Raw genomic sequence first — 253,986 nt, forward strand, 5'->3', positions numbered from 1 at the left:
ATATTGAGCATACGGGTAATGAGATTTTTTTTTTCCGTTCAGCCTGTGGGCTGAAAGAAAAAAATGAACGGCACAGATTTCTTCATTCGCATCGATCAATGTGGATGAAAAAATCTCTGCCAAAAAAAGAAAAAGGAGGGGAAAGGCGTCTGCCAGGACATAGGAGCTCCGCCCAACATCCATACCCACTTAGCTCGTATGCCCTGGCAAACCAGATTTCTCCATTCACATCAATCGATGTGGATGAATAAATCATTGCCAGGATTTTTTTTTTTATATATACAAAGTGTTTGCCAAAGTATATGAACACCGCCACCTCCTCAGCTCATATGCCTCGGCAAACGTATCTTTTACTGCAGAGGAGAAATCTCGTCTTGCAGCGCCGCATACACCGACTTGTGTGTAATCTGACAGCAGCGCAATGCTTCTGTCCGAATGCACATCAGTGCTGCAGCTAGTCGATCGGTTGGTCTACCTGGAAGGTAAAAAAAACAAAACAAAAAAGAAAAAACCAGGCCGCAACGCAATAACTTTATTAACTTTAGAACAGAACATATTAACTTTTTTAAACTTTTTTAACTTTTTTACTTACCGGTAATTTTTTTTTTGTTTCGTTTTTTTTACCTTTATAGAACAAACCTCTCCTTCCCCATGGGACAATGTGCAAAGCGCAAATCGCCCAAAGATGTGGCGAAGTACGTTATGCACTTTATCCCAGGTGAAAGGAGAGGTTTGCAGCAGCTGAGAGTAAAAGGGCCCTAATAGCCCTGTGTGCCTGTCCTGGTGAGATGCGATCCCTATGCTAGGTGTACCTGTGTGTGGTACTTCCGGAAACACTCTCCATGGCATAGGGCAGGGTGGTCAGGACAGTCAGGACAGAAATAGCGGGTGTCACGCCTTATTCCACTCCTGCTACAGACACGACATCTTTTTCGGGGTGACGGTTGGGTTGAGGTACCAGGAACGACACTGGGGAAATGTCGCTCGTGTAGACGGCTAACTACACTGGTGGATGGGGCCACGGAACCTCCTGGATATAGGAGGTTCTCGATGATCTCTTCCTGGAATTTAAGGAAGGATCCTGTTCTCCCAGCCTTACTGTAGAGAACAAAACTATTATACAGCGCCAATTGAATTAAATATACAGACACCTTCTTATACCAGCGTCTGGTTCTGCGGGAAACTAAATATGGAGACAACATCTGGTCATTGAAGTCCACCCCTCCCATGAGCGCATTATAGTCGTGGACACAGAGGGGCTTTTCAATGACACGGGTTGCTCGCTCAATTTGGATTGTCGTGTCTGCGTGAATGGAGGAGAGCATGTAAACGTCACGCTTGTCTCTCCATTTCACCGCGAGCAGTTCTTCGTTACACAAGGCAGCCCTCTCCCCCCTTGCAAGACGGGTGGTTACAAGCCGTTGGGGGAAGCCCACGCGACTAGTTTGCGCGGTGCCACAGGCGCAAATCCGTTCTAGAAACAAATGCCTAAAGAGGGCCACACTTGTGTAAAAATTGTCCACATAAAGATGGTACCCCTTGCCGAATAAGGGTGACACCAAGTCCCAGACTGTCTTCCCACTGCTCCCCAGGTAGTCAGGGCAACCGACCGGCTCCAGGGTCTGATCTTTTCCCTCATAGATCCGAAATTTGTGGGTATAGCCTGTGGCCCTTTCACAGAGCTTATACAATTTGACCCCATACCGGGCACGCTTGCTTGGGATGTATTGTTTGAAGCCAAGGCGCCCGGTAAAATGTATTAGGGACTCGTCTACGCAGATGTTTTGCTCGGGGGGTATACAAATCTGCAAATTTCTGGTTGAAATGGTCTATGAGGGGCCGAATTTTGTGGAGCCGGTCAAAAGCTGGGTGGCCTCTGGGACGGGAGGTGGTGTTGTCGCTAAAATGCAGGAAACGGAGGATGGCCTCAAATCGTGCCCTGGACATAGCAGCAGAGAACATGGGCATGTGATGAATCGGGTTTGTGCACCAATATGACCGCAATTCATGCTTTTTTGTCAGGCCCATGTTGAGGAGAAGGCCCCAAAAAATTTTAAGTTCGGAAACTTGGACTGGTTTCCACCGGAAAGGCTGGGCATAAAAGCTTCCCGGGTTGGCGGATATAAATTGTGTGGCATACCGGTTTGTCTCTGCCACGACTAAGTCCAAGAGCTCCGCAGTCAAGAACAGCTCAAAAAATCCCAGGGCCGAACCGATTTGAGCCGTCTCAACCCGAACTCCAGACTGGGCGGTGAAAGGGGGAACTACAGGTGCGGCTGAAGTTGGTGACTGCCAATCAGGGTTTGCCAGCACCTCAGGGATTCTAGGGGCTCTACGGGCCTGTCTGCGCGGTGGCTGCGACGGGGTAACTAGTGCACGTGCCACCGTACCAGCTTCAACTGCCCTTCTGGTGCTCGCCACGTCACCATGTTGTACGGCAGTGCTGGTACTAGGTCCAGGGAGGGCTGCGCTGCTGGTGTATGCCTCACCACGTGATCCGGCAGCGACAGCCCCACTCTGCTGCTCTTGAAGCGGATCCTGCATAACCTGTGGTCTAGCGACACGGGGCCGGGTACGCCTGGTGCTGCCAGGGACCTCAACCTCCTCGTCCGAACTTTGGGTCAGAGAGCCACTGCTTTCTACAGGTTCATATTCTGACCCGCTAGATTCGTCAGATGAGGGTTCCCACTCCTCATCTGACTGGGTCAGAATCCTGTAGGCCTCTTCAGAAGAATACCCCCTGTTTGACATTTTGGACTACTAAATTTAGGGGTATTCCCTGAGACTACCCAAGAAAAAAAGCAAGCCTGTCTTACAAAGGGGAGGCTAGCGAAGTACCGGAGGACGCTGCGGTTGATAAAAAATATCAAAACTGATTTTTTTATCGCCGCAGTGCGTGTAAAATGAATGTGCAGTGATCAAAAAAATATATATTTTTTGTCACTGCGGTGGGGCGGGCGTGGGTGAACGCACGTGTGGGCGACCGATCAGGCCTGATCGGGCAAACACTGCGTTTTGGGTGGAGGGCGAGCTAAGGTGACACTAATACTATTATAGATCTGACCGTGATCAGTTTTGATCACTTACAGATACTATAAAAGTACAAATGCTGATTAGCGATACGCTAAACAGCGAATAAGTGACTGCAGTGCAGTGGGCTGGGCGCTAACTCACGCTAAACTACCTAACCAAGGGGCCTAAACTATCCCTAAAACCTAACAGCCAATACTAGTGGAAAAAAAAAAGTGACAGTTTACACGGATCACTTTTTTTACTTTCACTGGTGATTGACAGGGGCGATCAAAGGGGTGATCAAAGGGTTAATTGGGGTGCAGGGGGGTGATCTGGGGCTAAGGTGTAGTGTTTGGTGTACTCACAGTTCAGTCTGCTTCTCTGCTGGATCCAACCGACGAAAAGGACCAGCAGAGAAGCCATATAACAGATCATATTTACTAATATGATCTGTTATATGACTTGTGATTGGATTTTTTGAAAATCGCCAGCCTGCCAGCCAATGATCGTTGCTGGCAGGCTGGTGACGAAATACTTCTTTAACTTTTGCCGGCCCGCGATGCGCATGCGTGGGCCGGCTTGGAGCGAAATCTCGCGTCTCGCGAGATGACGCGTATATGCGTGATTGTGCGCAGCGCTGCCACCTCCGGAACGCGAATCTGCGTTAGGCGGTCCGGAGGTGGTTAAGCTTGTTAGACACACTGTCATTTCAGAATCAGCTCCCAGTGTCTTAGTTGTTGTTAAAGAGACTTTGTTCATTGCTATACTCTGAGAGACAACATGCAAGAGAGAGGGAGACTCCCCTTATACAGGCGTGCTGCTGAAGACAGGGTAAATGTCTGATTATTGTAAACCCTGAGAGACTACGTGTAAGGAAGAGGGAAACTCCCTTCACACAGGCGTGCCGCGGCAGACAGGGTTAACCCAGAGTTATTTGTTGAATATTACCTTCTTCTGTTCTAAATGTTATCTGTTATTTACTTCCAGTTTTACAGTAAAATCTTATCTTAAGAAAAAAACGCTTCCAGTTTCCTGCACTTTACACATTAATACTGTTTCATATTATTGAACTGCATTTATATGTTTATTGGAGTGTTTTCTGTTCATTTGCACTGTTAATACAGCATATCTGCACTGCATTGTGGAAAGGGTTAATGTACAGCCAGCTAATACGGAGAGACTTTATGACTTTCTGACACACTGACCTTCTGACTGCCTGGTTTAGCTCTGTCTGGAAAAACTCTATACAAGTTTATGGCAGACTAAAATTGTAACAATGTTTCTGTTTAGGCTGTGCTTCTCCACTATACCCCACACACTAGAAGATTCTAGTTCAGCTACAAACTGTATATCAGGAGAGCAGTTAATGCCCTTAGTGATCTGCAGATAGGGACTGGTATTTAGTAAAAAGAGACTCTGCCAGGCAGCATGAGTGACCAGAAGAAGACAGTGAGATGCGGATGCTGAACCACGGACCCTGGATCACAAGCCCTGTGATCAAGGAGCCAGCTGGATGACTGAGCCACAGACCCTGGGCCACCAGCCTTTGGCCAGGGTAACAACCTTCTGAGAAAGTGACAGCTAGTTCAGGCCTTTCCTCAGAGCAGAGCTTTCTTCTCCCAGGGAGGAGAAGCCAGCTCAGTACATTGCCTGCATTGTTTTGCACTTGATTTCCTCTAGTAAAAAAGCACATTGACCCTGACTCTCTGGACTTATTTCCTATTAGGGTGAACCGTGCTTTACCATCCCTTCCAGAGAGCAGCCACACGTTGGGACACTTCAAAAGTGTCCATGGGACCCAGAGTAGTGTTGGTACCACCCCAAATCTGGCCACTGCACCTGTTTCCTGGATTTGACCATTTGCTGCTTGACCTCCATTCTGACTCTGCGCTGCACAAACCGGGTCAGCTCTCACCTTGGCCTGTCCCCCTCTTTGCTCTGTACCAGTATTTCTTGACATTGGGTCATCCGTCACTTTAACAGAGACTACTCCAAAATGTAGTGGCTTGGTGGTTCCCATGCAGAAAAGTCCAGATCCCTATATGGGGGTAAGCGTGAAGGCCAGGGTGGGCCACTTAAAAGTAGTCCCAAGTCAAATCTGTTCATGACTCACAGGATCAATGTCTGCTTTGTAAGGCTCCCTGCCTCCCTACACATAAGTCCAGCTATCAGGCTGAGTTCCTCTCCTGCGTGTAGCAAAAAAAGCTTGAGGGGAAATGAGCCAGAACTGATCCCATAGTTTTCTATGGAATCATGCACATACATCCGGTGCATCAGTTGTGATGTCGGATGCCAAGTAGCGCCAGACAGAAACATGTTGCATGATCAGTTTTACTGTCCAGCGCTATCTGTGTACAGACACCAGATCTGTGCACTGAAGTGCAGCACATATAGTGGATATAAAAAGTCTACACACCCTTGTTAAAATGTCAGGTTTCTGTGATGTAAAAAAATGAGACAACGATAAATCATTTCAGAACTTTTTCCACCTTTAATGTGACCTATAAACTGTACCACTCAATTGAAAAACAAACTGAAATCTTTTAGGTGGGGGTAAGAAAACAAAAAAATGAAAATAATGTGGTTGCATAAGTGTAATGTAGCTTACATAACTGGGGATGTAGCTTTGTTCTGAATTAAGCAATCACATTCAAAATCATGTCTGCCATCATTTAAAGTGCCTCTGATTAACCCCAAATAAAGTTCAGCTGCTTTAGTTGGTCTTTCCTGAAATTTTCTTAGTCGCATCCCACAGCAAAAACTGCTGCTTAGGGTTTGCCCAGGGTGTTCAGGTTTAGGCACGAGGGCATGTGCATATCCACCTTAAGGGTATGCACATGGGCACAGCAGTTTAGGGAAAGCTTTTAGGGATCGCTAGGAGGTGACCCTTTTCTTGTGTTTGGTTATTTCCCCACTTACCTACCTATCGTGACATTTTAACCCGCTATGGATGCCTTGTTTGATCGCATGCAGGGATTAGCGATGGACATTTCTGATCTCCGCAGTTCTGTTGCACGGTGTCAGAATGCTCTGGCGTCTGGCGCTGTTGGAGGAAATCAGGTCTGCTTAGAGCCTAAAGTCGCTCTCCCTGATAGGTTCTCAGGGGGTGGTGATGACTTTATTCGGTTCAGGGAGTCCTGCAGGTTGTATTTTCATCTACAGCCGATGTCATCTTTTGACGAGAATCAAGTGGGTCTCATTATATCTCTGCTCAAAGGGGACGCGCAGTCCTGGGCTTTTTATCTGCCGACCGGTTCACCATCCCTCTGGTCGGTGGATGAATTTTTTAGAGCCTTGGGCTTGATTTATGATGACCCAAACCGGGTCTCTATGGCTGAATCTAAGCTGTGCAGTTTGTTACAGGGAGAACGTACTGCGTAGTCGTATTGTGCAGAATTTAGAAGATGGGCAACTGACTCGGGGTGGAATGATCCTGCACTCCGGAGTCAGTTTTGTCAGGGGCTATCTGAGAGGTTGAAAGATGCCCTTGCTTTTCATGAGTATCTTGATTCATTGGAGACGGCCATGTCTTTGGCAGTGCGGCTTGATAGACGTCTTAGAGAAAGGTATAAGACTCCTCTAGAGCGGGGGGGCCCGTCTGTAAGTGGATCCATCCCACCTAGCCCCCGGGGTAATATGACTTTTGAATCTGGGGCTGGAGAGGAGCCTATGCAGTTTGGCCAGGTTTCCTTTCGCTCAGATGATAGGGATTTTAGGAAGCTGAATAAGCTATGTTACTTCTGTGGAAAAGAAGGTCATTTTGTTTGTGCATGTCCTTTTGTTAAACCTCAAAGCGGTAATGAAAAACTACAGAGGTATTCACATAAAGAGAAAAAGAAGACTTCCCTGACTCTTGGTAGTGTGAATGGGGAGTCTGATTCTCCCTGCAATACCCGTTTCCTCCTGCCTGCCATGGTGACTCAGGAAATTTTGAGGTATTTGATGAAAGTGGTGCGGGGGTAAACCTTATTGATTTTCAGTTTCTCCAAAATTTTGGTTTAAGAACTAGCACTTTAGATAAAGAGATACCAGTGTTTGCTATTAATTCCTCCCCTCTCTCACAAAAGAATCTCACTCATATTGTTCATGACATTCAGTTAAGGGTGGGTGATTCACATGTTGAGTCCATTTCTTGTTTTGTTATGAAGGGCTTGCCCGCTCCGATGGTTCTGGGTTTACCGTGGTTGATAAAGCATAACCCTACTATTGACTGGCAAACAAGACAAATCAGTAGCTGGAGTGAATTTTGTTCGGACAACTGTCTTTGTGCTTCTATCTCAGGGGTGTCAACTACGGTCCTACCTCAGTTTCTCTCTGATTTTGCGGACGTATTCTCGGAGGGTGAAGCTCAGGAGCTGCCTTCCCATCGAGAATATGATTGTCCGGTCAATCGCATCCCTGGAGCTAAACTGCCAAAATCTCGACTATACAACCTTTCCCAACCCAAAAGAGAAGCTATGCGGAAGTATATTGCAGAGATTTTGGCAAAGGAACATATTAGGCCATCTAAGTCCCCTGTGGCCGTCGGCTTCTTTTTCGTATAAAAGAAAGACGGATCACTTAGACGTGTTTAGATTGAATTTTAGAGGAATTGAATCTTATTACGGTCCGTGATCCGTATCCCCTTCCTTTGATTTCTGATCTATTTGATCAAATTGTCGGAGCCAAGGTGTTCTCCAAGTTGGATTTAAAAGGAGCTTAAAACTGATCAGAATCGGGAAGGAGATGAGTGGAAAACGGCCTTCAATACACTCGAAGGTCATTTCGAGAATCTAGTCATGCCCTTTGGTTTAACTAATGCGCCAGCGGTCTTTCAGCGATTTGTCAATGATATTTTCCATCATTTAGTGAAAGGTTCATTGTTATTTACCTTGATGATATACTAATTTACTCACCCGATTTGGAGACCCATCGGAATCACGTGAGACAGGTGTCGATCCTTCGGGAGAATAAATTGTATGCAAAATTGGAAAAATGTGTATTTGCTGTCCAGGAGCTACCATTTTTAGGATACCTGCTTTCTGACTCTGGTTTCGTATGGACCCCGAAAAGGTCCGGGCGGTACTGGAATGGGACCGGCCTGAGAATCAGAAAGTTCTAATGCGGTTCTTGGGTTTTACCAATTACTACAGAAAATTCATCTTGAATTATTCCACCATTGTAAAACCTTTGACAGATATGACTAAAAAAGGCCCAGACTTTTCTGTCTGGTCGGATGAGGCATTACAGGCCTTTTCTGCTATAAAGAAATGTTTTACGTCTGCTCCCATTCTGATGCAACCTGATGTGTCTTCTTGATGCATCAGAAGTGGGGGTCGGAGCAGTTCTGTCGCAGGGTCCATCCCCTAGCAAATGGCGTCCGTGTGCTTTTTTCTCCAAGAAACTCTCGGCCGCTGAAAGAAATTATGATGTAGGAGTTAGAGAGTTGCTGGCCATTAAATTTGCCTTTGAAGAATGGCGTCATTGCTTGGAGGGGGCTACTCATCCTATTACGGTATATACTGACCACAAGAATTTGGCTTACTTGCAGTCTGCTAAGCGCCTGAATCCTAGACAGGCTAGATGGTCACTGTTTTTTTACTAGGTTCAATTTTGTGGTCACCTTTCGCCCTGGGGTTAAAAACGTCAAGGCAGATGCGTTGTCACGTAGTTTTCCTGGGGGAAGTCATTCGGAGGATCCTGCTCCGATTTTGACTGATGGGGTGGTGGTTTCCGCTCTGTACCCCGAGTTGGAGATGGAGGTGTTGGGGGCCCAGGAGGAGGCTCCTGATTCTTGTCCTCCAGACAAGTTGTTTGTTCCTGCTAAACTGCGATACAAGGTGTTCAAGGAACATCATGATACAGTCCTTGCGGGACATCCTGGAAGCAAATCCACCATAGATCTTATTTCCCAGAGATTCTGGAGTCCAGGGTTGTTCAAGGGTGTGGAGGGTTATGTGACAGCTTGTGAGACCTGTGCACGCGCAAAGGTGGCTCACACTCGGCCTTCAGGATCCCTTCTTCATTTATCCATCCCGTCTCATCCTTGGACGCATTTGTCCATGGACTTTATTACCGATTTACCGAGTTCCTCTGGGAAAACTGTGATTTTCGTGGTAGTGGACCGCTTCAGTAAGATGGCCCACTTTGTACCGTTGCCTAGCTTGCCCAATGTCAAAACTCTCGCTCAGGTTTTTATCGATAACATTGTGAAACTACATGGCATTCCCTCTGATGTGGTGTCTGATAGGGGGACGCAATTTGTTTCCAGGTTTTGGAGGGCGTTCTGCTCCCGTCTTGGAATTCAACTGTCTTTTTCATCGGCTTTTCATCCCCAGTCGAATGGTCAGACAGAGCGCACTAACCAAAACCTGGAGACCTATTTGAGGTGTTTTGTTGCCGAGAACCAGGATGATTGGTCCTCGTTCTTGTCTCTAGCCGAATTTGCCTTGAATAACCGTAGACAGGAGTCCACTGATAAGTCGCCATCTTTTGGCGCATATGGTTTTCACCCACAGTTTGGTACTTTTTCTGGGACTGGATCTTCTGGGATGCCAGAAGAGGAGAGATTCTCTTCCACCTTGTCATCTATCTGGTGGAAGATCCAAGTTAATTTGGAAAAGATGGGTGAAAGATATAAACAGATGGCTGACAAGAGACGTATGACTGGTCCAGACCTGTGTGTGGGTGATTCGGTGTGGTTGTCCACTAGAAACATTAAGCTGAAGGTACTATCTTGGAAATTGGGTCCTTACAAAATCAAAATCTCTGCGATTGTCAACCCGGTAGCATTTCGTCTGGATCTTCCGCAGACCTAGAAGATCCATAATGTGTTTCACAGGTCTTTATTAAATAAATATGTGGAACCTGTGGAACCATCTCCATTGCCACCTCCCCCTGTCCTGGTGGATGGCAATTTGGAGTTTGAAATCTCTAAGATTCTCGACTCTCGTGTTCTTCGGGGTTTCCTCCAGTACCTGGTGCACTGTAAAGGATACGGTCCCGAGGAAAGAATGTGGGTTCCGGCTGCTGATGTCAGTGCTAGCCGCCTGGTGAGGGCCTTTCACAGGGCACACCTGGATAAAGTTGGTCCGGGGTGTCCAGAGGTCACCCGTAGAAGGGGGGGCACTGTCACGCCTTGCCCTGTGAATGTGCGGAGATCTGTCAGACTGACTGCACATATCTGACTTTTTTGTTTGTTTTGATTTGGGTTTGAGCTGGATCCACCTTCCCTCAGGTGTACTGGGTTTCATTGTTAGTGAGGCTATTTATCCCTCCTTCCCCCAGAGGCCTGTGCGGGTTATAGTTCTTTTCTGGGAGCTCTTGATTTGTGGTGGATCGTCTACTTCAGCTCTGCGCAAGATAAGTCCTCTCCTTCCTTTCCCTTTGTGTGTTTTATCTAGGACTCTAGGGAGACGCTTGCTTCTTTCTGGTTTGAAGAAGCAGGTTGCCTCTTCCCTTTTCCCTGCTGCTTAGGGTTTGCCCAGGGTGTTCAGGTTTAGGCACGAGGGCATGCGCATATACACCCTAAGGGTATGCACATGGGCACAGCAGTTTAGGGAAAGCTTTTAGGGATTGCTAGGAGGTTACCCTTTTCTCCCTAGCTTTCGGGCCTAGTCGTTTGTTCTGTTTGTTTTCCCGTGTTTGGTTATTTCCCCGCTTACCTATCTATTGCGACACCTTTCTTACAAAGAAAAACATCCAAGCCAGGCTACACTTTGCAAAAACACATCTGAAGTCTCCAAAAAGCATATGGGAAAAGGTGTTATGGTCTGATGAAACTTTTTGGCCATAATTCCGAAAGATATGTTTGCCACAATAACAACACTGCACATCAACAATGGAACACCATACCCACAGTGAAGCATGGTGGTTGCAGCATCATGCTTTGGGGCTGTTTTTCTTCAGCTGGAACTGGGGCCTTAGTTAAGCTAGAGGGAATTATGAACAGTTCCAAATACAAGTCAATATTGGCACAAAACCTTCAGGCTTCTGCTAGAAAGCTAAACATAAAGAGGAAGTTCATCTTTCAGCATGACAATGACCCAAAGCATACATCCAAATCAACAAAGGAATGGCTTCACCAGAAGAAGATTAAAGTTTTGGAATGACCCAGCCAGAGCCCAGACCTGAATCCGATCTGACAGATTTGGAGTGTTTTTGCAAAGAAGAGTGGGCAAATCTTGCCAAGTCAAAATGTGCCAATCCAGAACATTGTATTGCTTCAAAGGCTGGTTAGCACTTGTTTATTTTAACAGGTTATAAATGCACAATGTTTTCAGAGGTTGAAGTGTGAGAAACAAACTCTCCCCAAAACATTTTCTGCTGACCTACATAACTATAAAGAACCATAGAAGTAAGGTTTTGATGACATCTACCTATCTAAATATATATCTACAATGCAAAATAAAGATAAACTAGCACTTCCAAACTATGTATACGGTGGATATAAAAAGTCTATTGAAACACAAACTAAAATCTTTTAGGTAGAGGGAAGAAAAAATATAAAAATAAAATAATATGGTTGCATTGAAGCACCTTTTGATTTTATTACAGCACTCAGTCTTTTTGGGTATCAGTCTATCAGCATGGCACATTTTGACTTGCCAAGATTTGCCCACTCTTCTTTGCAAAAACACTCCAAATCAGTCAGATTGCAAGGGCATCTCCTGTGCACAACCCTCTTCAGATCACCCCACATATTTTTAATCAGATTCAGGTCTGGGCTCTGGCTGGGTCATTCCAAAACTTTAATCTTCTTCTGGTGAAGCCATTCCTTTAATGATTTAGATGTATGCTTTGGGTCATTGTCATGCTGAAAGACGAAGTTCCTCTTCATGTTTAGCTTTCTAGCAGAAGCCTCAAGGTTTTGTGCCAATATTGACTGGTATTTGGAACTGTTCATAATTCCCTCTAGCGTAACTAAGGCCCCAATTCCAACTAAAGAAAAACAGCCCCAAAGCATGATGCTGCCACCACCATGCTTCACTGTGGGTATGGTGTTCTTTTGGTGATGTGCAGTGTTGTTTTTGCGCCAAACATATCTTTTGGAATTATGGCCAAAAAGTTCAACCTTGGTTTCATTAGTCCATAACACCTTTTCCCACATGCTTTTGGAAGACTTCAGATGTGTTTTTGCAAAATGTAGCCTGGCTTGGATGTTTTTCTTCGTAAGAAAAGGCTTTCTTCTTGCCACTCTACCCCATAGCCCAGACATATGAAGAATACGGGAGATTGTTGTCACGTGTTCCACACAGCCAGTACTTGCCAGATATTCCTGCAGCTCCTTTAATGTTGCTGTAGGCCTCTTGGTAGCCTCCCAGACCAGTTTTCTTCTCGTCTTTTCATCAATTTTGGAGGGACATCCAGTTCTTGGTAATGTCACTGTTGTGCCATATTTTCTCCACTTGATGATGACTGTCTTCACTGTGTTCCATGGTATATCTAATGCCTTGGAAATTATTTTGTACCCTTCTCCTGACTGATACCTTTTAACAATGAAATCCCTCTGATGCTTTGAAAACTCTATGTGGACCATGGCTTTTGCTGTGGGATGCGACTAAGAAAATTTCAGGAAAGACCAACTAGAGCAGCTGAACTTTATTTGGGGTTAATCAGAGGCACTTTAAATGATGGCAGGTGTATGCTCCTATTTAACATGATTTTGAATGTGATTGCTTAATTCAGAACACAGCTACATCCCCAGTTATAAGAGGGTGTGCAGACTTATGCAACCACATTATTTTTGTTTGTTTTTTCTTCCCTCCACCTAAAAGATTTCCGTTTGTTTTTCAATTGAGTGGTACAGTTTATAGGTCACATTAAAAGGTGGAAAAAGTTCTGAAATTATTTATCTTTGTCTCATTTTTTTACATCACAGAAACCTGACATTTTAACAGGGGTGTGTAGACTTTTTATATCCACTGTAGGTGGCAGTCCTTTCATTTACTTACCGCTCAGCACCCTGCTCTCCTTCCCTCCTCCAGGCTGGAGCACTGAATGTTGAATCAGGAAGCTGTCTGCTCCCTGCTTCACTATTCAGCCCTGCAGGCACAGATCACACTGCCGGTCTTCGTAGGAGGAGCCAAGGAATCTGCCTGTGCACTTCTCTAACAGAGCGCTGCAGCACGATCTGTGCCTGCAGGGGAGTGCTGCAGGTGATCTGATAATCAGAAATGGGACAAGGTGAGTAGTTACTGTTTTTTTATTTATTTATTAACACTGAGGGGCACAATGTGAGCATTACTACTGTGGAGGAGGCACAGGGAGGAAATTACTACCATGAAGGTGCATAACAACTATTATGGGGGCACAGAGCGGGCATATCTACTGTGAGGGAAGTTACAGTGAAGGCATTACTACTCTGAGGGGGGGGGGGGGGCAGAGAGAGCATAGCTACTGTGAAGCGCTAAGGGGCACAGAGAGAGAGCATAACTACTGTGAAGGGGACACAATGAAGGGATAACTACTGTGAGGGGGCACAATGTAGGCATAACTACTGTGAAGGGGCACAATGAGGGCATAACTACTGGGGGGGAGCACAGTGTGGGCATAACTACCATGAGGGGGGCACAATGAGGGCATAACTATTCTGAAGGAGGCACAGAGAGGGCATAACTACTGTGAGGAGGCGCAACGAGGGCATAACTACTATGAGGGGAGCACAGAGAGGGCATATCATGCTAGATTGTAAAATCGATTGGGGACAGCATGATGCAAATGTCTGTAAAGTCCTGCTGAATATATGTTAGCGCTATATAAGTCATTAAAATAAATAAATATCTACTGTGAGGGGGCACAGTGAGGGCATAACTACTCTGAAGGGGTCACAGAGAGGGCGTATCTACTGTGAAGGGGCATAACAACTGTTATGGGGTACAGAGAGAGCATAACTCCTGTGAAGGTGGCACAATAAAGGGATAACTACTGTGTGGGGCACAATGTGGGCATAACTACTGTGAAGTGGGCACAATGAAGGCATAATTACTGTGAGGAAGGTATAATGTGCGCATAGCTACTGTGAGGGGGCACAATGTGGGCATAACTACTGGGAGAGGGGCACAATGAGGGCATAAATACTGTGAAGGGGCACAAAGAGGGCATAACTACTGTGAGGGGGCACAATGAAGGCATAACTACTGTGAAGGGGCACAATGAAGGGATAACTACTGTGAGGGGCAGCACAATGAGAGCATAACTACTGTGAAAGGGGCACAGTGTGGGCAAAACTTCTGTGAGGGAGCACAGTGTGGGCATAACTACTGTGAGGGGGCACAGTGTGGGCATAACTAATATGAAGGGGCACAATGTAGCGATGTCCTGTGGAGAGAAAAAAAGCTGTGGTGTGACTTCCAGTTTTGCACCTGCAGGAAGCACCACCATGGGAAATTTGCAGTGTTAAATATCCATGCAGTGATCATAGCATAATATAGCATAAAATGTTCTCCTTATTTGTATCAACTGTTGTCATTTGATCTTGTTGCTTCACAATTGTCATGACTCCATGAGGGTGAAATAATAGCAGGGGTTGTCTTTTCTTTCATTTGCTACACATAACATGGCACATACACCTCTAGTCAATGTCTTTGCAGATAAGAAGGAAATGTACGAACACTGCTTTGTCACCTAGGGAGACTCTTAAAGTAGGCTTGAGGGAATACTTTTATATAATACGGAACATTATCAGGTACAGACATGTTAAAAAAGAAGATTAAGTGCTTAAGGTGGGGCTAGATTGTAACAAGCTGCTATTTCATTCTGTAGCATGTGTTGCTAGTGGATGTCCCTTTGAGTGATCCGACCTCAAAAGAAAAGAAAAGCACAAATGCCTTGGTAAATAAAGTACTTTACAGCTCATTTACTTTAATGAGAGAGTGGTGACATTTTCGTCAGCAAAGCAGACAGACATCTTTGTCACATTCTGCTACAATAAAGCAATCATAATACAGAATACAGTCTGCTAGAATCGTGCTATCATTATAAATAGAGATGAGTGAATTTCAAGTTATAAAATTCGTTCACGCTTCGTTTGGTGGTCAAGGCAGAATTGCGTTATGGATTCCGTTACCACGGACCATATCGCAATTCTATGACTGAATGCATAACAGAATGGCTTTAGAGGCATTCCGTTATTCATTCCGTCATTATAGAAGTCTATGTCCGGCATAATGGATCCGTCCCGTTTCATTTATGCAGGAGAGGACTCCCCTGCATAACGGAAACGGGACGGATCAGTTTTGCAGCCCATAGACTTCTATTATGATGGAAGGATTAACGGAATGCCTCTAGAGATGAGCTAATTTTTAAAACATTCGATTTGCCGTTTCGCTAATTTTTTTCGGAAAAAATTTGGATCGGTCCGAATATATTTGCGGCGAATTACGTAAAAAAACTGCTATTTTGGGGCTGGACAGTCTTTATAGTGGTGTAGAAGACTGTGCCTTGTAGTGACACGAATAGGGAGTCTGCTTTGGTAGTAAAATAATACTGTGAGTCCGTATGACATGCAGATGACAGGCGTCGCTCTTAGAATCACTGCACACTTCAATTATTAGGGCAGTCACAGGGCCAAAACTGAACAAATAACTCAAGTATGAACTCAGCCTTACAGGTCAATGTTAGCGTCTAGAAGAAGCGCACTCCTTTTACACCGTCATCAGCTGATTCCACATAGATGTCTACAGACCCTTTTCTATTAAACGCTTATACAAGTAGAGCCCCCCCGACAGAGTGGAGAGGGTGTCAGCAGTAAGTATGTGTTGACGTCAATGATTAATTTGCCCTTCCTCTGATCCATCAGAACAATAACCCACAAAAACTGATCCTGTCTGGGGAGCATATGCCTTCACTCGGTCAGCATTTGCTCAGTGATCCATCAGTTTTGCTTTTGGCTACCAAATCATAAGCCAATTCTGATGGGACCATACAGGCCTTACAGCTGCTACACAGACAGGATCCGTTGTGCATCTCATTTTTTCTTCCTTCTGACAAATCAGGTTTGGCACTCGGGGCGGGTCCTTTCTCTTGCACCCCCCCCCCCCCCCCCATACTTAAAAAAAAATTGTTCCCCTTCACAGTAGTATTGCCTTCATTGTACTACCTTCACAGTAGTTTTGTACAGATGTGTGCCCCCTCACAGTAGTTATGCCCACATTGTGCCCCCCTCACAGTAGTTATGCCCTCTCTGTGCCCCTTTCACAGTAATAATCCCCAATGTGCCCCCTTCACAGCAAAAATCCCCATTGTATAGTAATAATCCCCATTGTGCCCCCTGTATAGTAATAATGCCCATTGTGCCCCCTTCACAGTAATAATGCCCATTTTGCCCCTTCACAGTAATAATGCCCATTGTGCCCCCTTAATAGTAGTAATGCCCACTGTGCTAGTAATGCCCTCTGTGCCCCCTCCATAGTAGAAATCCCCATTGTGCCGCCTTCACAGTAATAATGCCCACTGTGCCCCCTTCATTGTAGTAATGCCCTCTGGCTCTGTGCCCCCTCCATAGTAGAAATGCCCATTATGCCCCCTTCACATTAGTAATGCCCTCTGTGCCCCCAGACCCCAGCTGTTTCAAGAGAGGGCAGCACTCATATGAGAGCTGCTTTCTCTGTTCTGTTCACCTGCTCGCTGTAGCATTTCAGTGATGAGCAGGTAAACAGAGCAGAGAAGGCAGTGCTCATGCAAAAAAAAAGGCAGACAACCCTTTTAAAGACATACTTGGAAAACATTACATACAGCGCTACAGAACATACAGGGTAATACAGCGCCACATATGTACCTCTCACATCCAGTGACTTCTCTTCTCTGATGTAGATATTCTCTTTCCTCTTCTTCTCCTGTTAGACCAGACCGCCATGGTGACTTCTTTCAGCTGCGCCTCGTCTCTGCAGAGTTTAACAAACAGACATCTTATTTTCCTACTTTTCCATCCTCCTACTCACCTTCTCAACACCCCATCCTGCCACCCCCAATACTGTGTCCACTGTGCTCCCCAATACTTTCCTGCAGAAACAGTCCCCCTGAAAATACTGGTACCACACAGATAGCCTGTCAGTACAAAAACAACCTTTGTTTTGTGCGCTAGTACAAACAATCACCCCCTTCCTTTCAGATCAGACCCCCATATAAAACCCTAAATGAGATCCCCCCATCTCAGACCAAACCCCCTTTAGACCTCTATGTCAGACCCCATATAAGACCCCGGTTTTAAACCTCAGATCAGACCCCTATTAGACCTCCATGTGAGACCCCGACCCAATATCAGACCTCAGATAAGACCCCCATTAGACCTCCAGACCCACATATCAGACCTCAGACCAGACCCCCATATCAGACCTACCATTAGACCGCTAGACTCCCACTAGACCTCCAGACTCCCACTAGACCTCCAGACCCCCCAGTCAGACTTCCAGACCCCCCAGTCAGATCTCCAGACCCCCCATTAGACCACTCCAGACCCCCAATCAGACCTCCTGACCCTACACCAGTCAGACCTCCTGACCCCCCCAGTCAGACCTCCTGACCCCTCCAGTCAGACCTCCTGACCCCCCCAGTCAGACCTCCTGACCCCCCCAGTCAGACCTCCTGACCCCCCCCAGTCAGACCTCCAGACCCCCTAGTCAGACCTCCAGACCCCCCAGTCAGACCTCCAAACCCCCCATTAGACCTCTCCAGACCCCCATTATACCTCTCCAGACCCACCATTAGACCTCCAAATCAGACCTCAGATCAGACTGTAAAATAATAAAGTAACTTACCTCTCCTGTCGCCACTCTCCCTGTCCTGGCTGTCTTCTCTTCTCAGGGCCGGCGCTGCAGTCACCTGACCTCCAGCAGCGTCAGTTCAAGGTGCGCTCTGTACGTCCTGACACTGCAGGCAGCCAGGACACAGCAGCGCCGGCCCTGAGAAGAGCAAGCAAGAGGAGGAGTAAGTACTGTAGAGCACTCACTAGTATTCCCTTTCTTATAAAGGGAAAAACAATGAGCGCTTCCATCTGTATTGATGGAAGCGCTCATTGCTTCTGTTCTGGTGGCACCCGTCCCCCCTGGGCACGCCATTGGGCAGCAGCAGCATCAGGAGACCACAGAGTGGCAAGGTGACATAATGTGGAAATGGCAGCAGCAGCAGCAGGATACCACAGAGTGGCAAGGTGACATAGTGTGGAGATGGCACCAGTAGGAGGATACCACAGAGTGGCATGGTGACATAGTGTGGAGATGGCAGCAGCAGGAGGATACCTCAGAGTGGCAAGGTGACATAGTGTGGATATGACAGCAGCAGCAGGAGGATACCACAGAGTGGCAAGGTGACATAGTTGTCACCTCCAGTTCTGTGAGAAGATCTGGCAGACGTTCTTCTCTACCTCTTGTATGATGTTCTTTGTTTTGGTTTCACTTTATCATCTCCTTTCCTTCTGCCAGGTGTCACTTATTTCGACTAATTGTCTTCCTTTATAATCCCTCCCATACTGCCTCACTTTGCGGTTTATACTACTTCCTGGATGAGGTGTTCACTGCTGGAGGCTGCTTCTGCTGTTTGTTCAGATAAGTCATTTACTTTATTGTGTTTCCTTGCTGGCTTGATTCTAGGTGACCCTGACTCCGTCCGTATTAAGTGCAGGGAGCCGGTGGTCGTGTCCCCTCACTATTATAGGGTTTTCAGGTGTCACACAGTATTAGGTATGTGGGCATGCAATCGTCTACCATACAGACCCTTGCATGTGCATAGAAGTCAGGGAGAGCTCGTAGGGTTTTATAGGGCTAACCTATAAGCTCCTTAGTTTGGGATCAAGGCAATCGCTCGTTTATTTATATGTTCCAGCTATCTGCTAACTTCATCCGTGACAATAGTGTGGAGATGGCAGCAGCAGGAGGATACCACAGAGAGGCATGGTGACATAGTGTGTAAATGGCATCAGCAGCAGCAGGAGGATACCTCAGAGTGGCAAGGTGACATAGTGTGGATATGGCAGCAGCAGCAGGATACCTCAGAGTGGCAAGGTGACAGTGTGGATATGGGAGCAGCAGCAGGAGGATACCTCAAAATGGCAATGTGACATAGTGTGGAGATGGCATCAGCAGCAGGATCAGGAGACCACAGAGTGGCAAGGTGACATAGTGAGGATATGGCAGCAGCAGGAGGATACCTCAGAGTGGCAAAGTGACATAGTATGGAGATGGCAGCAGCAGGATACCACAGAGTGGCAAGGTGACATAGTGTGGCTATGACAGCAGCAGCAGAAGGTTACCACAGAGTGGCAAGGTGACATAGTGTGGAGATGGCAGCAGCAGCAGGAGGATACCACAGAGTGGCAAGGTAACATAGTGTGGATATGGCAGCAGCAGCAGGATACCTCAGAGTGGCAAGGTGACATAGTGTGGAGATGGCAGCAGCAGTATCAGGAGACCACAGAGTGGCAAGGTGACATAGTGTGAATATGGCAGCAGCAACAGGAAGATACCACAGAGAGGCAAGGTGACATAGTGTGGAGATAGCAGCAGCAGGAGGATACCACAGAGTGGCAAGGTGACATAGTGTGGATATGGCAGCAGCAGCAGAAGGATACCTCAGAGTGGCAAGGTGACATATGTGGAGATGGCAGCAGCAGGAGGATACCACAGAGTGGCAAGGTGACATAATGTGGATATGGCAGCAGCAGTAGGAGGATACCACATAGTGGCAAGGTGACATAGTGTGGAGATGGCAGCAGCATCAGGAGACCACAGAGTGGCAAGGTGACATAGTTCGGATATGGCAGCAGCAGCTGCATCAGGAGACCACAAAGTGACCCGGTAACAGAGTGGGGTGGTTGGTGGCAATACCAGTACCCACTGACAAAGGTGGGTGAAAGAAGGAGTACTTGGCATCAGATGTGTGGCATCAGGTGGGTTGCAGCATCAGAGTAGTAGCTGAGGCAGGTAGTCAGAAGAAACTGGTCTCTTTTATCAAAGTGTTGTTGTGGCACCATGGATGATGTAGTCTGATGCATCAGGAATTGGTGGTTGGAAATCCTGGCTGATCCACGCCTGATTCATCTTGACAAAGGTCAGTCTCTCCACATTTTGGGTGGACAGGCGAGTTCTCCTTGGGGAAACTATGGCCCCTGCCGCACTAAACACCCGCTCTGATGCCACACTACTGGCCGGGCAGGACAGCTTTTCCAGGGCAAACTCTGCTAGTTGCGGCCACACATCGAGTTTTGCTGCCCAGTAGTCCGCGGATCTTCAATGTGGGTTGGCAGGGTGCTGTCCAAGTATGCCACCACCTGCTGGTTCAGGTCCTGCTCCAGGTCTACCTGCTGCTGTTGGTGAGTAGTTTCTTCACTATGCGGGTATAGACAGCTACTCATCAGCAACTGTAGACTCAGGCTGCTGCTGATGGAGCTGGTACTGCTCTTGCCACCCCACCCCTCCCCAGCAGCCTTGGCAGTGGATCGTGAGCACAGAGGGCCCCCCGGTCAGACCTGCGAGAGGATGGACGATGGCGCAGATAGGCAGCGGCCAACTGACTACATAGGATGTCTCTGTAGTAGTTCAGTTTGTCCTCCCTCTCAGTGGGTGTAAAAAAGCCCCCCCATTCTGGACCGGTAGCAAGGGTCCAACAAGGTGGAGAGCCAGAAGTCATCCCTTTGCCGAATGGTGACAATTCGACTGTCACTACGCAAGCAAGTGCGCATGCATCAGATAATTTGCGCAAGTGACTCAGAGGGATTCTCTGCTTCCATCTCTACTTCATACTGCCACGGTGTGTCTGGGTCCTCTGTCTCGTCTTCCTCATCGCCCTGGAGCTCCTCTGACTGCTCCTGCTCCTCCTCTCCTGTCACCTGTGTAGAAAAACTACCCATTTGGCTGCACATTGCCTGTGCTCCAATGTCCTCCTCCCCCTCCTCCTCCTCTTCCAGTTCAGCCCCCATAGGGCTCATGTGGCCATGAGATCTAGGCGCCACGTCTCCAGTCCCCTGACCAGCCATTGTTACCAGCATCTGTTCCAGGACATGAAGCAGTGGAATGACTTCGTTCAGCCCATAGTCCTGGCGACTGACAAATAATGTGGTGTCCTCAAAGGGCCTGAGCAAACGACAGGTGTCACGCATGAGCTGCCACTGGCTGACATCAAAGTTACACAGGGGAATACTCCTATCCGCTTGCATCATCAAGAAATCGTTGATGGCCTTTCTCTGTTCATATAGTCGGTCTAACATATGGAGGGTGGAATTCCAACAGGTGGAAATGTCGCATATCAGCCTATGTTGGGGAATGCCGTTCTGCCGCTGCAGCTCAAGGAGGGTGTGCTTTGCGGTGTACGAGTGGCTAAAGTGCATGCAAAGTTTCCTGGCCATTTTTAGGATGTATTGCAGATGGGTGGAAGACTTCAGGAACCGCTTGACAACCAGATTGAACACGTGTGCCATGCAGGAAGTATTGTTATTTTCAAATGGTCACTAGGACCAATAGTTGTCTCTTGGTTGACACGTGTGATAGTTGAAACTAAAACGTAACATTTATTATTTATTGTAAATAAAACATTACACTAAACTGACATTTAAAATTATCAGCTATGCCTGCATATAAATCATGAATTTTATTATCAGTTATGGAGCCCTGGGATAGATATGGAGGTGCTACTGGTCGCTCTGCTCCCTTATTCTGCTAGGCTGCTTTATATTTAGCAGCCAAAGCAGCTTGATTCTATTGCCAGCTCTGTTACTGCACAGTGCTGGGTCTCACGCGATGACTGCTGTGCACTCAACTCCACATTATCTGCCTATCTGGCTACCACTGTCTTAGCAGTTATCAGTGTTGAAACGCAGGCATACACTGTCTAAAATCACATGCTCTACAGGACACTGCCCTCCGACATGTTTCGCCAAATTAACTTGGCGTCTTCAGGGATATCGGCAGTCTGCTGTAGAGGGGGGCGTGACCGGAGCTTATAAGACCTTCCTTCACTGATGTCACAACGTTTGTAACCACTGTGGTTATATATTGTTACTTGTATATTCTGTGGCCTATCAGGGATCTGCTTGTTTCTAATTGTCTCCTCCCCCTTTTTTTCCCCCTTCCTCCAATAACCTCCTCCGTACCTATTGTATTGCGCATGCGTCAGAACCCCAGTTTATGTCGTTGCCGGCGGTTAATACTGCGCATGCTCCTATACTTATATTCGGCCCTCGCTTCTCAGCACTAGATGCGCCGCGTCCTGAGTCCATTCTGCGCCTGCGCCCCACACTTAGGATCGCTCGTATCCACTATGCGCTTGCGCTCCGTCCTGAGCTTGGACCGTTCCGTCAGTTTCACTGTAATTAGTGGGTATCTGCCTGTTCGGTATTTCTACCCATTTGATTCTTATGTATTGTGTATTGTGTACTATTTCTGGAGATACTGAGATAGCAGTTACTCGACTTTAGACATCTCAGCATTTTTTATTTTATTATATTCCTCTGGCAGTGACGATGTTATAATTATTCCTCCTCTATGAGGATGTTGATTTTTTTCTCATATGCTTATTATACAGTCATTTGATCTACATTGCCTAAACTCCAGGCTGCATACCATCACCAGGGCTTTATATTGTGTTTACCTACTGCTGACTGGTCTATTCGTCCATACATTTAGAATTCCATCTCTACACCACTATTTTGATAGTTATAAATAGCATACACAATATTTATTCATTCATAAGTGCTAATTTCTACCTTTTATTTCATTACAGATGACACCCTCCATGTGTGTGCCATCCGCCAGGCTACTCCTAACATGGTAAGTATACGTCTGTTGTATAGGGTTATAAGGGTGGGGGGGGGGGGGGAATTGACACTATTCAGCCGTTCCTCTCCTCTTTTTGGAGTTATGGATATCCCTGAATTTTAAAGCTCCTATTGGTCTTGCCCTATTTTCATATTATACTGCATTTTGTTTATTTGTGTTATAGTGCAAATATTGTTTTAGTTGTCATAGTTTATTAATAGTTATACATGTGATCTCCTCCGTGGGTTCCTTATTAGAGGAAGGATACATATGTAAAGCCCTCATTTAAACCATATGGGGCTAGGCTTTTAAGACGGTATATCCATCTTGTTTCCTCTTGCTGCAGCTTTTTGTCTAAATCTCCCATGCGTGGGCCCATCATCATTTTCTGGATACCCCACACTGTCAGGGTGTCAGTATTGCCGTTATGAACGGTTCTTATATGTCTCGAGAGGGAGGTGTCAGACTCAGTATTTATGGTGCTTAGATGTTTAGATATGCGCCTCCTTAATTCCTGTATAGTTTTGCCTATGTATAACTTGGGACAACCACATTGTATGGCGTAAATTACCCCACTGGATTTACAGTTGATATATTCCCTAATTACGTATTTTTTATTATCTACGGGATTAGTAAATTCCTTTTTTGGTAACATTTTGTTGCAGAAGGTGCACCCGCCACATGGATACGACCCTTTGGTGCTCAGCCATGTCTGTATACGTGGCGTTTTATCTATTGTGAAATGGCTATGCACCAGTTTTTCCTTTAGATTTTGTCCCCTTCTGTACGTGATGGCAGGATGGGGAGGAAGGATTTCTTTTAACTCTTCATCTGCGAGTAAGATGTGCCAGTGTTTTCTGAGTATATTCCGGATTTTATCATGTTGGCTGTCATAGTTACCTATACATCGGACAATCTTCTTGTCCTGTTGTTGTTTTTTAGAATTAGAAAGTAATGAAATTCTGTCACTTTTTTTAGCTTTATTGTACGCTTTGTGTAGTGTTTTTTTCGGGTATCCCCTCGCCATAAATCGGTTGTACAGCAGGTTGCACTCATTTTCAAATCGTTCTTCAGTAGAGCAGTTCCGCCTTGCCCGAAGGTATTGCCCAACAGGGATGCCTTTTTTTAAGGTGGTTGGATGGTGGCTATTCCAGTGGAGTAAGTTGTTTGTAGACGTGGGCTTTCTATATATTGTGGTATTAATGTTGCCACTCATATCTAAAACAATGGTAAGGTCCAAGAAGTTTAGCCTTTTGGTATCTATTTCTGCAGTGAATTTGAGGCCCAAAGTGTTGTTATTGAGTGTTTCTACAAAATTAAAAAACAGTGTTTCAGTGCCCTCCCACAAAGATAAAATGTTGTCTATAAAACAACCCCAATATAGTATGTGCTTAGTGAAGTTATGGTGTTCATCTGTGAAAACTATTCTTTCTTCCCACCACCCTAAAAATAAATTAGCAAAACTTGGTGCACAAATCGTCCCCATTGCGGTTCCGGTGGTCTGTAAATAATATTTATTATTAAAAATAAAATAATTGTGCGTCAACAAGAAGTGAAGAATAGATAGTACAAAATTATTGTGCTCATAATATTGTGTGCCTTTAGTTTGTAAATAGTATTTTATGGCCTCAAGTCCCAGATCATGCCTAATGCTCGTGTAGAGAGCTTCTACATCAAGGCTAGCAATCATTGTTGTTGTACTTACCTGAATGTCTTGAAGTTTGGAAGTATGGCTCAGCCTTCCTTGACGCAGCGCCGACACTATGTTCTTCCCGTTGTTGGTCACCATGGTTCAGATTTTCAGTTGTCGCGGAGAAAGCCAGGATTCGATTTCTTAATAAATCACATGGAGCAGTTCCTCCCCTGTGTGACTCCGTTCGTCAAGGCAAACTAGGTGCAGAACAGCGTGACACCGCCGTGCACATGTGGTATGCTGGAGGGGCACTGTGATTTGTCCCTGCAGTGGAGGCTGAGGACCAGTGGCGTAGGGATCGCCATAGCAACCATAGCAGTGGCTATGGGGCCCTACGCCACTAGGGGGCCCGTCCGACCGCATTCATTTTTTTTTTATTGACACTACACACAGGCAGCCAGGAGGTGGCGTAACTATCGGGGAAGCAGCTGCTTCGGGGCCCAACAGTTTATTTTCAAGTTAGTTAAATATCGATATCTTTACTGTTCAGGGCCCCCTTCACAGCAGCGGTCTTAATGTTCAGGCCCCCTCGCTAATGTGCTCTAATCTTACTGTATTCTAAAGTCTCCTGATGTGTCTGGGATTCGAACCCACACTGTATCACTGTATCAGAGGCAAAGCATTAACCCTCACAGCCATAAAGAAGGCATTGCAACTGATTGAAAAAATTTGACACTTCTACTGTTATAGCTGGCTTATACACATGACAGCTGCCCCAACACACCCAGCACTGCTATATCTCTATATGACAGCTATCCCAGCACACTCAGCTCTGCTATATCTCTATATATGAGCAGCTGTCATGTGTATAGATGTACACTTAGCCAGCTATAACAGTAGAAGTCTAATTTTTTTTCAACCAGCAGCAAGGCATATCTTATGGTCTAGAGGTTAGGTGCTTTGCCTCTGATACAGAAGGTCGTGGGTTCGAATCCCAGCAGAAACCTTTTCTGAAATACAAGCAGTGACTCCATATATGGGCATACAGGGAGGGACACAGGAAGAGGCTGCATCGCATCGCTGACATGGAAGAAGTAGAAGTGTTTATTTTTATTTTTTTTAATACCCGACTGTTACTGCCATGGGGGGAGCGGGGGGCACTTGATACTGGCACATGGGGGGAGGGGGGTTGGCACCTGACCTGATACTGGCACCTGGGGGGGGAGGGGGGGGGGTTGGCACCTGATACTGGCACATGGGGTGGGGGGGGAGAGAGGCACCTGATACTGTGGATGGCACTGTTTAGGGGAGGGGGATCTGTGTATGGCACTATTTAGGGGAGGGGGATCTGTGGATGGCACTATTTAGGGGAGAGGGATCTGTGGATGGCACTATTTAGGGGAGAGGGATCTGTGGATGGCACTATTTAGAGGAGGGGGATCTGTGGATGGCACTATTTAGGGGAGGGGGGATCTGTGGATGGCACTATTTAGGGGAGAGGGATCTGTGGATGGCACTATTTAGGGGAGAGGGATCTGTGGATGGCACTATTTAGGGGAGGGGGATCTGTGGATGGCACTACTAAGGGAGGGGGATCTGTGGATGGCACTATTTAGGGGAGGGGGATCTGTGGATGGCACTATTTAGGGAAGAGGGATCTGTGGATGGCACTATTTAGGGGAGGGGGGATCTGTGGATGGCACTATTTATGGGAGGGGGATCTGTGGATGGCACTATTTAGGGGAGGGGGATCTGTGGATGGCACTATTTAGGGGAGGGGGATCTGTGGATGGCACTATTTAGGGGAGGGGGATCTGTGGATGGCACTATTTAGGGGAGGGGGATCTGTGGATGGCACTATTTAGGGGAGGGGGATCTGTGGATGGCACTATTTAGGGGAGGGGGGATCTGTGTATGGCACTATTTAGGGGAGGGGGGATCTGTTGATGGCACTATTTAGGGGAGGGGGATCTGTGGATGGCACAGAGGGGGGGGGATCTGTGGATGGCACAGAGGGGGGGGGATCTGTGGATGGCACAGAGGGGGGGGCCCATAATTATTTTTTGCTATGGGGCCCATGCATTTCTAGCTACGCCCCTGCTGAGGACATTTTGGAGGATGAGGAGGCAGAGGCGGACATTGTTGCAGGACCAACGGCGTGACAACATGGAGATGGAAGCGGCGTGACCTGGCCAAGTTGGTGGTGTGGCTGTGCAGGAACCACATTCACCCAGTGGGCTCAAAAGGACATGTATTGTCTCTGACCGTAGTTACAGCTTCATACATCGGCGCTGCCCTGCACTTTGGCAGACACTGACAGGCTCAAGGACTGGCCCACCTTCTGTTCTACTTTTTTGTGCAGGGCTGCCATCTCAAAGTCTGGACTCAAGTTATTCTTTTATCCCTCATTTATTCCCCCTATTTATTGCTTCGGAGCCAAAGCCTGGGGTCTAGCGGTATCCAGGTAGGAGCACCGTGACACACAATAAGAGACATTTTAGGCCGCAACATACCACTCAGCATTTCCTACACCTGGGATGCGTTATATAGAGGGCCCTAGGGGGAGGCTGCCTGTTGCACTGGTACTGCCTTTTTTGCAAAGAAATGACGGCTTGGGACTCTCCACCTCGGCTTGTCAAAGCCATCAGTTCTCTGAAAGGTGCAGAGTCCACCACTTGGAAAGGGAGGGACTGAAGCACCAGCAACTTGGACAGGAACACGTTCAGCTTCTGCGCCGTTGGATGCATGCACGCATACTGCTGTCTCTTGGCAATCGCTTCAGTGATCGATTGCTGACGGAATAACTGACGAGGAGTAGGACAGGAGCATCTGGACCAACAGAAGATGGGAATGACAGACAGCTCCCTTCAGCTGAGGTAGTGGAGCCTTGACTGGCTGAAACCGGGTTCGTGCCACTAGCTGCGGCAGGCTGGACCACCACATCGGAACCACGGTTCTCCCAGGCCACTTTATGGTGATGCTGCATATGTTGAAGCAGGGCCGTGGTGCCAACATTGGCAAACTGGCCAAGCTTCACCTTCTGCCCACATATTCTACATATGGCCATGTTAACCTTTTCCGGTGGCTTAACAAAAAACTGCCACACCGCCGAGTAGGTGGTTTTACCCCAACAGTCTGCACTGACTAACAGCTACCACCGCTGCCTCCGTGAACCCCTGCACCACTACTTCCCGGGCAGGTAGGCTGCTGCGAAGCCGGTGGTCTACCCCAGGCACGTTTGTCTCCCGACCTCCCACTGCTGCCACTCTGCTGACTCCCAGCCATGCTACCACCTTCCTTGCTCAGCCGCTGCCTCACGGGCTAGCTGCTACCCTCTTCTCCTGATGATGATGAAGCCCCTTCTGCACCCGGCTCCCAAGTGCAATCGGCTTCATCATCATTGAGTAGTGTCTGCACATCACTGATGTCCTCCTTAACGGTCTCTGGGTCAAGAGCCTGACCGCTCGCAACACCACCTCCCTCGCCACTCTCCTCATCACTACCACTGCCCGCCTAGCAGAGGATGCGGCCGATGTCTCCTCCAGATCTTTGCTGGGCACTAGCTGCTGACTGTCCTCTAGTAGCTCTTCCTCGCTGAAAAGTGGAGCAGAGCCTACAGCATATAATACTTCTCCTGGTAAGGAAACAGAAAAGGACAGAGGCAGGTTGAGGACAAGTGAGGGCACAGGGCCTGCTCCCTGGCCATGCCAACTAAGGGTTGTGTCTGACGAACCCACCGACTGTTGGCTGGGGGTGACTGATGTCACTTGGGATGAAGTGAATGCCAATCAAGAACCGCTGGGTTGCTGGTCAAGACACGACCGCTAGATGACACTGGGAGCTCAGGCCTCTCGGTGCGACTCCTGCTTCCATGCCCCCCTTACTCTGCTGTGACCTCTGCCTGCACCAGAAACATTTAGACCTCTTCCCCTCCTATGTGCATGGCCTGGCACTTCTCTGTCTGACATACTTTTAGTTGAACTAAATAAATTAAAAGCAACTTAAAACACCCCTAAAAGCGACGAATATATTTTTTTCTATAATGAAATAGGCCACTAAACGCTTTTGCCACAAATAAGTGCACCAGTGAAGTGCGTATATATTTTTCTTTCTGTACTGAAATAGGCCACTAAATGCTTTTGCCACAAATAAGTGCACCAGTGAAGTGCATATATTTTTTTCTTTCTATAATGAAATAGGCCACTAAACGCTTTTGCCACAAATAAGTGCACCAGTGAAGTGCGTATATGTTTTTCTTTCTGTACTGAAATAGGCCAGTAAACGCTTTTAGCAGAAATAAACGCAACAGTGAAGTGTTTATTTTTTTTCCTTTTTGTACTGAAATAGGCCACTAAACTCTTTCACAAATAAATGCAACAGTGAAGTGCGTGTATGTTTTTCTTTCTGTACTGAAACAGACCAGTAAACGCTTTCAACACTGCAGAAGTGAACTGAGAATATATTTTTCTTTTTGTACTGAAATAGGCCACTGCACGCTTTTAGCAGAAATAAATGCACCAGTGAAGTGCCTATATTTTTTCCTTTTTGTACTGAAATAGGACACTGAACACTTTTGCCACAAATAAGTGCACCAGTGAAGTGCGTATATTTTTTTCCTTTTTGTACTGAAATAGGACACTGAATGCGTTCACCACATATAACTGCAGAAGTGCAATGCGTATATATTTTTCCTTTTTTGTATTGAAATAAGCCACTAAACTCTTTCACAAATAAATGAAACAGTGAAGTGCTTATATTTTTTCCTTTTTGTACTGAAATAGGACACTGAACGCTTTCACCACATATAACTGCAGAAGTAAAATGCGCAGATATTTTTCCTTTTTGTACTGAAATAGGCCACTAAACTCTTTCACAAATAAATGCACCAGTGAAGTGCGTATATTTTTTTCCTTTTTGTACTGAAATAGGACACTGAACGCTTTCACCACATATAACTGCAGAAGTGAAATACGCATACATTTTTCCTTTTTGTACTGAAATAGGCCACTCAACTCTTTCTACACAAATAACTGCAGAAGTGAAATGCGTATATATTTTTCTTTTTCCACAGATATAACCCACTAAAGGCTTTTTAACATAGCACCTGCACCCCAATAACAAGAACAAATTGCTAGAATGTCAGAGCTGTTTCCCTGCACTTGTAAATCGCTTTTTTCACAATGAGGTTTTTATAGCACTGTCCCTAGCGCCTTCTGACGTCTCTCCCTTCACTAAGATGCTGTGAAATGATTCCTCCCTATCCTTTCCCAGCACTTATAGTTTTTTTAATTGCTGTCCCTAGCGCCTTCTCACGTCTGTCCCTGCACTCTGAACGCTGGGAAATGTCTGACTCTAAGATGGCCGCCGTATTTATAGGGCTGTGAGATCACAGGGCTGGCTGCTGATTGGCATGGCATTATGGATCAGCCCGCCTTCCCAGAGTTCTTTGCCCCATGTCCTCACACATGTAGCCGCCATTGTAGCCGCCATTTTAGGAAAAATTGCAATTCATTAGCACGAAGCGTGATGAAATTCGCATTCATTGCGAATCAAATTTTTCCTGTAATTCGGATCAAATTCCACTTCGTCTGATTCGATTCGCTTATCTTTAAATGCCTCTAAAGGCATTCCGTTATGCATTCAATCATAGAATTGCGTTTTGGTCCGTGGTAACGGAATCCATAACGCAATTCTGCTTTTACCACCAAACGAAGCGGGAAAGAATTTCATAACATGAAATTCGCTCATCTCTATTTATACATAAGAAACCATCTAATGGCATAATGTAAGCTATGTATATCCATATAAACTCTACATGAAAAGTTAAAAAACTTTGTTTTGATTATCTTGCACTGATCATGATATAGACCAAATCTTATACCCCATTCGTATCTGGAGCAGAATTCACAATTCAGCTGGCTTCTGAGCAAACATGTTGCAGTAACCCCTGCTGTTTTGTCTATAACATGTTAGGCTACTTTCACACTGGCGTTTTCGATTCCGCTATTAAGATCCGTCATAGGATCTCAATAGTGAACGAAACGGACTGCTCCAAAATTCATTCCGTTCCATTTGGTTGCACTCCCATCACGGATAGAATAATGCTGCAAGCGTCCTGACACACAATGTAAGTCAATGGGGACAGATCCGTTTTCTCTGACACAATAGAAAACGGATCCATCTCCCATTGACTTTCAATGGTGTTCATGACAGATCCGTCATGGCTATACAGTATAAGACATAATACAACCAGACAAACCAGACAACCAGACAAACAACGTTTGTGACAGATGCATGCGGTTGTATTATTGTAACGTAAGCGTTTTTGCAGATCCATGACGGATCCGCAAAAACACTAGTGTGAAAGTAGTCTTATCAGGGAGCCTTTGCATTAGGCACTGTACAGTAATTTGATGTAGTGAAAACGAATGTTCCAGAATGCTTGGTTCCAAATTATAACATAGCGGTTTATGAAAAGATTATCAAGCAAGTAGACTGAAAAATGTCATAAAAAGTGAATTTGCAATGGGCAGTAGGGGAGCGCAGAGAGCACAGAAGTGGTAGTGGCCTCACTCTGGTGATCCCTTGGGCCTTGCAGTGATGCAGTTTATTCCCTTTGGGGCACAACCTTGTTCTGGGGTTCTCCTGCCTGGTGTTAGGTAGGGTGCCCTTGGTGGAGATAAATTTTGAGGTATAAGACAGGGTTCCCTGAAGTGTGAGGCAATAATGAAGCCGATTAACATTCATTTTTCTCACTTCAATTCTGTGGCACTACAGGTTTCTACTGTGGGATGTAGTCCTTAGCAGATGCTCAGTCTGCCTCCAAAGTATGTCCAATCTCCCGAAGCCTTACATCTCCTGGACAAGTTAGCTGCTGAGTCCATAAGTCTGTTGGAGAAGTTATTACCACAGTCTCTTTTGCACGCGCCTCCTCTAAAAACTAAAATGCTCCAAGAAAATTGTCTTTTTCTCTCTTATTTCCCCCAGAGGCTGGTTTAAAGACTTTTTCTTTTTCTGTCTCGACTTGAAGGGGTTTTCCGACTGCAGCACCATTTACATTGAAGTGAATTGGACCAGAGTTGCTACACTACACAATGGATAAAACTGTGTACGGTAGATCCGTCGCCGACTTCCAACATTGGAGCTAATGAAGAACAGTTGATAGGCGTGTTGGAGTGTTGGAACCCTGCTCATCAGATATTGATGGCCTATCCTGAAGATAGGCCACAAATCTAAAAGTACCAGAAAACCCTTTAACCACCTCAGCCCCCAGTGCTTAAACACCCTGAAAGACCAGGCCACTTTTTACACTTCTGACCTACACTACTTTCACCATTTATTGCTCGGTCATGCAACTTACCACCCAAATGAATTTTACCTCCTTTTCTTCTCACTAATAGAGCTTTCATTTGGTGGTATTTCATTGCTGCTGACATTTTTACTTTTTTTGTTATTAATCGAAATTTAACGATTTTTTTGCAAAAAAATGACATTTTTCACTTTCAGTTGTAAAATTTTGCAAAAAAAACGACATCCATATATAAATTTTGCTCTAAATTTATTGTTCTACATGTCTTTGATAAAAAAAAAATGTTTGGGTAAAAAAAAAATGGTTTGGGTAAAAGTTATAGCGTTTACAAACTATGGTACAAAAATGTGAATTTCCGCTTTTTGAAGCAGCTCTGACTTTCTGAGCACCTGTCATGTTTCCTGAGGTTCTACAATGCCCAGACAGTACAAACACCCCACAAATGACCCCATTTCGGAAAGTACACACCCTAAGGTATTCGCTGATGGGCATAGTGAGTTCATAGAACTTTTTATTTTTTGTCACAAGTTAGCGGAAAATGATGATTTTTTTTTTTTTTTTCTTACAAAGTCTCATATTCCACTAACTTGTGACAAAAAATAAAAACTTCTATGAACTCACTATGCCCATCACGAAATACCTTGGGGTCTCTTCTTTCCAAAATGGGGTCACTTGTGGGGTGGTTATACTGCCCTGGCATTCTAGGGGCCCAAATGTGTGGTAAGGAGTTTGAAATCAAATTCTGTAAAAAATGACCTGTGAAATCCGAAAGGTGCTCTTTGGAATATGGGCCCCTTTGCCCACCTAGGCTGCAAAAAAGTGTCACACATCTGGTATCTCCGTACTCAGAAGAAGGTGGGGAATGTGTTTTGGGGTGTCATTTTATATATACCCATGCTGGGTGAGAGAAATATCTTGGTCAAATGCCAACTTTGTATAAAAAAATGGGAAAAGTTGTCTTTTGCCAAGATATTTCTCTCACCCAGCATGGGTATATGTAAAATGACACCCCAAAACACATTCCCCAACTTCTCCTGAGTACGGAGATACCAGATGTGTGACACTTTTTTGCAGCCTAGGTGGGCAAAGGGGCCCATATTCCAAAGAGCACCTTTCGGATTTCACAGGTCATTTTTTACAGAATTTGATTTCAAACTCCTTACCACACATTTGGGCCCCTAGAATGCCAGGGCAGTATAACTACCCCACAAGTGACCCCATTTTGGAAAGAAGACACCCCAAGGTATTCCGTGAGGGGCATGGCAAGTTCCTAGAATTTTTTATTTTTTGTCACAAGTTAGTGGAAAATGATGATTTTTTTTTTTTTCATACAAAGTCTCATATTCCACTAACTTGTGACAAAAAATAAAAACTTCCATGAACTCACTATGCCCATCAGCGAATAACTTGGGGTCTCTTCTTTCCAAAATGGGGTCACTTGTGGGGTAGTTATACTGCCCTGGCATTCTAGGGGCCCAAATGTGTGGTAAGGAGTTTGAAATCAAATTCTGTAAAAAAATGACCTGTGAAATCCAAAAGGTGCTCTTTGGAATATGGGCCCCTTTGCCCACCTAGGCTGCAAAAAAGTGTCACACATCTGGTATCTCTGTATTCAGGAGAAGTTGAGGAATGTGTTTTGGGGTGTCTTTTTACATATACCCATGCTGGGTGAGATAAATATCTTGGTCAAATGCCAACTTTGTATAAAAAAATGGGAAAAGTTGTCTTTTGCCAAGATATTTCTCTCACCCAGCATGGGTATATGTAAAATGACACCCCAAAACACATTCCCCAACTTCTCCTGAGTACGGAGATACCAGATGTGTGACACTTTTTTGCAGCCTAGGTGGGCAAAGGGGCCCATATTCCAAAGAGCACCTTTCGGATTTCACAGGTCATTTTTTACAGAATTTGATTTCAAACTCCTTACCACACATTTGGGCCCCTAGAATGCCAGGGCAGTATAACTACCCCACAAGTGACCCCATTTTGGAAAGAAGACACCCCAAGGTATTCCGTGAGGGGCATGGCAAGTTCCTAGAATTTTTTATTTTTTGTCACAAGTTAGTGGAAAATGATGATTTTTTTTTTTTTTCATACAAAGTCTCATATTCCACTAACTTGTGACAAAAAATAAAAACTTCCATGAACTCACTATGCCCATCAGCGAATACCTTGGGGTCTCTTCTTTCCAAAATGGGGTCACTTGTGGGGTAGTTATACTGCCCTGGCATTCTAGGGGCCCAAATGTGTGGTAAGGAGTTTGAAATCAAATTCTGTAAAAAATGACCTGTGAAATCCAAAAGGTGCTCTTTGGAATATGGGCCCCTTTGCCCACCTAGGCTGCAAAAAAGTGTCACACATCTGGTATCTCTGTATTCAGGAGAAGTTGAGGAATGTGTTTTGGGGTGTCTTTTTACATATACCCATGCTGGGTGAGATAAATATCTTGGTCAAATGCCAACTTTGTATAAAAAAATGGGAAAAGTTGTCTTTTGCCAAGATATTTCTCTCACCCAGCATGGGTATATGTAAAATGACACCCCAAAACACATTCCCCAACTTCTCCTGAGTACGGAGATACCAGATGTGTGACACTTTTTTGCAGCCTAGGTGGGCAAAGGGGCCCATATTCCAAAGAGCACCTTTCGGATTTCACAGGTCATTTTTTACAGAATTTGATTTCAAACTCCTTACCACACATTTGGGCCCCTAGAATGCCAGGGCAGTATAACTACCCCACAAGTGACCCCATTTTGGAAAGAAGACACCCCAAGGTATTCCGTGAGGGGCATGGCAAGTTCCTAGAATTTTTTATTTTTTGTCACAAGTTAGTGGAATATGAGACTTTGTATGAAAAAATAAAAATAAAAAATCAGCATTTTCCACTAACTTGTGACAAAAAATAAAAAATTCTAGGAACTCGCCATGCCCCTCACGGAATACCTTGGGGTGTCTTCTTTCCAAAATGGGGTCACTTGTGGGGTAGTTATACTGCCCTGGCATTTTCCAGGGGCCCTAATGTGTGGTAAGTAGGTAAATGACCTGTGAAATCCTAAAGGTGCTCTTTGGAATATGGGCCCCTTTGCCCACCTAGGCTGCAAAAAAGTGTCACACATGTGGTATCGGCGTATTCAGGAGAAGTTGGGGAATGTGTTTTGGGGTGTCATTTTACATATACCCTTGCTGGGTGAGAGAAATATCTTGACAAAAGACAACTTTTCCCATTTTTTTTTACAAAGTTGGCATTTGACCAAGATATTTCTCTCACCCAGCATGGGTATATGTAAAATGACACCCCAAAACACATTCCCCAACTTCTCCTGAGTACGGCGATACCAGATGTGTGACACTTTTTTGCAGCCTAGATGCGCAAAGGTGCCCAAATTCCTTTTAGGAGGGCATTTTTAGACATTTGGATACCAGACTTCTTCTCACGCTTTGGGGCCCCTAGAATGCCTGGGCAGTATAAATACCCCACATGTGACCCCATTTTGGAAAGAAGACACCCCAAGGTATTCAATGAGGGGCATGGCGAGTTCATAGAAATTTTTTTTTTTGGCACAAGTTAGCGGAAATTGATATTTTTAATTTTTTTCTCACAAAGTCTCCCGTTCCGCTAACTTGGGACAAAAATTTCAATCTTTCATGGACTCAATATGCCCCTCACGGAATACCTGGGGGTGTCTTCTTTCCGAAATGGGGTCACATGTGGGGTATTTATACTGCCCTGGCATTCTAGGGGCCCTAAAGCGTGAGAAGAAGTCTGGAATATAAATGTCTAAAAAATTTTACGCATTTGGATTCCGTGAGGGGTATGGTGAGTTCATGTGAGATTTTATTTTTTGACACAAGTTAGTGGAATATGAGACTTTGTAAGAAAAAAAATAAATAAATTCCGCTAACTTGGGCCAAAAAAATGTCTGGAGCCTTACAGAGGGGTGATCAATGACAGGGGGGATGATCAATGACAGGGGGGGTGATCAATGACAGGGGGGGTGATCAATAAAAGGGGGGTGATCAGAGAGTCTATATGGGGTGATCACCACAGTCATTGATCACGCCCGTGTAAGGCTTCATTCAGACGTCCGGATGCGTTTTGCGGATCCGATCCATCTATCAGTGCATCCGTAAAAATCATGCGGACGTCTGAATGGAGCTTTACAGGGGGGTAATCAATGACAGGGGGGTGATCAGGGAGTCTATATGGGGTGATCACCACAGTCATTGATCATGCCCCTGTAAGGCTTCATTCAGACGTCCGGATGCAGTTTGCGGATCCGATCCATCTATCAGTGGATCCGTAAAAATCATGCGGACGTCTGAATGGAGCTTTACAGGGGGGTAATCAATGACAGGGGGGGTAATCAATGACAGGGGGGTGATCAGGGAGTCTATATGGGGTGATCACCACAGTCATTGATCACGCCCCTGTAAGGCTTCATTCAGACGTCCGGATGCGTTTTGCGGATCCGATCCATCTATCAGTGCATCCGTAAAAATCATGCAGACATCTGAATGGAGCTTTACAGGGGGGTGATCAATGACAGGGGTGTAATCAATGACAGGGGGGTGATCAGGGAGTCTATATGGGGTGATAACCACAGTCATTGATCATGCCCCTGTAAGGCTTCATTCAGACGTCCGGATGCGTTTTGCGGATCCGATCCATCTATCAGTGCATCCGTAAAAATCATGCGGACATCTGAATGGAGCTTTACAGGGGGGTGATCAGGGAGTCTATATGGGGTGATCACCACAGTCATTGATCATGCCCCTGTAAGGCTTCATTCAGACGTCCGTATGCGTTTTGCGGATCCGATCCATCTATCAGTGGATCCGTAAAAATCATGCGGACGTCTGAATGGAGCTTTACAGGGGGGTAATCAATGACAGGGGGGGTAATCAATGACAGGGGGGTGATCAGGGAGTCTATATGGGGTGATCACCACAGTCATTGATCACGCCCCTGTAAGGCTTCATTCAGACGTCCGGATGCGTTTTGCGGATCCGATCCATCTATCAGTGCATCCGTAAAAATCATGCAGACATCTGAATGGAGCTTTACAGGGGGTTGATCAATGACAGGGGTGTAATCAATGACAGGGGGGTGATCAGGGAGTCTATATGGGGTGATAACCACAGTCATTGATCATGCCCCTGTAAGGCTTCATTCAGACGTCCGGATGCGTTTTGCGGATCCGATCCATCTATCAGTGCATCCGTAAAAATCATGCGGACATCTGAATGGAGCTTTACAGGGGGGTGATCAGGGAGTCTATATGGGGTGATCACCACAGTCATTGATCATGCCCCTGTAAGGCTTCATTCAGACGTCCGGATGCGTTTTGCGGATCCGATCCATCTATCAGTGGATCCGTAAAAATCATGCGGACGTCTGAATGGAGCTTTACAGGGGGTTGATCAATGACAGGGGGGTAATCAATGACAGGGGGGTGATCAGGGAGTCTATATGGGGTGATCACCACAGTCATTGATCACGCCCCTGTAAGGCTTCATTCAGACGTCCGGATGCGTTTTGCGGATCCGATCCATCTATCAGTGGATCCGTAAAAATCATGCGGACGTCTGAATGGAGCTTTACAGGGGGGTGATCAATGACAGGGGGGTGATCAATGACAGGGGGGAAATCAATGACAGGGGGGTGATCAGGGAGTCTATATGGGGTGATCAGGGGCTAATAAGGGGTTAATAAGTGACGGGGGGGGGGGTGTAGTGTAGTGTAGTGGTGCTTGGTGCTACTTTACTGAGCTACCTGTGTCCTCTGGTGGTCGATCCAAACAAAGGGGACCACCAGAGGACCAGGTAGCAGGTATATTAGACGCTGTTATCAAAACAGCATCTAATATACCTGTTAGGGGTTAAAAAAAACATATCTCCAGCCTGCCAGCGAACGATCGCCGCTGGCAGGCTGGAGATCAACTCTCTTACCTTCCGTTCCTGTGAGCGCGCGCGCCTGTGTGCGCGCGTTCACAGGAAATCTCGCGTCTCGTGAGATGACGCGTATATGCGTCCAGGCGGAATGAATCAACCACCTCCAGGACGCGTCTGTGCGTACAGCGGTCCGGAGGTGGTTAAAGGGCTTCTGTCACTCCACTAAACTCATTTTTTTTTTTTGTCTCCTTAAAATCCTTATACTGCGATTTCTCAATATATAGGGCTATTACTCCGTTTGGTTCAGTAGTTATATAAAAAAAACGGACTTTTATAATATGCAAATTACCTCTCTAGCAGCAGGTAGGGCGGCTACCTGCTGCTAGCAGCCGCATCCTCCATTCATAATGACGCCCCCTCCTCATGTTGATTGACAGGGCCAGCGGACGTGCTCGTTCTCTGCTGGCCCTGTCTGCATTCAAAATCTGGCGCCGGCCCTGTACCTGTCTTGAGTCGGCGCAGGCGCAATGAGGGAAGGACGCTCGCTCGGCCTCTCCATCCTCAGTGCGCCTGCGCCGATGACGTCACATGTACACCCGGCGCAGGCGCACTGAGGATGGAGCGGCCGAGCGAGCGTCCTCCACTCAGTGTGCCTGCGCCAACTGAAGACCGGCACGAGATTTAAAATGCAGACAGGGCCAGCAGAGAACGAGCGCGTCCGCTGGCCCTGTCAATCAACATGAGGAGGGGGCGTCATTATGAATGGAGGATGCGGCTGCTAGCAGCAGGTAGCCGCCCTACCTGCTGCTAGAGAAGTAATTTGCATATTATAAAAGTCAGTTTTTTGATATAACTACTGAACCAAACTGAGTAATAGCCCTATATATTGAGAAATCGCAGCATAAGGATTTTAAGGAGACAAAAAAAAAAAAGAGTTTAGTGGAGTGACAGAAGCCCTTTAAAGGAATGTGTCATCAGAAAATTTCCTGTTGTTTATATCAAGTTTTTGGTGATGTAATGTTTAATTTTCCATCTATATGAAAAAAAATCCTAAACTCCTACAGTTTTCTCACTGGCCACTAAAGGGCCCTTTACACAGGCTGAGAATGAATTACTTGTTAGCTTGTTAGCAATGATCTGGCGGTGTAAATATATCACCAATTTCCCTATAAACAAGCCAAACGCTCGTTCATCGGGTGATCCGATCGTTTGTGCGCACACAAAAATTATCGTTTACCAGCAGGAGATCATGTTTACACGATCTCCTGCCTGCAAACAACTCTCCTCTCCATACTCTGGAGGAGATTGCTGCATGTAAACGCTTCCTTCCCAACTATCTTCTGTTGGAGGAGACCCAGAGGATGGAGCAGACTAAATCTGGCCATATACATGAGATAGGTTGACAGTTTCTTTTCACTCAACTCCAACATAAACACGGTTAGGATAGGGGGAATAAGCCACTGTCAGACCAAAGAATTCACATGTTGAAATCCAACAAATAGTCAGGAGACCTTCATACACAGTAGATTGTCTCATGTACATTGCCAACCTAATAGTGTCTTATGGGCAGCAGTGGCCCATGATGGATGACTTAGCAGCTGACATATCATAATGGAGTCAGAGAGAAACAGATATAGCAGAGTGGAGTTTGCCTGCCAGTTTCATGCTAAAGCCTGCTGGAACCAAGACAAAGCCTGTAAACCGTTTTGGAGAACGTTTATGCAAAATAAAGCTGCCATCTCAAAGTCTGGACTCAAGTTATTCTTTTATCCCTCAATTATTCCCACTATTTATTGCTTCAGAGCCAAAGCCTGGGGTCCAGCGGTATCCAGGTAGGAGCACCGTGACACACAATAAGAGACATTTTAAGCCGCTACATACCACTCGGCATTTCCTACACCTGGGACGCGTTATATAGAGGGCCCTAGGGGGAGGCCGCCTGTTGAACTGGTACTGCCTTTTTGGAAATGACGGCTCAGCACAAGCCATCAGTCCTCTGAAAGGTGCAGAGTCCTTCACTTGGAAAGGGAGGGATGCAGCACTAGCAACTTGGCCAGGAGCACGTTCAGCTTCTGCACCGTTGGATGAGTACACACATACTGTTGTCTCTTGGCAATCGCTTCGGTGATCGATTGCTGACGGAATGACTGACGAGAAGTAGGAGGGCAAGGAGCAGGAGCATCAGGACCGGTAGATGATGGGAAGGCCAGACAGCTCCCTTTGGCTGAGGTGGTGGAGCCTTGACTGGCTGAAATCGGCTGCATGCCACTGGGTGATGCAGCGGTTGCTGCAGCAGGCTGGACCACCACACTGGAGCCACCGTTCTCCCAGGCCACTTTATGGTGACGCTGCTTATGTTGAAGCAATGCCGTGGTACCAACATTGGCACCCTGGCCACGCTTCACCTTCTGCCCACATATTCAGCAAATGTGGCTTACCAAAAAACTGCCACACCGCCAAGTAAGTGATTTTACCCCAACACTCCGCACTGACTGACTGCTAGCGCCACTGCCTCCTTGAACCCCTGCACCACTACTTTCCGGGCAGGTAGGCTCCTGCGAAGCGGGTGGTCTACCCCAGGCACGTTTGGCTTCCGAACTCCCACTGCTGCCACCCTGCTGACTCCCGGCCACGCTACCGACTTGCTGGCACCGCCGCTGCCTCATGCACAAGCTGCCACCCTCTTCTCCCGATGATGATGAAGCCACTTCGTCACCCGGCTCACAATTGCGATCGGCTACATCATCATCGAGTACTGCCTGCACATCGCTGATGTCTTCCTCAACGGTCTCTGAGCCAGGAGCCTGACCGCTTGCAACACCAGCTCCCACACCACTTTCCTTATCACTTCTTGCCCGCCTACCGGAGGAAGCGGTGGATATCTCCTCCAGATCTTGGCTGGGCAGTAGCTGCTGACTAGCTCGTCCTTGCTGTATAGTGGAGCTGAGCCCACAGCATATAATACTTCTGGTTGAGGGAACAGAAAAGGACAGAGGCAGTTTGAGGACAGCTGAGGGCACAAGGCCTGCTCCCGGGCCATGCCAACTAAGGGTTGTGTCTGAAGAACCCACCGATGTTTGGCTGGGGGTGTCTAATGTCACTTGGGACAAAGTGGATGACCGAGTCAACCATTCAAGAACTGCTGGGTTGCTGGTCAAGACACGACCGCTGGATGAAACCGAGAGCTCAGGCCTCTCGAAGTGACCCCTGCTGCCACGCCCCCTTACTCTGCTGCCACCTGTGCCCGCGCCAGAAACATTTAAGCCTCTGTCCCTCCTCTGTGCAGGGCCTGTCACTTCTCTGTCTGACATACTGTTAGATCAAATGAATAAATAAAAAGGAAATTAATATACGCCAAAAAAGGCTGTAATTTTCTCACTTCACAACACAACGGTTAATAAGCCCTTTTTTTCCACTAATACACGCCAAAAAAGGCTTTAGAGCAGAGGTGCACAACCTGCGGCCCGGGGGCCACATGCGGCCCTTGATACCATTCTGTGCGGCCCCCAACCATCTGGTAACAGACATGTATGCCTATGTCTTGTGGCTGCTCACATGTATTTTTCATGTATTTCTCCCATTAGATGGAGTCCTGGAAGTGTAACCAGACATTAATGGTATATAATGTGTGTTCAATATGCCATAAGTACAATATTTCAGTTGTTAATACACATTTAAATTTTAATTTCGGCACTCGTCATTGGTTAAGTCTGGCAATGTGGCCCCCAACCAAGAAACGTTGTGCACCCCTGCTTTAGAGCATATAACTTCACTGCTGAACGGCAGATAAACCCTACCTTTTTTCCACTAATACACACCAAAAAAGGCTGTAATTTTCTCACTTCACCACATAACGGCTAATAAGCCCTTTTTTCCCCACTAATGCACCCCAAAAAAAGGCTTTAGAACATATAACTTCACCACACAACAGCTAATAAGCCCTTTTTTTTGCACTAATACACCCCAAAAAAAGGCTTTAGAACATATAACTGCACAGCTGAACGTCAAATAAGCCCTTACTTTTTTCCACTAATACACTCCAAAAAAGGCTTTAGAACATATAACTGCACCGCACAAGGGCTAATAAGACGAATAAATATTTCCTAGTAATACACCCTGTTAATGGCTGTATCACACAGCACTTGCACCCCAATAACAAGAAAGGTTTGCTGGAATTACAGAGGTCTCATCTATTGCAAACCTGAAAGCAGCAGTATAATGGCAATTTGGATCCCAGTCAGTGCAGCAAGGTGTAATAGGATTGCTCCTATTACCTAGGCTGTACACTCCCCTATTGGACCCTGTTCTCCTTTTATAGTGTGGAATAATTCCTCCCTATCCTTTCCCTACACTTTTAGTGATCTTTCCTATAACTTCTATTCAGCAAAATAGAAGTTTTCAAGTCTTTCCTACCACTGTCCCTAGCGCCAGCTGACGTCTCTCCCTGCACTAAGTACACTGGAAAATGGCTGAATCCAAGAAGGGTGAGGCTATTTATAGGGCTGTGACATCACAGGGCTGGCTGCTGATTGGCTGCATGCATAGCATTATGGGTGATCCCGCCTTCCCAGAGTTCCTTGCTCCATGTCCTCACACGTGCAGCAGCCATTTTAGGAAAAAATGCGGTTCGATGTCACGAAGCGTCAGGAAATTCGGATTCGGTGCGAATCAAATTTTTTCTGAAATTCGGATCGAATTCCACTTCGTCAACTTCAATTCGCTCATCTCTACCCTGCTAATATCTACATATGGGGTCCATCGAAGTGAGGGTCTGACAGTCAGCAACCCCACTGATTAGCTTCTTGGAGGGGCTGCAGTCTTCTCATTGTTTATATCAGTACATCTGGTTGCCATCTACTTAGTTGCCTCCAAGAAGCTAATCAGTGGGGTTGCTGACTGTCAGACCCTCACTTCGATGGACCCCCATAAAATGGTGTATAAAGGAGAGTATTATGAATTATTATTATTAACATTATTATTATTATTATTTATGTTTATTTACTCCAAATATTAAGGAATTATGCAACAGTTTGGTGTAGAATTGTTAATCTGCTCATCCTTACAGTTTATCACACACACCACCACGCTCACACTCACAGAAACTTGTGACTGATTCATATGTATTATTACCCTAACATCTGCCCTTAAGTACATGCCCTCCTAATGGAGTAATTATTACACCACTTTTGCTCTCACAGTAATCATCCACTTATTAGCCTCTGATCTTTTTCTTCCCTTTGATAGCATTACTTCTTAATAAGTTGTATGATTTTATGTTATGAGTTATTTTCAATTTGGATGTTTACCCATCAGAATCAGATATGAAAGCCACACTACGGTTCTTGTTCTGACTCATAATTGTAGTTGTTTATATTGTAATAGAACCTCCATTAATTTTCGATCATTTTCTGAACTGCCTGTTCGGCAGTGTACAATTGTTCTAAGGATACACCCACCTGTTCCATGGAAAGGATGCAACCCCTTTCCTTGACAACAGGGTAACCCAAAGAACGTTAGGACAATATGGTATCTAGATAGAGCCCACAACGGTCAGGCACAAGAGAGGGGTCAACATGGAAAATAATGTGATGGAAAACATAAAGTCCACGGGTGCAGGGAACCATTGGCGTAACTACCACAATAGCAGGCATCTGCTATGGGACCCCAAAAACTAAAGGGACACTTCTCCACTCAGACATATGTGCAGTTAGTGATGTATTTGGACAATTGAAGAGTGCATTACCTTTTGCATTATATCTGTGTTGTGACATTACTGATTAATTTCTGTGCATCACCATGTACATTATCATATTATTGTGATATTACTGTGAGCCTTATTGCTGTAATATGACATCACTGTGCACATTATTTCTGTCTTGTAACTTCAGTTTGCACATTGTCCCACCATTGTGACATCACTGTGTGCAATATCATAATAAACATAATCATAAGCTTCTCATGGTCATGGTGGTGTGGGAACCCACTCCACGTTTTGCTATGGACCCCCATGGGTTCTTGTTACACCCCTGCAGGGAACATTCCAAACATAGGAGATCGAAGGTTCATGTCAAATAGTCAAAAAATATACAGGATACAGCAAAGAATCTCATGTAATACAGACGTGAAATGAGAAATTACAGATAATAGATAAATTATAGAGAAATGATAAAGAACCTTAAAGGGAATCTGTCACCAGGAATATAATATGAAACCAGAAACAATGCCTGGTAGGGCTACCTGAGCTGATTACATGGATACTTGTTTTACTCCAAACCGTTGCAGCATTCTGTAAATACAGCTCTTTTTCTTTATATGCAAATTAGTTCTAAAGTGCACAGAGGCCCGGCCCAAGGCACTAGGTGCATCCTAGAGTCTCCGCTCTGCTTCACTAGCCACTCGCCCTCCAGTTGATGGCAGGGCCAAGCTTTCCGATTGTCATCTAGCCTGATCCTGTCAAGCAGATGAAGCTGTAGTGGGAAGCAAAGCAGACCGGATGAACTAGGGTGCACCTAGTGGCTTGGGCCTGTCCTCTGTGCACTTCAGACTTCAACTGCATATTTAAAAAAAAAGCACTGTATCTCCAGAAGGCCTTACAAGAGTGGGATAAAACAGATATCGATGTAATCAGATATTTAGCTCATCTTTTGGCTCGTGAGTATATAAATGGTGAACCTGCTCAGGGGCCCACCTGAGGCCACACCAAGCCTAAAAAATGCATATTCAGATGAATTTATACCACTAAATCAGTAAAATGCCTTAAAACTTTTCATCAGTTTCCTTTGCCGTTATCTGGTTAATAAGCAAATAAATAGCCTCATTCTGGAGATAGGAGCAGGTCCCAGAGGTGGGACCCACACCAGTCTCACATTTATCGCATATCCTAGAAGTATGCCATAAATGTCCCAGATGGGAAACCCCTTTAAGACTGCATTCACATGACTTATTTTTTCCCAGGTTTAACATAAATACATAACGTATAAGTTAAATGGATGCCTCAGAATGATGTCACACAGTGCCATCCATCATTATAGGGTTCCTTTGTAAAAAAAAACTATACGTTAAAGTATATGTTGTTGTTTTTTTGTTTTGCTAGACTCTGCAGGATGGAAAGCCATGCTTTTGCATCTTTTTTTTTTACCAAAGTACATATTAAATGTGGGACAAAACATGATGTGAAAACTCAAAACTTAGTTTTAATGCTGTATGGAGATTCATCTTTCTGTACAGCATTAAATCAAAGTTTTAAGCGAAGCAATTTTGGATCTAGGATATAAAGCTTGCTTCGCTCATCCCTACTGCTAACCACTGGGCCATCACGAGCCATCAGTGTCCCTGATGTAGTGTCATGGTGTCCTGCCTCAGGCTGTCGCTACCTGGGCTCCGTTGCAGTGAAAGTTGTAGCACTGAAGAATGAGGCCAGAGTTGAACGTAACAAACTCCTTTTTGCTAAGTGTTACATAGAACTTGAAAATACATACAGGCTTTAGTGTGATTCTTCTCTGGCACCAGCTGAGGAGCTATGGTGGCAGAATGGATGGCTGCAGTGGCCGTTTGGTGATGAGGGTGTCTTTAGCCATAATCCCTCCCCTCACAGCAGGGTCTGTAGAAGCCCACTCTACCAGGTGGGGTGGAACAGAGTGGTTAAAATCTGTTACAGCTAGCCACTGCCAACCAATACTTCCTTCTGCTGGACAAAATGACATAGTACATTGGACTTACGTAACATTACATAGAACTGCATATATAAGAAAGGAACTAAAGAACACAATAGTAATACCCCCAGATCTATGGTATTACACATCTTCTCAGTATATCTCCATTATTGCCGGCTCACAAATAGCACGTTTTATTTGACTCATTCACAATCATTTGTGGTCCAAAAGATACATTGTCATATTGAACAACTCCTGAGGGACCCAAGTGCAGGTTCTACTTCCAAGACTCACACCTATCACTCCTCACTGACATGGAAACAACATGTGAGAAGCATTTCTGTGTCTGGGTGGGGGCTCCACAGAATGGCATTGCAGTCTAAAGGTTGTACCCTTTTGCTTTGCTCTATTAGGGAATCATGATAGGTTAATTTCAGGGTATAATGTCAATTTAACATGTCCAGGGGGAGGCGGATAGCAATGTGGTGGCATGTGTCCATGTCACGTTTTCTAAATTAAACTGCAAAGTATAAATCATTCATTAGACTGCCCTTTACAGCCCCTAATGAATAACTATTGCACGCTCCACAAGAAAGTAACACTACACAATTGCCACACTCTGGAGATCAATCATTGTCACTTAGTAAAGTGCATTGTGGTGGGGACACATATTGATGCAGACCATTAGCACTTCCACCCTCCGTCCAGGAAAACAAAAGGTCCCTAGGATTGGATCATACCATTTTTTATTTTGCATGTTCGGTAGAGTAGAGGCCCTGAGAACCCAAATAGATTTTTTTCAACCTTATCATATCTAACTCTTAACAATGGATGGCTTTAAAATGGTACCTGCTTGCAGATTTTCAAGAATGCTGTAATTTAGTATTAGTCACAGAAAATGTTGTTTCTGCTACCATACATCAAATAGACTACAAACCTAAACTGATAACTGACCATCAGTAAAACATTTCATAAGTGAAGGACACACGCTTTATAAATATTGTATTATGGATATGCATTATAGACACTGAATCAGCCATAAGATTAAAACCTAAAATTGTGCAGAGTTTCTTTATGTAGCCAAAATAGTTCTGGGATCAGTCATGGACTCAAGAAGGTGCCCTGTGGTATCTGACATCACGACTCTAGAGAGGATCTGTACATTCAACTGACAATTCACTAGTATCAGGCACTAAAAGGAACAGCATAAATTTTGGGCAAATGGGGCAGGCTAGAAGAAAAATAGAAGAGTGCCAGGATACAAAAGTGTGCAGCCACCTGCATTTCTGTGAAGAAGTGACAGGTCTGCCTGAAATTTGCAAGGTGGAACCTCCATGGATCAGACTTATTTTTCTAGTACATCCCACAGAAGATCAATCAGTTTGAGATCTGAGGAATTTAAAGACCAGTAGTAGGGTGCATTATGCTACTGAAAGAGGTCACTGCCATTAGAGAATACTGTGGCCACAACAGGGGTGGTGGTACTTGGTTCTGATACAATGTTTAGGTAGGTGGAAAGTGTCAAAGTAATATCCACGTGAATACCAGGAGCCACGGCTTCCCGGTAGAACATTGCCCTAGCAATGTGTAAGAGGACACTGAATATAGGATAGCCTCTCTGTTGCAGAAGGAGGCAGCGGTCACCTCTGGGCTGGTCAGTGAGGTAAACCCTGGCTTCCCCAGCACAGCTGTGCAGCTTCTACACCCTCCCTTCCTCTCTGGCTCTGCTGTGTATTGTTGGAAGCTGTCCAGTCTTGTGTGTTGTGTGTGTGTTTTTTTTTTTCTCTTCTTCAATCCACAGTTGAGCAGATCCAACTCCAGACTCTTTGATCTTTGCCTCAGTCTTTTTTACCCGGAAGAAAACCCTTTGCCTGCTCAGCTGGGAGCTTTGAGCACACGTGGAAAATGAAAAAAAATCCTTGCACAAGCTCCAGGATTTTTTCCTTCTTCCAAATTTAGTCACACAAAGGGGGCCTAGAAGAGAGAAAGGAGGAGGGGGAGGGAGAAGGACGAGGAGATGAAAGGGACTGCCGCCTGGAGATGAAAGGATCCAGCCTGAGCAGCCAGAGCCCGCCCTAGTGTGTGTGTGCAGCCAGTCCCCCTACACACCACAGTCCTGCAACTTCTCACGCAAGCCTGTGCTGCTGTACACCACTGAGTCACACACAACTGGCACTTGTGCTGTACACTATTGAGTTACACACGATTAGCACTTGTGTTGTACACTATTGAGTCACACACAACTAGTGCTTGTGTTGTACACTATTGAGTCACACACAACTAGTGCTTGTGTTGTACAATATTGAGTCACACACAACTAGCGCTTGTGTTGTACACTATTGAGTCACATACAAGTAGCACTTGCGTTGTACACTATTGAGTCCCACACAACTAGTGCTTGTGTTGTACAATATTGAGTCACACACAACTAGCGCTTGTGTTGTACACTATTGAGTCACATACAAGTAGCACTTGCGTTGTACACTATTGAGTCCCACACAACTAGTGCTTGTGTTGTACAATATTGAGTCACACACAACTAGCACTTGTGTTGTACACTATTAAGTCACACACGTCTAGCACTTGTGTTGCACACTATTGAGTCACACACAACTAGTGTTTATGTCATACACTATTGAGTTACACATGACTAGCGCTTGTGTTGCACACTATTGAGTCACACACAACTAGTGTTTATGTCATACACTATTGAGTTACACATGACTAGCGCTTGTGTTGTACACTGCTGAGTCACACATGACTAGCACTTGTGTTGTATGCTATTGAGTCACACACAATTAGAACTTGTGTCGTACACTAATAAGTCACACTCGTCTAGCACATGTGTTGTTCACTAATGAGTCACACACAACTAGCGCTTATGTCGTAACCTATTAAATCACACATGACTAGCGCTTGTGTCACACACTATTGAGTCACACACGACTAGCACTTGTGTTGTACACTTTTGAGTCACACACAACTAGTGTTTATGTCATACACTATTGAGTTACACATGACTAGCGCTTGTGTTGTATACTGCTGAGTCACACATGACTAGCACTTGTGTTGTATGCTATTGAGTCACACACAATTAGAACTTGTGTCGTACACTAATAAGTCACACTCGTCTAGCACATGTGTTGTTCACTAATGAGTCACACACAACTAGCGCTTATGTCGTAACCTATTAAATCACACATGACTAGCGCTTGTGTCATACACTATTGAGTCACACATGACTAGCACTTGTGTTGTACACTTTTGAGTCACACACAACTAGCACTTGTGCTGTACACTATTGAGTCACATATGACTAGCACTTGTGTCATACACTATTGAGTCACACACGACTAGCACTTGTGTCATACACTACTGAGTCACACACAAATAGCACTTGTGTTTCACACTATTGAATCACACACAACTAGCACTTGTGTCGTACACTACTGAGTCACACACAAGCACACACACTATGCCACATGAATAACACTTGTGCTGTACACTGTCTCACACATGCCCAGTTCTTGTGCTGTACACCACCATATAAAAATCATCTAATACGATACACCTCTGACTTACCCTTTCTAGTGATGTGTATATATATGATTGTGTCCTTAGTTCAGGATTGGCAGTAGGGAGTAGAGATGAGCAAATTTCTCAAAAATTTGATTCAGACAGTTTGCCGAATTCCCCAAAAAGATTTGATTCGATCCGAATTTATTCGTGATGAATTGTGTTAAAAAACAGCTATTTCCTGGCTGCAGAGAGCTTGTATAGTGGTGTAGAACACTGTGCCTTGCAGAAACACGCATAGGGAGTCTGCTGTGAGTCAGTATGACATGCAGATGACAAGCGTCGCTCTTAGAATCACTGCAGACTTCACTTATTTGGTCAGTTACTGGGCAAAAACTGACCAAACAACTCAAGTGTGAACCCAGCCTTACAGGTCGATGTTAGCATCAAGAAGAAGCGCACTCCTTTTACATCGCATCAATCGCATGAGTTGTCAACACAGTGGCCCAGTCACAGAGTGGTGAGGGTGGGAATCGCATGAGTCGCCAACACAGTGGCCCAGTCACAGAGTGGTGAGGGTGGGAATCGCATGAGTCGTCAACACAGTGGCCCAGTCACAGAATGGGACATGCTGATCGTCCTCCGGCAGCCGAGTGTGGCATTTTCCCCCCACCACTCTGTGCTGACTGCCTGCTACCACTGCCTCCCTAAACAGGTAGGCTCCTGCGTAGTAGGCGGTCTCCCTCGGGCACGTTTGGCTACAGATCTCACACTGCTACCACCCTGCTGACTCACGGCCACGCTACTACCCTGCTGGCTCAGCCACTGCCTCACGTGTAAGTTGCCACCCTCTTCTCCTAAACCTTTTCAGGTTATCTGTTCTAGGCCTTTATGGTGTGATTACCTCTAGTATATTATTTTTTCTTAAGCCCGGGAAGCATGCTTTCTTCACCCATGCAGCATGTCAGACTGCAAATACCTATATATAAACTAAATACACCCCAAAACTGTTTGTATTAGAACACAGTTTCACCCCAGAATCAAGGAGGAATGGATGTACTTATACACTCACCTAAAGAATTATTAGGAACACCATACTAATACGGTGTTGGACCCCCTTTTGCCTTCAGAACTGCCTTAATTCTACGTGGCATTGATTCAACAAGGTGCTGATAGCATTCTTTAGAAATGTTGGCCCATATTGATAGGATAGCATCTTGCAGTTGATGGAGATTTGAGGGATGCACATCCAGGGCACGAAGCTCCCGTTCCACCACATCCCAAAGATGCTCTATTGGGTTGAGATCTGGTGACTGTGGGGGCCATTTTAGTACAGTGAACTCATTGTCATGTTCAAGAAACCAATTTGAAATGATTCGAGCTTTGTGACATGGTGCATTATCCTGCTGGAAGTAGCCATCAGAGGATGGGTACATGGTGGTCATGAAGGGATGGACATGGTCAGAAACAATGCTCAGGTAGCCCGTGGCATTTAAACAATGCCCAATTGGCACTAAGGGGCCTAAAGTGTGCCCAGAAAAAATCTCCCACACCATTACACCACCACCACCAGCCTGCACAGTGGTAACAAGGCATGATGGATACATGTTCTCATTCTGTTTACGCCAAATTCGGACTCATCAGACAAGGCAACATTTTTCCAGTCTTCAACAGTCCAATTTTGGTGAGCTCGTGCAAATTGTAGCCTCTTTTTCCTATTTGTAGTGGAGATGAGTGGTACCCGGTGGGGTCTTCTGCTGTTGTAGCCCATCGGCCTCAAGGTTGTGCGTGTTGTGGCTTCACAAATGCTTTGCTGCATACCTCGGTTGTAACGAGTGGTTATTTCAGTCAACGTTGCTCTTCTATCAGCTTGAATCAGTCGGCCCATTCTCCTCTGACCTCTAGCATCCACAAGGCATTTTTGCCCACAGGACTGCCGCATACTGGATGTTTTTCCCTTTTCACACCATTCTTTGTAAACCCTAGAAATGGTTGTGCGTGAAAATCCCAGTAACTGAGCAGATTGTGAAATACTCAGACCGGCCCGTCTAGCACCAACAACCATGCCACGCTCAAAATTGCTTAAATCACCTTTCTTTCCCATTCTGACATTCAGTTTGGAGTTCAAGAGATTGTCTTGACCAGGACCACCCCCCTAAATGCATTGAAGCAACTGCCATGTGATTGGTTGACTAGATAATTGCATTAATGAGAAATAGAACAGGTGTTCCTAATAATTCTTTAGGTGAGTGTATATCAACTAAATACACTCTAAAACTGGTTGTATCAGGCTGCAAATTCACCCCAAAAGCAGGGATGAATGAAAGTACTTTTATATATTTCAAATAAATACACCCCAAAACTGTTTGTTTGAGGCCGCAAATTCATCCCAAAAGGAAGGATGAATGGACATACTTTTATATATGAAATAAACACACCCCAAAACTGGTTGTATTAGGCCGCACTTTCAGTACAGAAGCAAGGGTGAAAGGAAGTAGTTATATATCAACTAAATACACCCCAAAACTGGTTGTATCAGACAGCACTTTCAACCCAATAACAGATGCTAGGATTACTGCACTTTTTAACCCCAATTTGTGCAGCAAGGTGTAATAGAATAGCTCCTATTACCTAGACTTTACACTCCCCTATTGGTCCCTGCTCTCTCCCTACAGTGTGGATAATGCCGCCCTATCCTTTCCCTATACTATGAATAATCTTTCCCTGAACAGCTCAATCATTTTTTTTTATAGTCTTTTCCTAATCACTGTCCCTAGTGCCTGCAACGTCTCTCCCTGCACTAAGTTCACTGTAAAATGGCAGAGACCGTGCATGATGCTTTTTATAGGGCTGTGAACTCACGGGGGCTGGCTATCTGCTGATTGGCTGCATGCATGGCATTATGGGTGATCCCTCGTTCCCGGGCTTCTTACTTTTACTTTGTAACATGTGCAGCAGCCATTTTAGAGAAATCAAATTTTTCCTGAAATTCGGATCAAATTCCACTTGGTCAACTTCGATTCGCTCATCTCTAGTAGGGAGGAAGACTAGCCCCATCTACCACTCTTATGTAAAATGTTTATGTTGACCACGGCAGTGCTTAGTATGTGTGGCACGGGGTTGTTGATAAAAAAAAAAGGCCCTTGTTCCTGCCATTTAGGGTTCAGTGCATGAGTTATAGCCCTGAGGTAGTCCAGGGATAGAACTGAGACCTGGTTTGGTGCAGGACACCATTAGAGTAACTGCAAGCCACTGTGTGAAGACTGTGCTGTGTGATGAAAAAGCAGGGTGATCGCAGGAGACTACGGCAGCCTGGGAGAGATGTGAGCTCGGCATACAGAAAATTGCACCTACACCTAAAGTAGATGTAAATGACACTGAAACTGAAACCAATAAAAGGAAAAGCCCCTACTGCCACTGCAACTATTATATATAGCAAGTATTGTGCCTCTCTAGCCTAAGACGAGCTACTGTTCCTGCTTTACCTTGTGTGTTCAGGTCAGTTTGTAACAATTGAAGCATATGATGCCTTCCTATGTAATGATCCTGTAACATGGCATGCATGCAAGTTTTCTTTGAGGTGCACGAAGAGACAGTTATGATGCCAGTTTAATGCAAACATCTCGCATTTAGGTACACAGGACCGTATGTATTTTGTGGTCTGATAAAATACGGATGACGTCCGTGTGACATCTATGTTGCATCCATTTTTTGGCGGAACCATCGTAACAATCCCAATCTTTGTCTGCAACAGAATGGACATATAGATGTGGAAATGAATGGGTCCACATCCTACCCGCAAAAAAAGCTGAACAAAACTACGGCCGTGTGAAAGCACGCTTACTTAAAGAGGACCTTTTATGGGTTCAAACATTATAAACTAAGTAGCAGGATACGTAGGGGATAGTGCAGGGATCTAACTGCACTTACTATTTTTCCTAGGCGCCGTTCCCTTCGCCCACTGTGGCCCCCATTGTATTCTCACGCCCTGTATGCTAATTATTAGCATCGGAGCAATGAGGAAGAGACTGAGTCTTTCTCCGTGGGCATCTCCTTCTCCCCTGGCTGTAGCGCTGCCCAATCACAGCACAGAGCGTCACAGATAGGGAGAAGGTGAGTTTTCTTTTTTCCAGGGGAGAAGGAGATGCCCACGGAGAAAGACTCAGTCTCCTCCTTATTGCTCCAATGCTATTAATTAGCATACAGAGCGAGAGAATACAACGGGGGCCACAGCGGGCGAACGAAGCGGTGCCCAGGAAAAATAGTAAGTGCAGTTAGATCCCTGCACTATCCCCTACGTGTCCTGATACTTAGTTTATAATGTTTGGACCCATGAAAGGTCCTCTTTAAAATGTTCTCGAAGAGAGGCACAGGGCTTAGAACAGTTACAATTTCAACGGAAATAAGGACCAGGTGTGGTCCTTCACAGTGCTTAGAGTAGCCTCACTTTACTGAACTAAACCTCCTTTAGCGACACCCCTCCTTTTCAGAATCTGTATGGGGAGTCTCACATACAGCAAATCTGTCTCACTCTCCAACAGCTTTACCTCTCCCTTTTTGGTACACAGTGCATCCACGAATGCATCCAACCACATGGCTTGGCTGCTGACAGCCCCTACAAACATGGTGACTGGATATCATCACCTACTGGCACTACTACCCCTCAGCATTGTGCAGCGACCCCCTTTACAGATGCTTCACTCATATATTGCATAACACACAAAATGCGTAGTTAATGCCAAACATTGTCCAAATGCACAGGACATGGTACACTGCCAGTGCCAAACTGTGCCCAGTTAGTGTTATTTAGTGCTAACATACAGTCAAACAGTACCCACCTAATGCTATATTTTACCCAAACAGAGCCTTAAGGTATCATAATGAACCCACATGACATCAGAGAGTGCCATAATTGGGTGCTGTCAGTTGATGTTGAAACCCTACCCTTTCTGACATTGTCCAATCAATGCTGTCAGAGTATGTAGGGACACAAGGCAGGAAAGGCACAAGCCCAGAGTTCTAAGAAAGAGTATTACCTAAAAATATACTTGCCAGAACAGCTGACAGGTCCTCTTTAAGGTCTTCCAAATGGTTTGGACCTTCAGGACTTGGTGGGATAGGGGAGGAAGCACTTGAGAGGCATAAAGGAAAAAGGCTATGCATCATTGTAAGGCACCATCAATGCATTTGCTATATGGCACCATATTACACACTTATAGTGATTGTTCTGCACAATTTGTGACCACAAGGGACTTTGCAAAGAATGTCTCTCTGATGTGTAAAGCTGGCCATATACATTCAATAAGCTGTCAGATGAGCATGTATGTACTGTCAATAGGGGGATAGTAGAACATCGCTGCTGGAGACTTCTGATGGTGAGTGGTGACTTATCTCCTAGAATAACAAAAGAACTGTACGAAAATGTTCAATTTACCTGATCCTACTTTTCACCAACAACAATATATGTATGTGTATTTAATGGGAAAATGGGAGAAAGCCGCTGCCAGACAGCTTTGCCCCTGTGATTTCCAAAACTTAAAATGATTGCGCATGATGAAATATTTTGCTTCACCATATAATTTGTCAAATTCTTTCTTACCTGTCCCCTACTCTGTCATCCATTCTGTTAAAAACATTGACTAAAAATACAAGTGATAACTGCCACTAAATCGTGAAATGTAAACTTGACTTAAATACAGTATGTCATGGCCAGGATGGGTGGTAAGAGAACTATGACCTTTATTGCCTGGGGCCCCAGATGAGTATCACTATCTGCTCTCTCTCATGTCTACTACAGTATCACAAATATCTAGTGCTGTTCCACAACTGTATCATACACACACAATGCCTGTGCTATAGTGTGTAAGAGGTCAGAGATACACATATGATTTGAGGGTTAATTTATTATGTATGGATAACAGTGTTGTGAATATGACCATTGTATGTAGAGTAGGACTTGGGTAGATATACAGTAGGTCTTAGCCCTTGACTAGAAAATGGATTAGGTCTGGCCCTAGCAAGATAGTAACCACAAGGGTAGATGAGGTGACATGGGTAAGAACATGTAGGAAGGGGGTAGATAGGGAGGACTTAGGGCAACAGTCAGAAGGAAATGATAATTAGAGGATGACAGTAAAATTTGAAGGCTGATCGTGCCTGATAGGGAGCCATATAGAAAAGAGACAGGTTAAATGTCACTGAGATATAAGAACCTGAGTATGGCAGAGATGAATACAGAAGAGTCCCTGAGTGACCAAACCAACTAGAGAAAAGTGTCTATACAATAGAGATGGTACAAGCAAACACAATGCAACAGTACTATGCAAACACAGAATACACAAACTAATGCTATATTCACTATATAAAATGAATATGAGGTGCTTAGCAAATATATTTTGATCAAAATTATTTGTGCTCTTCCACGACAGTAAGATGAGATTCTTCTGGGATGGAACTTACTCTATACTTTGCCTTTCTCTGTGCCTTTACCCGCCTCTTAATTTAGGGCGAGCAGGTTCCACATTTGTTAACTCTCTATCTGCCAGCAGACCTCAAGTAAATTCAGGGAGGGCAGGACACAGCCATACAGTGCTGCCTATAATTATTCATACCCCAGGCAAATTTTGACTTAAAGTTACTTTTATTCAACCAGCAAGTAATTTTTTGACGGGAAATGACATAGGTGTCTCCCAAAAGATAATAAGACTATGTACAAGAGGCATTATTGTGGGAAAAAAAAACATTTCTCAGCTTTTATTTACATTTGAGCAAAAAGTGTCCAGTCCAAAATTATTCCTACCCTTCTCAATAATCAATAGAAAAGCCTTTATTGGCTATTACAGCAATCAAACGCTTCCTATAATTGCAGACCAGCTTTTTGCATGTCTCCACAGGTATTTTTGCCCATTCATCTTTAGCAATGAGCTCCAAATCTTTCAGGTTGGAGGGTCTTCTTGCCATCACCCTGATCTTTAGCTCCCTCCACAGATTCTCAATTGGATTCAAGTCTGGACTCTGGCTGGGCCACTCCAAAACGTTAATGTTGTTGTCTGCTAACCATTTCTTCACCACTTTTGCTCTGTGTTTTGGGTCATTGTCATGCTGAAATGTCCACTGGTGCCCAAGGCCAAGTTTCTCTGCAGACTGCCTGATGTTGTTGTTGAGAATCCTCATGTATTGCTCTTTTTTTCATGGTGCTGTTTACTGTGATTAGGTTCCCTGGTCCATTGGCTGAAAAACACCCCCAAAGCATTAGGTTCCCACCACCATGTTTGACAGTGGGGATGGTGTTCTTTGGGTTGAAGGCTTCTCCTTTTTTACGCCAAATGAAGGAAACATTATTGTGACCAAACAATTCAATTTTTGTTTCATCTGACCATAACACAGAAGACCAGAAGTCTTCTTCTTTGTTCAGATGAGCTTTTGCAAAGGCCAACCGAGCTTTTGTGTGTCTTATCTGGAGAAGTGGCATCCTCCTTGGTCTGCATCCGTGGAATCCAGCAGTGTGCAGTGTCTGTTGGATTGTCTGCTTTGAGACATTGCCACCAGCAGAGCCCAGATTCACCAGGATGACCTTGGTGGTGATCCTTGGATTCTTTTTCACCTCTCTAACTATCCTCCTCGCCAGCACAGGTGTCACTTTTGGCTTCCGACCACGTCCTCTGAGATTTTCCACAGTGCGGAACATCTTGTATTTTTTGCTCAAATGTTAATAAAAACTGAGAAATGTTTTTTTCCCACAATAATGCCTCTTGTACATCGTCTTATTATCTTTTGGGAGACACCTATGTCATTTCCTGTCAAAAAATTACTTGCTGGCTGAATAAAAGTAACTTTAAGTCAAAATTTGCCAGGGGTATGAATAATTATGGGCAGCACTGTATATTGCACTAAGTAAAAACTGCCTGTGGAAAGAATGGGTCATTTAGGAGTGCACAAGCAAAATTGAGAGAGCCACACATCAAAATGCATACTGCAAAAACAAAAGTAAAATTTAGTCTGCACATCCCGTAAAATTAAGTCAATGCACAAGTGCACATTGCCATGGCTGGCACAAGTGTCTGTACAATAGAGATAGTACAAGCAAACACAATACACAATATTCACTATATAAAATAAATGTGAGGTACTTAGCAAATATATTTGGATCAAAATAATTTGTGCCCATCCACCACAGCAAGGTGACTTTCCCATTCTGGATGGGAACCTATTCTGTGTGATACCTCTCTCTGTACCAGTAGAGATGGTGTCCCAGCCAAGCTTTGTAAAGAAAAAGAGCAATTCCATTTGTGATGGAATCACTATTTAAGGAATGTGCTACCACATTTGTCGTTAAATAAGTCTGCTAACATTTAAGCAAAAATACTTATATTTTTTGCTTCTGTTACATTGTATAGATTAGTCATAACATGTTGTGATGGAATCACTTTTCATGGACACAAAGCAATGAGTTTGTTTCAAAAAAGATAAATCTCTGTGAATGCAAAAGAAAAAAATAATGTTTCTGTTATACATTACTGAGTATATAGCCTAGTAGATGAATTTTTTTCACTTTGTTATACAACACAGCTTACCATCGATTTCAGCACTGTGACAGAATCACCGTGATGGAATCACTAGTTGTCCTTCACACTGTAATAAAATATTTTATTCAACTTGAGTTTTTTAAGTGAACATTTAAAAGCTTATAATTTTCTTTTATACAAGCAGCACTCATTCTGCATTAACAGGGTTCGCAAATACATATTTTATTGTCATAGGACAACTTTAAAGTTGGCTGCGGTATATGTATAACATCATGTTCATCAATCCAGCATCGATCTTCTTTTTCTGGGAACACAAAAATCTGGCCTGCTTCATCATTGTTTCTCAAGTTGAGAACTTCAAATTGGGAGTCTGCTGGTGACACTGAAGTAATTTGTCCAACGTATGATCGTTTTGATTTCTTCCCATAGTACGTACTAAGCACTAAACTACCAACATTTAACAATGATGTAGTGCTTTAAACCAGGTGACATCCAACTGATCATCGCTGTTGTAAAACTCTTCCACAACAGCATTGACCTGCTGATTACTTGCACTGGGACTTAAAGATTGGGATGGAGAGGGAAACTGATCACTGAGGAATTGCACAAGTTTTATGATTTTCTGTGGACTGTGTGGAAGACCTCTCTTGACCCGCTTAAGTGCTTTCCCAAGACTTTGCCTTCTATTGTACGGAAATGATGAAGTTAAAGCAGATTCATGACTGCATGGAGTATCGGCAACTGTAGATGTAGAAGCTTTATCTTGTGAACTGTCTCCTGCTTTCTGCTTGTCTCTGTATCTTCTTTGAGCAATATTATGCTGTTCCTTGAATTTTTTAAGTTGTCTTGGTGTCATTGCTGTCCGCTTGTCTTGCTTCTGCTTTTGATCCTTTTCTTTCATTGCTTCATGCAGGCCTGCATCTTTTTGTCTTTGTCGACTTTCACGTTGTCTCTCAGCATCCGTTTTACCCATCTTTCTCACAAGTTGCTACAACCTCAAAGACATAAAATAAATTAGATGCTACATAGACCTATACTACCACTCTAGTTAGTATGAAATAGGCTTATGGACATTCAGGTGATTCCGTCAGTGCCAAAACTGTCCTAATAACATGTGAAAATGTGTGACTTTTTACAGTAATAATCCTGGTAAATGTTGTGCTTTGCACAAAACTTTTTACTGACCTGTATAAAATACTGACCCGTATAGCAAGAAAAATCTCGGTTATCATGACAGAATCACATGATCTTGCACATCATCTTTAAACAGCTAGTGGTTGACTTATAAACATGGTGGATATCAAATCTAATGCATGCTACAAGTGACTGCACTTACCAAACAAATGTCAAAACGTTCTGGCTTACTTGATGGTATCACAAACTTGACAAAGAACACAACATCTGTACAAGCAAATCGGCCATCTTGGTTTACAATGTTGCTACATCAAGGCCCCTTTTTTTAAAAGTTACAAAACAGTATTTCCTTGAACTTTAGATTATGTACATTAATATTCCACACATATTGTGTTTTTCAATACAATTTCATTTTTGTGTGATAAGGTTGACATTTCCATGAAATGCCCAAAAGTTGAAATGTAAAAATTTTGCAGCAGAAAGTTGTCCATCTATCTTTGAGCAGAGCAATAATTGATGTGAGTGACGCAAGAAGAACAGAAGAGTCCCACCTCACATATATGTTTCAAGCTCCTCCAACTTCAGCCATCTTACATTTGATACTGCAAGCAGGATCAGCCTGCAGAAAGAGGCACCCTCAAGGAGAACAGGCCAAAGTTATAAGCCCACAGCTCCCTATGACCCAGAAAGTGGCAGCAGAGAAACACAGAAATTATTGGGTGAAAATCGTCAGGGAGCTCCTGGCCAGACCATTGAATGAAGAAGTTAAGCAACAGAAGAAAACCCAAGCTATTATTGTACTGTAGTCATAAGAAAGGTTTCAGTTATAGTTTGGAGGATGATTTGAGAGAGACAATCTATGTATACCGGAAGTCTTTTAAAAACGCCAGAGCTATCTGAAGACATGGATAATTTCAGAATAGCCAACAGTTTGAATATTCCTAATGTAAAGGACCCTGAAGCTGGTGAGCAGCAGCAGTGACACACACAACTAAAGATAAACCATATGAACCACCAAAGGTATTCAACTATCCAAGCAAAAAACTGTAATCTTTGGTATTGATACTAAAGCAACAATATGTCAAATCTGGTGACAAGGGAAACCTGATATCGATAAAAGACGAACTCCTTAAGCAGCATTAGTCAGAGGGACACCAAGGCTGAAGTCAACCCCTGATCTAGTTGAAAAAAACAATTGACCAGAGAGAAATGGGTAATACCACAATGAAGAAAAAGAGTGCGTAACACACCGGTATGAGAAAATACAAATCAATTTTATTCAATATCCATAAAAGACATACATGATACATATTATAAGACAATAAATAAGCAGGGACAGCCACAATCCTGCATCACACTGCTACCTGCCCCATCAGATGGATGGACTTAATGGAATCTCCATGTGTATAATATATAAATGGTCAATTATCCCCATGGATATAGTGCCGGATGAATGGAGAATCTACAGCAAGGGTGTGCTAGTAGAGATGAGCGAACTTCTGTTTTAAGTTCGGCGTCTAAAGTTCGGCTTCCGGTTAGCGGAGGATCCCGATATGGATTCCGAATTCTGTTGTGGTCCGTGGTAGCGGAATCAATAATGACCATTATTGATTCCGCTACCATGGACCACAACTGGATTCGGAATCCATATCGGGATCCTCAGCTAACCGGAAGCCGAACTTTAGACGCCGAACTTAAAACAGAAGTTCGCTCATCTCTATGTGCTAGCCTCAATAAACCGGTGTGCATAAATACCAAAGTTGCAGACACAAGGTCCAAAACTACTAGGTAAAGCAAGTGTATAGGGCTACATACCAACAGAGCTGGGACAGGTACCAGGGCAATGGCGCTCCTCAACGCGCGTTTCGCGTATAGTTTGCTTCCTCAGGAGGAGTTAAAGACCAGGGAGGGAGAGAACACTAATAAGGCGCCGTCAGCCAATCCTGTATCTATTCTAGCGTCATGTGATTCTCTGTGAAATTCCATGTCATCACGGCGGCGCATGACCAATCAGCGTCCGCGACGTCATATTACTTCCGCCCTTCCTCTGAGGCCAGTGGGGGAGAGGGCGGTCGCACATTCTATGATGCCGAAAGAGAGAAATGGGGTAAGGACTGCTAAGATCACTAGGTCATTGTAGGAACTTACCAACTAGGAGGCCTAATTATCAACATTGTCAAAGGATCTATATTCCTAATATCTGTTAGCATCATCTTTAACCCCCAGAGAAGTTCAAGATAAGGATAGTAGACCATCTCATTTTGATGGAGAACTTTACTGTTGTTGTACATTAATGTTTTATTAGTTATTGCAAGGGGCTACTATTTATATAAATGTGGAGGTGTAAGAGGGTAGAGATACACATAACACATATGCAATGGGGATAATTTTTTTATGTTATATTGGCTGTTGTATATATGTAGAGTAGGGTTTGGGAAGACATAGGCCCTAGTCCTTGACTACAGAATGGATTAGGTCTGGCCCTAGCAACCACGCAGTGGGTGGGAGGGATGCAGTGACATGTGGGAGCAACCACATAGAGGAAGAGGGTGAGACAAGGAGGAATTAAGACAACGGTCAGAGGGAAATGACAGATGAGAAGGCTGACTGCCGCTTGATAGGGAGCCAGGTAGAAAGAGACAGGTTAGATATGACAAAGACAGTGACATAAGAATCCTGAGCATGGCAAAGATTAATACAGAAGATTCCCAAAGTGACCGGAGAGACTAGAGGGAAGCATGGGTGTGTAGTAGAAATATGTTTCACAACAGCTAATATCACACATTTGTGTACCAGTTGGAACTGTTTGATCTAGTGCACCTCTTCATGAAGAAGAAATTAAAATATGAAAATGCAGTTTTTCAGGAGAGAGTTGTCCATGTAACTCTGAGCGCAGCAGGTTTAGAAAAGACCCATCCCACAGTATATGTCTCCTCCCACTTCGGCCATCTTACAATTGTACAGCACTCTCACGCAAATCCAATTCTTAGGCTATACAATGTAAGCCTCTATGCTGACTTTGCACCTATATCTCAGTTTTGCAGTTGCACAGACTAATGTTATGTTTACCCAAGTAATGTCAAATTATTACCATAACTAAAATTAAAGTGGTACTCTGATATCTTAAACTCACATCAAACACACATGTTGTCTGTTATTTATTGTAAGGATATGGATCAGGTAGGCAGAACAAAGCGATAGAACAGCAGGAGATCAGTTATAATATTATATGGCTTGATAAGGGTCCATTCACATGTCCGCAAGTGTTTTGCGGTCGACGGACACCGGCCATGTGTGTTCTGCATTTTGCGGACTGCACATGGCCGGCACTTTAATAGAAAAGCCTTTTCTTGTCCGTGTCTGCGGACAAGAATAGGACATGTTCTATTTTTTTGCGGGGCCGCGGAACGGAACTCTGGATGAGGACAGTACACTGTGTGCTGTCCGCATCTTTTGCGGCCCCATTGAATATTGCGTAACGGATGCGGACCCATTTTGCGGACGTGTGAATGGACCCTAAGGGGCATTAATAGTGTAGGGACACTTAGGGGCTCATGTTACTATGAAGCAAAATGAAGGACAGTCCTACTGTGTGGGGCTCAAAGGGGGGCACTATTGCTGTGGAGTGCATAAAGAGGACACTATTTTTGCGGAACGGAAGTGTAGATGCGGAACGGAAGTGCGGATGAGGACAGCACACTGTGTGCTGTTCGCATCTTTTCCACCCCCATCGAAAATGAATGGGTCCGGATCCATTCCGCAAGGTGTGAATGGACCCTAAAACTTAATAACTTTAAAGGGCTATTCCAGGAATGGGTCCCTTTGAAAGTAAGGGTACAGCCACACATTTAGGTGATCACGATTAAGTGATTTAAAAAAAGAGAAGTCATATCTGTCCTGTATATTTTATACATTTTTTTTTACTTCACTGCCTGACCTCTGCTTGATTTCCCTACTGACTCTGCATGAAGTCTGCCTGCCCTGACTATGGTTTTGCCTGATCCCTGGTAGTTCCCCAACATCAGAGTCCAAAAAATCAAAATGCCTAAATTGCCCGTTTTTGGGCACTTTGCTTCCAAAAAAGTGATCAAAGTCAAGTCAAGTAAAAGCTACAGATTCCGCTGCCAAAATGAGCCCTGCCAAAAGCAATTTTAATATTTTTTTTGCTTTTTTAAAAGTAATACAGCAATAAAAAAAAAACAATAATTGATTCGGTATCACTATAATCGTGCTGACCAGCAGAATAAAGGTAATGTATAATTTTTTACTGCCCGGTGAATACTGTAAATACAAAACCCATAAAGTGGCAGAACTGCCTTTTTTTTCCAAGTCCACCCAATAAAAACTTTTTTCCAGCTTATTTGTTGTATGGAAGATTAAATAGTGACATCAGACAGTACAACTTGTAAGACAAAAAGCAAGCCCTCACACAGCTACTGACAAAAAGTTAGGGATATTTGGCTTGTGGGTGAAATTTCAGGATGAACTTAAAATGCACTCTAAACTTTACAGGTGAACTTAATGTGACCTTCTCTAAACTTTTGAATGCACATGTCCAACTGTCCAACTTGCTGTTCTCTAACAAGGGGCTTAGCAGGTGTTTGATCCATGAGTCGCCCAATAAATTTCCTGGTTCAATTAGAATTAGTATATAAACAGTGCTCCTCATCATGCTTTTCAAATTTTCACATATTGAGACGACGCCTAACAAATGATCAACACTACCTCGCCATTGCAAGGCTTCAAGCAGGATATTCTCAGACGGAAGTGGCCACTGAACTTAGAGTGTCACAGCGTGTCATCAGCAAGTTGCAACAGAGATATAGAGAGACTGGAAGAGTCACAGACAGACATAGAAATGGACGTCTTTTGCCACATCCCACACTGATGACCACTTCATTGTGAACAATGCCCTGCGGAACCGGATGATGAATGCCACACAACTCCAAGTACATTTAAGGGAGGTGAGAGGCCTCCCTTAAGTGTCACATCAGACCATTCGAAACCATATACATCAGTGTGATCTGCATGCTAGACGACCTGCAAGAGTGCCTGACCACACTAACAGGCACAGGCGTCATTGTCTTGCATGGGCCAGGGAGCATCTACGCTGGATGAGGGACCAGTGAGCCTCAATGCTGTTCATTGATGGAAGTCGATTTACGCTGAGCAGAAATGATGTCCGCCAACGATGTTGAAGACGTCAAGGAGAGCGCTATGCATTAGCCATTGTTGTCGAGCCTTTGGTGCTGGTGGTATAACAGTGTGGGCAGGTGTGTTTAGTCAATACAGAACTGCCTACACTTTTTGAATTGTATAGTGACAAGTCCATACTACTTGAATAACATCTTTAATCCAGTCATTCTGCCTCTGCATGAACAACACAGGCCTAATTTTGTCTTCATGGATGACAATGTGCCAGCTCGTCAAGGTCACATCATTAGGGAACAGCTGCTGGAGACTGGGGTACCTCAAATGGAGTGGCCTGCACTTTCTCCACACTTGAATCCCATTGAAAACCTATGGGATCAGCTTAGTCGCGGTGTAGAGGCTCGTAACTCTGTACCCTAGAACCTCAATGACCTGAGGGCCGGCCCTTCAAGAAGAGTGGGATGCCATGCCTCAGCAGACAATAAGTCGACTTGTGAACAGCATGAGACATCATTGTCAAGCTGTAATTGACGCTCAAGGCCACATGAAAAGTAATTGACACATTGACATTTTTTGTGGGGGTATACCTATCACTGTTGTTGGCTTTTGTTTCAAAAAATTGTTAGAGATGAGGAAATCAACATTGCTGCTTCTACTTAAATGCCCTACTTTATGATATAACATCACTGTAGTGTGAACTTTTTACGAGTGCAATATTCATATGATCATGCATATCTAACCATGTAAACTGTAATGTAGGCCAGATTTACACATTGTAATTTCATGATCTAAATTAAAATATTGGATCACTGTGATTATTATTTGCACATGGTTCTAACTGGGTCACATTGTTATATGATTTACTAAAATATTTCTGATTCATTTATCATCTATGCTACTAAAGTAACCAAAAAACAAAGTAAAGAGAAAAACATTTTTGGCTAATAGATTTTCTTCACATTTCCTGTATATGAACAGAGAGCTTTGACCAAGTTCTGGTAATAATCTGATTGATGCTAAACCCAGCTTTATTACATAATGCTTTTTAACATACATTTAGAATGTATTAAAGGGGTATTCCCATATGAGACAATGGGGGTATATCGCTAGGAGATGTCCCCATTGTCTGAAAGGTGCGGGTCCCACCTCTGGGATCCGCACCTACTGTATATCAAGAATGGAGCGGGTAAAGTGGTGGCTCTCCCTATAGAAGTGAATGGGAGCGCACCGCTCCCATTCATTTCTACGGGGTTGACGGAAATAGCCGAGCTAGCACTTGCCTATTTTCGCCGCCCGTATATAAATGAATGGAGGGCATTCGCAATGAACCCTTCGGGACTTTGCATGATGCCTTTGTAGTGTACGGGAGCTGTAATGCCCGTCACTACAGAAGGGTCACTGGTGTGCTGTCGTTTCTCCTTATTTAAGGGAAAGTTGGTATAAGTCATCTTTATAAAATGTAATGTAATGTAATGCTATGTATTTCCCTGTTGCTGTAAAATGTGCAAGTACAGGCCTGCTAGGGGTGTCATTTCAGCTCTTAGTCACTAGAGGGAGCTAGGGAGCCCTAGTTTATATAAGGCCCAGTCAGGGAAAGGAAAGTCAGTCTAGAGTCTGTAGTCTAGTCTAACCAGAGTGAGAACCAAGTTGGGGATTAGACTATGTCAGAGTCAAGTCCAGGCCTGAAGCCTGCAGACCAGGAGAGGGTATTGCAGTCCCTGTAACCGGGTTCCAGATCCAAGGAGAAGGTTCCCCTCCTGAGCTCATATATGCAGAAGCAGGAACACCACAGTTAACCAGCCTGAGGAAACTGGGAGAGACAGAGGCAAGTCCAGAAAAGCAAGAGGTACTAAAGACAACAGAGGAGGTACTTGATAATTATAATACCAAGGATATACGCCAGAGCTAGGGCATCGGGCCTTGGAGAAGAGTTTCTATGTTCCAGGATCAGTCAGGAATAGAGTGCAAGCCGCCTGTACTGCAAGTCCTGTGTTTAACACTCTGAAGTCACCTTGCTATATATATATTGCCTGCATCAAATGTACTGCAATCAACTGTCTGCCAAGGAACTGCGCTTCCATCTATGTCCATGTATGATGACTACTAAAGTTTGAGTTCTGTTTTAACATCACGTGGTTCCTCAGTTATTCCTGCTATCAGCAAACGGCGTGCCACCGTTTAATTAGCACTGGCGTCACGAACATTACTTATCATCACCTGCCCTTGCAGAGAGTCAGCTGTCTCAGGTTAGTGTCACAATTGCACTACAACACCCAGGAACATTTTTAAACCTAACTTGAGTACGCTGCACCTTTACAAGATAGGTGCAGGTCCCAGCGACGGGACCTCACCTATCAGACAATGTGGGCATATCCTAGCGATATGCCACTATTGTCTGAGATAGGAATACCCCTTTATCATATAGAGGGTCATTTGTCGAGTCTGCTACTCCACTTTTGTGTAGTAAAAATGTTGCCATAGATGTTGCGTGCAATATTTTGTGCATTTTTTTTCTGACATTTGGCGAGCCTCGCCACTTTTAGAGGTGGAGTGAAAAGTTGTTCAGGATTACAGATTACAACAGTGTTAAGTGTCATTTTTTGATGTGCAGCTTTTTAAAAAGTCAGAAAAAAGTCGCATCTCCATGGTGCACTTTCAGTGACAGTGCCTAAACTACATTGCACTTGTACAAACTAAGAAGACAGGTTGGCATTAGCAGGAGGTGCTTCAAACCCACATGCAGTTGTGCATATATATAGGGGAGCAGATCCTGCATTTGTGGCCCGTTGCTAATGGCAATCCCCAGCAAAATGCATACAATGGAGGATGCCCGCAGCGAACCACAAGTACCACAATAGACATCCTACACAAGGTAACAAGTGCGGATGTAATAATTAATATAACAATATAACAAAACAATAACGAACACAGGTGCACTCTGCAGTAATACTAAATCCTCAAACTGATTTTAAAATTGAGAGATTAGTCAACATGTCCCACGGTGTAGAACATGTCTTAAGCCCGGACACCGCGACAAGGTTTCTCAAGTAGCCCGGGACCCTACACTCTCCTACCTGAGCCATATGGGCAATACCAGGAGCCAGTGGGCAAATTACAGGAGCATTGGGCCGACTCACAAACAACTCACCAGTTACCTCCAGCATGTGGCCATGCCTGCAATGGGAGGAGGGAGGAGTCTGTGAGTCCCACTCAAGACTTGCTGATATGTCCCAGGCCTCACAGGTGCACCTTAATGTGACCTGTAGATGGAAAACAGGCACATTTAAATAGGAGTTTATACACCTCCAGAAATCTATATATACAAATTAAGAAGACAGGTTGGCATTAGCAGGAGGTGCTTCAAACCCACATGCAGTTGTGCATATATATAGGGGAGCAGATCCTGCATTTGTGGCCCGTTGCTAATGGCAATCCCCAGCAAAATGCATACAATGGAGGATGCCCGCAGCGAACCACAAGTACCACAATAGACATCCTACACAAGGTAACAAGTGCGGATGTAATAATTAATATAACAATATAACAAAACAATAACGAACACAGGTGCACTCTGCAGTAATACTAAATCCTCAAACTGATTTTAAAATTGAGAGATTAGTCAACATGTCCCACGGTGTAGAACATGTCTTAAGCCCGGACACCGCGACAAGGTTTCTCAAGTAGCCCGGGACCCTACACTCTCCTACCTGAGCCATATGGGCAATACCAGGAGCCAGTGGGCAAATTACAGGAGCATTGGGCCGACTCACAAACAACTCACCAGTTACCTCCAGCATGTGGCCATGCCTGCAATGGGAGGAGGGAGGAGTCTGTGAGTCCCACTCAAGACTTGCTGATATGTCCCAGGCCTCACAGGTGCACCTTAATGTGACCTGTAGATGGAAAACAGGCACATTTAAATAGGAGTTTATACACCTCCAGAAATCTATATATACAAACTAAGAAGACAGGTTGGCATTAGCAGGAGGTGCTTCAAACCCACATGCAGTTGTGCATATATATAGGGGAGCAGATCCTGCATTTGTGGCCCGTTGCTAATGGCAATCCCCAGCAAAATGCATACAATGGAGGATGCCCGCAGCGAACCACAAGTACCACAATAGACATCCTACACAAGGTAACAAGTGCGGATGTAATAATTAATATAACAATATAACAAAACAATAACGAACACAGGTGCACTCTGCAGTAATACTAAATCCTCAAACTGATTTTAAAATTGAGAGATTAGTCAACATGTCCCACGGTGTAGAACATGTCTTAAGCCCGGACACCGCGACAAGGTTTCTCAAGTAGCCCGGGACCCTACACTCTCCTACCTGAGCCATATGGGCAATACCAGGAGCCAGTGGGCAAATTACAGGAGCATTGGGCCGACTCACAAACAACTGTGGGACATGTTGACTAATCTCTCAATTTTAAAATCAGTTTGAGGATTTAGTATTACTGCAGAGTGCATCTGTGTTCGTTATTGTTTTGTTATATTGTTATATTAATTATTACATCCGCACTTGTTACCTTGTGTAGGATGTCTATTGTGGTACTTGTGGTTCGCTGCGGGCATCCTCCATTGTATGCATTTTGCTGGGGATTGCCATTAGCAACGGGCCACAAATGCAGGATCTGCTCCCCTATATATATGCACAACTGCATGTGGGTTTGAAGCACCTCCTGCTAATGCCAACCTGTCTTCTTAGTTTGTATATATAGATTTCTGGAGGTGTATAAACTCCTATTTAAATGTGCCTGTTTTCCATCTACAGGTCACATTAAGGTGCACCTGTGAGGCCTGGGACATATCAGCAAGTCTTGAGTGGGACTCACAGACTCCTCCCTCCTCCCATTGCAGGCATGGCCACATGCTGGAGGTAACTGGTGAGTTGTTTGTGAGTCGGCCCAATGCTCCTGTAATTTGCCCACTGGCTCCTGGTATTGCCCATATGGCTCAGGTAGGAGAGTGTAGGGTCCCGGGCTACTTGAGAAACCTTGTCGCGGTGTCCGGGCTTAAGACATGTTCTACACCGTGGGACATGTTGACTAATCTCTCAATTTTAAAATCAGTTTGAGGATTTAGTATTACTGCAGAGTGCACCTGTGTTCGTTATTGTTTTGTTATATTGTTACATTGCACTTGTGCCAAATGTAATAAAATTGAACACCACAAATTTGGAGCAGCAACACAAACCAAAGACAGACTTAAAACACCACAAATGATAGATTCCCCCCATATTGTTTAGGAACATGCTTAGACACTGTGTCACTTGAGAGCAGTGAATGACTCATGTGGCAGCGGGTTCCCAGCTCTCTTTGAAGTGATAGGGTCCCCTGGTGTTGAGTCACAGTCAGGTAATAAAACCTTCACAGATTGTAACCTGGTGGTGACTCAAACCTTGCATGCCTGTTGCACTAATGTACACAAAGCATATCTGTTTTGCGATGGCTGCAGGCACTTTGTTTCAGTGTTGGTTTTGTTTGTCTCCTCTCAAACCTCTCAATTCTCTTGGTCTCGTTCAGGACAAATGTCATGAAAACATTGCAACACAGCTCTTAATCACCAAATTCAAGGTTTCGTGTAGTTCCATTGCCATGGGTATATAAAATATGTGAAAGAATGGCTCGTTCTAAAGAGTTCACTGAAGTCGAGCATGGTCCTGTAATAAGATGTCACTGTTGCAACAATTCAATTTGTGAAATTTCTTCCCTCATGGATATTCCATAATCAAGGAGAAATGCTATGGGGCTGTTTTTCAGGAGATGGTTTAAGCCCATTAGAAGCCCATCTCTAGGATCTGCCCCGGTCTTACTGTGGAAACAGCAAAAACTCTCATTGTTACCTTGATCCATTCCCGTCATGATTACTGTAACTTATTATTAATTGGTCTCCCCCTCACCAGACTCTCCCCTCTCCAATCTATGCTGAATGCAGCAACCAGGCTCATCTATCTGTCTAACTGCTACTACAATGCCAGTCATTGCACTGGTTACCCATTCAGTACAGGATTCAATTTAAACTGCTCGCTCTCACCCACAAAGCTCTTCACCATGCTGCACCGCCCTACATCTCTTCCTTCCTTTCTGTTTACCATCCTACCCGTGCCCTCCATTCAGTCAATGACTTCGACTAACATCCTTCATAATCTGAACTTCCCGTCTCCAAGACGTCTCTTGAGATGCACGAGTTTTCTGGAATGCCCTACCACAAGCAATTAGGTTAATTCATAACATCCACAGTTTTACGTGCTCCCAAAAAACACATCTTTTTAGGTTAGTCTATCACATCCCCTGACCTAATTCTCCTCCATTCACCGTCCCCCTACACCACCCTTCAGCATCATTCTTCTGAACCTGATCCTCACCCCATGCACTCAGAATCAATACAGATATACAGTTGCAAGAAATAGTATGTGAACCCTTTAGAATGATATGGATTTCTGCACAAATTGGTCATAAAATGTCATCTGATCTTCATCTAAGTCACAACAATAGACAATCACAATCTGCTTAAACTAATAACACACAGATAATTAAATGTTACCATGTTTTTATTGAATACACCATGTAAACATTCACAGTGCAGGTGGAAAAAATATGTGAACCCCTAGACTAATGACATCTCCAAGAGCTAATTGGAGTGAGGTGACAGCCAACTGAAGTCCAATCAATGAGATGAGATTGGAGGTGTTGGTTACAGCTGCCCTGCCCTATAAAAAAACACACACCAGTTCAGGGTTTGCTTTTCACAAGAAGCATTGCCTGATGTGAATGATGCCTCGCACAAAAGAGCTCTCAGAAGACCTACGATTAAGGATTGTTGACTTGCATGAAGCTGGAAAGGGTTATAAAAGTATCTCCAAAAGCCTTGCTTTTCATCAGTCCATGGTAAGACAAATTGTCTATACATGGAGAAAGTTCAGCACTGCTGCTACTCTCCCTAGGAGTGGCCGTCCTGTAAAGATGACTGCAAGAGCACAGCGCAGACTGCTCAATGAGGTGAAGAAGAATCCTAGAGTGTCAGCTAAAGACTTACAGAAGTATCTGGCATATGCTAACATCCCTGTTAGCGAATCTATGATACGTAAAACACTAAACAAGAATGGATTTCATGGGAGGATACCACAGAGGAAGCCACTGCTGTCCAAAAAAAACATTGCTGCATGTTTACAGTTTGCACAAGAGCACCTGGATGTTCCACAGCAGTACTGGCAAAATATTCTGTGGACAGATGAAACCAAAGTTGAGTTGTTTGGAAGAAACACACAACACTATGTGTGGAGAAAAAGAGGCACAGCACACCAACATCAAAACCTCATCCCAACTGTGAAGTATGGTGGTGGGGGCATCATGGTTTGGGTCTGCTTTGCTGCGTCAGGGCCTTAACGGATTGCTATCATCGAAGGAAAAATGAATTCCCAAGTTTATCAAGACATTTTGCAGGAGAACTTAAGGCCATCTGTCCACCAGCTGAAGCTCAACAGAAGATGGGTGTTGCAACAGGACAATGACCCAAAGCATAGAAGTAAATCAACAACAGAATGGCTTAAACAGAAGAAAATACGCCTTCTGGAGTGACCCAGTCAGAGTCCTGACCTCAACCCGATTGAGATGCTGTGGCATGACCTCAAAAAAAGCGATTCACACCAGACATCCCAAGAATATTGCTGAACTGAAACAGTTCTGTAAAGATGAATCGTCAAGAATTACTCCTAACCATTGTGCATGAACCCCCTAATTGTAAAGCTGCTGTGGAATATGTTGGCGCTAGATAAATAAAGATTAATATTATTAGTTCCAGTGAAGACAATGCTTCAGCATACCAATACATTTTGGACAATTGTCTGCGTCCAACTTTATGAAAAAGATTTGGGACAGACCCTTTAATGTTCCAGCATGACTGTGCCTCAGAGCACAAAGCAAGGTATGGTTGGGTGAGTTTGGTGTTGAAGAACTTGACTGGCCTGCACATAGCCCTGAACGCAACCCCACTGAACACCTTTGGGATGAATTAGAATGGAGATTGTGAGCCAAACCCTATGATCCAACATCAGTGTCCGAACTCACAAATGCTTTCCTGGATGAATGGTCAAAAATTCTCAACGACACCCTTCCAAAATGCCTTCCCAGAAGAGTGGAAGCTGTTTTAACTGCAAAGGGGGGACCAACTCCTTGTTAAAGGGGTTCTCCATGATTTTCATATTGATGGCCTATCCTGTAGGTCATCAATATGAGATTTGTTGGGTCAGGCTCCATTTAACTGTTTGAGGAATCTTTGGCACTCACTGAAGCTCTAGTAAGCGCTGCAGCCTCCTGGCAGCTAACAAAGCACAGCACCATTCAATGGATAGTGGCTGTGTTTGATATTGCAGCTCAACCCCATTCACTTGAATGGGGCTGAGCTAAGCCAGGCCATGAGATTGTTCAACATGATGTCATTTGGCCTAGGAAGAGGCCTAAGTGTTTATGGAGCACCAAAGCCTCTTTATACAGCTGATCAGTAGGGGTGCTGGGAGTCAACCCCCACCGATCAGATATTGATGACCTATCCTGAGAATAGGCCATTTATATGAAAATCCCAGAGGACCCCTTTAATGCTAATAAATTTAGAATAGGATGTCATTTATGAAAGCTCTTGTTGGTGTAATATGTATGTATCCCAATACTTTTGTCCAAACTGTGTATATAAGGGAATTGCATTATTTCCCAATGTACAGGGTGGGCCATTTATATGGATACACCTTAATAAAATGGGAATGGTTGGTGATATTAACTTCCTGTTTGTGGCACATTAGTATATGTGAGGGGGGAAACTTTCAAGATGGGTGGTGACCATGGCGGCCATTTTGAAGTCAGCCATTTTGAATCCAACTTTTGTTTTTTCAATAGGAAGAGGGTCATGTGACACATCAAACTTATTGGGAATTTCACAAGAAAAACAATGGTGTGCTTGGTTTTAACGTAACTTTATTCTTTCATGAGTTATTTACAAGTTTCTGACCACTTATAAAATGTGTTCAATGTGCTGCCCATGGTGTTGGATTGTCAATGCAACCCTCTTCTCCCACTCTTCACACACTGATAGCAACACCGCAGGAGAAATGCTAGCACAGGCTTCCAGTATCCGTAGTTTCAGGTGCTGCACATCTCGTATCTTCACAGCATAGACAATTGCCGTCAGATGACCCCAAAGATAAAAGTCTAAGGGGGTCAGATCGGGAGACCTTGGGGGTCATTCAACTGGCCCACGACGACCAATCCACTTTCCAGGAAACTGTGTCACATGACCCTCTTCCTATTGAAAAAGCAAAAGTTGGATTCAAAATGGCCGACTTCAAAATGGCCGCCATGGTCACCACCCATCTTGAAAAGTTCCCCCCCCCCGCACATGTTTCGTTCATGTAGTCAAAGCGCAGGGATAGTTGTGAGGCTTGGGAAACTCCCTGGGCAATCAGTGGCTGCCATATAGGTGACTTTTTCAACAGCACTCAAAATTTTAGTCCCGTTACTCTGCCAGCCTCACCACTTTATATAAAAGGCAGTGTGGAGAGGTTATCATCTTCTATGCCAGTTTTCTAGCATAAAAGAAGGCTGGCGTAGATTTCAGTTCAGGTGCACAAACTGACTGATGCTGTGCCTAATTTATGACACGGCGTACATATAGTTATGAATAAGGTGCAACATCTGGTAGAGTGCCTGGTTACCATAGCCCGGCATATGCTGCCATCATCTGCCCTATAGTGTATACATTCTTAAAGGGGTTGTCCGGGTTCAGAGCTGAGCCTGGACATACCATATTTTCACCCAGACTGCCCCTTAATAAGAACATCGGAGGCATTTCATGCTCTGATGCTCTCCTTTGCCCTGAACTGAATTGTGCAGTGCAAAGTCATTTTATGGAGTTCCGGTGACGTACCAGGCTCTCCATAGGGACTACCAGGCAGAGGCTTCTGCCCAGCAGTTTATTCGGTGACGTCACCGGCACTGATGGGAAGGCTTTAGTGCTGACCTAGCCTGTAAAACGCTAGGGCAGCACTAAAGCCGGCCCATCAGAGCCGGTGATGTCACCGAATACACTGCTGGGTGGAAGCCTCTGCCTTGCAGTGTACCAAAGTAAACAAACAAGCCTTGCCCTGCGCGATCCAGCTCAGGGCAAGGAAGAGCATCGGAGCATGAACTGCTCCAGTGCTCATATCACAGGGGCCGGAGGGGTGAAAATGTGGGTATGTCCGGGTTCAGCTCTAAACCTGGACAACCCACAGAAAGGGCATAGACAGGAGAAGGAGAAATAGTGTGGGCAGAGAAGCAAAAAAATTACTGAAGGAAGAGGAAAAAAAGAAGTAGTGCAGAGCCAGGATTGGTAAAGGGAAGGTAATTAGAGGAACCAGTTTCTGTAGATCAAGTGAGCTAGGCAATTCACTGTGGGAATTAACACTTGTGATATTTTCTAAATGTTGGTCGAACGACCTCATTGCAGCAGGATTGGGTGGCAATCCAATTGGGGAAACAAGAAGAAAAGGGAAATAAGGATGGGCACATTGGATTTCATTAAATGAAGATACAGTCACCCATTGGATGCAGCACAAAACCTGTTTGACAAAGTGGTGGTGCATGTAATATTTCTGCCAATATATATATTTGCAGTAGTTCCCTTTACTTTTTTGACAATACTGATGGAGGGTAAATCTTACATAGTACCACTTTGCATTGCTACAGAGAAGAGAAGATAACCATACAGGATATTCATCGTAACATTCTCCAAGCTCCAAGCCTTTTCAGAGTTTTCCAGATCTGTTTGAATGTCTGAATATACATGGCATTAGCTCTGTTCCTAGAGGCTTACGGCCTCTTTTACCCTGTATATTTATGTCAGGTTAGGGATATGCAGCTTTTAAGTGAATCCAGCTAGCTAAACAGAACTTACTGATTTTAGATGATGCTACAACTTGCATTATGTTACAGTTTTAACGTCCTTCTCAGCAGAGAAAGGTCCTCTCGGGGATTTTAAAAATATTTTAAAAATGAAAATATTTGTATCAAGGTGATATTACAGGACGGCATGTGGGGAGGAAGGATAACATCTATTGAGATTTATGGACAAGATACTAGATGTCTAAGGACCAAACCTATAAGGCCTCTCAACTGCCCGATGCTTTTGCTCTCAGGAGATAAGCCGTTGCCTGAAGCATCTGGCAACAGCTTTCTCTCCTCCCCTGGTTCATAGTAATATAGTTTCATTGTCTATACTTTATACTTGAGAAATTAATCATCATCATGCTAATAAAAATTATTATGAACCACAAACTGAAAGCAGAATCCTAAAATACATCATTTTCTTATTAGCCGTTATTTGAGAATCCCCCTTTTTATTTCAGTTGTGAGCAGTTTATTCCTTTTTCTACAAATCCCACATTAGGCTAAGTGTCACAATAAAAATATCATTTTGCGTTATCTCATAGTTTGCATGATTAATTTTTCACTTGCTATGTTTCTTTACACTAATTATGGGTATTTTATCACAGGTTTTATTTATTTGGAAGCCACCAAGGTACCGTAGGTCACAGAGTTAATGTACACTGTATACCTCTGGATTTTAGTAGGGGAATTAATTGGGTGGTCTTGGTTTGCTCTCAGTCATCTGGATGCTATTGGTGCTATTCCTCTTTGCTATATATTGGGATCATTTCATATATATTATGTATCATTTTATTATAACTATTTTTTTTTCTTTTTCTCTTTTTGCAGATCACAATCTTAAAGATGAATTGATATAATGACTAACCTATGCATGATCCCATTGTTGTTTATTATCTATTGTACCTATTTTAAGGTTCTAAGATTGTTGGGGGGGTGGGGCTACGTATAAAATCTGGTTTATGAATTGCATGACTATTATTTCTTCTTTGCAATCACTTCTGCCTTGTATGTCAGATTTGTCATCCATCATTGTCTATAGCTGGGATAATGGTTTTGAGCACTCCTGATCAGCGAATTGTGCCGACTGTAGAGGTTGTTGTAGGGTTGGGTCTATAGTGATTTGCTTAGTGTTACGAAAATGGTGATACCAACCTTATCGCTTTCTGGTCCTCTTTCAGATTAGGGTGCCTAAGTCTGGCATTGGTGCAGTTTCTTACATGACATCTACATATGTGATATATATTTATGGCCGATATATTGTTTACAAAGAGCTTGTTAATATCTCTTTTATATATATATATATATATATATATATATAAAAATGCGTTTCTGTCTGGACGTTCTTTAAGCACGACCAAACGACTGGACCGATCTTCACCAAATTTGGCACACAGGTACTGTTGCTGAGATATTCCCCAAAAATGACCTGCATTAGCCAATAGAAGCCAGCAAGCCTTTCACTTAAATCCGAACTGCCATTTACACGGTCACATGTCCCTTATTAGCCAATAGAAGCTCACAGGTCCTACTCCAGGTTGCCATAACAACTGATCACAGGTTTTAGGAGTTTGCAGGTCCTTAAATATTCAGTCATATGAGGTGTGTTAGTCAATATAAGTTCATATTTAATTCATCCAGGTTTTCATAACACAGCCATAAATAGACTGTACACACGGTCACATGTCCCTTATCAGCCAATAGGTCACAGTTAAAGGGGCGGTCACTGTTAAAGGGGCGGGCACTATGGAGGTCACTGTTAAAGGGGCGGCCACTGTGGAGGTCACTGTTAAAGCGGCGGCCACTGTGGAGGTCACTGCTAAAGGGGCGGGCACTGTAAGAGGTCACTGTTAAATGGGCGGGCACTGTGGAGATCACTGTTAAAGGGGCGGGCACTGTGGAGGTCATTGTTAAATGGGCAGGCACTGTGAAGGTCACTGTTAAAGGGGCGGCCACTGTTAAGATCACTGTTAAAGGGGCAGGCACCGTGGAGGTTACTGTTAAAGTGGCGGGCACTGTAGAGGTCACTGTTAAAGGGGCGGCACAGTGGAGATCACTGTTAAAGGGGCGGGCACTGTGGAGGTCACTGTTAAAGGGGCGGGCACTGTGAAGGTCACTGCTAAAGGGGCGGTCACTATGAAGATCACTGTTAAAGTGGCGGGCACAGTGGAGATCACTGTTAATTTGGTGGGCACTGTGAAGGTCACTGTTAAAGGGTGGACTCTGTGGAGGTCACTGTTAAATGGGCAGTCACTATTAAAGGGGCGGACACTGTGGGGATCAATGTCAAAGGGGGTGGTCATTGTTAAAGGGACAGGCACTGTAGAGGTCACTCTTAAAAGGGCGGGACCTGTGGAGGTCAGTGTTAAAGGGGCGGGCAATGTGGAAGTCAGTGTTAAAAGGGCGGCACTGTGAAGGTCACTGTTAAAGGGGCGAGCACTTTGGAGGTCACTGTTAAAGGGGAGGTCACTATTAAAAGAACGGGCAATGTGGAGGTCACTGTTGAAGGGACGGCACTGTAGAGGTCACTGTTAAAGGGGCAGGCACTGTGGAGGTCACTGTTAAAAGGGTGGGTACTGTGGAGGTCACTGTTAAATGGGTGGCCACTATGAAAGTCACTGTTAAAGGGGTGGTCACTGTTAAAGGACGGGCACTGTGGAGGTCACTGTTAAAGGGGAGGTCACTATTAAAGGAACAGGCAATGTGGAGGTCACTGTTAAAGGGGCGGGCATTGTAGAGGTCACTGTTAAAGGAGCAGGCACTTTGGAGGTCACTGTTAAAAGGGCGGGTACTGTGGAGGTCACTGTTAAAGGGGGTGGCCACTATGAAGGTCACTGTTAAAGGGGTGGCCACTGTTTAAAGGGGCGGGCACTGTGGAGATCACTGTTAAAGGGGCAGGCACTGTGGAGGTCATTGTTAAAGGGGCGGGTACTGTAGAGGTTACTGTTATGGGGGATACTGTTGATATCTTTTTACGACACCACGGAAACCTGAAACGAAATAAATGAAATATACCCATGCGAAGCCGGGTCCTTCTGCTAGTATTATATATATATACCACAGGAGAACCCTGTAAGTATACAATTTTTATGTACAAATGGTCAGCACTGGTCATTTTGCCCTTGTTAAACTTGTCATGTCTTGCTTCATATCTTTGAGCACTTGGTCCAGGGGTGCACCTAGCCTTTCTGCTGCCTGAGGCGAAAACTGAAATAGTGCCCCTCCCTACCCAATGCGAATTTCTTCATCTAACCCCTTATCCTTCAGCCCATGACCCTTCAGCTGCCCATCTCTTGCCCCTACCTGGTGCTCCCTGAGTGCGATCGCCTCACCTGGCCTCATTGGTGGTTGCACCCCTAACTTGGTCTATATAGTCTGCCTTCTTCCCTTCTGGGATGCTCTTCTAGTTGTGTAATGCACATGTCTGACACGCTCTTTCATAGGATCTTCAGTGTGTGAGTGTATATGTAAGATAATTAATAATGCATTAGTATACACACAAGGTGCTATTTTATGATCAATTTATATATTATGGACTCTTTTTGTTAATATAATCATGTATCGAAGCACTTTTATTGTGATCTTGCACAATTTTTTAAACATATGAGATTATATTTTGTGATGCTCCACCATGCACTTTATGTGTTTATATTTTTTTATTAATTGATGTTTATACGGTGCATATGCAGTTCACATAGCGCTATATACAGTGTATTCAGTATTGGTAGCCTTGAACTTGCTTGAAAAAGGCTCTAATCTTTTAGCTTTTTACCTTCCTGGAGAGTGCTGCCTCTTTAGCAATTTTTACCTATTGGCATTTTGAGACAAGTCCCCTTGGGTTTGCACCTCGTTTTTCACTTTTATCTGGTGCTGATAGAGATAGATAGATATATATACAGTATATATATATATATATATATATATATATATATATATAAATATACACTGCTCAAAAAATTAAAGGGAACACTTAAACAAGACAATGTAACTCCAAGCCAATCACACTTCTGTGAAATCAAACTGTCCACTTAGGAAGCAACACTGAGTGACAATCAATTTCACATGCTGTTGTGCAAATGGGATAGACAACAGGTGGAAATTATAGGCAATTAGCAAGACACCCCCAATAAAGGAGTGGTTCTGCAGGTGATGACCACAGACCACTTCTCAGTTCCTATGTTTCCTAGCTGATGTTTTGGTCTCTTTTGAATGCTGGCGGTGCTTTCACTCTAGTGGTAGCATGAGACGGAGTCTACAAACCCACACAAGTGGCTCAGGTAGTGCACCTTATCCAGGATGGCACATCAATGCGAGCTGTGGCAAGAAGGTTTGCTGTGTCTGTCAGCGTAGTGTCCAGAGCATGGAGGCGCTACCAGGAGACAGGCCAGTACATCAGGAGACGTGGAGGAGGCCGTAGGAGGGCAGTAACCCAGCAGCAGGAACCGCTACCTCCGCCTTTGTGCAAGGAGGAACAGGAGGAGCACTGCCAGAGCCCTGCAAAATGACCTCCAGCAGGCCATAAATGTGCATGTGTCTGCTCAAACGGTCAGAAGCAGACTCCATGAGGTTGATATGAGGGCCCGATGTCCACAGGTGGGGGTTGTGCTTACAGCCCAACACCGTTCAGGACGTTTGGCATTTGCCAGAGAACACCAAGATTGGCAAATTCGCCACTGGCGCCCTGTGCTCTTCACAGATGAAAGTAGGTTTACACTGAGCACATGTGACAGACGTGACAGAGTCTTGAGACGCTGTGGAGAACGTTCTGCTGCCTGCAAACATCCTCCAGCATGACCGGTTTGGCATTGGGTCAGTAATGATGTGGGGTGGCATTTCTTTGGAGGGCCGCACAGCCCTCCATGTGCTCGCCAGAGGTAGCCTGACTGCCATTAGGTACCGAGATGAGATCCTCAGACCCCTTGTGAGACCATATGTTTGGTGCGGTTGGCCCTGGGTTCCTCCTAATGCAAGACAATGCTAGACCTCATGTGGCTGGAGTGTGTCAGCAGTTCCTGCAAGACGAAGGCATTTATGCTATGGACTGGCCCGCCCATTCCCCAGACCTGAATCCAATTGAGCACATCTGGGACATCATGTCTCGCTCTATCCACCACAGACTGTGCAGGAGTTGGCAGATGCTTTAGTCCAGGTCTGGGAGTAGATCCCTCAGGAGACCATCTGCCACCTCATCAGGAGCATGCACAGGCGTTGTAGGGAGGTCATACAGGCACGTGGAGGCCACACACACTACTGAGCCTCATTTTGACTTGTTTTAAGGACATTACATCAAAGTTGGATCAGCCTGTAGTGTGTTTTTTCCACTTTAATTTTGAGTGTGACTCCAAATCCAGACCTCCATGGGTTGAAAAATTTGATTTCCATTTTTTTATTTTTGTGTGATTTGTGGTCAGCACATTCAACTATGTAAAGAACCAAGTATTTCAGAAGAATATTTACTTAATTCAGATCTAGGATGTGTTAATTTTTGTGTTCCCTTTATTTTTTTGAGCAGTGTATATATATATATATATATATATATATATATATATATATATATATATATTACATTTTTATTTTTTTATTCATTACAATTGCATTATGTTTTTCATATAAATTGTAACATTTAATTGCTTTATAAGTTATTGCTTATATGTTATATATGACCTCCGGGACTTCTGTTGACCACCTTTCTGAGAAGGCACTGGTGCTCACAGTATTGGAGCTGCCTTCTCGCAGCTTATCCTAGGCAATGTAATTTCCCGTTTATTGGTCACATGGCCTAAGCTCAGCTCAGCCCCATTGAAGTGAATAGGGCTGAGATGCAATATCAAGCACAGCCACTATTCAATGCACGATGCTGTGCTTGGCAAGCTGAGAAAAAGCTGTGGCACTTCTGCAAGCACCGGTGCCTTCTCAAACAGCTGATCAGTGGGTGTCCCAGGTGTCGAACCCTCACCAATCAGATATTGATGACCTATCGAGAGGATAGATCATCATTTAAAAAAAATCTCAGAAAACCTCTTTAATTCAAAAGTACCGGGCAGCTGTAGCTGTATATTAGAAATGTGGGGTCAGATTTAAAAATGGTTTACAGGACAAAAGTTGCTTGAAAGAGTTGTAGATTATGGCGCATTCCATATTTGCGCTATAATTTCAGACTTTTTACCATTTTCACTAGCAATAACAAATGTCCCTTTGTGTCCAGCTTCTACAGCAAAGTTTGTCTGTTTTACATGCATTCGTATGATTTCTATAAATACAGTACATTCATTTAGTTAGCATGACTTCTGAATGGACTGACTCTTCCTAAAGTGATTTTTCCCCTTCCTTGATGTACGGTAGTTGCTTGCTGCTCATAAATATCATAATGCTATGCACGATTATGCTGAGTCATTCAGATGTCTCCCCATCTATTCTACTTCTGGTCTTTTCTTTACCCTGTTACTGCAGACGGCAATTTTAAAGGACTGAACAGGGTTCTGAAAACTTACAGATTGCTTGGATGGTGTGGAAAAATGTATTTTATTATTATATTATTAGAATATTTAAAAAAAAAATCTGAGTATGTAATAAATGATAAAAATGAAAATTGAAGGAGTTGCTCAGGGTACTATTTTGTCAATTTTCCCCTTCATTTATATGACTTCCATCAGGCAGCCACAGTAAAGTCAAATCTTGTTCCTGCACGATAGCCATGAACTCCAGGAGCTGAGGGTAAGTGGCATTCTAAACACCGTGCCTTAGGCATGTCCCATTCCTGAGGTCCATATGCCATAGTAGCACCTATGGATATTTGTTGTTTTCATAAGATAACCTATTTAGGAATGAAAGGAATTTTTTATGAATGTCTCATCCTCCTCTTCTGTAACATCTTCAGAGCCTGTATATTATTATTATTATTATTATTATTTATTAAAGCGATATTCATTCCATAGAGCTGTACATATGAGAAGGGGTATACATACATAATACAGACAATTGCATAAACAAGACAAACTACACACTGGTACAGAAGGAGAGAGGGCCCTGCCCGTGAGGGCTTACAATCTACATGGTATGGGAGGAGGACACAGTAGGTGCGGGTATATGCCAAAAATGATCAGCTCTCTGGGCTCTGCAAGGAGTAGGAATCCTCTTATTCTTAAAAAAGATTGTCTTATCAAGAGAACCCTTGTCTATGCACCATATTATTGCATATGTTCATCATAGAGGGGACCCCCAGTTGGACCCCCATTTATGAGCCAAAGCAAGGAGGGCTTTGTAAGATTGGGCTTCTACGTGGAAGATACTATTCATCTCAATAGCCACCTTTTAATACCCTTTTCTTCCCAGGAGAGGCCATAGCTATGTCTTCTCCAGCAACGCTAAATGATAAGGACCCATTTGCATGAGCAGATTAGAGGGGCCAATTATCTGGAACATACATGTTTATAGGTTAAAAATAAATGGGAACAAAAATTGGAGCCAATGTACAGTTCCATAATCCCTTCAGTTTAGCTTTTATGGTGTTTAACACTATCTTCTCCAATCATTTACAAATTTACTAGATTCTTAATACAATGAGTTAACAATTTACCAGTCATGTGAATGCATCACCTGCTAGAAACATGAGGACTGTCTGATTTTTGGTTCAGTTCCACCTTGAAGTGTTAAAACATCGTCACCTGAGTCACTTTGTTTGGTGTGCAGGTGATAATACTCACAAAACAAGCATGCTTTCTAGGCTTGTAATGCAATGTAGTTGCCAAGGGTTTATAATACATTTGTAATAAAATACATTTAACGGTTTTGCAAAAAAATAAAAATAAATGTAATATCAAAGGGTACAACCAAAAACTGACTTACAGAAATCTGAAAAATGGGCATGCTGAATCCTGATTACTCCTGCATCATATTGATGGCAAGATTAGAAGTTTGGGGATGTATATGTGCATGAATCCTTTCATAGGGTGTTAATGGTGCTTGTGTAGTAGCGTGGGATTTATCTTCCATCACTAATTTGCTATACAATATAAGAATCTAATACCAGATTGTGACCAATACCAGAGCGTGAACAATGTACAGTGCCATCATCTAACGGTTTCAGGAACAAAATAAAGTCTTTACATGTTTACTTCCTATTGGTAATTAATGTGATAGAAACACTGCACTTAGATGCACATATCACAACTGCTGAAAATGACCAATTACACTGTCAGCATTTGAGGTTATACCAATAGCCCTATTGCTTCCACCGCCTAGGGCCCTTAGGGATAAATATAATGTTGGAGATACTCGGTGGAGCAGGTTAGATAGTTACACAATACATTGAAAAAAGACATATGCACTACTCACAAAAAGTGGCTTTCGGGTGAAATTTATGGAAAATGTAAAAAGTTCACACTACAGTGATATTATATCATGAAAGTAGGGCATTAAATAGAAGTATGCAATAGTGATTTCCTCATCTCCAAGCAATTTAAACAAAAGCCAACAACAGTGGTCGGTATACCTCCACAAAAAATGTCCAATGTCTCAACAACTTCTCATGTGGCCTTGAGCATCAATTACAGAGTGCCAACAATGTCTCATGCTGTTCACAAGTCGATTGTCTGCTGAGGCATGGCATCCCACTTTTCTTGAAGGACGGCCCTCAGGTCATTGAGGTTCAGGGGTACAGAGTTACAAGCCATTTGAGGTACCCCAGTCTCCAGTAGCCGTTCCCTTTTGATGCGTCCTCAATGAGCTGGCGCATTGCCATCCATGAAGATGAAATGAGGCCTGTGTTGTTCATTGCAGAGGCACAATGACTGGATTAATGAGTTATTTAGGTAGTATGGGGCTTGTCACTGTGCCGTTTACAAAGTGTAGGGCAGTTTCTGTATTGACTAGACACACCTGCCCACACTGTAACACTACCACCAAAGGCTCCTCTGGTGACAACAGTGGCTGATACTCTCCTTGACATCTCCACAACCCTAATGTTCCCTAATCAAATATCCCTAACTTTTGTGAGTAGTGTATCTATCTATGAGAAACCAAGAATTTTACCCATTTCCATAAGCATTAATTGTTTTATATTATAAAAATTCATCTAAACCTTTTTTTTAAAGCCGTTCACTGTTCCTGCTGTTACCACATCCTGAGGATAGACTATTCCACAGATTCACACTTCTTATGAATACTTGTCACCTTTGGAGACTGAAATTTTTCTCTACAGATGGAGGAAGTGCTCCCTTGTTTTTTGTGTGGAATTTACATGGAACAGCTTTTTATCATATTTTTTGCACTTTTTTTATGGGACACTTATATATCTATATAGGTTAATAATGTCACCTCCTTAGACGTCTCTTCTTAAGACTAAATTAGCTAAAATCGTTTAATCTTTCCTTATAACTAAAGTGGCCCTTTACACAGGCCAAGAATCCCGCTGATAATCGATAACGAGTGTTCATAGGAACGCTTGTTAGTTATTATCTGGCGGTGTAAATGTGACGCCGATTTCCCAATGAACAAGCGACAAAAATGATCATTTACCAGCAGCAGGTGGTGTTGTCTGCTGCTGATAAACAATGATTCTGTATGGGGACAGCAATGCATGAGCGATCTCTCCTCCCTATACTGTGGAGGAGATCAAGCATGTAAATGTAGCGGTCTCCTCCACTGACAAGCAGGCAACTGTCAGGAAGGAATACTTCCTTCCCAACAATTGCCTGTTGTGTCATCACGTTATTAAAGGGAACTTTAGACCTGCCTATTCATTTAGTTGCTTCTCCTTTGTACTTTTTAAAGCTCCAGGGCATCCTTTCTATGAACTGATGCGCAGAACTGGAACCGCTTTTTAAAGTGGTAATATTAGATCCCTACTACTGCAAGTCCATGCCTCGGTTATTGTTAATCACAACGCGTAATACACAACATGTAATCTATGATTCAGAAGTACAAACCCATAATCCTATTTATTGCATCTCCATATCATTTAATAAGGAAGTAATTGTAAATAAATAGAAAACCAACACTGAATTTTGGGATTCACCACTTATACTGGGGACTCACTCATGAGCAGGAATCAATGATCACAACTCTCTAGACACAGTTCTTCAGCCAGTTTTTCAATCCAAACTCAAGAGGATCAGGCACAGTAATAAGAGCTACTTTATATTCTACAAGCTTCTCTACAACATAGTTCTTTCACCATCTGTAGGATGCCAAGTTTCTGAAGCTAGTCAATGTGCGATCCCAACAATAATGATCAGTTTTCACCCATTTGTGATCTAAACAAAAGCACCCACATGGATATTTTAATGGTGCATCTAACTATCCATTTTTCACATGTCCCTATATGTTTTTTATCTGTTGGAAGACACATTTGTGGTCTATCAGTTCGATGTCAGTTTCAATGTCATGACAGCTATGGCATAGGCTCAGGTGGGAGTAAGCACTGCCACTAGGCCAGAAATATTTCAGGGTCTGGTAGGTCTGGAGGACTGCCATTTTTGTTGTAGTCATGGTGACCCTGTTTTACTGCCTGCTCTTCTGCTTGGTTACGAAATGAAATAAAAATGAAATCCTTGTCATTAAAGATTTAAATGCATTTTACAATGTGGAGATCATTTATTATAATATCTACCATATGCCATACAGAATGAGATTTTTTTGTTCCAAATATTTTTTATTTTAGTTCTCCACGATCTACACATCCATTCTGTTATATATCTCTGGCAGAAAATATAAAAAAGCTCCACCTATACAGAAGTGCTCATATTATTTATTACTATACTATTATTATTTGCAATAATGCTTGCATTTTTCTGTCTAATTTTATTCTAAAATGCTGAATCAATGACCAGCATGTAATTCTAGTAATAAAGTTCCAACTAGACATTAAAGGGGTATTAATATGGTTTTAATATGGTTTTAAACAGATATGCTGATGTGGTTTCTTAATTAAAGTACATCTTCTGACCGTTTTCTGTGGACTCTTCTGACCGTTTTTCACCTTGTAAACAAATTACCTCTGGTTATGTTCCTGTTGTATCGAACCAACCCATGATGCACCCTCTCCTTTCTCTGCCACACCTCCAGCACCGCCCCTAACACAGCTAGTTTATAGCTCCTCCCATCCAGCTAGCTACATAGACACTCCATATCACTGCCCCTGTTTCTGCTTCCACACGTCCATGACAGGAAATAAGAAAGAGCTGCATGGACATGGACATGTGACCACAGCCCAGAACAGATGGTAAATGAAATAATACAATTCCAGCTACCCTCATAAATGATTATTTTAAAGGTTGTTTTCTGGGATTTAATATTGATGACCTATCCACAGGATAGTGTTATGTCCAATAGGTCGTCACTGCAGGTAAGTTTTCATGGTGCTCTCGCGTCCTAGGATTGGCATCCCACGAAACAACAGCAAAGAAGGGCCGGCACTCACATTCCAGTTATCTTCAAAATTCGGTTTATGTCACATAGTCCTGAATTTTGAAGATAACTGAAAGTGAGTGCCGGCCCATCTTTGCTGTTGATATCCACTAGGATAGGTCATCAATATTAGATGAGTGGGGATCCGACACCCTGCACCCCCGCAGGTCGGCTGTATGAAGGGAACGTGCGCAGTGTGCATGTGCTGTCTCCTGTATCTCTTTGTCTATGCAAAAGAAAACCTTCCCTTCATCAATTTTAAAAGCTAGGAGAACCCCTTTAAAGGAGGTTGATGCAAACCGGAAAAGCCTTTCAAGGCAAAGATTCTTAAAGTGGGCTTCTGCTATATTTGTGGGGGTATATTATATTATTTTGAAGTAACAGTTCTACATTGAAAACCAGTGAAGAAATTGTTTGGGACAAGATTTGAATTGTTGCTGATAGCTGTATGTTAATCCCAATCACACCGCCACATTGACTGTTAAGGGTACACTACCATTAACATTTTTTACTACATATTAGTAGCATATATATGAATATTTAATTTTATTATTTTTATTTTACAAAATCGAGTCTTTGTTTTTTAGATTTTTTATTTTTTATTCCTTGTATTCTGCTTCCTGTCCTGACTTTCAACTTCCCTCCTTTGTTTTGAACTTTTAGCACGGCAAACAGCCTTGCTTGACTTTTTGACCACCATTTACTGTGGTCAAAGATTGCCCTGCGTAAGTGACTCAATTAGATCATCACACTGATAAGTGCAATGTTCTTCTGTGGGCATCATCACTAGGCCTATCAAGAGGACAATAGAACTGTCATACTGTAATCCTACTATTTTACTGGCAGTAACATCTTTCCCTCACAGCAGCAATAAAATAACAATAGATTTCTATGTGTATAGAAGTTTTATTTTCTGTGCTGACTGCTACAGAAGGACAATAATTTGAATTTTCGATGGCATTGTAACACCATAATAAAAGAAAAAAATGCAGAATTATAAATAAAAAAAATTCTATTATTATTGAGTTTAAAAAACAAATACTCTTTTCTGATGGAAGTGTCCCTTTAATAAATAATGTATTATACTCCAGATTGTTATTCTAATGAAATGTGAACTTTTATTAACCCTTTAATGACCATGAAATTTTTTTCGTTGACATTTTTTACTCCTAGCCTTCTTAAAAGCCATAACATTTTATTTTTCCATTCAAATAGCTGTATGAGGGCTTGTTTTTTTTTGTGGGATTAGTTGTACTTTCTAATGCCACCATTTACGGTTGCATACAATGTAGTGAGAAAGCAGGGAATAAAAATAAAAAAAAAACACAATTCCGCACAGTTTTATGGGTTTTGTTTTTGCAGCATTTCCTATGCAATAAAAACTGACCTGTTACCTTCATTCTCTGGGTCATTATGATTACAACGATACCACGTATGTATCGTTTTTTTGTGTGTTTTAATGCTGAAAAAAATAAAAACTTTGGAAAAAACGAATTTTTTCTTTGCAACGACCATGTTCTTACCCATAACCTTTTTTTTTTTATGTGTATGGAGAGCTGTGTGGGGGCAAATTTTTTGGGAGATGATCAGTCTTTTTTATTGATACCATTTTTGGAGTGGTGCATGACTCTTTGATCACTTTTTATTAAATATTTTGTGGGAGGTGAAGTGGCCAAAGAAATCGGCACACTCCAGCCATTTTGATGTTATTTTCCATTTCGCTGTTTGCCGTATGCGATAAATATTTTATATTAATAGTATTGATATTTTTTCGCATCTGCGATAAAACCTATGTTGTTTATTTTTTTATGTATTTTCATTTTATATTTTTAAAACTGCTTTTTCTTTTTTTTACACTTTTTATAGTTCCTCTAGAGAACTATAACACGTAATTATTAGATTGCTTCTCTCATAGACTCCAATGCATCCCGGTTTTTATCATAGAAGATGCCATGGTCACATTTACTACGACATGTGAAGGGTTATATGTCCATGATCGTGTTACTACTGCCGGTCATGGACATTAGCCCTGAATGCCTGCTGTTTAAAACAGCAAGCACCCGCGGCAATGGTGCCCGCTTAACATGCGATCGCCATATTTAAAGTCCAACCATTGCATATATATACGTAAGGCGGTCGGGAACGGATGAATAATCAGATTGTTATTGCACTTGACATAATCCACAAATACAAATGACTGATTACTATGACTGTATATCAATTTACAAGTAAAAAAAAAAATATTACCAACATGTTTATGAGGTGGATATTGTTTTGCCATGATTAATCGGAGGAGGCCTATTAAAAGAGACAAGGTTACAGATTAAGCTCTCGCTTATGATGTGCCATTTACAAATGATGACCTATCTCTGATCAAAATATAATAAATTATAGTAAAATAAACCACTAACAATGCATCCCATTCATAATTTGCCCATTTTTCTAGGCCTACATAAGCTTCATAAGCAGTGAATTCAGCCACTGCTTATTCAGTGCCCATGTTACATGTGAGATCTAAAGATCATATTTGTTCATAATGCAATGTGTTTCAGTAATTTAGTTTTCACTTCTGGTTCTCCAAATGAAATATGAATAGTATAATCTACAATCTGTAATAAATTGTTAAACATATGAGTACAAAACTATGAAATATTGGCTGTAGATTTTGGAGCACCACAAATAAAAAAGTTTAAAAAAAATTGCAAAAATAGAATAAACATAGTTTAAATACAGAATAGAAATATGCATATTGCAGATGAAGTAGAGAAACATCATGGCTTTTGGGCTATTACTATTATTTGTTAGTCACATACGCCATTTCTTACAGATCTGGCTCAAGCGCAGATGTGATTTAAAAGGAAACGGCTTCAAAAAAAGCATTTGATGTCTGTTTCCCTCCATCGTTTTTTCCTTTCCTACCTCATAATAATCATGCATCCTTTCCTATACCCACCTTATCATTCTAATCTTCCTCCTCCCTCCAATATTCTGCAGGTTTGTGTTGTCTACAGTTAAAGCTGGCATGCATGGGTGAGGTTCCTGAGCCGCATGTAGTAGACCATAAATCATTTTACTCTTTTTGTATTTTATAGAAGAAAAAAAACTCTGGGTGATTGAGGTGGAAGAAATGGGAGTGGGATAACGTGCTGCTGGCCCACGATGAAATGATTTAGGAGATAGGTGGAGGCTACAGCCCACAGCATCTCTTGTAATGAAGCCTCCAGTCTTCTGCTCAGTCTAGAATAAACACCCTGCAGTCTTATAACTTCCTCTCTACTAAAAGCAAGAAAACAAACCTGAAATCCATTAGTCCACACAGTTCCATGGAGCAGGCAACAGACATCATGACTCTTCACATGGTCCAACCAGAAAGGCACTGAGAACATGATTTTATATAGCAACATCACCTTCTCTGGTGCTGTACAATGTGATGCAACAGAGGGGAAACTGTCCCTGCAAATATTGTTCAAACCCTAACAGGATACACTGAGAGATCCCTGCCCTTATGAGCTGACAGTCTGAAGGGGTCTTGATGTGGGGAGTGAGGGGACATGGTTATTTGTCCTCACTATTAAATTGTAAACTCAGATATTGATGATACATCATGGTGAATCCCATGCTGGTCCTGTGTACATGGTGGAGCTGGTATGTGATTTGGGAAAATATTACATTGTTCTTATTGACAAAGTACAAGAAGAAAGACTGATGAGTTCCCCCCCCCCCCCACCCCCCCCCCCCAGTTCACCAAGTGCTGAGATTTAGGAATAACTGTTTAGATCACAGACCTCTCAGCCCTCTCTGACAGTTTTTTTTTTTATGAAATGACTAATGGAAACAATAATTTCAAATCAAAATAAATATTACTTTGCCAATATTACATGCTGTTGGCTCAGAAGAGTCAGGTCTGTAGAATATATTTAGAATATGCAGGAAATACAGAATGAGAGGTTTCTGCTGTCTAGTTAATATCTGTCTATAAATATTCTCCATTCTATCTATCTAATATCTATCTTCTCTATTCTATATATCTACCTACCTGTATCTATCTGTTCTCTATTATATCTATCTATTCTATCTATAGTATCGATCTGTTCTCTATCTAATCTATATATATATACACACATCTCTATTAAGTGTCTTCTCTATTATATCTATCTTCCTCTATATTCTATTTATTTATTTATGTATCTATCTATATCTCTATTAACTCAATTTCTCTCTGTTATATCTATCTTTCTCTATATTCTATTATCTATCTATTTATTCTAAATATCTATATCTCAATTAATTAAATTTCTCTGTTATTTCTATCTTCTCTATATTCTATCTATCTATCTATCTATCTATCTATCATCTATCTATTTATCTTAATCTATTAACTCAATTTCTCTGTTGATATGTATCTTCAGTATTAAATCTATCTTCTCTCCATAGTGTATCATCTCTCCATCAGAGGATAATCTGCTATCTGTCCCTTGCTACACACTATGCATTGTGAAGCAGCCTTGATGGTTAGATTTGGGGGGTACCTTAGCACACAGCCAGCCCCCGTCTCACCATTTGTCCTGTGCCTTCCTCCTCCTGCAGTGGAGTCTGGGCAGGGAAAAGGTGCTCTAAAAATTAGTATGCAAATCCAAGCAATTAGCATGAGGGGGATAGGATTTACACAGGCAAAATGTGGGATTCCTGCTAATGTGTCACCAACTTTCCGATGATACCCAGCTTGCCCCTATCTTGTCACTTTCCACATCCAGAGAGGGTCGCTCGTAGTTGGCAGATTCGTGGTTTAAACGATTGTGATCGACAGCGATGCTGGTCGATAACTCCTCAGATTGTTGCAACTACACAACGTTATTATTCCTATGAGCCTGAATCTGAATGAGATCGGTGACAGCCAGGTGTGGTTTGGCATGAGGTGCACCCCTCTATGTGCAGGGCATGCCAGTGGGTGAGCTCACCTCAACTACTTCAGAAGACATTCTCTAGAGGAGCCCAGAGACTGAGCAGCAGGCTTCTCTGTATCCTGCATATTCCAGAGGATCTATAGGGTCTTATTTCTGTTTGATCTCAGCTTAGAGTCACCCAGCATCCGAGTAGTATTAGACAGCTCCCTGCTGCCTGCCCCGAGATGCTGCCATTGTAATGTGTCAGTGCTGGCATACCCGAAATGACTAGAAATACGTGTTTTATTGCTTAGATATATTATATATAGTGATGTAATATATATATAACATGATGTAATGCCTCGAAATGGACTAGAATGGACTAGAAATACGTTTATTGTATATATAATGTATAGAAATGGGATGTAGAAATGTGTTTATTGCATATATATATATATTCATATATAAATATATATATATATTTATATATAAATATTTATAGTGATGTAATATAACGAAATGGAATATAGAAGTACATGATTATTGAATATATATATATATAATTATAGTGATGTAATATATAGAAATGTGGTTATTGTTTAATATTTATATATATATATATATATATATAGATGTAATATATACAAATGGAATCTAGAAATACATGTTTATAGCCTATATATATAATGTAATTGATTGAGATGCAATATAGAAATGTGTTTCATTGTATGTTTATATTTATTATGTAATATAAAATGAAATATAGAAATGCATGATTATAGTGTGTATATATATATATATATATATATATTTTTATTAGATATAGATATATAGTTATTTATTTATATATGCTTGTATGTGGTATATGATGAGGCTTCGGGTTGAGTACAGATATTTGGCAGCTGGGGTCCTGCATGGTCCACACAGGACATGTACACCTGCCCCACTTATTAGATCTTTCTCCTGTGTTTCCCTTAATTGCAGTTATTAGGAGGATTTTCATTTTGGACAGTGTTGTTCTGCTCCCCCTCCCTGGTGTGATCTTGTCCCCTCCTGCCCTTCATTTGCTGAGCTGGGTGTGTGTCTGCTTCCTCCTCTATCAGCAGGCTGTCAATCAGAGAGCGGCTTCTCTTTCATCTCCTTCCACCCGCCTCCTCCTCCCCTCCAGCAGACAGAGAGGGAGCGGGTGAGAGGGGGAGGGAGGGGGGCACAGGAGGAGGGGGATGTTAAAGTTACATTACACAAACACACAGGGAGAACACAATCCCACCCAGAGCTAGAGCAGGACATCTACCAGGGTCTACGGGACAACGTGATGGAGTAACCTGGGATTGTTGGGGTGGCAGACACTGGAGGTCCATACTGACCCCCAGAGAGTAACAAAGAGGGATCAGTCCTGCGTTGGTGGTTGAAGTTACTTCTCAAGACATCCTCCTGGTCTACTCAGCCCTGAGGTCACCGCAATCTTACTCACAGTCACCAACAAACTTTGTCTGCTCTCTGCCGTCTTCCATGTGAGGCTTACAAAGGAGAAGAAAGTTTGGATAGTGACACCAGAAGCTTGTCCTCAGGATCGCAGAGCGCAAGGTGAAGCCTGGAGAAGCAGGGAGTAAGGAGAAACTTCTCAGGAGCTGGACCTCTACAGCCTGGATACAGGGATTTGCTGGGTCTGATCAGGTTGGGGGAGATTGGGCATTTTCTTGTGTGATTTCCGATCCTCTGGGCACAGTAGTGGTGTCTTCTCCTGTCACAGCCATGCCTCAGCTCTCTGGAGCAGGGGGAGGCAATGGTGGTGGAGACCCTGAGTTATGTGCCACTGATGAGATGATCCCATTCAAGGATGAAGGAGATCCTCAGGAAGGAGAAGATCTATGCCGAGATCAGCCACCCTGAGGAGGAAGGGGACCTGGCAGACATCAAGTCTTCTCTGGTGAATGAGACTGAGATCACTCCTAGCAGCAACAGCCATGAGGTAATTACAAGCCATAGTCCTAGGAGACACCTGGGGGCTCATGGGGAGGGCTGCTCATGTTTACATGGGTTAGCAGGCATTTCTTGGAAAATCCAAAGTCCACAAGTGCTTACAACTACATGTACCTAGTACTAATAGTAAAGAGGATAGTTCTTAGACCACTGTGTTAGGTCTCCAGTGTGGGTATGGTCTTTATGTGTTAGATATATAATTTTATATACTGGTGTGTGGTTGGTGCCAGCTTTCTATGTATAATGAAATAATACATTGATTATGTATTGTTTAGGAAACATTATGGCCAAACAGTTAACATACACATTACAAGTTATGTCCAGAATCAAGTTGATGACAGTTGTCCTTCTAAACACATATCAGTAGTCACAATATAATTGCAGTAAGAGAATGAAGTAAATCCAGGGTCTAACCCACCAAGTTCCCACTGCTGGCTAGAAATAGGGTTTACTGACACATGTGCTCAGAAAAAGTCTATCATTCCCTATACCTAGGTAATACAGTTCCCAAGACCTTTCAGAGTCTGCTTGCTAAAGATCATCTACCTGAAGACCATGCACCTTTCTTTCTGCATGTGATTGGCCAGATTTTTATTAAAACCACACAGTCTTCACAAGAAGTCTAGTGTAGTTCCTAAGGGCACACAATGATTTTGAAGGGCTCTTGCAGTACACTTATAATCTACTCATTCATTAGTTCTTCCAAAATCTTCAGGATTGGCATTTCTAGAAAAAATCATTTTGTGTTCTCACTCTTTGTTTTCTCATGACCTTCTTTGAACTAGGTTCCTCTTTGGCCTTAGCTTGTGTTACCTCCATTCACAATGTGTGAAGTGATGATGGTGTAGGATGATGCATTTTAATGGCATATGAAAACTAATAAAGCATCTATATAACATCCCTTCCCTGCCCTTTTTATAAAATGTTGACAGGTCTAGACAGTTATTGCAATAAGAATGTTGGACTTTTGCTGTTGAGGTGATCTCTAAACATGTGGAATCAATAGAAAGTATAGCATTGTCAATCATACAGCTTGGCATTTGGCCCTGTTAAGTGTTGTTACAAATTTGGCACATTGTTGTGATGAATTGCTCTCTATTATCCAGTGATGTCTATTTCAACATCATTTTAAAAGATTGCAACGTGCAGCCATTTTAATCCAATGGTGAAAATGTGCGACAGCTAATGTATGTATAATAGTTGAAGAGAAAACAGGAAGCAACAGTTTGCCATAGCTGTGTAAATGAGCAGTGGCTGACCACAGGCCACTGTCTCTAATGTGATGGGCAGACAGCAGTTCCAGGGGGAAGGGGTAAATTGACCTGGGGTAGAAATGTTGGAAGTGTAGATCTTCCCATTATACCATTTTAATACAAATGTTCCTTATCTCCATGGTCTTCGTAGGATTTTTGAATTGTATTCTACAACTAATGCATTTCATTATGATGCTAGATTTTTTTTTACTTTTCTATTTTATATCGCTTTAGTAACAGTTATAAATTTATAATAGCCAGACTTTAAAAAAAAATTCAAGGCAAATGGGAGCCAAATGACCTAGCCTCTCATTTCTTCAGCAGACTGGCCATGTTTATATGTCTATCATTTATCGATATGACGACAGATTTCTTTTTCCGAACCATATATGTTTAACGCATTGAAGACCATCAATGTTCTTCCAATTCTTTTCATGTAAAACAAAATAGTTGTTTGTCATTTTCAGGAATTGAGCCTGAGATCTCCTTGTTCTGTGTGGGCCATACCATCCTGTAGGTATAGTCCTAGTACTTGGGCTTCTTAGCCATACAGTTTACCTACTGTGTGAAGACACAGACCTTATATATGTGCAGAGAAAAATCCTGTGTGCAGCCTGTCAGGGGCCATGATGTTACTGGAGTGGGACAGACTTAGGAAATTGAACTCATGTGGTGTCATAAGTTTATGTAACAGCGTGTAATTGCTGCATTGCATATTCAGGACACTTGTCATTTAAACTAATTGTTTCCCAGCAACTGAAAGGGCAACACACAGATGACTGGAGACTCTCTTATCTCTTCAAGTTCTGTGTCTGCTTTCTTTTGCCTGTATGTAAACTTTTCCCTAGCCTATCTAATCTAAGATTAACCCCTGTAACACTATTGCCCTGCCCCAGCCCTTTGAATTTGGTTTAATTTCACCCATTCCTGGGAGCTCCCTAGAAGATCAGGCTGCGTGTAGATATATATATATAATATATATATATATAAAAAACAAAAAAGTTCAGTGGCAGCACCGTCAGAGGAAAAGCTATGGGTGCAGCTGGCCCAATATGGATAAAGCCAATCCAAATAGATAAAATTGCAAAAAAGGGCAGCACTCCAGAAAGTAAAAGAAGAAAAAACTTTAATTACCCATATGTGGGACAGGCGACGTTTCGGCTCAATGTGTGAGCCTTTCTCTATATATATATAGCTAATTAGAGCAAGGCAAGTGGTGATTGAGTAGATGGCTTTCACTTTTTATGCATGATGGAATATCCCCTCCCTCTCCTTGATGGCACAAAAAAAGACAACACCAGTCAGGCACCATAAGGCCATGTCCAGACAGAGGAGAAAGTACACAGGAGTCCCGTGGCCTCCTGTGAAGTTTCAATGAGCCAAACATATGTCATGAACTCTAGGATTAATTAGTCTTTCATTGTGTTATTGACATCACACGTCATAGAAGAATTGGCCTAACAAGAGCTAATTAATCCCCTATTCAAAATGTTATATCTTGAGGCCTATATATTGAAAATGCCATTTGCATGCAAATAGCGACCTATTAAAATTGTTTTGTTCTAGTATTCTAACATTTTATATGTCGTAGGCAGTGGAGAGTGTCATAAAGATCTATACAGAAAGTATACAGTTATACAGGCTAGTGGCTCATCCAGTTGACTGTAGGGAACACATCCAACAGTGTATGACCAATATACAAATTGCTTCATTATTGTTATACTATATATTTGTGCCACCGATAGACGTCTTTGTCTGTGCAAGTCAACCAACGGTGGGAAGTCTATTTCCAAATGGCTTCAACATAGGGGGGATTAGTAGTAGTAGGTTAGTAGTGATAGATCCCTTCACATTGACGGTTATGTACGGTTTAGTCATAATGTCCACAAACCTGTGGACATCCTGTAAACATATCGCTTCACTTGTAACACCTCAGATCTGAAATTCTAATTACAATACAAATCCTCTTCACCACGTTTATATAGGTGTGAATTATTGCATTTTTATTTTCGCATACAAGACAGATAGTTGGCTTTTTAGGTGAATTTTAACCTCTTTGGTACCGGATGCATAATGCTGGTCCTCTCGTAGAGGTAAATGTTCTTGCTGAAAGAAGGCTCTTGTGCTCACAATTGGGCTGTCATCACTTAAGGTTCCCTATAGCCAGCTGTGTTCAGCATAGGCAGAGCAGACTGTGGTTGAAGCCACATTAAGTGAAGGGTACATTGGCATATTTTGCAAACATGCACTCACAGATAAGTGTGCCCACCCAGAGATGCTGCCATTTTTCCTTCACCATGTCTAATATTACACAATTATAGTCAGCAGATGATAGCCTCAAAGAGAATGGATTTTAATAAGAAAAAGATTTAACCCATGCAGATATTTTACTAGATTTAAAAAAAAAAAAATATTGATATAGTATCATTGTAAGCTATGATCACAGACCTGATACTGAACACGTAGAAACCCCATATCTCATTATTTTACGTTTGTTGCATCAATATAGGAAGAAAATATTACTTTGATTCATTATTATGTTATTTTTTAATCATTGTAATTGGCAATTTAAGACTACATAAATGATAGAAGTCTTGTCACAGACATGAAGGCGGCTTGTGGTGACGATACCAGCCAAGGGATCCAGCATGATCAGCGAACGTACATAGTACAAAATTATTTAGCTTTAAGAGAATATGATTTATTTTTTATAATAAAATGCTTTGTCTATTGTAGAATAAGTAGCTGATTGCTCCTTGCAGATACTCTACATTCATTACTTCATCACGGGGGCTTTAGGGGATGATTGTGGTCCTCACATTCCATATTACTTTCTTTGAAAACCTTAATGTGATCTTTGTATTTCCTCAATGTCAAAATTCGAATTAAACGGTTCTTTTATCTAGACCTGGGATAATAAATGTAACACTCACCATCTAAATATAATATTCAGTTGAACACTTTTACTTAAATCATGCAATTGTTGATAAAGAGATGTCTACGCAGAACGCAACCACATTTCTCAACTATAGTAAATGTATCACATTAACTATAAATACACCGACAATGAAAGTTTTATTTCTCCATTTAAATATTTATGTTATGCACTTATATAGCGCTTTACAGACATTAGCTTCACACTGTCGCCAATGGGGCTCACAATCTAAGTTCCCTATCAGTATGTTTTCGGAGTGTGGGAGTAAACCGGAGGAAACCCACACAAACACGGGGAGAACATACAAACTCCATGCAGATGTTGTCCTTGGTCGGATTTGAATCTAGGACCCCAGCGCTGCAAGGCACCAATGCTAATCACTGAGCCACCGTGCTGCCCAATATATATATATATATATATATATATATATTTAATTTATTTTTATTAATTCTTTTTGTCAGTGTGATATTAGCGAGTAATGGATTTGAGCAGACCGGTTAATCCCAAAGAAACATGTTCCCATTGGTTAGACACAAGTTTGTTACTGTAGACACACAGGTTAATAAACACACATTTTATTGGCCAATTTATCTTCGTACCCATGGCAGCTTTTAGAAAACGCCCTCATTTAAAGCAGTCTGCTGACACTCTTCTTTTTGTAGTTAACGCTTGTTCAGATAAGTCATCTCTATGCCTGTTTTAATGCTGAATATAAACTGGCTAATGTCCAGACTAATGTCTAAGGACCCTGTTGATTTATGGTCCTTTTACATGGGCCGATAATCTGCCCGTAAACAATTTTTGATAGGCCGTATAGCATGTCAGTCAGTGTTCATTTACAATTATCATACAGTACGGTAACATAGAATTGTTTTATTAGTTTGATTGTTTGTCGCCATGCAGGTTGCATATGGTCAGCAGCAGATCCCCTGCCTACATGAGGTGTGCTGCCGACCAGAAATGTTATTTATGCCCACATAGAAGATGCAATGAACAACAAATGAGCATTTGCTTGCTTGTCTGCTGACTGCTGGCCATATTTACACGTGGCAATGATCGGGGATAAATGTTCATATGCTCAATCATTGGACCATGTAAAAGTGTCTTGTAGGAACATTCGGGTGATCATTGGGTTGTCTTAACACCACAACAGTCAACTGACAAATTCGCATTTCTGTTGAACTTCTTTAGGATGTCTTAACCATCTTTCTGAAGCTGCATGTACTCAGATTTCTGCCCAGTCAGACTCGTCTTAGGGCTCTTTTATGTTGGCAGATGATCAGGTCAATTATCGGGAATGAATGACTCATATGAACACTCCTGCCTAAAAATTGTCTTTTTGATTGCCTGTTTGTAGTTGGGTCAGATTTTTTCCCCCTAAAATGAGGAAAATTGGCTTCTACCTCATGAGTTTTTTTTTTGCCTTCCTCTGGATCAACTTTGCAGGATAACAGGCTGAACTGGATGGACGGATGTCTTTTTTTCAGCCTTACAAACTATGTTACCATGTAAAGGGCCCTTTACGCAGGCCGAGAATCGGCTAGATAATCATAGGAACACTTATTAGCGATTATCTGATGGTGTAAAGATGCTGACGATTACCCCATGAACAAGCGAAGTGCAAAATCATCATATGTCGGCAGCAGATTGTGGTGTCTAAAGAGCGATCTGCTGTCGGCAAACAATGATTCTGTATGGGGATGAGGGATGGCATTATCGATCACTCCTCACCATACTGTGGAGGAGATTGACACATGTAATAGAAGCGGTTTCCTACACTGATGAGCAGGCGCTTGCCAGGAAGGAATGCTTCCTTCCCGACAATCGCCTGCTAAATTGTCCAGTGTAAAGGGACCTTTGCTTAAAATTGACCTGCGAAAATGTGTCAGCGATCAGCCAACAAACCAAAAAATGCTCATTACTCAGCTTATTTGATCATTTACACATACATGAAAATGTGTAAAGAGGGGAAGTGCTTCCAACATAGTGTAAAGTATGGGTGACAAACGATCGCAGTAAAGATCATTCATCCCCTGTGCATTTTCCATTGGTCTGTGTAAAGACCTTTTAAACAAGTGCTAGTTGACTGGTGTTAAATCTGTCTGTACTCGTTATGGCTCAGAATCAGCCGTGGGAAAAGACCCACCCCTACAGATGGTGAAATTGATTTCAGTTAGCCGCTCAAACCAACAGATATTTTGTGAGGAGAGATCCAATTCTCTTGATCCTTATCCTAAAGCAAAATGACAAATGAGGTGAACGCATCTTTTATGTGGGATTACAAATCATTGCTTGTAGGCAGCACATTGGTCCAGTAATACAGGGTATGAGCCGCCGACAAGTGTAAACTGTATGGGGAATGAACGATAATGTCCACATGTAAATGGCACTTAATGAGTGGCAGTCGAAGTACTATATTCAGTGTTTGTTAACATGCGGAAAATCTGAACATGTAGATGAGCCTAAAAGGGGTTCTCCAGGAATTAAGAAAATAAATTCTGAAAATACTTACATATAACTATATTATAAATATGGTCCTAAATACCTATCATTAGTTAAATGGCTTGTTTGTTTCTGGAAAGCTATCATTAGGGAGGGGGGCAATGACCACCACCCTATTACTAAACACAAAATCTGTCATAATCACACAGCAGGACAAGTAATCTCAGAACACTGAGGTAAAAAACTGCCTTAGCCTCCTCTCTGCTTTATTTATCAGTTCATGAGGAGACATGAAGTACAGAGAGGAGGGTGGGGGTATGGCTAATGAGCAGCACTTGTATGGAGTCTCCATTACCACATTCTGTCCTGTCCGTCCTCTCTGTACTTCATTTCTCCTCATGATCTCCATTCTTACAGAGATTCAGATGAAGATCATATCACCTGTATTCAGGATCATAATCCCTGACAAGCAGAGCAGAGAGGAGGCTGAGGCAGCTCTTTACCTCAGTGTTGTGAAGTATCTTGTCCTCCTGTGTGATTAGGACAGGTTTTTGTGTACTAATAGGACTGCGGCCATTTTGTTTCTCCTAATGATTGCTCCATAGACAAAACTAGCCATTACAACTAATGAAAGGTATTTGGGAATATACAGTATTTTTTGCCGTATAAGAGACACCTAGGTTTTAGAGGAGGAAAATAAAAAAGTTTATATTTTTCATCAGACCTCAGCTCCTCAGCCCCAATCAGTCCCCGATGTTAATTAGATCTTAGCTTAGAGCCCCAAACCGACCCCCAATGTTAATCAGACCTAGGCTCAGAGCCACAATCAGACCCCCAATGTTAATGACACCTCAGCTCAGCCCACCAATGTTAATAAGGCCCCCAATCAGACCGCATCTTAGACCCTCAATCAGACCTCAGATCAGAGCCCTTATGTAAATAACCCCCAACCAGACTTCAGATCAGACCCCCATGTTCAGAGCAGACATTAAAAAACAAAATTAACTTACCTCTCCTGCTCTGGACACTGCTGCCTCTCCTGACATACACGTTCTTCTTTTTCTTCCTGCCATGCGCTGGGCTGTGTCCCGATGTCCTTATGTTGTGCACAGTCACAGCAGCCCAGGGAGTGATGCATTCACTGCTTCCCAGTCCTCCTGTACTAATGAGCGTTTCCATAATGGAAGCATTCATTAGTGTTCGCACCATAACACGCACTGACATTTTCCCCCCACTTTGGTCTTATATGGCGTCTTATAGGGCGAAAAATTCATACTAAAGTAATATTTAAGTATTTTCATTTTCTTAATTCCCAGAGAACCCCTTTAATAGCCTTTAACGAGGATTGATTGTCAGCCGAATGATTTGTTTCCAATCATAGGCCGGAGCAAAGGGTCAACAGACAACTAGCAAACACTTGTTTTATCTTGATTAGATTATTCAAGCTGGCATTATCTTTCATCGGCAGCACATCTTCCCATGTGTGACATCAACAATAATGTAAATGAACGGCACAAATGTTCCAGTCATTCATGTAGCCATTTGTTCGGTGAAGGTCCTTACTAGAAATGTGTCATCAGAAAATGACCTATTGTTTAAATCACGTTTTTATGTATAACATATTTTTAAAGAATTTTTGATGATATTGTTAATTTTCCAAGTCAATATCTGTATTAAAACAAAAACCATAAATTCCACTGGCCACTAAGCCTAATAATAGATGCCACTTCTTTGTCTGTACAGATTAATTTTCTGCAGTTATCTGCTGATCTGTCATTCTAATCCTGCCTGTAATTATATCACCTCTGTGTAAAGATAAGACAGGATCCTCCATTCATAATAGGTGATTGTCAAAGCTTATCTATTCTTTCCTTGTACAATGACCTCTGCACAGGTAACAGAGCATGCCTAGAAGACTCTCCCATACAAGTCAATAGGGTCAGGGCCAGACTATTATGTCTATGGCCCATGTGGCTGCCATAAAGCAATTTTCTAAATGCTGTTAAGAACAGCTCAGGCAAGATGGCTGGCCCCATAATCACATTCAGGAAATAGAATTAAAAAAAAATTCAATGAGAAAAGAAAAACAGATTTTTAAAAAGGGATAAGTGTTGCTATCTGGTGTAAAATGGAAGATAACATTTTTGGTGACAGACTCCCTTTAAGCCATCACTGATCGGCTTTCTGTATCATTTGTAAGCTTAGGTTGTCTGTGGCAACTTGGTTTCATTTAGTTTTACTTGGCTACAAAGTATTTGAATGATGAGAAACGTCCTGTGACAGGACTGAAACGTTACTACTGTAAACATGGGTGAATAAATCACTCTTTTAATTTCATCATTATTTGGAGTGCTCTGATTGTTCTTATGTTTTTGGGATCTTGAATCACGATCGTGTATGCTGGCACCCTGACTTTTTGCTCTTTTTGGATCATGCTGCCTTATTTTTGCTACACTGAACGATATCATGGATAAACATTTTAAATTCTGAAAGGACTTTCTCCAATATAATGTTTTTTGACCCACTGATAAAGCACGTTATAACACATTTATCTCAAAGATGGACGATTTGTTATGGACCTTTTATATGAGCTGTTGAATTGGTTGAACCAGCATTAAATGAACGATCAATTTGTTGGTAACATATTCCCAGTTTACACAGGAAGATGTGCTGCTGACAAGGGATCACTTAAAAACTGCGATCAATGACTGGGAACGAATGTTCACTGGGCTGATCATCGACCTGTGTAAAAGGGACTTTAGGACTGTTCACCTGGGGACAGCAGACAGCCCTTGCACATTCTCTACTGAATATGACTGAGAGTTACAGAGGAAAGTGATAAATTATGGTGGAAAAATCATTCAGATCTTGGTCCAGTTCACCAGTTCAGAAGAGCAGGATCACTGGATAAGCACAAAATCCACCATTCAAACAACTGGGGAAACATGTTGGGATGGTGTACTTTAGGGATAGTTAGGGTGCACAAGGGTGAGGTCATGATGTGGGGTCACCCTTTTTGTGTTTTCCATCTCCAGTCATTGTACTTCATCTGGTATTACACCACTGTATCATATTATTTTGGTTATTGTCTGGTACTGTGGATCCTTTTTTCAATCTATTTAGATTTTAAAAGTTGAAGAGGTTATCCAAGACTATAACAGACCTCCCAGAGTGGCCAACCTGTGGTGGCAATTATACTTACCTGGTCCCCACTGCTGGGTTTGTTCTCCATACCTCTACAGCTGGCTTTTCATCCCCCTGCTGCTCTGAAATGGGGGAGAGGGCACATGAACTGCTCCTCTTGTGTCACCTGTTTAGGAGAATTGCTGTTCTTGCTGCCCTAATGGAAAACAAGCATAAACTTCTTCTCTACATCTCCATGAACATGTGCTCTTGACTGGGCCAATCTTGCATGTGTTCTCAATAGGGAGATGCAATTGAAACAGAAAACTGCAGCACTCTCCAGCCTTGATCCTTAATGCTTTATTTTCACCAAAAATGCGACGTTTCGATCTGGATTTGGGGAAGCTTAGGACTGGCTTCTGACACAGCGAGCACCACCACAGTAAGGAACAATCTATATATTTTTCGTAGTGCTGCTACATTTTTTCTCTTTTTTCTCAATAGGGAGAGGGATCGCTGCTCGTTTAAATGGTGTTTTAAACTGTCCAATACAAACTATATGGGGATGAACGGTGGATCAGGAGATATATCTTGTTTGGACGTGTTACCTCACGTATGGCCATCTTTACAGAGGCTGATCTTTCATTACTTCAGTACAAATCCCTTATTATGTCAACATTAGTGTTGATCGAGCACCAAAGTGCTCGGGTGCTCGAATAGAACACCTCGGGATGCTCGGGTGCTCAATAGGAGTACCCGAGCATTAAACCAGGCACCCCCTGCTCTGAAGAGGGGAGGGTGTCTGGTTCACATAAAAAGGTCAGAAATTGATGGAAACACCACTTAAATGGTTCGAGAACAGCATGGCCAGCTCGACAGCAGGCCCTCGTCCATAATGTTTTAGATGGTCAGCTTAGCAGCAGGCCCTCGCCCCTAATGTTTTAGATGGTCAGCTCAGCAGCAGGCCCTCGCCCCAAATGTTTTAGATGGTCAGCTCAGCAGCAGGCCCTCGCCCATAATGTTTTAGATGGTCAGATCAGCAGCAAGCACTCGCCCCTAATGTTTTAGAGAGTCAGCTCAGCAGCAGACCCTCACCCTTAATGTTTTAGATGGTCAGCTCAGCAGCAGACCCTCACCCCTAATGTTTTAGATGGTCAGCTCAGCAGCAGACCCTCACCCCTAATGTTTTAGATGGTAGGATAAGCAGCAGGCCCTCGCCCCTAATGTTTTATAGGGTCACCAGCAGGCCCTTGTTCCTAATGTTTTGATGGTCACCAGCAGGCCAGTAATCATAATTTTTCAAGGGTGTGTATGATGCCCTCCTTTATGTGAAATAAAGGGTGTATTGGAGTGCCGGTTCCTTGAAATTTTTGGCTGGATGTCTGGATGCATCTTGGACTCCCAGGTCGCTGCTGGGAACGATGTTGTCCGAGTAGTACGCCACTTTTACAGACTGACAATAATACGCACCAAACCGAAGATAAAATCGATTTTAGAGGAAAAATTGTTAGGAAACATTCTTTCCTGTATATTTACTTGTATATAAAGTGCAAGTGCTGCCAAAAATTACAAGGAAGAGGCACTCCACATTGTGGTACAATTGTTCAGGAAGTGGGACTCCTACACTCATAAAGCCTATGCACTAAGTGAAAGGGCTGCCAAAAATTTCAAGGAACCGGCACTCCAATACACCCTTTATTTCACATAAAGGAGGGCATCATACACACCCTTGAAAAATTATGATTACTGGCCTGCTGGTGACCATCAAAAACATTAGGAACAAGGGCCTGCTGGTGACCCTATAAAACATTAGGGGCGAGGGCCTGCTGCTGATCCTACCATCTAAAACAATAGGGGTGAGGGTCTGCTGCGGAGCTGACCATCTAAAACATTAGAGGTGAGGGTCTTCTGTTGAGCTGACCATCTAAAACATTAAGGGTGAGGGTCTGCTGCTGATCTGACTCTCTAAAACATTAGGGGCGAGTGCTTGCTGCTGATCTGACCATCTAAAACATTATGGGCGAGGGCCTGCTGCTGAGCTGACCATCTAAAACATTTGGGGAGAGGCCTGCTGCTGAGCTGACCATCCAAAACATTAGGGGCGAGGGCCTGCTGCTGATCTGATGATGGAAAACATTAGGGGCGAGGGCCTGCTGCTGATCTGATGATGGAAAAAATTATGGGCGAGGGCCTGCTGCTAAGCTAACCATCTAAAACATTATGGACAAGGGCCTGCTGTCGAGCTGACCATCTAAAACATTAGGGTCAAGGGCCTGCTGCCGAGCTGACCATCTAAAACATTAGGGGCGAAGGCCTGCTGCCGAGCTGGCCATCTAAAACATTAAGGGCGAAGGCCTGATGCTGAGCGGACCATCTAAAACATTAGGGGTGAGGGTCTGCTGCCGAGCTAACTCTCTAAAACATTAGGGGCGAGTGCCTGCTGCTGACCTGACCATGGAAAAAATTAAGGTTGAGGGCCTGCTGCTGAGCTGACCATCGAAAAAATTATGGTTGAGGGCCTGCTGCTGAGCTGACCATCGAAAAAATTATGGTTGAGGGTCCGCTGGTGAGCTGACTCTTTAAAACATTATGGGCGAGGGCCTGCTGCTGAGCTGAGCATCTAAAACATTTGGGGTGAGGGCCTGCTGCTGAGCTGACTATCTAAAACATTAGGGGCGAGGTGCTACGTACTCCTTCACCATCTTCCAAAGCATTTCTCTCCTTGTGACACTAGGCTGCGCATCAGGGTGAGGTTGCTGGTGGGGTGTCATGAAACTGTTCCAGGCCCTGGAGAGTGTTGCCTTGCCTCTGTTGAAACTGCTGTGTGTTCCCCTCGTCTCCCCTCTTCGGTTGCCCAAGGAACTACGTACTCTGCTGCCAGGGTTGTCAGCTGGAAATTTTTGGAGCAATTTTTTCACAAGGACCTTCTGGTATTGCACCATTTTGCTAGTCCTCGCCACCACACGAATGAGAGATGAGAAGCGGGGATCAAGAAGGGTGAGCAACCAATAATCGGTGTTGGCCAAAATGCGTATAACGCAAGGGTCACGGGAAAGGCAGCATAACATAAAGTCAGCCATGTGTGCCAGAGTCCCAACAGACAAGACTTCGCTGTCCTCATCAGGAGTAAGACTCTCAATCTCCTCATCCTCTTCCTCCTCTTCGACCCATCCACGCTGAACAGGTGGAATAAACCTGCTGTGGCTACTACCCTCTGTAGCGGAGGCAACTGTCTCCTGCTCCTGCTTCTCCTCCTCATCCAATTCACACTAAGAAGACGAACGGAGGGTGGTCTGGCTATCACCCTGTGTACTGTCTTCCCCCATTTCGACCTCTTCCACATGCAAAGAGTCCGCCTTCATTGTGAGCAGTGAGCGTTTCAGTAGACACAGAAGAGGGATGGTTACGTTGATAATAGCGGCATTGCCGCTCACCATGTGTTGATTCCTCAAAGTTGCGTAAACCTCACAGAGGTCAGACATCCATGCCCACTCGTCGCTTGTGAAGAGCGTAAGCTGACTGGAAAGGCGACGACAATGTTGCAGCTGGTATTCCACTACTGCCCTCTGCTGCTCACAAAGCCTGGCCAACATGTGGAATGTGGAGTTCCAGCGCGTGCTCACGTCGCACAACAGTCGGTGAGCTGGCAGTTGCAAGCGCTGCTGCTGAGTTGCCAGACCGGCGGCAGCTGTAGATGACTTGTGGAAATGGGCACACATGAGGCGCATCTTCACCAGTAGCTCAGGCAAATTGGGTAGGTTTTGAGAAACCGCTGAACCACTAAGTTGAACACGTGGGCTAGGCATGGTATGTGTGTGAGCTTGCCGAGCTTCAAAGCCGCCACCAAGTTACGGCCATGCCTGGTTGAAGGCTGAGTGGCGAGAGCCACAGCTCAGTCTGGTCCCTTATACCCTGCCAGAGCTCTGCGGCGGTGTGCTGTTTGTCACCTAAGCAAATATGTTTCAGCACGACCTGTTGCCGCTTCCCCACTGCAGTGCTACACTGCTTCCAGCTACTGACTGATGGCTTACTGGTGCTGCAAGATGAGAATTCAGAGGTGGAGGAGGAGAAGGGAGGGTTGCAGCCACTAATATAGGTGGTGGCGTAAATCCTGATGGAAGTAGGGGCAGCAATCCTTGGCATCGGTAGCACCTGTGCCATCCCAGGGTACGACTCGCTCCCGGCCTCCACAACGTTCACCAAGTGTGCCGTCAGGGAAATGTAGCGTCCCTGGCCAAAAGCACTTATTCCATGTGTCAGTCGTTAAGTGGACATTCCCAATAACTGCATTGGTCAGGGCACTGGTGAAGTTACGGGACACATGCTGGTGTAAGGTAGGGACGGCACACCAGGAAAAATAGTGGCTGCTGGGGACTAAGTAATAAGGGACGGCCGCCGCCATCAGGCTGCGGAAAGCCTGAGTGTCCAGAAGCCTAAATGGCAACATTACCAGGGCCAGAAATGTTGAAAGGTGCGCATTTAGTGCTATGGTCTGTGGGTGGGTTGCTGGGCATTTGTGCTTTTATTCAAAGGCCTGGTGTATGGACATCTGTACGCTGCGCTGGGACACAGAAGTGGACGTGCTAGCTGATGGTGCTTGCGAAGGTCCAGGTGCAGGGCGGGAGTCATCCGTGCCTGCATCTTGGACAGGGGATTGGCCAGCACGTAACACAGGGGAAGAGGAAGCAGTGGTGTGACCCACAGACACTGATTGTGGAACCAGGCGTTCGGCCCACCTATTAGGGTGCTTTGATGCCATGTGGTGGATCATGCTGGTGGTGGTGAGGTTGCTAGTGTTCACGCCTCAGCTCATTTTGGTACGGCACAGGTTGCAAATGACAATCCTTTTATCTTCCGCACTTTCCTCCAAAAATGGTGGAGAGAATGAATGGGGCCATTTATTGTGAGATTTTGAGCAACAACCTCCTTCCCTCAGTCAGAGCATTGAAGATGGGTCATGGCTGGGTCTTCCAACATGACAACTACCCAAAGCACACAGCCAGGATAACCAAGGAGTGGCTCCGTAAGAAGCATATCAAGGTTCTGGAGTGTCCTAGAAGCTGAAACTCCATGTTGCTCAGTGACAGCCCTGAAACCTGACAGATCTAGAGGAGATCTGTGTGGAGGAGTGGGCCAAAACCCCTGTTGCAGTGTGTGCAAACCTGGTCAAGAACTACAGGAAACTTTTGACCTCTGTAATTGCAAACAAAGGCTTCTGTACCAAATATTAACACTGATTTTCTCAGGTGTTCAAATACTTATGTTCAGCAGTGCAAGACAAATAAATTCTTTAAAAATCATACAATGTGATTTCCAGATTTTTTATTTTATATTGTGTCTCTCAGAGTGGGAATGCACCTACAATGTGAATTTCAGACCCCTCCATGATGGGAGAACTTGCAAAATCGCAGGGTGTTCAAATACTTCTGTTCCTCACTGTATATAACATTTAGTCCTATCTTTGCTTTAAATTTACTGATGGTAGGCTATAACTGACAATACACACTAGATATTTGGTGACTAATTCCACTGATTGGAAACCCCGACTATGGTGTTCACACATTCTCATATTCTTTTACAAGAAATCAGATAGCATTTTTCAAGTTTGGGTTAGAAAATTAAAGAGGACCTTTCACCAGTCCAGACTTTATCATATAACTAGCGGGTTGTGTAGGGTGTACTGATGACATGTTACAGCGTTTACTATTTTTCCTATGCGCTGCTCCGTTTGCCTGCTGTGCCCCTCGTATTTGTTTCCGGACCGGTGAAAGGTCCTCTTTAAGCAGTAACCCAATGACTTAGGTTGCTAATGGATCTATGTAAACTAAGGCCAAAAGTGGAGGCGTTTCCCATAGTATCCTCCAATTAGATAACTGCTTTAATTGCATGGCTGAAATCTCATTGCTATGATCTTTGTGTACGTACCTTAGACCCACCACTTGTCATTTGCATCTCTTTCCATGTTCCCTAAATCTCTTGCTCAGTAGCCAAGGCACACTTCAGCCACTGAGCACAAGCCGCTTTTTCTTGGATAGTACATTTTATGTCTTTTCAAAATGTTATTGGCGGTATAAAGTACATCCTGCAATAATATTTAGTTAAACGCCACAGTAAAAAACAAAAACACAGCCGTACAAAGAATATTTATTTAAAAGAAACAGCACTTCCAACACTCAGGAAGTAGATTCATGAACAGATGCAAACTGGTAGATTCATGAACAGATGCAAACTGGGTAATTGCTGTCAGATGCTAGTCCCCTTAATTTAGCTCACACATTATCTGATACCTTATTCAGACAGGAAGGAAATGCAGTGTTAATAGGACAGATTTGTTATTATGGTTCTGAACATTCTGATTATAGCCAAAAATTTTATGTTTCATTCAGGAAGTCAATCAATATTGGGGTTTTAATTATTAAAGGAGAACTCCAGCAACCTCCGATACAAATCCTAAGATGTCAGCTTTCTTTCTTCATTCTCAGGGTTTCATTTGTCTAGAAAGGACACCTACATATCCACAAGTAACACTATATATAACTGATATGGTTTGATACAGCAATTCCTTGCAGCCTCTACGATAGGCTACTCGTTTATATCTAATAATATTAGAATCTTAAATCTTTTAATTTTAATTTTTTTTCATGCTTCTGTAAGTAAAACCCATGTCTTCATGGCAAAGGGGAATGGCTTCAGATCTGCTTACTTAGGGCTGTATTAGACAAGTAGATTTTATACAGATGACCATTGACAATCAAATAGTTAGCGACTCGTTAGCGTTCAAAAGTGCTCCCATTACACAGCGCAATGGGTGCTGTAGTAATCTTTAATTTGATAGTTATAAACTTGCAAATCGTTCATCAATGCATATATTACACACAAAGATGATAGCTCATGGAGGTGAACTTGGTACTCCCGCAACTGTACACCACACCTACAGTCTGATCGTTGGGGGCTACTTATTACTCGCTCAGATATGCACTCAATGAAAAATTTCTAAGCCTGCTGAAAGATCCCCATCAGCGAGAATCAAACAATTTTGCGATACCTGGAAAGTATCACACAGTGCGAAGATCCCCCTTTTGTGAACCATATTACAATTTTCCATTCAATTCTCGCTAATACAGGCTTTGCTTTTGCTTACTTTCGCAAAGACATAAAAGACAAAGAAAAATTTATTTAAGAGCAGAAAAGATATGTTTTTAGAGGGTTATTATACTAGAATAAAGGTGACGGGTCAAGCTAAAGCCGATTGTCAGTAAGGAAGAGTTCCTTTCCAACAGTTGGCTGCTCGTTACATGCAGCAATCACCTCCACAGTAGGAGGAAGAGCAATCGCTACTGCATGATCTGCTGCCTAGAAATGATAATTTACTTGCCTACATTAACGATCATTTCATTCATCATGTAATCAGCTGCACCGTTACACCAGCCTGGCCAATCAAGCCTTGTTAGGAAGATGGGGGGCTGCCATCTCTGGTCTGGCAATGACTTATCTTCCCAAGTACAAAAGGATTGGCCAGTTGACATCCAATTCGCTTTATATTTGTCTCCTTGACATTTTCCGGTGGGGGCAGTGGTGAAGTCCGCTTAAGGTCCATTTAGACGGGACAATTCAGCAGACAATTGTTGGGAAGGAAGCGTTCCTTCCCGACAAGCGCTTGCTTCTCAGTGGAGAAGATCTCTGCATTTACATGCAGCGATATCCTCCACGGTATGTGGAGCAGTGATTGCTAATTCCATTGCTCATCCCCATACAGACTTGTTGTTTGCCGGCAGCAGAGCGTGTTAACACAGCACAATCTGCTGCCGGCAAGCGATGATTTAGATGCCCTACACAAATAATCACTCGTTAGCGATTATTTTGCGTATTTGCAGCCTGTGTAAAGGGCCCTTTATATATTACATGGTCAGTGAGTTAGGCCAACATATATCATGGAGTACTTACTATTGCTGTGTGGGGTGCACCGATTATACTTAAAATGCTGTCATTTTCTAACCTAGTACTGTTTTCTAAGCTTGATTTTTTTTGTAAAAAATCATCTTTAGCCCTTTTATGGATTAGTAGATATCATGTGTAAACAGAAAGACTGTACGCTTTCTTTATCATGTATGGTCAAATACACTGACAAGCAAAAATGTTTTTGTTTAGAACTTTTGACTTGAAGGCTCCATATCTCACCATCCACTACAGCTTAAAATGTGATACAACCATCATTTTATAGACAATCATCTTGGCTATCTCATACATAAATTAGACTGCAACTATTTAGCATATGATTAGTTATGATTAGTTATACAGATTCTTGTCACGTAACTGCATTGTTACTGTTTTGCTCCTAAAATTCAAAATTTTAATTTTAATTATTTTGTTAGCATTTTGTAAATCCACCTTCGGCTTTCAACACTGCCTGAATCCTTCTGGGCATGCTCTCCATCAGATTCAAGCATGTCTCGACCAAAATCTGTTCCCAGGTCTCTTCCCTATGTTGGTTGGTCGAAAAAGTTCAAAACATTGTTACCCTTTTGCTTGTCAGTGTAGTGTTGAGGTTTGAAGCATGTGATACATAACAAACCTAAAGTTACATGCTTATATTATTATAGAAAGTGTGAATATTGATGTGTTGACTTAAAGTATTGTCACCTCTCCTAACATGTAATTTTAGTAAATCCATGTATTCCCCATCTTTTCTAATACCTGTTCTTGACCATTCCCGTCATCAAAGTGGCCCACGTAAACACAAACTCTGTAAATCACGGCACTCAATTCAAGAGATATCTTTGCAATTGAATTTTTTTTTATTCCATCCTTAAAGTACACATATATTGTTAGTGGCCAATGTTTCGGTCCATCCCAGACCTTGTTCACCTGTAATAAGAAAACACCAGTATGTAGGATCATGTGTACTTTAAGGATGGAATAAAAAAAAATCTTCAATTGCAAAGATATCTCTTGAATTGAGTGCCGTGATTTAAAGAGAGGGTATAAGGACACCCAGGTAACACCCAGTTGTCAACTTATTTCTAAAGTTCTAACAGGAATAGCACAACATAGAATGAACGGATTTTCCAGAATTGTTATTTCACAGGTAATACAATTATTTTCTGAATCAGACACGTCAGGAGAGATCACAGTTCCTCTTTCTTGTACTTTACAAATATAGACTTACAGTAAATTTCTTCTAGACAAATAACATTCTGTATACATTTTTTCAGATTTTAAGACAAAGGCAGGACTCCTACCATGAAAAGTCCAGAGAGCACCCAGATGATGGTGAGTTCAAATAATGTAACTTGAGTGGTATCTACTAATGTCCTAACGTGTCCTACTCCAGTGAAATTAAGGTGGAACTACCCTTTAAGTAAGGCTCTTCATGTTTTTGACAACACCTAGATGGGCCTACAAATGTTTTCAAGTCAGCAATCTAGGTAGCTGCGCCCCATTATGGATCCTCTTCCAGTAAAAGCATACCTTTCAGCATAAAAAAAACATTACTTGAGGTAAAACCAGAGGACCCTGATTGAACACGCTTAGATATTTTTCACCACATTTTTTTCCTAATCAGACAGTCTGTAGAAGTTTGTATACAAAGGCAAGTGGCCAGACAGTATAAAGTCTGAAACAGTGTCTTGGCTAAAAGCATTTGGAATAAATGTGGTATTTTACAGAAAAGGATACTTTACTAGGTCTTGGAGGCAGCCTATGGCTTTCCAACTGCTCCTAAACTACAAGTGTCAGAACCTCATAAACTACTCAACTCACAATAAATTCCCAATCAATACACTTCTAAAACATTTTCTACTTTACAACAAAGTTGACGAATGATATGTCAGTGGGAGTGGTTTATCTGAAAATACATCCCTAAATGTCAGAAAGCCTTGTCTCCTTCCTTTAGTGTATTTGCAGAGCAGAAAAGGTCTAGTGTGTCATATATGGTAACAGTTGGTGCTAGTGGTAAAAGTTGGAATAGGCTAACCAATGAAACAAATAAAACATGTTAAAGATAATTTCCCCCTTGAAGAGACACTAAAAAAAACAGCATAACTTACAGCGGAAAGCTTGTCTTTACCTCTTTCTGCTTAGATATCTGTAGACTGCTCCAAAAAGTCTCTCACTCCTCCCTGCTTCTCCATCTTCGGCTGGAAAGAGGCTATCGGTTTATGTGCCCTAACATGTCCTCACGGTCACACAGGAAGTTTGGGAGTAAACACCCAAAATACTGTGAAAGCAGTGAAAACCTCCCCGTGTGTGTGCAGCTATACTATACAGTACCTCGCTACAGAAAGCCCTACCCAGCTTTCCCAGGTAAATGTCAAGTTTGCCTATATAGGCAGGAAGGATTTATCACTGTGTATCTGGGCAAATCTGACTTTCATTGGTGTGGGAAAGATAGATTACAGGTCTTGTGGAGTAACCCAGCTTTTGCAGGACCCTGAAAGGCTCATTCACCAAGCTGTGGCACTATTTAGGAACGAGGAGGGGGATTTGTCTTGGTAGATGTAGTATTCTGCAGTCTCTTACAGTTCCACGTGGTGGTAACTCACTTTTTCCAGTACCCTGAAAGGCAAATCTGCCTAGCAATTGGACTATTAACTATTTAGGAGTGCCATGCTACAGGATTTGTCACTGGGATTCTTACTTAGTTTTTCCATGCTTCTGGCTTGCAAATTCAGCTACATATTCTACAATATTTACCAATTCATAAACCGTCTGATCTGGCATTCTATAGTCTGGAAAGCTGGGTAACAAGCTCTGCGGGGCAGGAAGTGCTAGGTGTCCTGAGGATAGGTCATCTATGTGAAAATCTCGGAAAACCCGTTTGAGGTATATGCTAGTGAAAACCTATGGGGTAAAATGTTGTAAAGTAAACTTAACTAAGATCTAAGTAAATAATGCATTCTTCCCTAAGTTTCTCGATAAACTTTAAGGTTCCTATGCTTTATTGCATAGCACGTGATGACAGAAGGCAGACCTAAGCAAACTCCTTGTCACTTAGGTGTCCCGATTCGAGTTCTCTATACAACGGAGCCATGCTGTGGGTTAAATTTTGTGTTGGGGGCGGGAACCTTATGTTACATTTGTATCACAGCCTGAGTTTAATTGCTGTCAATCAGCATGAATAGAAGCAATTGTTCATGTGACAAGTATTCATAAGGAAGTCAGGGTAACATAATATGATAGTGAGATGCCAGCCTGCCCCGTGTAGTGGTCACATTACACAACACTTCGTACAATGGCCACAGTTTTCAAAAATAAATGGTTGACTACAATAAATAACTGACATAATATGAATGGAAAGACGATTGTGGTTTTACTAACAGCTGACACATTAAAAATACAGCCAGCGTACACATTCAAGTATCGGCTCTCACCAAAGAACAATAAGCAAAAATCATCTCATAAACTTCTCCAAGTGCTCGCATGCTGCTGCGATGTGAAGCAGAATGTGAAAATAATAAGCTCAACAATGGCTCGCTTATCAAGGGGACAAACTGACATTCTTTTTCTATCCACTTGTTGGAATACTTCCTTGTAATATATTGTTTTGGCTGTCCTTTTTGAAAGCACATGTTTTATTGCTTTCGCTTTTGAAGAGTGTTTGCTAGTTTGTCTATAACACAGACACATTTGTGGATGAGACATCCGCCCCTCAGAACCGACCCTTAGAGTACTTTCACATTAGCGTTTTTCTTTTCCGGCATAGAGTTCCGTCACAGGGGCTCTATACCGGAAAAGAACTGATCAGGCTTATCTCCATGCATTCTGAGTAGAGAGTAATCCGTTCAGGATACATCAGGACGTCTTAAAGGGCTTCTGTCACCCCACTAAAGTGATTATTTTTTTTGGGGCTAGTTAAATTAGTTATATAGCGATATATGAAAATATAATTGTGTTACTTACATTGATCCAGCAGTTTATTCAAAAAACAAAGTTTTATCATATGCAAATTCAGCCGGGATCTCCTCCTCCGGCCAGCCCTGTCGGCATTTCAAAAATCGCGCGCCTGTGTTGATTCGCTCTGAGATGAGGAGGCTCGTCTCCTCAGAACTCCCTCAGTGCGCCTGCGCCGATGACATCACCGAAATAGAAGACGTCATCGGCGCAGGCGCACTGAGGGAGTTCTGAGGAGACGAGCCTCCTCATCTCAGAGCGCCTGCGCCTGAATCAACACAGGCGCGCGATTTTTGAAATGCCGACAGGGCTGGCCGGAGGAGGAGATCCCGGCTGGCCCTGTCAATCAACAAGAGGAGGGGGCGGATTTCTGCAGCAGCTACCAGCAAGTAGCCGCCCTACTTGCTGGTAGAGACCGAATTTGCATATGATAAAACTTCGTTTTTTGAATAAACTGCTGGATCAATGTAAGTAACACAATTATATTTTCATATATCGCTATATAACTAATTTAACTAGCCCCAAAAAAAAAAATCACTTTAGTGGGGTGACAGAAGCCCTTTAAGTTCAGTCATTTTGACTGATCAGGCAAAAGATAAAACCGTAGCATGCTACGGTTTTATCTCCGGCGAAAAAAACTGAAGACATGCCTGAATGCCGGAACCGGCATTTTTTCCCATAGGAATGTATTAGTGCCGTATCCGGCATTCAAAATGTCGGATCCGTCCTTCCGGCCTGCGCATGCGCAGACCGGTAAAAATGGGAAAAAAGATACATAAGCACTGTCCAAAAAGTAAGTCCACCACCCATTACCCTGTCCTCTTCCTTTCCTTAAACCAACCCAACATATGCCAAAAGGACACTCTTTTGGCATACACAGGCACAAATGTCATCCAAACAGAGCCTAAGACCTTGTTATTTTTTATTTTTAATAGTGTTCTAAGGGAATCTCCAGTTTAAATTTTATAGACAGTAAATCCGCTGTAATAACATTAAATTACACGACCAGCGAAAAAAGTGGTTTATAAAATACCGAGAAAGCCTTACAAAGCCTTATATTTTTCATCGTCTAATTCAGCAAAGTAGTACTACCCTCATAAGAAAAAAGCTGAGAAAAAAACAAACATGTTTCTATGTGAGCCACATTGAAGGAAATATCAGGGTCATTTATTAAGACCTGCATTTTAGACACTGGTCTTAATATCCCTGCGCTGGTGCTTGATGTGCCTAAGTTATGTAGAGGCGCCACCGCCGTCCTTAACCGACGCCAGCTTCCTTGCAGGCGTAGATTTAGATAATTTTCTACGCCTAAGGCCTCATGCACACGACCGTATGTATTTTGCGGTCCGCAAAAAATACAGATGACATCCGTGTGCATTCCGTATTTTGCAGAACGGAGCAGCTGGCCCCTGATAGAACAGTATTATCCTTGTCCGTAATGCGGACAATAATAGGACATGTTGTATTTTTTTGAAATGAATGGTTCCGTATACGGTCCTCAAAAAAAACGGAACGGACACGGAAAGAATATATACGTTTGTGTGCATGAGCCCTAAAACAGACATAGAAAATAATAAATAAAACCAGCCGTCCTGCCCCCTTCTCCACCCACACCACACCCCCTTTGCGAGCGAATCTGCGACAGATATACGCCAAAAATTAGTGTATATCTTTCTCCTCCCATATACATTACTTTTGCATTATCTTGCCAAAATTTGTACCTTTGTCCAAACATATATGGCCAGCTTAAAGGTTTGGAGATTACTATGAATAAGTTGAAAGGGTTCTCCGAGGTTGGGAACCCCTTTTTATATGGCCAGGCAGGGTACAGAGATTAAAAAGAAAAATACTATGTTACCGAAGCTTCGGTTCCTGTGATGATCTCTCTTCACCCTCTGCTTCCGGTCCCCACTAGACCAGAAGTGTGACATGCCCTCTACTTGCACGTCACTGCTGCCGGCCAATCAGTGGCCTCTGTGGAGGTCCTTGCCACTGCTGAAGCCATTGATTGGCTGCCAGAAGCAAAGTATGTGTAGATGGCATGTCACACTTCAGGTCTAGCAGGGACTGGAAGCAAAGGAGAAGGGAGATCAACACAGGGACCAAAGCTTCGGTAACATAGTCATGGCCCTTGCCACTGCTGAAGCCTCTGTGGTGGCCCTTGCCCCTGCTGAAGCCATTGATTGGCTGCCAGAGGCAAAGTACATGTAGATGGCATGTCACAATTCAGGTCCAGTAGGGACTGGAAGCAAAGGAGAAGGGAGATCAACACAGGGACCGAAGGACCAGTAACATGGTATTTTTCTTTTTTATCTTTGCACTCTGCCTGGCCATATCAAAAGGGGTTACCGCTCTTGGAGAACCCATTTTCAGTACCGCTGACAAAAACCATCATGTACGGGTACTTTCACACTAGCGTTTTTGTTTTCCGGTATTGAGTTCCGTCACAGGAGCTCAATACCGGAAAAAACTGATCAGTTTTATCCTAATGCATTCTGAATGGAGAGCAATCCGTTCTGGATGCATCAGTTCAGTCCTTTTTACGTTTTTCTGGACGGAGAAAATACTGCAGCATGCTGCAGTTTTATCTCCGGCCAAAAATACTGAACACATTGCCGGAATGCCGGCATTAATTTACACTGAAATGTATCAGTGCCAGATCCGGCATTAAGTGTTCTGGCAAAACGGATCCTTTAAAAATGCAAAAAAAATATTATACACCGGAGAGACGGATCCGGTATTTCAAAGCTTTTGTCAGACATTTGTCAGACGGATCCGTCTGACAAATGCCATCAGTTTGCGTCCGGATTGCCGCATCCGGCAGGCAGTTCCGACGATGCCGCAAGTGGGAAAGTACCCTAAGGCTGATGGCAATTGCATTGGGAGTTCCCTTTTCTTTGATTAGACTTATGAAAAGTTTTAATGACTTAGGTTGTCACATGTGCATGAGTACAATAAGTCAAGATTTTACTGCCAGTAAAAAGAACTTTTGTCTTGGTGTATTCTCAGACGGTACATCTTAAACAGCTAATTCATAAGACAATTTTTCTTTTCTCTTCTGTTTTTCCTGAATAGCTGGAAAACATCCGGATGGTGGTTTATACAGCAAAGGCCATTCGTATCCTGGATACCCAAGTTACATCATGATGCCAAATATGAATAATGACCCCTACATGTCAAATGGATCTTTGTCTCCACCCATTCCTAGAACAGTAAGTGCACTGTGTGTTCCTCAAGTTTGTTTCTTCTCAGACCCCGTCCAGGTCAGATTTCTGTGTAATGTTTATGAGCCTTCAAATTCTACTTGGCAGCACAAAGCATAAAATGGGTTCTTTCTGTGTGAACTGTGCCGTTATTGTCTCCAGCAGCTTCTGAAGAATTGGGGTATCTGCTCACATCATGTTTTGATACTACTTCCATAACATGTGCTAAGTGGTTTTCTGTAAAACGTATGTTTATTTGGGATCTTGTTTTGTTGTTGTACCCCACTATGAAACCGGAGCTTTTAGATTTTTATGGAGGGAGCTGGTAAATTGGAAAGTATTATATGAAATGATCATTGTCCTTGTAGAGCAGGGCAGTCTTTTTTTCTCTAGCTACCAGCTTCTAATCCATGTATGATTCCTTCCAATGTTAGAATGTATGGAACACAATAAGGCGCATTTATGAAACTGTCTCAAATACTGGCAACCAATCACAGCACAGATTTTATTTTTCTATAGCAGAATACAAAATTAAACCTGTACTGTGATTGGTTTTCTTTTAGACAGTCTCATAAATCTCAGAGAATGTTTTTTATAGTCAAACATGCATTTAAAAAAAATCTTTTACAAAGATTGGTAGAACAAGAAGATAGGGAACTGACCCATTGCCTTTCGTAGGAGCGTCCATGTTTACAATACTAGGTAAGTTAGGTCGAGTGTCACAAAGCAGTAAATGTATGAGTGGGAGTACCATTCTACAGCTTAGCCTATGAAAGCTATGGATAATTCGTAAAAAGTGACGGTGATAGTTGTTTATCTGTGGTAACAGAAGGTCATTCCTAAGCAATTGGAATTTCTTTTATCAGACATGGCTAAAGATAGCTATAGACGTGAGATAATATCTGCCCACTTTTTAGTCCTGATTTTTCTATTAACTTAAAGGGGTTGTCCCCGGTTTCCAGGTTCCAGAGCTGGACATAAGCTTCCCTATACACATTCAGCCTGTATCAGTGGAGCATCAAAGCATTTCTTGCCCCAATGCCGCCTCTTGCTCTGCTCTGCATAGCGCAGGACAAGGGCTTTTTCTTCACTACTGGTGACGTACCGGGCTTCTCATGGGCATGCTAGGTGGAGGCTTCCGCCTAGCAGTGAGCCCGGGGACGTCACCTGCATAAATGGGCAGTCTTTAGCGTTGTCCTGGGCTGTTCTACAGGCTAGGGCAGTGCTAAAGACTGCCCATTAGTGCCGGTGATGTCAACGGGATCACTGCTAGGTGGAAGCCTCCGTCTAGCATACTGAGAAAAAGCCGGGTACGTCACCATCAGTAAAAATTTTGCTATTTTATACCAGTATCTGTCTTTACCAAACCTTTTTTTCCAGTCTCAAAAAACTCCTTTGAATACCAGTAGAAATAGGGGTACCCAATGGTTGGTTCACAAAAAGTAATTCTTCACGGGTGATGGGACCCTTCAAACTCTCATCTTGCTACTTGACAGAGGATTTGAAGGGCACTTTGGGTCAATTAAAGGTCTCTTAGACGACTAGATTATGCTCAATGAGATAGAGGGACTATACATTGGAGGGTACAATAAATGTATTTGGGGGAGCCGCGGAGTGATGGCCGGGCGTAAGGAGAGGCTGCAAAGGGGGTAATCTAACGAGGAGGGTGTTGAGTTGGGTAAGGGAGCTATGAGAGTTAATTTCAGAAGAAGGGCTAGGGGAATAGAAAGTACTATCTTTAGGTTTCCATAGGTTTTCTGGAGACACATGCTCTCCACATAGGGGGACTTGGTATCCAGAGATTACATGTAAGGACTTTTTTTAAAATTGTCATCTTCATATGATGTGCACAACTATTCATGATTATTGGATTATTGTATTAATGTATTACTGTACACTTGTTTGGAAACCAAAACTAATAAAATAAATGTTGGGGGAAAAAAGTAATTCTTTACCTCTACAAGTTCTGCTCCAGAGACAGCATGGTTGAAGGGAATTGGCTTTTACTGTGTGTGGAGATTCTGAATTTATTTTATTTTCACATCAGACAATTGGTCAAAACTTTGATCTGATCTGTTGGAATTTTTTCACTGGTAGTTGGCTATAATCTGTAGTTTATAGTTACTCATGGGGGAACATTTTTCTAAACTGGTGAAAAGGAAAACTGGCTTAGTTTCCCATAGCACCCAATTAGATTTCATCTTTCATTTTCTAAAAGAGCTGTGAAAAATGAAAGGAGGAAACTAATTGGTTGCTATGGGAAACTAAGCCAGTTTTTCATTTACACCAGTTTTGATAGATTTCCCCACTGAATACTAGAAACGTGGTGTTTTTTAAACTGTGTGTGGTTGTAGTGATGTCAACCAAAAGCACAAAATCTTATGTCTATGCTATGTCCTGCTTTAGAGGTTTGCAGTTATGCTGGCTACAAGTTAAAACAAAAAATGTGCATAGAAAAGGACAAACTAGGCAGATCACAGCGGTAGTATGTAAATGGTATTGAGCTTTTTCACACCAGCACAAAAGGTGTTTGTTTTCACACTTCCAAAGTCCAATTCTTTGACCAATTGTTAGTCATGCAACAAAAGTGTCATATCACCTAAGTGGTATGTTTAAATACAAAGCTCTCAACCTCTACCAACTGCAGAGCCTTTGTTCTTAGACGCTTTTCGGCCCTTTAAATCTTACAGCTGTTTTTTGGAGTGAACAGTCCACATGTTCCTGGCTGGTTCAGGGCGTAAATGGGTCCTTGCTACATTCATCAGTGTGAAAGTGAAGGCGGCTTCATGGTCAGCCCCTGCTAACTAAACATCTTACTGTCCACAGATGCGGATCTGGAGTCTATATTATATTACATGACACATAAACTGAGTTCTGACTGAAGAAATGAATCCCAGCTCCACATAGCACATTGCCTTCATATGAGGAGTAAAAATCTGTTTCGAATAAGACAACATCATGTTAGGATTCTTTGTTTCTCAAAAAGCTTGGGCCTACATAGATTTAATTTAAAGCATTCTCACATTTTGCCACATAGAGCTTGTGTAAAATGGGCTGGCGCATGTTGAAAGATACTTAATAGGATAGTTTTCTCTGTAGATGAAGTAAACAGAATTTGTGGCTTGGCAAATTGCAGGAACCAGATTCTCTTACAATGTATATTTATAACTATTTTTTAGCCTAGAGCTCTGTGCAGAATGTCTTAAGGTGTCAAGTCTTCGTTTCCTGTTAACATGCTCGTGGCCATATTTCAGAGCCTCCTACATAAGGGGATAACACCATAAACACCTGTAGTGTTGTCACTTTGTAAAGTAAATGCTGTCAAGATTCTGTCCCTTAGAGCATATCTTGGGGGCCGTGTCTGATGAGGTGATATTCTACAGTATATGGTTACACCGTGTCTATAAGCACCATGCATAGAGGTCATTGTATGTAGCTTCTCATGACTTTCTACATGGACCTAGAAGTGTGCCTTGCCTCCTACTACTGAACCAAAAAGGAACAAAATTATCACTGTGCTAGTCAGGCTCACACTGGCCCACCAGAGGATCCAAAGTTGGGCTCGGTCTCTGAAGCCGTAGTGGGCCTAAAGTCCAGGCAAAAAAACACATTTGGAGCTTATCATTTGCCACTAGGGTCTATTTCTTTGAATTAAAACCTTTTACACTGTATTGATGAGAGCGCCTTAATAGGTCTCCGTAAAAAAAAGATAGTACCCCCAAATCCTAACCTAGACCTCTCACCCAGTTAAGCCAGTACTCTCTGCTCTGCACTAATGAGAGGCAATCACCCCAAACCAGCTGTCTACAGATGAGGTCCTGGCTTATTTATTATCCAAGTCATGTCTCAAGACCTATTTAATGGTCGGAAATTGACTTATAGGATAGCTGTCTTACATCTGGTGGCATTAGAGACAGAGCTTGTTAAGAGCTCATTTGCGTCCCTTCTTCACTGTATTGATTATATAAGGATTTGGCTCTGGTGGGCCCAAGGAACCCTAGTCCGACACTGGTTCTAGTTTTTAATTAATATTTATGAATGGATTTCTTTTAATGGAAGCTGCAATATTTTCTCCAATAACAAGGATAATGTGACTGCCTTCAAAGATCTAGACAGCCGATGATGAAATTGGATATCATTCCTGATACTTGAGGGACAAGCCATATTGGCAAGAAATGCAGCATGAACATGCCATTCTCGTAACTTCAATAAATGTCCCTTTCCTACTGTGTAGCCTTTTACTACAAACTGTATTATTGCCATCAGTAGCTCATACTTACCGACATCTGAGTTGGTAAATTCTGGGCCTCTAAGCCCCACCCTAGGGAATGCCCCAAACCCACCCAGGAATGCCAAATTATGGGTGGGTTTTATTAGCCCCGTCCATTTTCGGTCCGGATCAGCTCGAGTTTGCCGGGACTTCCCTTTGAAAATCCGTGACAGTTGGCAACTGTGTTAGCTATTAAAGCCATTCTCCACCCAAATGTATTTTTCATAAAATCTGTTTAGCCCCTTAGGCTGAAATGGGGGCTGGCATAGCATAACTGCCACCATGCTGCTTTTGCACTTATTTGATGTCAGTAAAGTGTCACCTTGGCGTTGACCTGAAGAGCTAAGTAATTTATTCCATAGTGTTTTTCAATTCAGAGGAGTCTTCTAGCAAGAGCCGTGTGCCACTAAAAAGATTAACTCTACCTCTGGAGGTTACTCTACATCTAAGGCTACTTTCACACTTGCGTACGGGGTTCCGCTTGTGAGTTCCGTTTGAAGGCTCTCACAAGCGGCCCCGAACGGATCCGTACTGCCCCAATGCATTCTGAGTGGATGCGGATCCGCTCAGAATGCATCAGTTTGGCACCGTTTGGCCTCCGTTCCGCTCAGCAGGCGGACACCTGAACGCAGCTTGCAGAGTTTTCGTGTCCGCCTGGCCGTGCGGAGCCAAATGGATCTGTCCAGACTTACAATGCAAGTCAATGGGGACGGATCCGTTTGACGTTGACACAATATGGTGCAATTGCAAACGGATCCGTCCCCCATTGACTTTCAATGTAAAGTCAGGAGTCCCTATTAATATACGATCAGATCGGAGTTTTCTCCAATCCGATGGTATATTTTAACTTGAAGCATCCCCATCACCATGGGAACGCCTCTATGTTAGAATATACCATCGGATTTGAGTTAGATTGTGAAACTCAGATCCGACAGTATATTCTAACACAGAGGCGTTCCCATGGTGATGGGGACGCTTCAAGTTAGAATATACTAAAAGAACTGTGTACATGACTGCCCCCTGCTGCCTAGCAGGTGCTGCCAGGCAGCAGGGGGCAGACCACCCCCCCCCCTGTTTTTAACTCATTGGTGGACAGCGCGGCCGGCCCCCCCCTCCCGCCCTGTTTTTAACTCATTGGTGGCCAGTGCGGCCCCCCTCCCCCGCCTGTTTTTAACTCATTGGTAGCCAGTGCGGCAGGCCCCCCCTTCCCCCCCTGTTTTTAACTCATTGGTGGCCAGTGCGGCCGGCCCCCCCTCCCTCCCCCCCTGTTTTTAACTCATTGGTGGCCAGTGCGGCCGGCCCCCCCACTGCAGTAGCGTCCTGGTTGCCATGGTTACCGATCGGAGTCCCAACGATTAAACTGGGACTCCGATCGGAACTCTCCGCTGCCACCAATGATGGGGGGTCGGTCATTTTAATTAGGGGAGGGAGGGAGGGCCGGCCGCACTGGCCACCAATGAGTTAAATACAGGGGAGGGAGGGGGGCCGGCCACACTGGCCACCAATAAGTTAAAAACAGGGGGGGGGGGCGGCCGCACTGGCCACCAATGAGTTTAAAACAGGGGGGGAGGGGGGTCTGCCCCCTGCTGCCTGGCAGCAGCTGGGGGCATTCATGTACACAGTTCTTTTAGTATATTCTAACTTGAAGCGTCCCCATCACCATGGGAACGCCTCTGTCGGATCTGAGTTTTCACTAAGTAAAAAAATCTGATCTGAAAAAAAACAGTTATGCAAACGGATGCAAGCGTTTGCATTATAGGAGCGGATCCGTCTGTACAGACACCAGACGGATCCGCTCCGAACGCAAGTGTGAAAGTAGCCTAAGTATTACAAGAATGGCTCATTGATTCCAATGGAAGCAATGTAAAATTTCATGTCAGCTGCTGTGTCACTGCAGGGTAAATATGGTCTTGCCGGTGGCTTTCCACAGTAATAAAAACTGATCATGGGTAGTCCAGCTCATCGACTGAGGACTTTTATTTCTATAAGGGATAGCCGAAATGAGATTAATGTAAGGTCAAATTGATGCCTATTGTGGGTGGCCAGGGGCGTAGCTATAGAGGGTGCAGAGATAGCAGTCGCTACCAGGCCCAGGAACCTAAGGGGCCCAAAGATTGTGCCATATAAGAAGACACCAGTAATATAGAAGGTGCATGCTGGTCAAGTTACATTTCTGGCTGGAGGGAAGGGGTTTGGTCAAGAATTTGGCATGGGGCGGTGCCGTTTCAATTTCTGCCTCAGGTAACATGAAGGCTATGTGCTTCCCCGACCCTGGCCAACAAAGCACTGAGGGAAGGGGGGCCCATGAGCCTTTAGCTACGCCCCCGTGGATGGCCATATACAAGAAGCAATTGACAATTTCAACCATTTTATCCGATCATTGATTAAAAAATTAGCCCAAACATTAGTTCACAACGACTGAGACCAGATTTACGTCTGCAGAAAAAGATTGACATCGGATGAATTTTGCTCAATGACCAGTTTAGTCTGGCATGTTGTTGGTGGGATATTAGAGCCGATTTGTCCACATGTATGGTCTTTATGGACTTTAGAATCGCAACCACAATTTTCTCCTGCTAGGATATTTTTTATATTTCATTATTTTGTGCAAAACACATTTAGGTGGAGAACCTCTTTATTCGGTCACAGCACTTTGTAGGTTTTATTTCAGCTTCCATAGACCATGGGTTGTCTGAATAAACAGCAGTACAAAGAAATGTCTTATCTTTTATATTTTAAGAGTCTAGTCCCGGAAAAAGCATCTGCTGAACCACTTCAATAGTACTGAGCAGCCAATGTTTTCTTGACATATTTCTTGGTGTGTTGCCAGTCAGGCTCCCTCTAAGTGGTAAAATGTTGAAGCAAAAAAAGTTTTTGTTTTTTCTTTTGCGTGAACCATAGCTGAGATATGACACCAGGTGTCATTCAGATAGTTTTACCATAGTTGTAGTAGACCACATTTCACAAGATTGTATCTGCTGTGCTTCCTGTATGTGTTCTATAGGTGGTGGCATCATAATACACTCAGAGAATTTGTATGTACAGAACATACTCCACAGAAATACAACATCCCGTTGAACAGAAATATAATGAATATGATTATATATAAATAAAATGTGTTTATCTCACTGCATGCAAGATGTCGTACATAATTCTCGGCTTTAACTAGTATAGGTGGTGTGGCAGCTCTACTGCTGACCATGCTGGTTTGAAGCACTGCTTCCCTGGGTTCAAATCTGCCCAGGGCATGTCTACATGGATATTGTGTCACTTTCTCCAGTTATTTTAATATTATTGGCTTCCACGGAAGTTCCTATGAATGTTTGAAAAGATTGTAAAGACTTGTGAAAGGATAATGACCGATGAAACTACCTAATGAATACTCTATGTAGGCACTAAACTTGCTAGACAGTGGCAAAAGAAGTTTAAAGGGGTTGTCTGGGTTCAGTGCTGAACCCTGGACATATCCCCATTTTCACCTAGGCAGCCCCCCTGACTTGAGCATCGGAGCAGTTCATGCTAAATCACGCAGGGCAAAGGCATTTTCTGGGGTTCTGGTGACGAACCTGTCTCTCCATAGGGCTGCCAGGCGGAGGCAGACGTCACCGACACTGATGGGCGGGATTTAGCGCTGCCCTAGCCTGTAAAACTCAATATTTATTATCCTGATTCTGCGGTTTACAGAAACACCCCACATGTGGTCGTAAACTGATGTAAGGGAACACGAAAGGGCACAAAAGAAAAGGAGCGCCGTATGGTTTTTGGAAGGCAGATTTTGCTGAACTGGTTTTAGATGCCATGTCCCATTTGAAGCCTCCGTGATGCACCCTTACAGTAGAAACTCCCAAAAAGTGACCCCATTTTGGAAACTAGGCTGATAAGGTGCCAGTTTTATTGGTACTATTTTGGGGTACATATAATTTTTAATTGCTCTATATTATGTTTTTTGTGAGGCAAGGTAACCAAAAAATGCCTGTTTTGGCACTGTTTTTATTTTTTACAACATTCATCTGACAGGTAGATCGTGTGCTATTTTTATAGAGCAGGTTGTTACGGATGCACTGATATCAAATATGTCTACTTTCTTTGTTTGTTTCAGTTTTACATAATAAAGCATTGTTGAAAAAAAAAATTATGTCTCCATTTTCTGAATGCCTTTTTTTTTTTTTTTCTGCCGATCGTCTTGTGCAGGGGCTCGTTTTTTGCAGGAAGAGTTTACATTTTTATTGGTACAATTTTTCATTATTACACTTTATGGGGCAAGGTGATCGAAAATTGGTTGTTTTAACACAGTTTTTATTTATTTATTTTTACAGAGTTTACCTGAGGGGTTAGGTCATGTGATATTTTTATAGAGCAGATCGTTATGGACGTGGCAATACCTAATATGTATACTTTTTCTTATTTAAGTTTTATACAATAATAGCATTTTTGAAACAAAAAAATTATGTTTTAGTGTCTCCATAGTCTGAGAGCCATAGATTTTTTATTTTTGTCTTAGTTAGGGTCTCAATTTTTGCAGGATGAGGTGGCGGTTGGATTGGTACTATTTTGGGGGCATACACCTTTTTGATCGCTTGGTGTTGCACTTTATATGATGTTAGGTGACAGAAAAAAGCTTTTTTGGAAGTAGTTTTATTTAATTTTTTTGACGGTGTTCATCTGAGGGGTTAGGTCATGTGATATTTTTATAGAGCTGGTTGTTACGGATGCGGCGATACCTAATATGTCTCCTTTTTTATTTATTTCACTTTAACACAATAATAGCAGTTTAGAAGCAAAAAAATATATATATTTTAGTGTCTCCATTGTTTGAGAGTCATAGTTTTTTTTAAATTTTTGACCGATTGTCTTAGGTAGGGTCTCACTTTTTTTTTCACTACACCTTTTTGATCACTTGGTGTTGCAATTTTTGTGATGTAAGGTGACAAAAAATGGCTTTTTTTTGGCACAGTTTTAATTTTTATTTTTTTACGGTGTTCACATGAGAGGTTAAGTTATGTGATATTTTTATAGAGCTGGTTATTACGGATGCGGCGATACCTAAGGCTACTTTCACACTGGCGTTTCTGGGTCCGCTTGTTAGATCCGTTTCAGGGCTCTCACAAGCAGCCCAAAACGGATCAGTTTAGCCCCAATGCATTCTGAATGGATAAGGATCCGTTCAGAATGCATCAGAATGCATCAGTTGCCTCCGTTTAGCCTCCATTCCGCTCTGGAGGCGGACACCAAAACGCTGCTTGCAGCGTTTTGATGTCCACCTGACGATGCGTAGCCAAACGGATCCGTCCTGACTTACAATGTAAGTCAATGGGAACGGATCCGTTTTCACTGACACAATATGGTTCAATTGAAAACGGATCCGCCTCCCATTGACTTTCAGTGTAAGTCAAAACGAATCCATTTGCATTATCATGAACCCAAAAAATGGTAATGCAAACGGATCCGTTCTGAACGGATACAAGCGTTTGCATTATAGGTGCGGCTCCGTCTGTGCAGATACCAGACGTATCCGCACCGAACGCAGGTGTGAAAGTAGCCTAAGGGTGGATTCACACTAGCGTTAGGGATTCCGTTATGGCTTTCCATTATAACAGGGTTATAACGGAACATAACGGAATCCATAGGATGGAATGCAAAACGGAAGCCTTTAAGAGGCATTCAGTTTTGCTCCGTCCTAATAGAAGTCTATGGGAAAACATAACGGATCCGTCTGGTTCCCGTTATGCAAGACGGAAAACAAAATCCTGTCGACAGGACTTTGTTTTCTGTCTTGCATAATGGGAACCAGACGGATCCGTTATGTTTTCCCATAGACTTCTATTAGGACGGAGCAAAACGGAATGCCTTTTAAAGGCGTCAGTTTTGCATTCCGTCATAATGCAAGTCTATGGGCAGCAAAACGGATCCTTCCTTCCGTCTTATGGATTCCGTTATAACCCTGTTTTAACGGAATGCCATAGCGGAATCCCTAACGCTAGTGTGAACCCACCCTAATATGTATACTTTACTTTTTTATTTATTTCACTTTAACACAATAATAGCATTTTTGAAACAAAAAAATGATGTTTTCATGTCTCCATGTTCTGAGAGCAATATTTTTTATTTTTTTTTGAGCGATTTTCTTATAGGGGCTAATTTTTTGTGGGATGAGGTAACGGTTTTATTGGTACCTTTTTGATCACTTGGAGTTGCACAAAATGGCTTTTTTTTACACCGTTTTTATTTTTAATTTTTTATGGTGTTTATTGGACGCGGTAGATCGTGTGATATATTTATAGAGACGGTCGTTACAGACGCGGCAATACCAAAATGTCTATTTTATTTTATTTTTTCTATTTAGATTTTTTTTTTTTTATTACTTAATTGGGGAATTTTTTTATATTTTTTTTACATGTGAAACATTTTTTTTAAACACTTTATTTTTTTTATTTTATTTTTTTGTTTTACACTTTTCGTCCCCGATAAAGATAAGACCTCTGGGGGACATTTAACTTCACTTTTTTTTTTCACTATTGATTTCTCCTGTAACTGGGGCTGACATAGTAGCCCCAGTTACAGGGAAAATACACCCCCCAGAGAGGCTGTACAGCGCAATACAGCACTGTACAGCCTCAGTGCAGGACTGATCGAGGTCTGTGGAAGACCCGACCGCTCCTGCACTCTCCCGTCCCCAGCGGTCACATGACCACCGGGACAGGAAGCGGCATAGCGCTTCCTGATCTGTATACACAGCGCTTGTTGAGCGATGTGTATACAGCAATCTGGAAGGCAGGGACACCTGGGAACTGTCCCTGCCTTCTCTCTGGGGTGCCCTGCTGTCAATGACAGCGGGCCCCCCACTCGGCAGCTGCACGATTAGCGTGCAGCTAGCATCTCTAAATGGACATTCCAGAACGTCCATTCAAAGATAAACATCCACCCATAGGACGTTTATATCCTATGGGCGGATGTGAAGTGGTTAATGGAGTCTGGAAGGGTTGTTCTTGCTGATTGAAATGATACCTGTCTTGTGAAAATCAGTTGTGAAGTTATGGAGAAAAAAATGCTTTTATTCTTTATGCAAATCATTTTAATCATCAGGATCAACTCTATCAGGTAGGGTCTAATAGGGTGCCTGGTCTAATAGGGTTGATCATGCTGACAGATGCTGTGTATGTGCCTTCTTAGCAGCGGTCATGACAGGTTTTGAGAAAGAAGCCACCCTCCTTTAGCTTTTTGTTTGCTATATTTCACAGGACAACATGGCTGTCAGTCCCCTACACTGGGGCAGGGAGTTTATTTTACACTGTGATGTAGAACCTGGGAATATGGGCAACCAGAAGGAGGGATAAAGTCTTCCCGATGGTTTTCGCAAAAAAAAAAGACTCTTGAATATTAATGTATGTTTGCTAAAAGGAAGCCACTGCCAAGAACCATATTACACTCGTGTGGCCGTGGGCAATCGTTAAAACACTGTTACTTTATTCTTTAATTAATGCCTTGGGACTAGGTAAATAGAAACCTGCAGCAGGTCCATGGTATAGGAGCACATACGTATTTGTCATCCATAAACTCTGGGGCAAATTTATCATTCCCCTTACTTCTTTTTTGACATAGAAAAGTTCAATGCATTTGCGACTTTTCTGGTCGCAATCTGCATTTTACCCCATTCTCACCAAGTCTACAGAAAGATGGCGTGGCAAGGGCAGAGTGAGAGCGTTGCGAGAGCGTGACCGTTGGCCCCAGCACATTCATCACTATCTGGTGTAACTAATGACTGAAATCGACGACACCTCGGAGCTGCTATACATTTCATTCCAGGGCACTGACAGTCGGAGGAGGCAGGCAATTTATGACGAGGCCTTGATACATCAGGGCCTCTGTACATAGGCAAGCATTGCAGGCATCTCATAGCTATTGTCCCTTGGGTTTACAGGAGTTTTCCAGGGAAATCATTTTCCTTGAAAATACTGTCAGCATGAGTTAAAAGGATTGTCCCATTACAACAACTTAGTCAACTTGTCCACAGGATATTGAATAAGTGTCTGATTGGCAGGAGTCTTACCTCTGGGGCCCCCGCCAATCACGAGAATGAGGGCCCATGTCCCCCTATTTGATTGGAGCGGCACACAGGCATGTGCGCTGTTGCTCCATTCGACTTTATGGCGGGAGATCGCCATGTGCTTGTATTTGGCAGTTCTATAGAGCTGCAGACACATGTGTGTCTGTTACTCCATTTGAACGGTGGAATGCAGCCCCCGTTCTTGTGACCGGTGGGGGTCCCAGCCATGAGATCCCCACCGGTAAAATACTTACCTCACCAATCTCTCACTGCTGCTGTTCTAACACTGCAGTCCCCGTTTAACTTCCTGGATTTCGTAGTCAGAGGAATAGACTTGGGGGCGAGGGGGGGGGGCAGATTTATAAAAAAAAAAGGTGTAAAGGAAAATTGGCTTAGTTACCCATTGCAACCAATGAAAGGATCAATCTATGGGCAACTAAGCCAGTTTTCCTTTACACCAGATTCCCTAAATCTCCCCTTCGGACTGCACACATAGCCGCTCACTGGCTGCAGCAGTAATCGGCCTCAGCCAGTGATCGCCAAGCAATGTACTATGTGTCATGCCTCAAACCAGGAACTGGAGAAGAGCAGGGACCAGAGCAGCACCAGAAAGTCAGCAGCAGGGGCACGGTGAGTAATGATTGTTTGCTTTTTAAATTCATTCCGACCCTATAGTTAAAGGGGTTATCCAAGGCCTATAATGCCCCCTGAAATTACCAGGCCCCTCACAGAGGTTGTACTTACCTCGCTCCCCGGCACCCGCGTTGCTTCTGATGCCGGAACGGCTGCATCGTCCCCATCGTTGCCTGCTATTGGCTGCTCCCCACCGACGCAGGGGCAGATGCAGCGGCGTCCATGCAGGCATCAAAAGCAACGCTGGTGCTGGGGAGCGAGGTAAGTACAACCTCTGTGAGGGGCCTGGGCATATAGGGGGGCATTATAGATCTTCGATAACCCCTTTAAGGAAAATTATTCCCTCAGAAAACCCCTTTAAAATGAGCAGCAATGGCTATTATGGTAGAAAAATCCTGTTTAAAGCTAATTTTTTTCAATACCACAAAAAAGTAATAATACATGTCTGTATAGAACTAATTATGAACTCAAAGGGACTGTCTGGTTTAGTCCTTAAATCCTTATTAAAGGGAATGTCCTGTCAGTAAAATTTGTTTAAAATAGGTGACTTGCTACTGCTAGTGATTGGCTGACTAGTCACATTACCGTGTAAAGAGGGAGAGATGAGTACAGAGACCAATGAGGGGATTCAGTGTCCTAATAAAGCATCTTATACAACAAACCCTTACATAGTTACATACCGTAGTTTATACGGTTGAAAAAATAAGTCCATCAAGTTCAACCAAGGCATAGGTGGGGACGCGAATCCCAGAATCCCAGGAAGTGAGACTCAGATTTCTACACGTTTTCATAAGCATTAATGTCATTTACTTTTAAGAATTAGTCTAAACCCTTTTTAAAACTGTCCACTGTTCCTGCTGTGACCATGTCCTGAGGAAGTCTATTCCACAGCTTCACAGTTCTTACAGTAAAGAAGTTTTGACGCTTCTGGAGACTGATCTTTTTCTTCTCGTCAGAGGTAATGCCCCCTTGTCTTTTGAGGGCATTTGACATGGAACAGTTTTTCACCGTATTTTTTGTATGGCCCATTTATATATTTGTATAGGTTAATCATGTCCCCCTTAGACGTCTCTTCTCAAGACTAAATAAATTCAGTTATTTTAATCTTTCTTCATAACTAAGAACCTTCGTTCCCCTTATCAGTTTAGTCTCTCTCGTTTGTACTTTTTCCAGCTGTAGTGCGTCCTTTCTATGGAATGCATATTCCAGATGAGGCTGCACCAACGCTTTGTAAAGTGGTAATATTACATCCCTGCCCCGCGAGTCCATGCCTCGTTTAATGCATCACAATATCCTGGTGACCTGAGAAGCAGCTGATTGATATTGTATGCATTATTTAATCTACCATCTACAAGGACACCCAAATCCTTCTCTATAAGTGACTCTCCCAGTGTTACATCACCTAGGACAGTGGTGGGCAACCTTTTTTGTCAACTGAGCCAAATATCGCCAAAACCACGATTGGAATTTCTTTCGAGAGCCACATTTTTAAAACCTAAAATATTGCATCAACAGTACCAGTGAGGACTATTAGGCTCATGCACACGACCGTGTGCCCGCAAAAAAGTAGCGCATGCTGAAGTGAATGGGTCCATGATGCGTGCTGCACACGGCCGGAGGCACAGCCAGAAGCACCACGGAAGCACACTGTAGCACTCATATCCCGGATCCTGGACCCATTGAAGTGAATGGGTCCATGATGCGGGCTGCACACGGCCGTGTGCATCCCGCATCATGGACCCATTCACTTCAGCATGCGCTACTTTTTTGCGGTGCGGGCAGTCGGATGCGGATCGCGAACCCCATTCAAGTGAATGGGTCCGCGATCCTCATGCAGCTTCCCCATGGTCTGTGTCCGTGCATTGCGGACCGATATTTGCGGTCCGCAGCACAGGCACGGTGCCCTTACATTCGTGGGCATGAGCCCAGAGTGTGTTTTTGAATACTTTTATATGTACTTTCTTTTATTTGGATCTTGATTATTATTTCATTTTATCTTTATCATTTTTTACTTTTCTTAAACTTGTCTGCAGATGTGGATGTAATGTGGATGACGCACTTATGGGGGATATCTGTGGATGACGCACTTATGGGGGATATCTGTGGATGACGCACTTATGGGGGAAATCTGTGGATGACGCACTTATGGGGGATATCTGTGGATGACGCACTTATGGGGGATATCTGTGGATGACGCACTTATGGGGGATATCTGTGGATGACGCACTTATGGGGGATATCTGTGGATGACGCACTTATGGAGGATATCTGTGGATGACGCACTTATGGGGGATATCTGTGGATGACGCACTTATGGGGGATATCTGTGGATGACGCACTTATGGGGGATATCTGTGGATGACGCACTTATGGGGGATATCTGTGGATGACGCACTTATGGGGGATATCTGTGGATGACGCACTTATGGGGGATATCTGTGGATGACGCACTTATGGGGGATATCTGTGGATGACGCACTTATGGGGGATATCTGTGGATGACTCACTTATGGGGGATATCTGTGGATGACGCACTTATGGGGGATATCTGTGGATGATGCACTTATGGGGGATATCTGTGGATGACGCACTTATGGGGGATATCTGTGGATGACGCACTTATGGGGGATATCTGTGGATGACACATATATAGCATAAGATGCTATATATGTGTCATCCACAGATATCCCCCATAAGTGCCCTCCACAGATATCCCCCATAAGTGTCCTCCACAGATATCCCCCATAAGTGCCCTCCACAGATATCCCCCATAAGTGCCCTCCACAGATATCCCCCATAAGTGCCCTCCACAGATATCCCCCATAAGTGAGCCATCCACAGATATCCCCCATAAGTGCCTTCCAGTAAGTAATGTATTAGTGGGGGGAAGGAAGGGGTCAGGGACACTTGCGGCGGGGCCGGTGCAGTGCACACACCGGGGGCAGCTCCTACCTTTCTGCTGCAGGACATTTCGTTCCTCCTGAGCGGCGGCCTCTTCACCACTCCACCCCTCCTCACAGTGGGCAGCCGAACTAGAGCCGCGCTGCCCGCCTTTCTGCTGCTGTGCGCAGCGTGACATCTCTCCCTCCGTCATGCGCCTCCTGCCCCGCCTGCCTGCTTCATTCATAAAGTGGAAGGAGCAGACAGACGGGGCAGCAGGCGCATGACGGACAATTTACAAGCAGCTTGAGCGGCGCGATATGGCTGCGCGGCCGCCCACCCGCCAGCCCGAACCAAAGAGCCGCAGTGAAGGATCAAAAGAGCCGCATGTGGCTCGCGAGCCGCGGCTTGCCGACCACTGACCTATGACATACAGTCAGGTCCATAAATATTGGGACATCCACACAATTTTTAAATGTTTGGCTCTATACACCACCACAATGGATTTGAAATGAAACAAACAAGATGTGCTTTCCTGCAGACTGTCAGCTTTAATTTGAGGATATTTACATCCAAATCAGGTGAACGGTGCAGGAATTACAAGAGTTTGCATATGTGCCTCCTACTTGTTAAGGAACCAAAAGTAATGGGACAGAATAAAAATCATAAATTACTCTTTCACTTTTTAATACTTGGTTGCAAATCCTTTGCAGTCAATTACAGCCTGAAGTCTGGAACGCATAGACATCACCAGATGCTGGGTTTCATCCCTGGTGATGCTCTGCCAGGCCTCTACTGCAACTTTCTTCAGATCCTGCTTGTTCTTGGGGCATTTTCCCTTCAGTTTTGTCTTCAGCAAGTGAAATGCATGCTCAATCGGATTCAGGTCCGGTGATTGACTTGGCCATTGCATTACATTCCACTTCTTTCCCTTAAAAAACTCTTTGGTTGCTTTTGCAGTATGCTTTGGGTCATTGTCCATCTGCACTGTGAAGCGCCGTCCAATGAGTTCTGAAGCATTTGGCTGAATATGAGCCGATAATATTGCCTGAAACACTTCAGAATTCATCCTGCTGCTTTTGTCAGCAGTCAAATCATCAATAAATACAAGAGAACCAGTTGCATTGGCACCCATACATGCCCACGCCATGACACTACCACCACCATGCTTCACTGATGAGGTGGTATGCTTAGGATCATGAGCAGTTCTTTTCCTTCTCCATACTCTTCTCTTCCCATCACTCTGGTACAAGTTGATCTTGGTCTCATCTGTCCATAGGATGTTGTTCCAGAACTGTGAAGGCTTTTTAAGATGTTGTTTGGCAAACTCTAATCTAGCCTTCCTGTTTTTGAGGCTCACCAATGGTTTACATCTTGTGGTGAACCCTCTGTATTCACTCTGGTGAAGTCTTCTCTTGATTGTTGACTTTGACACACATACACCTACCTCCTGGAGAGTGTTCTTGATCTGGCCAACTGTTGTGAAGGGTGTTTTCTTCACCAGGGAAAGAATTCTTTGGTCATCCACCACAGTTGTTTTCCGTGGTCTTCCGTGTCTTTTGGTGTTGCTGAGCTCACCAGTGCGTTCCTTTTTTTTAAGAATGTTCCAAACAGTTGTTTTGGCCGCGCCTGATGTTATTGCTATCTCTCTGATGGGTTTGTTGTGTTTTTTTCAGCCTAATGATGGCTTGCTTCACTGATAGTTACAGCTCTTTGGATCTCATCTTGAGAGTTGACAGCAACAGATTCCAAATGCAAATAGTACACTTGAAATGAACTCTGGACCTTTTATCTGTTAATTGTTATTGGGATAATGAGGTAATAACACACACCTGGCCATGGAACAGCTGAGAAGACAATTGTCCCATTACTTTTGGTTCCTTAACAAGTGGGAGGCACATATGCAAACTGATGTAATTCCTGCACCGTTCACCTGATTTGGATGTAAATTCCCTCAAATTAAAGCTGACAGTCTGCAGGTAAAGCACATCTTGTTGGTTTCATTTCAAATGCATTGTGGTGGTTTATAGAGCCAAAAATGTTAGAATTGTGTCGATGTCCCAATATTTATGGACCTGACTGTATGAAGAACGGAGATTATTACTACCAAGATGCATAACTTTACATTTGTCCACATTGAACCTCATTTGCCAAGTTGATGCCCAATCACTCAGACTGTTCAAGTCAGCCTGTAGTTTGTGGACATCTTTCATAGACTGTACATAGTACATAGACTATGGACCACTCTGAATAGGAATCATTGACCACAACTCTCTGAACACGGTTTTTCAGCCAGTTTTCAATCCAATTATATACTATACTTTACAAGCCTATAGACCTTACTTTACCTATTAAACGTCTATAAGGGACAGTATCAAAAGCCTTTGCAAAATCCAGAAACACTACATCCACAGCCTCCCCTCCTCATAAAAACAGGTTAATCTGACATCTTTTGTCCTTGGTAAACCCATGTTGGTTATCACTTATAATAGTACTTACAGACACATACTCCTGTATAAAGTCCCTTAAGAGTCCTTCAAACATTTTTCCCACAACAGAAGTTAAACTAACTGGTCTATAATTACCTGTGAAGGACCATGATCCTTTTTTGAATATGGGCACCACATTTACCTTGCGCCAATCACTTGGCACTGTACTAGTACCTAGAGAATCTTTAAAAATTATAAACAGGGGCAAAGCAATGACTGAACTGAGCTCTTTAAGCACTCTTGGGTGTAATCCATCTGGACCCGGAGCCTTGTTCACATTTACCTTATTTAACTTATCTTGGACCATATCTACAGTTAGCCAATTGAGTATATTACTGAATGTACTGACAGCACTAGCACCACAGATATCAGTTTCTTTCTCTTCTTTTGTATATACAGAGCTAAAAAAAACATTTAGTAACTCTGCCTTTTCCTTATCTTCAGTGACTACCCCCCCTTTACCATTATTTAGGGGACCTACCTGCTCGGACCTTGGTTTTTTAGCATTTATATATTTAAAGAATTTTTGGGGATTTGTTTTACTCTCTTTTGCCACCTGATGTTTGTTTTGTATTTTTGCTAATTTTATCTCCTTTTTACAGATTTTATTAAGTCTTTTGTAATCTTCAAACGCTACAGCTGACCCCTCAGATTTTTTTTTTCTGTCTTTTATTGCCCTTTTTACAGTAGCTGTAAGCCATGGGGGGTTTAGTTTTAGATGTTTATACTTATTACCTAAAGCAATAATTTTTTAAGTGCAATTACTCAATGTGGATTTAAAGCTCTCCCATTTATCCTCAGTATTATTATGTGACAGTAGCTGCTCCCAGTCTATGCCCTGAAATGATGCCCTCAACCCAGGGAAATTAGCTTTTTTAAAATTCAGTGTTTTTGCTCTGCCTGACAGAGTTTGCTTCTTATAGTTTAGGGGGAATATAATTATATTGTTGTCACTATTACCTAGTGTTTCTCGAACAGTAACATTTCCAACAAGCTCTGCATCATTTGAAATTACCAGATCCAACAGAGTATTGCCCTTAGTAGGAGTTTCTACAAACTGGCCCATAAAGTGGTCCTGCAGCAAGTTGAGGAATTTTCTCCCCTTTGCGGTTGAGGCAGAATCATGACCCCAGTCAATGTCTGGGAAGTTAAAATCTCCCATTATGACCACTGTACCAGTTAGTGTAGCCCACTCTATTTGGTTATACAGTTGCATTTCTATCTCCTCTGTAATGTTAGGGGGTCTAAAGATTACACCAAGTATTATTTATTATTTTCAGTGTTTATATCCCTTTGAACTTCCACCCATAAGGTTTCCACATCCTCACCCACAATTGCCTCTTTCACACTTGTTTTCAGATCACTCCTCACATACAGGCACACACCACCTCCTTTTCTATTGACCCTATCTTTCCTAAATAGTGTAAAACCCTCAATATTTACAGCCCAGTCATTCGAAGAATCCAAACATGTCTCAGCCACACCAACTACATCTATGTGTTCTTCTAGTACCATAGCCTCCAGCTGCCCCATTTTGCTAGCTATTTGTGAAAATACATTTTAAATTACTATTACCTGTAGAGTGAATATCTGGGATTTTTGGGTTACCTTGGTTGATGTTGATGTATGTAACAGGTTCTTGTTACCAGCAGTTTTATTTTTCATTGGTGTATAGTTCTGTCCACTCTTCTCCCTACTTTCCTCACTAACCCCCGCCCCCACTAAATCCCCACTGTCCCCTTCTATATCCCACTCTCTAGCTACACTATCTACCCCCTTATTAGTATGACCCCCCACCCTCCCCCCAGATCCTAGTTTAAAAGCTCCCCCAGCCGTCTAACCATTTTTTCCCCCAGGGCAGTTGCACCCTCCCTATTAAGGTGCAGCCCGTCCCTACTGTAGAGCCTGTAACCGACAGAGAAGTCGGCCCAGTTCTCCATGAACCCAAGCCCTTCCTTCCTGCACCAGCTTCTGAGCCACTTATTTAATTCCCTAAGCTCTCTGGTGACGCTCGTGGCACTGGTAGTATTTCTGAAAACACTACCTTGGAGGTCCTGGACTTGAGCTTCTCTCCTAGTTCCCTAAAATCATTTTTAAGGACCTTCCATCTCCCCCTGACTTTGTCATTGGTGCCAATGTGTACCTTGACCGCCGGGTCTTCCCCAGCCCCACCCAGCAATCTGTCAATCCGATCGGCAATATGCCGAACCCGAGCACCCGGAAGACAACACACTGTTCGGCATTCACGGTCTCAGCGACAGATGACCCTGTCTGTCCTCCTAATAATAGAGTCCCCTACCAACCAGCATCTGTCTAACCTTTGCTGCACTCCTTTTCCCATCCTTCCTGCAGCGGTCATCCTCCTGGTTGCTAGGAGAAACGCCCTGCTGCAGTGTTGCTGGCCCTGGGCTTTCATCCCTAATATCAGCCAAACAGACATGAGGTGACTTTGCATCTATCGCAATATTATCGCAATACATATGTGGCTTTATATTGCTACGTAGCCCTCTGCACTCTAGGTATTATGTAGATAAACGGCCACTGTCCATCCTATACACTCTGCTATGTGTGGTTTCACTTTAATTGGTGGGATCATAGTAATAATAATATAATCAGTGTTGACGTAAGCGTTGTATTTAGCCTGGGATGAATAATTATTAATTCCTAGATAACACAGTCATATACTGTAACTGATTACTCATACACTCACTCTGAAAGGTTTATCTATTACAATCCCCCGTTATTTCTATAAAAAGTTATTCGGAGGATTACACTGTTTCACAGCTAATTCAATTAGTCAAGTGCCGACTGAATCACCCTTGTGTCATCATAGATAACTACTATTGTGTATAATCTATAACATCATGTTTTTAAGTGGTTAAGCCCATTCACAGCCATCAATGTATTCTGGTATTTCTATATCACATCATATGTATTTATTATACTCACTTACATAGTCTGCAGTACTTTACAGACATTAGCATCAAGCTGTCCCCAATGGAGCTCACAATCTAAGGTCCCTATCAGTATGTCTTTGGAGTGTGGGAAGAAACCCGAGTACCCGGAGGAAACCCACGCAGACACAGGGAGAACATACAAACTCCATGCAGATGTTCTCCTTGGTCAGATACGAACCTAGGACCCCAGCGCTGCAAGGCACCTAAGACCCCAGCGCTGAAGGTATATGGGCACCTATATTTCCCTCATCCCATTGAGAACATTCGACCAGGGGAGATGAGAAGAATAGGTGTTTGCCAACAGATATTGATGATATGTGGGCACCTTTACCTACTAAAAACAAGGAATTTGTGTACAATAGCTCAATAATGATACCGTGCTGACAATGTATTAAACATTTATCCATTTATCCATCCACCTGTCACTATTATATTGTTGCATACAGTATCATATCATTTGTACTAGTTTAGCTTTTACTTATTTTATTCATTTCTTACGAATGCAATACAAAATATTTCATCTCTGATAATCAGAAAGCCATGAAAACGAATTCTGGGCCCACATGTCCTGTGCCCACCAGCCAGTTGTACACAGTTGTTCAGTAATGTTCCCCGACTCTTATTGTTCTCTGATCTAATAGATCTGTGTGTCTTTTTTATGAAGTCTTGAATGGAGTCAAATAAACACGATGTCTAATAATCCTGTTGGCACCAATAAATTGAGCTTGTCTGATGGTGGAGAGGACAGCCGTAGTGTTATTACAGCTGTTCGCATGCAGGGACGGAGCTTGCCTCTTACTACTCTATCACCAACACTGGCGTCTGAGAGAACAGCGAAACGCTCATGCTTCAGAAGCAAACGGTTATGTCATACAATTCTCACCCCCTCTAGTGATATACACTTTTGGGGTCATTAAGTAGAACTGGCTTAGTTGCCCATAGCAACCAATCAGATTCCACCTTTCATTTTTGACAGCTCCTTTGGAAAATGAAAGGTGGAATCTGATTGGTTGCTATTGGCAACTAAGCCAGTTCTACTTTACACCAGTTTGATAAATGACCCTATTTGTGTTTTTAACTATGATTGTTTTCAGTAAATAATAATTTCTCCTATTTTAACTCACTTTTGTATACAGCCTCTGGTGTAAGGCCTCGTATTAGTTAGCTATGTGTAAAAATCTGTTATATGGCACCACTAGACTAGTCTATAGATGTTACAGAGGTATTTTCCCCTAGGAGCGGAGTGGACATAGCATGGGGCCCTGTAGGCTACGGCCCCCCACCATCATAAAAAAGAATATAACAATGCCCTCAATTGACTACTAGATTACATGTAGGGCTGATAATGATTGTCTGGTATTATTAATGAGTGACAATCCACTAGAGAAACTAGTATCCTACTTCAGGCACAAAAAAGGGGTTGTATGATTAGCAGCTCATTCTTGATAAACTAGTGTTGCATAAGACAATAATAACTTCGCTAGGGACCTCTCTCGCACCATTAGTTTCAGTCATGTGCTGGATCCAGTACTTCTGTTATTTTCATTGCACTGCAGAACAAATTATTAGCACACCACCTACTAAGAGACCCACATCTCAGGCCGTTTTGGCGGCTCGGATGCGGACCCATTCACTTCAATGGGGCCGCAAAAGATGCGGACAGCACTCCGTGTGCTGTCCGCATCCGTTACTCCGTTCCGTGGCCCCGCTAAAAAAATATAACATGTCCTATTCTTGTCCGCTCTTTGAGGACAAGAATAGGCATTTATATTGAAGGCTGTCTGTGCCGTTCCGCAAATTGCGGAACACGCATGGACGCCATCCGTGTTTGGCAGATCCGCGATTTGCGGACCGCAAAACACACCACGGTCGTGTGCATGAGGCCTTACTCTTATACAGGAACCCATTGCTGTCCATATCTACTTCTGCCTAGGAGCTTTGGCTCTTAGGGGATTATAGGGCATCACCGAGGCAACATACAATGACATATGGAGACTGTACCCTTAAGCTGCCAATACACATTTAATAACCGTTAGCTGAACGATCATTCGGACGATAGCTATCTCACCCAACTCTCTTCTGGCTCCCCCATACACACATGCATTCAGCTTGGCCAAGCATGTATGTCTATTCTATTAGGGGAACAGAGACAGAGACAGCCACTGCCAGATATTTCTGGTGCTGACTTATCTGCTGGGAGATCTAAAAATTTGGTAGAAATTATTCCTTTTGCCCGATCCTTCTCTCCCCCTACACCATCTGTCGGGACAGAGTTGGGAGCTCGTCACACAGTACTGTGTTGGCCGAATCTCCATTATTGGTGGGTTCGGCAGTAGTAGTAATGAGCGGCAGGAGCAATATTTGAGTTCGCGATATTTCGTGAATATTTTGTAGAATATTCGTCATATATTCGCGAATTCGAGATTATATTCTTGATTGCGAAAATCGGCAATGTAATATTTGCGTAATGCGTGCAAAATACAGGCGTGGGTCACTACATTTTTCAAGCTGGTATAAGTTTCCCGAGACTGGAGAAAATGGTTGGCATGGCAGAACATTACAATAGCTTTATATGCAGATAGAGTGCTCCACTATATTTGCGCTTGCAAATTTTCCGCAATAGTAAGGGGTAGGCAACTTTTCTATTGGTTGCTAGGGATGTTGCTAAGCTGTGACAAAGCCTTCTCATTGACCCACAAGCTAGAAGAAGGGAAGGATGATCACCTGATGTGTACTGTGTTAAAAAAATATATATATCGATTTTATGAATATATATAACTATATTGTAAATATTCGCGAATTCTCGAAGTGCCTATATTCGCGATTAAAATTCGCTATTCGAATATCCGCGCTCAACACTAATAATGAGTATGGTCCTTTTGAGACTGCCCATACACTTTAGAAAACTGTGGGCCAAACACTTGTTTGCTTTCAGCTACCACTCTTGACTCTCACCACCCCATTACATATGCCTCCTTGGCACAGGGCACTTGTGTTTTGAATAGGGAGAGGTGAGAACGCCAGAATAGGGAGAGGTGAGAACGTCACTGCCAGACACTTCTGGTGGTGGCATATCTCCCCTAAGGACTAAAGGATCCAGCTCGCTGAAACCCAGCAGAGGGCAGAGGAAAGTCAATGAGTATCGTCAGGTCAGAAATTGAGAGACACTGTTCATCTTTCCTCAATAAAAGTTCTTTTATGTGCATGCTTTAGATTTCTATACCGTTGTAAATATGCTAATTATATTTTTCACATCCTGAAGGCAGTGTCATTGGATCTGTAGATGGCAAACGTTTACATGGATGCCAAAACAATTGCCATATGATTGTGAATATAAGAAAAAGAGCAAATCTGTTTACATCAATGTTCTCAGCCATTGACTTGGAAGACACATTTGGCTCTTGTGCCTCAAGCTCTTGGCAGCTACAAATATTGCTGTTCTCCTGACACCTGGGACCCATTCTCAATCTGCAAATGGTTAAAGTCCTGCCTTGGACATTATTTGTGCATTTGTTTATCTTGATATGTATGTCACCGGTTTTGGACATTTTAGTAGAAGAGCGTCACATGATCTTGCTTCACGTGGATCAAGAGAAAGTTTTCCTTGAAATAAGACAGGGTCAGAATTTTCCTGCAGTGAACCCACATCCTGCTGGCTTGGCCATAAACTTGTATGTTTGCATGTTTGTGGACATTTCATGCACATTAGGCCTGTGGTCACCTTACCTAAGAAGAAGAAAATATGAAAACACTTGTGTTAGACAGATAGAAAAGAATGATAGGCAAAAGATAGAAAAATAGATATGAGATAGATAAATAGATACCGTTAGATAGATAGATGTCATGTCATTGTTTTCTACCATAGATTTGGACTGGTGGAGTTGCGTGTTTCGTGTGCTCATTGCCTGTTGATGGGGGATATCTGGAGAATGTTTTGCATTTTTTTTACTGTTTTTCTGAAAACATCCTCTCCTTCACATTGAATCTCTTTTTCGCACTTGCTTGAAGCAGTTTTTTTTTTCAAAGTGCCATAGCTATCAGGTGACTGTATCATCTTACCATTTGTATGAGGAACCAGCCAGACTTGATGCTGGTGACAACAGTGAGCACACAGCTTGTTTTGTTGGCCTGGAGGCATGCGGAGGGCAGGATTTTGGTGTGGTCGGACTCTTTTGATGCAGTAGAAAAAACAGTAAAGTCAACTGGCTAGGTATGTGTATCCAAAACATGGTAACAGCTTTAGAATGGAAAGCAATTGTGGCTTAGAATCTGAATGTTAGAATTAAAGAGCTGTGAAAAGCATGATCTTCAGCTTTCTTTCATTTTTTTTTTTCATTCTTTTTTTTTTTTTTTACAACTCAGAGAAAACAGCTATGGGTGATGTCAGATCCAGTACTGAAAACATTGAGAGTCCTGGCAGAATGTAATACAGCTGCAGTCCAACATGATGCTGAAATGGGGTTGTGAGAGCATAAAGGCTTTCCGTATTCCCAGGGCGCACAACTGCTTGCGGCCTTGGCTTTGATCTCTTCAAAGGCTGCTGCCTCCTCCTAGATGGGGAGACTTGGCTGCTGTTCGCTTGCATTGAAAAAAGGCAGAGGTCTCTATTCAGGCAGAAATCAATCACTGTGCAGGAACAATTAAGTGTAATTCAACCATCATGGAACCAGGATGAGATTATGGGTTTGTTACCTGAGTGACTGCGTGGAGATGGGGAGCAGGGGCCTGCTGACACGCCACATTCTGATGACAATAATAGGCACATGAGTGATGTGGCGGGCGGGGGGAGACACAATGACAAATCATGGTCATGCTGTCCAGCCGAGCAGAAAATAAGGTTACAATTGAGAGATAATACTTGCATATGTAACCGTATTTTAGCAAGCTGGGCAACTTAAAGGGAATGAATACAATGGGACCCCAATTCAGAAGCACTTAAAAGTGACTGCCATGTGAGATATGTCAATGTATATCTGGTCTCTTAAAATATTAACCATTTCAAAAGCTTGATGTTTTGTCAGTCATTGGCGATCCTCATACATAATTATGATGATGCATATCAATATGATATACATATTTTTTTAGACATGTTCATATAATCTCGAAATCAGCCTCAGCTTCTTGGAAGTGATGGATAAAATGTTCTTCTTGTCATATAACAGGGAAAAAGTTGCAAAATGTTTCCTTTTTTTTTTTGTCAAGGCAAGAGATATTTAAAATTTCATGTGCCGCTGTCTGACTGAGATGTGATTTCCTCTGCATAAAATGGAAATCCACTCATTTTAGCACTTTTTTGGCACTTCACAGACATTGTCTAAGAATAAGGGAAAAAAAAAAACAATCCCCTTGATGTACGTTATATTAATGACACATGTCCTGTCACTGAAATCCTGGTCATGCCTGTCATAAGATAATATGCAGCGGCTGCGTATCTTGTTCTCAGAACCATAAAAAGTAGGAAATCCTTGCTAACCAATTGTAGCAAAAAGTGCCAATTTACCCCTTTATCCGTCTAGGGAATGGCCAATTAGGAAAACAGGCTTTAGAAGCTTATTAGGTTGGCAGTGTAATACTCGGCATAGCTTTGTTGTGGCATGTTTGTCTCCAATAAGTAGGTGTGCAGGTTAAAGCACAAACAAGTTTAACAAAGGTGGTCATTAAGCTGGAGCCGTTAATCATGTTCCGCACCATAGGTCAATAGCATATGACCGCTATCGGTAGGACCAAGGGACATTACAGCTGTCCATAATTGGTGTTACACCAGCATTTCTTCAGTTGTCTTTGAAACTTTCCGGAAGTTCAGTCCTGCCATGGACAACATATCACTTTCTGCCTGGGTAAGTCACAGAAAGGACATTCGTTTTTTTTGGCAAAGACTGAAGAAAATAATATATTTTATTCAAGCAAACAACAGAGTCCCCCTTGGCCATGTTTTACAGAATCAAGGCTTCTACATAGAGGTCAAAGAGCAATAAATAAATAAAAATCAAATGAAAAAAAAAAAAAAGCAACAGCAGGAGAATGAAGATGCATGGATGTGAAGTTTAGTACTCAGGGCTGCATTCACCTTTTAAGATGTTCAGGCAGAGACATCAGAGGCGTGAGAGCTGCTTTGAGTTACAGATCTTCAAACAATATAAGTCAAAACAAAAAATCAATTCCTCTGGTCCCTGGGAGCAGTTATCTAGAGATAAAAGAGAAAAATAAAGTTATGCTAAAGAAGAGAAGGGAGAGGAACCAATATGCCAAGGGTAGACGGAGCATGAGCGTTGCTGTAGTGGACCTCATATGGGCCAACATCAATGAATTTTTAGCTCATCAAAAAGTTCAGCTTGCCATCTCATTGCAGCAAGGCTACAGTCTGCTCCAGGGCAGCCCCAAGCTTTAGCTTCAGTAAATTTATTTTCTTCCCCTCCCCCCCATCCTTTTTTTCCCCATTTCTCACACAGGAATTGTGCTACATACTACTGAATGAATGAAACTTTACAGCAGTCTTATAGGACACAATGAAAATTAGCCACTAGTGCATTTCAGGCAGTTTTCTCTCTGCAAGATTTGTTCTTTGTGCAGTGAAATTTGAGATTTGATCTCTTTACTCCTAAAATACAGTTGATTTGCACCAATCTGCCTAAAATGTCTAGCAATGTGCATGGATTTCCAAAGCAAAAAAAACGGTCTCTTCCTATGACTATGATAAGGCTTTCATGAGAAGGTAGAACCAGCCAAGGTGGATGTTGTGTGGTCCATGAAGCAAGGTGCCCAAGTCAAGTTCCCATCCTCCTCCATCTTCATGGATGATAACGTAAACCTGCACAAGGCTCCCCCTGTCTAAGGACCTCCAAACTAGCAAATAAGGGAATGGCATGAACCATTATCAAAAAGGCACCCTGTTTAGCTCCTGCTATGGGGTCAATGCTTCTGCATGTCTGCTTTTGATTAAATTATTAGATATATCATTATTATTATTATTACTACTATTATTATTATCATTATGTATTACTCATTACATATATAATCCAATTTTTTCCCGCTTGGATACAAAGCCATTGCTAATTGCTGAACCTCACTTTGTATGAAGAATTTATGGAGATAAAGAGAATTTAAGTTAAAGGGGTTATCCCATGAATAATGGAAAAAGTGAAAATCAGTCATAATCTAGTACATGACAACCTTTTTGTAACAAAGCTAGAACCAGCCATGTACCTCGTTCATTGCTTCTATCGTTCTGCTAGTTTTATTTCAAGCTGTCAGCTTAGGGGGGCGCGTCCTTTCTCCGGGGTATTTCCTTTCTGCTGCAGGTGGTGGCAGTTGAAGGATGAAACTGAGCATGTGCTTCCGTCTCAGTGAGCAGGACAGAGAAATCTGAAAAAGAGCAAACAGCAGGTGGCGCTATACAGATGGATAAATATGTTACACAAGTATTCAGATCCAGGTGCTGGTTTGAAAAATGTAGAATATTTTTTCATGGGACAACCCCTTTAAGATACTGTAAAATATGCCTAGGTGGGTAAATGATGGCGTATAAAACTGTAGGAATTTGACATTAATGGGTCCTGATGGATGTCAGATTATCAAATGAAATATCGACTGATAAAATATTAACACCGTAATACACCAGTATTTATCATTGTAATTTGTTCAGTCCTTTTGTTTTACTTTTGGAACTGAACCCGAGTTCGGTAAAAGGTTTTTACCAGTAGAAATTAATTTTTGAAGTTATTACCCGAAGTCTCGCGAGACTTCGGGTAATAACTTCGGCTCATCTGAGCCAATACATTCTAGTACTGTACGGAGTGCTCGCTCCGTACAGTATTCAAACAAAGTTTTATGCGAATTGACTTTGGATGCTTCATCCGAAGTCGATTCGCTCATCCCTACTCAGAACGTCTAGATTTAGTGAATGCTAGATTAACGGAGCTGCACTGTAAATGAATGCTATGGCCATTCAATTCGTTTTTATAGTAAAATGCGTTTATTCTTTGCTTTCCAGTGGTATATTTTACCGTGTACAATGGCTTTCACCCCGTGCCTGCTCATGTTAGGACCTAAGCGTCCAGTGTGCAGTGGCAGCTGTAAGATGCTGTTGTGCGACTGGAGATTTTTATTTTTTTTCATGTAACAAAAGTATCTCTACAGAAGAAATGCCTGACCTTTCCCAGGCCTTTGATCATACTGGCAAGCTGTGAGATAATGAACAGTGAGCGAAAAAAAGAAAAAGGAAATTTGGAAAAGCCAAATGTCTTCACACTAATGGGCTGATTTCCACATTCAGATGTGTCACATTAAACAATAACTCAGCCGTAGTTTGTAGCATGATCTGTAAGATGTCAGTACTTTCCTTTTAGACTTTATTAGACCAGGACAGGAGTGTAATATGCACGCAGATTCATGCCATAAGAGCTAGGAAAGGAAAAGGTATGCAAATATTTAGAGGAAGAGTTATCAAAACTGGTGTAAAGGAAAACTGGCTTAGCTGCCCATAGCAACCAATCAGATTCCACCTTTTATTTTCCAAAGGAGGTCTGAAAAATGAAAGGTGGAATCTGATTGGTTGCTATGGACAACTAAGCCAGTTTTCTTTTGGTTTTAATAAATCTGCCCCATAAGGGTCCATTCACACGTCCGCAAAATGGGTCCGCATCCGTTCCACAATTTTGCGGAACGGGTGCAGACCCATTCTTTTTCAATGGGGCTAGAATGTGCTGTCTCCATCCGCATTTGCGTATCCGCATCCGCATTTGCGGATCCGCACTTCCGCATCCGTGCTTCCGTTTCCGCAAAAAAATAGAACATGTCCTATTCTTGTCCGCAATTGCGGACAAGATTAGGCATTTTCTATTATAGTGCCGGAGATGTGCGGTCCACAAATTGCGGAATGCACATTGCCAGTGTCCGTGTTTTGCGGATCCGCAATTTGCGACTGTGCAACATACTATGCATCAAAATGTAGGTCTGGGTCTTGTGATTATCACAATATAAAGCTCTTCGCTGTAGGATTTATAATTTTTAACTACAACCGTTTGAAGATGGCAACCTCCAGTGAAGTGAGGAAGTTGGAGCAGTTTGTTTTTAACCGCTCTTCTCTGCCCTTGCTGTAGAGGGAGTTGCCATAGGAACCCAGGTGTGTGAGCAGACAGCAGAGTGACAAAAGCTAGAGTGTGAGCTGAAAAATCAGGACATGATTTCTAAACTGCCACCACTCCCTCATTTTCAAGCCCACCTACACAAATCGGCTGCTAATGTTTTTATAAATGTATGTTTTAATGTAACTGTGAAGCACTTTGGGCGACAACATTGCAATTAAATGTGCTATATAAATAAATAAAAGTTGAAATGCATTTCTCAGGCCTCTTTCACACTTGCGTTGTCCGGATCCGGCGTGTACTCCACTTGCCGGAATTACACTCCGGATCCGGAAAAACGCAAGTGTACTGAAAGCATTTGAAGACGGAACCGTCTTCCAAATGCGTTCAGTGTTACTATGGCACCCAGGATGCTATTAAAGTCCTGGTTGCCATAGTAGGAGCGGGGATCGGGGGAGCGGTATACTTACAGTCCGTGCGGCTCCCGGGGCGCTCCAGAATGACGTCAGAGCGCCCCATGCGCATGGATGACGTGATCCATGTGATCACATGATCCATGCGCTTGGGGCGCCCTGACGTCACTCTGGAGCGCCCGGGGAGCCGCACGGACGGTAAGTATACTGCTCCCCCGCTCCCCACTACACTTTACCATGGCTGCCAGGACTTTAGCGTCCCGGCAGCCATGGTAACCACTCTGAAAAAGCTAACTGTCGGCTCCGGCAATGCGCCGAAACGACGTTTAGCTTAAGGCCGGATCCGGATCAATGCCTTTCAATGGGCATTAATTCCGGATCCGGCCTTGCGGCAAGTGTTCCGGATTTTTGGCCGGAGCAAAAAGCGCAGCATGCTGCGGTATTTTCTCCGGCCAAAAAACGTTCCGTTCCGGAACTGAAGACATCCTGATGCATCCTGAACGGATTTCTCTCCATTCAGAATGCATTAGGATAATCCTGATCAGGATTCTTCCGGCATAGAGCCCCGACGACGGAACTCTATGCCGGAAGACAAGAACGCAGGTGTGAAAGAGCCCTCACTCTATCAAGCTTGCCATGTGCACTTTTTAAATTTGATTAATCTATTGGTTAGCGTAATCTTTACTATCTTTACTCACTCCAAACACTCCACACAATTACTCTGCCCACTCCATAAAGTTACTCTGCCCAGTTCAACCTTTCCACAGTTACTCCAGCCACTCCAACCACACAACAGTTACTCGAGCCACTCCACCCAGTTACTCTGCCCACTCCAGTTGTAGACTACTGGTGGAGGTAAGAACACTTCACACAATTTCTCCAGAAATTGTAGCTTTTCTAGTTAGATATGTACCTGCCAAACCTACTGGTTTTGGTGGAAACGGATGACCATTTAATGTTTGTGAGGTTTTCTGACTCTCCCCCAACAGCAGATGTCAGTTCTGAAGTGAGATAATCTCTTGCCAGAGTTGTCTTGATGCGGCTTATTCCCTCTCACTATTGAGAACAAAATCACGCTTGGCTGAGCATGCATGTATATGATGGATTGGAAGAAATAGTTGTGTTTGGGAAATAGTATCTGTGTATGAAACTAGGAGCAGTAGTGTAGTTGCTTAAACATTTTGTCTTCATTTTTGTGGATTGTGAATTTTAGTGCGGTACTGGATTTATAGGCTTATGTTGATTTGCACTGTTATTGCACTGTTTGTAAAATCTACCATACCATGTTCATGCCCCTGTGTGCTGTGCTCTATGGAAAGTGTGCAGCTTATAAAAGTAAAAATAGGCCTCATGCACATAGCAGTATTGGTGCAGGACGCAATGGCACATGGACTCCTCTGCTGCTCTGTTTCGTTGTATCTCGGGTGCTGTATTTTGGACATATGCTGCACTAGAGGAAATATTTCCAGCAGAGAATATCTCCATAATATGACATGAGATGGTACATAACAGAATTTTTTCTTTCGTGCGGATTTTATGAAATGAGGCCACATAGAAGACTATGGGTGGTCAACTATGGTTTCGAACAACTTGTAGGTTTTTCATTCTACAAGGTTAGTTAAAAACCCTTAAAAGAACGTTGACATGGATATAAATCAACTGGCAGTTTAAGTATGAAAGCAATTAAGGAACTGGAGATTTACAGAGGAGAAAGAATGTTCTTTTCTCCCAGCTAAAAGTGAGTATTTTACATGTGTGTCAAAGGTGAGGAGTCCAGGGCTCTCCCATGGACAAAGAACAATGTCCTGTATTTGTAGCTGTGGTCAGTAACCACGGCTTCTTTTCCCATAACATGTAACTGCTGAATTGGGTGCTTTTGTCTGTCCTTCATGTGAAGAGTAGGTTTGACCTCTTTCTTCAGTAGTAGGACATGCTAAATATAGAGCCATTCATTCCTTTGATGAAATGGAAGCTTCTACATCCTGTGAGGTCACATCTATAAAAAAATATGGCCCCCTGCTTCCGTGCCTCAGACAGTTCATACATCTACTGGGGCTATTTAATTGGTTCTTTGTCTTTAAAGGGGTTGTGCAGCCAGTACATATGGATGATCTATCCTCAGGATAGGTCATTAATATCTGATTGGTGGTGGTCAGACTCCTGGGATCCCCGCCGATCAGCACTGCTTCCTCTTCAAAATTATACTGCTCTTTCTCTCGCTTGAAGCAATGCAATGTAATTACAAGTGCTCATCCCATTCAAGTGAATGGAACAAGCACTTGTAATTACACTGCACCTCTGAGACTTCCGATATGACATGTACTGGAGTCTGTAATCATGAAGAGGAAGTAGTGCTTGCACAAGCTCCACCTCCTCTTCGAACAGCTGATCGTTGGTGGTGTCAGGAGGCGGCTCCCCACCGATCAGATACTGATGACCTATCTTTAGGATGAACAACTCCAATGTACCCATCACTTTTACATGTGCAAAGCAGCCATTTTGAGAAAGGAACTAGGAAGATGATGTCAGCACCTAGTTTGAGTTTTACGTAGGTAAAGTAGTAGTAGCATCTCATGCGTTCCCATTAAGTCCATTATTAATGAACCAGAGAAAGTCTAGATGGAAGGTGCCATTTAAAGTTATATTAAATATTTTTCTATTAATTCTCATTTCTTTAATTTATTTTTTATATTTTCTTTTTGTGTGTGTGTCTCATTTCCACCTCGGGATTTCTTAGAGTTACATATTCCCATCCAATAACTGTTTACAAACTGACTCCCTCTGTCAGAAGTATTAACTGTAAGAAGAAGTCCACTGAGGAAAAATCGGATTAATTATGGAGTATGTGGATGAAGAACAAACATTTTGTTTTGAAGATGCTTATTTCCTTTGTCTTCTTTTAACCAAAGAGACTTTGCAAATCATGTTGTAAGGCCTCTGCTATGTGCGATATGCACAAGGGATTGCATATCTTGAGTATTGCCTTGAAAACGGAAGAGACACTTAGGGAAAACAGATGTGTTAGCAAATCATGAACTGCTTCTACTTAGCTTTGTGCTGCACATCAGAGTGTGAAGATGGGAGCTTGCTGCTATTTTGCCAAAGGACAATGAACTAGTTCCAGTAATTACTTGTGTTTATACATCAGAAACTTGTGTAGCTGACAGTAGGTCAAAGGGCAGGTCCTTCTGGATCATGTCACCTAAAGCTTCTCAAGAAGCTTCCAACATTGATCAGCAGCACCACTATTGTCCATCCTGCACAATGACTTGGATGTTCCTCTTCCCAAATGTGGTTCTTCTTAGAAGAGTTGACATGAATGATGTAGACAATGTGCCAGTCATGCTTTGCTAAATAGTAGACAAAAAATAGAGATTTTACTATGCTATTCTGTCTTAGGCTACTTTCACACTGGCGTTTCTGGGTCCGCTTTTGAGATCCGTTTCAGGGCTCTTACAAGCGGCCCAAAACGGATCAGTTCAGCCCCAATACATTCTGAATGGATAAGGATCCGTTCAGAATGCATCAATTTGGCTGCGTTTGGTCTCCGTTCCGCTTTTGAGGCGGGCAGCGTTTTGGTGTCCGCCTGACGATGCGGAGCCAAATGGATCCGTCATGACTTACAATGTAAGTCAATGGGGACCCGATCCGTTTTCACTGACACAATATGGTGCAATTGAAAACGGATCCGTCCCCCATTGACTTTCAATATAAGTCAGGACGGATCCGTTTTGACTTAGACTTTTTTTCGAAAGAATAATGCAAACGGATCCGTTCTGAACGGACACAAGCGTTTGCATTATCGGTGCGGATCCGTCTGTGCAGATACAAGATGAATCCGCACCGAACGCAGGTGTGAAAGTAGCCTTAGTTTTATGTTTTTCTAGCACATTGGCCGGACCCTGCATTGTATGAGACCAGATATTCCCCTTGATGGCTGAAAAATATTATAAGCCCAGGATCCAAACTCTATATAAGAGGTGCTATTGTATGTATGAAGTGCCATCTTTTACCAAAAAGTAATATTAAAAGAAATCTTTACGTTTGATATTTGGTGGGTCGGTGATCAGATTTTGAATTTTATGTTTTGAGATGTCTGAGCATTGGTAGAGGCACTTTCCGATGGTCCCCAAGCCAGTTATTTCAGAATTCTGGCCACCAAAGGTCCACATGATAGGTATCAGATATAGATAATCATTCATTTAACTGAACTAAAGGGAAGCACCCATCAGGATGTTAAAGGGGATATCTGACTTTAGCAACCGGCATTTATCATGTAGATAAAGTTAAAGGGGCTGTCTCACTTCAGCAAGTGGCATTTATCATGTAGTTTACAAGGCACTTACTAATGTATTGTTATTGTTCATATTGCTTCCTTTGCTGGCTGGATTCATTTTTCTATCACATTATACATTGCAAGTTTCCATGGTTATGACCACCCTGCAATCCTACAGCGGTGGTCGCGCTTGCACAGTATAGGACGAAGCACCGGCCTCTCTGCTGGCTAGGACTACAGGAGCTCCCATAGGCTAGTGCTAGTGTGCAAGCACAGGCACTGCTGATGGATTGCAGGATGGTCGTAACCATGGAAACGAGCAATGTATAATGTGATGGAAAAATGAATCCAGCCAGCAAAGGAAGCAATATGGACAATCACAATACATTAGTAAGTGCCTTGTATTACCTTTCTCTACATGATAAATGTCCTTTGCTAAAGTGACACAACCCCTTTAAATTTTTTTTATTTTAAATCCATAAATTGCACCCTGCGCTTCCACCTATCATTGCCCCAGCAATCTATCGGAATAAATCACACTATATTGAGAAGGACATGGTATGAGAAATTCTGAAAGAATTTAGTTTTAATCAGTATTTAGTTGTCCCCATATCTAGGGGCTCTACGAAATAGCTGCTGGCATATATTTGAAATATTTAAAGCAGGCAGAGCTTAGGAGTCGGAGGAAGGTTCAGAAGCTGAGTGTGTCAGATGAGGTCCAAATGATACCATGTAAAGCAGGCATCAGTATTCAGTTTGACAAGACCCAGGAAAACCTCTGTGTGCTGTGCTATATGAGAATGAAAAGCATTCCTACAGCTAACAAACAATATGATTTTTATATCTTGGACTTTAAACCTTCTCTATATAGTATATAGAATATGAAAAGGACAGGGTAGGGTCAAGCCAGATATCCCCCCCCCCCCAACCTGGAACTCAGCTCATAAAAAATTGTAAGATATTATAAATCTTTTGTTATTCAGTGACAAAAAAAAAGAGATCTAATCCTTGACACACCTACCGGCACTGTGTTCACTATGCAACCGGCAAAAAATATAAGACAAGGCCAGAGCTTAAATTAAAATCCTTAGGTTCTTATCTTCTTCCCACAGGAAAGCAAATCTGTGTTGAAAACCGTAAAATTAAAAGGAGAGCTAGGATGGCATAATTTAGTGAGAATTCATGGTGCTGGATTTTTTTTTTCTTGAGCTTTATGACTGGAGGGATAGGCCCGACATTAATAAGATACAGTAATGCAACTTCTTGTGGTCTGTAAGAAAAAGGCGCTGGGGATGAAAACAAAATGAAAGACTGTTTTTAGGCTTTTGCTTTTTACATGTCTGCATATAGAAATATAGTTATTCTGATTCATGTTTGTTCTCTTCACTAGCAAATGAGTCTTTCTTAAGAGTTGTCTGAGTACACAGAGATCACTAAAATATGCCAACAATGTGCGATTGTTGGGGGTAGGAGCGCTGAGACCTCTGCCATGTGCTAGAAGAAAGTAGCATTAGTGCTTAGACAGCTTTGTACCTCTTCATCTCCGGTCTGCCTGACTCAAGTCTTTTCCCATGTCAATGGGGTATGAGATTATCTGGGATTTTTTTTTTGTTTCCAGTGGACAGGGGATGAGCTGCAATACCAGACTCAGCCCATGACAAAAGTGGAGCTGTTTCTGGAAAAAGATCAGCAACTTTTGGACAACCCCTTTATGTTATATTCAGGAAAACTGCTGCAGGATTTAGGCCTTTTTCACGTCAGTGAATGGCGGATGTGTGCTGTCCATGTTCTCCACGGACAGCACACGTACCCATTGATTTTAATGTGTTTATTCACAGATAAGTGGTTTTCCAGGAACTATGTAGACATGCACTACTTTAGTCCATGATGCAGACCAAACATGCCCATTGAAGTCTATGGGTCCGCGAAAAACACTGACACAACATGGATGACATCTGTGTTCTGTCAGTGATTTTCACAGATCATTGGTAGGAGATGTTCTGGGAATTAATTTTCCACTGTGGAATATGAATGACAGACACACGATCAAAAGTGGATCCTTCACGGATGAACCACTGACCATCTTGTCATGGACGTCATCGCGGACATGTAAAAGAAGTGAACATAGGAATTGGTATTGATAGTGAATATAGGAAGGTGGAAATTTCTGTGGTTTCTGCTATATTGCAGTAGTAAACGTAATAGACTACTTCAGGTTGGACTACCAAGTGCAAGATATTGGACTATTGTCTCATGTTTAAATATGTACAGTAAATGTCTGACCACACAGCTAGCCAAATGGCCGAATGCTCCTCTAATAACATGAATCCAAGAGTTTGTAGCCATTTCAGCTTCTTTTTGTAGAGAACTGTTATGTAGACGTTAACTTGGTATTAAATTGCAGTAAAAACCCTAAGTTTTCGTTTTATTGGGAAACTATCTTTACTTTCTTTATCTTTTTTTATTGTTGTTCCAGTCAAACAAGGTCCCAGTGGTGCAGCCGTCGCATGCAGTGCATCCCCTCACCCCTCTCATTACATACAGTGATGAGCACTTCGCCCCTGGAGTTCACCCTTCACATATTCCGTCAGATGTCGGCTCAAAGCAAGGTATGGATTATTGATCGGAATTGATGAAACATTTCTTCTTTATGCAAAAAGGTATCTCCCGAGGAAAGAGAACCTTCTTGCTAGTGTCAGCTTGTGAATGTGGCTCCTTATGAGCCGAAATCAGACTTTTTAACAGGCCTTGGGGCATGACAAGAGAGAATAGCCAAGCCAAATATCCATCTCTAGACAGCTGTTATGGCGCTTCCAGTAAGTCTCCATACAAAGCCAGTACCCTACCTAAGCTGTATCCAAGGCATCTCACTTAGCCAGCCAGAATCCTACTCTGTACCGATGAGGGGCAAGCATCCTGAAACAGCTGTCTGTGGATATGGCTGCATATTTCTTAATGTGGAAGGAATAGGAAAAACCAGGACATTAGAATATGTGACATTATATATCTGAAAGCTGCAATTAGCCTCTCCCCAATCCTCATCCAGACACACACTCATATACAACCGCTCAGTGGTGCCCATTCACTAATACTGTTGCACTGCTCTAAAATTTACCCATATAGTAAATTGAACAACACGTAAAAATGGTTACAACATTAACCATTTTCCTTTTGCCTTACCACTGATCCACTGTAATTGCCTTATATTACTGTTAGGCTCCTCAATTTTTTTTAAGGTTAGAATCGGGTTTCCTGTGTGAAGATTTAAATAACTTGAAGTTACCCTCCATCCACAGGAGAAGGCCTCTTGCACACGAACGTATTTTCATTCCGTGTTCGTTCCAGTTTTTTTTGCGGACCGTATAAGATAACTTCACATTATCAGAATACCCCTTTAAACAAACACTAAATCTAGAAATGAATAAATACAAAATGAACTCAGCAAACCCTTATCTTCAATCTCCTAACATAGACATCTTTGACCAGAAATGTCTTCGGAATAGTCCCTTACTTTTCCGCAAATTTATCTCACATACACTAGCAGTGGAGAAGGACAAATCAGACTCTAAGATATCACATGTGGAAGTATACTTTTACCCTTTAAATTTCAATATGAACAGGAACAAAGGACAGAATGAATTCAGAGTACATGTGTTTTTTTAATTTTCAAATATACATTCAAATATCAATTGGAAAAGACAGGCCAAGTGAAGGTAAGATGGCAGTCGATTGCACAGTGGAGTCTGTGACCTTAGACATTGGAAAGTAATAGCTTACAGTTTTACATACTGCAAAAGAATACAAAAAAGTCAAACAACCTAATAACTATTTGTACTTATAGGAAATCATTCAGCAGACCCCAGCTTTACTGTTCACTTACTGTATTAATAGAAGATTGATAAAGTATTTACCATGTTTGATAATCTTATTACTATACTTAGAATCCTATTATACTTAGAAATCCAGATCTTAGTGTCATATTGCTTACATGGTTTTCATGAGACAACATACATATAGATGCAATGTAGAACATTTACCAACATGGGTTTAGGCAAATTTGCTGCAGATTTAGATCTAATTCACAAAAATGTAAACTAAAATCACTTACATTATAAAACAATGATGGAAAAGTATATTCAAAGCGAGAGCAGTCATGAAATATGCGAGTAATAATAGGGGTTAAGCATGCTGAGCCCTTCTCATGCATGCTTGGAGCTTGAGAACTATGGTGTCGGAAAGCTGGTATCCATTTGGGAAGGGGATTAGATGTCTGTGGCAAGGTGTTTGGTCTACTTGTTGTAGGGTTTTCATTCCCAGCATAGTGAAAGAAGATGTGCAGTTCCTTATGGGATTTTTCTTCCTATCATTTTTGCTCTACAAAAAGTACTACCAATGCAAAACAGCTTGACCTTGCCGCCCAAAGGCGTCAGCTTGATGAAGAGCTTAGTAGAAGCTGGAGTGACAATCGGGAACCAAGTGAATCATATCAAGAGTGAGCATTAGAAGCCTCAAAATGATTCATAATTAGTCACTGATCCTCTGTGGTTGAAACGGAGAGGAAAAAAATGCACTGCAACCTTTAGGGAATGTAAGTTAATGGACAAGCCCTAATGTAATGTACCTAATCTATGCTGAATTTAAGCCTATTTTGGGCAGCTGCCTTTTTTATTATTTTTAATTTTTTAACTTAAAAGTTTCCATTAAGGCAACAATATCAGAGAATATCCAAGAGCACAATAACACCTTGTATTTTCTCTCAGATTTTAGGTTAAAGCATATCTCCTGTTGGTGTAGGGCCAGGGTATCTCAGCATGTAACTTAGGGGTTAAAATCTAAATCAGAAATTGCCTAAGCACCTTAGAAATGTAAATTTCATGGTTATTGCATTATGCATGCTGTTCATGTATATTTTTCCTCATCCATCAAAAATAGAACAGAACTGGAGGACAGTGACTAATCCATTGAGGGCTGAGAAGGAATTAATGTCCTCTGGGGTAAAATAGCAGCACTTACCACTTCTTTGCACTGGAACCTAACATTATTTGTTGTACGTTATATTTACAGCAAGAAAAAGAAGTGCTGGTGTGACTATCCTGTGACTGCCTAAATGCTATGACATTCTTCTTCTTCAACAGGCATGCACAGGCATCATCAAGCACCTGACCTACCTACCTTCTACCCAATGTCTCCTGGTGGTGTTGGCCAGATGACTCCTCCTCTCGGCTGGTAAGTTTTAGAAACAGACTATGGACATGCAGAAAACTTGTACGCCAGTATTATGATGTACAAAGATTGTAGTTTATTATGTTTCTCACTGTTCTCGCCACTTTTTTAAAACGTGGTTGGAGCCACCACTGCCCAGCACATTTACGATCATTTATGCCACAAAACTGGTGTAAATTATAATGGAAATTTACCTAGCTGGATTAGATTTCTGTTTCTGGTGCATGAACTGCAGATGATGTGACTACTTAGGAGGCGTGCGCCTCTTAGGCTACTTTCACATCTGTGTTTTGGCATTACGTTTGTGAGATGCGGCGGAGATGTATTGTGAATGGGGTATGCTCCGTTCATGATGCATTCCGCTTCGGTAGCCTTCCGTTTTGTGACCGGATACAAAACCGTTTCAAGCTGCGGTTTTATGTCCGATCATTGAAATGGAACAAACTGGATCCGTCACTAAAAGCAATGTAATTCAATGGTGCCGGATCCGTTTTTTTTCAGATCCTAAAAAAAAAAAATTATTAACCATCACCCATTGACTTACATTGTTTTTAGTGACGGATCCAGTTTGTTCCATTTCGATTTAACACAACTACATCCTAACGGAATGGATGCATCCTGATATGTTAAATCAAACTTCCGGTTTTAAGATCCTCGGCCGGATCTCAAAACCGGAAACCAAAGCGCCGATGTAAAAGTAGCCTTAACAAATTTAATGCATTTTACTTTTTACTAATACTGACCTATGAGACACCAGTCTCCAGTAAATGTGCCCCTATGGGTTGAAATGTTTTACTTTATTACTATACTGTTACAGCTAATGTTTCATATGTGGCAGAAAAACTGAGAAAATCTTTTAATGTGGTATCCAGTAATCCAGAAACTCTCAAAATCAGACAGTTCTTGGCAGTGCAGAACTGCAAAATAATGTGGAATTTCAGAAAACAAGAAGCAGAATACTGAGCAAAGAGAAACTACTAGGAGATTTGTCTGATTTAAAAAAAAAATATTAGTTTTTGTGCTCAAGTAAATATTCTTCCATTTGCCAGTGGAGAGCAATAAAGTTTCTAAGAGACTCATATACTGTATTTAGTAGGAGAGCATTTTTCCTACTTCTCCCCTCTAGGCTGTGATTGATGGCCACCATGTATCTGTATGGGGTGCACCTAACCTTTCTGCTGCCTGAGGCGAAAACTGAACTGAATGTTCTTATTAGAAGTTACATTTTACTATTTTGACACTGTCCTGTGAGAGCAAAAGTGTCCAACCACACGGTGTGGCTTCAGTACGGGCTGCAGCTGGCTGTTTCTAACTAATGAAGGCCGTACTGTTTAGTCGGTCTGCATTGTTAATGGCCGCACAGTATTGAAGGTACCGCATGGACATTAGCGATGAGGACTGACTAAACAGTTCAGTCTCATTAGTGTAACAAGAGCCGTCTGGGGCCCATACGGCTGCACGGTACTCGACCACAGCACAGCCACATCATAACCACGCCATGTGGTTGTACCCAAAGGGTCAGTAAACCTGAAGTTATATAAAAGTGAGAAGATCTGTAGTTATTGGCACAGTAATTTATATAACAACCAGTATGATGACAGGACACAGCATAGATGATACATGCTACTGCTATATGTAAAAGGGCTATATCACGAGGACGACACCTTATAAAGTGCCCTACACAGCTTGTCCAGGTAAAGTTCAGGTTCACACGCTGTTGTGCCTGGCTGTGTCAGTCTGTACAGATGACTGCTAATGAATGATTCAGGTCTGTGATTTAAGCCTCTGTGCATCACTGCTCCCTGTCCCTGTTCCTGACTCATGTAAAGCAAAGATTTATTACAACTGCTCAAGAAGAGTAATCCTGTCTGTGGTGAGAATGGGATGAGACAGAGATTATGATGGTCATGAAGGATGTATACAGCCAGGCTGACTGGTCATTTAGTTGGCATCTATTTCTCCCAATACTCATCATAGCTGACATTTCTTCATATTATGCAGCATTGTAGCTTTAGAGGTAAATTAAAGGTGTCCATGCATCTAAAATACCTGTTGGCCAAAGCAACAACTATTCTCAACTCCTCCGTATACATGCATGCTCTTTGGCCGAGCATGCATCTGTTCACAGTGGAGATAGGGGAGTCTGGTAGTGGTTTATATAGTTTGAGAACAAAACATTGGGTTCTGAAAGTCAACATGCCGATACTTTTCTCTGACATCATCTTCAGGGAGAGTTGGCACACATCCCACACATAAGATATTTGGGTGGTCCTTCCAAAATCGGCAGGTTCAGACAGCTTTTCTATTATGTGTATGGACAACTCTGTTAGTGTAATCTGGAAACAGTCAAAGTTTTAACTGATTGGTGAGAATCAAAAAGCAAATAGCCACAAAGATAGATTTACACAGTTGAGTCACATTATTATGACCATCAGCTAATATCCAGAGTAACCGCCATGTGCAGCACTGACAGCAGCTAGACAGGCTGGGAGTGACTCAGTAAGGTCCTGGTAGGTGGTCACAGGTATGTGGAGCCATGCTGACTGCAGTGCATCCCACAGCTTCTGGAGTATACGTGGGGGAAGATCCATAGAGCGAGCTCAATGATCGTGGTGGCCCCAAAGATGCTTAATTGGGCTCAAATCTACTGATTTAGGGCGTCAGATTAGTACTTTGAAGTCTTGTTCATGCATTTCTAGCTGTGTTACATGTCACATTGTCTTGTTGAAAGATCCTATCCACCCCAGGTAAGACAATCAGCATGTATGAGCATGTATGGGTGTACGTAATCTGCAAGGATGGATTCATACCCGAATCGGTTGAAAGTGCCTTGCACATGGATGAGTGGGCCCAATGCCACGAAAACATGTATATTTTAATGTTTTTGAAGGCCACAGTTCCCAAACTACTAAAATAAGGATTTCAGTATTTCATAAAAGAAAACATTTTCTGTAAGAGTTTATATTGTCTTGAGTTGTTACCAAATGAATTAACTCTGCTATAATACTGAGGACCTACAGTATGTTGAAGCCATGGCATGTGTCAAGTGTAGAGAACATTACCCCAAGCATGAAAAAGATATGGGTGACTTTCCTGTCTCTATTCCATTTCTACATAAAGAAAACCAGTCGATCTCCCAGTACTACAGCCATTTATATTTTACAGCAAAATCCTATCACTGCCTTGTTGTCCACGGATGGTCTTCATTTAGAGGGCAGACCCAAGTTATAAGATTGTGTCTGGCCTTTATTAACTCATTATATTGTGTTTATTTATACAGAATGTGCACATTTTAATGCTGGTTTCTGTATTCACTAAAACATATAATAAAAACCGAAATAGAAAGAGCCTTAAAGGGAACCTGTCACCAGGATTTTGGGTATAGAGCTGAAGACATGAGTTGCTAGATGGCCGCTAGCATGTCCGCAATATCCAGTCCCCATAGCTCTGTGTGCTTTTATTGTGTAAAAAAACCGATTTGATACATATGCAAATTAACATAAAAGAGTCATATCTTACTTGTGTGACCAGAGAAGAGTCATATTTTCAAGCTCTGACTCATCTAAGGTTAATTTGAATATGTATCAAATCAGTTTTTTTACATAATAAAAGCACACAGAGCTATGGGGACTGGGTATTGCAGATGTGCTAGCGGCCATCTAGCAACCCATGTTCTCAGCTCTATACCCAAAATCCTGGTGACAGGTTCCCTTTAAGGGCTCATGCACACAAACGTATATATTTTGCGGTCCACAAAAAATGGATCCGCAAAAAATACGCATGACATCCGTGTGCATTCCGGATTTTGCGGAATGGAACAGCTTGGCCCTTCATAGAACAGTACTATCCTTGTCCGTAATGCGAACAATCCGCAAAATAAAACGGAGCGGACACGGAAAGAAAATACATTCGTGTGCATGAGTCCTAAGCCTGATTGTGATTGTGAGCCAAAACCAGGACTGGAGCCTCCACAGAGATAAGGTATAAGGGAAAGATCTGTTCCTGTTCTGTGTTTAGAGCCGATCCTGGTTTTGGCTCAAAATCACTGAACAAAACACTGACGTGTGAATGAGGCCTTATACAGAATCATATAGTGCCGACAAGATTTGGCTTTCATTTTTATCTGTTGAGATTTGCAAATGATAAACGAATTCTTTGTTATGAGCAACTCCTTCATTGCACTGAACAGAGATGCACTGTAATACCAAGGGCAGCCTATGGATAAGAGTGGCGCTGTTTCTGAAACAGAAAAAAAACATGCCCTGTTTTCTAGTCCTATTATGTAATCCTTTTAATTTTACTCCTAAAGTCCAGTCCTAAACATTTGGGAGCCTAAGATGTCCAAGCCCTGGAATAAAGTGAAGAATGTGTTAGATTTCTGATATTTTTTACGGTCCAGAAGAAGGTGTTAAAATTTATTAAAGAGTCTGATTTGCTGGAAGAAGCTGTTTACCGTCAGAATTTCATTTGCAGCAAACGCTGCAGGGGAAATGCAGTAGTACATGGCGGCCATACAGATCGACCGCTCGAGCTGCCCTTACAGAGCTTTTCTTACGGAGGAGCTCTCCGATTTGACTTAAACCATGGGGTGTGGGGCAGGGGACTTCCCTGCCCCACTGTGATGTCTCTATTCTTTGATAGGGCATGTGAACATAGTAGTCTTCTTGACAGCCCCTTTAATATTGCGAATTTGTGATTTATTACTTTACTAAGTCAATCATTTTTCTTACGTTCTCTCTATGGAAAATCCAAAAGACATCACCTTTTGGGGTCATTGAGAAACATTGGAGGGGATTTATCATACCCCGACGCCACTGTACCCTGGGTTTGTGACTTTTAAACACCTAAATCTAGGCACAAGTGGCGTTTCTACGCAACCTTTGCCACTTTCCGAAAAGAAGGCGCTGGCCGTGGCACATTTAGCATCATTTACACCCGTTTTGTGGCATCGGCGATGACTGAGATCTACGCCAGCTACGAGCTCACAGACTGCATATGCCTCATAAGTTAAGTTCACCCTTCTGAGGCACGGGAGGATATCAAGACCAGGGTGCAAGTCTTGATATATGACACCCATGGAGTTGAACCATCCAGCTATGAGGATTGTTTATGCAGCAGGATATATGAATGGTACATTAGCCAGTATTTGTGATGTCTCTGCCCTGATATCTGACTAAATTGTGCCTCATAGGTTGATCTGCTTCACTTAAAATCAGTTTGATGTTGTACTTGGTAGATGGTGCTGGCACAGAGACAGGTTTGTGGATGGACCAGATGGTATAAAACAACATCTTAGTGTTCTTAGCGCAAGTGTAAATTTTCCCCAACAACACCATGGGCACATTATATTAGACAAGTAAGATGATTTTCTCCATTGACGTAAATAGGAAAGATATGGAATAATTCTGAAGCTCGAATGAATTTGGAAAAGGGTTGACGGTTTCCCCTTAATGTCTGTCATTCCTGCCCGGGTGTGCAACTTTCTCTGCCTTGCAATAGAACTGTGGCTTGTAGTATTTTGTAATGTTTTCTTAATGCATCATATCTGAGGCTTCTTGTTCACTCCCCCTTCAAAGATGCCAAGACGTCTTGTATACAGGGATTTCATAATGGATTTACTGTAATAGCAGGTTTCATTGGTTCTTAATGAGTTATAGAGAATTTGCTAGGATCATTTTTCATATACATCATAGAAAGTTTCCAGAGTTGATGTTTCCACGTGTTTTAAAGGTACATTTAGTTCCAAAGATAAAAAGGTGCCAGTGTTGTACTTTTAGGTGGATTTATAGCAATTCGATTTTAGTTATATTATAAGTGTTCATTTATCCATCTTTAACATATCTTGATTACTTATACCTATAAACAAAACCATAGTGTCTACTGAGGACCAACATGGACAATAGATTACCTTATCTCAGCATATAAAATAACTCACAGGGTAGTTTCAAGAATTTGTTAATCTGTTCTCAAAAGGTTAAAATACTGTAGAGACTGCGTTAAAAATAATCTGTCAGAAGGATCCACACTGTTAAACCAGGCATACAGCCCAGTAGGGTTGATTATGCTGATAAAAAAAAAGATACTCTGATTATGGCTATCTGTGCCCTGTTGCTGAGAAAAGTGCATTTTATTTATATGCAAATAACCCAACTGAAGCACCAAGGGGCCAGTCAGAGCCCTTGGGGTACCAGTTTGTTGCACCCATTCAGCTTCAGTCCCTCCCCCTTCCCCAGGATTTATGTCTAGCCCTGCCTTCTTGTGTCTGCTGCTCTTCACGTGCCGAGACCTGTCTTCTTGTGCCTGCGCTGTATCTTCCGGTCTGAGTGCTTGTATCTCTTGCTGCACTCCAAGCAGAGCAGATTCCAACTGAGCAAGCGCTGAGGCCAGGAGACACAGCACAGGCGTGAGATCACAGGTCTCTTCACTTTGAGAGCAGCAAGCACAAGAAGACAGGACTAGACGAGACATCTAGCCCTGTCAATCCAGGGGAAGGGGTTAGGGACTGAAGCTGAAGAGGTGTACAAAACTGGTGCTCCAAGGGCTATGGCCGTCCCCTTGGCACTTCAGTTGGATCATTTGCATATGAATTAATAAATATTTCTCAGCTACAGGGCCACAGCCATAATTAGGATATCATTTTACAGGGCCTACCAGGCTATATGTCTGGTTTAATAGGGTTGCTCATGCTGACAGATGCTCTTTAACACAAGAGGGTTGATCATTCAGTACTTCCATCAATTATCTAAGTTAGAGAACAGCTACCAATACTGTCCTTCACTCTAGAGGACCTGCTGTGTTCATTTGTTATAAGAACAGCTTATTGATTTCAAGGGGGGCTCCTGTATTGCTTCATTTCCCATGTAATCGTGCTGCAGGGGAATTGAACCCTTGTGCACGGTTCATGCACAGATTACTGATCTGAAGGCTAGGGGTGCACACAATAGGACAGCCTATAATCAGCCTAATTTTAAGGGACCCATTTAACAAAAGAGTATTGTAAAAAAAAAAGAAAAAAAAAGAACGGGGCTCGAAAGGTCACTCACTCTCTCCTGTACGAGGAGACAGTACTACAAATGGCACAAGATTACTGGGAAACCCTGTTACAGACTTTGTGTTTCAAGTTTCACCTCTGGCTCTCTTGTACCAATTGGGAAAAGCTAAATATTTGCCCATGTACAATAGACACAATCGTTGGGTCTTTTTGCCTATGGATTTAGCAGTACTCCAACTAGTGAAGTTAAGTGGCGATCATTGTTTCATTGGTACTGTTGCTGAGGCACTCATTTTATGCCCCAATAGAATACATCCATTGACTTTGCATCCTCGGGTTAGTGTTTGAAAAGCTATAGTGTACAGACTTCTAGTATATAAAGATGGATTCTTTGAACTGGAGTGGAGCTGGTGAAAGCTTTATTAAAGTTATTCTGTCAACAGGAAATTCACTGTTAAAGGGGTTATCCAGGAATGGATAATGATAACCTATCCTCAGGTAGGTCATCATTATCACAACGATCAGCAGCTCTCCATTCTCCAAGCACAGTGCCATACAAGCGGCTGTGCTTGGTATTGCAGATCAGCCCCATTTAGTTCAATGGGGCTGAGCTCCAACTAGGCCATGTGAGCAATGTACGATGATGTCACATGGCCTAGGAAGAAGTCGGGGCTCTCAAGGAGTGCTGGCCTCTTCTAACACCTGATCGGCGGGTAACCCAGATGTTGGATCTCTGCTGATCTGATATTGGTGACCTATCCAGAGTATAGGTCATCAATATATATTACCGAATAACCCCTTTAAACCAGGCACACTGTCTTGTAGAGCTATCTCAGCTGAATGTAATGATGCATTTTACTTGGTGATCTGTTGATTTTTTCTCAAGAATAATTACCTTTAATCCATATGGAAATAAGCAGTTAAAGGGGTTATCCAAAACTATAAAATGCCCCCCCCCCCCCCATATGCCGGGCCTCTCACAATGAATATACTAACCTGGCTCTCCACGCCGCTCCTGGTCCCCGCACCACCGCTGCTGCTTCTCCCCAATGGCAGGCGGGGACGAGCCTCCCTAGCATCGCGAGTGACTTGCAGGGAGCGGGGAGCCAGGTAAGTATATTCATTGTGAATTGGCCCGGCATATGGGGGAGCATTTTATAGTCTTGGATAACCCCTTTAAGTGCACTGAGGGAGGCCCCAAGCCACTTTGTGCACCCTTGCATTTTCTGCTTCCTCTGTCAGCCCCTTCCTCTCCTTCTTAGTTTACAGGGCCAGGTTCCTACATATAGTCATTTCGCCTGAACCTGTCAGTCTAGAGGGAGGGGATTGCATTGGAAGCAGTAGGAATAATGGTGCACAAAGTGGTTTGGGCCCTCCCTTAACTGCTCGTTTCCATACGGATTAAAGATAGTTATTCTCCTGAATGAAGCCTCAGATTGCTAAGTGAAAGGTATCAGTACATTCAGCATTCTGCCTGGTTCAACAGGGGTCTGATGGCGGACCCCTTTAATTGTGTAGATGTAGTACATGTCAGGGCTGAACTAGATTCTTCATCGGGCAAGAAGAAGAAGCCCTTGTATTGACAGTGTTTTCTTCATAGTAGTTGGGTATCTTACAGTTTTACAAAAATATGTCTGCATTCTGTGTAATGCATATATAGTGTTATATAAAATGTATATATTAAATATGTTATAATAGTGCACATATTACATGACTGTCCAACACAAGTATGTTGTTTCCCGTTCACCCTTTCCTGTGGATCACAATGATCTGCAGTTTATCCCTACAGTATAATAGCTGACAATCAAGATGTCTAATCTTCCGCACTAGAATAATCCCAATCCTCCATTTCATGCCTGTGGCCTATTCTTCCCTATAAAGACAATTTACTAAGTGGCGGGATTGTCAGCAGAGCAGCATTATAGACGCCTGCGGCTTCTAAAGCCATTTTTACATGAAATCTGTCAATCAATAACCCTGTTTGAACTGAATTGATTGACCCAAGTCGGCTAGGAATGAATCAATTATTCTGTCTGAACTGTTCTTTTTAAATATGTTAATCCAGTTCAAAGTGGAAAGCAGTTTTAATAAAAAAAACACACAATGTAATCTAAGCAGTTCAAAGCACACACAAAACAATGATACTTACACTTCATCTCAGAATCCTGCATGTTAATCTGTCTCTGCATCTGTTATAATCCTAATCTTCGCAGATGTGTGATTGTTTTCTCGATATATTGAATGTTTAGGGTGACCACAAATAGCTAGTAGTGAAATTATTGGAAGAAATGTACTTTTGTATTATTGCCCTTTAATTTACCTATATTTTCCGTTTAGGTATTCACATCATATGGTTCCTGGCCCTCCAGGTCCACACCCAACTGGAATCCCTCACCCCGCCATTGTCAATCCTCAGGTTAAACAAGAACACCCACATGACAATGACTTAATGCATATGTAAGTATTACTTTACACTGTAAGACCACGCAAGATATTCAGTGCGGTTGGGGTTCACACTATGTCTGTAGTTGTGGACCCAATAGCAGTATGAGTGACAGGGTCCCACAACAATCCCATGTCATTTTTAGTAAGAGTCTCCTCATGTGGAGCAGTAGCATTTTTTGGATCCTCCTTAAAGGAGGATCTGTCACCTCTCTTAACATGTCTTGTATTTTCCATGTAATAACAATTGTGGGCCAACTGTTCTTATGACTCTATGTTGTGCAATTGCTTCATTATTTGTACCTATGAAACTGACTGACCTGTTACATGTGCGCTTCGAAGCTGAAGGAATCTGTGTTGGTCCCATGTTCATATGGGCCCGCATTGCTGAGAAATATGAAGTTTTAATATATGCAAATGAGCATCTAGGAGCAATGGGGGCGTTGCCGTTACACCTAGAGGCTCTGCTCTCTCTACAACTGCCGTGCCCTCTGCACTTTGATTAAAAGAGCCAGGCTGTGTAAATATCATCACTGCCTGGTCCTGTCAATCAAAGTGCAGAGGGTGTGGCAGTTGAAGAGAGAAGCAGAGTCTCTAGGTGTAACGACAACGCCCCCGTTGCTCCTAGAGGCTCATTTGCATATATTGAAACATAATTTTTCTCAGCAATGTGGCCACATATGAACATGGGACCAACACAGATGCCTTCAGCTGCCAAGTGTACATGCACCAGGTCAGCCAGTTTCATAGGTATAAATCTGCTGACATATGCCCTTTAAGGACGACCCCATTAAGATTATACATGACCTTATTGTTCAAATGCCTGATATTCAAAATGGCAAAAACGGTGAAAATATGGCACTTTAAATCGTATGAGTGTCATCGGGTTTCCATATGCAATGTTGTGTTAAATTACAGCAATTATAATAAATTATGTAGAGTTTTAGAAAATATGTGTACACAAACTCGGTGCCTCAAGGCCTCAGAAAGATAGTTTACAAGATGAGAGTGATGGAGAAAAGATTGTGTCATGTAATTAGTTGCAAGCATATATGAACCCATTAATTATATGTCTTCATTTGCTCTTTTGTGTGGTTTTAATCACAATGTGTCCTTCTTTTCCATTTAGGAAATCTCATCATGAACAGAGAAAAGAACAGGAGCCAAAAAGACCTCATATAAAGAAACCGCTGAACGCTTTTATGTTGTATATGAAAGAGATGAGAGCGAACGTTGTAGCAGAGTGTACGCTTAAAGAAAGTGCTGCCATCAATCAGATCCTCGGCAGAAGGGTGAGCTTTGGGGGCTTCTTCCTTTTCCTTTCTGCTAACCTGTACTCTGCGCCACAGAACCCTGATTTCTGCCCCCGTGTCATTCGGACGCTCGCTAATGATTTTGCTGTTGCTTGGCAACCTGTGAGTACGGAGTAAATGAGGAAGTGAACAGTCAGCGCTTGATTCGCCTCTGCCTTGTTCTACGTCCCCGAAGAATAATTTATAATGTACCAAAAACAAAACTGCTTTGTACTCTTTCCAACAAGTTATCCTGAGTGCTTCCCGTCTTGGTAATGTTTGGGCATTCCACTCACATCATGCTTGCAGCAATGAGTCCTAGCTCTCCTTCAGAAGGAAGAAAACTGTCCCTCAGTACCATTTACATGGCTGCCCGGTATGTCTTTGTAGCAATCCAGATGTAGTTTTGCAATTTAAAGGGGTTTTCTGATTTATTCCCCACCACATGTCCTACATTGCTAACAATTAGTGACTTTTATATTGATTCACAGGGACCATGTCACATGGTTGTAGGGTGTCAAAGTTTCTCCAAAAGTGATAACGCTCAGTTATGAGTCACAACGTCATTATTGGTGTGGCATCTGGGGCAGTGGGATGCACGTGACTGCAGCTATGACATGGTGGCCTCTTGTAAACAAAGACTGGTGGGACTGCCATGGTAGAGGTGCCCGATTGACAAGGGATAGTATTGCTTTCTTGTTTTTAAAGCACATAGTGATATTTTTGATCTTTTTATGGTAAACCAGATAACCCTTTTAACTTAAATATTAGCAAACCAGAGTCACCGAAAAACATATAGGTTGGTGACCAGATCTTTTTTGGTCAGTTGGACCCCAGCAGGTTGACAATATAACATATTGATTGACGCTTGTTTAGCTCTATTTACATGGAGCAATCTCTTTGGTTCTGTGTGTCCCCAAATGATCAGTATGATTGTCATGAAACTGATTTCCTGGGAGGAGCCACAGATTGTCACAGAGGTACTAATATTATGAATCACCTAGGTCTTTTAAATGACTGTTTTACACAAACTTCACATTGCGTTACCAGCATATTATATGGTGTCTAAAATTGCCCACAACCCAGCGTACTTTCATTTTCTTTAAGGCATTTAGCATATAAACCTTATTCACTTCCCAGAAACGAATTATTTCTGCTGTGGATTTCCTGTGACTCACACACTTCCAGGAAAGCTATCACCCTGTCCCTATCTGCTTTTAGAGTCTAATTTCAGCATGTCTATCCTCAGGTTTACTACTATAAAACGTTCACAATGTTTATTGGAATTATGAAAAAAATATGTCTTACATTTATTGAATTCATGAGCAGTCTGTAAAATAGCAGTAAGCAGGACAGATGTTAAAAAATACAGGATGTGGAGAAGCCTGTGTATCAACCGGGGAATATGTGACTTCAGTGACTTTATAGAGTGGCCCAAAACTGAAGCCAAGATAGTTATAAGTAATATGGCAGGCTGTAAACACTGTGTTAGTAGTACCACAATTAAGGTAGTGTATAAGGTGAGACTTTCCTATTGTTAAGGTTCTTTAAAGAGCAGATGCCACTACACATATGAATTTTAACATGGATAAAGAATGGGCACCACCTGTACCCAATACAGGTCAGACTGGCCACCAGAGGATCCTCCAATGCGTCCCCGGCTCTGAAACCATTGTGGACTAATCACCTGGCACTAGGCTCTGTTTCTTTGATTCAAAAACTATTAAACTTTATTCCTAATATAGAGATTGAGCCTCAAGAATAATTTCCTCTGGTGGGCCCAAGGAACCCAAACATGAAACTAAGTATATGTTCAAATGCTAGAATGCTTCTTATGTGTTACTAACCTCTTAATAGCGAATGTCTGTCAGGCACATACTCATTACCAGTTGCAACCAAGAAAGCTTGAATTCTGTTTCTTTTCCACCTGGTTTCCCCTTTTTTTTGTTTAGGTGAAGCTGAGCTTCACTAATCAGACATGTTCTCCATGAGCGATTTGATTCATAGTTTGAAAGTTCCTATAATAAACTGCAGTTTTGTTTCAGTTGCATGCCTCATTCTATCAAATTTCAAGTCCCCAGGGCACCACAAAGTGGATGACTGTAGCTCCTGGAACTGTGGTTTCTCTTGGCCTGTCATGTATGTGTTCATTGATCTGACTCTGACCCCCTGACCTACAGGGCTTTAAGGTAGAGAACATTGGTTAGAAAGTTCATTGCGTATCCTTTGATGCGTCAACTTTTTGTCCTAATTTGTCCTTTACAGCCTTACTATAGGCACACTAGTAACTATACATACAGGGTTTCAGAGCTACTATAGTTTTAGTGATAGTATGTACATAGCTAACAACTATATAAAGTGAAGGTTTCTCAGAACTTCACTGTGGATTGGCGACCTAGAGCTATGTCACAGACTTTAGAACCCAACTGAGTAGTTAGGCTCTGGTGATGTGAACCTCAGGACCCAGCATGTCCTATGCTTCTTATCACTGTGGCCATATACAGGGTTTAGAATATTAGTGATTGGTCCATCATTATAACAGTTTTTTATGCCTGTTGATGGGTGACCCTTTCAGAAAGTTCTGCATCTACCTGATGTCAACCAGGAGTATAACCAGTGTCTATAATTAACAAGAGCCAAAAGTTGAGCTCAAGTCTGGCAAACAAATAGAGGCTTGTCTACAAAGTATGCAGCACATCAATTTTCAGAGTAAACTGCTCTTACTAAATAGACAGACAAACAAACGTGTAAGAACCATGTTCATTTAGGTTCTTCTATCAAAAGGAACACAGATATATATATATATATATATATATATATATAAAAGAAAATTTGGACTTTTATATACACTGCTCAAAAAAATAAAGGGAACACAAAAATAACACATTCTGGATCTGAATTAATTAAATATTTTTCTGAAATACTTTGTCCTTTACATAGTTGAATGTGCTGACAACAAAATCACACAAAAATTTAAATATGGAAATCAAATTTTTTAACCCATGGAGGTCTGGATTTGGAGTCACACTCAAAATTAAAGTGGAAAAACACACTACAGGCTGATCCAACTTTGATGTAATGTCCTTAAAACAAGTCAAAATTAGGCTCAGTAGTGGGTGTGGACTCCACGTGCCTGTATGACCTCCCTACAACGCCTGTGCATGCTCCTGATGAGGTGGCGGACGGTCTACTGAGGGATCTCCTCCCAGACCTGGACTAAAGCATCTGCCAACTCCTGGACAGTCTGTGGTGCAACGTGACGTTGGTGGATATTGCGAGACATGATCTCCCAGATGTGCTCAATTGTATTCAGGTCTGGGGAACGGGCGGGCCAGTCCATAGCATCAATGCCTTCATCTTGCAGGAACTGCTGACACACTCCAGCCACATGAGGTCTAGCATTGTCTTGCATTAGGAGGAACCCAGGGCCAACCGCACCAGCATATGGTCTCACAAGGGGTCTGAGGATCTCATCTCGGTACCTAATGGCAGTCAGGCTACCTCTGGCGAGCACATGGAGGGCTGTGCGGCCCTCCAAAAAAATGCCACCCCACACCATTACTGACCCAATGCCAAACCGGTCATGCTGGAGGATGTTGCAGGCAGCAGAACGTTCTCCACGGTGTCTCAAGACTCTGTCACATCTGTCACATGTGCTCAGTGTGAATCTGCTTTCATCTGTGAAGAGCACGGTGCCAGTGGCGAATTTGCCAATCTTAGTGTTCTCTGGCAAATGCCAAACGTCCTGCACGGTGTTGGGCTGTAAGCACAACCCCACCTGTGGACGTCGGGCCCTCATATCACCCTCATGGAGTCTGTTTCTGACCGTTTGAGCAGACACATGCACATTTGTGGCCTGCTGGAGGTCATTTTGCAGGGCTCTGGCAGTGCTCCTCCTGTTCCTCCTTGCACAAAGGCGGAGGTAGCGGTCCTGCTGCTGGGTTGTTGCCCTCCTACGGCCTCCTCCACATCTCCCGATGTACTGGCCTGTCTCCTGGTAGCGCCTCCATGCTCTGGACACTACGCTGACAGACACAGCAAACCTTCTTGCCACAGCTCGCATTGATGTGCCATCCTGGATAAGCTGCACTACCTGAGCCACTTGTGTGGGTTGTAGACTCCATATCATGCTACCACTAGAGTGAAAGCACCGCCAGCATTCAAAAGTGACCAAAACATCAGCCAGGAAGCATAGGAACTGAGAAGTGGTCTGGGTCACCACCTGCAGAACCACTCCTTTATTGGGGGTGTCTTGCTAATTGCCTATAATTTCCACCTGTTGTCTATCCCATTTGCACAACAGCATGTGAAATTGATTGTCACTCAGTGTTGCTTCCTAAGTGGACAGTTTGATTTCACAGAAGTGTGATTGACTTGGAGTTACATTGTGTTGTTTAAGTGTTCCCTTTATTTTTTTGAGCAGTGTATATATATATATATAGAGAGAGAGAGAGAGCGTGCCCCTGATTTATTGAGCATTTGAATAAAGGTATAAAAGTGATCAAGGTGGTAGACTTTTAATGTTTCTAATCTTAGTTCAGATTCCTAGTCTTCAATAATAATAATAACTGCAGTCAGTCACTACTCCATCTTGAAATACATGATAACCGTGAATAATAGAATTTATTCAACTGCACAATAAATGAGGACTCCAGTTAATAGTTAAGGCAAAAGTCACGGCAGAGATTTTCGTACCAGCATGCCATAGCGGCTGTTGTGAGAGATAAAATTTTGTTCTGTGTATAGGGGAATCATGTGATTTTTACAATTCCTGATGTCATATAAAATTCATCATAGTATGCAGATCACTAGAAAATGAAACAATAATTTCAGTCTCCTAATAGTTAAAAAACATTGACTGATTGTAGTCATTTCTCAGGCCGACATAAATACGGTATCCAGCATGAAGTATGTTGTTATAGCAGATCAATAGTGAGTTAGATCCACACCAGATGTTGAGGAAGTGCTAATACAGGTATTAAACGTCAGTATGTAATTAATAGTGGTGGAGGCATTGCGAGAGCTAATTAGGTGTCTTTTACAGAGTGGGAGTAAGGCATTAATGACTAGGCGCCACTAGAGATCCTCTAGACCTGGGGCCGTTCTAGCACAAACCGTGTTATTCTGTCGGCTACAAGCTCGAATAAGCTTTTATGGCATCAGACTCTTGCAGCGCATTTTACCTTGGCCTAATTATAAGCACATTTCTCCCTGGTTATTGATCCCCGGTTCCCGATACTTATATTTCTACATATTTAAATCCATGTTGACTGGGATATAAGCAACTATCTAATCTCCATGCCTAAGGCTATCAGGCCCTTCTCTTTAAAAATATGTACAGCCCAAATAGCATTTTCCTGCCAACATAACGCCTATTCTCATCCAAGGCACATATGTCAGTGTGGCAGCTGGAAAGCCGACCATAAAAGGGGATTATGGTGACACCATTTAAAGGATTTAAATTGATTTTGTGGCAAATAACACTGTGTTAAATCAAAAAACAGGTATACACATTTCGGTGTCAACCTCCTTTTTTACTATTGCTGAACCAGTGTTTTTTTAAGTGTGCGTTGCATTTTAATGGGCTAAGGGAGCAAAAACAACATAAAATGGCAAATTTCACACCAGTTTAGGCCATGTGCCTAAATTTGCAATGCTTAGGTTCCTGCCATATAGAATTTAGCTGTGAAATGTTAATCGGTTCTTAATACAGTCCTGATCAAAAGTTTAAGACCACTTGAAAAATGGCAAAAAATCATATTTAGCATGGCTGGATCTTAACAAGGTTCCAAGTAGAGCTTCAACATGCAACAAGAAGAAATGGGAGTGAGACAAAACATTTTATTTTTTGAGCATTCAATTTATTGAAAACAATGAATAAACTGAAACAGGCTGTTTTTCAGCTGATCAAAAGTTTAGGACCACACCTCCAAAAAAAAACTAAACCCCCCCAAAACAGAAATCCAACTTCCAAACATGAACTCAGTAATGAGTAGCTCCGCCGTTATTGTTTATCACTTCCAAAATTTGTTTCGGCATGCTTGATGCAAGTGTTTCCATGAGGTGAGTGGGAACATTTCTCCAAGTGGTGAAGACGGCCGCACGAAGGCCATCTACTGTCTGGAACTGTTGTACATTTTTGTAAACTTCCCTTGCCATCCATCCCCAAAGGTTCTCAATTGGATTTAGATCAGGGGAACACGCAGGATGGGCCAAAAGAGTGATGTTATTCTCCTGGAAGTAGTCCCTTGTCCTGCGAGCATTGTGTACTGTAGCGTTGTCCTGTTGAAAAACCCAGTCGTTACCACACAGACGAGAGCCCTCAGCAACATCTGGACATAGCCAGCGGCCGTTTGACGCCCCTGCACTTCCTGAAGCTTCATTGTTCCACTAAAGGAAAAAACACCCCAGACCATTATGGCGCCCCCTGCACTGTGGCGTGTAGAAAACTTCTCAGGTGGGATCTGCTTGTCATGCCAGTAACGTTGGGAACCATCAGGACCATCAACGGAGAATAAAACGTTCTTCCACCTTTGAATGTCCCATGTTTGGTGCTCTCTTGCAAAGTCCAAACGAGCAGTTCTGTGGCGTTCAAGGAGACGAGGTCCTTGAAGACGTTTTTTGTTTTTGAAGCCCTTCAGTCTCAGATGCCGTCTGATAGTTATGGGGCTGCAGTCAGCACCAGTAAAGGCCCTAATTTGGGTCGAGGATCGTCCAGTGTCTTAACGAACAGCCAATTGGATCCTCCGGCTCAGTGCTGATGAAATTTTTTTGGGTCTTCCACTTTACTTTTTTGTTCCATAACCCTCAGGATCATTTAAGAAATTCCAAATGACTGTGTTACTGCGTCCCACCTCAGCAGCGATGGCGCGCTGTGAGAGACCCTGCTTATGCAGTTCAACAACCCGACCACGTTCAAAAAGGGAGAGTTTTTTTGCCTTTGCCATCACAACGTGTGACTACCTGACAGAAAATGACAATGAATCCACATCTTTGCACAGATTTGGCCTTTTAAAGGCATGTGGTCCTAAAATTTTGATCAGCTGAAAAACAGCCTGTTTCAGTTTAAGGCCTCCTGCACACGACCGTTTTTTTTACGGTCCGCAAAAACGGGGTCCGTAGGTCCGTGATCCGTGACCGTTTTTTCGTCCGTGGGTCTTGCTTGATTTTTGGAGGATCCACGGACATGAAAAAAAAGTTGTTTTGGTGTCCGCCAGGCCGTGCGGAGCCAAACGGATCCGTCCTGAATTACAATGCAAGTCAATGGGGACGGATCCGTTTGACGTTGACACAATATGGTGCAATTGCAAACGGATCCGTCCCCCATTGACTTTCAATGTAAGGTCAGGAGTCCCTTTTTTTACCATCGGATCAGAGTTTTCCCCAATCCGATGGTATATTTTAACTTGAAGCGTCCCCATCACCATGGGAACGCCTCTATGTTAGAATATACTGTCGGATATGAGTTAGATCGTGAAACTCAAATCCGACAGTATATTCTAACACAGAGGCGTTCCCATGGTGATGGGGATGCTTCAGGTTAGAATATACTAAAAGAACTGTGTACATGACTGCCCCCTGCTGCCTGGCAGGTGCTGCCAGGCAGCAGGGGGCAGACTCCCCCCTGTTTTTAACTCATTGGTGGCCAGTGCGGCCGGCCCCCCCCTCCCCCTGTAGTTAACTCTTTGTTGTCCAGTGCAGCCGGCCCCCCTCCCTCCCCTGTAGTTAACTCATTGGTGGCCAGTGGGCCCCCCTCCCTCCCCTGTAGTTAACTCATTGGTGGCCAGTGGGCTCCCCCTCCCTCCCCTGTAGTTAACTCTTTGTTGTCCAGTGCGGCCGGCCCCCCCTCCCTCCCCTGTAGTTAACTCGTTGGTGGCCAGTGGGCCCCCCCTCCCTCCCCTGTAGTTAACTCATTGGTGGCCAGTGGGCCCTCCCCCCTCCCTCCCCCTCCTAATTAAAATCTCCCCCCCTATCATTGGTGGCAGCGGAGAGTACCGATCGGAGTCCCAGTTTAATCGCTGGGGCTCCGATCGGTAATCATGGCAACCAGGACGCTACTGCAGTCCCGGTTGCCATGGTTACTTAGCAATTTGTAGAAGCATTATACTTACCTGCGAGGCTGCGATGTCTGTGTCCGGCCGTGAGCTCCTCCTACTGGTAAGTGACAGATCATTAAGCAATGCGCCGCACAGACCTGTCACTTACCAGTAGGAGGAGCTCCCGGCTGGACACAGACATCGCAGCCTCGCAGGTAAGTATAATGCTTCTACAAATTGCTAAGTAACCATGGCAACCGGGACTGCAGTAGCGTCCTGGTTGCCATGGTTACCGATCGGAGCCCCAGCGATTAAACTGGGACTCCGATCGGTACTCTCCGCTGCCACCAATGATAGGGGGGGAGATTTTAATTAGGAGGGGGAGGGAGGGCCCACTGGCCACCAACGAGTAAACTACAGGGGAGGGAGGGGGGGCCGGCCGCACTGGACAACAAAGAGTTAACTACAGGGGAGGGAGGGGGGGCCAGCTGCACTGGACAACAAAGAGTTAACTACAGGAGAGGGAGGGGGGCCCACTGGCCACCAACGATTTAACTACATGGGAGGGAGGGGGGGCCGGCCGCACTGGACAACAAAGAGTTAACTACGGGGGAGGGAGGGGGGCCCACTGGCCACCAATGAGTTAACTCCAGGGGAGGGAGGGGGGGGGGTGGCCGCACTAGCCACCAATGTGTTAACTACAGGGGGGGGGGGCCTGCCCCCTGCTGCCTGGCAGCACCTGCCAGGCAGAAGGGGGCAGTCATGTACACAGTTCTCAGTATATTCTAACTAGAACGCCTCTGTGTTAGAATATACTGTCGGATTTGAGTTTTCACGAAGTGAAAACTCATCTCTGAAAAAGCTTTTATGCAGACGGATCAGCGGATCCGTCTGTATAAAAAGTAACCTATGGCCACGGATCACGGACGCGGATGCCAATCTTGTGTGCATCCGTGTTCTTTCACGGACCCATTGACTTTAATGCGTCCGTGAACCGTTGGCCGTGAAAAAAATAGGACAGGTCATATTTTTTTCACGGCCAGGAAACACGGATCACGGATGCAGCTGCAAAACGGTGCATTTTCCGATTTTTCCACGAACCCATGGAAAGTCAATGGGTCCGCGAAAAAAAACGGAAAACGGCACAACGGCCACGGGTGCACACAACGGTCGTGTGCAGGAGGCCTAATCGTTATTTTCAATTAATTGAATGCTCAAAAAATGTTTTGTCGTCACACTCTCATTTCTTCTTGTTGCATCTTGAAGCTCTACTTGGAACCTTGTTAAGATCCAACAATGTAAAATATGATTTTTTGCCATTTTTCAAGTGGTCTTAAACTTTTGATCAGGACTGTACTTCTACTGTTTTTGAAATCCTAGTTCTGTTCTTTAGCTTTGATTATATACCACTAATATTTAGGATTTCTGGTGAATTCATTCATAACCAGAATTAATTGATATGTCTCAGACCTCTACACCAACCATTCTGGGGGCCCAGTTGTTAAAGGGAATCTGTCACCTGGTTTGAGCATATTCAGCTGTCACCATTGCCATGTACAATAAACTACCTTATTTCCTGCAGTGGACTTCTTTCTGCTCTTCATGGTTTAATTCTGGTAAAAAAGCGCTTTTTGTGATATGCAAATGAACCTCGAAGGTGCCCAGAGGGGCGTTATTCTTCATCTCTTGAGCCCAGTAACGCCCCCCCTGCAGTGCCCAGCCCGCCTTAATTTCGAGCCCAAGCACGCCTGCTCAATATGAAATATCGTCCCACAGCCGAGGTTAACGGCGCCGCCCCCTCTGCTACGTCAACTAATACATTCAAGATACACCCCTGGCTTCTTTCTTTCGGCTGCCGGAAATCTCGCACAGGCGCAGTACCGCCGGCTGCCTGCGCCTGTCCGATCAAATGGTTCCTGAGGGCAACAGCTTCAAATTTTGTCACTGGGCTCGGCGGTACTGCGCCTGCGCGAGATTTCCGGCGGCCGAAAGAAAGAAGCCACGGGTGTAGCTTGAATATATTAGTTGACGTAGCGGAGGAGGCGGCGCCGTTCACCTCAGCTGTGGGTCGATATTTCATATTGAGTAGGCGTGCTTGGGCTCGAAATTAAGGTGGGCTGGGCACTGCAGGGGGCATTACTGGGCTCAAGAGATGAAGAATAACGCCCCTCTGGGCACCTTCGAGGTTCATTTGCATATCACAAAAAGCGCTTTTTTAATCAGAATGAAACCATGAAGAGAAGAAAGAAGACCACAGCAGGAAACAAGGTAGTTTATTGTACATGGCAATGGTGACAGCTGAATATGCTCAAACCAGGTGACAGATTCCCTTTAATGGTCATTGCTCACCACCACGATTCCGATAGGGAAATTAGAGATAGTGGGGGTTATTTACTAAAGACCAGTGTTTCACACGCCAGTCTAAGTAAAAACGCTGCTGTCGGAGGATACAACTAATTTATAAAGAAAGTAATAGATTTTTTGCATCTTCTGCTGTCCGTGCCCACCCCCACCCGGCCCACATTTTTGAAAGTGGCTAGGGTGGCATAAAACTGCCATTTGCTCCTAAATTTATGCACAGTGGCATTTAAAAAGTTTTAAATCTGCTGTTTTCAACTTTTTTATGCCAGAAAACTGGCATAGGGGCATAGTACATAAATCATATGTATAAATATTGGTTTCAGCTTGCACACCATTCATTTTAATTGCATGCTGTATCGTGTCACATGCACTATGGTGACACTGTGATATTCCTGCCTGATCGTATTACATTTATGTTGTGTACTAATATGCTTTTTAGTTTTTTGCATAGTACATATGATGTGCGATTATTAAAGATGTATTCCCCTTCTTGCAGTGGCACGCTTTGTCTCGTGAAGAACAGGCCAAATACTATGAGTTAGCCCGAAAAGAAAGGCAGCTACACATGCAGCTCTATCCAGGCTGGTCTGCAAGGGACAACTATGTGAGTAATTTCCATTGCCTTTTATTAAGAATGATTGTCTAAACAACTAATCTATCACAGCCAGGCAAGCAATTCATAAAACCTTATGAAATGTTATTTCGTCTGTATTTCTGTATTGTCAGCTGGAACTTGTAACCCCAGCCAAAAAGTGAAAACCAGACTGTGCTCCCGAATCTCTATGTTCAAGTAGCTGTGTGCGGTGTGTCTCCAGACGTATCTTGCGCCTTTAGTTTCTGGGACACAATTGTTTCTGACAACTACTATTGTTTGCCATGTAATCATTTTTGAAGCTGCTTTTTTGTCAGCCGGTAACCCAGAAGATCCCTCTCTCATATCGCCCTGGAAGTAACATTCCACATTCAGTTCCTATCAAATCCTTGCTGTACTGAATCTATACATGATTGGCCACCATGTAATGCAATATGATGACCAATGGCCACCATGTATGTTACAGTATATGTCATGAGTTTAAAAATGGCACCAGCTCAGGAGCTGAGGTCGCAACATTAGCGGTGGGCGATGGCTGTAACACCTGTGGGCAGTATCCACAACTGGAGGTAATGCTGATGACTTACACTTAAGGGGTTGTCCGGGTTCAGGGCTGAACCTGGGTATACTCTGTTCTTTATTTGTAGGCTACATATTAGTGGAGCATAGTTGCATTTCCTTGCTCCGATGCTCCCCCTTGGTTTCGTTGCACCGGCACATGACAAATAGCATTTATCATGTAGAGAAAGTTAATACAAGGCACTTACTAATGTATTGTGATTGTCCATATTGCTTCCTTTGTTGGCTGGATTCATTTTTCCATCACATTATGCACTTCTTGTTTCCATGGTTACAACCACCCTGCAATCCAGCAGCGGTGGCTGTGCTTGCACACTATAGGAAAACGCACAGGCTTATGCGCGCTCCTATGGTCCCGGACACCAGAGAGGTCAGAGCTTTTTTCTATAGCGTGCAAGCACGGCCACCGATGCTGGATTGCAGGGTGGTTGTAACCATGGAAACAAGAAGTCTATAATGTGATGGAAAAATGAGTCTAGCCAGCAAAGGAAGCAATATGGATAATAACAATACATTAGTAAGTGCCTGGCATTAACTTTCTCTACGTGATAAATGCCACTTGCTGAAGTGAGACAATCCCTTTAAGGGGTTATTAAGAAAAAGTGATGTGCAGTTGTATATTGTGAGACTCACATGTCCCAAGAAACAGAGCAGTTACCAACTAGTGATGAGCGGCAGGGGCAATATTCGAATTCGTGATATCTGGTAGAATATTTGACATATATTCGCGAATTCGAGATTATTTTCTTGATCGCAAAAAATCGGCAATGTGATATTCGCGTAATGCGTGCGAAATACAGGCGTGGGTCACTATAGCTACATTTTTCCAGCTGCTAGAAGTTTTCTGAGACTGGAGGAAATGGTTGGCACGGCAGAACATTACAAAAGCTTTATATGCAGAGAGAGTGCTCCGATATATTCGCGATTGCGAAATCTGCACCAATGATGTGAATATTTTGGCGCAATACATGAAACTTCACATTTTAACTGGTCATACTACTTATTAGTGATTGGTGCACTAAGTATTGTTGTGAACTTGTGACATCACAGCACTATGTATGTAGCATGTATGTATAGACAGCAGAACCTATCAGCTACACTATATCACTATCTAACCCAGGGGCAGACATACCGCCTGTGCAGCTGGTTCAGCTGCACAGGGGCCCAGCAAGGGAGGAGGCCCATCCCAGTGCCAGCAGAGGGGTTTATTTTTTAATCTTATCATATTTTTCATTGCCTACCTCTGCCAACAGGGTAACCTGGGCACCTTGGTGTGGAGGTCGGGAGGGGCAGAGTTTTTTTTGGGGGAGGATGGGGGGGGCTAATTAGCACTTACTGCGAATCTGCTGCCCGTTTGTGTCTACACTCCATAGCTGAAGGACATTCGATGACATCAAAGTCATGTGATCTTTTCAGCAGTGGAAGTGGAGGTAGGACCTGTGATGAGGTCACCGTCATGTGACCAGTGCAGAAAGAGGCAGCGCTCAACAGTGGAGACCTGTGATGCCATGGAATGAATGTAAGTGCAAGAGAAATGCTGGGAGATGTGGTTCTCCCCATTATACCTCCTCCCTGCTTAGTGGGAGGGAAATATGTTATTTAACTGGGACTGTATGTTAGAGGTGCTGAAGGGAGGGGTGTCAGTTACATAGGACTGTAGAAGACTATAAGAAAGATATATTTTTTACATGGGACTGTATGTTATAGAAGATTGGAGGGAGATGACTGGTGTTATTTACATGGGACTGGATATTTTAGAAGACTGGAGGGTAAGAAGTGATGTTATTTATATGGGACTATGTGTTGGATGGGGGTGAAGGAGAGGATTTAAGTTATTTACATGGGACTGTATGTTATAGAGAACTGTAAGGAAGAGAAGTTATTTACATGGGACTGTAGGGAGAGGACTGGTGTTATTTACATGGGACTGCATGGTATAGAAGACTGAAGGGAGAGGAGTGAAGTTATTTACACGGGACTGCATGGTATAGAAGACTGTAAGGAAGATAGGTTATTTACATGGGACTGTATCATATACAAGACTGGTGGCAGACGACTGGTGTTATTTACATGGGACTGCATGGTATAGAAGACTGGAGGGAGAGGACGGGCATTATAATTTATGGGGGCACTACAGAGATGATTATAACTCTGGGGGGTACGGCAGGAGGTATTATAATTATAGGGGACACTGCAGGGAACATTATAAATACTATGGGCAGTGGTGGAGGGCATTACTACTGCTGAGGGCTCTATAGAAGTGCCTTATAGATTATAAGAGGTGCCCTATAGGGAGGCCTTATTAGTACTGAGGGCACTGTAGGGAGCCTTTTTACCACTGGGAATACTATTTGGGGGTGGCTTTCGCTTGGCAGTGAGCCCGGTGATGTCACTGGCACTAATGGACATGCTTTAGCGCTGCCTTAGCCTGTAAAATGGTTTTGGAACGGTGGCTCACTCTGGATAGAATTACGGAATAGGTGCTACAAACCCAAACTGAGGGACACCCACCCTCAAAAAAAAAATTATAAGGAAATTACGAAATATTGGGTGAGCACTCAACACTTGGCCTTGTTAAAAGTTTAATTAAACATGGTAAAATACTCATATAACATAAAATTCACATGTGTGTGACATAAAGCAAAGGTATTGTATCATGTACCATACAATGTGAGAGAATAAAATACACATAGAATCACATAATATCTCAAATAGGAAGGATCCCTTATGTCCACAGTGATTTGGCTGAAGGTTCTATATTACTGCAAAATGGTGAAATACTCTACGGCTATCCAGACTCAAATCTGTATATGTATAGTTTTACACACACTGAGGATATAAAGTCTTAATCTCGTTTGTAGACAGTATTAGTTGGTGGTCTCCATTCACACAATGTTGCGCATATAGTTAAGTTCCTTTTTGTAAGTGACCCAATAGGTCGTATATCGCATGTGATACAGTCTTAAGCCTGTGATATACAGGTTTTATAGTGAAGATATGTAGGTTTTGTTGCCGGTTTTTAGAAGGATTTTCATGCCTTTTTCTTGTTGTTAGTTATGATCATTTACATTCGCATGGCCATGCTAATTATTGCGGAGGTACTTCTTCTCCAGTATGTGCGATCCATCCAGACGCGTTTCGGGAACTCTCCTTCCCTAGCCACTGATGAAGGGAAGGAGAGTTCCCGAAACGCGTCTGGACTGGATTGCACATACTGGAGAAGAAGTACCTCTGCAATAATTAGCATGGCCATGCGAATGTAAATGATCATAACTAACAACAAGAAAAAGGCATGAAAATCCTTCTAAAAACCGGCAACAAAACCTACATATCTTCACTATAAAACCTGTATATCACAGGCTTAAGACTGTATCACATGCGATATACGACCTATTGGGTCACTTACAAAAAGGAACTTAACTATATGCGCAACATTGTGTGAATGGAGACCACCAACTAATACTGTCTACAAACGAGATTAAGACTTTATATCCTCAGTGTGTGTAAAACTATACATATACAGATTTGAGTCTGGATAGCCGTAGAGTATTTCACCATTTTGCAGTAATATAGAACCTTCAGCCAAATCACTGTGGACATAAGGGATCCTTCCTATTTGAGATATTATGTGATTCTATGTGTATTTTATTCTCTCACATTGTATGGTACATGATACAATACCTTTGCTTTATGTCACACACATGTGAATTTTATGTTATATGAGTATTTTACCATGTTTAATTAAACTTTTAACAAGGCCAAGTGTTGAGTGCTCAACCAATATTTCATCATTTCCATGTTCATATATGCCTGCATTATTGAGGAAAAAAATGAATATTTGAATATATGCAAATGATCCTCTAGGAACAACGGGGGCGTTACCATTACACCTAGAGGCTCTGCTGTCTCTGCAACTGCCGCTCCCTGTCTACTTTGACATGGCCTGGCAGTGAAAATGTCATCCCACCGGGCCATGTTAAAGTGCAGAGGGCACAGCAGATACAGAGAGAGCGGAGCCTCTAGATGTAATGGTAACGCCCCCGTTTGTATATAATAAAACATCATTTTTCTCAGCAATGCAGGCACATAAGAACATGGTACCAACACAGATGCTTTCAGCTGCCAAGCGCACACGTAACAGGTCAGTCCTTTAATTGTCCAAGTGTATGAGGGAGTCCTGAGGGATAGCTGAAGGCCTAGGGAGCATTATACCATCAGCTATGGAGTTCATTGGTGGGAGAAAGCTGGCACTAAAGTGCCTAGGGCAGCATCCAATCTAAATATGGACCTGGCTCCACAGCACTAGCAGGATGTAGTGTCACACATCACACTGCTGGTCTGTGTATGAGGAGGAGCGACGCGGCCGGGAACCTGCTGTGCTCCTCCTCCTACACAGACCAGCAGAGCAATGTGTGACACTACATCCTGCTACTGCTGTGGAGCTCCAGCGGCTGAACTGTGATCATCAGGAACTAGGTGAGTATATTTTTTTTACTTCCTGTGAAGTGGGCACATATCTGACCATTACTACTGTGAGGGTGCACATATCTGGACATAACTACTATGTACTGGCACAAAGGGGAAATAATTACTATGTGGGGGCATTAAGGGTACTGGGTGTGTATAGTTATGCTTTGGGCAGTGGGCAGAGTTAGAGGTGTGACCTAGTATGAAAAGAATGTATATACATATTGTAAACATATTCACAAGATGTTTTTTATTTGCACATATATGTTTATACACTCACCTAAAGAATTATTAGGAACACCTGTTCTATTTCTCATTAATGCAATTATCTAGTCAACCAATCACATGGCAGTTGCTTCAATGCATTTAGGGGGGTGGTCCTGGTCAAGACAATCTCCTGAACTCCAAACTGAATGTCAGAATGGGAAAGAAAGGTGATTTAAGAAATTTTGAGCGTGGCATGGTTGTTGGTGCCAGACGGGCCGGTCTGAGTATTTCACAATCTGCTCAGTTACTGGGATTTTCACGCACAACCATTTCTAGGGTTTACAAAGAATGGTGTGAAAAGGGAAAAACATCCAGTATGCGGCAGTCCTGTGGGCAAAAATGCCTTGTGGATGCTAGAGGTCAGAGGAGAATGGGCCGACTGATTCAAGCTGATAGAAGAGCAACGTTGACTGAAATAACCACTCGTTACAACCGAGGTATGCAGCAAAGCATTTGTGAAGCCACAACACGCACAACCTTGAGGTGGATGGGCTACAACAGCAGAAGACCCCACCGGGTACCACTCATCTCCACTACAAATAGGAAAAAGAGGCTACAATTTGCACGAGCTCACCAAAATTGGACTGTTGAAGACTGGAAAAATGTTGCCTGGTCTGATGAGTCTCGATTTCTGTTGAGACATTCAAATGGTAGAGTCCGAATTTGGCGTAAACAGAATGAGAACATGTATCCATCCTCTGATGGCTACTTCCAGCAGGATAATGCACCATGTCACAAAGCTCGAATCATTTCAAATTGGTTTCTTGAACATGACAATGAGTTCACTGTACTAAAATGGCCCCCACAGTCACCAGATCTCAACCCAATAGAGCATCTTTGGGATGTGGTGGAACGGGAGCTTTGTGCTCTGGATGTGCATCCCTCAAATCTCCATCAACTGCAAGATGCTATCCTATCAATATGGGCCAACATTTCTAAAGAATGCTATCAGCACCTTGTTGAATCAATGCCATGTAGAATTAAGGCAGTTCTGAAGGCAAAAGGGGGTCCAACGCCGTATTAGTATGGTGTTCCTAATAATTCTTTAGGTGAGTGTATATGCCCTACACTGACTATCTCCCACTAACTATCTGTATTATACAGTATATATAAGCTAACTAACTAACTAACTAACTAACTAACTAACTATCTAATGTAGTGTGGAAAGTGTTGTCTCTCTCATAAATGCAAAAATCTACAGAAAATGGCTGCTGGGGAGGTTCTTATATAGTAAGGGGTAGGCAACTTTCCTATTGGTTGCTAGGGATGTTGCTAAGCTCAGACAAAGACATTGCAGCCTTCTCATTGGCCCACAAGCAAGAAGGGAGGTTACTGATGAAAAAAAAAAATCTAGAATATTCAAAATTACGAATATATATCACTATATTCTAAATATTCGAAGTGCCGATATTCGCGATTAATATTCGCTATTCGAATATTTGCGCCCAACACTATTACCAAAAAACCAAGGATAAAACACAACATGGAGAATAGCATTATTATACGTAATACAGAATAGGCATAAGGCTGAGCAAACAGGAGGGAAAACCAACTACAAAAAAAGAGGTGGTCACTTCACGTTGCAAAATATTACTAGTATACAAATAGGGACAGCCACTTGTCCAGGGTATAGAAAAATAAAAACAAAAAAGGCAATACACAAAGTTGACTTCAAATAAGTGCCTTGGAAGGTGCAAAAATATGTTTAGAACAGCATCTCCTCCCAAAAAGAGACATAATGTTAACAAAAAGGCAATGTAGATGATAAATCATATACCCTTAAGGCTACTTTCACACTAGCGTTCGGAGCGGATCCGTCTGATGTTTCATCAGACGGATCCGCTCCGATAATGCAGACGTTTGCATCCGTTCAGAACGGATCCGTCTGCATTATTACTTAGAAAATTTTCTAAGTCTGAAAGTAGCCTGAGCGGATCCGTTCAGACTTTACATTGAAAGTCAATGGGGAACGGATCCGCTTGAAGATTGAGCCATATAGTGTCATCTTCAAGCGGATCCGTCCCCATTGACTTACATTGTAAGTGTGGACGGATCCGCTCGCCTGCGCACGGCCAGGCGGACACCCGAACGCTGCAAGCAGCGTTCAGGTGTCCGCTCACTGAGCGGAGCGGAGGCTGAACGCTGGCAGGCGGATGCATTCTCAGTGGATCCGCCTCCACTGAGAATGCATTGGGGCCAGACGGATGCGTTCTGGGCCGCTCGTGAGCCCCTTCAAACTGTGCGCACGAGCGGACACCCGAACGCTAGTGTGAAAGTAGCCTTATATAAGCTAATCAGGGGCCCCACAAGGTGAGAAAACTGTTCCTAATATAATCTGCCCAAATGGCGATTTCCACAGAGCGGCAAATCTGCAAGACTTAATCAATCTATGAATCAACTGAGTGAAGTTCCGTATCTCTCCATCTAAGGCTGAGTTCACATCTGCGTTCTGATCTCTGGCAGTCTGTTCCAGCGGAATACTGCTGCACACCGCCGGATCCCTATTCACTATAGTTATTTATTTATTTTATGCACTTATATAGCGCTTTACACACCTTAGCATCCAACTGTCCCCAGTGGGGCTCACAATCTATGTTCCCTATCAGTATGCGTTTGGAGTCAGTATGCGTTTGGAATGGAAAAGAACTGTACAAGAAAGATGGTTTGCATCTTTCTCTCAAGGGAACGAATGTCCTCGGTGAACAGTTCCAAGTATTTGCTAAGAAGCATTTAAACTAGGAAAGGGGGGCAAAAGAGTGATAATCCAGCAGTCCGACTGCCCCCCGGAACAATGCCAGAAGAGGCCAGTAGCACAAAGGTTAAGAAATGACAAGCTCAGAGTCTTGTCTACAAATGCTCGCAGTCTAGGGAATAAGATCAATGAGCTTGAGGCTATAATGGCATTTGAGAATATAGATGTAGTGGCTGTTACTGAGACGTGGTTCAAGGGGAGTAATGACTGGGATATATCAAAACCAGGTTTCTCTCTATACAGGAAAGACAGAGAAGGCAAGAAGGGGGGAGGGGTGGTCCTGTATGTGAAAGATAGCATAAAATCTAATTTGATACAAGTTAGCGAGAAGAATTTAGAGTCAGTTTGGGTTACCTTGCAGCTTGATAATCATAAGGTAACTCGTGTAGGTGTTATATATAGACCACCTACCCAAGTCAAAGAATTAGATGATCTACTAGTTGAGGAAATAGCTAAAATGACATTGAAGGGGGAAGTTATCATTATGGGAGACTTCAATCTTCCAGATGTAAACTGGAAAACCAAAATAGCTAGTTCTGCCAAGAGTACAGATATTCTAAATTCCCTACTGGGATTATCTCTACAGCAAGTAGTGGAGGAGCCAACCCGGAAGGAGGCCATTTTAGATTTAGTATTCACAAATGGGAATTTGGTATCTGATATTACTGTAGGGGAAAGCTTGGGATCTAGTGATCACCAGTCAGTGTGGTTTACTATAAGTACAGTGACTGAGTCACACCACACAAAAACAAAAGTTTTAGATTTTAGAAAAACTGACTTTTCTAAAATTAGATTAGTGGTATACGAGTCCCTATCAGACTGGAACAGTTTAATTGGAGTCCAGGAGAAATGGGACTACCTAAAAGTGGCACTATTGAAGGCAACAGAAGATTGCATTAGGCTTGTCAGTAAAAGCAAAAAAAGGAAGAGACCACTGTGGTACTCAGCAGAAGTGGCCAAAATCATTAAAAACAAAAAGATAGCATTTAGGAATTATAAAAAAAAAAAAAACGAGGATGACAGACAAATTTATAAGATTAGGCAGAGAGAGGCCAAACAAGTTATAAGAGCTTCTAAAGCACAGGCAGAAGAGAAATTAGCTCAGTCAGGGAAAAAAAGCGATAAGGCATTCTTCAGATACATAAATGAAAAAAGGAAACTAAAACAAGGAATTACCAAATTAAAAACTAAAGAAGGAAGGTATATGGAAGAAGATAAAGAACTAGCTGACTGCCTCAATGAATACTTCTGTTCAGTTTTTACAAAGGAAAATTAAGGAGAAGGACCTCAGTTGGGAAAGAAGACTAATGAATCTTTTGACGCATGTGTCTTTACAGAGGAAGAGGTTCTAAGTCAACTGTCTAAAATTAATACAAATAAGTCACAGGGGCCTGATAGGATACACCCAAAGCTATTAAAAGAGCTCAGCGGTGAACTAGTAAAACTATTAACAGATTTATTTAACCAATCACTGGCATCAGGAGTCGTCCCAGAAGATTGGAAATTAGAAAATGTTGTGCCTATTCACAAGAAAGGTAGTAGGGAGGAATCGGGCAACTATAGGCCAGTAAGCCTGACATCAATAGTGGGGAAATTAATGGAAACCATACTTAAGGAGAGGATTGTGGACCATCTAAAATCCCATGGATTGAAAGATGAAAAACAGCATGGGTTTACTTCAGGGAGATCATGTCAAACTAATCTTATTGATTTTTTTGATTGGGTGACTAAAATAATAGATGAAGGAGGTGCAGTAGACATCGCTTATCTAGACTTTAGTAAGGCTTTTGATACTGTCCCACATAGAAGGCTTATCAATAAAGTGCAGTCATTGGGCTTGGACTCCCATATTGTTGAATGGATTAGGCAGTGGCTGAGGGACAGGCAACAGAGGGTTGTAGTCAATGGAGTATATTCAGACCAAGGTCTTGTTACCAGTGGGGTACCTCAGGGATCTGTTCTGGGACCCATATTGTTTAATATCTTTATCAGCGAAATTGCAGAAGGCCTCAATGGTAAGGTGTGTCTTTTTGCTGATGACACAAAGATTTGTAACAGGGTTGACGTTCCTGGAGGAATACACCAAATGGAAAAGGACTTAGGAAAACTAGAGGAATGGTCAAAAATCTGGCAACTAAAATTTAATGTTGATAAGTGCAAGATAATGCACCTGGGACGTAAAAACCCAAGAGCAGAATATAAAATCAGTGATACAGTCCTAACCTCAGTATCTGAGGAAAGGGATTTAGGGATCATTATTTCAGAAGACTTAAAGGTAGGCAGACAATGTCACAGAGCAGCAGGAAATGCTAGCAGAATGCTTGGGTGTATAGCAAGAGGAATTACCAGTAGAAAGAGGGAGGTGCTCATGCCGCTCTACAGAGCACTAGTGAGACCTCATTTGGAGTATTGTGCTCAGTACTGGAGACCATATCTCCAGAAGGATATTGATACTTTGGAGAGAGTTCAGAGAAGAGCTACTAAGCTGGTACATGGATTGTAGGATAAAACTTACCAGGAAAGATTAAAGGACCTTAACATGTATAGCTTGGAAGAAAGACGAGACAGAGGGGATATGATAGAAACTTTTAAATACATAAAGGGAATCAACAAGGTAAAAGAGGAAAGAATATTTAAAAGAAGAAAAACTGCTACAAGAGGACATAGTTTTAAATTAGAGGGGCAAAGGTTTAAAAGTAATATCAGGAAGTATTACTTTACTGAGAGAGTAGTGGATGCATGGAATAGCCTTCCTGCAGAAATGGCAGCTGCAAATACAGTGGAGGAGTTTAAGCATGCATGGGATAGGCATAAGGCCATCCTTCATATAAGATAGGGCCAGGGGCTATCCATAGTATTTAGTATATTGGGCAGACTAGATGGGCCAAATGGTTCTTATCTGCCGACACATTCTATGTTTCTATGGAGTGTGGGAGGAAATCAGAGTACCCGGAGGAAACCCACGCAAACACGGGGAGAACATACAAACTCCATGCAGATGTTGTCCTTGGTCGGAATCGAACCTAGGACACCAGTGCTAACCACTGAGCCGGCTTTTGGGCAGACAAAAAATGCTGCATGTAGTATTTTTTTATCCGGCCAAAAGCTGGCATATATACTGGATATAGTGAACAGTGTCTGTTCCTCCGCTGGGACAGACTGCCAGAGTTCAAAATGCACATGTGAACCCATTCTAAGTGGTAAAAATAGCTTGTTAGCATAAAGCAGCAAGGTTGGGGGACTATGACATAAGGGGTAGAGCTGAGGTGTGAGTTTCCAGGGAGACACGTGCTCAGGCATCAAAGTAATGAACTAGTGTATCTTATTTCTATGTTTGGTAACGTTAAACCAAAAAGGAGCAATGTGAGGACACTCCCACCAAATGTGAGCAAGGGTGCTGACCCCAAAACCACATCTCCAGCAGAAACTGGAAGGAACCATGTGTACTTTATGAAGAAGATCTGGGGTTCTATATCACCATGACACAAGCTTTTAAGAACTCTCCTGAATTCTGATGCAAATAGAAAACCCTTAAAAATTTGATAGGAATGCGGAAGTGTCATCTTTTGAGATGATTATTTAATTTCCTACTCTACATGAGTTTATCTGTGGCAAATGTTAATAATAGACTCTTGTATAACTTTGATCCTAAAGCTTAGAAGCCAGGTTAGAGAGAATTCAAAAGTTCTCAAACCAAGAAGTTTCCTGTAAAGCATGCAAGAAATTGCCCTGAAGTGTGCCTACACAGTCATGAACCTCAAGGAAAACCTGAACTGTTTTTGGTCAAATGTCTGGAAATACAGATGCAGTCAGTCACCATTGTTTGTCACTGAGTGAGACAACGCTTGATTGACATGTGTACCTTTAATTGATTTGCTCCCAGGTTTGCCATGTTCTTTTCTGTCATTACCATGTAACATTAACCTGTGAAGTCATTGTAATCAAACAGCTTGTTCTCTAGTTTCTAAAATGTCTTTCTTTTTGTTTTATACTCTGAGTTTTAAGTGTGCATGATATGTGCATACTGCTCTTCAAAATTAATCACATGCCATGGCATTCTGCAGCTCTTACAGACACTAGCAAACTTCTTCATAGAAAAGTGGTAGTCAACAATGCCTAGTTAGAGGTGGCTTTGTTCACTAGCAGTGTTGAGCGAACTTCTGTTTTAAGTTCGGCGTCTAAAGTTCGGCTTCCGGTTAGCGGAGAATCCCGATATGGATTCCGAATTCCGTTGTGGTCCGTGGTAGCGGAATCAATAATCGGCCATTATTGATTCCGCTACCACGGACAACAACGGAATTCGGAATCCATATCGGGATTCTCCGCTAACCGGAAGCCGAACTTTAGACGCCGAACTTAAAACAGAAGTTCGCTCAACACTATTCACTAGTGATGGTTATATTCTCCAATATACTTGCTCAGGGTTGTGAAAGAGAGGTTTCGACACTTTTCTCTCCAGACTAGTATACTACTGATCCTGTTAATTAATCTTTATGAATGACCCAAAAAACAATATTGTAAACAAATATAATTAAAGACTAGAGATTAAGACTATGGGGGGGGGGGGCATTTATTATGTGACTTTCCACAGTTTTCTGGGGGGGGGGGGGGGACCTTAGTAGAAGGGGATGAGACCTCCTGTGGCCTGATATAGTTATGATAATTTATGCCAGAAACTGGCATAGATTTGTTACTCCGACACATACCGGTAGGTTGACAGAATATACACCAAATTAATACATTTGGTGCATTTTACTGCGGCGCACTTCTTATTAAAGCTATTGTATAAAACCCCCTCATATGTACTAGTGGAAATGGTCAAATAATCATGTATATATGTATAGCAGATGTGCCTGTGTTATGCCATGAAATATATCGGGTTTTGAAATGGCTTCTGTTATGCAATTTGCCAGATTATCCTGAAAAATGTAAAACTGACAATGTTTTTGGTGTAATTTGGTATAATAATTTATATACAGAATGCTGAATCTCATCTGGAACTATTGTACATGAAATAGTCCAGACAGTTACATATTTATTCCACATATACATGTAAAGTATTTAAGCTGTACAAGTGGTGGACAAATGGTGGATGGCAATAAAGGTGTCTTAGAGTTTGGGTGAGGGAGGAAGGAGTGAATAATATCAGGGTATCAGGTTGCTTAGACCAGGGTTTGTAACAGCTGAGGAACTTGGCTAGTCTCCAAGCAATTCATTAACCCCATCAGAAAAAAGGAGGCACCAAGCTATAGCTGGACTTTTTTTGAATGGTTGTCTCTCTGTAAGAGAACAGTTCACTTGGTAAACATATATTTTTGAGCATTAGCGTCAAAATGGTCCAACATTTCAGGTATAGTCAACGTGGATGTAGAGCCTTTGTTCAGACAAGTAATTTTATCTTTTCTCAAGGGAGCCTATTTGGCTGACAAAAGTAACATCATTGGCAGAAGCGTCCCTTGTTGGCTGCCTTCCACCCCGTCCCTGTGATCATTCTTAGTACAATTGCAGCTTTTCAGTAGAACTGGGATTATTTCTGGCCACAGAATAAGGCAACAGAATACACACTTCTGTAGATCAGAGTTGGACATTTCTAGTAGTAGGCAAGAGTTCCAGCTGTATTTCCAGACCAACAGAGCATCCACATCCTGCATCCTCTTATATACTATTCTCAAGTGAAGTGGAAGAACAGAGAACTAAATGATCATTACTGTCTATTCTAGATTACGTCTAAATTGTAAATGCTAATATATGCATAATAAGAAATGCTAAACTATTGTTTTAATTTTTGTGGCCAATTATAAGGTTCATGTAGAGTTTTCTTTTGTTTTTCAGTTGATATAGTCAAAAATGTTGGAAGTATCTGAGGTTATTTTCCTATAAATACACCCTTTTTCATCAACACAGAAGGTGGTGTTTTTTGCTTGGAGAAGCCTGACCTATATCCCTTTTATACTACATTGGGCACTCAAAGATAGAGGACCCTTTAACATCAGCCAAGGATCAGACCATTCATTGGGAACAAATGCTCGTTCCTGAAAACTGGCCTGTGTAAAAGTGTAGGCGATCACCTGTCAAACAAGCAAAACACACATTTGAAAGTAGATCTCAACTTTTATGCAACACCTAAAATCATCTTCTGTTAGCAGCACATCGCCCTGTGTAAACAAAGCATGTGCTTTCAGCAATATGTAAAGTGAATGGGGAATGAACAATCATAATAACGATCATTTGTCCCCCTTTTACTTAGTATCAGGTCATATGAAAGGCCCTTTAACTGAGCTCCAATCGACTTTGATCTGCAATAGTTATGGTCCCAGCATAGGTCCATGTAAAAAGACCTTAGGAGGTACCATACTTTGTAGATTGTAACAATTTAGTGCAGAAACACCCAGGCACCCATGCTTTTTAGTTACCATATTATCTCCAGTCTGTACCTTTATACTAATGAGGGAACCCCTAAAAGATGTTTCCACTGCATTTTATCTTGCCAAGAATTGTATCCTGCTTGTCCCCATGCTAAGGATCTTTGGTTAGGCTGAAAGTGGCAGCACTTGCTGCTGCTACCTTGCTGATCAAGTTCAAACAAACCTTATTAGTTGTAGGGGTTTATTATGTCGACAATGCAATGGATTATCTATGTAATCGTTAACTGCAGACAAGTTTGTCACTGCTGAACCCATGTTGTGCTTTAGGTTTAGCAATAAAGAATAGATCAGATGGAATACCAACGACCTACTATCGGTGTATTCATTTTATCTCATATTGTTTAATGTCAGCTCTTATGAATTGTATGGAAGTAACACACATTTCTTTATGACTGCAGGGTAAAAAGAAAAAAAGGAAGAGAGAAAAACTCCAAGAATCCACATCAGGTTAGTTGTATTGTATATCCCTGCTTCTTGATCTTTAATTGTAAAAGACAGATATGTATGACAAATATAGACAGGTCATAAAATGTATTGTGATGGCAACCATAAATTTACTTTGAAAATATGAGTCCGATACAATTCGGACCTACGAATGAAAACAACACATTGAAGTACAATGACGGTTATGTTCATTGACATCAAAATTAAACTATGTTTTATGAAAGAGATTGTCCTATTTCGCTATTACTGAAGGTACCTTTACAGGAGCCGATTATTGTGTGAATTATCGTTAAATTGAGCAAAGCTGCTCAATTATCGAGCAGCGTAAAAGCAATGAACGATAGAGCGACAACCGAAAATCGGTAGGTTTCTCGTTGGTGGCACAAAAATCATTATTGGATGTTAACAATTTTATACGTGAAACAGGAATCCTTCACTGCACACATGATTACAGCCGATTACACCGTGGGTGTTTTTAAGCACGCCACTCAAGTTATCACTTTGTGTTAATTGAACTGTCTGCTTTACAAACGATGGAATATGCAATCAAAATAACAATTTTTTGAACGATAATTGGTGCATCTAAAGGGTCATTGCTAAAATGTTCACTACACCAAGAAACGACTTGTTTGTCGCTCAGTCGTACCAATCATCTACTCCTGTAAAGGTATCTTAAGGCAAGATAAGATTAAGCCCAAACCACCATGTGGCTGGGAAACTGTGGAGCCGGCTGCCTCTGCAGTGTTTCAGTAGCTCCCCTTACAGTGCATAGGAGCTATAGAGCCAGTGTAGCACAGCAGGCTATGCTTTTTCCCAAACTCGACTGTGCACTGCAATGGGAGCTACTGAAACAGTGTAGTGTCAGCCCGCTTCACTGTTTCTCGGCCACCTGGTGCTCAGGGCTTAGTCTTATCTCGCCTTAGTAACAAGGAGATGGGACAACCCTATGACGTTAATTTTCTGACCAAAACTTATTTATGTTCCTTTATGAAACTAGAGAATATCCTTTATTGTAGGGGAAGATAAGTGAAGCTATAGGTGTTGAAGTTCTTTGGTGATTTTGTAAGGCTGGGTTCACATCTGCTGTCAGAGTTCACTCTATCTGGCATGGCCGTTTACCACCGTGCCCTGCTGGATCCCCATTTACTGTAATGGGATCAAACGGTAATCCAGACGCTTTCCGGCATATATGGTAACTTTCGGCCGGACAAAAAATGTTGCATGCAGCATTTATTTGTCCGGCTAAAATCCGGCATGTACACTGGATACAGTGACCAGATTACAGTGCCGGAGTTCACAATGCAGATGTGAACCCGGCCTAAGTCCTTTCTTGAACGGATGATAATCAATTAGTTGAGCTAATTGGCTTTAGAATATGGTTAAAAAATCAAAAGTCAATATATATACACTCACCTAAAGAATTATTAGGAACACCATACTAATACGGTGTTGGACCCCCTTTTGCCTTCAGAACTGCCTTAATTCTACGTGGCATTGATTCAACAAGGTGCTGATAGCATTCTTTAGAAATGTTGGCCCATATTTATAGGATAGCATCTTGCAGTTGATGGGATTTGAGGGATGCACATCCAGGGCACGAAGCTCCCATTCCACCACATCCCAAAGATGCTCTATTGGGTTGAGATCTGGTGACTGTGGGGGCCATTTTAGTACAGTGAACTCATTGTCATGTTCAAGAAACCAATTTGAAATGATTCGGGCTTTGTGGCATGGTGCATTATCCTGCTGGAAGTAGCCATCAGAGGATGGATACATGTTCTCATTCTGTTTACGCCAAATTCGGACTCTACCATTTGAATGTCTCAACAGAAATCGAGACTCATCAGACCAGGCACCATTTTTCCAGTCTTCAACAGTCCAATTTTGGTGAGCTCGTGCAAATTGTAGCCTCTTTTTCCTATTTGTAGTGGAGATGAGTGGTACCCGGTGGGGTCTTCTGCTGTTGTAGCCCATCCACCTCAAGGTTGTGCGTGTTGTGGCTTCACAAATGCTTTGCTGCATACCTCGGTTGTAACGAGTGGTTATTTCAGTCAACGTTGCTCTTCTATCAGCTTGAATCAGTCGGCCCATTCTCCTCTGACCTCTAGCATCCACAAGGCATTTTCGCCCACAGGACTGCCGCATACTGGATGTTTTTCCCTTTTCACACCATTCTTTGTAAACCCTAGAAATGGTTGTGCGTGAAAATCCCAGTAACTGAGCAGATTGTGAAATACTCAGACCGGCCCGTCTGGCACCAACAACCATGCCACGCTCAAAATTGCTTAAATCACCTTTCTTTCCCATTCTGACATTCAGTTTGGAGTTCAGGAGATTGTCTTGACCAGGACCACACCCCTAAATGCATTGAAGCAACTGCCATGTGATTGGTTGACTAGATAATTGCATTAATGAGAAATAGAACAGGTGTTCCTAATAATTCTTTAGGTGAGTGTATATATATATATATATATATATATATATATATAAAATTTAAAAGCCCAATAAACTGATCATCCATTACTTTGTAGGATGTCATTCAGATCAAGTGTATTTTAGCAGGTCAAGTCATTTGTTATTCCAGTTGATCATTAGCCCAAATAGTGAGCTTGAATTGGTGTATACTTATGTTGGGATCCACCTTGGTTCACGTTTTATCTAACCATTTACTAGATCAGTCAGTGCTACCCTAATGTCATGCAAGCTGGATCGGCTAACATTTCAATGTGTATTGGGTTGCCAGACCCCTTGATCATCGGACCTTGGTTGCAAGATGAACCAACAGTGTTTGCCATATACTTGCCATGCCATATGGATTTTTGATTTCCCAGCTGCCATAAATCAAATAAATCCACCATTGTGTAATAGAAGGATATATATGTTTAACCTAAGCTTCAACACCATGAGAAATAAATAAACTCCAAACATCTTTGATAATTTCAGTTTCTGATATCAATAGTTCTATCCTCAATGCTCTATCCACATGCTTTTGCAGAATACGGCTGCCGTTCAGATACTTTGTGATCTTTGTTCACCATACACTAGTACCAAACACTGTCTGACAGTCACTGACAACCCATGGAAAATGACAGACATTTCTAATGAGGATTACAATTAACCTCGGAAACATTTTGGCCACCACCACATAGGAGAAAGTACAAAGATACTGACATTTAGAATTGTGTTCTGCTCTTGACCTCAAATGACCTTAATCTCTGCTTTGGCCTGACCATTTGGTTTGCATGTCTTCTATACTAGCTGTTAATTTATCCCAGCAGCTGTCATGAGATCCCAAACATTATGTAATATTATCGGTTAGTTTGAAAGTCACATTTGTTCTGAAGGAATGTAAAGCATTACTCTGGTAAAGGGAAAAAAAATCACAACTGTAGTCATATGCAGAATATAAAGTCTACTTACTGTGAAGGTGGGTTCAGTCTGATATCTACAATGCAAGCCTTTCATATTTCACAAGTCACCCCCAGAACTGTTAGCACATTGATGTATAAGTTAGCCCCTTCCCTACAGCCAGCATTTTTGTGGGTGTTTTTGATAAACTTTTTACCCAACTATTCTTCTGCACTTTTTTGCTATTTACTAATCCAGGAAGGAAAGATAAAGGATACTGTAGGGGACGTGTCATCAATATACCAAGCTGGTGGCCATCAGTGATTTCCCTTCCATAACAAAATAGGGACTCTGCAGGGATCCAGAGTCGAACTGCACCCTCAAGAGCTACTAGTTTATAGTGACCATCATTAATAGCTTCCCCTATCTAAGCTTCCTCAATATTTCTAATAAGGGAGTTATAAGATATGAAAATGTCTTGTCCTTTTACAAGTTTAAAAGTTGTAAAAAATAAATAAAAAAAACATCAGATTTTTTTATTCATGTTTTTATGATTTGCACTATTTTGGTCTGTTCATAGGTAGACAATGTCCAATGCAATTCTAGTCTTTTCAGAGCAAATGCCTTTTTAGTACATAAGAGACACCATTAATAACATGTGTCACATACTTACATAAAATTCCTGACTATAGGGTGTGTAGGTGTTATGTGTGGACATAAAGAAACATTTCCTTTTCTCTGAGGACCTGTCAGTCCCATAAAAATAGACCAAGAAGGATAATGCAAAGGTCACTGAAGAATCGCCACCGGGGGTTTATTGACTAGCTATTGACCAACAAGCATGAACTTTCTGCGTCCACTGAGGAAAAGGTGGCCCTTCATACAGTATTAATGTATGCAGGGAAGCATGGAGTGAATGTAAATGTATGTGTCATAAAAGGCTGGTATAACAACCATTATATTAGAAAAAGAAATCTAGACAATTATACATTTTGTAATATTTCAATCAACAACTTTGTTAAAAGACAAACATTTTCTACAGGTGCAGGCCCACCAAGAATGACAGCCGCCTACATCTGAAGCATGGTAAGAACATCTCTTTAGCTCTCATATTGTTATTAGATGGGATGAGCTTGTATTATATTGCCCATCCACCCTATACTAATTCTTCATCTGCTAAAGAGACTACTTGAGGTGGAAGAGTTCTTGTCACATCTGTTAAAGAAGGTGATTTGGAGAAAATATCACCGGTTTAAAAAATATACCTTCTCACAATGGTTTTTATACCGGCTTTGTCATAGTTTGTACTAGGACTTATGTTTTGTAAAGTACAAGGGAAGGCATATCGTAAAGCACTCACCTTCAAACTTCCATCAGTTTTTCTGGGAATTCTCCGGCCTCTGAAGCCTGAAGTATATATTGAAAAGCAAATGCTTGGCCAGATAGAGCTGATGGAATCAATCTACTTTTGTACTAGTGATCGAGCTTTAGGTCCCTATTTGAGTGTGGTTGCAGGTTTCCTTTAAATTCACTTATACAGTGAGAAACATTTATGAAAACTGGCCTATCCATACGCCAGTCTTGATCTCCCTGCGCTGGAGTGAGATGCCTCTTAATAGATCAGATACATCTCTGCCCCTCTAGGTGCAGGCTTCATCTATAACTTACACCAATTTCTGGCATAAGTTATAGTAAATCTGCCAGACCGCGTAAAGCCCCACTAAGCCCCGCTCTTTTCTTGCCACTCAACAAAAGTTTTGAGAATCTTAATAGTCACAAATTATGGTGGACGTATGTCATGTGCCACAATTTTCTACTTTTTTTTACTCCATAATAATTGAGTAAAGGCTTTAGTAAATGTCCCTCAGTGTTTTTAATTGAACTATACTCCCTGTATCTACTGGCTGCAGTAATTTTTTAAAATACTGCAGCCAGTTATCTGCTACAGTCTGAATGTATATATATATACACACACATAAAACTTGCGTCTCATTTTTTTAGATCTCCTAATGAAAGTTGGAATCTGATTACTTAGTATGGACAACTAAACCAATTTTCCTTTCCACCAGTTTTAATAAATCCTCCATAGTGGATTTAAAGAGCAAAACATTGAAGCCAAAAGGTCTATGTGCAGATATGACGCAATAGAGAGGAATATTAATATTGTCCATTAAAGGGGTTATCCCATGAATAATGTAAAAAAATTAAATCAAACATCATATAGTCCATGACAATACCTTTCTAATAAAGCTAGATTTATATCAAGCTGACAGCTCAAGGGGGGTGTCTTTTCCACTGCAGCTAAGGGGGCGTGTCTGTGCTCTCCCTATCACAGCTAAGGAAGCAAATAAAAGATGAAACTGAGCATGTGCGGCCTTCTCAGTGAGAAGGTCAAAGAAATAAGAAATTAAGTGGCACTACACAGATACATTTTACTGAACAACTCAGTAGCTATACAACATTTTTAATTACATGCAATTACTAAAAGTATTCAGATCCAGATGCTGGTTTTAAAACTGTAGAATATTTTTTGTGGGACAACCCTTTTAAGTAAATTATTCACCATTAGGTAAATTGAGTGTTTTTCCAGGACCCAGCAAGTCCAGCAAAGCCACACACAATTGCACATGTAGGAGAAAGTCTGTAAGATATGAAGTTTTGTGGATTGACCTCCTGTGAACCCCATCACTTGACACTGTGACATGTTATGAACTATAAGATGGCTTTACAGGAACTGCAGGGATCCAGAAAACCCCTTTAAACCACCAAAGTATATGAGATTAGGTGAGTAGTAGAAGTTATTGAAGCCATTGGAGGTCAGTGAGATCTTGTTTTGTAGCCAAAGAAAACCTCCCTAGACATTAATAGTAATATATATATATATATATATATATATATATATTAGCAGAAGCAAATAAAAATGTAGAATAAAATAGTTTGTGATGATTAACAGAGCCCAAGTAAAGACAAGACAGAGACTAATCACCTAAAAGAGCCTCCATGTTGGCTAGGATGTTGACATTGCCGAGCAGCATTCCAGACCACTGGCTCCTGAAATCTTTAAGGTAGAGCCAAAATCACGTTGCTGCATGTTCCTGTCAGCCAGGACACATTTGTAAATCTATGTACGTAATTTGCAAAGTTGCTTTACAGTTGTTTAAGCACTCTCTCTATTTCCTTACCAAGTCTATAAAATGGAATCTTAGAATGGTAGGCATTTCCTTTCATCTGGCACAGTTCCATTGTTTACGGTCTGTGTGGTCTGACTCCTTGCAACATGCCACTCTCAAGAAGGGCCCTCTCTTCTTAATAAAGACATCTGTTAGGACCCGGACAAAGACGTTCTGTCCTCAAACACTGCTGGAAACTAGTTTGCGGCATGCTGGGGATATTTCATACAAAGCTAAAGGTTCTGTGAACATTAAATAGTGAGAAATATATCTTTGGCAATTTCTTAACTTTTTTTCGCCCAGAACTTCCAAGAACATGATGTGCTAATTTTTGTCTGCACACCGCTTACTTTTTATCGTTGGCTTGCTGGGCATATGGAAACCATGTGTCTGTTTACATGAGCAGTATTACGGACATGGGTACACTGCTGTGCCATTCTCCTTTGGTACAGCATATTATATCATTTTGGTTATAGATATATCTGCAAGTAAATCCGGGTACATTTCATTCAGTTATTGCCATGATCTGTGGTTTGGGCTCCACTGTTAGCATTGTCACACCGGCATCTTCCGGTCATATGCAATCAATTCCGAACTGTATTGCAGATTGCAATGTATTATACACTCTCTTCTGTATTAATTCCATTTGAAAAATTAATAAGAAAAATTCTGTGTCTCGCAATTAATTATTCTGATACACAGCATAACATTCAAGTCTATGGTAAATGGTACTTTCTATTATTTTAGGCTCCTAGTACTCATCTATAATGGTCTTGGTAGATATTGGAAGCATCTGAATTTCACTGCTGTTTCTAGTGCTAGATATGTCGAAAGTGGCGATGGAGATCAGGAAAGTTGGGTGTGATTTGGTGTTGAAGAGTGGGCATTTTCAGTATATTTAACCTCCAAAATAAGCCCTGGGTGCTCTTTTAGGACAATGAGAGATAAATCACTAGAGCCCTATAATAGACCCTGATTCATACTGGTAAGGCTACTTTCACACTTGCGGCAGCAGGGTCCAGCAGGCTGTTCCGGCAGGGGAACACGTGCTAACGCTAGCCCATCGTGCCACTGGATGTCTGCTCTGGCCCCATGCCTAGAGGTGGCCGGACAAAACCTACAGCATGCTGCAGTTTTTGTCCGACCGCCTCTCGGCTTGTTCGCTGTGGTGCAGCCGGACCTCCAGCCACCCCCATTATAACGAATGGGCCCGGAGCGGACTTCTGGCGGCACTGTGGGCTAGCGTTAGCACAGATCCGGCAGGCTGTTCCCCCGCCGAAACAGCCTGCCGAACCCTGCTGCCGCAAGTGTGAAAGTAGCCTAACCTGGACCATAGAGGGCTCAGGAAAACATGTGGCTGGAATTGATGGGTGCTGGAATTCTTACTGTAACTGTCCTAATATTGTAATAGATTTAGACATTATCCTATCATGAATAAAGGTGTAATTGGTACAACTGGATGGCAGATATTTCTGTCTTACTTAGGTGAAATAAATAGGTAACGGAAAGATCACATGTCCTGGGCATTATTAGCCTAGTCCTTGTAACGTATTAGTTACCGATGCGTGGTAGGCGGGAAAGTAGTCTTTAATTGAAGGGAGCAACTGGTCTCTGATATATGGGGGAAGAGTTTGTGTAATTTTTACCATTGTCCCAAGGCCAGTTTCACATCGGTGCATTTGTCTTTAATCAGGAAGTTTTCCCTCAGATTTCAAGTTTTAGTTGTGGATACTAATGAAATCCACAATGGAATCTTGTACCACAATTATTTGTAGGCCTATTGCCTTCTGCAGTATGACATACTATATTATTTTTCAGAGTTCTGTTCTTCCTATTATTTGGCTCTTTCAACCAGAGAGAAATGTATCTATCTAAATTATCTGTAGGGCTGGCTACCGTATGAAGAAGGCACCCTGACTATATAGTGGTCACTAGGGATTGTGAAGGTAATCAATATACCATTGATAGGAGATGCAACAAGCAGTTACCATACGCCACTGCTTAAAGTTACTATCACTGTTATAGTACAGGGTAGCCCATGAAAAAGTAGTCCGCCTCCAATATCTCCAAATTAAACTGCCTAATAGTAAATCTGTCTTAGTTGCCCATAGCAACCAATCAGAGCTCAGCTTTTAGTTCCTACATGGCTCTGAAAAAATGAAAGCTGAGCTCTGATTGGTTGCTGTGGACAACTAAGACAGATTTACTATTAGGCAGTTTTATTTGGAGATACTGGAGGCGGGCTAGTTTTTTGTGAGCCACCCTGTACTAGGTCTTATGAAGAATATGTTCTTCCTCTTCTGTGATTTTGATCAACCATGTTAAAGGGACGTTCAGTGAATTCAAAACGCTATCCACATTAATATTTACATCTTAAAGGGGTTTTCTGAGACTTTTATACCGATGATAGGTGGATGGATAGGTCATTAGTATCTGATCGTTGGGGGTCCGTCACCCAGGACCCCTCCTATCAGCTGTTTGAGAAGGCACCAATGCTCGTAGTAGTACCGCAGCCTTCTCACAGCTTAGCCTAGGCCAGAGGATAGGCCATCAGTATAAAAATCTTGCAACACCCCTTTAACTTTTTCTCTTTGTAAACAGTATTTGGGCTGATGGAGCTTAGCAAGTGTTGTCATATAGGCACATTGCAGATGCTATGGATATGTCCTTTTTTGAAATAATGGCTTATCATGTATCTGCTTTGTTATTGTGCTGTCCATATCATTTAGAAGTCTCAATTCCCTTTTATTGTGTTTACCGGAATGTATAGAACATGTCTGACAATTCTTAAAGTATGGATTGAGATTTAGCTACGATAGAATTTTGCAGCTTTCTTAAATCATGGTAACGGTTTAGTTTCTGTTCAGAAATGCAGACCTCAGGATAGGCTGACACCTACTGGTGAACTGGTTTATTACTTATTTCTTTCAATAATCAAAAACTACTTTTCCTTATCCCAGCCTTTGTGTGAAATATTTGATGTTTTTGCTTTATTAATAGTAGTAATAATCCAGTACCATCGGTGAGAAGAGCAGTGCTGGTGGTTACATAATGATTAAGCCCCATGCACACAACCGTATCCGTTTTTGGGGCCCGCAAATTACAGACCTGCAAATTACTGATGAGGTCTGTGTTGCAGCTGCATTTTTTGCTTACCCACTGACTTAAATGGTCAGTGGTATGCATTTTGCAGACAAGTATAGGACATGTTCTATCCTTTTTGCGTAACAAACATGCGGATGAGGAAAGATCACGTGTGCTTTCTGCATCCATATGTCCGTTCCGCAAAAAGACAGAAAAACGCGGACCACTGACCCATTGAAAATATTAGTTCAAAGCTCTTATGGTTGGAAAAAAATGGTCTATCATGCTGTGACTGGACTGTTCTCCCACTTAAAGTTCATTCGTTCACGCAGTGTGTGATAGAGTTGCGTATTAGATGTCAGTTCGTCATTGCTTTTGTATGTTGACAATAGTTGACCTTTGAGTTATTTTTGGAATTTTTTTTACGTTTATAACATATCTGAAGCATTATAGCTGATGTGTCACTGTACTGCGTTGTCTTCTAACCTACTTGATTGGCCATGCTGTTTCTTTAATAATGTGGTTCGGTATTTGCTCGCAATTGTAGCATGCGGCTCTTTTGTTGAATTGAGAACCACTTGTGAGGGCCTTGGAAAATATCATGTTGCTCACCCCTGACTTACAGAATGAGACATCTGTGAGGGCTTGGAGAATGCAGCCTTTATGACATTACTGTGAAGTGATCTGCTGAATTCTCATGTTCCAATGCACACATAGCGCCTGTGTGTAGATAACTTTATCATTTATGGCTGTAAGAAAAGAATAGTTTTCTATCTTCTAGGTTCCTTCAAGATTGTTTTTACACTACTACCGCCCTGAGACAGATCTTTCAAGGGTGGATAATTTAAATGATTGATCTGTTCTGCATCTGCCCAAACTCTTGACCTTCCAGAAGTCTACATACTTTTTGTGGCTGACATAATTTGCTGTTCACATGTAATCTTTCGACTTGACTGGTCACAACATTTGTGCCAAGAGGAATGAAGACCCTTCTATCCTTTGTGGTTTACTTCATGGCACTGACCCTGTGAACCCAAAGCTCTTCCTAGTAGGTTGAGGTTTTGATCTGGAAACCCCAGAACTCACTCATTTCAGTTCCTGGACATAAACAGCTGCCATGCTGTGCTTTGACGCTGTAACATGTAATCTATGTAGATATTGGCAGAAATGTATGGCTTAAGTCATAAATAGGAAATTAGACTATTGGGTACATTTTACCAGGTTTGATGGCGGTAAGATCTATTGATTAATGACAAAAGCCTTGCTCTATTAAAGGTGTCTATATATAACAGTAAAGGCGACTACACATGCCGATGTCAGAAGGACTGGTCAACTATATTATATGTTGGCGGCATCCTGACCAGGGGTGGAGCTATAGGGGGTGCAGAGGTAGCAGTCACTACCAGGCGCAGGAGCCTGAGGGGGCCCAAACCCTTGGGCCATATAGGAAGACACCAGTATTGCAGAAAATGCATGCTGGTCAAGTTACACCTCTGGCTGTAAGACAGGGGTTAGGTCAAGTATTTGGCAATGAGGGGAGGTGCCATTTCAATTTTTGCCTCAGGCAGCACAAAAGCTATGTGCTTCCCTGCCCCTGGCCACAAAGCACTAATGGAAGGGGGGCCCAAGCCTTTAGCTAAGCCCCTGCTCCTGACTCAAGATGATGTTAAAAAGAAAGAAGAGTCAAGGCCTCTGTGTAGCCCATCTGACCAGGCAATTATTGAGAATGAACTGTTGTTACCGATAATTGCCTTATCATCAGATTGTCACGACCATGGTCATGGTCGCGACTCCTGGACCCGCATGCAGTTGCCTGCGGTTTGGTCTGTTGTCAACCACATGGTAAGGGCTGCTGGTATGTTGCCTCACATGTGGTTGCCGTTGGCAACATGTTTGTACTTGGCAGTATAGCAGCCTGAGCTGTTGCTAGGCAGCTTGCTGTCAAGTACATGTGGTTACAGCTTGCAACCTGCCTTTGTAGGTGTGCCTTTTGTTTGTATGGTGTGCACTTTCTATGTCTGGTGTGCACTGGGTTTATTATGTTTGTATGCACTGTGACACCTCCCTTCACTTGTGGTTGTCCGCGGCAATGTGTGGTGTTGTGTGCATGTGGTGGCAGTGTCTCGGCCTGCTGGCTGTTCCCCAGGACATGGTTGCCACGCATGCCGTTGCCGGCGGTAACAGGTGAGTGTGTTGTTTATGTGCTTTTCCCTTTAAGTGGCTTCACTACCCTGCCTGGTGTAGGAAGGGTTAACTCCCTTTTTTGTGTGTGTAAGAAGTGGCCAAATGGTGGCATCCATTGCTGGTTCAGATGGGATCGTGCTGTCTTTTCCGTTTGATGTCCAACTGTGGGTCAGTTTCTGCCGTTCGTATAGGCGATGTTCGCAGTAATCCATGATGGATTCACCGGATGTACCCTAGAGCCGCCGTATTTCAGAGTTGATTACAAACTCTTACCTGAGGAACTCAGGGTAATACAGTAAGAAGTGGCCAAAGGTGGCATCCATTGCTGGTTCAGATGGGATCGTGCTGTCCGTTCCGTTTGACGTCCAACTGTGAGTCAGTTTCTGCCGTTCGTATAGGCGATGTTCGCAGTAATCCATGATGGATTCACCGGATGTACCCTAGAGCCGCCGTATTTCAGAGTTGATTACAAACTCTTACCTGAGGAACTCAGGGTAATACAGTAAGAAGTGGCCAAAGGCATTCTTTGTGTGTGAACACTGGGTGTGTCTGTGTGTGGGTGTGGCTACTTGGGCTATTTAGCTTCCGCTAGATGCCTGTATCTGAGGGGTACTTCAGCCATGGTTTGCTGGAGTCATCCTCCTGGTATTATACCATCTTCCAGTGAGGGCCACCCTTGTGGTCAGAAATCCTATGTATGATGTCTAGTTGATCTGTTATCCTTTCCGTGTTTATTACAGCTATGGATGTCCTGGTTACCTGTGTGTTTTGTGGTGTGCTGTCTCCTTGGTGTTTGTGTGGACAGCAATACTGGTGCATGGTTTCCAGTCAGCAAGGCTGTGGCAGGTAGGTTTGGAACTAGTGTTGTTCACCTGCCATATCCATATGTCTGTATGTGTTTCCCCTTCCTTGCAGCTTGGCCAGTGAGACTCCTGTTCCTCCGTGTCCAGGAGGAACAGGTCGTCTTACCCTGCTCCTAGTTCAGGGCCACCCTGAGGGCTAGTAGGGACTCCAAGGTTCTGGAGTATGAGCCATCCTACCATCAGGGTCGGCTCATACAGCTAGGAGTCAGGGTCAGAGTTAGGGACGCTGTAGGATGTGACCTGCTCCCTGATCCTGTGGTCCTGGCCGAGCAGCGACCAACATCTTCTGGCATTGCACGGCTGAGGGTTTCCCCCATCCTCAGCCGTGACACAGATACGGTGAGAACTGCATTGATATGCAGCAATCATCTCCTCTGTATGGGGATAAGTGATTGCTATTGCTTCTAGGCAGAAGACTCCTGTTTACACAGGAAAATCTGCTGCCCAGAAACAAGGATTTAGGTGATGGCATCCGCAGTGCTTTCACCCGATGAACGACCGTTTGCTCATTCATCAGGTAATCTGCAACACCTTTAGACTTGCCAATTATCAGAAACAAGAGTTCATACCAATGTTCATTCCTGATGATCAGATCATGTAAAAGGACTTTCAGGTACGTTCTCAAGGGAGGCAAGGGAGATAACCTACTGCCAGCAGGGGCGTAGCTATAGGGGGTTCAGAGGTAGCAGTCGCTACCGGGACCAGGAGCCTGAGGGGGCCCAAAGACCCTTGTGCTGCATAAGAAGACACTAGCATTATAGAAAGTGCATGCTGGTCAAGTTACACCTCTGGCTGGAGGGAAGGGGTTAGGTCAAGAATTTGGCATGGGGGGGTACCGTTTAAATTTTTTGCCATGGATGGCACAAAGCTTCCCTGCCCCTGGCCACAAAGCACTGAGGGAAGGGGGAGCCCAAGCTGAAGTCTTGCACTAGGGCCCATGAGCCTTTAGCTACGCCTCTGACTGCCAGAGTTGTCTGACGTGGCTCCCAGGCCCATGTTGGCTGAAGGGAAGACTCATTGGTCCATGTAAAAGGCTTATCAATCAACCAATATACAAGCAAGCGCGCATTTGTCAGACTGATCAGATCTGTTATGCTGGGATATGAATTAGCTTTTGATGGCAGCACATCGCCAACAATATGTAAACTGTATGGGGGATGTAGTAACAATCACTCATCACCCATTACGTTTGCATTGGGCTGTGTAAGAACAAGACTAGTAGATCATCAAAACTAGTAGATCATCCATCGCCACTTGTTCAGGGCTGAAATTGCCCCGTGTAAAAGGACCTTTATATCTCTGCCCCGGTTTTGCACTCATAGCATTCCTTGTATCTGCCATTTTGCAAATCATTTTTATCTTGGTTATTATGCTTACGTCATTTGGAAGGTTGTGAGGTACAATTCCAGACACACAGGGCCAGATTTATCATTACTCTGACAGCTCACTCCACTTTAACATATGGCTAAAGTCAGTTTTAGCCAAGTCAGATTTTTGATCGGCCCTTTAAGACTGTAATAAATGTGGTTTGACGGTAGTAGTTTATCCGTCAGTAAGCAGCTTTACAAAAGTCGCACATCTTTACGAAAAAGTCGCACGTTTTTATGAAAAAGTCGCATGTTCTATTAAAAAGTCTCATAAGATAAGCATGGTCCTCACTGGAGTGAAATTGCGACTTTTTAAATAGTCCCAATAGTAAATCTGTCTAGAGATTCATTTATATAAGAAAACACGCCCACTTTCAGAAAACTGGCGAGCATAGTGCAGAGCAGAAAAAAGTCGCAAATTTGTGCGCAGTTTTAGCGTTTGGGACTTTTTCACTCCATTATTCTGACCTGAGCTAATGATAAATCTGGCCCACAGCCTTTGGACAAAAGTGATGATGGTTCTGGTTCTAATCTCCTACATCCCCCACTGTGCAAGTTGTTCCCCAGTATATCAATACCTGTATGTAGAGGCTGATTTTAGAGATATGGCTCAGAAATGTTTGACGTTGGCATGCTAACCTAAAACACGCTATTAATACTAGCCCAGCATTTTACAGTGGCTTTTTTTAACTGATCAAACAGAACCACGGTTATTTCAGCTCCGTTAAAGGATGTCATTTTACTGTGAGATTCCACATTGATTCTCTGCTTGGCGGAATGAGGGAAATAGTTCTGTAGCTTCTTGTAGTTTCCTCTGGCTTTATCAGTAAACTCACAGCAGTGGCATTAAATATGAAGGACAAATAATAAGCACACAGTGGCTTTTATTCGGCGCTGATCCTAGGACTTCACATATGTAAAATGTGACTTGCAGCACTCTCTTTGAAGCCTAACCACAGCCAGGGTGCTGTAATTGCAGCCTTTGATTGTGCCGACTTTACTTGTGGATTGGGCCGTGCAGCGGCATGCCTGGCTTGGCAAGACTTCAGCAAAAAGCCCCCCAGTGAAGTCTCAGATGTGGGCAGTCCTTAGTCTGTGAGCTGCATGCCTGTGGTTTCTTGAAAAGAATCCTGATTTGACCTGTTTTTCTGTCTACATAGTAATGCTAGTTTCTTTCAAAGGTGCTTCTCGGAGGACTTGTACTCCCTGCCGCCTGCACTTACTGGTTGCTGATGCAGATGGCGTTCTTATACCGAACTTAGGCTACTTTCACGCTAGCGTTTAAGTTTTCCGGTATTGAGATCTGTCATAGGGGCTCAATACCGGGGAAAAAAACGCTTCCGTTTTGTTCCCATTCATTGTCAATGGGGATAAAACTGAACAGAACAGAATGGAATGCTCCAAAATGCATTCCGTTCTGTTTAGTTGCGTTCCCATACCAGAGAGCAAACTGCAACATGTTGTAGTTTGCTTTCCGTCCTGGGATGCGGAGCAAGAAGGATCCGGCGTGACCCCCAATGCAAGTCAATGGGGACGGATCTATTTTCTCTGACACAATAGAAAATGGATCCGTCCTCCATTGACATTCAATGGAGTTCATTTCGGATCCTTCTTGGCTATGTTAAAGATAATACAACCGGATCTGTTCATAACGGATGCAGATGGTTGTATGATCAGTAACGGAAGCGTTTTTGCTGAACCCTGCCGGATCTAGCAAAAACGCTAGTGGGAAAGTAGCCTAATTCAGTCCCAGTGCTTATGGGGGAGGGGGATGCAGAGATTCAGTCTTATAAATACATATTCTTAACTTCTCGGCAGAGTTCATCCATATATATCATTCAAATAAACAGATTTCCATCATGAAGAAGATAAAAATCTTGCATGTTCTTTATTGAATATTCCAAACGTACACACGGTGCAGTGAAAGAGGTCCCTCTATGTCCCTGGTCAGACCGACATGTTTCGAGCCAGCCGGCTCTTACTCATGATCACTCCATATATACTCCTATATCGTGAAGTTACACAGAGCATCAGCCAATCTCCTGTTCTGTGAGAATGTTTCTGTTCTAAAAAAATTTATTTATGTGAGACGACAAAAAAATTTAAAAAAATAAAAAGTAAAGGAAAAGTTGGGGAATTAAGATAACCAAATACACTAGTGCCCTGTACTGGCATCTGTGTGCATCCCTCAATTTTCTCACTCCATTCATTAGAACTGGCTATTCTTGTCCGCAAACCAGACAAGAATAGGGCCTGTTCGGTATTTTTCAGAAAGGGCACACGGATGCGGACAGCACACAGATGACATCCATTTGCTTTTCACATTTTTTGCGGACGTGTAGTTATAAATAGGTCCGTGTAAAAAAAATGTGGGTCGGATGCACCCTCAAAATACATATACTTGTAGCTCAACTCAAGAGAAACCTCAAAACCGCAATCTCAAAATGACAGCAAAGACATAAAATATAACATAAATTAAAGAATCTCCCTGTTCATATACTGATACTATGCAGATTTACAAACCACATATGGGAATGGAATATAATTGACGGCCATGTTTAACTATTGATTATTCATGTTATGTTTCATATGCACTATATGGACAAAAGTATTGGGTAACGCATCTTAAAGAGGACCCCCAAACTGTTCCCACAAAGTTGGAAAAATACAATTGTCCAAAATGTCTTGGCATCCTGAAGCACCTTCGAAGGAAACAAGGGGCCTAGGCTCTTAAGAACAAGCCATTATATCTGTAAATGCAGACTGCATGGCTAGGGGCTGGATTTTACACACCTGTGGCAATGGGACTAAATGAAACACCTGAATTTAATGATTAAAGAGGACCTTTCATGTTTTTTTTTTAGTTTAGATAAATACCTTTACTTGGGGGGTACCCCCCGCTGATGCTACCACCCTGCCAGTTTTTTTCAAATATCGCTCCTGTGCCCCCCGCTGTGACCCTCCACAGTTTTCCCACTCAATATGTTAATACTGAGCATTGGTACAGGGAGGAGGACATGCCAGGATTTCTCAATGGGCGCCTCCTTCTCCCTGGCTGTGCCGCAATTCAATCACAGCGGATAGCGTCACAGCCAGGGAGAAAAGGTATTTATCTAAACTAAAAAAAAAAACACATGAAAGGTCCTCTTTAATCATTAAATTCAGGTGTTTCATTAAGTTCCATTGCCACAGGTGTGTAAAATCCAGCCCCTAGCCATGCGGTCTGCATTTACAGATATAATGGCTTGTTCTTAAGAGCCTAGGCCTCTTGTTTCCTTCGAAGGTGCTTCAGGATGCCAAGACATTTTGGACAATTGTATTTTTCCAACTTTGTGGGAACAGTTTGGGGGTAAGACCTTTTTCTATTCCAGCATGACTATGCCCCAGTGCAAAAAGCAATGTCCATAAAGGTATGGTTGGGTGAGTTTGGTGTGGAAGAACATGCCTAACTGCACAAAGCCCTGACCTTGACCCCATCGAATACTGATGAACTAGAATGGAGATTGTGAGCCAGGCCCTCTTGTCCAACATTAGTGACTTCACAAATGGTCTTCTGGATGAATGGGCACAAATTCACACAAATACCCTCCAAAATCTTATAGAAAGCCTTCCCAGAAGAGTAGAAGCAGTCTTTTAACTGCATAGGGGTGACCAACTCCATATTAATGCCTATGCATTTAGAATGGGATGTCAAAAAGGTTTGGAAGATGTAATGTGTAGGTGCCCCAATTCTTTTCTCCAAAAGCTCTTGTAGATGTAATGTTTAGGTGTCCCAATACTTTTCTCCATATAGTGTGTTTTGCCAACATCTTTAGATTCTTGTTTAGAGGGTTTATTTAAATTTTATTTTTAATGCCTTTATTATTGTAGTGCATTTTAAGTTTAGAGCTGCTGCTTGTCCTTTATTAAGCCACTTACAATATTGAGAGCATGCTGTACATTAAGTGAGGGCTAGTCTGAAATCTGAGCTTTGGAAAAAAAACAGCAACTAAATTATTCCGCCCCCATTTCCATCATTCTTATAGTGACATTGTAACATAACATCACACAACCACATTTTAGTCTGTGTAGGACCCAACTGCTATTTTTTCCTTAGTGATGTAACATCCTGCAGTAGCTAGCCATTCAACTATGGAGAGACCATCACTGTAAGAGATAAGGACCATTGAAGATTAAGGCGGATATTACACACATTGTTTATTTCTGGATTCATGGGTTATGAAATATGACCAGAGCCATAAACTGAATGAAATTACTATATTAATTTTATTCAGCTAATTATGCCTTTATAGTTGTGATGGTCTTAAGTTGGCCATACATAGAAGAAGAATATAGGCAGGACTGGCTGAACATCTAATGTGTATGGGAGTGTTGAAGCTTTCACCTAACTTCTAGGATCATGCACACTGGAATTCAATATGCTAGATCCTTTATTGTAAATTTGGCAGCAGCTTATTCCTCTTTCCCCATTAAGAACACATGCATGCTTGGCCGACCATGCATGTGTATGAGATGCTCATAGTACACCAATAGCTCTGGGATAATAGCCGTTGGCCAAACGTGCATTTAGTTCCGAGAATAGTCATGGACAACCCCCTTTAAGGTTCCCACCCACATCAGTTCCATGTCAGGCAAACCTAATGACTTCATTGGAACCGGATGGCCATCAAATGTGTAGAGGTTTCCTGACTCCCTCCCATGGCGAATGTTTGGGAAAAGACAAGTTGTGCATGTTGGATTTCAGCATGTCAGATACTTTGTTTTCAGGGAAATAAACTGCCATCAGAGGTATCTGGCGATGGCTTATTTCCCTCACTTGATTGAGATCACATACACACTCAAGGTGGATTTAGACAAACCAATAATCGTCCAGATTATCCGGAACGACCGCTCCAGCAAACGCTCGTTCTCAATAATCGGGAGATCTTGTCGTTCGTGCAGACACCGCCAATCATTGTTTCTGGGCAGCAGATTGTGTGGTCTAAACAGTGATCTGCTGCCCAGAAACAATGATTCTTAATGGGGACGAGGGATCGCTACAGTGATCCCCCGTCCTCATACTATGAAAGAGATCTCCTTCACTGAGCGAGCAGCCAACTGTCGGAAAGGAACGCTTCTTTCCTCCATCGGCCTGTCTAAACCTGCCTTCAATCAAGCTGAGCATGCATGGGGAAGGGGAGGGGAGAATAACTGTTCACCAAATGATCATTTGGCAAAGCTATCTAATCTGTGTGGGTACCTTTAGAGGAGCAAACAGAGACTTGTAGATTCCGTAAACAGTAATTTTTCCTTTTTTTTCCCAATCTTTAAATTCAACAAGGGACATAAACGTATAAGCTAATCTTACATTTATTCACGTCCGGGCCACTTGTGTGACTGGTAATGATGCCGATCACCTACTCTGAATTGTACATTCTTTACACTTTAATTCCCAAATCCAAAGCAATGCTATCACTAGGTCTTTTAATTCCATCAGATTTCACGGCCCCTCTCTCATTGCAGAGGTCTGGGGCAGATCTGCCATAGTTATTATAACCTCCTGACTTCAAAGGCAGCATAGGGAAGAAATGGTCTAAACACAGCAGAGCTGTATTTCTCTCGGAGTAGCAGACATTCCTGGCTCCTAATCTGCTGCAGCTCTGAATCACAGCTCTTGTATCAGGCTGCTGTGAACCTACGGCCCTGGCGCCTCCGGGACATTCCTCAACAGGAAGCCCAATGTTTTAATGTTGGGCTGAGAGGAAAACCTTCCCAGGAAGAGCAACCTGGACCAAACCCTTTGAACGTCTCGGATGAAAAGGCTAAAAGTAAATAAAAACTGTGGGGTGCACTTGGGTTTCTGCACCGTCCTCTTGGATAGACTTAACTTTCCTTAAGGAAGAAAAGTCTAGACTGATTTCAACTGCAGGAAAAGTTGGCTTTGCCACCATTCTGTTAAGACGGAAATAATGATAGAGAGAGAAAGATAGATAGATAGATAGATAGATAGATATGAGATATTAGATAGATATGAGATATTAGATAGATAGTTATGAGATATTAGATAGATATTAGATAAATATGAGATATTAGATAGATATGAGATATTAGATAGAAAGAAAGATAGATATGAGATAGATAGATATGAGATATTAGATAGATAGATATGAGATAGATATGAGATATTAGAAAGATAGATATGAGATATTATATAGATAGATAGATATGAGATATTAGATAGATATGAGATAGATAGATATTAGATAGATATGAGATAGATAGATATTAGATAGATATGAGATAGATAGATAGATATCAGATAGATAGATAGGTTTGGGGTGCACAACCTGGCCCTCGATACCATTCTGTGCAGCCCCCGGGCCATCTGGTAACAGACATGTATGTCTATGTCTTGTAGCTGCTCACATGTATTTTCCAGGTATTTCTCCCCTTAGACAGGAGTCCTGGAACTGTAACTAGACGTTAATGGTATATACTGTGCGTTCAATATGCCATAAATACAGTATTTCAGTTGTTAATACCCCTTTAAATTTTATTTTCAGCCCTCGTCATTGGTAGTCCCCAACCAGAAAACGCTGTGCACCCCAGGATTAGATATTCAGATCTAGATAGATAGAAAACACCCTATACTTTACCATGTTTTTCTGTATATATACATACAGTGAATGTCATTGTTTTCTGCCGTAGATTCGGACTGGTGGAGTTGCGTGTTTCGTGTGCTCATTGCCTGTTGATGGGGGATATCTGGAGGATGTTTTGCATTTTTGTGCTGTTTTTCTGAAAACATCCTCTCCTTCACATTGAATCTCTAATCTTTTAACTACTAAGGCTACTTTCACACTGGCGTTTTGGCTTTCTGTTTGTGAGATCCGTTCAGGGCTCTCCCAAGCGGTCCAAAATGGATCAGTTTTGCCCTAATGCATTCTGACTGGAAAAGGATCCGCTCAGAATGCATCAGTTTGCCTCCGTTCAGTCTCCATTCCGCTTTGGAGGCGGATACCAAAGCGCTGCTTGCAGCGTTCTGCTGTCTGCCTGACGAAGCGGAGCCAAGCGGATCCGTTCTGACACACAATGTAAGTCAATAGGGACGGATCCGTTTTCTATGACACAATCTGGCACAAAAGAAAACTGATCCGTCCTCCATTGACTTTCAATGGTGTTCAAGACGGATCCCTCTTGGCTATGTTACAGATAATACAGACGGATCCGTTCTAAACGGATGCAGACGGTTGTATTATCTGAACGGATAAGTCTGTGCAGATCCATGACGGATCCACACCATACGCGAGTGTGAAAGTAGCCTAAGGGATCTTTCACACTTACGTTGTTGTGTTCCGGCATAGAGTTCCGTCGTCGGGGCTCTATGCCGGAAGAATCCTGATCAGGATTATCCCCAATGCATTCTGAATGGAGAGAAATCCGTTCAGGATGCATCAGGATGCCTTCAGTTCCGGAACGTTTTTGGGCCGGAGAAAATACCGCAGCATGCTGCGCTTTTTGCTCCGGCCAAAAATCCTGAACACTTGCCGCAAGGCCGGATCCGGAATTAATGCCCATTGAAAGGCATTAATCCGGATCCGGCCTTAAGCTAAACGTCGTTTCGGCGCATTACCGGATCCGACGTTTAGCTTTTTCTGAATGGTTACCATGGCTGCCAGGACGCTAAGGTCCTGTTTGCCATGGTAAAGTGTAGTGGGGAGCGGGGGAGCGGGGGAGCAGTATACTTACCGTCCGTGCGGCTCCCGGGGCGCTTCAGAGTGACGTCAGGGCGCCCCACGCGCATGGATGACGTCATCCATGCGCATGGGGCACTCTGACGTCATTCTGGAGCCGCACGGACGGTAAGTATACTGCTCCCCCGCTCCCCACTACTACTACGGCAACCAGGACTTTAATAGCGTCCTGGGTGCCATAGTAACACTGAACGCATTTTGAAGACGGATCCGTCTTCAAATGCTTTCAGTTCACTTGCGTTGTTACGGATCCGGCGGGCACCTCCGGCAAATGGAGTGCACGACGGATCCGGACAACGCAAGTGTGAAAGAGGCCTTAGATAGATGCATCTAGAGGACTTGATCTATGCTAGATGTAGTTAGATTGATTCATAGATCTAGACATACGTACAGATAGCTCTAATTAGATAGACTGACCGTTAAATCAATCAATAGATAGACCTACATTGACATCGATAGATTGATCTACATAGATATTAGATACACATTTCACATTATTTTTTTTATTTATTTACTCCCTTATATAGCACTGCGCTTTACAGACATGACCATCACTCGCTGTCCCCTGTATGGCTCACAATAGATAGATCTAGATAGATAGTTCTGAGGGGGTTTACTCCATGCAGTAAGAGCTCCCTCATGTGTCCGCTCACCATTATGTACTATTCTCATCCTACATTTTCCCATGACTAAATCTCCAATGTCAGTTTAACTTCCAGTATTTTACATTCCCATGTTAGAGGCACAGACAGTGCACTGGATTTAGCCTGTGGTTAACCACATCAACTCATGGTTCTGTTTTTGTACCACTGAATTGTGTGATGGAGCAGATGAAAGTGCCGTTCACCGGTGTGTTCGGGGTCCTGGTGTGTCATGGCCACACTGGATCAGACACATGCATATCATTGATTGATGACATTTATAGGCACTTACCTGTGTTTTCCATATATTGCAGGGGGAAAAAAGAATTCTTTCTCAGCGTGTAAAGCAAAGGCAGCAACAGCAGGAGGACTCCTGGAGATGGAAGCTTGTTAGACTCCCCAACTTCTCCATTGACAGCAACACAATCCCGAGGAGTCTACTAATGACATTGATGTGCCACTGCTAGAGACACTGTACCGTATAGACAATCACTGCCTGTAGTTTGGCACCACTGGTACCCGGGGGGCCTTCATGTTCCACAGATAGAACCCCAAGGATGAAAGGCATTGCAAGAACCATCAGGATACATTATTATCCATCACATTCACTGCAGACGTGAAGTTCCTGAAGTGACCCAGCCACAGACCAAACAGAGCGCTGATGTTGGACACAAACCATGGACAAGACAAACCTCTTTTATTTAAGAATGGAGCAAAAGGATCAATTTTGATTTCTTTTTTTTTTTTATCATTGTATTGTTTATCTCCATAAAACTTGAATGCTTTTATATATCAGATTTAGGATTGATGTATATTTTATTAGTCAGGGTATAAACTAAGCCCCCACCACCCCCGTCCTGCTAAAACAATCACACAAAAAAAGATTTTTTTTGTGGTTTTTTTTTCTGCACGAAAATATCTTATTTTTTTTCTCTTTACTTGGGGTGAATAGGCCCTGGCAGCCTTGGATGCTTCCATTGTGAGAAGGGTTATACGGAAATATAATGTATTGAAAATATATAGAGAAGAGTTGTTTTTGCGAGACAATATATGACATTGATGTCAAAGTTGTATATTGTGTAAGACAAGCAAGTGTTCTTAAATTTCATTTTTTTTAATAGGTGGAAATTAGGGGGGGCCTTTATATGGTGATTTGTGGAAAATGAATGCGTAACCTAGGAAGAAGTTTAGTAGCCCCCATTTATAATTTAGTGCAGTATACAATATCCAAGACCTTATACCTAAGTGTTCTTAAAGAGGACCCGTCGCCTAGAATGACTTGTCTTTTTTAGTAACTACTTGCATTCCCCATGTAATAACAATTCGGAAGCATCTTATATTATAAGTACCGTATATACTGTGCCATTTCTCTATTATTCCTACTAGATTTTATAATTAAATTGCCTACCTGGTATTACCAGTCAGACAATGGCAGATTGTGTAGGGACCCCCCCCCCAACTGGTAACACCCAGTTGGCAATTATTAATTAACTTCTAGTAGGAAGAATAGAGGAATGACACAGCATGGTAGAATAAGAATAGATGCTCCAGAATTGTCACTTCATGAACAGTACGTACACCCATTTACTAAACCAGACATGCCAGGAGTGGTGACAGGTCCGCTTTAAGGACAGTTATAGAAGAATAAAGCTCTGTTAGCACAAGGTTCATAGCCCCAATAATAACATAGCCGTGATAGCTTGGGCAGATAGGTTTTCAAAGAAATGGCAATGAATCCTGATAGACCTCATTGACTTATAACGTGTTATTAGCGCCATCGGAACCGCTGATGCACCAGATCCTTAGCCACTGACATTGTGTAGCCAACGTTTGGCTAAGGGACAATGAATATAACATTGGGCTCAGATGACATACCAAAGGTTGCCCGGTCCTCCTAGAAGCTCATGGCCGGCACTCAATAATGTTACTGTACATTGTCATTTGTGATGCACAGAAGGTACATATCAGGTCAGTGATCATCAATAGAATCATCTAACTGCGGGCCAAGTTCTTCGATGCCCCCCCCCCTCCATCATTGCTTCTTTTACAATCCCTTATTTTTCACAAATACCCTTGACCTCTGTCGTCTATCCCTTTGTATTATGTCCAACACATATTTAATATATAAGTCATAATGTAGGAAGACGTGCAGAGTCTTATATTTGGCCCGTTTGGAGAACCATCCCATAAGGGGTGATGCAGTTTTGTGTATTACTCCTCAAGAGCCCAGCACTTGGATTCCTGGTTACAATGTACATTGTTTTGTATTGTATTTGTATTATTTTCTTCTGCTAACCTATAGTGGGATTTAATGCCAGTTGTAAAAAACAAAAAACAAAAAAAATATATAAGATTTTTGATGTGTCCCTTTATCGATAGCAAAGTACAGGCTTTGCAGAGAGATAACTGTCAATTCATCTTTTTTTTTGGTCATTCCAATCTGAGTTAATGTGCTGAGCATATGTTTTTAAAAAAATAAAAAGCTTTGTAATAAAACAGAAAAAAATACTATATTATTTGTTGCTAAGGAAATCCCTGGTGTGGTCATTGTGTTCCTAGGGCTTACTTTACGTATTACATAAATGGCTGTAGTTCCACAATAAATCAGAAGATTGTATACTCTTTTTCGCATGTGTAAAACCGTGGTTAATAGGGCATAAACGTAGATGACCTATCATTGTTTGATTGGCAGGTTTAGACCTCCAGGACCTCTGCAGATCAGCACGATAAAGGTAGGGGTATTTAGTGACAAAGTGGCTCTGTATGGGTCATTACAATCCAGTACTGTAAGTCAGGTTGGGCAGCTGAACATCTGCTTAAAGGGGTTCTCCAAGAGCAGGAACCCCTTTTGATATGGCTAGGCAGGGTGCAGGAATCCCCAGCACTCTGGTTCCAGTACCAAGCTCCCTTCTCCTCCGCTTACGGTCCCCGCTAGTCTGGAAGTGTGACGTTTCATCATCAGCGGTGGTAGCAGTAATGTGCCATGCCTGCACACATCACCGCTCAGGCCACTGACTGGGGAGAAGAGTGGCAGTGACAGATGAAATTTTTAAAATACATACACCCTGCCTGGCCATATCAAAGGGGCTTTGCGTTCTCAGAGATCCTTTTTAAAGGCGACCTGTCAGCAGGTTCCACCAAAATTCTGGTGCACATTGTCACGTCTCATGCCCATTTTCTGACAAGCCTGCAAAGTGATGCCTCCTCGTTAGACACGGTGGAAAAAGTGTCTAAAACACTCAGTGAATGTGGTACAAGGGATGGAACCAGAGTTCTGGCTAAATTTGAGTTACGGTTCTAGCGCATCTTGATTTCTATATTTGTCCCTTATTTTTATAAAAGTTCTAAAAAATTTAATTTTAAAAAGAGATGGCCACGGGAAGTCTCCCCTTCAGCATCTCCTAGCCCGGCATCTTTGACAGGGCTCATCCTGTATGCAAATAGGGAGAGGCTTGTCAATAAAGCCAAGGTGGCCAAGGAGACGCCCGGCTCATTTTAAAACTATGGGGGTCATTTATCAAAGTGGTGTAAAGTAGAACCGGCTTAGTCTACTTTCACACTGGCGTTTTGGCTTTCCATTTGTGAGATCCGTTCAGGGCTCTCACAAGCGGTCCAAAACGGATCAGTTTTGCCCTAATGCATTCTGAATGGAAAAGGATCCGCTCAGAATGCATCAGTTTGCATCAGTTCAGTCTCCATTCCGCTTTGGAGGCGGACACCAAAATATAGCTTTCAGCGTTTTGGTGTCCGTCTGATAAAACTGAGCCAAACAGATCCGTTCTGACACACAATGTAAGACAATGGGGACAGATCCGTTTTCACTGACACAATCTGGCACAATAGAAAACTGATCCGTTCTCCATTGACTTTCAATGGTGTTCAAGACGGATCCGTCTTGGCTATGTTACAGATAATACAAACGGATCCGTTCTGAACGGATGCATGCGGTTGTATTATCTGAACGGATCTGTACAAAACACGAGTGTGGAAGTAGCCTTAGTTGCCCATAGCAACCAATCAGATTCCACCTTTCATTTTGGACAGCTCCTTTGGAAAATGAAAGGTGGAATCTGATTGGTTGCTATGGGCAACTAAGCTAGTTCTACTTTACACCAGTTTGATAAATGACCTCCTATGGTTTCCCTGAAACGCCAAACCACTATTTCTCTAATATGGCTCAGCAATAATGGTGGACCCTACTAATAACTTACCCGTCAGTACTTCCTGGTAGCCTAAATAGTGGCAAATAACCTTAGGCCTCATGCATGTGGCAGAGCATCATTTACACAGTATTTATGATGGCAGTATAGAGCTGTATCCACTCCATGCACCACCGAATGGTGCCTCAGTAGGGCTTTATATGAAGATACCTGTTTAATATGGTGTCCGAAGGATATTCCATATGAAGCTGATAATGTCTACATATGTTAAAATTGATAGCATATGTAGGTGCTGTACAAACCATTAGATGGCTATGGACGGTATATTTTGAATCCTAATAGTTTGGTACCATTTAGTTTGTAATGATTTCCAGACTTACCAGCATTCTCAGTAGAAATACACTATAGGGGGCTCAGAAGAGTGTTGTTCCGCACATCTAAAACCTTAACGGGATTCTGTCACCTCTTTTTACCCTATAGAGCTGTGGACATGCACGGCTAGATGGCTGCTAGCATGTCCGCAATATACTTGTCCCATGTCTCTGAGTGGTTTTATTGAGTGTAAAAAATTATTTTATATATATATGTAAATCAGCCTGGTAAGGAGCCCGAGGGGCTGTACTAACCGTTCTGGAGCCCAGCCACGCACCCCTGTGAAGGAGCCCAGCACCGCCTGTATCCACGAATCTCCTCCTTGCTCATAAAGTCAGATCGCAGTAATCTTGCGGTGCGCGAGCTCGCGCATGCGCAGTTCCTTCCCTGAGGCTGATGCCAGCACAGGGAAGGAACACTATGCCGGCACTGCGCATGTGCGAGCTCGCACACCGCGAGATTAAGGCGATCTGACTTTCTGAGCAAGGAGGAGATTCGTGGATAAAGGCGGTGCTAGTCTCCTTCACAGGGGGGCGTGGCTGGGCTCCAGAACGGTTAGTGCAGCCCCTTGGGCTCCTTACCAGGCTGATTTACATACATATATATATATATATATATATATAAAATCTTTTTTTACACTCCATAAAACCACTCAGAGATATGGGACAGGTATATTGCGGACATGCTAGCGGCGATCTAGCCGTGCATGTCCGCATCTCTATAGGGTAAAAAGATGTGACAGAATCCCATTAAACAGTGTACATAATCAAATCTGGTGTAGAGGAAACCTGGCTTAGTTGCCCATAGCAACCAATCTGATTGGTTCCAAAGGAACTCTGAAAAATGAAAGGTGGAACCTGGTTGGTTGCTATGGGCAACAAAGTAAGTTTTTCTCTATAACAGTTTTGATAAATCGCCCAATGTGTTCATCATGGGGGAGATTTATCAAAACTGGTGTAAAGGAAAACTGTCTTAGTTGCCCATACAAACCAATCAGATTCCATCTCCTTGAGAAAATAAAAGATGGAATCTGAGGAGCAACTAAGGCCTCTTTCACACGGGCGTCATGATTTTGGGCCGGATAAGATGCGGGTGCATCGCGGGAAAATGCATGATTTTTCTGCGCGAGTGCAAAACATTGTAATGCGTTTGGCACGCGCGTGAGAAAAATCGGCATGTTTGGTACCCAAACCCGAACTTCTTCACAGAAGTTCGGGTTCGGAGTTGTGTAGATTGTATTATTTTCCCTTATAACATGGTTAGTAACATAATAGCATTCTTAATACAGAATGCATAGTACAATAGGGCTGGAGGGGTTAAAAAATTATAATTTAACTCACATTAATCCACTTGTTCGCTCAGCCCGGCTTCTCTTCTGTCTTCATCTTTGCTGTGCAGTAGGAATAGGACCTTTGAGGACATCACTGCGCTCATCACATGGTGATGGATCATGTGACGAACAATGTGTTGAGCCCAGTGACGTCGCCACAGGCCCTTTTCCTACTGCACAGCAAAGATGAAGACAGAAGAGAAGCCGGGCTGAGCGAACAAGTGGATTAAGGTGAGTTAAAAAAAATATATATGTAACCCCTCAATCCCTATTTTACTATGCATTCTGTATTAAGAATGCTATTATTTTCCCTTATAACCATGTTATAAGGGAAAATAATAATGATCGGGCCCCCATCCCGATCATCTCCTAGCAACCATGCGTGAAAATCGCACCGCATCCGCACTTGCTTACGGATGCTTGCGATTTTCACGCAGCTCCATTCACTTCTATGGGGCCTGCGTTGCGTGAAAAACGCACAAAATAGAGCATGCTGCAATTTTCACGCAACGCACAAGTGATGCGTGAAAATCACCGCTCATGTGCACAGCCCCATAGAAATTAATGGGTCCGGATTCAGTGCGAGTGCAATGTGTTCACCTCACGCATTGCACCCGCGCGGAAATCTCGCCCGTGGCCTAAGGGTACTTTCACACTTGCGGCAGGGGATTCCGGCAGGCAATTCCATTGACAGAACTGCCTGCCCGATCTGTCAAAACGTATGCGAACTGATGGCATTTGTCAGACGGATCAGGATCCTGATCCGTATGACAAATGCATTGAAATGCCGGATCCGTCTCTCTGGTGTCATCTGGAAAAACGGAGCCGGCATTTATTTATTTTCACTTTTTTTGCGATCTGAGCATGCGCAGACCGCAATTTATCCGGAATTTTGGACGGAGATAAACTGCGGTATCATCTCCGTCCTGAAAAGGCAAAAAGACTGAACTGAAGACATCCTGAACGGAATGCTCTCCATTAAGAATGCATTAGGATATAACTGATCAGTTCTTTTCCGGTATTGAGCCCCTAGGACGGAACTCAATACCAGAAAAGAATAATGCTAGTGTGAAAGTACCCTAAGACAGTTTTCCTTTACACCAGTTTTGATAAATCTCCTCCAATGTGTGGTTGCTGGCACCTATGGAAAGAGTCTCAATCCAGAAAGTAGAAGGTCGATAAAACTCATCACCACTTTTTCCAACACAGTAAACTGATATCCTGAGTAGACAGAATAACACCTAATAATACAGGCAAGGCCCGAGACGCTGGGAAGACTAAACAACGTCATCCTTTACCGGACATCCATACAATATACTGTACAAAGGGATGAAAACCAGCCCTTGGCTGAAAAACATGATTGCCCTGTGGTCAGGAGAACTGGCAGTGGTTGCTAACTTCTTAACTGTCAAATGGTATCTACAGTGTTCTTGAAGAATGATGAATAAGAGCTGGGAAGAGGGACAGAAAACTACGAGCCACAAGATCCAAAACAAGCAGAGAACGCTGACTGGAAATGAAGTGTTTTGCTTATATTCTTGGCTTGAAAATGGCTGACCAAGTTAAAAAAATATGCCCCTCCTAAAACAAACAGCTATTTCAGGACTAAATATAGACCCTTGTCATAAATGTATGATACAGTCACATGTGCCACTTAGTGGCTGCCCAGAGCATGCAGCGGAGTGATAAATGTAATGTTAATCGGACATTTACATTATCCAGATGTATGGGATAAGCTATATGAAGAGCTGTACTCCAGCCATGACTAGGTTATTGGAGATCATGCACACAACGGAAGCTCCATACAAGCTTCGAGTTGTGTGAGGCCGTAATATTGACCAGCATATATTAGGCCCCAAACTGGAAATAGCTTCACGCTACAATCCACGCTGATCTACAACCACTTGGACCTCTTGTGTGACTCAGGGCTGTAGTAAGATAGTAAGGAAAGCAGAAGAGAGATGGAATCAGCCCTGCACCTCTTAAATAAAAAAAAGAGTGCACATGAGCTATGGGTTACTGTTTGACCCTGTTACGATGGCTGCTCCACCTAAGTTGAACTGTTATGTGACTATATCTTGTCGAGGTATTGAGGAGTATTCTAGTAATGTATATGTTATGGTTTATGCATGCTAATATACCTCCTTCCATTAAGTGTACCATTTATTACATACCTGGATTCCTACATAGGCCAAGGCTGCTTCCAGAATACGGGTTCTAGGCGTCTCCTCTTGGCACCTATGCTATGGCCTCAACCCCTCTACGATACTCTATCTAGATCCTGAGTAGTGATGAGCGAGCACCAAAGTATTCGGGTGTTCGGCCCGAACACATTGCTATATTCGTGTGCTCGGCCGAGCACCTGATTATAATGGAAGTCAATGGGAGACAACCAGGCACCCCCTGCTCGGAAGAGAAGAGGGTGTCTGGTTTAGGGCTGCAGCTAACGATTATTTGAATAATCGATTAGTGGTCGATAATTTCATCGATTAATCGGGGAAAAACAACAAAATGACAGAAAAAAGGGGTTTATATAATTTTACTTAAAAAAATATGTTCAAAGGCCATATTAAAACAAATTGTGGATGACACTAATATGGGGGATCTGTGGATGGCACTGTTATGGGGGATCTGTGGATGGCGCTGTTATGGGGGGATATGTGGATGGCACTTATGGGGGGGATCTGTGGATGACACTATTATGGGGGGATCTGTGGATGGCGCTGTTATGGGGGGGATCTGTGGATGACACTGTTATGGGGGGGATCTGTGGATGGCACTGTTATGGGGAGGGGGATCTGTGCACTGTTATGGGGAGGGGGATCTGTGGATGGCACTGTTATGGGAGGGGGATCTGTGGATGGCACTGTTATGGGGAGGGGGATCTGTGGATGACACTATATAGCATCTTATGCTATATGTGTCATCCACAGATCTCCCCCATAACAGTGTCATCCACAGATCCCCCTCCCCATAACAGTGCACAGATCCCCCTCCCCATAACAGTGCACAGATCACCCTCCACATAGCAGTGCACAGATCCCCCTCCCCATAACAGCCCCGGCCCCACCGCTCACAGCAGTAGACTATTCTGGCACTAACTTTTACTCAGCGCATCTTTATTACCTTACAATGAAGCTCCGGTAACAGGCAGAGTGGGCGGCTGCGTAATGTCACTCACTCACGTGACGCACCTGCTCCGCCCACTTTATGAATGATGCAGGCGCATCACGTGAGTGAGTGACGTTACGCGGCCACTCGCTCTGCCTGTTACTGAAGCTTCATTGTAAGGTAATAAAGATGCTCTGATTCAAAGTTCAAGGACCCACAGGCATAGTGCCTGACCACCCGCTCCCGCCAGCATAGCAACGAATCGGCCAATTATTCAATAACGGGATTCGTTGACAACGAATCCCGTTATCTAATATTATCGATAACTTTGATTAATCGTTGCAGCCCTAGTCTGGTTCATAAAAAAAGGTTAGAAATTGATGGAAACCCCATCAAAATGGTTTGGAAACAGCATTAAGAGCATAGCTGGACGCGTCTTAGACTCCTGTTATGTGCGACATACCATAGACAACCACACAAAAGCTGTATGCCAAAAGCCAGGTATGTACAAGCCATCAATCTATCCATGAGACAGATGACAGGCTTAGTCAGCATACCTTACAATGGCAGCCTTGTGCACTATGAGATATTCCAAACTAGCTCTCATCTGACTGAGAACCAGTATACCTCAAAGTTATTTTGCATCTGTTGGATGGCTTGGGTGAACCTGCACACCTAGATCAATATCATTAGGGCGACAAAAAGTTTTCTGATTGTCCAAACATAATATTCAATAACCTTTCTATACAGTTTTGTCATGTAAAAACTCATTTGCATAAACATGGGCATATGGGAAAGACATGCAAATGAGCAGAATCTGCCTCGTTTTTCAGCTGTCATAAGACTATGAAAACCAATAGATAGCGCTATTGAATTATGAACAGTGCCCTCTATTGGTTTCACAGTCTTATGACAAGACAAATATTCTTGTCAGAAGACTATGAAACCAGTAGAGGGCGCTGTTCATAACTCAATAGCGCCATCTATTGGTTTCATAGTCTTCTGACAAGAATATTAGACTGAGTCTTAAGACAAGCTAATTAGTGTAGCCTTTTGCATGGGAAATTCGCAATTAGAATATTCACGATCTACACTAGGATGATATCTGACCCAGGGAAAGCTGGGTAATAACTCACGATCTACACTGAGTTATTACCCAGTGTCAGATATTATCACTGACTTACTACATAATTATTACATAATATTCGCTATATATTTGTTTTTTTAGAATATTCGTAACAAATATATAGCAATATAGCGAATATTATGTAATAATTATGTAGTAAGTCAGTGATAATATCTGACACTGGAAAAGCTGGGTAATAAATAAGTGTAGATCAAGAGTTATTACCCAGCTTTCCCAGTGTCAGACTTTATCACTGAGTTATTACCCAGGTTTCCCAGTGTCAGATATCATCCTAGTGTAGATCGCGAATATTCTAATCGCTAATTTTTATCGCAAATTTTCCATGCAAAAGGCTACACTGATAGACAGTCTTATGACAAGCTTAATATTCTTGTCAGAAGACTATGAAACCATTAGATGGCGCTATTGAGTTATGAACAGCGCCCTCTATTGGTTTCATAGTCTTCTGAAAAGAATATTAGACTTGTCATAAGAATGTGAAACCAATAGAAGGCGCTGTTCATAACTCAATAGCGCCATCTATTGGTTTTCATAGTCTTATGACAGCTGAAAAACCAGGCAGATTCTGCTCATTTGCATGTCTTTCCCATATGCCCATGTTTATGTACATGAGATTTTACATGACAAAACTGTATAGAAAGGTTATTGAATATTGTTAGGACAATCGGAAAACTTGTTGTCTCCCTAATGATATTGATCTAGGTGTGTAGGTCCACCCAAGCCATCCAACAGATGCAAAATAATTTTAAGGTTTACTGGTTTTCAGTCAGATGAGAGCTGGTTTGGAATATCTCATAGTGCACAAGGCTGCCATTGTAAGGTATGCTGGCTGTTATCTGTCTCATAGATAGATGGCTTGTATATACCTGGCTTTTGGCATATAGCCTTTGTGTGGTTGTCTATTGTATGTCATACATAATAGGAGTCTAATACAGCTATACAGCTATCCTCTAATTCAGCCAAACCATTTTGATGGGGTTTCCATCAATTTCTGTTATATAACATTGGTGGGAGATGACTGGTATAATTTACATGGGACTGGATATTATAGAGGACTGAAGGGTAAGGGGTGATGTTATTTACATGGGACTATGTGTTGGAGGGGATTTAAGTTATTTACATGGGACTGTATGTTATAGAAGACTGTAAGGAAGAGAGGTTATTTACATGGGACTGTATCATATAGAAGACTGGAGAGGACTGGTGTTATTTACATGGGACTGTATTGTATAGAAGATTGGAGGGAGAGGACAGGCATTATAATGTATGGCGGCACTACAGAGAAGATTATAACTGCAGGGGGTATGGCAGGAAGCATTATAATTATAGGGATCACTGCAGGGAACATTATAAATACTGTGGGCAGTGGTAGCGGGCATTACTACTGAGGGCTCCACAGGAGTGCCTTATAGATTGGCCTTATTTCTATTAGGGGTGTCTTATTAGTACTGAGGGCACAGTAGAGTACTATGGTGGGGGGTGGGGCTTTCACCTAGCAGTGAGCCCGGTGGCGCCTTTATAGCGCAGGCAAAGGGAGAGCATCGGAGTATGAAATGTCAGAGGGGCTGAGTGGGGGGGGGGGGGGGGGGGGGAGAAGGGAATATGTCCAGGTTCAGCTCTGAACCCGGACAACTGCTTTAACCTCTTACGGACACAGGGCGTACAGGTATGCCCGGATACTTAAGGAATCAGGGAGTACCTGTACGCCCTGTGTATTTCCGATCACCGCCGCGCGGCGGGCGGTGAACGGAACTGGGTGCCTGCTGAAATCAATCATAAGGCACACTGAGTCAATGCCCCCGTATCGGTGATCGCTGCGTATTAACCCCTTCTATGCCGCTACTGCGGCTGAGAAGGGGTTTGTGTTTGAGGGAGCCCATTGAGTCCCCGCGCTGCTGTGGCGGGGACTTGATGTCTCAGAAGGCAGCCCGATGCCGTGCAGAGGCTGCCTAATAATGCCTTGCAAGGCATCGGGAACTGCCTTCTACGGGAGCCAAGGAGATCCAACCTCAGGCTGGGTCTCCTAGGCAACCTGTTTGTGTACTACTCATTGTAGTACACGAACAGGCAATGCATTACAATACAAATGTATTGTAATGCATTGCAGAGGGGATCAGACCCCCAAAAGTGAACATCAGAAATAAAGTAAAGGAAAAAAAAAAAAGTTTTTAATAAATTTTATAAAGTAAAAAAACAAAAAAAAAACGCCCCTTTCCTCTTATTTTATAATAAAAAACAGAAAAAAAGAAAATAAAACACACATATTAGGTATCGCCCTGTCCGTAATGACTGGCTCTATAAATATATCACATGATCCACCCTGTCCGATAAATGCCATAAAAAAATTAAAATTAAAACGGTGTAAAAAAAAAGCCATTTTTGTCACCTTACATCACAAACAGTGCAACACCAAGTGATCAAAAAGGCGTATACCCCCCAAAATAGTACCAATCTAACCGTCACCTTCATCCCGCAAAAAATGACCCCCTACCTAAGCCAATCGCCCAAAAAATAAAAAAACTATGGCTCCGAATATGGAGACACTAAAACATCATTTTTTTTGGTTTAAAAAATGCTAGTATTGTGTAAAACTTAAGTAAATAAAAAGTATACATATTAGGTATTGCCACGTCTGTAAGAACCTGTTCTATAAAAATATCACATGACCTAACCCCTTCAGGTGAATACTGTAAAAAAATAAAAATAAAAACGGTGTAAAAAAAGCTATCGCAAAAAGTGTAATAGCAAGCAATCAAAAAGTCATACGCACCCCAAAATAGTGCCAATTAAACAGTCATCTCATCCCGCAAAAAAATGAGCCCCTAAACAAGACAGTCGCCCAAAAAATAAATAAAACTATGGCTTTCAGAATGTGGAGACACTAAAGAATAATTTTTTTTTTTAATGCTTTGTTATGTAAAACTGAAACAAATAACCAAAGAAAGTAGTCATATTTGCTATTGTCGCATCCGTGACAACCTGCTCTATAAAAATACCACATAATCTAACCTGCCAGATGAATGTTGTAAATAAAAAAGGTTTGGAGTTTCTACTCTAGGGGTGCATCAGGGGGTCTTCAAATGGGACATGGCAGCCTAAAATTATCCCAGTGAAATCTGCTGTCCAAAAACCATATGGCATTTCTTTCCTTCTGCGCAATATCGTGTGCCCGTACAGCAGTTTACGACCACATATGGGGTGTTTCTGTAAACTACAGATTCAGGGCCATAAATATTGAGTTTGTTTGACTGTTAACCCTTGCTTTGTAACTGGAAAAAATGGATTCAAATGGAAAATCTGCCCAAAAAGTAAAATTTTGAAATTTTATCTCTATTTTCCATTAATTCTTGTGGAACACCTAAAGGGTTAACAAAGTTTGTAAAATCTGTTTTGAACACCTTGAGGGGTGTACTTTCTAAAATGGGGTCATTTTTGGGTGGTTTCTATTAAGTAAGCCTAACAAAGTGACTTCAGACCTGAACTGGTCCTTAAAAAGTGGGTTTTGGAAAGTTTCTGAAAAATTTCAAGATTTTCTTCTGAACTTCTAAGCCTTCTAACGTCCCCAAAAAAAAAAAATGGCATTCACAAAATGATCCAAACATGAAGTAGACATATGGGGAATGTAAAGTAATAACTATTTTTGGAGGTATTACTATCTATTATAAAAGTAGAGAAATTGAAATTTGGAAATTTGCTAATTTTTAAAATTTTGGGGTAAATTTGGAATTTTTTTATAAAAAAAATAAATTTTACTCAATTTTTCCACTGTCATAAAGTACAATATAGGATGATAAAACAATGTCAGAATGGCTTGTATAAGTAAAAGCGTTTTAAAGTTATCACCACATAAAGTGACACTAGGGATGAGCGAACCCGAACTGTATAGTTCGGGTTCGTACCGAATTTTGGGGTGTCCGTGACATGGACCCGAACATTTTCGTAAAAGTCCGGGTTCGGTGTTCGGCGCTTTCTTGGCGCTTTTTGAAAGGCTGCAAAGCAGCCAATCAACAAGCGTCATACTACTTGCCCCAAGAGGCCATCACAGCCATGCCTACTATTGGCATGGCTGTGATTGGCCAGTGCAGCATGTGACCCAGCCTCTATATAAGCTTGGGTCGCGTAGCGCTGCACGTCACTCTGCTGTTACAAGTGTAGGGAGAGGTTGCAGCTGCGACGTTAGGGCGAGATTAGGCAGTGATTAACTCCTCCAAAACACTTAAGACAGTGATCGATCTACAGCTGTGGATCATTGAACTGCTGCTATTCAATTGCTCACTGTTTTTAGGCTGCCCAGAGTGTTTTTCAGTCACTTTTTTCTGGGGTGATCGGCGGCCATTTTGTGGCTTGTGGTGCGCCAGCACAAGCTGCCACCAAGTCCATTTAACCATCAATAGTGTGGTTATTTTTTGGCTATATCCTACATCAGGGGCAAGCTGCCACCAAGTCCATTTAACCATCAATAGTGTGGTTATTTTTTGGCTATAGCCTACATCAGGGGCTTGGCTGTGCTTGCTATTTTATTGAGGGGTGAAATACAATTGCCAAAATAGCAGTACCCTAAATCTGGTGTTTCAGCTGTGGCCAGACAATTGTAATACTGTCTGCTGTCTGGCAAAGGATATATTTTTGTTCTGGGTTGAAATACAATTCCCAACCTAGCAATTTCCTAAATTAGTGGTTTCTGCTGTATCAGGGCTACTTTAAATCTATTCATTAAAAGGGTATATTAGATTCAAGGTGCTGATAGGGTCATTCTCAATAACTTCACACACACGCTACTGTGCATATCCAAGTCTAATTCTGTCCGTAAATGTATACCTGTCACCCAGCGCCAAAATAATAGGCCTCAAATTTATATTCAGCTAAATCTGTGGTTATTGCTGTAGCTGGTCAAGTTATATTGTGTCCGTCAAAGCACAGTTTTTGTTCTGGGTTGAAATACAATTCCCAACCTAGCAATTTCCTAAATTAGTGGTTTCTGCTGTATTAGGCCTACTTTAAATCTATCCCTAAAAGGGTATATTAGATTCAAGGTGCTGATAGGGTCATTCTCAATAACTTCACACACACGCTACTGTGCATATCCAAGTCTAATTCTGTCCGTAAACGTATACCTGTCACCCAGCGCCTAAATAATAGGCCTCAAATTTATATTCAGCTAAATCTGTGGTTATTGCTGTAGCTGGTCAAGTAATATTGTGTCCGTCAAAGCACAGTTTTTGTTCTGGGTTGAAATACAATTCCCAACCTAGCAATTTCCTAAATTAGTGTTTTCTGCTGTATCAGGCCTACTTTAAATCTATCCATAAAAGGGTATATTAGATTCAAGGTGCTGATAGGGTCATTCTCAATAACTTCACACACACGCTACTGTGCATATCCAAGTCTAATTCTGTCCGTAAACGTAAACCTGTCACCCAGCGCCTAAATAATAGACCTCAAATTTATATTCAGCTAAATCTGTGGTTATTGCTGTAGCTGGTCAAGTTATATTGTGTCCGTCAAAGCACAGTTTTTGTTCTGGGTTGAAATACAATTCCCAACCTAGCAATTTCCTAAATTAGTGGTTTCTGCTGTATCAGGCCTACTTCAAATCTATCCGTAAAAGGGTATATTAGATTCAAGGTGCTGATAGGGTCATTCTCAATAACTTCACACACACGCTACTGTGCATATCCAAGTGTAATTCTGTCCGTAAACGTATACCTGTCACCCAGCGCCTAAATAATAGGCCTCAAATTTATATTCAGCTAAATCCCTTCTAAATCCCTTGCCTGGCGCATGTGCTGAATTTGGTGGTGCAGAAGTTCATTCACAACTACCCCGACATGTCAGAGCTGCTGCATAAAGTGCGGGCCGTCTGTTCGCGCTTCCGGCGTTCACATCCTGCCGCTGCTCGCCTGTCTGTGCTACAGCGTAACTTCGGCCTTCCCGCTCACCGCCTCATATGCGACGTGCCCACCAGGTGGAACTCCACCTTGCACATGCTGGACAGACTGTGCGAGCAGCAGCAGGCCATAGTGGAGTTTCAGCTGCAGCACGCACGGGTCAGTCGCACTGCGGAACAGCACCACTTCACCACCAATGACTGGGCCTCCATGCGAGACCTGTGTGCCCTGTTGCGCTGTTTCGAGTACTCCACCAACATGGCCAGTGGCGATGACGCCGTTATCAGCGTTACAATACCACTTCTATGTCTTCTTGAGAAAACACTTAGGGCGATGATGGAAGAGGAGGTGGCCCAGGAGGAGGAGGAGGAGGAGGAAGAGGGGTCATTTTTAGCACTTTCAGGCCAGTCTCTTCGAAGTGACTCAGAGGGAGGTTTTTTGCAACAGCAGAGGTCAGGTACAAATGTGGCCAGACAGGGCCCACTACTGGAGGACGAGGATGAAGCATGTTCACAGCGGGGTGGCACCCAACGCAGCTCGGGCCCATCACTGGTGCGTGGCTGGGGGGAAACGCAGGACGATGACGATACGCCTCCCACAGAGGACAGCTTGTCCTTACCTCTGGGCAGCCTGGCACACATGAGCGACTTGCCCACATTTTAATGTGTGCGGACTACTGGGTTGCCACCCTGCTGGATCCATGGTACAAAGACAATGTGCCCACCTTACTTCCTGTACTGGAGCGTGATAGGAAGATGCACGAGTACAAGCGCACATTGGTAGACGCGCTACTGAGAGCATTCCCAAATGTCACAGGAGAACAAGTGGAAGCCCAAGGCGAAGGCAGAGGAGGAGCAAGAGGTCGCCAACGCAGCTGTGTCACGGCCAGCTCCTCTGAGGGCAGGGTTAGCATGGCATCGATGTGGAAAAGTTTTGTCACCACGCCACAGCTAACTGCACCACCACCTGATACGGAACGTGTTAGCAGGAGGCAACATTTCACTAACATGGTGGAACAGTACCTGTGCACACCCCTCCACGTACTGACTGATGGTTCGGCCCCATTCAACTTCTGGGTCTCCAAATTGTCCACGTGGCCAGAGCTAGCCTTTTATGCCTTGGAGGTGCTGGCCTGCCCGGCGGCCAGCGTTTTGTCTGAACGTGTATTCAGCACGGCAGGGGGCGTCATTACAGACAAACGCAGCCGCCTGTCTACAGCCAATGTGGACAAGCTGACGTTCATAAAAATGAACCAGGCATGGATCCCACAGGACCTGTCCATCCCTTGTGCAGATTAGACATTGACTACCTCCCCTTAACCATATATTATTGTACTCCAGGGCACTTCCTCATTCAATCCTATTTTTATTTTACCATTATATTGCGGGGCAACCCAAAGTTGAATGAACCTCTCCTCTGTCTGGGTGCCGGGGCCTAAAAATATCTGACAGTGGCCTGTTCCAGTGGTGGGTGACATGAAGCCTGATTCTCTGCTATGACATGAAGCCTGATTCTCTGCTGAGTCGCTGACATGAAGCCTGAATCTCTGTTATGGGACCTCTCTCCTCTGTCTGGGTGCCGGGGCCTAAATTATATGACAATGGACTGTTCCAGTGGTGGGTGACGTGAAGCATGATTCTCTGCTATGACATGAAGACTGATTCTCTGCTGACATGAAGACTGATTCTCTGCTATGGGACCTCTCTCCTCTGCCTGGGTGCCGGGGCCTAAATTATATGACAATGGACTGTTCCAATGTTGGGTGATGTGAAGCATGATTCTCTGCTATGACATGAAGACTGATTCTCTGCTATGGGACCTCTCTCCTCTGCCTGGGTCTAAATATCTGACAATGGACTGTTCCAGTGGTGGGTGACGTGAAGCATGATTCTCTGCTATGACATGAAGCCAGATTCTATGTTATGGGACCTCTCTCCTCTGTCTGGGTGCCGGGGCCTAAATTATATGACAATGGACTGTTCCAATGTTGGGTGACGTGAAGCATGATTCTCTGCTATGACATGAAGACTGATTCTCTGCTGGCATGAAGCCTGAATCTCTGTTATGGGACCTCTCTCCTCTGCCTGGGTGCCGGGGCCTAAATATCTGACAATGGACTGTTACAGTGGTGGGTGACGTAAAGCCTGATTCTCTGCTATGACATGAAGACTGATTCTCTGCTGACATGAAGCCAGATTCTCTGCTATGGGACCTCTCTCCTCTGCCTGGGTCTAAATATCTGACAATGGACTGTTCCAGTGGTGGGTTACGTGAAGCCTGATTCTCTGCTATGTCATGAAGATTGATTCTCTGCTGACATGAAGCCAGATTCTCTGCCATGAGACCTCTCTCCAATTGATATTGGTTAATTTTTATTTATTTTATTTTTATTTTAATTCATTTCCCTATCCACATTTGTTTGCAGGGGATTTAACTACATTTTGCTGCCTTTTGCAGCCCTCTAGCCCTTTCCTGGGCTGTTTTACAGCCTTTTTAGTGCCGAAAAGTTTGGGTCCCCATTGACTTCAATGGGGTTCGGGACGAAGTTCGGATCCCGAACCCGAACATTTTGCATGTATATTTTTATGTCCATATGTGTGGTTTGGGGGGGGGGCAGGTACATTCCTTGCACAGGGACCCTCTGCTGTCTGTGCACACTATACATGCAGGGTCTGCTTTCCTGAATATACAGTCGTGGCCAAAAGTTTTGAGAATGACACAAATATTAGTTTTCACAACGTTTGCTGTTAAACTGCTTTTAGATCTTTGTTTCAGTTGTTTCTTTGAAGTAGTGAAATATAATTAGTGGGTTTTTGTTTGTCCACCCGCCTCTTGAGGATTAACCACAAGTTCTCAATGGGATTAAGATCTGGGGAGTTTCCAGGCCATGGACCCAAAATGTCAACGTTTTGGTCCCCGAGCCACTTAGTTATCACTTTTGCCTTATGGCACGGTGCTCCATCGTGCTGGAAAATGCATTGTTCCTTACCAAACTGTTGTTGGATTGTAGGAAGAAGTTGCTGCTGGAGGGTGTTTTGGTACCAATCTTTATTCATGGCTGTGTTTTTGGGCAAAATTGTGAGTGAGCCCACTCCCTTGGATGAGAAGCAACCCCACACATAAATGGTCTCAGGATGCTTTACTGTTGGCATGACACAAGACTGATGGTAGCGCTCACCTTTTCTTCTCCGGACAAGCCTTTTTCCAGATGCCCCAAACAATCGGAAAGAGGCTTCATTGGAGAATATGACTTTGCCCTAGTCCTCAGCAGTCCATTCACCATACTTTCTGCAGAAGATCAATCTGTCCCTGATAGGTTTTTTTTGGAGAGAAGTGGCTTCTTTGCTGCCCTTCTTGACACCAGGCCATCTTCCAAAAGTCTTCGCCTCACTGTGCGTGCAGATGTGCTCACACCTGCCTGCTGCCATTCCTGAGCAATCTCTGCACTGGTGGCACTCCGATCCCGCAGCTGAATCCTCTTTAGGAGACGATCCTGGCGCTTGCTGGACTTTCTTGGATGCCCTGAAGCCTTCTTAACCACCTCAGCCCCCATAGCTTAAACACCCTTAAAGACCAGGCCACTTTTTACACTTCTGACCTACCCTACTTTCACCGTTTATTGCTCGGTCATGCAACTTACCACCCAAATGAATTTTACCTCATTTTCTTCTCACTAATAGAGCTTTCATTTGGTGGTATTTCATTGCTGCTGACATTTTTACTTTTTTTTGTTATTAATCGAAATTTAACGATTTTTTTGCAAAAAAATGACATTTTTCACTTTCAGTTGTAAAATTTTGCAAAAAAAACGACATCCATAAATAAATTTTGCTCTAAATTTATTGTTCTACATGTCTTTGATTAAAAAAAAAATGTTTGGGTAAAAGTTATAGCATTTACAAACTATGGTACAAAAATGTGAATTTCCGCTTTTTGAAGCAGCTCTGACTTTCTGAGCACCTGTCATGGTTCCTGAGGTTCTACAATGCCCAGACAGTACAAACACCCCACAAATGACCCCATTTCGGAAAGTAGACACCCTAAGGTATTCGCTGATGGGCATAGTGAGTTAAAAAAACTTTTTATTTTTTGTCACAAGTTAGTGGAAAATGATGATTTTTTTATTTTTTCTTACAAAGTCTCATATTCCACTAACTTGTGACAAAAAATTAAAACTTCTATGAACTCACTATGCCCATCAGCGAATACCTTGGGGTGTCTTCTTTCCAAAATGGGGTCACTTGTGGGGGAGTTATACTGCCCTGGCATTCTAGGGGCCCAAATGTGTGGTAAGGAGTTTGAAATCAAATTCTGTAAAAAATGGCCGGTGAAATCCGAAAGGTGCTCTTTGGAATGAGGGCCCCTTTGCCCACCTAAGCTGCAAAAAAGTGTCACACATGTGGTATCTCCGTATTCAGGAGAAGTTGAAGAATGTGTTTTGGGGTGTCATTTTACATATACCCATGCTGGGTGAGAGAAATATCTTGGCAAAAGACAACTTTTCCCATTTTATTATACAAAGTTGGCATTTGACAAATATATTTTTCTCACCCAGCATGGGTATATGTAAAATGACACCCCAAAACACATTCCCCAACTTCTCCTGAGTACGGCGATACCACATGTGTGACACTTTTTTGCAGCCTAGATGCGCAAAGGTGCCCAAATTCCTTTTAGGAGGGCATTTTTAGACATTTGGATACCAGACTTCTTCTCACGCTTTGGGGCCCCTAAAATGCCAGGGCAGTATAAATACCCCACATGTGACCCCATTTTGGAAAGAAGACACCCCAAGGTATTTAATGAGGGGCATGGCGAGTTCATAGAAAAAAAAATTTTTTGGCACAAGTTAGCGGAAATAGATTTTTTTCTCACAAAGTCTCCCTTTCCGCTAACTTGGGCCAAAAATTTCAATCTTTCATGGACTCAATATGCCCCTCAGCGAATACCTTGGGGTGTCTTCTTTCCAAAATGGTGTTATTTGTGGGGTGTTTGTACTGCCCTGGCATTTGTGGGTCTCCGCAATCAGTACATGTATGCCCAGCATTAGGAGTTTCTGCTATTCTCCTTATATTGAGCATACGGGTAATGAGATTTTTTTTTTCCGTTCATCCTCTGGGCTGAAAGAAAAAAATGAACAGCACAGATTTCTTCATTCGCATCGATCAATGTGGATGAAAAAATCTCTGCCAAAAAAAAAAGGAGGGGAAAGGCGTCTGCCAGGACATAGGAGCTCCGCCCAACATCCATACCCACTTAGCTCGTATGCCCTGGCAAACCAGATTTCTCCATTCACATCAATCGATGTGGATGAATAAATCATTGCCGGGATTTTATTTATTTTTTTATATACAAAGTGTTTGCCAAAGCATAGGAACACCGCCACCTCCTCAGCTCATATGCCTCGGCAAACGTACAGTGGGGGAAATAATTATTTGACCCCTCACTGATTTTGTAAGTTTGTCCAATGACAAAGAAATGAAAAGTCTCAGAACAGTATCATTTCAATGGTAGGTTTATTGTAACAGTGGCAGATAGCACATCAAAAGGAAAATCGAAAAAAAAACTTTAAATAAAAGATAGCAACTGATTTGCATTTCATTGAGTGAAATAAGTATTTGAACCCCTACCAACCATTAAGAGTTCTGGCTCCCACAGAGTGGTTAGACACTTCTACTCAATTAGTCACCCTCATTAAGGACACCTGTCTTAACTAGTCACCTGTATAAAAGACACCTGTCCACAGAATCAATCAATCAAGCAGACTCCAAACTCTCCAACATGGGAAAGACCAAAGAGCTGTCCAAGGATGTCAGAGACAAAATTGTAGACCTGCACAAGGCTGGAATGGGCTACAAAACCATTAGCAAGAAGCTGGGAGAGAAGGTGACAACTGTTGGTGCGATTGTTCGAAAATGGAAGGAGCACAAAATGACCATCAATCGACCTCGCTCTGGGGCTCCACGCAAGATCTCACCTCGTGGGGTGTCAATGGTTCTGAGAAAGGTGAAAAAGCATCCTAGAACTACACGGGAGGAGTTAGTTAATGACCTCAAATTAGCAGGGACCACAGTCACCAAGAAAACCATTGGAAACACATTACACCGCAATGGATTAAAATCCTGCAGGGCTCGCAAGGTCCCCCTGCTCAGGAAGGCACATGTGCAGGCCCGTCTGAAGTTTGCCAATGAACACCTGAATGATTCAGAGAGTGACTGGGAGAAGGTGCTGTGGTCTGATGAGACCAAAATAGAGCTCTTTGGCATTAACTCAACTCGCTGTGTTTGGAGAAAGAAAAATGCTGCCTATGACCCCCAAAACACCGTCCCCACCGTCAAGCATGGGGGTGGAAACATTTTGCTTTGGGGGTGTTTTTCTGCTAAGGGCACAGGACAACTTATTCGCATAAACGGGAAAATGGACGGAGCCATGTATCGTGAAATCCTGAGCGACAACCTCCTTCCCTCTGCCAGGAAACTGAAAATGGGTCGTGGATGGGTGTTCCAGCACGACAATGACCCAAAACATACAGCAAAGGCAACAAAGGAGTGGCTCAAGAAGAAGCACATTAAGGTCATGGAGTGGCCTAGTCAGTCTCCGGACCTTAATCCAATCGAAAACCTATGGAGGGAGCTCAAGCTCAGAGTTACACAGAGACAGCCTCGAAACCTTAGGGATTTAGAGATGATCTGCAAAGAGGAGTGGACCAACATTCCTCCTAAAATGTGCGCAAACTTGGTCATCAATTACAAGAAACGTTTGACCTCTCTGCTTGCAAACAAGGGTTTTTCCACCAAGTATTAAGTCTTTTTTTGTTAGAGGGTTCAAATACTTATTTCACTCAATGAAATGCAAATCAGTTGCTATCTTTTATTTAAAGTTATTTTTTCGATTTTCCTTTTGATGTGCTATCTGCCACTGTTACAATAAACCTACCATTGAAATGATACTGTTCTGAGACTTTTCATTTCTTTGTCATTGGACAAACTTACAAAATCAGTGAGGGGTCAAATAATTATTTCCCCCACTGTATCTTTTACTGCAGAGGAGAAATCTCGTCTTGCAGCGCCGCATACATCGACTTGCGTGTAATCTGACAGCAGCACAATGCTTCTGTCAGAATGCACATCAGTGCTGCAGCTAGTCGATCGGTTGGTCCACCTGGAAGGTAAAAAAAAAAAAAAAAAACAGGCCGCAACACAATAATTTTATTAACTTTGGAAGAGAACATATAAACTTTAACTTTTTGAACTGAACATTAACCTTTTTGCTTACTGGTGTTTTTTTTTTTTTTTTTACCTTTATAGAACAAACCTCTCCTTCCCCATGGGTCAATGTGCAAAGCGCAAATCGCCCAAAGATGTGGCGAAGTGCGTTATGCACTTTGTCCCATGTGAAAGGAGACGTTTGCAGCAGCTGTGAGTGAATGGGCCCTAATAGCCCTGTGTGCCTGTCCTGGTGAGATGTGATCCCTATGCTAGGTGTACCTGTGTGTGGTACTTCCGGAAACACTCTCCTAAGCATAGGGCAGGGTGGTCAGGACAGAAATAGCAGGTGTCACGCCTTATTCCACTCCTGCTACAGACACAACATCTTTTTCGGGGTGACGGTTGGGTTGAGGTACCAGCAACGACATTGGGGAAATGTCGCTCGTGTAGACGGCTAACTACACTGGTGGATGGGGCCACGGAACCTTCTGGATACAGGAGGTTCTCGATGATCTCTTCCTGGAATTTGAGCAAGGATCGTGTTCTCCCAGCCTTACTGTAGAGAACAAAACTATTATACAGAGCCAATTGAATCAAATATACAGACACCTTCTTATACCAGCGTCTGGTTCTGCGGGAAACTAAATACGGAGACAACATCTGGTCATTGAAGTCCACCCCTCCCATGAGCAAATTATAGTCGTGGACTGAGAGGGGCTTTTCAATGACACGGGTTGCTCGCTCAATTTGGATTGTCGTGTCTGCGTGAATGGAGGAGAGCATGTAAACGTCACGCTTGTCTCTCCATTTCACCGCGAGCAGTTCTTCGTTACACATGGCAGCCCTCTCCCCCTTGCAAGACGGGTGGTAACGAGCCGTTGGGGGAAGCCCCGGCGACTAGGTCGCACGGTGCCACAGGCGCAAATCCGTTCTAGAAACAAATGCTTAAAGAGGGCCACACTTGTGTAGAAATTGTCCACATAAAGATGGTACCCCTTGCCGAATAAGGGTGACACCAAGTCCCAGACTGTCTTCCCACTGCTCCCCAGGTAGTCAGGGCAACCGACCGGCTCCAGGGTCTGATCTTTACCCTCATAGACACGAAATTTGTGGGTATAGCCTGTGGCCCTTTCACAGAGCTTATACAATTTGACCCCATACCGGGCACGCTTGCTTGGGATGTATTGTTTGAAGCCAAGGCACCCGGTAAAATGTATTAGGGACTCGTCTATGCAGATGTTTTGCTCTGGGGTATACAAATCTGCAAATTTCTGGTTGAAATGGTCTATGAGGGGGCCGAATTTTGTGGAGCCGGTCAAAAGCTGGGTGGCCTCTGGGACGGGAGGTGGTGTTGTCGCTAAAATGCAGGAAACGCAGGATGGTCTCAAAATGTGTCCTGGACATAGCAGCAGAGAACATGGGCATGTGATGAATTGGGTTCGTGGACCAATATGACCGCAATTCATGCTTTTTAGTTAGACCCATGTTGAGGAGAAGGCCCAGAAAATCTTTTATTTCTGAAACTTGGACTGGTTTCCACCGGAAAGGCTGGGCATAAAAGCTTCCCAGGTTGGCGGTTATAAATTGTGTGGCATACCGATTTGTTTCTGCAACAACTAAGTCTAAGAGCTCCGCAGTCAAGAACAGCTCAAAAAATCCCAGGGCCGAACCGATCTGAGCCGTCTCAACCCAAACTCCAGACTGGGCGGTGAAAGGGGGAACTAATGGTGCGGCTGAAGTTGGTGACTGCCAATCAGGGTTTGCCAGCACCTCAGGGATTCTAGGGGCTCTACGGGCCTGTCTGTGCGGTGGCTGCGACGGGGTAACTACTGCACGTGCTACCGTACCAGCTTCAACTGCACTTCTGGTGCTCGCTACATCACCATGTTGTACGGCAGTGCTGGTACTAGGTCCAGGAAGGGCTGCGCTGCTGGTGTATGCCTCACCACGTGATCCGGCAGCGCCAGCCCCACTCTGCTGCTCTTGAAGCGGATCCTGCGCAACCTGTGGTCTAGCGACACGGGGCCGGGTATGCCTGGTGCTATCAGGGACCTCAGCCTCCTCGTCCGAACTTTGGGTCAGAGAGCCACTGCTTTCTACAGGTTCATATTCTGACCAGCTAGATTTGTCAGATGAGGGTTCCCACTCCTCATCCGACTGGGTCAGAATCCTGTAGGCCTCTTCAGAAGAATACCCCCTGTTTGACATTTGGACTACTAAATTTAGGGGTATTCCCTGAGACTACCCAAGAAAAAAAGCAAGCCTGTCTTACAAAGGGGAGGCTAGCGAAGTACCGGAGGCCGCTGCGGTTGATAAAAAATATCAAAACTGATTTTTTTTATCGCCGCAGCGCGTGTAAAGTGAATGTGCAGTGATCAAAAAATATATATTTTTTGTCACTGGGGCGGGCGTGGGTGAACGCACGTGTGGGCGACCGATCAGGCCTGATCGGGCAAACACTGCGTTTTGGGTGGAGGGCGAGCTAAGGTGACACTAATACAATTATAGATCTGACCGTGATCAGTTTTGATCACTTACAGATACTATAAAAGTACAAATGCTGATTAGCGATACGCTAAACAGCGAATAAGTGACTGCGGTGCGATGGGCGCTAACTGATCCCTAAACTACCTAACCAAGGGGCCTAAACTATCCCTAAAACCTAACAGTCAATACCAGTGAAAAAAAAAAAGTGACAGTTTACACTGATCACTTTTTTCCTTTCACTAGTGATTGACAGGGGCGATCAAAGGGTTAATTGGGGTGCAGGGGGTGATCTGGGGCTAAAGTGTACTGTTGGTGCTACTCACAGTTCAGTCTGCTCCTCTGCTGGATCCAACCGACGAAAAGGACCAGCAGAGGAGCAGACAAGCCATATAACAGATCATATTTACTAATATGATCTGTTATACGGCTTGTGATTCGTTTTTTTGAAAATCGACAGCCTGCCAGCCAATGATCGTTGCTGGCAGGCTCGTGACGAACTTGTACTTTAACTTTTGCCGGCCCGCGATGCGCATGCGCGGGCCGGCTCTGACCGAAATCTCGCGTCTCGCGAGATGACGCACGGATACGTCCAGGAGGAATGAATCAACCACCTTCCGGACGCATCCGTGCGTTAGGCGGTCCGGAGGTGGTTAACAAGAATTGAACCTCTTTCCTTGAAGTTCTTGATGATCCTATAAATTGTTGATTGAGGTGCAATCTTAGTAGCCACAATATCCTTGCCTGTGAAGCCATTTTTATGCAACGCAATGATGGCTGCATGTGTTTCTTTGCAGGTCACCATGGTTAACAATGGAAGAACAATGATTTCAAGCATCACCCTCCTTTTAACATATCAAGTCTGCCATTTTAACCCAATCAGCCTGACATAATGATCTCCAGCCTTGTGCTCGTCAACATTCTCACCTGAGTTAACAAGACGATTACTGAAATGATCTCAGCAGGTCCTTTAATGACAGCAATGAAATGCAGTGGAAAGGTTTTTTTGGGATTAAGTTTTCATGGCAAAGAAGGACTATGGAATTCATCTGATCACTCTTCATAACATTCTGGAGTATATGCAAATTGCTATTATAAAAACTTAAAGCAGCAACTTTTCCCATTTCCAATATTTATGTAATTCTCAAAACTTTTGGCCACGACTGTAGATGACCGTACGGCATAGGTAGGTTTAGAGTAGGACCTGCCTGAGACCACCGTGGCGTGGGTAGGTGGGCACAGATGTGTTTTGATTAAAATATATTGGCTGAGAGTCTCTGATTTTATCATTAGAGTGAGTCCATATATTGTGTTTGCATCTATTGTTTTAGTGCATTATTTTCAGTGATTTTATAAATGTAGCCATGCACATCCGCATATTTACTACCATATTGTGCGGGATGTTTTGTATCTTTTTTCGGAGACAGTGGCATAACTTTAATGGAGGCAGACCCCATGACTGCTGTGGTGCCTGGGGAGGAGGTACCCGGCGCTAAACTTTTTCTGTTCCCAATGTGAAAACATTTTCATGCAGCTTCCACTAGGGGGAGCCCAGTGCAAATAGATGATTACAGCTTCCACTGCAGAGAATGGTAACTATAAATTCTTACACACTGAGCTCCCACTAGTGGTAGCTGCAGCCAGCCAGCTTTATAATATGTGAAGTGAAGCAGACAGACAATCTGTTAGTGTATTTATGCCAGCTGTCTGGTGTAAATACATTGAGAAATACAGTGTTCGGGACGAGTGCCATATGTTTGAAGCAACAGTTCCACTTTTTCCAACACAGAAGTCAGATAAAGTGGGCAAGGTTGAGGGTGACTTTTTTTATTACATTTTTTTTATTTATTAAAATTTCTTCTACTTAATGAAAAAGATTGTAACTTTGTCAGAAATCCAGGGCATGGCGCTTTGTGTTTCCTGGGAGTGACTAAATGGCAGGTTGGTAAGTCTTGCAATTGGGCATTCTGAGATCTGTGTACTCCCCTGGGTGGGAAGATTACGTTTATGTACATGCTTTTTTACTTTGACAATGAATGTTGGGACAAACCCTTTTAAGGTTGAGTTCATGAAGAATTTGATCATTGTATAACTTGCCAACATGTTTGCATACTCAAGGAAAACCACAGAAACATAAGGAGGCTATAGAAACTCCTAGCAGATGCCCTTAGTGCTGGAGTGAAGGACACAAGACTAACCACCCCTCTTTGCTCTATACTTAGCATTACAATAAATTCACTCTGGTTACTTAGTGTATGGCAACAAGCGTTATATACAGTATGTGTGCATATGATTGCGGATTGGCAAACAGCTGTAGCTTCGGTTATAGAACAGATTACTGCAGTGTAAGTTATATGAAACCTCACAGCCTCTTTTCAAAGGCATTGAGGTATTTTATTGTTTAATCTGTTTTTAATTTTGACACATATCCGTTTCCCATTTGGCGTCCTCCTGAGTAAACCAGAACCATCTGACCATCTGTTGCCTCAAACACAGGGTGGTGTATGCATATGCAACATTTACAGGCTCATCTCCCTGTGCAGGCGGTTATACTTATAGTAATGCTTCTGCTAATGGCCTTCATATTGTTATCATTATATCCAAGGAAAGAAGGGGGTCTAATTCAAACAATCACTATGTCTACTGGAAGGCACAGTTCTGGTTCATACTACAATCCAAATAGGAGTTTACTTTGAAAGGTTTAGAAAAATAACAAGTCTTTATTGGCTGTAAAACTGCAGGAAACCCCAGAAACTTCGGAGTCATTAACAGGGGTTTTCCGGTCCTTTTATATTGATGGCCTATCTTCAGGATAGTTCATCAATATTTGATTAGCAAGGGTCTGATACGCCGCACTCCTGCCGATCAGCTGTTCCAAAGTAGCTCTGGTGCCAGCAGTAGGTTCCAAAAATACACACCTTTGGCCATTGTGTAGAGGTTACTGCAGTACTGCTCCCACTGAAGTGAGTGGGTGCCGCGCTACAGTACAAGTGTTGGATCCATCTGCCCAGTTTTTGATGGCCTATAGGCCATTCATATAAAGAGTCAAAAGTAATAAATATGGAAAGCTGTAATTTTGGATTTTGTTTTTATCATAGTAAAAGTAAAATTAGGGCTACAGGGATAATACTGTGTGGTGGGGTAGGGTACTTATAGGGGAAACTTAAGGGCACCATAATGTGTGGGAAGGTACATAGGAGGCATCATACTGTGGTAAGCACTTAAGAGGAGTCAGATCAGATATTGATGGCCTATCCAGCAAAAATACACCCCTACTTCTGTATCAAGGCAGAAATAGACAGATTTATCATTCAGACGTCAGGGGGACAAACATGCCTTCCAACTATCCCATGTCCGGCGGGTGAGTCACAAAGTTCAGCTGATGTCCTGCTGCTTTCATTCTGATTTCAACGGACTTGTAGTGTCAAGACTGATGGCCCTTTGAGTTCTTAAGCAAATGGACTGTTAGGTGTGTGGAAGGAGTAAAGTGGTTTTGCAACATTAGCCATTGGAAGAACTACCCAAAAACATCAATGGGGACTTGATGACCAGAGCTGTGAGGTAATCTCAGTGGTTGGGGGCCATTGTGGTGGAGACAGGTTCCCTTTAAATAACACCCCATGCATTAATCAATAGTTGGTATATCAAGGGGAGAAAAACAGAACTGGAGCACACATCCACAATGCTATACTTAGATCTAATTAAATTCGCTTCTCAGCGCAATATAAAAGTGTACAGCCCCCATACTACATGCTGTACAAGAGGCATTAGTGTACATTTTGATCATAAGGCATAAGCCCACTCACCCCACCAAGGTAGCCTCTTTGAGTGGGACCTACTCTGAAAAAAAGGCGCAGCACACTGTGGTGACAAAGCGGCACTGCCCTAGTAGGCGGCAGGACCCAGGAGTCAAACATCAACCCTGCTGTCCGACAATGCCTCTTGTACAGCATGCAGTATAGGGGGCTGTGCACTCTAATATTGCGCTGAGAAGCGAGGTCAGTTTAGATCTAAGCATAGCATTGTGGATGTGTGATCCACTTCTGTTTTTCTCCCCTTGATATATTAATCAATAGTTAGATAGAGCTTTCAATGAGAAAGCAGGTGAAATGGTTTCCAGCTGGCTGTTGTCTAGGCTTGAAGCAATTTAGATAATAGAAGCACCCATTAATTAGCTCTGCATGATTATCAAACCAATCTAAAGGAAAATTGCAGAGAACAAACTGGATGACTGTAGAGACCATCACCAGGACCAAGAGGCTGGATACTTTACTGTGCATGCCAGGTCATCTGTAGTATCCCCTAGAAGAAATGACTCCGTTCTCACTGGCTTTAGAGTGAATTCTAAATCAGTCTTAGCCATTGCTAGGAAGGAATATGACAAGGACAAAACAGGTAGTCTTGCTGCATCAATCACAGGAAGTGTCTGTTTAGCGAATACAAAACTTCTAAGGGCAGGTAACCACCAGAACTATGTTATCTCCTCAAACAAGAAGCGGGCTTCAGACAGTAGAAGCAGCTGCATGTGGAGTTTCCTTCCTTGTACCGTTTCCTAGAAGCAGCAGGTAAAGCATGTGCCGTTGATGCCTGACGTGCATTTGTCACTCTGGTTACTGCTCTCAAGCTTAAAGGAGTTTTCCATGGACTGCGTTTGGTATTGCAACTCATCCCCATTTAAGTGAATAGAGCTGAACTCCAATACCAAACACAGAGCACACGGCTATCATGGCGCTGTTTCTAGAAAATCAGCAGGCCATTTATCTAGTACAGGACAACCTCTTTCATTTAGGCCTCTTTCACACGACCGTATGGCTTTTTGAGTGTTTTGCGGCCCTTTTAAACGGATCCATTGTTCCGTTTGGCATATACAGTAATTTCATCGAAAAAATTGGGCTGGGCATAACATTTTCAATAGATGGTTCCGCAAAAAACGGAACGGCTACGGAAGACATACGGATGCATTCTGTTTTTTTTTGCGGACCCATAGACTTTAATGGAGCCACGGACCGTGATTTGCGGGCAATAATAGGACATGTTCTATCTTTCAACGGAACGGAAAAACGGAAACGGAATGCATACGGAACACATTCAGTTTTTTTTGCGGAACCATTGAAATGAATGGTTCCGTATACGGACCGTATACGGAACGCAAAAAGGAAAAAAAAACGGTAGTGTGAAAGAGGCCTTAGCTATTTATGTACAAGTATAGTAGTGGGCTCTGGGCAAGCTGGCTCACAGGTAAATGGTGAAATGATGTACTAAGTAAGTAGGTTAAAACCATCAAAAATCATGCAACGCCAAGCAAAAATTGTTAGTTTAGCTTTTTCACATTATAGTACTCCAAACGTTTGACTTACCTTAGAGCTAGAAATTATTTCTAGTGCGTCGGACCAGGACCAGGAAGTGAAAAGCAGCAGGGACCGGGCCATTCTTGAAACGGCAGTGGATCGATGAGGAGGAGTAATGCTTCTTTTATTTTTTTTTGTACATTGTGACCCTTTTTGAAATTAATGGGTATACACCCTTACCGGCTCAGTTGATGTAAGACCTTACAGGTGCTTGATTCGTCAGCGGGTCACGGAGGATAGGAGCTTCCACTTGAAAGTAAAGAAATGTATCCAGCACTGGCTGACATAAAAACCGGATCTCTTTATTGAAGTGTGCAAAGTTGACGCGTTTCGGGTAAGGCTTGCCCTTTGTCAAAGCTCACAAATACACAATGGACATTGCGATTAAACTACATAAAGGTAATGAGCCAATCAATAACAAGAACAGGATACGTCACGGATTGTGGAATAGTCTGCAAGCTGATCTAAAACACAATGATGTGCTACGCCCAGTGAGCAAAGATGAAAAGCGAAGGTTTCTCTACATGTTCACATTTCTGTATGAAAAAAACGCATAATGATACTTGCAATAAATAATACAAGTTTCACATATTTGGTTTATCATCATTAAAACTAAGGAATAAATAAGCCAAAATAATAAATGTATATAAGCAATAGAAACCTATGCTATAAACATTATTATTTGAAACAATAAATTCATAATTGTCTGAGGACAATATGTCTTAAAGTATTCGTCGGTTTAGTCTAATTTCAAACTCGTGTTTTGGCTTTCCATTTGCGAGATCCGTTCAGGGCTCTCCCAAGCGGTCCAAAACGGATCAGTTTGCATTCTAATGCATTCTGAATGGAAAAGGATCCGCTCAGAATGCATCAGTTCAGTCTCCATTCCGCTTTGGAGGTGGAAGCAGCGTTTTGGTGTCCGTCTGATGAAACTGAGCCAAACGGATCCGTCCTGGCACACAATGTAAGTCAATGGGGACGGATCCGTTTTCACTGACACAATCTGGCACAATAGAAAACGGATCCATCCTCCATTGACTTTCAATGGAGTTCAAGACGGATCAGTCTTGGCCATGTTAAAGATAATACAAACGGATCCGTTCTGAACGGATGCAGACGGTCGTATTATCTGAACGGATCCGTCCATGATGGATCCGCACAAAACGAGAGTGTGAAAGTAGCCTAAGTAGCAATAAACGCATATTAGTAATGCATATAGATGTCATATAAATACCTTCAATAGCATTGCCCAAAATGCGTCAACTTTTATCTGTATGTATTTTTGCACACTTCACTAAAGAGATTCGGTTTTTATCTCAGTCAGTGCTGGATACATTTCTTCGAAATGTATGAATGAATGAATGTTCTCCCACAGAAAATTGTCTGAGCTACAGATATTGATGAGATATCCTCAGGATAGGTCGATATCAGATTGGCAGGGGGTCCTATCATGCAGCTGTTTGAAGGGGCCATCATGCTAGTGATATATAGCTGATCAGTGGGGGTGACAGGAGTCGGACTGATACTGATGATGTACCCCAAGGAAAGGTTATCAATATCTGTAGCCCAAACAAGCCCTTTAATTCAGCACTGGGCCATAGTCTTTATAGAAAATGGTCCCTCAGTTCATCAGTCAATCCAAGGAGCATTTCCTATGGAGACTATGCTGACAGTGCAGCTTTTTTTCCCCAGACTGTTATCCATCCCCCCCCAATCTATTATAAACAATAAATCTGTATGGGTGCAAGCGACTGCAGTGGCGATTGCTCATTCCTACAGGGGAATGATTGCTGCATATTACTCTCTCCCCTCTGATTAAAGATAGAATATTATGTTCCCGAGAATTGCCTTGTCAGTTGGCCAAGGGGTTGTCCCATTAAAACAACTTATCTGCTATCCACAGGACAGGGAATAAATGCCTGATTGTCGGGGACCCAACCGCTGGACCACCTGCTGAATATAAGAATGGGGCCTGTATTCCTCCATTTGAATAGAGGTGGACATGCATGTGCGCTGCCGCTCCATTCAACTCTATGGAACTGTTGGAAATAGCAGAGCACTTGTACTCTTATGATGGGTCTTATCTCAGTAGTCCCTTAGAGCTGAATGGGGTGACAAACACTCATGCATGTCTGCCGCTCCATTTAAACAGAAGAACATGGCCCCTATTCACTTCAATGGCAGGGGCCCCAGCGCAGCTTATCTCTTGGATAAGAGAGTGTCACATTTGACACATTAGCCTTGTATGATGGGCAGATGGACACATGTTCATTCAAACTGAACATCCCTTATAGTGGGGAGAATTACAGAGCAATGAAGGATTTAATACTCCGGGTACTTGCCCCCTTATTAAATCCAACTGTGCAGTCATCAACCCGACATTTGACTAATGAACTGACCAGAACCTGAAAATATAAAATAAGCGTTTCCTTGCTCTTTCTTACTCTCAAGGAGCAAAAAATGTTTGTGTGTTAGGTCTTCTGTCATTTTCTTCCTTTCATAACTGTTTTGTAGGTCATTTTATTAGGGTTTTTTTTTTACATTTGTAACCAAAGCTTAAAACTTTAATACATTTGGTCCTTGTATACCCTAAAAGAATCCATAGCCTTTCATACAGCAATTAAACTTTTGAGTGTTTGTCAGTTTACCCAGCAGATCATAGAATTTGGTAAGTGGTGGCAGCAAGTATCTGGGGTGCAGCCCAAGTGGAAGATGGAGTAAAGTGGAGGTGGATTAACCCTTTTGCCATCACATCCACATCACATGCTGGGGCAGTGCATACGTGATAAGATATGATGTAAAACAATGGCAAATTATGAAGTCCCTTGTGCAGCTGTTACAGTAGTATTTAGGTCATTCCATCATGTGATATCATTGCATTACTTAGCCGCTCCTGTTGTCATCACTGCACCAAGGACTTCATGTTCTAGGAAGGGCCTATATATCCTCTGTGGCTGGGTTCATTTTCATTCTGGAGAAGCATATAATGTAGTATGAACATGGCCAAAACAAGATTTTTGTGGACTCGCCTGTAAAAATCTTTTTTTCGCTTAGCTCATTGGGGGACACAGGACTGTGGTATAGCTGCTGCTGCCACTAGGAGGCGACACTAGGCTGAAAAGTGTTAGCTCCTCCTCTGACAGCTATACCCCCTCCAGTTTGGAGAGAGCATATCAGTTTGTGCCCAAGAAGTAGGAGAAAAACATACATGAAACAAACCATAACACGACTAATGCCAGTAGGACTGAACCCGAACTGAGGACCCTACCCGCAAACCAACCACCATCACCTGCAGCAATAATAGAAAACAATGGGTGGGAGCTATGTCCCCCAATTAACTAAGCGAGAAAGAGATTTTCCACAAAAATCTTGTTTTCTTGCTCGTATCATTAGGGACACAGGACCGTGTGACGTTCCAAAAACAGTCCACGGGGAAGGAAGAACCACAAGTCCATGCAAAACGTCCTCGCGGAAGCTTAAGACACTGCTGCCTGCAAAGCCTTGCGGCCCAGAGCAGAGTCCGCTGATGCAAAAGTATGCACCTGGTAAAACTTGGTGAACGTGTGCAAGGAAGACCAAGTCGCCGTCTTACACAGCTGTGAAGCAAAAGCATGGTGGACACGAGCTGGTATGCTCTTCTCCAGGCTGGCGGGGGTATAGCCGGGCAGAGAAGGAGCTAACACTTTTCAGCCTAGTGTCGCCTCCTAGTGGCAGCAGCAGCTATATCTACAGTCCTGTGTCCCCCCAATGATACGAGCTAGAAATTTTCTTTTCCACTAGTTTTAAAGCATATGTCATAAATTAAGGATACGTCTATAAGAAACTGGAATCATCTTACAATTCATTGAGGCAAGCCTTATACAAGATGATATAAACCACATTTGATATTATTTTCATTGTACTTGGTATTTGACTTGAAAATGGTGCCTGATTCTCAACAATGGATTGAACCCAAATGCAAAAAATTATATTTCCATCATCAACAAAAATAAAAAAGCATTTGGAGTAAAATCTAATGGCCCTCCTGCAGAGAAGTTTGAGAGATTCACTGCAGGATCACAACATACATTAATGCAGAAATTCCCCAGAGTGTTAATCAAACTTTGCAAATATTGTTTATGTGCATGCAATGAAACACTAATAACATAGGAGGGGAACTTATCACTCCACCTACGCCAATTTTCTGGCTTTAAAAAGTTACAATCCCTGCGTTTATGACTTTAACCTGACTGCATCTATCTAGACGCAAGTGGCATTTCTACGCCGCCTTTGCCACTTTCCAATAAGGCGGAGTGGCAAGGGCAGGGAAAAGTGTGGTCAGAATATTTATCTTCTTTTACACCAATTTTCAGTGTTTCACAGTGTAGATGCATAGACTGGCAGAGGATGCGCCAAATTTATAACGAGGTGTGCGTCTAGTCATAAATTAAGCAAATCCTCCGGCAGCGCAAACAGCCGTCTATGATAAATTTCCGCTGTAGTGTTTAATCATGAACAATAAAGCAAATCCTCAATCTGTTATGATCGATCGAGTAAATTGATTGGAACCGATCCCTTAAAAAAAACTTCTGATAGCAATATATGACCAAGACCAGTGCAGACATACCTAGAATGATGGTCATGCAAGTTGCTTGACCAACAAAATGAAGGTTTCATCCCCTCTGTGCAGTGACCACAAGTGTCCAGGAGGTGGCTCTCCCATATTCAGCGTCCTTGGGCCTCTGCACTAAACGATTTCGTGACCCTCCACCCTGCATGACCGCTTCAGTAGTGTCCTGAGGGAATGATCATAGACCCTACAGGGAAAGGTCTCAGTGGGTCGATACCCCTGGGGACTCCCGAGCCCTCCTCGCAGCCACAATGATCTGATGCTCTAAGCATTAATTAATGCTAGGAGCATCCGGTGCCTTCCTAAACTCAACTGTATCACCATCCTCAGGACAGTTTTTAACCCTTTAAAGGGGTCTTCCAGTTTTCATCAACAATAATTTATGAAGGAAGCTGTAATTTTGTCATGTATCTACATGTATGCATTCTATTACCTGTATTGCTGCTATCTTCCATCCTTGGCTCAATATGTTGAATCCTACAGTAATGTGAAATATCGCCTGCAGTTCTTCAGCATGTTCACAATGACTGGATTAAATGCTAAACTATGTGCCTCCGGCAGATGGTTTACCAGACTTTGACCTCACCTAACGCCTAAACAGGTAAAGAGAGGTTAAAACTGACGCTTCCAGCGTTTGAGTAACTTCTAGACATGACTGATGTATCACATGACCCCCTGAGCTGAATTCAATATGGCAGATTTAAAAATGGGGACTGAAAATGTTCCCCCCCCCAAATAATACTTTCACACATTGGAAGTTAAATTTTCTACAAATTACACCAGTTAGGGTCCATTCACACATCCGTGTGTGTTTTGCGGATCCACAAAACACGGACAGCGGCAATGTGCGTTCCGCATTTTGCTGACCGCACATTGCCGGCACTAAGAGAATATGCCTATTCTTGTCCGCTATTGCGGACAAGAATAGGACATGTTCTATTTTTTTCAGGATCGGAACTGCGGACCCGGAAGTGCGGGTCCGCAATTCCGTTCTGCAAAATGCTAGTGCACTGATGGCTAGGAGGGGGAGTGGGAAAAATTATGGCAGTGGGGGAGCTGATGGCAGAGGGAGGGGGAGCTACTGATGACATGGGGGAGCTGGTGGCATTGGAGGAAGAGCTGAAGGCACTGGGGTGGGGGAGAGCTGAAGGCACTGGGGGATAGTGGAGCTGATAGCCCTGGGAGGAACTGATGACATGGGGGAGCTGGTGGCATTGGGGGGAGAGCGGATGGCACTGGGGTGGGGGAGAGCTGAAGGCACTGGGGGATAGTGGAGCTGATGGGCCTGGGAGGAACTGATGACATGGGGGAGCTGGTGGCATTGGGGGGAGAAGCTGATGGCACTGGGGGATAGTGGAGCTGATGGCCCTGGGAGAAACTGATGCACTTGGGCTGATCGCACAGTGGGAAGGGTGTTGTGGACTGATGG

The 253,986-nt window shown here is 42.9% G+C and overlaps 1 protein-coding gene across 1 annotated transcript; it reads left to right on the forward strand.

Moving 5' to 3' along the window:
* The first annotated feature begins 92,012 nt into the window (after positions 1-92,012).
* On the forward strand, positions 92,013-218,119 carry LEF1 (lymphoid enhancer binding factor 1). Its single transcript, XM_040418383.1, is given in 12 exon segments — positions 92,013-92,623; positions 92,625-92,738; positions 111,715-111,772; positions 117,467-117,603; positions 155,116-155,248; positions 157,775-157,865; positions 167,191-167,310; positions 168,425-168,587; positions 179,481-179,588; positions 194,465-194,513; positions 198,901-198,944; positions 217,215-218,119. Coding segments are annotated over 11 exon segments (1,113 nt in total). The 5' UTR covers positions 92,013-92,521; the 3' UTR covers positions 198,939-198,944; positions 217,215-218,119.
* The last annotated feature ends 35,867 nt before the right edge of the window (positions 218,120-253,986 follow it).

This window comes from Bufo bufo, chromosome 2 (assembly GCF_905171765.1).
Source record: "Bufo bufo chromosome 2, aBufBuf1.1, whole genome shotgun sequence".
NCBI lineage: Eukaryota > Metazoa > Chordata > Amphibia > Anura > Bufonidae > Bufo > Bufo bufo.